Raw genomic sequence first — 288,358 nt, forward strand, 5'->3', positions numbered from 1 at the left:
TTACTGAAGTGTCTGTAATAATTAGAATTATAAATCACTGATAACCGCACACCAAAGCATAGAATCGTAGACTTTAGAGACCCGCCACGTGAGTACGACTTTGGCGTAATTCCTGGAAACCCGGAAGTAGGAAGCGGAAAAATTGACGTCACACACAAGGTGGCATGATATTTAACCGGCTACTTGATGAAAAACAGTTGCCTGGCATAGACTGAACATCTGCCTAGCAGAGCGGATGTGACGTCACTCCCTCCTCTCGCTTATCCTCTCCCGGCGCGCACCTGCTCGCTCGCTCGCAACAGTTGCGGGCGCGCGCTCGTTACATGCTCTGACGTCAGCACCGGAGAGGGCGCGTAAGGTGCGCTTCGTGCGCCGCTCGCTAGGGGCTACGCCCTGCCAAGTGGCGCTAAAGCCCCTTGATGTTAGAAAGTAGCGACACGCTTTGATCTACGCCGCAACACCCTCGCCGGCGCCGTCAACCTCCTCTTTTTCTCCCCCTCTTTCGCGGAGGCAGCGCATCCGCCACGCTGAATGGCTGCGGCGCTCGAGACTACCCCGTCAGGTGACTCTAACGTCACGAAAACGACGCGAAACTTGCTTTCGCGCGCCTTTAGTTTCTCCCGCTCGCCATGAGCAGTCCAAGTGGTGGTCGCCCTGCCGCTCCGAACGTGTGTTTCCCAAGTTTTTCCATCCTTTCGTAGGAATCTGAGATTCGTTCTCCGTGAAAATGCCTTGCTGCTGCGCGTTTCAATGCAGCAGCAGGCCAGAGAAAGGGCAAGCCTTATTTTATCCCCCGAGGTGAACGGAATGTCGTGCGTCGGAAGCAGTGGCTCCATAACATCGGGAGAAGGGATTTCGCCCTTTCTAAGCACGCCGTTCTTTGCGAGGTGAATGTTGCAGCTTTCCTCATATTTGTGGATGAAGTTGCATGGAGATTTTAATGCTCTTCGCATAGCCGGACTCTTCGTTCAGTTCAATACAGAGCACCAATAACTGTGCATATAGTTTTTTTTTTTTTTAAGTGAGTCGGCTGAAATTTTCGTTCACTCTTCGAGCCGTGTCAAAGCTTTTTGTGTTTTCGCGAGTGCGTTAGTTTTCAAATGTATGCAATTTGTGAGTTAATACCTGTAACTCATATTTTGTAGTTGTGTGCGTGTGTGTGTGTGCGTGTTTGTGTATGTGCGTGCCTGTGTGCGTGTATGTGTGTGCATGTATGTGTGTGCGCGTGTGTGTGTGTGCGTGTGATCCTTGCGCCTGATACTTGTGAAGTCAAGGAACTATTTTACTCTTATTGCGTGCTTATTGTATCTTTGCAAAGTTTCAATAGCCAACCAGACGCATTTCTGGTTAACATCCCTGCCTTCTCTTCCTCTCCTCCTCCTTCAATACTGCGAGCACTTTTTTTTTCTTTATGTACTTTATGTTGCGAAGGCATGAACCGCAATATATAGGTAGATAAGTGGTATTATGTATTATTCGCGCATGCTCATTAAGTACAAGCCACGCGCTTCTGATAATCTCCCTCAATTCTGATAAACTTATCTTGAAGTCTGTAAGTTAAATATCAAGTGCCAGTCTTAGCAGTTTCCGTGTAAGCAATCAGCCCTTTTTTTTTTTTTGAGAGAGAGAGAGACTTAGGTTACTCCCAGAGGTGATGGAATGTAATTTCTCGTCGTTTCATAGTGACGGAATACAGGCGCGTGTGTAAAGTTCTATGTTGGCTGTTTCGCAAACACAGCACGTATTTCGCACAGTGGCATTGGTACAAAGGCTTTTGGCCCACTCATTTTGGCGAATTCACTTTAAGTAAACTATCACATTTCTTCTTGGTTACCTTCTCTCAGCCTTTTAAGAGCGAAGATAGTGAACCAAATTCTCGTTTATACTCTACGCTGCTTATATTGTATGCACCCAATACACCTCCGCGTTACGAACAACCCAAGTGGTGACGTAGAGGTAAACAGCTCAGCCACTGCTTGGTACTCATTTTTTCGGAGCGCTTCCGCTTGTATTTATCGAAGCGTCCTAAAAAAATGGCACGACGTTCTATCGGAAACGTACTTTCGTCATGACAGTTTCACAAGGGATAAATTCCCATACAACGCTTCAAAGGGCCGAATAAACAAGCGCGCGCATTGATTCTAATGCGGCTGCATCGAGCCACTGGAGGGTTCGGCGCCGCGCCGGCCCGGTGAGGGGGAGAAATCCGAGGAGAATTGAGGAGGAAAGCGCGCGCGTGGGGGAGAGTGTCGCTACTTTCTAACATCAAGGGGCTTTAAGTGGCGCGCGCTGCGCTTCCTCCTCGCCCTCCCTCGCTCCTAGCCCGCATATCGTGCCAGGGGAAAGACGTTCGCTTTGGCGCTGAGCCGTGCTCCCTCAAGGGCTGCAGAAGATAGCGTCAACCTTTCCCTTTCCCTCAAGAACCACTTATCAGACGTTCGCTCGATTGCTCCTCCGAGTTCAGTTCGCGCGTTGCGTTCGCCATGGAGGTGGTCGACGAGGTAGCCGACGGGCCAAGCGCAGCCTACCCACAAGAAGACCTACAGACGATGGTTCTCTGTGTCTGTGTCGTTCTTTCAAAACATACACACACAAAGCTAACCTAAAGAACACCAACGCCGAGGTGCGAGTGCCACTGAGAGGCACCTAAGTCAAAGATTAGGGTTGCATGCCATTTTTTTTAAATTTATTTCACGGGCTTTCTTTCCGTTAGAAAAAGTCTTGGCGAATCCTAGGCTGTTCTAAATTCTGTTATCGGTCATTTGTCAACGTCATCCACAACGTTTTCACTGGCATCTCATCATTAGCTAAATTGAGAAATTTAGCTAATTAAACGTATTCGTGCACAATGAACGAGAAATAGTCACAGTGGCCACCGTGAACAACACCCACCAAGGTACAGTGAACGCCATTCGCGTAGTGCCCTCAGGTAATTTTTAATTCTCGGCGACCTTCAATTACGATTACAGAATACCGCGGAATAAATGTGAAGTGACGTACTGGTCATTGCACGTTTGCCAGTATTTCACATCGGTTGCCGAGAAAAAGTTTTAAGGTATTTTTTTAAAACAATAAAGGGATAAAAATGTTCACTGCCCTTCCGGTGGCGTCGACCAATATTTTGAATAAGCTCGATTATTCGGACTTAATTTTCGGTTTCTCCACAGGCGCCATCAAGCCAGTGCAAAATGGCAACCGATATTTCGTGCGGCGAACGATGGTTTATCAAAAATTCTTTTGACTCGATCTGCACAAGTCGCGTCGTGAACATCGTTGCCGCGAAGGCAATTTCGGAGGTTTGCGGTTTCGCCGAACGGCTAATGACGGCCACAATTAGGCGACAAAAGCCTAATTCTGTGTGGTGGCGGGCCGGGCAGAAAATAATGTAGACTGACTACAATCTTGAGTGACGTTTGCTGTTGCCATTCGATATTTGTGACGAACAAGTTTCATGAAAGCAAGCAGGTCGTTTGTTGGGGATGTGTCGCACTGTCATCCCGGTAAAGGTTTATTAACACTAGGCCAACAAGACACCGATTTCGGTCTGCCGACTGTTGGCGACAGCAGTTTGCACAGGACGGAAAACGCTGTGGCCAACGGTTTAAAGGAAGGAAAACGCTGTCGCCAACAGTCGGCAGACCAAGATCGGTGTGTGTCGGCCTAGTGTGAATGAGCCTTAACCGCGGACGTGGTGCACGTACGAAATATTTAGAACGTCACACGCACGAAGTTCGCCCCCTAATCGACGCAGATGTACCAACAGGCGCAAAATCGAGTGCTAAAATGCACAACGAAACTGCCGAGCTACACGCTGGGCAGACTGTACGACCTAATTCCTTCAGCGCGGCTTTCCTTCCCGACTGCACCATGCATGAGCGCCAGTCCTAATCATCCTTAGCTGGTCCGCGTATGCGCAAACACGTAACACTTTCATAAAACACTCAAAATGTATAGCATACAGCGGTTTTCATTTTCCTTGTGGCCTAGTTATACAGTTCAGCCACCAAACATACCCACACTCCAATGACGCCAACACTGAAATGGATTGCTTAAGGTTTGGATTGCAGGGCTAAGCGCTAGCCAACGCATGTCTATGGCTGCGTGGTTGTCACTCAACACGCACATCCTGCTTAATTTGGCAACTTCATTTGACATTAGTGTTTTGGCGCAGGTTGGCGCAGCTCGATGGCTTAGCGCAAGATGGTGCAATTGGCGCAGCACTTCCATCCCTGCCTTGCTCTCAAACGCTCTCTTTTCATACAGAAGCCTGTTTCTCACTCTCTTCTGGACGCTTTATTTCGTAATAAAGAACGTTCCTATACGTGACTGCTATTGGTAGCTGCGGTCGGCTACGCAGTGTAGATACCGCGGCCGCCGTGGGGTGCCGCCACGAGTCTACTGGCTAAGCGCACTGCGGCTCGCAGAGGACAACCACGTTTGGCTTACGTTTAGCGCGACGTAGGCACCAAAGTAGTGGCGTCTACGTTAACGCCCAAACATCCGTTAACATAAAAAAAATTTTTTTTTGAACTGCGCGCCACGGTGAAATTTAGAGCGTTGTGGCCCCGCCCCACTACGACGTAGCCTTCTCGGTGCAAGGCATTGAAGAAGGAACTGGAGCATAGCGGCGGCCGTGTTTGATTGCCAATAACTTCGCTTCGGCTGAACGCATTGAATTACTTTTTGCGGCAAAGTATTCCTGAAATAGCCTATGTTCACTCCAAATACCTTTCTCCACTTCGATAAAAAGGGGTTCAGCGCCCCTTTAAGTTCTGCGCCCTAAAAATAAGTCGCTTTATTGATGCGACGGAAATTCGCATGCCCGAAAATTCATCATGCAGGAACAATTCGCCAAAGCTGGTCGGTCGAGTGTTTGATTACTTTTGAATGCGATAACTACAGTGTCAAATAACTCGCGAACGCGGTGAAAATTGCGACGTCACGGATCCTGATGCGGCAGTATGAAGGCGGCGCGTCTCACCAGCAGCATTTTCTTGCGTCGTATCTGGCTTATCAAGCTCCGGATCCCGATTGCACTGATGTATTCGTAGTCCTGGAAGAGTATAGCCTACCAATTGCAATCTAGATATAGCTTCTTTCATTATCCGCCCATTTTCATGTCCACTGCTAGCCGATTTCAAGTTGTGCCTGCAATGTTCCTTTCATCACACCACCCAATTCTTCGCCATCCTCGACTGCATTTCTTTTTGCTTGGCACCTATTCTGTAGCTCTGACCACCGTTTATTTGCCCCACGCAATACACGGCCTGCCCAGCTTCAGACTACCGGCTATGGCTCTCTAATCCACACCACCGTCTTCCTGCCTCTTAACGTTACCCCTAACACTTTTTCGGTAGATCACTTGCTGTGCGGTCCTTTACTTCCCAAGCTTCTTAGTCAACCTCCAAATTTCAACGACAGCGGTGAGCTCCCGGTCATGATTTGGTAATGCCTGCCGTATGCGCTCCAACTCATTTCATTCGCGTACGTTTAAGAGTACTGTAATGACATTTTGGACTTGTAATTTATTCTGCATTTATGAACATATAGAGTATCTCACTATAACACCTAGAGGGTAATCTGGCGCCACCGTCTATGCGAGTTTCTTAAAGGGCGCTGTGCCGCCATGGGAATGACGGGATATGTGTCTGCGCGGCTTGTGTTGGCTGGTGTGGTTTGAGGCTTCGTCTAAAACGTGCATATGGCTACACAAATAACGCGTTCTGAAAATAAAGTCTGCATAAAAGGCTTTCATTCACGAATATTACATCTCTCAATAAAGTATACCCACCTACAATGCAGGATCAAGCGAAGAAAAAGCAAGAACAGACAAGTTGTTCCAAAGCGAGCGAGAATCTTTGTCGTCTGTCCTCCAACTTGAGTGGCGAGCTGATACTTTTTACGTTTCATATAATTGTACATCCAATAATAAGTCCTCAAAATTAAACAAAACATGTTTTTATCTAATAATAAAGCTAAAACAGTTTTTACGTACTGTTTCAGCAGAAAATAAATCATTGTGACAGACGGAACGGTGCTAGCCAAGCACGTTTTCAAGGCGTCCTGGCTTAACGAGAACGATGTCAATCCGAAGTCACAATATACTGGCATTCCCAAGCATACCACAGCGCAGCAGCGCCAGATTTACCTCTAGGTAATAAATTGAGAAACTTGATGTTTATGAAGGTCCAAAAGCTCTAAACCGCAGAATAAATAAAGCGAAATGATAAAGTGAGCAGCTTTTACTTTGTCTCTGTTGCACGCATATAGACACAGTCGAGCGCATCCTACAGCGAAATGACCTGTATAATGAAGAAATAATGCCGTCCCGATTCTATTTCGAGGTGTGTGGTGCGCGACCTTTACAACGAAGTGCCCTGTAAAACAAATTATTTTGGAGGCCCCAAGCACTTCGTTATCAAGGCGTTCGACGGTAGTTTTCTTTACTCTAGGCACCATTCCTGACCTATTACTCTTTTATCACCTCATCAACCCCCCCCCCCCCACTTCTGACCACCGTTCAAATGTCGGCAACTATATAGGCTGCGACAGACTGGTTACAGTGCAGTCAGAAGTAATTTCCTTCACTTCCTTTATTTCAATAAACAGTCAGTTACTACTTACTATTACTACTATGCGATAAGCGTGTGCCAGTTTTGGGACTTAAAAAAATCACCAGCCCTGCCCCTGTCGAGGAAATGGGGGTAAGCGAAGCTTGTCGTGTGTGTACCTGACCTACTACTTTCCCGTAGTTACGAGGCGTGCCCCACCGTTCTCGGGTTCCTGAAGGGCAAGACGACGCTGTCGCAGGCGTTCTGCTTCGTTTGCCGTAAACTCGGTGCCGGCGGTCGTTTCGCTGACGTTTCACCTGAGCTTCGGAAGCACTCGCACTAGAATCAGCACGTCGACGACGAGCCCTTTCCCGAGCGAGTTTGCGGCGCCATCGCTCAAACGCAGCCTGCTCCTCGGCGGAACGCATCACGCCGAACCTTCCCATCCGGACGTCGAAAATAATCTGAGGCGAGGAAAGCCCAGCGGAGCGCGCGCCAACCCCTGTTCCTTCCCTTTCCCTCCCCAGACACACCAAACGACCGTCGCGCGCGTCAATCCGGCGCTAGTGCAGCTTTTCCCGCACCTACTCTACTCTGGGAGCAGCCGGGTTTTAGCACGACACCACCACCACCGACACTTGTGAGGCAATACAAGCTTTGGCTGAAAATGTCATCGCCCATGCATCCCGTATCGATGGTGAACCAGCAGAGATGAAATGTGCGGCCCCAATTTGAGCCACACGTGATTTCTTTCCTTCTTATCCCTCGATCATACCCACATATCCCTGGCTCATATACTCGTATATCCAATGCGGGTATGCTGCACACGTGATTTTATTATCATTAATTGTGACGTAACTGACGAGCACGTGATGTTATTGATGTCACGACCTATCAGTCATGTTAGTATTCCATGCCAACTTTGTATATACCAAGAGAACGAGACGCGAGTTTTTGACTGGTTTTCGATAGGGTTTTAGCGTGACACCACCACCGCCGAGCCGACACTTGTGAGGCAATACAAGCTTCGCTTGAAAAATTGTGTTAGCATGCTGCATTTAATGAGCAAGCAAGTGCAGTGAATGTTCTAAAAGAATGACACACAGGACGCATAAGATGGTACCATTGTACTAAACTTTATTGTACTTGACTAGTTCCCTCGAAGGTTTTTATTCCTCACTCTCTCTCTTTCTCTCGGTCTATTTACAAAGCCCGCCGCAAACACAGTATATCCTCAGCTCTCTTCTGCGTGTGTGCACTTGTGTATCGATTATCAAAGGCGAACAAGAAGAGGGGATAGCATATGTGTCTCGTGTATGTGTAGAGTATGTGTGTGCGTGTGTGTGTGTGTACATCGCCGACATAGCATCACGATCATCAATATAATCACTCTCGTCAGCCGCAGCAACGGCCGCAACTACTGCGCGCGACATCGTCATCGGTACACACATAAGCGCCACTGGCGCAACACACACGTACGCCACGGAAAAACAAAACAAAAAAAATAATAAAGAAACTGACCGACACCGTCACGGCGAACATACAGAAGATGGAAATACAAACAAATACACCGCTGCGCTCTCCAGCAGAACAAATATGGTACGACAAACGCACAAAAGCACGCAACGCACTGACCTCCATGCGCAGAGTACCTCCCTCCCTCATTTCTGTGCCTACGCGTCGTGATCACGCAAAAGTTTAGCCAACATCCAGACTGGGTCAAACATGAGCCGCCTCAGGCGCTTCGACTACAAGGTTTACACCACACGGACGACCACATCGGCATTAAGAGTGCGCCCGATTAGGGGAAATGCCGAGATCACTTCGAATGTCGCGCAATCATGCAGACCCAGTTTCGTGCGTGAACACGAAATGAGAAATGCGGCTCAGGGTGCCCTAAGTGGTCTGAATCGATTTGGAGAGAACCAAACGGTGGTGATAGATTCTGGACGTTGTGAAAGTTTGCCACATTGGCGAACTTGTCATCTGCGACAGTTCTGACTGGCTCACGTGACTGCTAGAGCCTCCCCGAAACCGCCGTCAAGGCGTAGTTTGATTGCAGAAAGAGGGCAAAAGATGTGCGCGTTCGTTTCGTTCTAGTATATGTCCTGCTTGCCACAAACTTCAAACGCAAAACGAAAGGTGCGACCCCTCAACTTGCGCTGGCTGGCACCCCACTTTGGATTCTACAGCCAGCTTTAACAGTGAACTGAAACAAAGTACACGGCGCAAGCGGGAACCACTCGGTCTGTTTTCTGAGTCTCAGCGCTGCGACGAGCAGCACTTTAGCACGGTTCATCGACCACTGGGAAGATTCGATCAGATGGATGGGCGTGAGGAAGATAGAGCAGCGCACGCAATCCTGCTCACCGTGATCCTGCAAAAGGACGTGCTCTATGGCAACCAAGCACAGCCGTGTCGCCACCTTCCTTCGCGAGTCACTGAGAAAATAAAAACATATAACCGAGCGACGCCAACCGTTCAATCACTCAGGCTCCGCAAATCAATACGTGTGGTTTCGAAAACGGCATCGCGTTCTGAAGCTCTTTTCTCTAAGCACTCATCCCACGCGGTATATGCCTCTCACCAATTCTAGCCATTTTCGCGGGTATTCGCCATGGTTCCGAATACCGACTTGTTCGTGATTGTCACCTCCAATTTCGCTGCTCTCGTCCGTTTCCGCAAAAATGTCATGAATTGAAACGTATCGCCGTCATTCTCCCGGGCGGTGACAGAAAAAGAAAAAAAAAACTAAGAACAAGCTTTTCGTTAGAGAGTATGTCTCTTATCCAGTGAATCGGCACCGCACTGAACGTCTGCAGGACATAAGGCTGCAGCCATGGCACAGGGCTCTGCACATGGAGGTCACGTGAGATGTGCGCCGCGACCGACGTCACAGCAGCGCAACGGTGGCGGTATCAGCATTGAGCTGACGTCACACGCGGTGGTGGCGCGCGCGGGACGAAGGCAAGAAGAGAGACGCACACAGGCACGCACTGTGGAATGCACGCACAGTTTTTCGATAAGAAAGGCACCAACGGACAGGCGTGTACTACACATCTCACACACACACACGCGTCGTCATCGCTGCTGCTTCTTCGGCGCACCGGGCGTTGCAGCCCCGCGAGTGACACTTCATACTTTACCCCCTTCTCAACACTCATTTTTGCGACTCTTTCCCATTCAAGCGACCCCGTAGAAGACACGCTTGCCTCTGCATTTTTGTGTGTGTGTTATGCATGTTAAGTGCATGTATCGTTTTCGTGTGTGAAGAAGTAAGCGCTGATCTTCGTTTTCAGTGTCCAATTTTGAGACATGTCTCCACGCTTGAAGTTTTGTGCCAAGCAGTCGCCCAGCCGATTCTCAGATGTCGGAACTTCCAAGCTACTACCCTGCACTCCGAGACACGCCAGTCGAATTTCTCTAATAAAATACACCTTGTCAATGTAAAAGTAATTCTGTCCAAAAAGTTTCACCCAGTTGGCTTTGTTGACATGATGCAAGTAAAGCCAACGGTTTTAGCAACGTTCGTGCAACACTTGTTTAGAAGATTAGCCTGCAATGGCACCACAAATTTGACGTTCTTCCACCACCATTCCGCAAGCAACATCTGACATCGGAGAGTCAACTGGAACCCCTGTCACACGTGGGACACGAATGAGGTGAAATGACAACGCAAGAGAAATAAATGTATGGAAACACTGTCCACAACATGCCAGCCAAGTGTCGCAACCAGCTTTGCTGAAACAGGTTCATGGCCACATGTCGTTAGGACAAGCAAAATGTTGGAGAGGTATCGAATGAAATAAAAAAGCACCTTGCTATAGCTTCCACAGCAGACTTTTTTTTGCTTTTCTTTTTTTTCTTTTGTGTGCGTGTGTGTGCCGCGTAGTGTGACAGGGGTTGGACACTGGCAAGCACATATAACTAAGGTGTGCGCAACAGTTGGGAGTGGTGGCGGTGCTGTCAGCGTGTTTGCTCTCTCAGTACAGAGCGATGGTACTAGAGACATCAAAGGCCCCATATGGAAACAGGAAGGGGGAAAAGACAGAGGTGCATTTAATTCAGGTGCACTGGTGGCACACCTTGGCTCTGCTGCTTGGCAGATGGAGACAAGCCGCACTAGCCAGCTCCACGGCCGATGATGCCATGCAGCCACGAGACTTGCACAGCACGCACCCGGAGCAGTGCCGCCCGAGAGACTCGAGTGCCACCGGAAAAAGGTGGCGATATCGACGTTGAGAACAGCAGCTGCTCAGCTGTCCACGGTAAGAGTCGTGGCAAGGCAAAGACGAGACTGGCTTCGAATCAGCTCAGTCAGAAGGAACAGCTGTGCTTGCTCAATGGTCGGGTTACTTCGCCCCCCTCACCCGTGTGCCGTCAATTGTCCTACACTAGGCGAAACGCTTCGGATTCCTGCCCCCAGGCAAATCTTTTGTCGCTACAGGTCAATGGTAGAGATAGAGATATATATCTATATATTATATGTATGTACATCTAACACAGTGCTCACTTTTCAATTCATTTAAACAAAATAATTAACCAACAACAGTGACCTGTCCCTCCTACCCTCGTTCGACGGTCAACAAGCTACATGCAAGTGCATCTTTCATGCTCGCTGATATAATAAAAAACCACAACTGCCACCACCTGAATGATACAAAAATAATAGCCAACAGAAACGGGAATAATACAATCCAAGGGCAGAGGCACTGCTCTCTCAAACGCACACACAAGCACACACAGGCCTAGCACATAAGGGGAGCTCACTGGTGCATGCAAATGCAGGATGAACTGTGCTGGCAGGCGGGATAGGCCGAAAGTTGAGGCTACTGGCAAGTGAAATTTGCTTGAAGTGCGACCTGTCTCTGTATAGTGGATGACGCAAATCTGAGCAGCATGCAACTACCAGAGAGGATAGACTGTGCCCCTCAATGCTTTGTTCTCGGTTTGTGTCCCTGAATTTTCTCTCGCTATTTTGTCTCTCCCTACTGGACTCAGTTCAGATGGGGTACAGCGCATGATGTTACAACTTGAAGACACGAAGTCACCCTTCCATAGCACACTTAACTAGCAAGAGGCTTAGTCATTAGCAAAAATAACTCATCAGACACCGTCAAGCAATTCTCAAACTCGAACTTGGATAATAAGGTTTCACTCAACTTTTTAACTAGCCATTCCCTGTCACGAGCACAGAAAATTGCCTCTGATGATGAACACCAGAAATTCTGCACTACGTGCATCTTGCTTTTAGGCCTGCTAGCATCATGCATTTCTATGTGCTACACTTTGCTGATATTTTTCATCTTCTTTGCAAGCTTTATGTAAGCGCATAAGTCAGCTCTACAAATGGTACGAGCTTCCCAGCCAGACAACTGCCATTTGGGCGAGAACCTTCGGAATACGCAGCTCTCCAATTGCACGGCACCAGCAAACTCTCCTGATGCGCATTCACACACACACATGGACAGTTGAATGTAATAACTAAAGCAAAAAAAAATAATAATAAAGTGAATGCCAAATGATACGCGCTTGCAGCTTCTGTTGCAACACGTTCCTTGTGTAACCTATGCAACCTTTCTGTTTCCCAACAATACGCCTTGCACGGAAGCATTTGCCATCCGACACCATAATCACAAGAGCCAGTAAAACGAGCACGCACAGCAACGCAAACTCGGGTCTGTACATACTCTCACCACGAAGCCAGCACATGATCAAACGAGCATGTGCACAGATTGTGTGAAATGACTGCATATTTTGACAACAGACTAAAACAAGCAACCCAGGCTAACAAGGCAACAAGAAGTACACACATTGTCAGGACAAGCAATAAATAGGACTGAAAGCAAAGAACACCGGAAAAACAAGCCCACTATTTACACACATGCATGTGAGTGCGCAACGCACACATACACGTGTTAGATGTACACAATCACAATTCCTGAAAATCAAACAAAAAATAATTAGGAAAACAAAGGTTGGAAAGACTTGGTAACGTCCTGCCCCTCATAGTGTTCGAAGTTTCGTAATGGCTCTTAATGGCAAATTGCAAAATATTTGAAATGCCAAGCAAAAAACCAGAGCAGACGACAGAATCTGAATCTAAAGCATTGCCACGCGGTCACAGCGGAACTAAAATGAAATGCAGCTGCCCTCTTTTGTTGACATAATAACCTGTGCCTGCCCCAAGATAACACTACGCAAACTTGCCACCTTACTGCACTCTCTCAAGAATTCTTACAAATTAGACAAGTGGTGGGCAACTATCCCATAGTTATGTAGCTGAATGACAAAATTAAGGATAACGTGACATACAATGCAGAACTTCAGAAATTCATAACCCCAGTGTCACGAGAACACAAATGCCCGTAAAATGGAGCCAGCATACGTCTATGTTTTGTAGCCGAGAAGTTGTGCGAAAGCTTTTGAAGCTATTAACGTTGCCTGCTACATGCACAAACTACTCAAATATTGTTAATATGTCTCCTAGTCCATTTTATTTTGAATATCTAGCCTTAATGGTTGCCTATGGAGGAGCCCAATAGAAACGAGAAAGCTCCTGCTGAAGATGAAGTAATAAATTTGTGGGTTGGAAAGAAGCTCGCATACAAACTCGTGTAATAGCCTCACCCTTCCCTTACTTCGTTTTTCACAAAAAAAAAGTAGTAGGGCTGCTATTGTGTTCAAATTTTCCCCTTCACCTAAAGTCTTCATCATTAAAGTTAACCCATCTTCTTTAAAAGTATAAAACTATACGGTTTAGGCCAAGACCAACGACACCAGCGAGTACAAAATACACTGAATCTATAACTATGAGTTGCAACAGCTGCCAACCTACCCATAATAGACACAATCAGCTAAAGAAAGTAAGAACAGGTAAACTTTTCACTGAGCTCATCCCTATCCCTTTAACAGATAATGTTGCCCTACTTACACATATATTGTGCTTTACTTCAAAAACAGGATATGGCTTAATATACAACTTAGCCGGCTGGGAAACAGCCCTTTTTACCTGTTAAAAATTACGGACACCACTTATAATCACGTATATAATCTAAACATGAGAGTTCAAAGCTGGGGTTTAGTTATTACACGAGTCGATACGTCAAGCAGAGAGAAAGCTAGCTGCAATGCGTGAAATTTCCACTCTTTGCAGATGAAGCAAGAACAGAGACATTCGAACGAGAAAAGAAAAATGGAGAGCAAAAACCATCTCTAGCTGGTGCTCGAAGCAGTTATGTCTGGTTCGCTCACAAGAACTTAACTAAAAAGGCATGCCATGGGCTTGAATCTTTTTGCAAATAGTGCCTCATCAGGAACACTGCAACCTCAAGTAGCCATAGCTCTCAGACTGCAGCCGCTAAAACAGTTTGTATACACTTCGGCTACAGTTATTGCAAGTTTCATGCTTGCCTCCCAATGGCTTGCGAAACTCGCCCCCCTCGTAAGGTGTCGCTGAGGCTGCCTTTAAAGCGAGTTCATTCGAAATACTGCAGGTGCAGGTTAGGGTACAAGCAGAGAACACTGTTCTCTGAGCCATGATTCGGCTCGAAATATTGCAGGTCATCACGAATTTTGAGAAAGTGCTGCAAGAATTACAGCTGGTGCAGCCGAAGAAGTTGTTTCTGAAGCCATAGTGAACAGCAAGAGCACTATGACGAAGGTGCCAGAGTCGGCATGAGTTCTACGTGTTGCTTAACCTCTCGAATACTAAGTAGCTCAAGACATGATGTTTGAAGATTAGTACCAAGCCTCTTGCGCTGCATTGGTTAATCTAAAAAGCCCATTTAGAAAGCCAGACGAATTCTGAAAAAGAAGACTTGGCTAAGACTATTTCTGATGTCTAACGTGCCAATGGTTGGTGCAATTGTTGATAGACGATCTATTAGAGATAATCTAGTGAAAATGTGAGCTCCTAAATGTTGTTTTCAACAAGCAGCTTGGTTTTGCCAATATTTCCTAATCACTATCAATGCAACTCTACAAGTATACTTTCAGTAGCTGTTAGCCTAAACTGAACCCCTCCCTTCAGCACCCTGACTAAAGGGTTCCAATTATCGCTAGTTAACTTGCGATGCTCACTCATCCAATGTCCACTACTGTCATGCAGCGTGTGACAGTGGCTTGCCTAGAGATGAAAGTTATGCATACCTTTAGCCTCAATGATAACTTCTCAAAAGCAGAAATAAACTAAACTTCTCGCATGCATCCGCAGACTTAATGCAAACACCACACCCACCACCATTTTGCCTGTTAGACAGCTGCTCCATCAACAGAGAATGCAGCAACGGCCGACTTAGTGACACACGCAAGTTGCACAATGCGTACACAGCAAGAGCAAGACTGTTCACACTTGCAGTCATGCACATACACTGCATCACCGAGAAGGACCACATTTAGAAGCCTACGACTTGGCAGCTATCGGAAACCAACAACCAATGAGGTGCAGGAACCACAAGTGGAGGATGCAGGTGAATCAAACAGTGTTTCTTCCTTGCAGCTTGACAAATGACGAAGCAGGCACATCCTCGACAATCGCCACCTGAGTGCACGCACAAAAACAGGTGGCTAAACAGTTGAGGCAAAGGCAAGAAGGTCATCGTTGCAAGCTGCGAGGTGCCCACCACTTCCACACCATCATCGACCCAGTCAGCCCTCCCCGCCAGCGACGATGATTGCCGACACTCCACTGCACGTGCAGCTCCAAATGCCCAGAGGGGGGGAGTGGGTTTGGGCCAGGGGGGGTAGAATAGAGAGAAGAAAGACTTGCCTAAATCACCAACCTCACGTGCTTCTTAAAAATAGAGCATCATCCTATTTACATATTGTGTGTATGTATGTGTCACCTCGCACACAAGAAAGTCCCAGCTGTGTGGCACCTAGTGGCTGTGTATGTGTGTGTGTGTGAGTGCGGGCCGAGGCGATGACAGAAAATAAATAGGCCCCCCTCTCACTCTCTCCCCATTTTATTTCCCTCCTCCGCTCCTGCAGAAGAATGACAAGCAGATGCAATTGTCCCCACGCCACACAACACACACACACACGACCCCACCCCCCCTCCTCTCCTACTAACACTAAGCGGCACTGGCAAATGTGCGAGTTTTGGGAGTGACCGTGCGTCGCCCACCCGAACAACCCGACAGGCACCAATTCGGGTCACCGATAAGACCGACTCGTATCACCAGCCTGCAGAGGGATGGAGAAAGTGACGTGACTTCCGTGACCCACCTACCAGAGGCATCACCCTCTTGATACAAGACACAGCCGCTCTAAGCAACCTTTGATCCAACTGCACAATCGCGTTTTGTAAGCTCAGGCCTACGAAGAATACACTGTTGCAGAGCTTGCAGGCACTGTCCCTTCTCGACAGAAAATTGTGGACTTCAGAAACTAGACAGCCATGACCTGTATGGTGCTTGGCACTAAATGTGGGATGCTGGCGCTTCAACCCTTAGATTATTAAGCACTGCACTGCAAAGCACTGGTTATTATAGAGGATGCGCGCTTTCAAATGAATGTGGCCAAAAGATGGAAATTGCTGACAGGGTGGCTCAACATATTCATCACAACCGCAATGCGTGAATATCATTCTATGCAAAATGCTTTTCTTTTTTTTTTGCAAAATGCACAGAGGAAAATATTTTACCACTCAAACAGTTTTCATAAAACACTGCATCTTAAGCGCAACAATGTAAAGAGAAATATGCCAAATGTGAATCAATAATCTACAAGGGATGACTTCTACGTGACCACAAGTGCAAACGAATTGCAGTAAAGTGTAAAAACAACAGGTGTAAAAGCTAAGCCTAACACCATTCTCTTAATAGCAGATAGATACTGGCACACAGAAAACACAGAAGAATTCTAACTGTCAGGGCACATTCACACTTGCGACACAACAACGTCCCACGACCGACTGCGACTGGAGACCAGAAAGCTACTCAAGACGAATGATGTTCACACTGACAAATGCGACCGACGAGTCGCTTAATGGAAAAGTCTCGCAATAGACCGTTCACGTCTGCTTGCAATGTCATCGCCGCGTTAAATAAGCATCAGCATATACAGATGCCCTGTTCCTTCGCATCTGATTGGTTCAGCTATTCTGCGACTGCGGTCGTGCGACTGGAACGAAACGGTCACCTTTCCAGAAAAGCGACCATTTGCAACTACTTGCGACTTGTCACTTTGCGACTAACTTGGTTGCGTGACCTCGCCTAGTCGCAACTGTGAATGGGCCCTCAGTCCCGTGTTTCTTGTGCGCCAATATATATCCGCTATGAAGTAGTCGCAACTCACCAAAGTTGCCGCAGTCTTATTGCCCCCCCCCCCCAGTGTACCATCTCTTTTTTTTCCGCTGAGTCGGTTGGTGGCACCAAGGTTACTTCACCAACATGTTTTCGTGTTTGTTTGTTTTTTCCCCATGAAAATGTCAGTCTCTTTCCTGACACTGATCTTATATAGACGCTGACAGTCTGGTTTACTTTTCTTTTTTTTTTCTTTTCAATGACAACCAAGACTTCTTGCCCCCATCACAAAGGGCTAGCTAGCAAGCTAGCCCCATGCATGGAACGTGCCTGCAAGCTCTTACAAATGAATATTCACCATGCATTCGACCACTTTCATGATCACAGAATGGTGGACGTAATGACTCTCCCTAGATAAACCACTCCAGCCAATTGCCTAGTAGTAACGCCCCTGCTGCCTCAGCACAGACATAACTAGCCCAGCTACTGTTGTGAAGGTTGCTTTTAACTAGCTGAGGGTCTAGAATGAGCTACTCTGCAGAGGCTATTCCGCAAGGGCCATGCTTTTTCAGAGCTCATGGCTCGGTTGTACTACCTCGCTGCAGAGGGAGAGGGGGGAGAGGGGGAGGCCTCCCATGCCTGCCACATAACACTGCCATAACTGCGGCTATAATCACTTTAGTGTCAAGCGGAGGATGGGCAAAGCAGCGAAGCCACATTTTAACCCAGTGTAACAGTGAAAACAACAAACAATTTGCTTGATGCTGCTGCTGTTGCCAGCAGAACCACCTAGTCACACCGAAGTGACGTCATCACCTTCGTGGCACCACCAGCAGCCACACTCTGGTGCCGACAAGCACAGTACTACCCCAGTTGCGGATGCACAACGGAAGTGCCCCCCCGATACCACTCTCAGAGGAACCGGCGCTCCACACTACAGGCTGCTATCACCACAGGCACTCGACAAAACGTTAACAAAGCGGCGACCACGACGACCTACTGCGCGGGCACCACGCTCCCGGCCGTCGTGGCGGCCATTGACATCGGAGCTGCCTCGATGCTGGAGGTAACCACAGAGCGCTGCATCGCCGAAGGCGAGAGGGACACGTCCATGGGGGCAGCCACTGAAGCCGGGATGGCTTCAGCAGCTGCAGAATCTTCGTCTGTGCTGCTGCTTGCTGCGACGGCCGAGGAGGAGGGCGTAGAAGAAGAGGCGGCGGGACTTCCGTTGGCGCTCTCGGCGGGCGGACAGAGTCCGAGCGCAACGGCCAAGTCCTGTAGCACGACGGCATCTTTGGGATCCACCAGATTGAAGCGCGCGTTGAAGAGGGTGAAGTGGGCGAATATCGAATGCAGATGGCCGTGCAGCTGCAGCAAGACCATCTCCCGGAAGTGGGCATGGTACAGGTGTGCCAGGACGTGCAGCAGAAGTCCGTGGATCTTCTTCACCAGGGACTCGAAAGAGCTGGGAAACTCGCGTTCTGCAGAGAAGCAATTCAGATCCCAAAGTGAGTCATCGAAGCAGGCAGGGTTCACCAAACCGGTGGCACGTTCACGGTCCATGGAATTAAGTGTGAAAGAAACACCACAAAGGAGATGCGAAACACCAAAGCGCTACCACCAACAGGTTTTAATGCTACTTGATTGGCACCAATATGTATAGGCACAAGAAATCGCAAACAAGGAAAAACGAAACAACAGAGCATGCAATATGTTCAAATTGGATTATCACCAACTAGTCCAATGCTGCCTGCCTTTGGAATGTGTTATAGGGACAGTGGAGTATGTTTCTGGCATTCAGGAGCAGACGCACCTCATCCAAATAGTCAGAGATGGTATGCAAGCACACCTTAAAAACCAGGCTTATGGAGCACAAAACTGGCGTCAAAGCGGTGAACTTTCTCCGGTGGCAAACGCATGACGCCTAATGCCTAGAAATGTTACAGCTGCTGTAACACATGGCTCGGGGAGAAAAAGTTCGGCACAGCAAACGTTGCCGCCACAAGCAGCAAACACACAAGGTGCGCTCACCAGGTGTCGCGAGGAGCGTTCTCCCTCCAGCTTCAGGCGGCTAGTTGAGAGCCGCTGCAGGTTTTTACTTTTCCATTTGTAAATGCACATATTAAACTTCTTTTTAAATTGCTCGGCAATTAACAACAATTAATAGACTGAACCCTTTTTATTATTTTGTTGTTTTACAAAAAAAATTTGTCGCAGTGTCACCCGAAAGGCGAAGCACCAATTGCGATAGCAAATTAGTAGAGAGCTACACGGAGTAAGGATAGTAGTTTTATCAGCTGTATAAACTTGGACATGCAGCAGCACCAGCAACGTGCAGAACAGTTGTCGACGCCGTCAGAGTTTTGCCCGCGTTCACACCGAACGCGCGCGGCGTTTTTATATGAATACGTATTTGGTGCCGCAGCTAAACGTCGCCTCCCCTCCCTCCCTCCCGTCCCCCCACAGCCTTTTGCACGAAGGAAGAAGTTGCGTTTTCTCTCTATATATGGAAAGGAGGAAAGAGACGCTTAATTCTGCGGCCCTTCAGGGAGCACGGCACAGAACGCATTTGCTCTCCGGCGTGCGTTCACTCCCCGTGAAAGCGCGCATCCCTCGCGCCCTTTCACTCGCACATACAGCGTCCGGAGCGCAGCGACGATTTCATCGCCATTGACGTCATACGGAACCTCACAGCGAAGGCGACGACGACGCCAGAAATCTGCTTTGGAGTGTCCATATAACTGCTATCGCAATAAAACATATTCGTCAAGTCTGACAACACTGACAGCTACATGGCAAATGCACAGCAGTGACGGTGACAAGAACTTTTATTGATCCTGAGAAACTGGCCAGGGGGAGCCGAAGGCTCCCTCAGGTCAAGTCGGTGCCTCCGCCCAGGCAGTGTCCGCCTGTTTATCACTCCACGTAGCCCAAGCCAGCGAACAAGCCAGCGCCACGTCTATTTCTGCCACGTAAAGTTCATCGTGAAAGTTCGCTCTGCGCGGCCTGGGCATAACTAATTTTTTTGCAGAAAAAAAAATAAAACAATGAAAACGAACAATTTCTTAGCGCCTTGCCTTAATGAATTTCATTACCACTCTTAACTCATCTGCTATAGAGCACCAGTACTAAAGGCAAGTAAGCGAGGCAAGAAATTAGGGACAAAGGGTGAATGACTCGTTCTTGCCCTATCCCTTGACACCAGACAGCTGTAGCCAGTCTCTTAGCTGCAGCTCACCTATCCTGTCGTAACACGTGCTGCTTGCTGCTAGAGAGCCCACCCTAACACAACCTCTCCATACCATCCCGTAACATCAGCCAGGAGCAGGTGCTGGGAGACAGAATGCTTTCAAATCTGTCGAAGCTGCTAGCTTTTATGGTGCTGTGAATTATGCATGACAATGAGCAGGTCACCGAAAGTGAGTGGCATCGTAAACATTATCATAGGTCTGACGCAAAGTTTCCTTACTGTATTTTAAATGTAGAAGACCATAGCATGTGCGCAGGAAGCTTGATTAAAAAATAAGCAATGTGCAAAATAGTGGGCACCCTCTTCCACAGCTGCGGCCGAACCACTCACTATAAGATCCGGTTGGAAAACAGCGCTAATCTCCTCTGTTGTTACCTGGGCTGAAACAGGTCTCTTTTTGCTCTTTACCTTGCTCTCAGCACCTGTTTTCCTCCTTGTTTTTCTGCAACAAGTATTCATTGCAGGAAATGCCATTCCTTTTCTGTTCACGAAAAACGGGTAGACGGCGGATTTTATTCGACAACTTGCAAAAATCCAACTTTGCTGCCTTGCGCGGCTGTTTAGCGTTTGCTACCCAAAAAAAACTATCCTCCACAGAAAGCATTTCCTCCGACTAAGTGCTGTGTCTACAGGGAGGAAGCGCGAGCACAAAGGCTTTCTTAGAATTCTTCCAAATATTTTTTTCCTCGTGGTCCCAGAACACCCCACACCTAGCTACCTAAAGGGCATGTATTGTTGCCATTCAACAGCCTTTACTACTGCCCAACCCTCACAGAGTAAAGGAGTTTGGGGTTGTAAATTCAAAGTTGTTGAATGGGAACAATACCTTGTTCTGTTAGTCTGTAGACGAGCACATCATTGTTGGGAAACCCCTCTTTCACGCATTCGCGGCATACTTCTGCAAATATTGGGCCACAATGGGTCACATTGTTCACAATGGATTCGCAAATGCTGCTGTTTACATAAATGCATTAAGCTGTAAACATACTATAATCCCTTTGTACATTTATAATCTTCAACATACTATAATATGGGGGGGGGGGGGAGGGGGGCCTCCAGACATTGCTTTGTCTAGGACCACCACTGTCGCTGTGCATGCACTGTCAAGCTTTTGGTGACATTGACACTTACTGACTAGAGTGTCCTGAATTTGCTGCAGAAAGTATTAATAGATTGACTAGTGAGTGAGTGAGTACGAACTTTATTATTGCGATAGCAATTATATGGACACTCAAAGAGGATTTCTGCCATCGACATTGCCGTCGCCGTGAGGTTCCGTATGACGTCAACAGCGATGAAATCATCGCCGCACGCATGACGCTGTATGTGCGAGTGAAAGGGCGCGAGGGACGCGCGCTTTCACGGGGAGTGAACGCACAGTGGAGAACGAACGCACAGCGGAGAACAAACGCGCGTTCTGCGCCGCGCTCCCTGAAGGGCTGCAGAATTAAGCGTCTCTTTCCTCCTTTACAATCACCTATATATAGAGCAAACGCGACTTCTTCCGTCGCGCGAAAGGCCGTGGGGGGATGGGAGGGAGGGGATGTGACATTTAGCTTCGGCACCAAATGCGTATTTATATAAAAATGTTGCGAGGCGAGAAGGTGGTAAAGACTTCCGACGCTGCTCGACGAGTTTCCCGTCCTGATCTTATCGAAAACCTCCGAGCCGCCCCCAGAGGCCCTGGCAACAGGCACCAACGCCGCGCGCGTTTGGTGCGAACATGGGCAAAACGGCGACGGCGTCAACAACAGTTCTGTGCGTTGCTGGTGCTGCTGCAGGTCCAAGTTTATACAGCTGATAAAGCTACTATCCTTACGCCGTATAGCTCTCTAGTAAGTTACTATCGCAATTGATGCTTCGCCTTTCGACTGAAACTGCGACATTTTTAGGTCCTGAGGAGATAGACTAAAGCAGACGACTGCCCCAGGCACCCAAGTGCAAGTGAGATTTTGTTCCCACGAGGACACAGGATATTTAGGAGAGAGGTGCTTCGACTCCTCTTATTAAAGTTCATACGTGATATGTGGCTAGAGTGTGAATGGTGAACAATGTGGTCAAGTAATTTGAATATAGCGCAATATGTTGGGCTCTATATCCAGTTCCTTGTGATACCGGGTGTCCGCCGGAGCCACGAGAGCCAAGGCCACAAACCATAACGCCCTGGCGTGCATGTCGATAGCATAGGTCGCCGCGGTCGTGCAAAAAACAAATAATGAAAGCAGGTAATTTGCGGCATTTGAAAATCGAGCAAAAGCGGTAGCGCAATTAATAAGTCATAACAATGTTTCTGGTTAAAGAAACGCACTTGTTTATTGGTTGTTTCGTTGTTTTTCCCTCTGCGTTACCATTTTGCTATCATTTTTATGTACGACGATGTCACGTCGGCAGAGCTACACCGCTGACTTAAAGTGTCAAGTGGTACTTTTTGCTGAAAACTCGAACAACTGCGCCGCTCAGCACGAACTTATCGTGATTGAAAAGCTGATTAGGGGTTGGAAAAAGCAGCGGGACCAACTTTTTGTGTGCGACGGGCGGCGTCATGCTTTTCGGTTGATGACGCTCTCGAGAAATATTTGAGGCTTCATGTGGAAGACAACTTTCCTGACAGTTCTCACGAGGATGTGGCTTGTGGCAGCGACTACCGAGTGGCCGAGCCGAGCTTATTGTAAATAAAGGTGTGTCATGTTCCAATTTTTCCGTTTCTCAAAAGATCTGGGTCGGTTGATATTCAAATAATTTTTTTTTATTTCTCGGAGAGCACAATATATAGGGGTCGACTTATTTTCGAGTAAATACGGTAATCAAGCCAACTGGGTGCTTAACTTAATGTTCAGAGAATATGAAGGGGTGAAATGACACTTCGTGATGCCTTTACAATCAACTGAATCAACTGTTGGTAATGCCTCAAAATTGTTTTATTGTGATAGCAATTATATGGACACTCCAAAGCAAATTTCTGCCGTCGACGTCGCCGTGAGGTTCCGTATGACGTCATCGGCGATGAAATCGTCGCCGCGCTCCCGACGCTGTATGTGCGAGTGAAAGCGCGCGAGGGACGCGCGCTTTCACGGGGAGCGAACGCACGGAGAGCAAATGTGCGTTCTGCGCTGTGCTCCCTGAAGGGCTGCAGAAGTAGGCGTTCGAAGGCGTTCTTTCTTCCTTTCCATATATAGAGAGAAAACGCAACTTTTTCCGTCGCGCGAAAGGCTGTGGGGGGACGGGAGGGAGGGAGGGGAGGCGACATTTAGCTGCGGCACCAAATACGTATTTATATAAAAACGCCGCACACATTCGGTGCGAACGCGCGCAAAACGCCGACGGTGTCGACAACAGTTCTGCACGTTGCTGGTGCTGCTGCATGTCCAAGTTTATACAGCTGATAAAACTACTATCCTTACTCCGTATTCCTTACTCTACTAATTTGCTATCGCAATTGGTGCTTTGCCTTTCGGGTGAAACTGCGACAAATTTTTTCTGACCTCTACATTAGCTGCATGATGGCTCAGTCCCCGTGCCCCCACAGCGAGCAGTACTGCTGGCAGTCTAGCAAGTGGCACACAATTGGAGAACAGAGCACTCACCAAACTTTGTTGGGAAGAGGGACTCATCATTGACCGTCTTCTGGGTGAAGGTCATCACATAGTCTATGTACTGTGGGGCAGCCACCTTGCACTTCTTCCCTTTCTCATCAAACCACAGGTACTGCCTGCACAGGACAGAGAGAACAGTCATCAAGTAAGATACTACATCAGCATTAACTTAAATGCAAATCAGATCTGGGATAGCATGCACTTTCTCATTTTTGCCTACGCTGGTTTGTGTGATGTTTGAGTGGTCTACGATCTGTTTGGCAAGGTTTTAAGATAACACAATGTTCAGCAACCAAGTTCACATAACCTAACGAAAGACATTCTAGCTATAACTTTTCCCGTTCACATTTCAACTGGTGAGACAATTCATGCCAAATGCTAAGGACCATGGTGTAAGATATACTTTTTAAGTGTGGACAGCACGCCTCGCAGGAAGGCCTGATAATGTCCCCTATTTCGAAAAGGCGGCACAAGATGACTCTCCGATCATAGGTCTTGTCACGTGAGAAGCAGCAATGCTTTTCTATGGGAAATGCATTGGAAATGAGAAATGCAAACAAGGCAGAAACATTTGTTCCGGTCCTGTGAGAGCTAAGCAAGCAGACTATTTGCCAATTGCAATGGCGCGAGAACATTTTATTTCGTTCTGCTTTTTGCCAGTATACGGCATTTGTTGCGGCATTGGTTATGACGTGTCCACATCTAAAGAATATATATTTCTTACAGCGTGCCGAAGATGGTGGGGGAAGTGCGGGCAAGTCGTGTTTAAACGAAACTTGACCGGTCATACGTGAGTCAGGGTCAAACCTCACAGGTTCATTCCAAGATCAACGCTCATCTGAACCAGCAACACTTGGGTGGCTACTATCACATGCTAGAAGGTACCAGCGTGTCAAGCTGAGCCTAGGTGCGCATGCTCTCATCTGGCGATGATGGCAGCCCCCCTTCCTGGTATCACTCACACAAACCAGCGGTGTGTGAGGCATGGTTGGTGCTTGTGAGATTTGACCCCAATGCCCTATATTTATTTCTTTATACTGTGGGCGTTTATTACGCACGTCTGCTTCATCTGTATATTATCATCATCATGCTACATTGCTCAATCCTCATCTTCAGTTATGTGTGATCATCACCATCGGGTGTGTGCCTTTGCTGGTTTGCTCCCGAGTACTCGGGCCGAATAAATGTCATGCCAACAGAGACGTCTTAAGTGGTGGAGGTAGCTCCTTCGATCCTCAGTCCTCTGCCCGCTCAGTCTACCCCCCTGGAGCTACGTTCAGGCCGCCGCTTGCACCGCTTCCCCTCTGGCTATACACTCGGTAGATGTGCACACCTCACAAGCCTCGTCTTGCTTACAAGATTGCACCAGGGATACAACAGTGAACTAACAAGAAATCTGCCAAACAAACATGTCCGGGCACTGACATTCGAGTGCACAGTGATCCAAACACAGTAAACCGAGCTCAGTGACCATGCACAGTGACATCTTAGTGCACAGAAAAGGCCATTAGGGAAGAAAAGTTATGCCACTTTTCTTTCTATGCAACGATTCAGCAAGGTGAACAAAGCAGACGATGAGAGAAGTGACATACAAACAGGTCAGGTTCGCTTATGTGCGGAGAGTGCCTCTGCCCTGATTGTACATCACTTGTTGCACAGTCTGCGCAGTTCACAATGTTGAACATAAACCAACTAGCCCAGTTGAGAACTCCCTATGCATAGGTTTCCTTCCTTCCATAGGCGAGGTGAAAATCCTCGAGTATTGCAACTGTGAACAAGACCCAAGAGAATTAGTCTAGATTGCCTGCTGCTCAGCAGATTATATTTATTTCCCTTCGCTGCATACCGTTTGTCAATACAGATTTTGTTCACTTAGAGCCTGCTCAATCTCTTCACGGGAAAAGCAAGCAGAGCTTCGGGAAACTCAAGGAATTGCATTTGCAGTGCTCATTTTGAATGTGGAGGCACGGCTTGGTCAAAAAGCACAGGCTGGACTGTTGAAGCCAAAACTTATTGCAACAAAACAGCACAAAACTGAGCTGAGGCACCATAACACCTTAGGTATATGCTTTGTAGAAGAAGAACGAGAAGAAAGAAGGTTCCAAGAGAGGAGAGGCAAGGCAAGAACTTCAACTGCTAAAAGAATGTGTGCCCAACAAGGATGGCAGGCTGGAGAACAAAAAGCACTGAAGGGAGATGCACAGTGCTCGTGACACACAATACACTGGACTTAACAAAAACTGGTACAATGACATGCACAAGCATCCGTTGCATTGAAATCACCCATTGCAGACACAAGCTATCCTGCGTCTCTCCAAGATGCCGATCCAAAGACAGAAAACGACCTTGCGTGTACAATTGGTAAGTGTTATACCCCATGGTTAGGCAAAATCTGCTGAAATCGCAGCTTAAACATTAAGTAGCAGTGTTATAGCAACAGGATGCATATGATGAACAAGGTGAGAGTTATTTCGTTACCTGTGCCAAACCTGGCACGAGGGGGCAGGAAGGATTTCACTGAATTCCTTTGTAAGCGAATGCAAGGTAACTCACGATTTCTGGCACAAAATTAATAAAAGCACACCCAGAGGAAGAAAAGAGCAGTGAGCCCTATCAAAGAATTCCTTCAAAATCTTTGGAACTGCCGTAATAAAGATATGACATAAGAGAATCGCAGTGTTATGTAGAGGTAAATGCCACCATAATAATGAAATAACCATGGACAGGTCTCCCAAATTCGAAAAAGATGCATTCTAATTTGCCCCCATCAGCAAAAAGAAAGCAGTCGACTGGCAATGGGTCACAAAACCAAGCCATGAGAGCCGGAAATATTAAGCAGACAGAACTGGCAAGCGCAACAGCTGAGAAAATAAGTAGTCAACTATGGCAGCACAAGGCTGAAAGGCACAAAACAATGCTAAAGCGCCGCACTGTCAGGCATTGCATAAGTGAATATGAATCTCCCAGAAGTTTTCCATGCATTGTAACCACCATGCACTCGGAATGGAACTCATTACAGCCTGCCAACGGGCATGTGACAAGTACTGTTACAGTCAACTTGACGAGAAGGAGTTTAAACAATCGACTCCTGCAACGAAGGGGACGAGTTGAAAAACAAAGCTAGCTCCCTCCTGCCATCACATGGGATGATTGTTTTCGTCAATGGTGACTTGTCATCATGGATAAACAAAGCACAATGTGGTGTTATTCTTTTTAAACTCTGTGCATGGTCAACAAATACGGCTTGCAAAGATAGTTTTTGTGCTCAGGTAAACAGATTGCATATGCCCCCCTCCCTTCCAAAAAAAATTTAAAGGTGGGGTTTAACATCTCTAAACTGCACAGTGGGGTACAAAGCATACTCTAGTGAGGGGCTCCGGATTAAATTTGACCATCTGGGGTTCCTTAAAGTGTACTCAATGCACGGTACACGAGCATTTTTGCATTGCTGTGGCCAGGATCGAAACCGCAACCTCGAGCTTGGCAGTCAGTGCACATGGGCAATTACAGTTGGGAAGTGTGAGCGTAACTAATAGTCATTCAGATCATAGGCAATGAATTAGTAGTCACATCATAGGCATAGAGCTTTTATTTTCCTGGCAGGAAAATAATCCCCCCTCCTATTACTACATACCGGGTGCGCGAGGTATTTGAGAACACCATTCCTTATCGCCATAGGCACCAGCAGGCTCATCATACCTATGTAGGCATGCGGCTTCTTGTTGGTTGACCCCTTATCATTCATACTGCGAGTTTGTTCAAAGATGGATGTGTACAGGTTGACGCACGAAATGAAACACCATGCAGTCCTCGTCGCACTGGCCGCATACCACACCGACTTGGAAATTGCCACCTTTCTGAAGGTAGCGAAGTCTCTTGTTTACAAAGTACGGACAGAACTTATGTGTTCTGGCGGTGACGTGGCATCTGTGGCGAAAAGGAAAATGCACAGTCAGCGGCCCCAGAATCCCCGATTTTCTTCGGCGGGTGCAAGTTGTCATGAGTAACGACCCAGGGAAGTCAATGCGGGCCATTGCAAAGGAGCTCAACGTCGCAGAGTCGACTGTTAGGCTCGCTGTGCACGAGGACTTGAGGTACCATTCCCATGTCATGAGGAGGGGGCAATTCATGTCCGATAAAACTAGGGAGAATCGTCTGCTCCGGTCCAAGCGCTGACTAGGCAAGCTGAAGAAACCTGAGGAGCCTGGAATGCTCTGTTCTTTTTTTTTTTCAGATGAAAAGAACTTTGACCAAGACCAAAAGTTAACCGCCGTAACGACAGGCAGCTTTGCGCAAGCGCTGATGAGGTGCCTACAGTGATGCACACAAAATTTCCGTCGTCTGTGATGGTGTTAGCCATTGTCAACCACAAGGGCGACATCATGCCGCTACACTTTTTTGCAGAAGGACTCCGCATTAATGCTGCCACGTACGTGGAGGTGCTTGCCACCATTGTAAAGCCCTGGATAGAGATTGTTTCGAAAGGAAGACCTTAAGTCTTTCAGCAAGATTCGGTTTCCGCCCGCACCGCCTGCGTCACCCAGGAGGGGCTGGCTGACAACTTCTACGACCACGTCACTCCCAACTTGTGGCCTTGTCACAGAGCGGCATATTTTCAAATGGTTTGGACGCTGATTAACGACACGCCGAATTACGAGCGTCAAAAACGTGGGCTCCTGACTGTGCAGCGTATAATTTATTCGACATCGACACGCCGAATTACGGGCGTCAAAAGCGTCGTGGCCGCTCGGGCTGCCATCTCGATTCCAGACGCGACACGCCGATTACGGACCCCGACCTTCCCCCCCAGTGTGCCAATGAACTACGTTGCCTCCTTGCCTCGTACTGGGACTTATTCGACTTGGAGACCGTCCTCTCGGACAAACATCTGTTGTCAAACATCGCATTAACACCGGGGATGCGAGCCCAATCCATCGGCGACCCTACCGCGTCTCTCCTACCGAGCGAGACATCATCCAACACGAAGTTGATAAGATGCTTTCTCGTAACATCATTGAACCTTCTTGTAGCCCATGGGCATCCCCTGTTGTCCTAGTTAAGAAAAAGGACAACAGTTGGCGATTTTGCGTAGATTATCGGCACCTAAACAAGGTAACCAAGAAGGACGTCTATCCGCTACCACGCATTGACGATGCCCTTTATTGCCTCCATGGAGCACAATATTTTTCATCCATAGACCTTCGCTCCGGGTACTGGCAAATTGCCGTCGATGACATGGACCGTGAGAAAACGGCTTTCATTACTCCCGACGGCCTCTATCAGTTCAAAGTGATGCCTTTCGGGTTATGTAATGCCCCAGCCACATTTGAACGAATGATGGACGCCCTCCTACACGGTTTCAAGTGGTCCATCTGCCTCTGTTACTTGGACGATGTGATAGTTTTTTCTCCGACTTTTGCGACGCACCTCAAACGCCTATCGACGGTCCTATCTGTTTTTCGTCGGGCGGGGCTACAACTCAATTCGTCCAAATGCCACTTCGGTCGTCGTGAAATTTCTGTGCTCGGACATCTCGTCGATTCTTCTGGTGTCCATCCTGATCAAGATAAAATCCGGGCAGTGAAAGACTTTCCCGTGCCAACGTGCGTCAAGGACGTTCGCAGCTTCTTGGGCCTCTGCTCCTACTTTCGAAGGTCACGGTAGTTCACCTTAAGTTAGCTCAACCTGCTTGAGGGAAGTCGTCAGATCTAGACTCCCGGGAAACATAGCCCAGCAACTCGCATCCACCTCAACAAGATCGGACCGCCAGCATTCTTCGGGAAAGCTTTGTGCACCGACTTCACGGTTTATGGACTTGCTGCAGCTGCCCGGCCATGCGTATGACACCATTTGTTTTCTTTTTGAACTTTGATTTCTTTTGGACGTTGTTTTAGCGAAATGCTGTTAAGTGTATTCTTGTGTATTTGATCCTCGCACTGTTTCATTTTTATATCTACTGTGAATCGCTCGTAACTTATGATTTTGTCAACGATGAAAAAAGCCGACCACATCTACTGCCTTCAACCACTTGACGTGCCATCAGAACCATTTTTTCGTGTAGGCGTTGATCTTTTAGGCCCTTTTCCTACGTCTGTTTCGGGAAAATGGATTGCTGTAGCAACAGATTACGCCACCCGATACGCAATCACACGGGCTCTTCCGACAAGCTGTATTGTGATTTCCTACTAGCAAACGTCATCCTTCTCCACGGTGCCCCTAGCTCCTTACCGACCGAGGCTTACTTTCTTTCTAAAGTTGTTAATGACATTCTACATTCGTGCCGACAATATCTAGTTTTTTTTTGCTTACCATCCACAAACGAATGGTCCCGACTCTCAACCGGACCCTCACTCCATGTATTCTCCGCTGACCACTTGAGCCTACAATGACACGACCAGGCTTCTCTCATCACTTCTCCACACTGGCCTTCTTCTCGAGATATTTATATGACACCCGCTCGACCACTATGTCTGGGGTGTTGTTGAGAGAGAGGCCAACAAACAGCCACTTAATACAAAAGACTCGCTGAAGGCCACCATTGCTCACTCAATGGCCAACATCTGTAAGGACCACTTGATCCGTGCATGCAGTCGTTTCCGAAGTAGAATTGAATCGGTTATTGCTGCGGATGGCAGATTCATTGAGTAATTGTGGAAATAAACCGTAAAAGAAGTATATTTCACAAAGTTTGGTGAAAATATGTATATTTTTGCTGGAGATATTCTTCTCTGCCTGAAGCCAACATTGTGTTCTCAAATACCTCGCGCACCTGGTATATATTATACATATAATGACCGAGAATCAGGGAAACATATTTATTGACACACATACAGACATCCTTATTTTCCCAGCAGTTTACCTGGGGATTGGCCTTCAAATTAAATTAGAATAAATTTTAAACAAAACCTCACTTTTTGTTTTACAATGCAAAAGGACAATTTGATTACGCGGCTCACCATAATGCTTTTTGCCCGATTTATTTAGATTGCCTCTCTATTAAAGCAAATGGCCTTGTTTGGCTCTTTCAGCCGTTTTCGTGTTTGATAGCCGGATTCGGCAAGGAAAACGTTCGCTCTCTCTCATTTGTTCATTCGTTTGTTCCTCTTCTTCTTTCTGGGGTTTTACGTGCCAAAACCAGTTCTGATTATGAGGCATGTCGTAGTGGACGGCTCCGGATTAATTTTGACCACCTAGGGTTCTTTAACGTGCACTACAACGCAAGCACACGGGCGTTTTTGCATTTCGCCTCCCTCGAAATGTGGCCGACGCGGCCAGGGTTCGATCCCGCAACCTCGTGCTCAGCAGCGCCTTAGCTGACTGAGCCACCGTGGCGGGTTGTTCATTTGTTCGTTTGGGCTATTCGCTTACATTGGCAAACGCTGTTGATGGTATGGTTTCTGCACAATTTTCGTGCACCCCAACCATGGCACACAAACGTACTTGCTACAGCCATAGCTGTTCTGGGCTCACTCCCCTAGTCGTTTTGGTATCCGCCAGCGTCCGGTGCAGTAATACGGAATCGCCTTGCAAACACATAAAGAAGTGGTAAAAAAAGTTTTTGCTGTGCCTCGAGTGCATTTGAACCTGTGTACCTGAAAGTAACAGTTGAAGTTTTACCTCTCAGAAACTTAGCCAATGCTACAGAAGTGAAAAATACTGACTGGAGTTTGTTTTTTCTACAAGACTCGTGCTCCCAAGGCATTTATCCCACAATATGCCCTGCAGTGCAACTAATTTCACATTCTGGTGTGGGAATCTCCCTTAAAAAATGCACCCCTGAGCAAGTAAGCTCATCACATGGTAGTTTCTGTGTCTTCTTTCCACAGGACAAAAGGAACAATGCTACTCTTGTCTGCTCTGCACTACCTTCGGACTGGCGCAGAATGCGCGACTGAGTGAGACATTTCGGGATGAATACCTCGAAGCACAAGACTTGCAGAAAAATCAAACAATATGAACTTGTCCTGAGATAAAATTGTCTTCAAGTTTATGATATAAATGTTAATGCAGTTCATTTAACTGTATGCTTTCCGACTATAGTTTCCTGCATACGGTGTCTCCACTAAGGAAACTACTTAGCCAGCAACAACAACTGCAAAGATTACCACGAAAATGCACAGAGCGCAAACCTGCCTCCAGGTAGGTAGAAAATAAGGGAGGAGAAAAAGAAATGAGGTAAGGTGATGACGTGATGGGAAAAGGCAGGGGGAAAAAGAATTAAATTCTGGGGTTGTACGGGCCCAAAACCACGATCTGATTATGAGGCACGCCATAGTGGAGGACTATGAATTAATTTCGGCCACCTGGGGTTCTTTAACCTGGGGTTCTTGAGCTCGGCAGAGCAACGCCAGAGCCACTGGGCTACTTGCAGCTGGCAAATGAAAGCCAGGGGTGCAATGTCGCTTGTGCACATCGGTCGAGGCAACGGGAGAGAGCTTCCGCTGCAGGTAACGTAGCTCGCCCGCTCGTGCCATCGCCTTCGCCACATTTCCCCATTTGCTTCCATATTCGCAGTTACAAAACCTTTCGAAAATTTCTTGCAGCAGAACACTCCGTGGATGGTGCCTCACAACTTTTCCAGTGGACAACCCAGATTTGCAAGTGCACCGTGTGACATGCCCTTTGACAGCTCGCGAGCTGTCGTGCACGGCTGCAAACTGGCATGACACACAGGAGCTGTGGCTACGCACCTGTTCCCTGGGCCAGTCATGTCGGGGCAGCCAGACATGGTGCAAAACTCGGACACCGTCCCGTACAGGAGGTTGATGTGGTCAAAGAACGCCAGTGCTGCACGTGAAAGAAGTGATGTGGATAAATCAAAACGGTTCGAAAAAGCTATTCCTTTCTTGAAGCATGTTTGTTCCCCATGCAGGACTACAAAAATTTTAACTGAAGTCCTGGGGAAGGTAAAGTGCGCTGTCCAGAGATGGTACAAGGAATATGATACGGAACAGTAAGGAAATCGCTCCACTGGATGCATTACCTTAAGAAGGTATGTTCACAGAATGCCAATGGCAAAAATAAATGTTGGTTTATTTCATGCAATCAGGTTTTACATTGTTTTGCAAGGGAAAGTGAGTTCAATAAACTAGGTTAATTTTTAATGGATTCCAAAGGCATTTACGAGGTAACAGCATAGAAACTTGCTCATCCAAATGAGTCCCTCAAGTGATGTTCTACCAAGAGATAGTATTAATTTGTACTGAATAATACTGGCGTCAGCAGAGACAATATGTACACAGTGAAAGAGGAAGGGGCATTGGTGCACTCGCAACTTGCGCTCACTTTTGCATCAGCTGACCCATTGAAGTGGTGCTTTGTGAAGTGCCACATAGATGCTTCTTAAATGAACACAAGCTTGTTTACGTACTGTATAACTTACAATGGCAAATACCAGATAGCAGAGGCATCTGTTGTTGAACACCAAGTCAATCACAATGGCATTAGGGTAAAGCAACTAAAGTATTTAGGTTGCATACAAACACAAGAAGGTGTGCGATGACATGCACTGTCTTATGTTGCTGTGAAAGCTTTCTAACTGCACCTCTTCACACAACAAGGTTGTATGACAAGTGCACAAAGAGTATTTGCACAGATGTGCTTGACGTTCCCCTGTGTAGGACTATTGCACAACAATAAAAAAAGCTCCTAGCAACAGCTAAATACATTAATGATGACTGCAATACAATTCACCTACACCAATACTGTTCACCTAATCTGATGCAAATGTGCCTGTTTGCTTGCTACCTTGGCATCATGCAGAGTCAGAAGAGTGGACCTTTTAAAATGGCTAAGGTTAGTGGCTTCCTTTGACAACTAACTACAGTGCTTAAGAAAGACTACATTGTGGAGATTGAACTGCACAGAATAAAACGATTCCTTTAGCATTCAAATAATAAAATGAAATGGTCTGTTAGGTGTTAAATAAGCTGTACGAGTACCAAATTTCAGCTCGTTTCTGTGGCAGGCGGGGCCTGATCAAAACATTTCACATTAATGTGTGGTCAATGTATCTATGTATGTCACACACACACACACACACACACACACACACACACATACACATACACAAGGAAAAAAAGGGGGAGGAGGGGAATACTGCGCACCATTCCTCTTTTGTACAAACTTGCAAAGCTCCGTCTAGAGACAGCGACCCCTTACGGAAAGCCCTCAGGGCCGGGTTATTATGTATATATATATAGGTGTCAACCTAGTGGGCATGTCCATTTCGTCTGCTGCTGAAGTTCTGATTGGCTGGGCTGGGTACGCGTCGGCTAGGGTACGCTGGGGTACGCGTGGTCTGGGGTACGCGGCTGGGGTACCCGTGATTGGCAGGGCTGGGGTGGCGCATTCGGCCAATCAGCAGCAGACGAAATGGACACGTCCACTAGGTGGACACTTACAGAACCCCCCCCTGATAAGAAAGAAAGTGCGGCAAACAGAATTTCTAAGAACAGTATAGCGCTAATAGTGTTGGATACAGTGAAAGGGGGTGAAAGTAGCTCACTGTGCGATGCGAGCCACTCGTTGTAGTCGAGCCCCTCGGGAAGGTCCACCAGGTCGCGCAGCCGCGACTCGGGGATGGTGCACTCGAGCACCGTCGACTCCAGGTACATCTTGGGCTCCTCTTGGCCGCCGCCGCCGCTCGAAGATGCATCCTTGTCTTTCCGACGGGCTTTCCTGCGAGACGAGATAACAAAGGAGACGGTGTGAGAAGGGACTGCGCACATGCGCCGCTGTAAATAATTATTGGCAAAAACAAAAGAAAACAGATGTATCACTTCGACAACGGGCTGGGTCTTAAACCACAGTTTCCAAGACTACCGGGTGTGCGTATTTGACAGGAGCCGTCGGCAGGTACTATGAGCTCTGGAGCAGCAGACCTGCGCTAACGAGGCGTGCAGTGCGTAGCTTCTAGCTGAGCCGCTTCGTAAAGTGTATCCAGCAAGTTGTAGCGGCGGTGTGATTCTGGACGGACACGCGTCCAAAAACACACCGCGGGCCGCTTGTCTCTAAACGATGCTCACAGAATCACAGCGGCGAAACAGAAAAAAAAAACAATGACGCCAAAAGCCGCGGTAATAACAATTATCCGAGTGTCATACGCCACCAAACCGGAAATCGCGCACAGCTCCACTATATACTTGCTGGAAAGCGGTCTCCCCCGCACACAGCCGCGCGCTGCCGTGAAGCCACCCAGTGAAGAGAGCGAGGCGCGCGACGCCCGCGTGTCCGAACAGGCACAACTTCATCGCTCGGTGGATGCAGTACGACGACGGCGACGACGACGAAAGAGACGACGACGACACCTGCTGCCGCGTTTACACGGTTATTCGTACCGCAAGGGAACTCCTCTGGGCGCACTCGAGTGAGAGCGACCGCGCGCGTGCCAGCAACAGTTGCGCATTTCGACGACGAGGAACAACTAGGAAACCTGGAGAGGGCCGGACGACGCCAAAGCAAACGTTCCTCGCGATAAAGGCCCGAGAGAGTGGACAGCGAAGGGGCGGAGAGATATCTTTAAAAAACAACACAATCGCGCGCGCACCGCGATTGCGCAACAAGCGTCCGCGTATGGAAGAACGGCAACAAACGGGTGAGTCAACCACGCGCACTCTCCCGTTTTACGACTGTATGTATACCGTGTACGCGCGGGCGTGTTTAACGCACCACTCGAGGAGGAGGAGGAGGCGCCGCGCAAGCAGCTGTCACAAAGCGCGCGCCGGACCAATATAGCTAGAAGCGTTGACAGCTAGACACCCCCGCGCGAGCCGTGCAGCTCTTTCCAACTCCGGCGACAACAATCACGCGCTCGCGGAGGGCCGACAAAGTGACGGGGCGCGCGGTCGGTCTCCGTTTGCGTCAACAGTTTTGATCCAAACCAGCAACAAAGAGCGCGCAATTTAACCTAACCTGGCGTACAAATGTGCGCTCGACTGACACCATCACGATGACTGCTGCGAGGACGTCCTCGCAATAGTCCGAGCGAGGGGGCTTCTTCCTCGAAGCACACAGCAGGGTGCTCTCTAAAGCGCGCGCCGTGCACGAGTGAAACACGTTAACGGACGACATCATCACGGGACTTTCTATATTAGCCGAAGACAAACCCTTTATCACATATCGGCGGACGCCGATTACCAGGCGTACGTTCTCAGAAAGCCGCTAGGATGAGGCTGTCTTCTACCAGTCTTCCATCTCGGACTGCGGAATAAACAACGCCCCCCCCCCCCCCCCCCCCCCTTTCAATTGCCTTGTTCGAAAGACAGTCGAAAGTACGACCGACCAGACACGTAAACTAAATCCAAATCCGTAAGTGTGCTCCCAAATTGTCCGGGCCGCGACGAACGGAGTTTTTCCAAAGCGATGTCGCCGGCACCGGACCACAAATCCAAATAGTCGCTCGCATCTGACCTACTTATATCCATCTGTATAGTTCGCTCCCTCCTCGTGGGCAAATGGAGGGAGGGGGGACTCGTCGTGTGTCAGTGGAGGTGCTAAGAATGAATGAGAACACCTTCGCGGCGCGCGCCCCAGGAACAGCCCAAGAACAGAAAGCGAAGAAAGTTCAGTGCCCCACAAAACACTATAGCTGTCACGTGACCCGACCGCGCCCTTTGCTCTGCGCGCGCGCGCACCTATTGTACGCGACTGACGGGCGGGCGGACAACAACAAAAGAAGGGGGGAAACAACGGCCAATATTGGCACAGCGATGGACGAGGTGCGGCAAGCAGTGTTTTTTCGCCCTTTTGTCTGCGCGCGCGCGCACGTACGAGCCCAAAAATAGGAACGGAGAAGAGAGGCGACAACAAAGCGAGCAGGCACTGTGCAGGCCGGGCGTCACATACACGCACCGTGACGACCTGGCCGGGGACGTCGCAGAGTCAACAGCGAGAGACAGGCGGCATGCGACAGGCAGACTGCGCCAGGAATTGGCGCAGCAGAAGGGCCTCAGAAACAGTCGACGACGCCCAACCACAGCGTGCAGTCGCAAAGTTGGCACGTTTTAAGAGAGACGGCACGAACGGTAGGTGAGATCCGGAAAGTATGCCCACGTCTGCGAATGGGTGATCAGCAGGCTGTGGCACATTCTCAACAACAAAGTTTCAGGCGACGATCAACATCTGTAAGACGTCTGTCTTCGATTCCCCGGAGGATATGTGTCTGGTCTTTAGCCATTAAGCCAGGAGAGAGAATCCGCGGCCCAGTGCTGCTGTTTAGTGCAGTTTAATTCTTGCAACTGCCCTCTCCTTGTGCGTGAAGGAAAAGCTTTATTTGATCTGAAGGTGTACCGCGCGCGTTCCCACCCTGATTCGGATATAGACCGCGTCCCTGAAAAACCAAAATACGAGCTGCGGCCCCAGACCGCGAACAAATTTAGGTTCTTCCTTCCTTCCTTTCTTTCTTTGTCTGTGCGTGTGTGCGCGTATGTTTGTGGGGTATGCGCCACTCGTGCAGAGGGAAACGCCACCACTCAGTGCCACCACTGCAACGACCTCTAGCTGCGACCAGCGTCTATACACACACATCCCACTCGCGGAAACTGTTGAGCTCTATTCAAAACTCTTCTATAGATACGCGTCGTCACACACCGCGGTCTGCGGCACACCGAAGAAGGAGGAAGCTAGGAGACAAGGGGCAGGCAACGCCCTAAAGAAAAAGCCACCCCGACGCAGAGCAGCAGGCAAAGCGCCCACTCGCTCAGCAGCAGCGAGCGTCGCCCGTGATGACTGACAGAGGAGAACGGTTGCCAAGCTGCTGCACGCGGCGGCGTTGTTGTTGTGGGCGACGGTATATACGCCGCGGCTGCGGACGCAATTTGTGCGCGCGCCCGGAGCCGCGGTGAGGTTGGACGAGAGCGAGGTTACCGCCGCTCGCGACCAGCGAAGCGTGCCAAGGTCCAGCCCCGCCGCAGCGCACCGGCGTTCGTTTTTTAGGGGCTGGGCCACGCGGGGGAGCGGCGCACCAGCGCTGTATAAGCCCGCGTAGCAGCCATCGATCACGTTTGTTTAGGTCGGCGCGCGCTGCAGCGGGGACGAGAACGAAATCGGTGGCACACGGTGCGCATTTCCTACTACTACACGGACCGCGCCCAGAATTTTACGCTCGTATAGGACACACACCGAACAATGGATGCGTGATCATCGTCCACCATTTTAAAGAAGCAACCGCAAATTGGTCGTACAGTCGAACCCAGATATATCGAATTATTGTGTATAACTAACAGCAGTAAAATACCCTTGGAAAATTTCTATGAAATTTTTATGCGATATATCGAATTACCTATATATCGAACTTTATTGCGATCCCCTTCAGATTCGACATATCCAGGTTCGACAGTGCAGCGAGCACGTCTCGAATGAACGGGATGTTAAAAAAAACAGCCGTGTTGATTGATTGATTGATTGATCGATTGATTTGTTTTAACGTCCCGAAGAAACATATGGGACTATGACAGAGACGTCGGGGTTTCGGGTTAATTTTGACCACCTGCGGGGCTCTTTATAACGCACATACGGGGCACATACACGTTAGAGCCCACGGCCGTTTCTCGCACACCGCTCACATATATCGGTATGCGGCCGACGCAGTCGGGAATCGAACCGGCGACCTCGTGCTCGGCAGCAGAACGCCACAGTCTCTGGGCACCGCCGCGGCGTGTGAATCGAAGTTGGTCCAAACCCCATTCCCAATATCCGGCGGTCGGAGCACAGTGCGAAACGACGATTGCTGCGAAAGGCATGCCACCGAACGAACTTCTATTACGAGAGAGAGAGAGAAAAAAAAAGAGATGAAGCTATTTGCATCATACGCGTCGTTATATTACGGGGGATCCGTTGACGTCGAGTACAAGCAGTCGGGGGTATATCCCAACGACCACAGCGAGGAAAATTCTCGGGAGACACGACGCAAGTAGGGGACCCGTATATGTTGCGGACCCGTATACGCTGCGGCACTAGCTTGCGTACGTCGGTCACGGTTGCAGGCACGAGTGGTAAACAATGGACCTCGCGGATACACTACTCCAAACATCAAGGCCGTCTATTCGTTATACGTAAACTGCGCGTAATTTCACCCAGTTCCCCTATAACGGCGCAGAAGGTGGTCATCACAAGGAGAGAGGGAGGGGATATCGGTACAGGATGTATGTTAACAGAACTAGTATCAACATCACAACAGTTAGTGACACAGCAGCGTACAATAAGAATTTTAAAGAAATTGGAAGTTTAGGCATACACTGCATCCACTACTAAAGTATAGTAGTAATGATCATCGCAAATACAATTACAAAATAAAGGAAGAAAACTTATCATTCCGAACGAACAGTGAGAAGGCGGCGCAAAGCCACGGACACACAAGTCGGGCGGAAAGACGACACTTCCGACGATGACGCACCTTTTCCCGTGCCCATCATCATCATCATGATCGTCATTCGTTCTGGCGCGTTAAGGGTTCAGGCCCGAACGAGTGCGCGTGACACACTACCGCGTGCGCTAGCTGTCGCAAGTCGTTCGTCCTGCAATCGGTCATCAGCCCGGAGTGTGGCGACAGCCACAGAAACTGTACGCAGATACGCGTTTATTACCCTTTTTTTCCGGGTCGGTAGAGACGACGCCACGCGCGCCAGCAGCCACTGCGGTTAAGCAGGCACCGAAGGCCTTGGCTGTCTGCATGCAGGGCGGCGCGTTGCAAGCGGTCAAAGGGGCCGAGGGCAGACGAGAACGTTCGCGGAGGCGAAGCAAAAGTCCAGCGCTTTTCTATCTGACCCGGCTGCGTCGGCGGCAGCAGCCTTGGGAGCGATCGACATTTGCTGGAGGCCGGACGCCATCCTTCGAAGCCTCTTATAATGCACGGATAACTATCACCCGGCGAACTATTTTTTTTTTTCACTTTCTTTTTCTTACGGAACAAGAAACCACAAAACGCGTTTTAAACGCGCCGCACTTGATCACAAACGGAACGGAACGACTCCGAAACGCGGTCTATAGAGCAAAGGTGCGCAGAGAAGCTCGAACTTGAAGATGGGGTGCTATTCTGCTGGACACCGCGTCAAGTTAATTCCTCCATAATGTCATGTGGTAACGGCGGCACCTTGGGCCAATCAGAGATTCCGTCGGAGCGGGCTATGAAAGAAGGAAGCCGTGATATTTTCTAGAATGGCTGCGGATTGACCACCAGCCGGAGTTCTTTAACATGCTCCTATATTCAAATTCGCAAGCGCTTTCGCACTCCGCTTCCAACGAAACGATGCGCGGTATAACGCCGGCGGGGTTTCGACCAAGTCTCTTTCGTTCCTCGATGGTTTCGACACTGCGACGCTCTGGAGGCCAGGCGTCCTACGGGAATTGGCTACACCAAGCCACTGCTGCGCTTGCGCCAGCCCTGAACGGAAGCGTCTCTGCCATTACTGCGTATACGCAGCAACTCGATACAATGGCGTCGCAATGCAAGCCATGCATAATGTCTCCTTGAGCAACCGGTAGCAAAAAAGAAAGTTAGCTAAAATTGATTTTGTTGCACCGCGATGACGTCACGACGTCCTTGCGTGGCTTATACAAACTTCCGCAAGCTATAATTCTGGAAGCTTTATAGTAATGGAACAAGAGATGCTGTAGGGCAGTCAGTCGAAAGGACCGTCTATTAGTGATGCAAAACTCGCGACAGTACGAAAAGTGCCAATAATACCATCGATAGCACGCAATTTATATCGATAATAGGTATCGATAGTTCACAATCGATTATGTAAACTCACGTAAACACTGCAACGTAATCTTGACGACGCGCTCCTTGCTCCCAGTAGCACGAACTGTGTTACTGATGGTTAGTTATAGCAAACTTTCGGGCAATATTACGAGCCCATGGAATCCATCGCACTGTCAATAGCGAACTATACCGCAATACTAGGTATAGTACTATAATCGACAGTTTTCGTTATATTCTCGATATAGTTTCGTAGGGAAATATCGTACGAGACCATTTCTACCCAGAGGGAGCCGTCGGTGGAGCGTGGATTTGGACAACACCTATTGTCTCTGCATCCACCTTCGCGCTTCGCCGCGCGCGAGGCAACAAATCTGGTTAACCTCCTCGGGCAAGGAGAAGCGGAAAGGGCCATAGATGGCGGGGGAATCGCATTTCCACTTTCTCCCCATGTTTACGAGGTTTCGAAAAGTTTACAGCTCGCATACATCAGCGAACATTCGCCCCGTACATAACGTTTAAACAGTTACAAAACTAAATGCTATAGAGAGAGGAGAAGAACTTCGGCGTCAGTTTTTACCGCGCCGCATAAAACAATATTACGCCATTCCTTGGCGGCCACCTCGCGCGCGTTATTCCGAGTTTCCGGTGCGCGAAACGCCGAAGTCGTTTCTCGTTTTTCTTCGAAGCGAGAGCAGCTGCTAAGATGATGCAAAAGACTGCATGCATGGGTCGCTCGCGAAGAGTCGAACCGCGGAAACAAATAAATAGAGAGGCACGGAAGAGACAGCACGCGAGAGAGCGCCATGGCTTCCCTTATATCCTTGCTAATAAACAAGCTCTGTGCACTGGGTGGCAACAGCCAAGCCGACCGGCTAAAAACCTTATGCAGTGTATGAAAGAAAAACAGCAGCGAAGAAACCGTGCGGGCTGCAAAGGGACTATAGGCGACACTCGACACCGCTTCTTCATCGTTACGCAAGAGCGTACACATACGGGCGGTTGCGTGGCTGAAACTATAGGCAACTCCATAGCTGAAGCAACGCCGGAGTACGAGCTGGGGCAAAACGCGATCGTGTGCCGGAAAAGAATATACTATTTGCAGGAGCGTTCCAGACGCGCGCGCTTCGACGTGTCTCCCGCGATCGGGCGCATGTATGACGAAGTCGGCGCGTCATATAGTGTGCTAAGCTTTAGCGATATTGCAGTCACCGCAAACGCCCTATAACGCTGCAAACGCCCGCTAACTTAATCGTCCCGCGAATGCGTTGTATAGGGACCGTCACGGTGTCAGCGTGATGAAAATGCGAAGCTAAAATTTTATAATCTAGTCGTCTCTCCCATACGCGCAGGCATTCCTCTGCCTATGCAACGCGTAAATACGTAGGCTATATAGTTTGGCAAAAGTTATTTTCATTCTTTGCCCTCGTATTTATTTATTTACCGCGTACCCGCAGCAGTATACAGTGAGGTCTCACAAATACACAAGTACTTAACGCCGCACATAAGAACCAGGCAGATATTTAAGTTAAGCCCAATATGCGCACAATAGTTGCTGTCTAAAACATGGCGTTCACGACGTGTTTCCGGCTCCGCCATCATTTCCCGCGCATGCAGTCAGCAAAAGCATAGCCTTCGAAATCTGTTCTTTCTTGTTACTCAGAGCCAACCACCGCTGGGCGTACATTTAGCAGTTGATATAGGCCTGCGATGGAGTTTCCGACAAAAAGCACGCTGGCAAACGGAGCTGCAACAAACGAACCACAACGCCTCGCTAGCACATACCACGTACTGGGGGGCGTCACCCCAATTGACGTCCAATTCGTGAGCGATAACGTCACGTAGGAGTACTTTACGATGTCGTATAGTCGCACCCATCGTCAGACTGGCCACATTTTTTCTCAGGAGAAGTCCCCATACATACAGTAAGCCAGAGGAATTCTTGCTAAACACATAATCACAAAATGCATGGCCCCGGTGCAACAATTCGCGACTTGTGCCTCGTCCTCGAAGAAACGACACTGTCTCTACACAAGCAACTTCAACTTTATTTTTCGCATTTTTCCTCCCTTTCTTACAAAAAAGAAAAAAGAGACAGAGAAAAAAAAATGCAGGGCAAGGAACAAAAAGCTGCATAAAAGCAGCTTGACGGGATTCCTTCCCCTTTCCTTGGCATCAGTTACAGCATATATAAATACAAAAATGGGTTACAGAAGTTCAAAACATATTCACATCTATACATATACAAACATCAATATTCAAAAAGTATAATTTACTCGCACATATGTAAGGCTCTTTATGCACAAATGTAGATACACGCTAAGATTTACGCTATATAGGTTTTATTGTGAAATATCGGCATTATCCAGTGGTACACACACAAAAAAGAAGCGGAACAAAAGGGAATATGGAAAGGTTCGAGACATTGTAAACAAGATTGCAAATGTGGTTTTTATAAAACTTTACCATTATTTATTAAATTTGTTTTCAATGTATTTCTTGTAATCGTGTTCAGCTCAATATGAGAAGCATATAACAAGTTTAGTATTCTTGGCACTTACTTGGTTCTGCAATCGCTTCAAACCATAATTGGTTCTTGAGAAAGGCAATACCTACTGATTCCGGGTTCTAAATTCATACAACACTATACCGTTGATTCCGTTAGGTTGCACAAATTTCCGAAAAGCGTATTGTTAGACCAAAAATATTTTTTTTTTAATTTTCAAGACAAGGTTATATTCATAAAAGTGTTCAATAGGCAACACATTAAGAGCGCGAAATATTTCGAATGTATGTGCATCAAATGGAGCATTAATAATATGCCGGACGGCTTTCTTTTGTAGTGCTTTTAAACTATGAATGTTTGTTTGCGATGTCGTACCCCACACTAAATTACAATAGTTAACATGTGGAACGAAGAGACTGTTATATAACAACAGCTTTATTTTAGAAGGCAGCATGTGTCGTAATCGGCAAATTATACCACATGTTCTTGCCAGGCTGGACATAATGCGTTTTACGTGTGCATCCCAAATTAAATGTTTGTCAAAAATCACTCCTAACGTTTTTACATTATCTACTAGTTCTATCCTTTCTACGCCGAGATAAAGAGCAGAGTTACAGATTACGTGCTTTTGCGGAGGTGTAAACAGTATAGCCTTAGTTTTATTCGTATTAATCGCTAAGGAATTTGAGTTACTCCACTTTTGTAATAAGTGTAGAGTCGTGTTTGCTAAAGCTATAAGATGTACAATGTCAACTGAACGAAAAAAAAAGGCTGTATCATCGGCGTAGACTACGAACTGTGCATCTTTACTAATATTTGTGATATCATTAAAATAAAGATTAAATAAAATAGGTCCAAGTACACTTCCCTGGGGAACACCTTGTGTTAATGTTCTTAGTGATGAAAGTTTCGATCCAATAGCGACGCACTGTTTTCTGTGTTGAAGATATCATTGCAAAAGTTTAAGGGGGATCCCGCGAAAGCCGTAATGTTGTAATTTTACAAATAGGGTTTCGTAGTTAATAGAGTCGAAGGCTTTGGAAAAATCTAGGAAATGCCAAGTGTTAACAATTTACTCTCGAAATTATTTAGGATTATTTCTTTTTGCGTTCGCAGAGCAAGCTCTGTAGACATCCCATGCCGGAAACCAAACTGCATATCTGATAAGATACTGTGCTTATCACAGAATGACGTAATCCTCTTGCAAATGATTTTTTCTAGGCCCTTCGAAATCACAGGAAGTACAGATACTGGCCTATAATTTGTTAACTCGTTCTTGTTTCCGGACTTAAATAAAACGGTCACTTTTGCGTGCTGCATTTTCTCAGGAAAGACGCCACTGGATAAGCAAAGATTAAAAATGTGAGTAAGCGCTTGTAACAAAAGGTCTAGCACAAATTTAATGGGCCTAATCTCAAGTCCATTTTCTCAAGCAGCGTTAGGCGTGCGTCGGGCTTTTCACACCGAGAACGGGTCAACATTCACTCACTCACACACACACACACACAAACACAAACGCAAGCGAACCGAACGTGGCCGTATAGTAACCACTATCGCTTTCGGCTCGGCTCCCTCGTAAAATCAATTAGGCTCGACAGCCAGCAAAGTAATGGCAGTACTCGCGCAGAAATCCGACAAAACGTTTCCAGCCGTAATTTATGCAACCCTGACCGGGGGGCCGCCCCGTTCGGCGTCGTCGTCCTTCGGCGCCGCCGCCACTGCGCAGTCGTCAATTCTGCTTTCCAGCAAAACCCGGCGGCTTCGAGGAGAAGACAGCTTCGAAGGAGGTCACCCGCCCGCGCGAACGGACACTAGGGCGAGACGCCCCGAGAAAACAGAAAAAAAAAAAAAAAAAAAAAAAAAAAACAGAAAGAAAGAAGAAAGATAAAAAGAACAGACTGAAGCGCGCTGCACGTGCGGAAATGGGGGTGAACACTGCACAAAAGTCAAAGCGAGACAGGGACGTGGATTGTTAATGCATGCGAAGAAGGGTGCCTCTCCCCCCCCCCTCCCCCTCGTATAAGGATCGTCAAATGTACGCGAAGAAGAGCAGATACGGCGTACGCCCTTCGCGCGTGCTTCACCCCAATGCCTTCCCTTCCGCAGAGGACCACCTGCGGAGATGACAAGCAGGTGGTGGCGGAAGAGTCGTTCCATCTCGCGCGCAGCCGTCATCCATCGCGGCGCTGTTGATATTAATGAGCACACACACACACACATTGAGTCATATTTCCATCGCAGAAGAGAGCTTCAACATGCCGTAAGTTTTCGTATTATCTATATCTCTCTCTTTTTGCAATGTGCGCGCGCGAAAGGCGCGCGCAGTCAACACGCCTTCAAGGGCGGAGACGCGGAATCGGAGATGTGCGCTCGACGCCTGTCAGATTCCAAGAAGTATGGGGGTGGCTTTTTAAAAGGGGAGGGGGGGGAGGGGGGGGGGGCTCCCCCACATGAACGTTTCCCATCCATGCCTTGAGCGCGTACGTTTATGCACACGAGGTTTCAGCTCGTCTCGAGGCTGTGAATACGCGCGTTGTCAAGGCCGGCAAAGTCAAAAAGGTCAAGAACGGAAGGAGTAAAGCCGCCGCCGCGAAATAACGGCGCTTGCCTCGCGAGGCGCGCAGGTGGTCTGTCTCTCACCGCGCGTCAACGTTGCTGTCGACTTGAGCGTCGCCGGCCGCGGCCAGATGTGCGTTGCGCGAGACTCTCTCCTCACCGCTAATACAAAAAAGAAAGACGAGACGCGGTTGCGCACTGCGGCCGCAAGCATTTAAAAACAACACGTGCTGCCGTTGTTCGCCGGTACAAACAGCGGTGCATGCCTTTATGAAGCGCGAAAGTAAAGTACGCCCTTACGCAATGAATAGCATGAATCGTCATGTATATATGTCGTAAGAAGCCAACAAACAACAAACAACCTTGGGTTCGTTGCATGTTGGCTTCTAATGATATGATTAATAAAGATTGTGCCCCTCGGTTCCCTTTATATATATATATATATATATATATATATATATATATATATATATACGTCGTCTGAATGCGCGTATGAGTAACCCGTTCGACGAACGCCTTCAAACGAGCAAAAAGCGAATAAAACAATTCTCATCAGTTTCAAGTGACCGCCATAATGCAGACGACGCGAACTGAAGCCTTCCTGGGGAGTAACAAAGGGATGAAGAAACCGAGTGAGAAGATATCTTCAAGCGCGAAGTACGACAGGAACATGTCACATGAAGTACTTCGGCTTAAAGCAGAAAAGCATTACCATGCGTGACATGTTTCCGGTGTCTCTAGCATTTTACGTCATACATCGGCTTCATAGCGCCACCGGCCGCACCACAACGCGGTCGCAATGGGGCAAACTAAAAAGGTCCACCAAACATCCTCGCAACGTGCGAGATCTTTAACAGCGTAGCTGTTTAAGCTCTAGGTTCGCCTACAAACCATTTGCAGAAACTCCGTCGAGCTAAGACGTCACTGCGTTGCCTAGCAACCACTCGGCACAGCTTCGCGGAGCTTCGCACAGGTCTGGTGACGTCACCGCTCGCTTCTCCTAGCCGCGCCGCGCTGCGCCTAGCTCTGACGTCACTATGCGTGTTCTAGCAACCATTTGGCATGTTTGCGCCCGGCCGCTCCACGCTGCACCGCCGCTTCCCGTACATCGCCAAGCTTCCACAGCCGTGTAGGCGGAGAAAAAAAAAAAAAAAAAAAAAGCTAGGACGTCACGGCGCGCATCTTCGTTCGCGGCGTTCGTATAAAGCTCCGTGATGCCGCGGCGGCGGCACATTGCCTAGTGTCCCTGCGCCGAACACATCGTTTGCGCCGCCTAAAAAAATGGGTCGGCCGAAGAAGTACGTAACTCCCGAAGAAGAAGAAGATGCTCGACGGGAAGCATTACATAGCAAAACTTCGTTAAAATTTTAGCATAACATAGCAACACATAGCAAAAACTCGCTAAAATCTTAGCATAACATAGCAATAAATGGCAAAACTTGGTAAAATCGGGGCATAACATAGTAATACAAAATAAAACTTAGCAAAACTTCGTAAACCTTGGTCGACCCCCAGCTACGCTGTTTCTTCAGCCTTGCACTAGTGCAACCTGCCCTCATTGTTTTATTTTTTTATTTTGAAAGACAGAAATGCCGCGAAAATAAGGACGCGGCAGCCGCTATAGCAATAATTCGCGCAACCCTCTTCTGTATACGCCGCGGTCATTAGGGAGAACCGGGGGCGGTGGCGAATCGAGGGCCGCGCGAATTACAAGCGACGCCGGAGGAGGCAGAGAAAGGTGTTATTATAGCAGGAGTGGGCCGGGAAGGGGGGGGGGGGGGAGGAAGGCAACGACTGCAGGGCCGAAAAGCCACGGCCCCAGCCCATGGCTGGCTGGGCCGCTGGCGGGAGAAACGCGCAGCCGGTGTAATCAGCGGCACGGACGGAGAGTTTTGTATGCAAATGAGACGTGCGTGCCCCCTGCACAGAGATCGCGCGCATTACTCAGAAGCTTCGAAACACGGCGGCTCAAGACGAAAAGACAACCTGAAAGGCCGACTGATTGTGGTTTAACGCTCCGGGTATAAACGAAAGCAAGGAACCGCGAGAGACGCCGTATAGTATATTTTGCAGGACTGCGATTAATTTCTGACCACCGGGGGAGTCTTTTTTGTGTACGTATGTACCCGAGCTTATACGACGACCCCGATCGGAGGTCAAACTCCCAAACCTCGTGCTCAGCCCAGCGTAACACATTACATCCGTAGCTGCAGCTACGGATGTAATGTGAAAGGGGCAGCACACACCTAATTCTCTATGTGCACGTGGCCAGGCCCGCATTTACAGAAAACCTCTTACGCTATACAGAATTGTTCGGAATCCTAATGTTGGAAATACTATACCGAAGCCGGCCGGGTGTTGGCGGTGAGTACTTACGAACGAAAAGCTTTGGGAATTCGGCCCCTGAATTACATTTCAATGCAGAAAGAATGAAAAAGTACATTTATGTACTTTGGTTTATATTCCAATGGATTTCCTTTTCGTTTCACCGAAAAGCTGTGTGCGACTCCTAATAAGTTACACCTGCAAACATACGGGTTCTTTGTGTATGTAGCTGTTCCCTGTTCATTGACTTAATTTTTGGTAAATTACTACGCTGAAATCGTCATCAGCCCTTGAACTATACGTCCGGAGAACGCGCAACAGCTATGCGGTGCGCCGAGGTCCGTGCGCACTGCGACATGTTGTACATACGGCGTTACGCCGCACGAATTTTTTTGACCGGCAAATCACGCGACAATTGGCGCCCGTAATAAAGATCATATAGCATATACGGTCGAACGCGGACATATCGAATCTGAATGGTATCACCAAAAAGTTCGATATATAGGTAATTCGGTATATGAAATAAAAGCTTTGTACAAAAAAAAAAAGAATGTCATGGGGATTTTACTGCTGTTCGTTATACACAGCAGTTCGTTATAAGCGGGTTCGATATATCCGGGTTCGATTGTATACGGCCTCTTCGGGACACGGCGTTCTCGTTCGGTCTCGGCATTACAGCCAGTCGACGGCGGCCACCAACGCCGCCGCCCGGGCGCGCAAGCGCCCGAGCAGCAACTTCGCGTTCGACACCGCTGGTTGCCCGCCGCCGCCAAGCAGGAAACGGATAGCGCGGCCACGAAACAGGCACATACACGAGCGCGCGTTTCCGGAAAGCGCCACGTACAGCACAGAAGCAAAACTCGAAGCGACGGACGAGAAACTATACCAAAAAAAAAAAAAAAATGAACGAAGGTATTAAAAAAAGAAGAAGACCGAGGGAGGGAGGAGGGTGTCTATACTCGATTTCGCCGGGGCGTAACAACCCTCACGCAGAACGTCCGCGCAGGCAACAAACCCAGGGGGCGCCTCGGGCGCTACAGTGAGGACACGAGAAGGAGAGAGATACGATGGCCGTGAGTAGGAAACCCCACGGTATACATACACGCTGGGAATAAAGGGCAGAAACGATGCCAGCCGAGCCGAAATGGCAGCAAAGCTGTATCAGCGCGCGAGAATAAGGCGTTATGAAATTGAGAGGGGGAAAAAGAGAGAGAGAGAGAAGGGCGAGAAGGCAGTACGCTCAACAACCACGCCGTGTACGCGTACGCACGCACGCACGCACGCACGCACACGGAAAAAAGAGCGCATCGAGAATGGGCTTCCCGGTCACCGCCTACCGGTCCGAACAAAAACAAAAACGCTCCCTCCTCTTCCTCCCACGGTCGCTCATTAGCGGCCGACAGAGGAGATGAGGCCTCCCATATACTCGGAACTGTGGGTCAGCGCGCCAGGCTATTGCCGCTTCCGGTAACCACGCGAAACGTCACTTCCGCTTTCCGGCCAGACCAATACGCCCGCGGCACGATCGACGGCGGCAGATCGACGTGTGTATACGGTCTCCAGCTTTCCAACCCTTTTTAGGATATCGCGGCGCTATAATGGGGCTATATATATGTAATCGCCGCCCCTGTGTAGGTGGCCACCTTCGACCGCAGTGCTGGTACACCGCGCTTCTATGTATATATAGGATTCAAGTGAGGCTGCTTTTCAGGCTGAACTGTCGGGAAGCGTTTTGTATATACAGCTACATAATGGCAAGTCATGACTGCTCACCAGAGCCGCGGTTGTATAGTTATCCGCAAATGAGTTACAGCTGTCAAAGCACGTCATTACGTACCCGCCTTTTTAAATATATTTAATCGCTAATACCATGTGTAGACGTGTCGCATGGTATGTGTATGTGACACAAACCCATACGTGTCCTGGGTTTGCTTACTCAATGTTTCTGCGGTACTTTTTTTTTTTTTTTTTTAGCGAACGGAAGCCGCAGTATGATTCGATCGTTGCCGGACAGAATGCAGACCCCTTTAATTTTGCTGCATTGACAAACACCAAGAAAGCAGATATCGCAAGATTACAAGACGGCAGTGCGTTATCGCAAGATAAGGCACGGGCAAAGGCGGCATAAAGTACGCGACCTCCTCACAATAAACCGTTTATCGAGGTCGTACTTCGTTCCGCTTTATATATTACGAGGCGGCTTATAACGTTCAGCACAACGTTTTTGCCCCACCAAGACGTCAGTTCAAAACGAGCAATACCAGCGCCTGCATCGCATTTTTGAAGGGAGTAATAACAGCGGTGTTAATACTCGCCGGCGCGGCTCGAACTACTAAAAAAAAAGAGAGAGAGAGAGACTGCGGCTTTGTCCGAAAGCTCAAGAACGAGAACGACCGTTCTTTTACAGAGGCGCCAGAATGCGACGTAGCAATCCTACATAAACGCCGAAATGTAGACGTTCGAAAGTATATAGTGCACGAAACGCGAGCACGGCAATTTCGAGAACGAGAAATATATACCGCACTGCCTGAAACAGACGTTTACATCGGTACAATCTAGAGGGCATGCGCAAGTACACGCGATCGACCCCGGGCCAGCGATAACAAAGAAATGATCGAGAAAAGGGGTCGTACGTGGAGTAAAACTAGACAACTACGTCCTACAAAACGAGGCGCCGTGCCGAACCCAGCCGCACACGTACACATGCTGCTTCGTCGGCGCCGACGTTAAGGTTTTACAATTATATACGGGAGTTCTAAGACGAAGTCAGAACCATCACGCAAGCGCAGACTTATCGATACATATATAGACAGGTGAAACATTCTTGACGCAATTCGATTGCGCCAAACGCTATAACTATCTGGTCGTGAACCGATGTCAATGATAATCGCCATGATGACTATATATATATATATATATATATAACGAGTTTGGATATGTCCAGCTTGTTGTTCATTTATTGCGATAGCCGGCGTCGCATGCATTCGGGCGAAGAAATCGCGTATACTGCATACGTGTAAGTGCAAGACGAGAGTATATATATAGCATCGCGGTATGCGTTAAATTTTTTCTGGAATAATAAAATCTTGTTTAGCGAACAAACGCTGCGATATTGAAAACGTGACGTCTTTCGAACAGCTTGCTAAACCGAAAGGCAGTCCCAGCTAAAGTGCAGCGCAAATTTAATCAATTAATTATGTGGAGTTTCACGTGCCAAAAACACGGTGTACTATTACGAGGCACGTCATATAGTGGCGGAGTCCGGGTTGACCACCTGGAGGGCTCTAACGTGCCCCCAATGCACGGTGTACACCATGGTGTTCTTGCGGCCGCCGTAGCCGCGGGATTTGATCGCGCGCCCTCGGGCATAGTAGCGCCAAGCCACAGCCGCACCATTAATTGCCACCACGGCGGGTGGTGCAGCGCCAAGGTGTACGGAAGTGGAAAGAAGTATACGCTATGTTATATACCAAAGTCGTGTGGATACCCCTATGTGACGATAATAGTCGTATATAAGTGCATACCAAGTACACACTTGGTACAATCTGAACATGTATACACAGCCATCATATGTATACTTATTAGCAGTAATTAAGCTACGAAGGCTGCCTGCTGAGACTCGTAGACTCAACTTTATTGCCGTTGAACCTGGTGCGCGCACGGCTGGAATCTATAGATGGAACCGGCAACAGTATACAGAGTCGATATACACCAGACGCAGGAAGGAATCGAAACAGATTCAGGGCCGGCAGGGAATCGAAACAAACGTCGATGGGCCTGACGTATACGTTGGTCCGATCGAGGCACTCGCTATAGACTATATCGGCGGCCGTTCAGAGGTATATATACACGGCCCTCGCCTCGGAGCGCACGCAATCGGACTATATGGCGACACGATAAACTCCGGGAAATGCGCGCATCATGCAGCTTGCATGCTCTCGGCGCGATCCGCAACGCGCGAGCCATAACGGACCCATTCTATAGCTGCGCGCGTGGCCGTCACAATTTCCGTGCGACGGCATCGAGCGCGGGCATTCGGTACTATACGTGAGTGGGTCGAGGATGTTACCACGGAACGCGCTACGTCATCAGCCATACGGGCGGAGCAGTAGTATGTATAGCCACGCCTACTCGCCGTAAGCACTATACACGCGATCAGCTGAAACGTTCAGCAATAGATGGTGTTAACAGACATGGACCACACCGGCACGCTTTACTTAACTGCAGTGCGCGAAGCACGCTATTCAGTTAAGAGTGCTGCCGCGTTACGATACGTGGAGGCGATCAAAGAAAGTAAGATGTCCAGCAGAACGCGGAGGACATTCACATCCGCGCGTCGGAAAGTAAAGCTTGAAAAGGCGGACACCGAAGATTAAAAAAAAAAATGATTTCACCTGTATTAGAAAATTGCCCTTTTAGAAAACACCCGACAAATCAACATCAACATGCACGTTCATGAAGAGGCTTGGAAAAGCTAGAAATGACGCGAAAAAGAAGAAAGGGCGGCGATGCCACCACGGCATTCTGGCGCCACTGCCGCTCGCCGTGCACATGACGTCATATATATTTTCACGGCGTCTGCTCGCGAGCCTATTATCAGTCTGCAAATGGACTGCAGTGTGTTCTAAAAGAGCCACAGCTTGAACATGGAAAGTTTCGGGAACGCCTACCGAACCAACGCGGCCCAAGCGCAAAACACGTTGAAATCTGTGACGTGACGCTGACGCACCGGCGCGAATTCACCAACAGCACTTTGACCTTTGTTTCGTCTTCTGATAATCAACCTTTTATATCAAAATTGGCGAAAATAAGAGTTCCCGAACAATCCTTTATTAGTCTAATCGAATCTGGCATATTTCTTTATATATCGCCCCTTTGAGCAAGCGTCTGTACACGTACCGCGAACGAGCACACAAACCGCGTCCTCCTCAACTGTTTCGCGAGTCCCGCACGGTGCACAATGGTCGGTCTAACGAGAATCAGAAAAGGCGGCTCTCCGGCGCGGCGCGAGCCATCAATCACGGATTTAATCGGAGACCGCGCAAATCCCGGACGCAGCGCCGTTCGTCAGCATCTCTCTCTCTCTCAAACAGAAAGAGCGTCGCGGCGTCACGAACGCTCGACTCCGCGCGCAGCGTTGAAGGGAACAGGAAAGCCCTGCTTCCGGCCCCGCAGCAGCTGAGGGTGAAACGCGGCAGAGTGCGTCCTAATTTCTCGCCCGCCTGTCGGGTTGATCCCCCTCCCTCACCGATACTAAACTTCTCCCACGTCGAATAGGCACAGGCACGGCACTGCGGTGCCTGCGTCGATAACCCTCAGCAGCTACGGCAGCTTGTAAATACAACTGTGCAACATGGCCAAGTACCATGCGTGTCATATACGCCGAGCTTGATGCCTCAAAATGCGCGGAAAACTTGAGGCGAAGTCCACAGTTTCGTTTTCGGTATGCTGCAGTAAGTTTCGACTGTGGATAGTTCGACAAACTAATTACTAATCAATCAATTATAATTACTACACTCGTTAGGTACTACCTCAAGCAACTTTCATCGTATAGCTTACTTCACATAAATTTTATTTGTCCTGCACGCGAATCTCCTCTCCATGAGCACGAATAAAAGGAAACAAAGTTGTTCCAATGTGCCTCGACGTGAAACGACGTGTTTGGGGCATTATATAGGGATAACACGCTATACACCACATATGCTTCCGCTCGTCCGCAAATTGCGGTTCGCGAACGGCGGCGGCGGCCGACGAAACAACGAACACGCAATAAGCCCGCGCCGTCGCGCGTACAAGGGCAAACTAAACGTCCCAGGAAGAGCGCATTAAAAAACGCGGCACACGTCCCTTCTCCTCCACCCCCGCCCCCTTTCGGGCAGCAAGCAGTAAGCTCGGTCGACCTGCTTTTTCACCCGTAACGGACGGACGTACGACGCAGCGCTCGTGGGTGACAGAGGGGCAGGCGGGCTTCCAGTTCAAGGTCAGCGGAGGAGAGCACATATACTACGCCCCGCTCGAGGTGCGGTATCGACCGATTCGACCCCCGGCACCAACGTATATAGTAGTCGTAGTATTATAGTCGCGCACCTCGGTCGAAAAGAAAATGGAGCCGGTGCGGCGCACCGGCAAGACGAATGGGAGTGGGAGGAGGAAGTAAGCGCGACAGCGCTGAATTTTGTTTAAGCGATGTTTATTTCCTTTCTCTCTCTCACTGACTTTCCCGAGGGCCACCCGCATCGATCTCTTAACAGTACCTGTAATGCGCTGCCTTTCCGACACACGGCTGCAGACGAAGAAGGCACGCACGAGATAGAGGAAGGCAAAATATAAATATACACGGAAACGGAAGCGCGCGCGGGCCGCGGTCAAACAAGAACACGGGCGGCCTGCGCAAGTAGCTTCGTCAATGCGATAGCACGCTTAGCGAGAAGGTATACAAACGAAGAACACCGCCGGTCGTACGAAACACGGCTGCCGCCCGCGTACGCCGTATAAAGTACGAGTATAAGAGTCTATAGACATCTGCCTTTAGGGTCTCAAAAGCAACTGCATAGGAATCTATCAAAATTTGTCTTTATAGGGTCTGTAAAGCAATTTCATGGTAAGGTTCTATAGACATTTGCATTTAGGGTGTCAAAAGCAACTGCATAAAATGTTCTACAAAAAATTGTCTTTAGCATCTCTAGAGCAATTACCTCGATAAGTTCGATAGAAATCCGTCCTTAGGATCTTAAAAGAGAGTCCATTCAGAATTTCTATAAAAATGTGTCTTCGGAGTTCCTATAAGAACACGGAATTAAACTTTGGAACTCTACTGGAAATTTCTATAGGCAATACAGATAAACGCAATCCAGTTCTACTGAACAAATTGAAAAGATTCTAAAAACCCACATTCATTCGTTTTTTTTTTTTTTTTTTTTTTTACAGCGTAAGCTGTTAAGGGGTTATCCCAATAGCCGTTTCTGGTCGCGATGATGCCGCCGCCGCCCCGTAACCGCTATCGCCGGAAATGCGAAAAAAAGCTCTGCGCCGGGATCGAACTGAGGCCCGCTCAGTGGGAGTCGAATACTTCACCACTAAGCCACGCAAGCGCTTGCTATCACGCAGAAGAAAAATTTCCTTTATACGCGCCCTGCGCCTCTGCGCCTGCGCGCATAGACAGCTGCGCGCCGACGACCCGAGCCTCCGCCAGTAAGGTGGCGCCATCTAGTTAACGTGCCTGCAGCCGCCGCGTGCGACGAGATGCGATTCAGACGAGGCGCGCAGTCAACGCCATCCCGATGTTAGATGTGCGCCTCGTATTCTCGGTACCTCTTCGGTACAGGTTATGGCGTCTCCTCGCAAGGTACGAACCACTGCTGAAGAAGCGAATCGTAGAGCTACGTGCGCGGCTACAACCAGGCATCAGCTCAGCAGACTGCTGCAGGCTCAGCAGACTGCTGTGCAGAGAGCATTACAAGCCGCAGCTCACCGTCGACGCCGACGCCGTGCGGACAGTTCAGATCGTTCTCGTCAAAATCGAGGCGAAGACACTTTGTCGCGAAGACCTCGTTGAGCGTGGTGCCGAAATTGGAGCTACTCTTGCGCCGCTCAACCAGCCGCACAGGCCTCTGTGACTTTTTGTAAAGGTGCCCATGAGCCGTCTCCCGCATGCGGTCACACGCGAGAGAGAGGCACAGCGTCGCTCAATGCGCCATTTCAGCAGAGCTTCATCAGCTAAAGATTGAGAGAAAAAATAAGAAAAAAGCGCTAACGAGCGCAACTGTCCCGCGCACTTGACCTTGACACATCTAACGGTAAAATGAGAACCGAGTTATGCGATACGGTTTAGAAACGCTAATCGGCGCCCTGCCGTCGTTTTCTTGCGCAAACATATCTTACACGATTACAGGATAAGACATGTGCCTTCAGTGGCCAAAGTCCGGAGCCGAGTCAGCCTATTCTAATGGCATAGACAGGGAACGCCCACCATCCCGAAGCGCCGGAATTCAAGGCTGACGGAGACGTTCCGAGTATTTGGTAGACAAAAAAGCGGGAAAGACAGAGCCGGCGTCACTACAGGCATAGATAATTGTGCGATAGATAGGTGGTGGTCTTAATGGAGAAATAATGTATAGAGATAGGCGAAACGCTAGGCTACGATAGATGTATGGCAAAACCTGAATAGCTGAAGTAGGCTAGGTGATTTCAAGTGGCATCGCCGCCCCGTATCAAAAAGGGATGCCAATAGAAACCATCATCTCAGCCAATCACGTGCCTTCTTTTGTGCGGTCGTGCGCTTCGCGGTTTGGTTAGGAAGGCTCCGTCCGTTGCCTCGGAGATCGCAACGGCTCGTTGGCAACGCTCCACCGACGCGACACGCGGAAAGCGACATGTATCGGCCAACTATACAACTCCTGCCCGGCTTCGAGCATGGCTCCCGAGATGGCACGCGCTGGCAGGTATCTGCCAGCGCGCGCAAATCTCCGAGGCCACGGTTCGAGAGACTACCAAATCACGGGGTTTCCCGTTTCTCGGACACTACAAGGAAGCGAGGAGGGACCGTCAGCCGCCTCCTTAAAATGAGAAGTGTGCGCAGGCAATCGCAGACTGAAGTGTTTAAGCGGCGAGCCGGCTTTTTGGGAACCGGCTGCCACTCCACGCGTCGGTTCACCTATACACGACGAGACCCCCCCTCCATCGTGCGATATGCGTCCGTCTGCACGCGTGTGTCATGCGGTATAAAATCGCGCCGACTGCACTTATCCGAGGTTCCACGAAACCTCGCACATGACACCGGCATATATAGAGTTCGACACCACCGCGAAGAAAAAAAAAAAAAAAAGTAACACGAGGCGACCTCATTACGCGCGTTCCGCGAACCGAGGGCACTCGAGATAGCAATGGAGAACCGACACGAGGTGTAGTGTTATGCGTACACGTACACAATGAAAGCACCGCATCGTACCAGCGCGGCTCGCGCGAGTCTGCCAACCGATAGCATGTGAACGGAGAGGCCATCAGGCGTTGAAGTACACCTGTAAAAATTAATTAAATTGCGGAGTTTTACGTGCCAAAACCACGACCTGATTATGAGGTGCGCCGTAGTGGGGGACTCCGGAATAATTTGGAGCACCTGGGGTTCTTTAACGCACACCTAAATCTAAGTACACGGGTGCTTTCGCATTTCGCCACCGTCAAAATGCGGCCGCCACGGCCGCGATTCAAACCCGCGACCTCGTGCTCAGCTAGGAGCCCAACACCATAGCCACTAAGCAACCACGGCGGGTCTGAAATACACCTGTCCGTTTGCAAAGCAACGAGAAATGAGTGAAGGCTCTAAATGGAAAAACGGCATTCAAATTAAAATGTGGAGTTTACCGTCCCGAAACTCCACAGAACATTTTTTTTTTTTATCACCTCGGCCGTTCATTCTTGCATTTCGCCCCCGTCGCCATGCGGCCGGGAATCGAAGCCGCGACCTCGCGCTCAGCTGCGCAACGGCGGGTAAAGATCGAGCGGCCTTTGAACTCGCGTAATCAACCTGCCGATTTGAAACTACAGCGCATTACGGCGATCCGACAGGACGCCCATATTAGAAACGACTGAAATTTCGCGTATTATGCGAGCTATACTCTTGACTGCAGCGCTGAAGGAATAAACGTGGTGACGACACAGACGCATGTGTCAGAAGCATAAAAAGAGGAGACAAAACATAATGCGATGGGAAGCAAACCTGCGCTGCATACATCACTTAACGCAGACTATATACAGTGTGTTCCAGCGAACACTTTCAAAAATTTTCAAAGGTTGCCTGCCGCAGATAGTACAATTCCAGTTCACGAGCTGGTCGACTCGAAGATCGAGTCGCGGACATTACTTGCTCAAAAACTTGAAACGCCTAATCGGGCAATTAACAAAAATTCGCGAATTAAGTTTAACTAATTAACCTACACGACCCACATTGCAATTTACAAATTCTAGGCGCGGAGTTCGCAAGGCGGATGGATCCACTTGGAAGGAATTCTGAGGATGAGACCAGCTTCGAGATATTCCCGAACTCTGCGGAGAAATGCGTTGGCATTCCGGCTACTTTCTTAACAAAACGTCGTTTTATGCATTGAAGCGCAAAAGTAACTGGAACGCCAGTGCATTTCTCCGCAAAGTTCCAGCCAGTCGCACTGAATGACAATACGCATCATCGCTCGCGCGTCCCGTCGTTCACACACGTTTGGCCGCACAACACCGGGCATGCATACGTACTATACACACGCCCGCATTTCACACGCACGAAAGTCCGGTCGCGACCCCCATTCAAGAAGCAAGGCGGGACCAAAAAGAAAGGAAAACGAAAGAGGCGAAACCCTCGACATTTTCCTTTCAAACGCAAATCCGCTCGAGCAAAGCCCCGCGCCGCTACTCGAACGTATACCACCGAGACCTCGTTCACACAGGCACAACAACACGGCTCGAACGGGCCCATCCGGGCGCGCCGCCCATTTAAAAATGGGGGACACGGAGCGTCAGCTCAGGCGATGTTCTTTTCTTTCCTTTTCCTTTTTTTTCTTTCTTTTTTCTTTTGGTCTCGCAGTAAAGGAGAGGCAGAGGACGAAAAAGCGAAAGCCGTCGCCACCACACGTGGTATATAGGTACAAACCCGCAAGGGATGGTCGCGACGGTAAACTAAGGCTACTCGCGTCCTTTTACGCAACCGAATCAGTGGCTCGAAGGCCGAACCACGACGTATACCAGGGTCAGGCCGCACGGCGAACAGCGATAGTGGAAGATAACGGCGCAGAGAAAGAGGGGCAAGATAAAGCCGATGCGCGCGCGCTTTTCGAGGATAATACAACGCCCAAAAACCCCGCATACACGAGGCTGTCAGCGCTCACTCGCACCCGCATGCAAATGACGCGGCAAAACACGACACAGAGAAGCCATACCTTGAGGGTTTTTTTTTTTTTTTTTTTTTTTTTTTTTTAACCTCACAACCCCCTCCCGTACGGACGACGCGGGCTTGCGCCGGAAAGCTCGAGGTCACTACAGGAAAGCCAACCCGCTCTCTCGCGCGCGTTTACACACACGCCCTGTTCGAGCAACGCGTTCGGCAATCTTCGTTTTCGTTTATTTTCCTTTTTTCTTCCCTCTTCTTGCTGAGCCCTTCGCCCCTTCTGTCGTCATTTCACCGCTGTCTTTTTCCTCGCCCCGTCCCCCCTCTCAGCACCTTTTGTTTGTTTTTACTTTCTACTAGCATAAGGCGAAGCGTGACCCCTTGCCCTGCGCGCTGAATTCTGAATAGAGGTCGCGTTTTTGCATACCGGAGGATAGACGCCGTTCTTTTGCCGCGACGGCGGGCTCTAGCAAAGTGTCAGAGCATTCTAAAGCTTAAGAAAAAAAAAGAAAAAGAAAGAAAAGGAAAAAAAAAAAAGCTGCGTTCTGCGCGCCATCAGCCCTGGCACCGGCCTAGAGCTAAAGCCGCGCGGTTGCGTGCACAACGGAGACGGTCCTGGAGGATTTACGCCCGTAATATCGGATAGCGCCGAGCCAGTCGACGCGTCATATATGCGCAAGACGCCCAGGCCTGACGAATATAATAAAAAAAAAAGGAAAGAAAACAAATTCACGCAGAAACTCCTCCGGGAGTATATGGGTAAGCATTGCGCCACTCGCTCATTTCCACGCAGCCCCGCTGTCATTATGAATGTTGTGAAACTTGATCGGACCATTATAAACGACAGCGCTGCGGCGACACCAACTGCATGCTGCGGACGCCGGCGCAAGGTGCATTGATGATGCAAACTACTGCAGGTGCAGTGTAAGAGAATTTTCACCCTCAAAAATGAATAAGCATGTAAATCGATCTATAACTAACACGCTTATACACCCAGAAAGAGTGTAAGGGTGTGAGGTATATGCAGATATGAAAAAGCCCTTGTTCACCATTTAAGGGCGTAAAATATTTTACATCGAGGTGGCGCCAGGTGCGCTGATGACGTTCCGATCAGTATAAGCCGTTATCGCTCTTTAGCGCCTTATCCATCCGCGTCGAACCATTATCAACCGTACTCCGGCGGCTACTGCGTATGGAGCGGTCGCGCGGGCCCCATCTCGAAAGCGATCTGCAATGGGGGCAGAGTGCGCCGAGTGCTGGACAGGTTCGTGTGCGCTGTGTTCTCGCCGCTTAGTTGTGGTTGACGCGAGACGCGCGGTATACATATCTGGAGAGCGATCTGCGATGGCGACCATATGGGCGTCGGCAGGCGGGTGCGAAAGGGGAACTTCCTAGCTTAGTCGATAGATGAACGCACACCACGCTAACATTGACGTACACACTAAGGAGGTTAACTTCTGCTTCTTCGATGGATCGAAGCGGAGTAGCGAAGAACTGTCGAGGGCGCTTCGACGCACGTATATAACGTGGCGCTATACAGCACGCCGGAAACCCTCGCACAGTTACGTCAAGCTATACCTTCCTAACTGAAACGTTATACTCCTCATCCGGTCGAGTACAATCGCGCCTATAAACTGAATCCTGGTAGCGCGAACGTATAAGACAGCGCACAAGACGAGAAGATATACGAGCTGGTGCAGCTGCCGCGCGCAAGCTATATAGCGCAGCTGCATGCATGCAGTATCAAGTTTATTGCGCGCAAATATTCGCCCCTTTACAAAGCACACCTGCAGCGCGCGCGCAACACGAGAAGTGCCTATAAGCGCGAACGTCAGCGCTGTCTCAACAATGTAGAAGAAACACAATGCAAATCAGAAGAAAAATACACACACACACGCGTGCGGGCGGCCGCTCAACAAGCGTCGACAGGGCGGAGACGGGCAGCTATCAAGCTATAGCACCTGCGGCCCGTTATAACGGCAGCCGCATCTCGGACACGTCACACCGTCGGAACAGCTATATAGGGCTCGCATCGGCGGCAGCTGCGGCCAACTGGGTCCACAATAAAACCGCGTCGTGGCCAGGGGCTGGCATGCGTTGGCCAACGTGGGGCGCTGGCGGCTTTGCGCGTATGGATACAGCGCTCGGTCGCGTATACAGGCCACCCAAGAGACAGCGCATACATGTGGCGATTGGGCAAATAACACACACACACACACACACACACACACACACACACACACACACACACACACACACACACACACACACACACACACACACACACACACACACACACACGATGCCTATATAAGCCCCTCCCAACCCCCTGCACACCATGGAGACAGTGTACAAGCGGCGCGTTTGCATCGTCTAGCGTTACGACGCGTCCCGACGCGTTCCCCAGAGGAAACGCCAAAAGCACACAGGCAGCGTGAGAGATTCGTTCCCGGCGGCTGGGAAAATAAGCGAGAAAAAATAAAAATAATCTGCCTCCCATTCGAGAAACACGAGCGACGCGTACACGAGGCAGGTGCGCTATAGGACGATCGACGAAGATGCTCGTCTCTCGCGCGAGAACACGGCAGCCATCCATCACTCACGCGGTGCGATTGCTTCCAAGAACCAAATGCTTCATCCATCGAAGCAGACACCCGAGCAAACAAGGCATATATGCGCACGCACGTACGCACGAACACGCAACCCTATTCGACCAACGATATCTTACAAAGTTCTTTGCTTCCGTCGACCGGGCGATGAACCATGCGAAATTGTGTTTACCCAACCTAAATGCATGTCTACGAGAGACAGAGTTCAGCGAACCAAGTTAACCAGTCTCTCCGATGGAGGGTCAGTGTTCGGTGTCATAATAGAAAAACACAACAGGAGTCGGACACACACCGTGTATATCCTTCAAAATGGCGCGGAAAGCGAGGTCTTCTTGGCACTTCGTCATTTCTTTCATTGGTGTTCAGAAACGCACTCTGCAGGTGGCCGGCAACCACTAGCGGCGACAACCGCGTGCAACGCCCATTTCCGACGTATAGTGATATTGCGCGGCGGCTATTTCACGCGCAAGCTGTAATCGGGGGCTAGCTGTAGATCACGTTTCACGCGTTTCCTGCGTGATGAAACTGAAAACGAGAACCCGGACGACAAAAAAAAAAAAAAAAACATTCCTCTTAGTCGCGACTTCACCAAGTATGCGTATCGCGCGCGACGTGAACAGACAGCGCGCCAACTCGGCATCAAAAATACGCCGCAAATGCGCTCCCTGAGGCAGCTGCTTTGTATACGCGCGAAAAGAACAGACATGCTGTGTCGATTAAGTGGGGACTGAGGTGTTAACGCACTTAAATATGCAAGTGTGAAGGAACTCCCTCTTTACGTTCTGCCTCCGAAATTACCTATATAATCATGACATATAGTGATGGCTTTGATATACTGTTCTCAATCTATTTCTGGACCATTTATACGTGTATACGCGTGTTTATTTCACTGACAGCTATGTTTTATGCTTTCTACCACTGCTCGCTGAATTCGAGTTTTGCTCATTTTCGGTATTTAAAAGCTAGAATGCCATGACTTACTCGTTCAATTCCCCCCCCCCCCCTCCTTTTCTTTCTCTATAACCTTTGACTATGTATGCTTTTGATTCACACTCCCAATGCTATGCAAAACAAGGAAAGACCCACCCGACTTTAAAAGAAATCTTTCTTAAATTACTGATACATGTACCGTATCAGCGCAATTCGTTGCTTCTAGTGAGTAGCCATAATCCTGCCTCGTGTAAAGTTCCGGACCTGGAAACCATTTATAAGAAGAAGTATACGGGCCTTACACGAACAAACGCGGTATATTGCTTTTCGTGTTCTATCCTCCATCTCACTGCGTCCACATAAGATGGAGGCGGATAGCAAAAACAACGCTCATGTACAGCGCGCGTTGTGGGCACGTTACAGTGAACCGCAGGTGGTCAAAAATAATCCAGATCGCTACAATACTGCGCCCCTCATGAGACATTGACTAGCTTCGTGCAGTTAAACCTCACGAATTTGTTATCAAGGCCTTTACCACGCATGGTCATTCTACAATCTGAGCCATATACCATCTCTCCATCCATACACCACCCCCATCTCTCTACCATCCGAGTTCTCTTTGTATCTTCGTGTCATCCAAGCCGGCATGCATGCCAGATTGGATGACATTTCTTCCCCCCTCCCCCCCTTTCATAACGTTGCTTACTATCCTCCTCTCAGGTGCGTGCAACGCCCACGAGCGCCCACGTCCCACGCAAAAACCGAGACAGAGACAACCCCCATTTCCCGCCGAACAACTCTCATTACGCACAGTCCCGGCTCAAATCCCGCGGCGCAATTCTTAATCCGTCCGCTCATTCTCATCCTCAATCCATTCCGGTTTAGATGACTATCCTTTTCTTATATATTGTTCGGTTACAGCGTCTCGCATATACAACAGGGAAGCAAGCAGCAGCTATAGCAGCTACAGCAGCAGCAGCAGCAGCAGCAAAAAAAAAAAAAAAAACCGACGTCTCCGAGTGCAATCAATCGGACGCGCACGCACGTCACGACTTCAGCATCCACCACCAACAGCAGCGGTGTCGACCGCGCGGAAGAAGAGCAGGAACATTCGCGTCCGCAGGTTCAACGTCCGCGACCGAACGAGACACAGCGCGCCGTCTCCGGCGGGGGTGGAGGACACACACACACACCGCTGCGGATTCAAGCGGCGAGTGGGGGAATGGGAGAAGTATGAAGAAGGGAAAGGTTCGCGCTATATCGTCTCGTGCCTCTCTATACCGAATAAAGTTATTTCCTCCTCCTCCTCTCAACGAAGCCCCCGGCGCGTGCCGCGCTCCTTGACCTTTTCGCCCGCCGCGCGACTCGCGTCGGTCGCTGGTGGAGCGCGCGGGCACGCTGCTCCATTTCGTTAATGAGCGCCGTATTATTCCTACACAGTCTGTGATGTGGTAATAACACGAGGAGGCCGCAGGTGCTGGTTTCGCATCGTTCCTCGGGTCAAGACGACGGGCCGAGCAGCGGTGGAGGGACACCCTTGCATGCATGCACTAAACGGAGCCCGTCATAAAAAAAAAAAAGCTGCGGACGAAGCCTTGGGCTCAAATATCAAGCAGCCACAAGTGTACCGACCGACCAATTGATTGATCGATTTTCCTAGACGTACTGTAGCGCCGTGTGTAGGCGTACGAAAAGTGGTAATAGTGCAGCGTCCTTGCCGCAAAAAGTGAAAGCACGTCTGGAAATAAGCCGGTCTACCCAACGATTGATTGATTGATTGATGATCTGCTTGATTGAAATTCGTCTCTAAGCGACACAGCATCCTACGTGAGAAACGCCACATGGAGAGTTCCGGATTAAGTTTTCATCCTGCGCAGGTTCTTTAACGTGCACGCGAATCACGGCACACAGACGTTATTTTAACAGCCGAGGTGTTCTTAGTCGAGCGTCGACGGCGCCGTCACGCAGGAGCAAAGCCGGAGAGGTCACCTGACCCGCTCGCCGGGAGGAGAGGAGCCGACCAATCGGCGCGCGCGCCGGGGAAGAGGCGGAGAGGCGCCGTTGTATAATAGCAGTATAATAACCGGCGTTTGCGCCGCGCGCTCTTCGTACGGCGTCCATCGCTGTTAAAAGAAACATACGCGACAAACGCAGAAACAGAACGACCACAGCTCCACTGTTTCGACAGATTTCACTTTGTGGAACTGGCTGCACTTTTTTTTTTCATTCAGCCTCCATTTGAACGCGGTCTAAGAATTGAACAGGTAATCAGAACGCATCATAATCCCAGTATAGAAAGTGATAGAGGCCACCGCGGCGTATCGTCTAACGCATTTTTTCTGCATAAATTAAATTCAAGAGTCGAATATTATACAGCAACTTTCACAAACGACTACGCTTATAGAATCAGCTGCATTTGCGATAGCAGTGCGGCCACTGCAGCCAGCGGTGAGAAATCGACCCGGCGCTTCTGTCACCGGAGTCGCAGCGCACTTTGAGTGATCGGAAGGCATGCAATACGCGCGAAGAAATTTTACGCAGCAGTTGGCGCTACGCGCGCAGCGAGACAGAAAACAAATGAAAATAAAGGAAAGTGCACGCGAGATTTCAACACCGGTCAACGTTCGAGACGCGTCGGGCGAAAAATGTCTGCAACTTGTTTCTCTTTATTCCGCAGAAGACAACTTAGTGCAACAATCACGGCGCGCCGTGATTGTTCTCCGAGTATTAGTGCCACTATATAAAGAGTCAACGAACCGCGCATATATTCATGGTGCAGACGTACGTCGCCGCCATCCCCTACAGCTCACCGCCTCAGCCGACGCAGAATTGCGGATTTGCGACGTGATTTGCACCGTCCCGCAATCACCGTCTATATACGCTCCGTCTCGACAACTGCGTGCAGCAAAGATGAGGCTATATGTATATGCAAGGATCGCGTCAGTCGATCAGTTACACTTACGAGCCGTCCCACTTAGAGCCGTTACAGTTAGAGTTACACTTACACTGCGTTCCGAGCAACGCTCGTCCATTGTACGCCGTGAAGCTTGATTCCATCCAGACGGCATCGAATTAAGCAGACGACGAAAACGAAGCAGACGACGCAATTAGAGCGCACCGTGCCTTCTGCGGTTTCTCCTTTGATTGGATGACGCGATCCGTACCTTTCCCTGCACTGCACGGTACTTCGAGAGATAGAGTATATATAGGGGCTCAAAAAAGCGGCTCGCGAGCCGAGAAATAGAGCGGACTGCGACGGGCGAGTGGAGGCTTGAAAGTGATGGTGCGTTGGGAAGACTATATAGATATACTGCGAGAAGAAGATGATTGGCACTCTTACGCAACGCTCGCCTTCCCCACGCAGCAGCTGAACCAGCAGTGTACAGCAGCAGTCAGGGGAGGTCGACGTCGCCTCGCTGTTTCACGTAATCCATCGATTATTCATACCCGAGGTATAGATGGATGACGGACGGATCGGGTGAGACGTCGCGCGCCTTTCGTGCACGCGTGGATTCGGAGGCTGAAGGAAAGTTATAACGTCGACGTCTTCGGCCTCACCTGCTCCGAGCACGCGTATATGCTGTGTTATTGTTATTATACGAACATATACACGAGCCAATATAGATGTCCCCGCGCAAGCGCGCGGACACGATTATTCGGCAAGAAGCGCCTCTCATCAGCAAAGGTTGTGTGTGCGTGTGAACCCTTTTGTGGAAGTTTGAACCCCGGGGCAGAAAAAAAAAATTGGAAGGCAAATGACGGAATAGAAAGACGGCAGGTTTCTTGGGAACACGACGTGCGCCCACAGCTGTCGTATACGGTCAAAGGCGGCCACAAGGGACAGCTCGGTGTGCCGTGTCCTCAGACAAAGGCCGCTACCCTAATTGTACCAATGCGATGGAAAGTCACCGTCTCCGTACAATCAAGTAAACACAGTGACCGAAACTATAGCTGCATGGGTATGCGCCCAAATAAGCGCGCTACGAACAGTGGTGCTTCCTTGTCTGCATGGTTAACGTGCTGCGCGAGCAAAGGCATCCCGAGATAGAACGGCAGCCACGGAGTCTTGATTGATCGATCAATTTGACTTATCGATTTCAAACGTCCCAAAGCAAGACGAGAGACGCCGTAATTTAACTTTGCCTACCTGGGGTTCTTCAACGCGAACCTAAATCTATAAGTGTACACTATATATAGCGCGTTTGCATTTCGCCCCCACCCTATAGATGCGGCTGCATGCCACGGTCGGGAATCGAGCCCTCGACTTCGTGCCCAGCAGCAGAACGGCCGCCATAGAGCCACTGAAGTACACAAAGTGCAAGCACGGCGAATAAGGAACTGCGGCGTTAGCCGCAACTATATAGAAGAACGCTGGTGCTTCAAAGGGTGCGCACAGAGGTGTGCCAGCAAAGGGCAAACGGAGTGTATATAGGCCTATACAGAGCCATCAATATTTCTCGTTTTTTTGCCCCATCAGCCGAAATACGGGCGTCGCCCAGGCGACACTGCGGGTCGCGTCGTTCCACGCCCTGCAGAGAGGGGAAGGAGGTCCCGCACGTACACGGCAACGACGGCGGGCACAAGTGTTGGTTACGCGATCGAACGCCACTCTGCGCACCCCCCCCCCCCCCTCTTCTTTCTTTTTTTTATTATTATTTTCTTATCCTGTCGTCCCAATTTGCACTGCACGAAGAGGACCGGGCCCGGGCGCGGCCCCGGCTGCCTTGGATGTTTTTTCTCGCCGTCGCGACTAACGGGCACCGCGCATATACACGTGCATTCGAGTATATGTAGGCGAGATGACGTCCAATACATCTTTACTGATCACGTCGTCCGCTGCTGTCCGCAAGGCGTTGCTGCGCAGTCGGGTGTTTGCCGCTACGAAGCGTGCGCCGCGAAGTTCGGTACACGCTGGAATTGTGGTGACCAAGGCGACATTTGGGAATGCGTCGGCAACAGAGTTTGAAGTTGAGCTAGCTGGTACGCGCGACTGAGCTCGGAAACGCCGACAAAGAAGTCACAACGAGGTGAGGCAAACGCAGCACGAGCTGCCTCTCAAGCACTACCGCTTTTCGAGTTCAGAAAGATCACGAATAGCGCGACTGAGCGCATCCACTCAAAGTATAGTCAGTCAATTAACGCAGTAATACAGAATATAATAAAAGAAGCTTTCACTGTACTATATTTGAATACTGACGACGATGGTAGCAATTTTTACAAATGGATGCGAAAGAACCGCGAACGTCGCAGCATCTCGCGCTCCGACCGCCAGCTGGCGCCACGGTTAGTATATATGACCTATAGAGTTACTGTATAGAGTAACTCACTCAAGTATATGACCTTATAGGCTATGCATGGTCTGGGTGTTAGCACCACACCGCGGAAATAAATGAGTGCGGAGCTAGGAGTGAACAGCGCAGCAGAGTGAATAGACGCTCTCGCACGATCAAGCAAGCTCATTAGCTCCCACCCGCAGCTTCCTGTACGGACGACTGCCGGACTCACCGAGAAATGCATCACAGCCACAAGCGCGCCGATCGCGTCACTGCCACGCGCGTGCACGTGCATTGATACCCACGACGTGACGCGAATTCGCACGAGCTCGATCAAGGCGCGCGCGCGCGGTCATCAGACGAATTCGCACCGCGCCGACCCTGGCCCATTCACCTCGCCGACAACGCTCCGGTCACGACGAGAGGCAGCGAGATAGCACAGAGCGGTGGCAACAAAGCGGAGACGCGGTCCACACGCACGCGCCGGTCGGTAACGGGTCGCCGGTCACCGATTTCGCCATAGGCCAGCGCGGCGCGCCTGCACCATGCGGTAAGGGGGGAGGGGGCGACCATGGGGCCGTAACGGCGTCGCGTTCCCCCCCGTCACACAACCCCCTCAATTTGTGGCGTGCACTGCTCGTCACGGCGACGCGACTACTGCTGCTGCTGCTGCTGCTACGAGCTCACGCGACGCGGAACCTACAATAACAGACCTCCTCCGCTGCAGTGGAAGTCCCGTTACATTCGGCGGCTCCGTAAAGGGCTGAGGTGGACCGAGCAGCACATCGCTGATATATCGTCGGTAGCTCGAGCGACGCGGCCGTGCGCACGAGGAAGCTGGGCCCGCGACGATTCTCAAGTGTACCATACTTTGGATCCATACGGTACATATAGTTTTAACCCCAATTTGGGGATAGACGAGCATATATATAGACGGCACTGGCGCCTGGGCAGTTATATATAACGTGACAGCCGTCGACAAGCCGAGGCAAAACAGCGTTGCATTAGACGGTAACCTCGCTTGAAAAGCATGTCTGACTCTATACTGAAGCGCGTCGATACGACTGCAGCGTGTCACCTCAGTTTTCCTCTTTCTCTGCTCCAATACGAAAGGCATAATCGTGAATCATCGCCTACCGATACGAAACCTACACCGCGCGGAGTCCTATACATCACTGTGCCCTCCTCGATTCCTTCCTTGCTCGCTGAATTCTCGGCACGAATCCAAGCCAATTCGCTCAGCCATTTTTTTTTTTTTTTCTATGACAACTTCGGAGCGCGTTGTAACCTTCCACGTCACAGGGCGGTCTACACTTGCTCTTGCACGAAGTGAAGCGACATCTCGAGGAACGGCTAATTAAGCCGCAGCCACTGGAACGAACACACCCGAGCGATATATACAGTTGCGCGAAAAACATAATCGCGTATAAACATATAGCTTCGGCAAAACAGCAGCTGCTGACGCCGACAAACACGAGGCCGCGGTGTCTCCATTACTATAATCTTGCACGAATATATGATGCGCGCCGCTCGAAACACACACACATACACACACGGCCGGAAAAACACAGCCCGAAATGAGGCATTGTATAAGTTAGGCGCCATGCGCTACGCGATGCCCTGAAACAGCAGGAAGACGAAGAAAAAAAGGCAGCCTCGCCTGCGCCCACCACGAGGCGAGCTTCTTTCAAGTTTCTCAGCCGCCGCCGCCGCCCCGAATTTGCACGGTGAATGGAGCGCGAGAGGACAGGATGAAAGCAGGCGCGCGCGCGCACACACACACACACAAATACCCGTGGAGAATGAATGAGAGAAAAAAAAAACTGCGTTGGCCGCCTAATCACGCTCTCATTATTGGGTGCAGCGAGGCCCGTCTCCACCCTCCCACTCCCCAACTGTTTCTTTTTGAACTGCGCTTGTGCGCACGCTGCCGCCGTGGCGCGCCAAATTGCCTCGGCGCGCGTCGGCCGGGAGAGAGAGAGAGAATAAACTTTTATTATCGAGGTTGAGTGGAGTTTTCTTTCCCGCCGGGAAAAAAAAGTTTCCGAAGTAGACACGCGGGAGGCAAACGACGGAAGGATGCGAGCTGGGTGAACAGGGAACGCCTCGGACGAGATACTGCAGAGGTATATAGGAGACAGAAATGGCGTAGGTAATCGTGAGGCCGACTCGGACGAAAAAAAAAAAAAACGAAAAAAAAAAAAAAACGAGGAAACGCGTATAGAAGTTGCGATGACAAGATGGGAGATGAGGAAGGACATTCGATGAGAGGGGGGTGGTGCCAAATCGGCACGCCGAACAACGGGGTACACAGCGGCGGACGTAAAATTGAGGTGGGCACAAGCAAAACAATGGGCCACTCTATGCCCGCGCGAGAAACAAGAAAATAGTAAGATGAAATAACTTCGTAAGAGTTTGCAAGAAGTTCCTTGCGAGTGGCCTGCCGCACTCGACGAATGTGCTAGCACATTCGGTACCACGGCTGACCGCCGGCGCCTGTATTTGCCGTCAGTATACTAAATTATACAGTATACATTAAAGCGCGGTTACAAACGCGGGCGAACCTGCAGAAACGTAGCATATTGCAGTCTAGACGCGTTCTCGACTTGTCCTCGTTTAAATATATTCTGACAGTATACGAGTTGATTCTACCCGCGATGTCGGTGAGGGAAGGTTGAAGGTGAGGCCACATTACGGTAGGCAACACGGTGACGTTGACTGCAAGGGAACAACTGTTGATGCAAGCGATGGAGAAGAACAAAGGCTTTCTTTTACAAAGACACTACGGGTGGAAGATTCCGATCGTGTTCCAATCGCGTCACAATTAATTTCTCCTTTAACCGAATATGTCAAAATCTCTCCACCAATCGACCCACCACGTATTTTTTTTTAAGCACCCAGACACTGCCTTTGTCGCATCGTTCGTCCAATGACACCGCGACGCGGTCAGGGTCCAATTACAGCGCCATCACCGACCAACAGCATCTCTAAACCCACAAATTTGTCACGCAAGAGCACGTGGGTCTAATGAAACTGGCGTGCGGTTGTGGCCCGATGGTTAGAGCATCGGACTGCCGTGGTACGAGACCCGGGTTTCGATCCCACAACTATCGGGGCAGGTAACTCTTTCATACCCGGCAGGACTGCAGCAGCAGCAGCCACAGTCATCAAAGTCCGGAAGCGTTCTCTAACAAAGCTTCGCTATAACGCGATCGGGTGACCGGCCATGGACGCAGTAACGAGGAAAACGGCTCTACCGAAACGAGGGACAAATCAAACCCAGTTTCGGAGGCTTATATATATAAACGGCTGTCGCAGTATACAATCCAAAGGCGGGCCCCAAATCGACAAAAGCGAACCTGCCGGCGTGGCGTCCTAATACCCCGGCGTGGCGGAGAGTGGCCGCCGCCGACCACCGAACGACAGACGGCCAGTGCCGGGCCGACCGAAATAGCCTGGCAAACCACGAGGGAGACGCGAGCGGCGGAGTGAAATGCGCCGCAGCGATTAGAAACGCCGGCAGGGGGAGTGAATGTCCCCCCACCGCCCCACGTTTTCGCCGCTTGGTCGTATCACGCGGCCGCGCTGCTGCTCGTGGACTGTGATTAGAAACGCGTCGGGTACAGTATATATATATATATATATATATATATATATATATATATATATATATATATATATATACCACGGCGTTGGAAAGGACGGGCCTCGCAAACACACTAAAGGCGACCACCACCCGGTCAGAAGAGCACCGAGGAACGGGACCACCAATGACGAAAAGTAAACAGCAAAAAAAAAAAAAAAAGGAGTCGAGATTTGATTTCATTGACAGATTGGGACTGCATACCCACAACTAACACGCGCACTCTAGGGACTTCAAAGTGTGCGTGCGTGCGTGCCTGTGTGTGCCTGAGAGAGATACAGAGAAAGTGAATGAGTGACAACGCGTTTTTGCATTCCGACGCTATCGGAAGGCGGGCGAGACAGTCCGAACCCCCTCAACTCGAGCTTAGCAGCAAAATGTCGACTACAGCTTCCACGGACGAGCACTGCGGGAAAGCAGTCTTGCAGCTAGGGCTCCGGCAGCACGATACCGAAACGCCGATAAGGTGAGCCAACGTCGAGTCGACGAGAGCGGGACGCGACGACGCGATGCACCGTTAGTTAACTGCGCGTGCGCAGAACATAACCGGGCAGCTATACACGGCGTAGCATGTACCCACTGCCACGCAATCCGGGATTGTAGCACATCGACGACATTTGTGCACCACGATCGGGGCGGGAGACGTGGTCAGGCATTCCACGAGGAACCACCGAGTGACGCGGACTGCATGTGTAGAGCTGAAGAATCACCCACGGGCACGATGGTTTGCAAATCCACCGCGGTCGCTTGTCACATAGATAGGGACACTAAGTGGAAACGCTAAATCAGTTTATACTGATCGCGCGTTCTTCCAAAACTTCTCTATTTTCTTAAATTCTGTCGTAAGAGGTTGATTACTAGAACACAAATTGAAGGCCGAAATTCCGCATCTTGAATTTCGTGCCGAAACCACAACGCCCGTACCTGTCAGCGTGACGTCGTTTATTTCATGTATCGATCACGACGTCGTGTATTTCATGTATTTCAGGCCGTTAGTATAGCGCAGTATACACGTTCTCGAAACTCGCGTCAAGTTCAGCATTCCTTAAGAATAGAATGAAATCCACCTTAACAAATTTTTTTTCGTATTTTCTTCCCTCTTTTTTTTCATTTGAAAAACAACAATCAACAACCAATATCCATGACGCCACGGCGAGTTGGAGCGGGAACGTTAAAGGCAGTGTCGCCGACCATCTTCGTATTTGCGTAGGCAGATTTTAGGCTCATACCGAGCTTCTCCTATCGGTATAAGAGTGACTTTTTGCATAGTAAGTGGTTCGTGTGGAAAGGGAAATGTTGGCGCTATCTTCTGCAGCCATTGAGGGAGCACGGCTCAGCGCCACTTTTTTCATAAGTAATTTACTAATGCGCAGCTCCTTTCTCTCTCTCTCTCTCTCTCCCTTTCGTTAAGTTAACGCAGTCATCCCTCTTATAGCTATTTTAGGAGCTTGCGAACACCAACCTCTTTATAAAAGAATTCCTGCCTCACGCGCAGCCGCCCACATCTCCCAGAATGAGCACAACATCAATGTTGCTCGAGAAGACGAGGGCAAAAAAAAAAAAAAAAAGAAGAAAAAAGGCATGGCGACCGTACTAGGTAGTAGTAGAAGAAGACAGAGCCGGGCAAACTGCAGGCATAAAAGAGGTGCTCTCAAAATTCCTTATCTGTATCCAAGAGGCATTGCGAGTCGAAAGACGAAGAATACGGAACGGCTGCACGGTGCTTGCGCCTCGGCTCGCGTGCAGCAGCGTTTCACGCACGCCCGCGGACAAAGTCGGGGAAACGAAAACGGACGCGTAACGGCCCCGTTACGCTCTAACTAAACAGCCGGGGAGGTCCGTCCGTCCCCCCTACCCTCCCCCGCTCCGTGCTGGTGGTGGACAGGGAATGGACGGTGGTTTTGCTGCAGTTCCAGGTAATACAGATGGAGACACACGTACGCGCAGAGGCAACCCCCTCGCACGCTTCACGGAGTTTACAACAACCATCACTCGCTCCTCGCTTCTCAAGATTTTGTTGTTATTGTTCTTACTACGTCTCCTTCCTTCTCGAAGTGGCACGCGGCGGGCGGCACGCGCTTATCCAAAAAAGGTGCTCCGGAAAAGATAGAGAGAGGGGAGGGGGGGGGGGGGGGGGGGGGGCGAGGCACGGGCATAAAATTGCCGGTTCGGTTTGGTCAACGGCGCGACGCGAAGCACGCGCGCGCGTCTTTCCTGCAAGACACGCGAGCATGACGGCGAAGACGGACGAGAGGCGCAATTGCTGCTCGCAAACGCTTTATTCGTTTTTCTTCTTTTTTTTTTTTCTTTTTCCTGCAGCGAAGAGGAGAAACGCGAAAACAGAGAAATTGGAGAGACACCGCGAGCTGCTTTGTCCCCTCCGACCCGCGTTATTTTGATCCCCCTGAAGGGATCCGCCGCCCGGCCGCGTCGTCCTACAGACATGACTCGCATGCTGACGCACGTAGCTAGGCGTGCTGCATTCGAACGCAGCGCGTGAACAGAAAGCGTAGAGGTGTATAAAGAGAGCTCGCTTGACACGCCCTAAGAGCGAAGCGCTGGCCGGGTCATACGCCAAAGTTTGACGCGCAATGAGAGCTATACTGCTTCCATATACGCGAAGCTTGTTGGTTAATTGTAACGAACTGGTGCTTACACGCCGCCATGGTATATACGAACACGTACACCCGTGAGCAAAAGTATAAAGGACCAGGGGTTGCGCGATAAAGCCGATTTTTTTTAGGGGCGAAGCACCTTAGGGCCGAGCCTTGTCCCTCGTTGTCCGTAGCTCTGGTTTGCATGGAGACCGCTAGGGGCGCGGCGGTGCACAAGGGCGTTCGTTCCCGACGCGCGCTCTCTTTCTCTCTCGCCCGTAGCTCTGGTTTACCCGAATGATCCCCCGGTTCTTCGCCCCCGGTACTTCGGGGATATATGGTGACTTTTTTTTTTTTTTTGAAACGCAACTTGAAATTGAGGACTACAGTCCAAACTTGGCCTTGGGAACATTTCAGTGTACTCGTCAATTCCAGTAAGCGCGTTAATTACGAAGAAATGCAGATTTTTTTTTCGGCGACCCAGTGGCCCGTGTACTTTTGCTCACGGGTGGGTGTACATGTTTTTTTTTTTTCGTTCGTGTCCGTTTTCTTCACGCCCGCTATACCATACGACTCCTTCCGTAAATAGACTTTCGTAAAAGCAATTGCCAGAGAAAGCTCTGGCGCCACTGCCTGGGGGAACTGCAAGTATACATATAAGGCGTTTCAGTCAGCATGGAAGTGACTCTTAGTACATGGATTTATTTGGCTAAACTTTGTTCTTCTGGCTTCGAACGGCTTTGCGACTTTACAAATAAGATAGTTTTTCAAGAAAAAAAAAGTGTGTTACGAATGCGACAACTAGCCGACGATCGCACGGATGTCACAAAACTTGTTGCCATCGTGCGTTTAGATAAATATGGCTGCTTCGAAAGTGAGAAAGGTCAGGCGTAACAAGTAACGTTAAGACAATAGAACCGCGTAATAAACACCATTCTCAGATCGCAGAGCCAGACGTTCACTCTATTCAGTTTACCATATACAGCCGAACGGCTCTAAAACGAACGCATCTCTACAACGAAATAACCTGTATAACGAAGGAATAATTCTGTGGCGGTTCTATATTAGGTGGCGCGGTGCGCGACCTACAACGAGGTGACTTGTATAACGAACGATTTCGGAGGTCCCAAGTACTTCGTTATGAAGGCGTTCGACTAAAGTAAACTCCACACTGATTCCACAAAGTAAGACACCACTGCACCTCTCGCATTCACGTGCAGCGGAACTATCACAGCAGCTAATCGCCGCATTAGCAGAGAGTTTAGCTATATATGCCACATTGCGGTACGGAAAAGCGCGCGACAGCGCGACAAAGATTTACGTCGTGGCGGTACAAAGGAGTCACAGGGCAGAGGACAGCCGTACTAAAACCGTGCGGCTGATGCCGGAAACATGGTTCACCTAAAGCTCCCCAACGTAAACTGCATTCTGCATGCTATATACCCTACCCGCGGCATTCTGGCTTTTTAACGACTTACCGAAAAACAAAATAATTATTTACTCAATTAGAAGGCGCGTGTCAGCTGTGTACCGCGGCTCGAACGTTGAGCTGACAACGGACACGTCTCGCATATATACAACCGTTCAGTTATGCCCTTTTTTTTGCAACGCAAATAAGCGTTATTGAAAAGTATTCGAAATATTGGGTACATGATCGAACGGGGACACAAGCGAGAATAAGCACCGGCCGCTGGACCCCCAGTCCCCCCCCCCCCCCAGGTGCATCGAAAGCTAGACCGCACCGCAACTATATAAACTCACCGACCAATACCCGGGCCAGACAAGCACCCGTACATATATACATGCATAATATGCCCTACAGTGGCGACCTTCGTGCGGCAAGGTCCGACGGAGTACGCAGGACGCACAGGCTTACTTTATAAGCGAGCGCACCACGCAAGCGAAACATTAAAAAAAAATCGATTCACAAAATGTACATTTAAAACCCCCTCCGCAGCTCATTAGACCCGAGTCACTGCGCACCCACACACTCCAGCATACACACTTCCTCCCGGCAGCCCTTGCAGCATGCGGCAGCGCGTTCGTGCGGTGGCGTAATAACCGTTCTTCCCATCTTTTTCTTTGTTTTCGTTTCCACTTCCTCCGTTCACATATACTGCAACCCCCCACCAACCCGCAGAAGGGCGAGAGCTCGCCTTCCGGGTTTTTTTGAAGGTCATCGTCGCGATCTGGCCCCCGGCGCGCACACAGCGATCGATCGATGGCGCGCCCGGGAAGTATAGTATAGATGATAGTGGGAGGGGAGAGAGGGGGAGGGGTGGGGGAAAAGCCGAGGCACTGCCGACCTTGTCCAGACACGCGAGGCGCCGCGCGACTTGGCGCAACACACGCTGTTCTTCGTCGGCGGCTGTCAACCCCAACACCACCCACCGTATATACACTCCTTATTCCGTCACTGTGGAAACCGTGCCCTTGGCCCAAGTGAGAGTGGGAGGGGAGGGGGGGGGGGGGCGTTCTCTCCGGAACGAGATAAGGATATATCCCAGAGAACAGCGGACGCCGGCGAAATAAAACAGGGCGCGATATACACTATTATAGTAACTGCGCCTTAATATACGGAGGCCTGCCGCGTATAACTTCAACTATAATGCGCACGCTGCGAGGGAAACGGCCGAAAGGGGGACAGAGTCCCGAAGCCCTCGTATTGTACTCTCCTTTGCCCAATATATGCAATTTTCGCACACAATGAGCGATTGAAAGGTTTAGCGCCCCAAAGTTGCAGTCATGGCTATCAGGATTAACTGACTGAGTCTTAAATGTCCCAAAGCCACACACGAACTACACGAGAGCTGTCGTATAGATAGATGGTGGGGTCTGGGTTTAATTTCCACCACCAGAGGTTCATCAACGAGCACCCAAACTCTGTAAATAATTGCCAGAAACTACCTTCTCCCTTAGAGGCTCGTTATTTATTACGTGCACCCGTTGTACATAAAAACACACACACAAGTAGCACAAGCTACAAGCTTGCCGCTGTATAACGTTCTCAGTACACCCAGCGGGCCACAAAAGTTTACGGACCACTGGATCTCAGAAAAACGTTCAAATTCCCGAGCAGCCCGTGGCAGTGGCCACTAAATCTGTATACGACAATGTCGTCGTTAGCATATTCTATATATATTCGTTGCCCCAAATGCAAATACCAGCCCGTGCTGCGAGGCTGCGGAGATATTCAGCTTTTTCTCATATTTCATGGTCCGTAACATTTTTGTGGCCGGGTGTACACGTATAAGGCAAGCGGCCAACCAACACGGTTTACATTGCGCTGGGACGTTCTCGCCCCGACCTATATGCAGTGTCTGAATCCTTCCCGAAAGGTTCGCGATCAACGCCAACCGATCGCACGCACATCGCGAGATCACACGGGCCGCAGCAGGGCTGCATAACCACCCATGCCTGGGCGCAAAAAAAAGCGCGCTCACCCACTCACGCCAGGCACCGCTACCGCCCAACGCGCGCTGCAGATACTCGAAGGCACGATACGCGAGGGCTAACGCACACTTCCTCGACGACACCCACCGACAAAGAAAGACCGAGCAGGACACGGTGCAGCAGCTGCCGACCTATAGTACCACGCCCACTGTACAGGCACGCACAAACAAACCGTGCTAATCGGCCACGCCAGCCGAAAAAAAAAAAAAGAAAAAAAAAAAAGGCTTCTGCGTACGGCGGCCGCCACGCGGTTCAATTCTGACCACTCGATATACAGAGTCCGCGGAAAAGAAAGAAAAAAAAAAAATACTGGACGAGGAAACTGATAACCGCGCGCACGGCACGCCCAGCGGTTAACCGTGTGTATATATATATATATATATATATATATATATATATATATATATATATATATACGACGCAGGTGAGCGAGGAACCGCGTTCTCCTCATTATTATAGACCAACACTTCAGGGTACAGGCTCAAATTACGGACAACTTTTGCAAGGGCCAGAATCTCCCCCCAAACGAACTCGCTGTCTGGACACGGATGGGCAAACCTCAAGGACGCCGCGAGGGCGGAATTAATTCACAAATCGCTTTGTTCGTAAGTGATGTCTGCCAACAGCCGGTCACCTGATCGTCAATAATATGCCCAGCGTGTAACACGATTGGCTGGAAACCGCCTTTACGAGCAGCCCTATAGCGCAAGAACATTATCGCGAATACGCGGGCCACAGCTAGATAGTCGTCGTTCCACGCTTGCACCTATCTGTTTAAAGCGAGCGATCTTAAACTCGACCCTGTTCCCACATCTGTCGGCGCGCCCCGCGTTGCAGGGACTGCGGGCTTGGTGATACGAAAAAGCCGTATGGCGAGCGCGAACGACAAGCGAGCGAGCGAAACAGACACGAGCGCCATCTCGGCCATTTGTTCGGCAAATTTGGCGAGCACAAGCACTGCAAATTCTGGTCTACATACTGTAAGAACACACTGCGCATCCTGTGTTCCTATATAGTGCAAAACCAGCTCCCAAGTATAGAGGGTGAAAGAATTGCGAGTATATTCCTGCTTAGTAGCATAGAGCCAAGACATTCAAAGGTATAGGGAAGCGCGCTTCCCATCATTCCATTATTCCCGGGCAGCATGCAACTAGATATGTGCGTCGGCCGTGATTAGCACATATACGTGCACACAAAATTTGAACTCGACATCCGAGGTTCTCTGAGAAACATTCGTAATACAGATGACCGGCAATATGTAAGAACATATTGGCGGTAATATTGCTCACAGCCATTCCCTACTATAAATGTGGAAATTCGTCTTGAATGTCTTCCAATTAACATGCCTGCTTTAATCAGGCATCTCCTTTCTCTCTCTCTCACTCTTTCTTGTGTCTTGTGGACAGCTATTTCAGTGTTCACGTCGCCACAAAGTGTCAAGCAAGGAGTACCAAAAGAAAACACCTCCCCCCCCCGAAAGGTTTTATTCAATTTGAACGCCATACTATATACAAGCCGCCACGTGCCAAAAACAGACCTCGATTAGAATGTTCTGTATTCATGGGTAAATAGTTTTTCCACGAGAACCCGTCATTCTGAACGATTCGCTTTGCGACCAGTTTCGACCGAAACCCAAAATGGACAAAGTAACGAGCACGACTGTATAACAGACAACATACATTATATAGAACACTCGAGCGGATGCGCCTTTGTTTCACCTGACCACGCGTGCTGTTTCCAAGCTGACGTATGACCTCCGGAAGTTGCGTCAATGCAGTCGCGACGTGTCACTCACGCTCGACATTGTACCAGTCACCGAGTTGCACGGAAACGACTAACTTTCTAGTATACAGGGAACAGAACAATACGAAGACGCAACAGAAAAAAACAAAGGACAGAAGCGCCCCACCCATCATTGTAACCAGCACACTTTTTTTTTTACAAACGTCCGATTGGAAGTGTCTCACGGCGGACTGAGCAAGTGGAGCACATGTACATATACGCATATGACCCGGCCGGTGCAAAACACAGGTGGATAAAAGGTGCCAGCTAATAATTAATCATTATACCGCACCGCGAGATCGCCGGCAAAATGCGCAGCAATTATGTTCACGTCGTTTCTCGTCTTAATAGCAGATCGTGCTCGAAACGGCCGCCGTTATCCTTTTTGAATGCACCGACCGTGCGAAGTGAACCGTATACATGTCCATCACGATGCACAATGATCTATTATAGCTGTGCGATCAAACAAAGGGCCCGGGGAGGCACGTTCACCTTGTGCCCCTTCACGCTTTCCTGTACAACGTATACACCTAGGCATCCACTCCTTCCATTCTCCTCAGCATCGTTATATGTATACTTTCCCTTCCCCCGCAGCAGAGTATAGCTGTGCCTCGAGTGCACTGGTCAATCGGCCTTTGACGGAAGCAAAGGTCCTGGGAGCCTGACCCTGCAGCTCATCAGACCAGAAAGCCCCACGAGCTCCTATGGAGTACACAAAGGAGACAGGCTATAGAGTGTCCGGCAGTAGATACACTTCACTTATCACGTGCGTGTCACTCATCTACAGACTCATGTCTTCTCTATCTCTCTCTCCATGTGTAATGTATAGCAAACTGGAGTACAAAAGGCCTAGTTAACCTTCTTGCCTTTCCCTCTCTCTTTGTCAGCAGCATATAGAGAGCGCACGAGCCCAGGCCGACTTCCCTGCCATTCCCACAAATAATATCTCTCCATTTTTCTCGAACCTTCTTCAGGGGCGGAATCATTCGAGCTTGCGCATGCGCGAGACCGCAGCATGCCAACCGGCGAATAGGTGGATAGCAAAATGACGATCTCGTCAGCTAGCGACTTCCGGTTCGCGGGTTAGCGCTTCTGTTGCTTCGTTCAGCCTTGTCAGCAGTTTGTACAGTGCGATTTCCCGCTGTTCGCGAAGGAAACACGCTTCAGCAACGTGATTATGGTTGGCTGCTCGGCATTAGGGTGCGCGAACTCTTCCGTGAAAGGAAAAAAAAAGTGTTTCGTTTTCCATGGAATGAAGAGCACAAACGTAAATGGGCAGTTGCCGTCAAACGAGCGACCGTGAACGGCGAGCTGTGGGTACCGAACGTAGGAGCCAGAATATGTGAAGATCATTACGCCACAGGCAAGTGTTTTGGCGAATAACTTCGTCTACTAACGTTCTAGTACAAATACCCCCTTTTTAACAATCAGTTAAATGCGCACAAGTGCACCCAGCAAGGATCCTCAGCACATTGATTATGTGCCGTCTTCATTCCGGTACAACGAAAAGGCCACTGAGGCTGCACGAAAGAGGGAGGAGAGGTAACGTCAAAATAATTCGTGCACTTTTGAGACACTTAAATCAGTGCTTTCTCTCTGCAGTTATACACGACATGCGTCTCTTGACAAAAAACGGGAGACTGCGAAGGCACAGCAGCCGACGACATGGCGCGCGCTGGGCACCTCTGCAGACAAAACAGCGGACGAAGCGATCGACTGTACCGTTCGTTATGGGAAGCGTTACCAACAGCCACTTATTAGGTTGACTTACCACTTATTAAAAACTACTTCTAAGTTAACGAACGTTTATATACGCTCGACAAACGTTTGCGCTTGATAAACGTTACGACTATTTGACGCGACACAAACACGTTAGGGCACGAAATGTCTGCCACATAAATATACACGAGTCTAGCGACAAGCGACGCGACGGAGATGGCTACAAGTACGCATGCGAGCGACGAGACGAGCGACGACATTGAGCGACGTCTCCCCGGTGTTGCCGGTATAAAGGCAGCAAATACTTGCCGAAACTGGCGTTACGCGTGCTTTATTAATTTAAGTTGATGTGTTTTAGTGTAAAGAGTAGCATTAATATTTCTAAAGGTCTTGCACTACGTTATTATCCTTACACGTATCAAAATCTAGTCGTTTGCTCGTTCCGTGCGACGATCGGTAGTACTTGACTGATGTATATCCAGTTCCGACTTCGCGCTATTGGCTAGTCGCTCATAGCACTTCCCAAGCGACGAATTCTAGATTTCCAGAACCGAGCGATCGAGCGACAAGAACGAACGATCTGTTCGCACGACGGCCCGTTTCGTCGCTCGAAGCCGTCGCTCGTCGCCGTCGAGCACAAAATCGCTCTCGTGCGGTTTGGGCTTAAGGGCGCCAACATAAGCACGAAGGAGCGATAGCTCACACCTACGTTTTGGAACTGCCCAGTTTTGGAACTGTGGTCTCGAACCGGAAGTTGTAGCAGAATACGCCGTACCCCACAATCCCTTGCGACAACCGAGATTTTGCTATACACCTATTGAGCCGAGCCGCTCGCTATATATATGCGAAAGCACACCGCTAAGAGACCCCCCCCCCCCCCAAAAAAAAAATAATAATAATAACGCTGTTAATGTATACCGACGCTAACGGTGCAACCGAGCCGCGAACATAACGCTCGGCGCAGCACACTGTTGCACTATACCACTCGTGTACGTGCTATTATAGTAGAGACAGCTGGACAGGCTTGCGAGGCGACCGGGCCTCCCACGTCGGCAGCCAGAAATGGAAAGGAAAAAAACCCGCCGGCCGGACCACGCAACGTGTTCCGAGCCGGACAGTCAACCACCGGAGGAGAACGACACGGAGAGAGAGAGAGAGAGAGACGCGGGGCAGGCTCTCGAGAACCGGCGGCAGGGCCGCCAGAAGACCAGGAAAGAGACAAGCTGCACCAAGAAGAAGAAGCAAAGTTAATACAGAAAAAAAAAAAAAGTTGAAGCAAAAAAGGGAAACAGAGAAAGCGGTCGCAGCCAGCGGACGACTTGGCATCTCGCTCCGTCCGAGGAAGCGGCGGATAACAAAAAGTCTCGATCTATCCCCGGTGGCCCAGTTTCGGTTTCGTTTAGACCACCGCGCTCTCGCTCGTTCTGACAACTCGCTTCGTACATAAAGCTTCTTCGCCAACACCCCCCCTCCCTCCTCCGGTACCCTTTCGAAGCGCGCCAGCGGCCCTCGAGCACGTCCTGCCCCGGAACCGGTCACGTAACCGAACGAAGGACGGGCGTTATTTTCCCTCACGCGCTCTCACACGCGAGGTCTCCGCAGTGGCTCTCTGGGCGAGGTGCGCCTGGAAACAAGAGGCGCCTTTCCCTGCAAGCGCGCCGGCAATCCGTTATACATTTATATGCGCGTCGGCGTGGATCTCGTATAATATAACGGCGGCGCGATTGCGGGGCGATTGGCGGTGAATGGCCCGCGGCCGTACACGGGGCGAAGCCTCGCTCGCGCAAAAGATTGAAAAACGGCGAGTCGTATACGATTTTGCGACGACCGAAATACTGCCAGGCGTGCGCGCACCAGTACTGTGAACACTGTCAAATTCCGCCATTGTTTTGGTGGCCCCACATATGTCAACCTGCTCGCAGTTCAGCCGTATATTATAAGGTCCCTTATACGGTACACCTTTTACAGCCGGCGACTGTAGCAGCTGTACACTAGTTCACTTAAACTATAGTTCCCCGACAAAACTAGCTCACGCAATAGTTCTGCTCCGCCATATTGGCGGATTATCCATCTTTCCAGCTGTCATTCGTAGAGGGCTGCTACTGCCAACTACAGCCAAGGTAGCGCAACCTGGTGAATGTTGGGATTCTTCAGCAACGACAGCGTACACACCAAGTAGGGAACACGCGCAAAATGCAAGTCTCGAGGGGGACGATCAAACAAAAAGATTATAATAAAAAGAAAATGCGCCTTCTAACGTCCCCATATTTGCACATTTCGCAGGAGTTCCTTCGCGCTATGGCATCCGCTGTAACTGCAGGTGCCTTTACTCGTGCGTGCATTGAAGTGAGAGGGAGAGAGAGAGAGAGACTCGACACGCCTCACCACCGGCATTTTCACGATCACTGGTTGTACACATATAACGATGCGAGCTTGAGCAGCTGCCCAGGAACTCATACACTGTTATACTGAGTCGGTGGCTAAATCAAGCGTCATTAAAAAAAAAAAAAAAAAGGCAACGCGCTGTCATTCACCGCCAGACGCAGTCGCATATACGCCTGCGCGTAACAAAGTAAAAAATAAGCAAGAAAAACAGGCCCGCGTACCCAACTATGCATATCGGCGTGGCACCTCCGCAAGCGCGTCGACGCAGTCGCATGTACAGAGCAAGCGGCTCAAGTGAACCGTGCAATAGTCGCGCTCGTCACACCTTGCATCGCGCGGCGTGGCGTTTAGAATGGAGGTGCCCGGAGATGATTCACGGAACGGGGGCAAGGCACCCCCCTCCCCTTCGCATCGGGGGTCAGCGAGCACGAACTCGAACGACCTCCGTGCTACCTCAGCGCCCGCCCCGTCCGCGTCGTCTTTCTTTTTCTGGACCAGACGTGCCTCGTCGTCTTCGCAAGGCGCATCGTTTTTTAGCTATATATACAGCGCGTGTTAGGAAATGCGCGTGCGCACAAAAGGCCGGTGTTCAACTGCCGCCTTGACAGGCACCTATAGCTCTCCGGAGAGACTTCCTGTTCTCCGTCGTGGGACAAAGGCAACCTTCGCCCCGACCCAGATGCTATGCTTTTTATTGCGGGGTCGTTTTTCGAGTAGTTACGGTTTTGGCACGTGCCTCCCATGGCGTCTAGGTGACAGGGCTCGCGTCCCGCGAAGCGGCCACGACACACGTTAAATGATGTACGATATCCCAGAGAACCGCAGTGCAGAAGCCCACCCTCTGCATTCAAAAGTCCTCACGACCCGAGTCAGCAAAAGTTGACGGAGTTTACAATGTCACCGAGTTTTTGCAATACGAGCATCTCCTAGGTATCGACACACCTGCTTCGAGCCAACGCGCGGTGGTGTTGTTCGAGCTTAGCCATGCGGTCACGGCCGATATATTTTTGTTTTTCCCGGAGGTTTTCCCAGTGGCTACTGGAACATTGGTTCTTGATGATTAACTGGAGGTATCGCGTAACCACACTTTCCGGGGTTTTCATTTTTCATCCGCTTTTAAACGGTGAAACGTCGCGGACCTGTAGACTATCGCACTATACTACAGCATTCACGAATGAATGCTATACTTGCTCGGCACCACAGCTGGATCATCATCATGTGTTCAGCTCTCAATCTTCGCCCGGTTTTTGTCATCTACGCATGCACCTGCGCCCGCTCCAAGTATGAGCAGTTTTATTTGGGGCCTACGCCTAGATAGATAATCTCCCCCGGCGTTCGCCAAATAATAACTAAACCACAGCGACACAAAAGGACCGCGACGTGACACGAGAGACATCCGCGGGAGACGAAGACGACGACGTACAGCCGGAAGTCCCTCCAACCACGTGACCCACCAAGGATGCGGCTTCTTTCTCGCGTCAAACTTATAAAACGCTCGCGAACGCCAACCTTAAACGGCAGACACCGAGATTCGCTTTCCATTTGTGTCAACCCACGCAGCAGCCGCGTCACACCTATACAATCCGAAAGAACAAAAAAGAGACGCGCATGGAGAGAGAGTGCCACACCGACACGGAAGGAAGCCGACGCGCACGCCAGTTGAGTTGCAGCAGGCACGGGGCGACAGTCAGGCGTCGCTGAGACCCCGCGCACACACTTCCGCACTATACCCCCTCGGTCCGCGGGACTGACCCACTGACCGACGAGGCAGGCAGGGCAGAGGAGAGAGGGGGGGGGGGGGGGGGGGGGCAGGAGACGTGAGCGCGCTGTCGATTTCGTTCGAGCACCACCACCACAGCGCCGCAACAACACACACTGGCGCCGACCGTTCCCTTTCCCCCTCCACTTACACATAGGCCAGCCGTGCGCGCAAGCACACACACACGACTTGCCTCCACAAGTAAAGGGTGGAGGGGGGGTTGCGCGCGATGGCTAGAACGCATTGTCGAGAAGAGGGTGCGAGAGGCAACAACTACACGGCGCTAACCCTTGGCTTTCCCCCTTGACTGCAGGCGCAGCTGCGACCCGTCACCGGAGGGCGGCGGCGTCGACGCCACACTTTCACGCCCCCGTTTCGGCGGCGGCTTCGCTGGACGGGGCTCTGATAGCGCGGGAGCGGACGTCGCCTGTGTACATAGCGCAACGGGGCCACGAGACCGAATGCGAAACCGGAACTATGCAACTCGACGGTGCGCGCCTGAGCTTTGTTTCAAAGAAGGCACCGCGATCAACCCATTGTGTGTGTGTGATTACTATTATAGGCGACGTGACACTCGCCAAAAAAGCGCTTCGCTCGACAACCTTCACGATGTCCACGGTGCCCGTGCGTCACCTCTCAAGACTGAAACAGCGCTAGACTTATACGTCCATTAACAGCGCCTGGTTTTGTCTGAACGCATGCATGGGCACTTTGCTCGACCAATATATATATATATATATATATATATATATATATATATATATATATATATATATATATATATATATATATATGTGTGTGTGTGTGTGTGTGTGTGTGTGTGTGTGTGTGTGTGTGTGTGTGTGTGTGTGTGTGTGTGTGTGTGTGTGTGTGTGTGTGTGTGTGTGTGTGTGTGTGTGTGTGTGTGTGTGTGTGTGTGTGTTCGTCGTCACATGATCCCAAAGAGTTCCCACTATGTTCGTCGTTACATGATCCCAAAGAGAAAAAAATTATCCGCCACCCAGCGAAGAAGGCGACTCCTCTGTCGAGCCTAGCTAGAGACCCAGCTTAGTCGAAGGCATCGGTAACTTATTAAAATGGAGGGTGGGATTCCATATCTCCTGAAGCCGAGGTTTGGCGACGAAGGACGCCGTATACTTAAATAGATGGAGTGCATCTGCTGCAAAACCAGCAAGTTGAATAGTGACGCGTCAACGAGGATAACGGCGTAAATATGCTAGGTGATTGAAAAGAAAAGAAAAACAAAAGCTACAGTTTCGCTACTGGCGTGTCCTTACCGTAGGTATATGCCGCGCTCTTTGCTTGCACCCTCGATAATATAAACGACCGCGTTATAACATAAACGACCGCAGCTGACTTTCCTCTTCGAACAAACAGCGCGGGGATAGATTGCTTCTTTCGACCCTTCTCTCGTCTCCGTTGCGAAAAAAAAAAAAAAAAAAGATGGCCGGCGAAACAATAGGCTCAGTGCTCGTGAATATACAGCAGCCTCTCGACACACACACACAACCGGGCATTGTTTAAAAACCTCGCCGCGCCGCGGCTATCACCACCGGCTCTATCCGTCGTCGAACAATTGGAAAAGGCTGTTGGGAAAACCGCGGCCATCGATAACGCTTGAGCCGCACGGTCAACGGAGAGACGGCACAACACGGCTGTAATCGCCATTAGAGCTATAGGAGTATCGGAGAAAGAAGAGAGAGGAAATATATATATATATATATATATATATATATATATATATATATATATATCGTTTTATTGGGTTGGTTCTAGTTGTAAAACATAAATACCCCAGAAAGTGGATGGGAAAACAGCTCCGCGGTAGCTCAATGGTGAGAGCATCGCACGCGTAATGCGAAGACGTGGGTTCGTTCCCCACCTGCGGACAGTTTTTTTTTTTTTCATCCATTTTCATTTCCATTAATTTATCATTTCTTTAATTCAATTAATAAGTACAAGTAATTTTCCCTATGTTGTCCTTGGTGTTATTGTTTGTTGGCTTCTTATCATATGCTTATATATATATATATATATATATATATTAATAGAAACGACCAGCGCTTGCGGCAGAGCCACACCTCTGCAGTGTATACACAGGGAGCTATATCGTATAGACGAAACGTCGGGGATAATAAACTGGAATCGGTAATTACACGCGCAGGTGATTTCGGCCCACCTGAGCGCGCGCACATCCATTACTCATTGTCGCCTCCCAGGATCGCGCTAATACACAAATATGCGAAAGCGGCGAAAAAACAAAGATAATAAGATTAGCATAGACGCCTTCTCATTTTTTCCCTATTACCGTCCTCTTTCGTGGGGAGACCTGTAAGTGTCAGCATTTTTCGGGGCGGACGATCGGTGTGGCCTATAGAGAAAGAGGCAAGAGGGGTGGTGTCGATGCCGAGCGTGCCAAGGTATATATATACAGAGAAACAAATTAAGGAAAGCCTGCAACGGAAGGACGCAGCTAGTTTTCGCGAAGAAGAAAAACAGACGGGCAAACAGCCGGCGGCTCCGCCAGTGTGTTTATTGCCCAGTCCGGGTCCGACTGTAACAGTGACCGACCGACGTGTACCGACCCCCGAATGTAGCGCGTTTTCACGTCCCCCCCCCCCCCCCCCAAAAAAAAAAAAAAAAAAAAACTCGCGCGAGCTCTGCCGAGTGTATACAATCTCTCTCTCTCCTCCGTTTGCGCCCCCCCCCCCCCCCCCCTCGACCACGACGACCACCCCGCCGGTTTCCACCGTGATCCAGGAAGGACCTCGCCCCTCCCCCACCCACTTCAAGGAGACGGAGGAGAAAGAGGAGGCTCGCTTTCTGGCCGGGCTCACCCAGCCTGGATATACTTAGCGGACCGGGGGCCACAGATCTCGGCATCAGCACAGTTATACTTAGGAGGGGTATGGAGGACGGAGGGAGAGGGGATTGGAAGTTGGTCGCTTCCGCCTTGCCGTGCCCTCTATACACAGTCCGCCGTCTGCCACGCAGTCGAACTAAAAAGAAAATGAAGCGCCGTCAAACGTTTCTACGCGTTTTCTTTCTTGACCACCATATAAGACGACTGATGCAGGGTGTTCATGTCGTGCCTACCAGCGGCAGATGACACTCTTCTCTTCCGAGTGTCACTGTCTTGTTGCGCAGGCAGTACACAACTACGCGCACTGGATGTAATATTCGGCGAATTAGCGCGTACCATGCACACTGCTGGTTAAGGTTTATCAATTTTAAGATCAGCGCGATCTCTGGAGTTAGCTTTGTTTTGAGGCTTGATCGAACAATTAACGACTCACTTGCGTCTCGCTTCTTAGTCATATGCGCAACGTATGCACCCATCGAGTTCCCTACACAAATTATGATGTAACTCTGGCATTGCTATCGTTTGGATACCGTAGCAACGATGGGTATATATGGATTTGTCTATCGTCGTGCTTGCCGTTTCATACGTTCTTGCGGCTTTTAACTTATTGTGCTCTATCTGCCTTTATTTGCCTTATAGCTATACGCCAATCGCCCACGTCTCTTCATAACGCAGAACGCAACGATACTCAGCGTGCATGCAGAATCGTCGCGAATCGTTGCGCTTAATACGAAAAGCAACGCTTTGTTTAGTGCGATCAATTTGCAGTCGCGAGGTCGTTTGAAGTCACAAAGACGAAGTTAATAGCAAATCCATCACGCCACATATCCATCAAATTTACCCATGCAGGCTCAACCTACTTGCAGATCCCGTATATATAGACCCTATAACGCTACACTTCCTTAATTAGTAACTTTTTGTACGAAGTTATATGTGCATCAGTCCGTATAAGCTGCGCGTGCATACAGTGGAATTTACAGCGGCAAAACAAAACAAAAAACGAAAACGAGAAACTTAATCCGTCGCGGAGACGCTCCGCGGCGCCCGACGTCGACTTGCGCGCACACTTCTGAGGCAATCGATTCAGTCTGGGCGCGCGCAAAGTGGGCAACCTCTCCGCGACGGCGCGCATGCATGCACGGCGCGCGAAATGCAGTTTTCAATGGAGTGCCACCATATACGTATAGTGTGCGTCGATCGCATGAGGAGGTGCAGACGGGACAAGTTTCGCCATCATCTCTCGCGCGCGACCGCCCGCCTTCCATTCTTAGCCGCGCCTCGCCCTTCAAAGGGTCGCTGTTGCTGCGCTGAACTTGCGGCATGGCGACTAGCGAACGGGGCTTCATCGGCGAGAGAGACCGAGAGAAACAGAAAAGAGGAAAGGCAGGAAGGTTAACCGGACGCACGTCCGGTTTGCTACCCTGCACTGGAGGAATGGGGTATAGGGCTGAAAATAGAGAGAGAGAAAAAGGTAGATAAAGCACAGTTGCATTCATCGCCAAAGTGCATGTGGGGGCTGCGTATATGCACATCAGACATGCGCGCGTGGGTAGTGCGCCAGACACGCTGCTCCTTCGACTGTTGCGTAAAACGGAACGGTCTCGCGGCGTCCGAGCAAAAAGCCCGACGCAATCGTACGCGTAACGTAACGAGAGAGGACGCCGTCGCGTTAAGAGAAAAAACGCAACGTGGTGGAGGCGAGGGTCGCTATATATGAACGTTTCTGCGCATGTGGACAAAAGAAAAGCCTGTCGCGCCGCGGCCGTGCAGGCGTGTATAAGGCGGATTCACGCGTATAACGTATGCGGCCGTGAGACCAAAAAATGTATATGTCCGAGAGTCCAAAATCGCTGGTGACGACACTCCGTGACATTATGTGCGCTATAGAATTAAGCGTCCTTCTTGTCCAGTATATATACTTTTCGCTTCGCGCACAAACTGGGAAAGCAGAGACGGTCACTTATATGCACTACGCTGCCAACAGGTACACAGTTATCAACGCGGAGTGATATAGAGAGAAAGTGAGCAAAGAAAGGAGAAAGGCAGAGAGGCTAACCACAAAAAAAAAAAAAAAAATCCAGTTTTTTGCTGCCCTAGCTCGATCACAGCCGGTCACCATGCCTGCGCACAATCACAGCACAGGATCCAGTGCAGCAAAATGAATACCAATAATCAAGGCTAAATTGCAGGTTTGCTGTCCGTAAGAGGATCCACTTAAAGCAGTTAGACCTACGTCGCCTTCTGCTGCGGTGGCACGCGGAGTTATGACTTATCAAGATCACGAAGCTACTGGGGAAGTCTGCGTGTACTTATAAGAATGTCAAGTCAAGCACCGAACAGCCTCGACACATCGCCAGTCGCTAACCAGCCCTTACACTTTATGTAAACGACGGCTCGTCGATAATTACGTTTTACAAGTCGCTGTTCCAGTGATCTGCATTAAAGCTGCGCCTCCGCGCTTAAGTGTCATTTGCATCCGCACATTACGTCACGTCGCATGCAACGCCAGGCGAATAATAATAATACTAATAATAACAAAGAGCCTCCTCCCGATTCAAATGAAAGCACTACGCAACGACGTCAGGCGGCGTGCGTACACACACACCGGCGACAGTAAAGGAACGGACCCAATACGACACGAAGTGCACCAAATAAGAGTTCACACTGCCTGTATATACATGCTATAGAATAGCGGCAGAGGGGGCGCGCGCACAGCTACTATACAGCAAGACGGGAACTCGATTATGCGCGCCGCGCCCCACCCACCTTCGAAACAACGCGTGGGAGTCGGCGGCCGAGCAATATTCGGCGCTGCCGGCCGGGCGGCAATTTCGTGACACGGATGGATGGAGGAGACACACAGCTAGTGCGGGATATGTCGTGTGTGCGTCGCGCAGGCATTTCGGGGAATGCTCGAGAACAGACATGCGCACAAAAGAAAAAGAACGAAAGAAAAGACAGAACAAAATTTCAATAACAGAAACGCGAACAGTGGCGCGATTCGGATGAGCACCGACGTATATATACGAATTTCGCGGAAAATGAGGGAAATCGCGACAGGCTTTCGAAATGAAAACGACGCGACGGCAAAGTATAGGGCGAGAAAACTACCGTCAAAATGGCCTCCGAAACAATAACCGAGATGCCGCACGCGAGAATAAACGCAGAAAAGATGGCGAACGGTCTATATATATATATAGGGGGAGACTTCATACAGGGTATACAAAACGCTGCGTACGAATTGTCGCCGCTAAGTTTCTGAATTGCGTCGATATACCGTCACTATATACGCAGCAAGCCAAGAATGTCAGCTATATGAGGAGGCCAGCAATGCGAAGCTCATCTCGCGCCGGTTCCCGTTGTTTACGGATGACTCGTTTGTGTTCCTATATACGCCAGCGTCACGGGGTGGGTCCTCGCGAAAAAGAAAGAAAGAAAGCAAAATATTAAGGAAAACCGACGAAAGAGTTGAGGAAACGAGTGCACGGGGAGAGGGCGGCAACGGCGAGGAAGAGGGGGGAAATGAGGACAGACTTTGGACACAGAGATCGAAGGATCGAGCTGCGTCCCGTCCCGTGGCGAGTGAGGACATCTTATAAGGTCCGAGGAGATGAGGAACGAGAAGGCGTACAAGAAGAACGGTGGTGGCTTTTTATCCGCCGTGCTTCGCTGGCAAAAAAATAAATAAATAAGCACGAGAAAAGAAGAGCAGCAGTACGCCGCAGGCACGAACTCGATAAAAAAAAAAGGTTAAAAAAAAAGATTGAGAGTGCAAAATGTGACAACCACGAGGCTTATAGAAGTGGGGCAAGGTGTGAGCCCGGGCTAGTTGGCAATCCATCATGTGCTCAGCGCGACATAGGCGGATAACAATGTGTTTGTTTGTTGTTTGTTTGTTTGTTTGTTTGTTTGTTTGTTTGTTTGTTTGTTTGTTTGTTTGTGCGTGCGTGCGTGCGTGCGTGCATGTAGTAGCATGCTAAACGTTTTGTTCGGCCAGCATCCCCATCACCTATCAGTAATATTTCTCACCAGCGCGAACGTGTACTTTCACTGCCGGTTGATATTACGGGTTCTTTTTTTTTTTTTTTTTCGCGAAACATTCTTGGAATATACGCAAATTATGTACACGGTGGGTGGGCTATGCGGGCTGAATAAAGTACGATGGCAGTGCGTGCTCAAGATATATACTATTGCCCTAAGCTATATAGCAGTCTGGCGTCACGCGGCACGGACATTCTGAGAAGTTTACCACCTCGCAAGACCCCAATAAAAAAAAAAATCTGTTTTTGTTCACAGCTGCATATATAAAAATATATTTAAAATAAAGATACATCGCCCACACGTACGCGAATATACCCCCTGTGGCCTCGATTCACGGACGAAGAGCCCGTTTCAAATGAAGTTATATTCATTCATTCATTCATTCATTCATTCATTCATTCATTCATTCATTCATTCACCCGCACACGCACTGCCTGGTTCTGGAAAAAAAAAAACTAACACAAACGGCGAGAAGAGTCGGGTCGTCAGAGTCCAGTTATTACAAGCGTAGGGTCCGGTTGCACGTGCGCGGACGCCTCCCCTCCCTCCCTCTCAGCCTCTCTCTCGAGACCACATATACGGCGCTCTCAAAGTACGGCGGCCGCATTTCGATGGGGGCGAAATGCGAAAACACCCGTGTACTTAGATTTAGGTGCACGTTAAAGAACCCCAGGTGCTCCAAATTTCAGGAGTCCCCCACTATACGGCGTGCCTCATAATCAGATCGTGGCTTTGGCACGTAGAACCCCATAATTTATTTTTTTTTTTTTCCCGAAGACAAAGCGCGCGCGTGTGCACGACCGACGTGCACCTCGAACGTATTCACTCGCTTTCATTTTTCCGCTTTTATGTCCCGCTTCGCCATTACCCCCTCCCCTCTTCTTGGAAACTTCGGAAACCGAGACTGCCGACGCGCTCTTAATTACACTCGACCGCCCGAACCGTTGGAGTGGCGGCGATCCAGTTTCCCTCCCGGCGAAATTAATCTATCCGCATACGACGGACAGACGGCATGTGTGTACTCACTGCAGGAGCAGTTGGCCGTTATCAGAATCCATAAACGCAGGAGCACCACTCTCGCGCACACTGCATAGAGTCACCCCATTAGGCGCGCCGATATCAAAACCGCAACATACGAGCCCTTATCGCGCGCGCACTTCAGAAGCGCTCGTCGTTCTCGTCGCTGCCGCCGCGAATGATGATGGCTTCCTCCTAACTCGAGCATTGCACCACTCGACCTCGCGTCGAGACAGTCGCGCTGCCGCTGATATTACCGGCCGACCCGGCGATATCAGGGGGGCAAAAAGAAAATAATAAATAAGGAACCGTTAGAGGGCTACATATATAGTTCACAACTGGCGCGTTGGCATATGATTCGAGCGTCGCGAAGTGTCATCACAGGGGACTTCGTAATTCTCCGTCGATCACATTTTGGGGGGATAAGGGGACTCATTCTCGGACGACGATCACTTTGGGCAATATTATATCACTTTCGCGTGACGTATATATTATACGCGGACGCGTTGGGATGATTCGAGCAGTGTTGCTTGCAACCAGCCCATCAGCGAGCAGTGAAAGTGGTATATCTCCGAAAAGTGACCACGAGAGAAGACGTCCCCACGAGCTGTATACATGGCATAACGTATAGGATTCAAATTGCTCGACTCTATTCTGTCATTATGATGATAATGATGATGATTCCTTTCTTATCACGTACATACATGACCGGTGCACTGTAGCGGTTCATTCCACGGCATGGAATCGAGCGTCCACCGCTCACAGCCGGCCCGGCTGACCTCGTTGATATAACGCGAGCGGAGGCAGAGCGTGGCCCTTAATTATACCACTGACGAAGCGCAAAACTCATCTCACGATGACCGTCGACCGATGGCATTGCGAATATAGCAATCGAGCAATGTAGCGACAGACGCCATTCCTGAAGCCCAAGCTATATTACACGACTTAATTGGGCCACTGGGTCGGGATAGAAGGGGTGGCGACGACGGTATAAACCTTTTCGCTGTTTACAAACATGCGCCCTGGACGGCTTCCGGTTTGGCTCAATGACGTAGTCCGCTAAATATAGCGAGCAAGAAAGACAATGGCGGTGATATAGATTAGCAGGGTCGCGATTTTGTAGCGATGCTTTCCGCTCGATTATATGCCACTCTTATCATCCACCGTTCACGGCCGGCTGATCGCTTTGATAAGGCGGGCGGGACATCGCTCTGACCACTGACAATTAAGGCGCGAAAAGCGCGAAAAGGAATATCATCGGAGAAGGAATCGCTACAAAATCGCGGCCCAGGAGTGCGCTTTGTGATCCGGCACAGTAGACTGATAAGGCCCGTGACCGGAAGTTTCTTGGGAGCGCACTATCGCTGCTGTTATCGCGCGAGCGAAATCGTCTATATGACGAGAGTATAAGATATCACGAAGCTGGAACGCCCACGACGCAACACGCGACCTGGAACACATACCTATATATAGTGGCCCAAGCAGGTATAGAAAACGTGGGCCACTGGGTCGGCGTATAAGACGCTATAGCTATAGATAAGCTCGAAACGGCTATATAAAAGTATATAGGCAAAAAATGCTTTTATTCGCATTGAAATAAATTGGAATATCATCGTTGTATACATTACACGGCTTTCATAGATTATGAAAAGGCATTTGATTCAGTAGAGATACCAGCAGTCATAGAGGCATTGCGTAATCAAGGAGTACAGGAGGCATACGTGAATATCTTAGCAAGTATCTACAAGGATTCCACAGCTACCTTGGTTCTCCACAAGAAAAGTAGAAAGTTACCTATCAAGAAAGGGGTCAGGCAAGGAGACACAATCTCTCCAATGCTATTCACTGCATGCTTAGAAGAAGTATTCAAGCTCTTAGACTGGGAAGGCTTAGGAGTGAGGATCAACGGCGAATATCTCAGCAACCTTCGGTTTGCAGATGACATTGTCCTATTCAGCAACAATGGAGACGAATTACAGCAAATGATTGAGGACCTTAATCGAGAAAGTGTAAGAATTGGGTTGAAGATGAATATGCAGAAGACAAAGATAATGTTCAATAGCCTGGCAAGGGAACAAGAATTCAGGATCGCCAGTCAGCCTCTAGAGTCTGTAAAGGAGTACGTTTATCTAGGTCAATTACTCACAGGGGACCCTGATCACGAGAAAGAAATTTTACAGAAGAGTAAAATTGGGTTGGAGTGCATACGGCAGGCATTGCCAAATCCTGACTGGGAGCTTACCTTTAAAAAGAAAAGTGTACAATCATTGCATTCTACCGGTGCTAACATAGAGGCAGAAACTTGGAAGTTAACAAAGAAGCTCGAGGGACAAGTTAAGGACCGCACAAAGAGCAATGGAACGAAAAATCTTAGGACTAACGTTAAGAGACAGGAAGAGAGCAGTGTGGATCAAAAAACAAACGGGGATAGCCGACATTCTAGTTGACATTAAGCGGAAGAAATGGAACTGGGCAGGCCATGTAATGCGTAGGATGGATAACCGGTGAACCATTAGGGTTACAGAATGGATACCAAGAGAAGGGAAGCGCAGTCGAGGTCGGCAGAAAACCACATGGGGTGATGAAGTTAGGAAATTTGCAGGCGCAAGTTGGAATACGCTAGCGCAAGACAGGGGTAATTGGAGATCGCAGGGAGAGGCCTTCGTCCTGCAGTGGACATAAAATATAGGATGATGATGATGATGATATGATGCATTACAGCGGCCATGTTTTCCCTTTCCACGCCTCGTAGGAGTGACGGGTGGCCCGCAGCCTCAGCCAATCAGCGTTCGCTAAAGGGGTCGGTTCAGCAAACGGCCCCAGCATATAGACTACACCGTATAGTAATAGCGACGAGTGCTTCAGATTAAAAGCTATATGCAGAGACAAAATTATACTTCGCTCGCCAAAATTCGTAGCGGTGGCGGACATCACAATGTGTGACATGATCGCCAGCAGAATTCCTCATTTGGGAAATTTCATTAACCTTCAAAATTTTCATCAGAAATGCGACGCAACTGTGGAAATGAAATCAATCTATAGATTCAAAGCACGTCCGCATTGTCGGGAATTCCCGTGGCCATATAGCACGAGTTTCGAGATATGTCTGCGTGCAAACTGCAAAGTGGCTTTGCGTCAAAGTGCAGTTGTTGCTCACAAAGCCTGCTTTAAAAAATTGGAGGACGCTTTATAAGCTTCGTCTTTAAGAGCGGAACGCGATAGGCATTGAAAGATCCCTGGTTGCTTATCAGGCTTTTTTCTCGTATATTCAAATTACAATCCGACGCTATCACGTCTGTAGGTTGTGGTTAAGTCGTACTTTATCATTTTTCTGACGGATTTTACTTTGAGAATTTCAATTTTTGTTCACTAACGCCTTGCGCCACGCAAAGTGCCTGCCCTGTCGGGGTGGTTCGGGATGATGTGGTTCGGCATGATTACTTCCGCCCACGACGCCGGCGAGCCAAAGCTGACACCGACGCCGGATTTTCTGCGACACGGGGCCTTTAACGGTATCGCGTTAAATGAAACGCGGGATCAAGCGATGGGGAATGTATGTTGACGATTTTGATCAAGAGTGTCTGGCAACTGCTGCTATAGACTCGGGATGGCTATATGCTATAAGCAGACATTCCTTGCTCAAGCTGCCGAGCTCCACAGCCGCGACACGTTCTATAAAGTGAGCAATTAGAAGTTAATTGCAATCGTTAGTCAATCAAGTATTCTCAAGATCTTTCTAATGCCTGCCACCGTTCGTAAGTTCAGCCGAAACAAATTACATCACTGGTTCTCAAATACATTATCCTTCGTAATTGGAGAGAATCGGCTCCCGCGATGTGGTGTTGCGGTTACCACACCGACACACAAGGCTATTTTATAGCACCCGGCGGACGGAGGTGGGCTACATGCCCTACAAGGTACACGGCTGAAATAGAGCTATGAAACTCATCTGATAACGTCCGATTATTCCGAAAAAAAAAAAACGCAAACGGTCCACGTTTGATCGACTGCACCGACATGTAAACGGGGTGACCTCACTTGTTTTCGTTTCTAGGTCGTGTTCATTATACGCGTTCCTATGCTTATATACTGCGCCGCTGAAGATGGCTAAATGGTTTGAGACATAGTCCGCGGGCTAACTGCGCCTTTGCGACCCTTCCGCTATATACAGATACGCCCGGCCGTATGCTGGCCCATGCGGTATAAAGGTCTTCACAACGCAGCTCCTCGTCGTATCGAAATCAACTAGGCCAGATCTCGGCTCGTTCGTTATCGTATACTATAACGGCGCGAGCATGCACTGCCACGCAAGCCCAAGCTGCGTGCAGCATGTGCACAGCTGGCTATAGATCACTCAGTATGTCAACGGGTATAATACTTCTAGGAGTTGATAAGAAAGCGCTTCAGAGGGAACGGCCAGTTGTTAAAGCTCGTCCATTCGCAACCACGCGCTATCCATTCCTCCTATTCGGATGAAACGTATGTATCGCTCAATCTATAACATCGGGCGCCTCGCTTGCTTGGTGTGAATGGACCGAGAAAATAAGTGGCGGTGTATAAAAGTGGCACCGTCGCAACGCACCACACCACACGAAACGTCGTCAGATGGGCGCTGGCCAACGCCAAACACGGGTGTGGGGCCCGCGATCGGAAAAAAAAAAAAAAAAAAAGCCGCAAGAACGAACGCCTCGTCGGCATCGGCGGCTTACTCGCGCAAACGAGGCTCATGAATTATGCAGGTTTCCTTTTGTTTGTTTTTCTTACGCGCGCTCAGTGAAATGCGAATCCGTGGACGGTGCGGCAGCGCTGAGCGTTCAACACACAAACACGCGGCTACGCCCCGTGGGAAGAAGAAACGCTGCGGCAACGAGGAGGCGTCCCGCGGCTTCTAAAAGCGCGCGCGGCCGCTCGTAAAAACGTACTGTGCCGAAGATGCGCGGTCGACGATAGGGGGGCCCACATTAAAGTGTACTTGACGGTACACGGCGCTCTCCTCGAAGTCGCGACGTTCGGTGTCTGGGCCCCGCCCACATAACGAAGCGACCGCGCGCGTTTCGACGAGAACGCTGAACGATATATGCTGCGCCGATAAGCTTTCGGTGGAAAACTTTGTAATAATAAATAATCGGCAGACACGTGATACCGATCTGTCGCGATCCCAAGTCGCTCAAAAAATAAATAAAAAAAAACCGGCGCCTTCGTTCCGAGACGAATATATGAAGTTGACAAAAGAATGCAGGGCTTGAAGAGCTTGCAGGTTTCTTGGAAAGAACTTCGTGTATGGCAAAAAAAAAAAAAAAGTATCGGAAGTTTTGTTTTATACGCATCGAAACTATACACGATTTCATTACTAGGCACGCCGTATATATAGTGGAATACTCAGGACTATAATTTTGACCACCCGGGGGGGTTCTTTATAGCATGCACCCAATAAGTATGGAATATTAGTTAATATGGGATAAATAATATGGAAGCAGCGTCTCAGACGATGACGCGGTATGAAATGCAAACAGGACACGCATTACTCCCACGTTAGTTTTGCCGTGACTTCCGGAAACGCTCGCGCTTTTGCGCTAATCCGCTTCCTAGCGTCCGCTGCACTTTAGCGAAAGAATATTTTTTTTATCGTATACGACTATATAGGTTCGAACTACATATCGCATATACGGTAATAACGATATATGGCTAGAGAGTTCTCTTGTGTGACTTTGTTGTATACGCGCTAGTTCCGTATTCGAAATGAAGTCATTCATGAACCCGTCAAAATATCCGAGCTGTTGGACATCCAAGACGCCGCGAAGAAGCGTGCAGCCCACAAATTTCCAAGCGACGGGCTGTGGCTCCTGACTTATACACAGTCGAACTCGGATATAACGAATTATCGTGTATAACGAACAGCTGTAAAATGCCCTCGAAAATTTGCGTATAAAATCTCTATTTTATGCATCGAATTATTGATATATCGAAATATTTCTCGATCCCCTTACAGAGTTCGATATATCCGGGTTCGATTGTATTCACGCTTTCACACTATAGCGGTGTTGACGAGTCGGAGAATCTACAGTTCGCACGGACAAATCCCTAGCGGCGGTGAGGCACGGAAGCGCGAAAGCGAGCGGGACATGTTCCCAATTTCATTCTAGACGGACCCGCAAACACACACGTCCGTGAGCCTTGACGCATGGTACAACTAGACGTAGACTCCTTTCAGCCCCGCAATGCCGAAATACGCGTGCCATGAAATTCCACGTCCCACACACGTTCGCTAGGTTATAATTCGGAGCATTCAATGCGAGATCCGCCCGCAATAATAATAAACTTGCGTCTGCCTTGGCCTGCCATCTGCGATACAAGGTATATAGTTATGGAATAAGTTCGCCTCCACCGTTACGTCACGTAAATAAGAGTGAACGTAACTGGATCGCGCCTATGCACACATTTTTCTTTCGATTTGGACAGTGGTGTATAATTGCTACTGCATGCCATAGGTTGTCGCACATAGGATCGCACACCAGTGCGGATCGTTCTGGCTAAGAAACCGTAGAATTTCTTCGAGACAAGCGCTTTCACTGTTTCAGTAACAAAGTAAATGCGCATATTCAACCTGCAAGTCAAGATTAAATTCCCCGACCGACCTCCATGTCCTCCGCTTCTGTATTGAAACTGTGATTGATTGATTGATTGATTGATTGATTGATTGAGCTTTCTCGTTCCAAAGCAACACTGGGGCCTACGAGTGACGCCATAATGGAGGAATCTGGATTAATTTTGACCACCTGGGTGTTTTATTAACGCGCACCTAGACCTAACTAAACGAGCCTGTTTGCATTGTGCCCCCTTCGAGATGGGGTAGGGAATCGAAGCCGCGACCTCGTGCTGAGCAGTTGAAGGTCACAGCCACTGCTCCACAACGGCGGTTCCGACGGTCATCGTCATTGCCGAGCGAAGGGTTCGGAACGAATCCACACACCTCAGCCCCTCGCCGGCCTAGCCTTTCCCGTGACAGAACCCTAAAGGACCATGCACTTCAAAAACGCGTCGTCAGCCGTTACGCGCGAAAGGTAAATAGCGGTTGTTTTTTTTTTTTTTATGTCGTTCGCAATATGTTTCGCGAGAATTGCTCAGGCCGCTTTGGAAAGACAAAAGGAATAAAGCGGAGGGCCGCGCGCCTGCGCTGCTGGCCTGTGCTTTCACCGCGCGCTTTGCTCGCAACTTGTCACATCTCCAACGAGCCGCGCACATTTACGACCGCGTCCTCACACAAGCGCGAACGAACAAACGCTGCTTGCTTCGTCCCCCCCCCCCCCCCCCCTCCACTCAAACCAGCCTCCTCCACTATTGAGACACACAACCGAACGAGCGCCGAGAGCGAGAGAGCGGATTTATTTTTACGCCTTCCGCGTAAAAATAAACAAAGAAAACCCCTTCTTTTCTCTCCGACATCATTGTCTTCCTTCCTTTTTCCTTGCCTCCACGCTCCGTCGATCTCACTTTTCTTTTTCTCGCAACGCGCGCCGGCGTTCGAACGACAGCGTCGCACGCAGTTGCCCAGCAGCAGCTAGCACACAGCCTCGGCCGCCGCCGGCTGGCAGCCAAATTGCCTGACGAGAACAATTGCATTGTTAAAAGAACGGACGCAGCAGCGGCAGCAGCAACGTACGAAGGCACGACGTACGACGGGCAGCGCGCGCGCACACATACGCACCTTGCTTGCTTCGCACGCATACACGCCGGGAACCGGGACACCCGTCGGCGGCGGTCGTGCAACGACGAGCGGCGGGCGGCAAAATCAGGAACACTCACGTGACCGACCTCCTAGGACCAAACGCGGCATTGGCTTTGCGTCATCGAAAAACAAAGGCAAGCGCGGTCACACGAACTATAGCGCGAGAGCCACAGCGCACAGAAACAGTGTACAGCAAAATTTATTAAAAAAAAGAAAAACCTTCGCAGATATGACCACCCGGGCGGCGCAAGTCCTTTGCGGGTCTGGTTTGCAACTGCCCGAAATGTGTACCAAGAGCTTGCAAACGCCTCACTATATCTAAACACACACACCACACACACACACACACACACACACACACACACACACACACACACACACACACACACACACACACACACACACACACACACACACACACACACACACACACACACACACACATTCTGTGGAAATTCCTTCGCTATATAAGTATTTCCAAACGCTTCGCTATATCCGAACTTAGTACTATAAAACGCTTTGCAGCTACACCCTCATGCATGGTTCACCATGTCTCGCCGTCACCGCTCAGCGGTGGCGGACCCTAAACGGGTCCGCCACCGCCGCGCGAAACATCGCTGCGTAAGATACCCGGCACACCTTCACCGTAAAAGACATACAGAAGCACCCTAATCAAGAACCACTATACACGGCTATACATACAGGCAAACAGAGGAACGACTGCTCATGCGGTCAGCACGACGTCACGGAGGTCGGACGGTGAGTCACCGACAAAGACAAGCCACGGCCACAAGACCGAAGAGTGCCGCGACGTCGATGCGAGGTCTTGTTATACTATACGTATTATCACGGTCGCACTGACAGCTCGCTTTCCCGTGGTCCAGTCAAGGAGCACGTGGTCGTACACAGGCGGAGTCCTTGCGAAAAACCTTTTTTCCTCGAAGGTCTTTAGTATAAAGCTATAATAGTAGGCCGATCTTAACACCCAAAGCAGGGCTATAGTGGTAAACGATAGCAACGGATAATTCCGGCGTATTTATGAAAGGAGGAAGGAACGTATCAACGCGTTCATCCGTGCCCATCTCCTTCCAGCGTATGTTTTTTTTTTTTTTTTTTTTTTTTTTTTTTTCACCACAAGCAGTGCAGGGATCACCCATGGAAGAGGAGGTCGGTGCTTGTCTTGGATCAGAAGCTCGATACGCAGGAGCAGTTTCCATAGCAGAGCAGGTGCCACAAATGGGTACGGTCAGTATAGAACCCCAACGAGAAACTATAGCGTTATAACCGAACAAAACGGTATTAGCGCTGGAGTATCTAGTATATAATCTAGTAGTAGTATAGTATCGTTGAAAAGAAAAGTGTACAATCATTGCATCCTACCAGTGCTAACATATGGGGCAGAAACTTGGAGGTTAACACGGAAGCTCGAGAACAATTTAAGGACCGCACCAAGAGCGATGGAAGCAAACATTTTAGTCGTAACGTTAAGAGATACGAAGAGAGCGGTGTGGATCAGGGAGCAAACGGGGATAGCCTATATTCTAAATGACATTAAGAGGGGAAAAAATGGAGCTGGGCCGGTCATGTAATGCGTAGGATGGATAACCGGTGGACCATTAGGGTTACAGAATGGATACCAAGAGAAGGGAAGCACAGTCGAGGACGGCAGAAAACCAGGTGGGATGATGAAGTTAGGAAATTTGCAGGCGCAAGTTTGAATCAGCTGATGATGATGATATATGGATTTTATTGGCGCAAGGGCCAGAGATGGCCAAAAAGCGCTATTGGAATCAGCTAGCGCAAGACAGTGGTCTAATTGGAGATCGCAGGGGGAGGCCTTCGTCCTGCAGTGGACATAAACATAGCCTTGTACATAAATATAGGCTGATGATGATGATGAACTAGTATATAAAACGTCAGTATTTACTGGAATATTCCGGCGCTCGAACAATTCCTTTCAATTTCAGTCCTGCACACGCAGAAGCACGAAGCCGCCCGCAACTCCAACACAATATATACAAGGGCGGTTTCATCGCGGATCGAGACAAATCAAACGGCCGTATATATAAGAGCATCATCGCCGACTATATAATTAAGTAAGCCGCGCGCGCGGCCCGCTCGAAGGCATTGTCCTTCGACGCTATAGCTCGCCTCGGCACATGCTGCAGCTGCCACCGTTCGCCTATATAGACACACGGCCAAATCCCGGCGCACGGTCGCGGGTTTACATTTTCTCGCAATAACCGCGATATCGTTTCCTTTTCTTTCTCTCGTGCATATCATAGGCGCCCTCCTTGCAGCTGTGGCGCTCCAGCGCAGTCAGCGCGGCGGAGACGCGCAAGGCCGCGGCTCGGTGGGCGGAACAGCCTCCTTCCTCGGATGACGCAACCAATCCTACATACAGGACTGCCAAGGACGACCGGCAGTACTGCAAGATTTATAGACAGAGGGCCATGGGAGGACAGCGTGCAACGCTGCACTGGCCGCGAGAATAGAGGGCAGCAAACTGATTGGTTGATTGATTCGCGGGATTTTGAAGTCCCTATAAGGTATACATGATATAGTGGTGAAAGACGCCACCAGTGGAGGACCCTCGATTCGTTTTGACGACCCCCTGGGGTTTTCTTGTCGTGCGCCTAAATCTATAGCACGCGAGCGCTTTCGCAATTTCGCGCTCCCATCAATGTACGCGGCCGCGCCACCGCCGGGAAACGAACCCGCAACCTTGTGCGCCCTGCAAACACGACGACATGCACAGCCATTTAGACACTGCGGCAGCTATGGGTATAAGGATAGCAAACTATAATAACGAGGTTTGAAAAGAACCTGCGCCCTCTTGTTCTAAACGGGCGTTTTCCGCGCTACGCTTCCACCGAGTTTCTATCGAAATCTGTATATAGTGCAACTACACACGTTACAACGGCTTGCGCACAATTTATAGCCGTCGCACTCTCGTTGCTTCGCGAACGATCTTTATATACAGTCGAACCCGGATATAGCGAACCCACATATAACGAATTATTGTGTATAACGAACAACAGTAAAATCCCCATGAAAATTTTTCTACAAATTTTTTTTTTATTTTATATATCAAAATACCTATAATACCTAACTCTCTTGTGATCCCCTTCACATTCGATATATCCGAGTTCCACTGTACCGTGCACTTTCGGAATATGGGCATCAATAAAAGCTGTCTAGATGAACTAAACTATATAGAACTATACCGTCTCCGAGGTGTCGACCCCAAAGGAATCGTCACGCGTGCAGCTTCTGCCAACCTTCCTGCCCCCCGAGAGTGCGCAGTCCGGTCCGCGAATGACGTCGCTTTTACAGGGTCCGCATTCTGAATTGATTACGCTCACACTCTTGCGTGAAGTAACGTCCAAATCAACGCTCGATTGGAGCAACGGGTATTCCTATGAAACGGAAACGCTCCGACGTGAAAATAACGCGCTCAATGGAGAGAGAGAGAGAGTATAGGGGGTGCCGTTACTTCTTCGCTCGCTATCCCAAATGCGATCTACGGATAATACGTTTTCGGCCCATAACAAGCGGTTATTTTTTTTTCGTACGTTTCTGGTAAAAGTGTGTGGTCGTTCACAAGTAAAACACTTGTTAAAAGTGAACGCAACCTCAACGTGTTCGTCCTTACAAGCGCAAATTTTACACGAAAAAAAAAAAAAAAAACGTACGAGAAAGGCGAGAACGGCCAAAGTGGAGCGAAACCGAGAGTACCGCTTCGAGTTTCCGAAGCAAGAGCACTTTAGGACCGCCAGCCAAGATAAGCCGGCCGTCGAACGGTTAGCACACACACGCCGCAACGGCCGTCGAACGGTTTTTTTTTTTTTTTTTTTTTTTTAACAGAAAGGCGAGACATATATGCCCTCCGTTTGCGGATGCGTGACGCAAGTGCCGCCGACTGTGTCCTCACATCACACTGTCCTCTAACGGCGCCGCGCCGTCACGTCCTTTTTTTTTTTTTTTTTGTGCAAGGACGACGACTCGCTCTATGAACGCGAACGACGCATCGACGCGTCCACCTTTTTGTGAAACAAACACCAAGTTTGGCAACCAAGGAATGCGGCGGAAGATATACCGCCTGTCTATACTTGTGCACTGAAAAGGGGCCACACGCTCGACAAATCCGGGGGAAAAAAAACAGTGCCTCTTACCGTAAGCAGAATCCTTAGACGAGCCCAGTAAGCTATTCGAGCTCCTCTACAGCATCTGAAGGTGACAGACTCGAGTGTCCGACTTTTCGATATACGCTGCACCTGGCTGTCTAGCGCATGTGAAAGTGCGACCAAGATTCACTTCTGTCTGCCTCTTTCACTCTCCCATCCCCCTCCCTACGTGTAGGGTAGCAAACTGGACAAAGTCTAGCTAACCTCCCTGCCTTGCCTTCGTCCCTTCGTTCTCCGGACCCCGCGCGGTCCCGGTGGACGTTATACCGAGTTGCCCTTTACTGCGCTAAGCACTCATGACGATGCTAAAGATATCGGAATACCCCTCTAACGTCACGGTCTCTCGCAACATAACTGCTGCGTGTGACATCGTGGTTATCTCAACATCACGCCCGAAGCTTCGGAAACGAAAATAAAGCTTACGCATAGATTTACCCGCTCACAAGTGACAACAGCGCACAGTGCATGACGTTCAAGTGCTGACCAATCTGTGGCGTTCAAGTGCTGACCAATCTCGAGCACTGCTTATGTTAACATTTGTTAGGTTGCATGATTGTGGTTGCTATAGGTCACTTACTTGAAGGGGTTACATTACAATACTGCTGCTTTGCGTATTCATTGACTCGGCACTGATGAGTCTACGCCTTTCTGAAAAAGCTTCGGTGACGGTATACGAAAGAATACCCACTGGGCTTTCCTCGTGTGTGCGCGGACAGATTCCTTTCGTACCTTACTTTCCCCTGACTTTTCTGCCCTTTCTCACAGTGCAGGGTAGCCATTCTAGAGGATACTCTGGTTAACCGCTCTGCCGTCTATCTCTTATTTTCTGTCTCACCGCCTGTCCAACTCGAAAGAGTATTCGTATAGATGCGCCATCCAATTGCGTTCACTCATTTCAGTGACGTCACCGCGGAGGTGAACTTATTCTTTCAATATCAGCGTCGGTCGAGAACTATGTTCTGATGCGCAGAGGGGCAGACATGTAGGCCGTTAGGGCGGTCTCGTGGGCGGAGATTTTACCGAATTCTTAGGCTATCGCAGAATTTCACAGAATCAGCTTAGACGCTGATACCCTTTAGATGAGTGCTGCTAATTTACCGAAGGGTACAGAGCTGAGCCTTACATCTGGGAGAGGGGAGAGAATGACCAAAATTCTAACGATGGAAACACTAATGAAAAACAATCAAGGCGGGATTAAAATTGACCATACCGAACTTTGAAACATTCAAAGTCGAAGTCAGCAGAACTCGCGAGCTCAAATCCAGGCGCAATACATCAAAATAACAACAAGCGACGAGACTAAGAAGGTCAGGAGACGTCGCTCTGTAGAAAGGTCAGCATAGTATCGCCGATCTAAATCAAGATTAATCGCCTTCCACTGCTGATGTGAACAGGCGCGTTAACCAACGGGGCATATAGAAAACAGAGCGATCCCGAGCTCAACCTGCTCTGCTAACCAGCTACGTCTCGCGTCAAAACGAGACAAATGCGACAACGTTCGGTGAACTGGAAGAAACTACAGGATTACGCGAGTTAAATCCGCGTACCATATATATATATATATATATATATATATATATATATATATATATACGCGTCATTCCCACGCATGGCGGCTGAACGATCAATAAAAGTTGACCGGGAGGGAGCTAGCGAGGCCCGGCAACAGATCCAGGCATTGACTAGACGAATTGATCCGCATAATGGGGGCCCACAGCGCATGCATTGTATACGGCGGGCCGCTACACACAGGGCGACCCTTCTTTCAACGACCAACCAGGCCATCCATACACACGTGCAGTCGCGCGAAAATACCGCACTCCTTCCTCGCTTTTGTCTCATCTCTGCCAGCGACAGAGGTGCGCTTGTGGTGCGGGCCCAGAACCTGTCCTGCTGCTCCGCGTACTCATCATAGCCTTCCGCGCAGCACGCGCTGTTGTCTGGGGCGGTCACACTATACAGGCTTCGCCGTCCTTTTGTTTCGAGTCCCGACGCCGCGAAACACGCCACTCCACTCCTGCATGCCCGCAACCCTGCAGGTCGTCGTCGTCTACTGTCTCTCGAAGCCCATTGTCCGGGCGCACGCACGAGCCGACCGACCGAACGAACGGAAAGAAAGCAGGGAGAAAGCAGGGCCGGTGGGGCTCGGGCTCCAGCTGGAAATACACGGCGCCCGAACTCTATACCTGCCACAGGCTCGTCTCCCATAGCTCTCTCCTCCGTCCTTCCTTCCTTCATAGCCGCCACACTCGGCGAGAAAAACAATACGAGCAGCGCCCCGAAGCGCGGGGGTCGCGCGCGTGCGCGATGAGACCTGCGCCGTCTAGGCGAAGGATCTTGTCCGTATAAACGGATCACCATTCCCGGAAGACCGGGTCACGTAAGACGCAGATGTGAGCTGTCGCGTTGGTGGCGCCATCTTCCGGCGCCGAGTTTAACCGGAGAAGACTTTATTGCAGTGACCAACCATATTCTACTATAAGCTGTAAAGTGCGGGCAGCGGCATAAATAGTTAACATTCTTTCTCCTTGATGAGAACACACACGTTACAGGGGTAAGGGCGGAGTGAGAGAGAAAGAAAACGTTTCGAAAGCGCTACGGCTGAACACTGCGTCACGGGATGTGTCGCCATCGGCGCTGTGCTGCTCCCGCCTGCGTCACCGGTATTGCGCAAGGCGCGAACAGGCACACGGACAGGCTAGATGTTTGCACGCCGCTGCCGCACAATGCTTTCACGACTTCATTTCTTAGCGGAGACCCCTCTTCCGTTATCGCATCGATGGGCGCTGTCTCCAATGGAGTGGAAAGTGGCACGCCTATACGTTGAAGTTCCCCGGCCGACGGGAGTGTCCGCTATATTGCAACGCCCCAACCGCTATACGACACAGTACAAAGCCCATCGACGAAGCGATGTTGTGCAATCCACCAGCAAAGTCAAAGGCACCGACTATGTACACCACACAGCACTTAACTGAATCACTTCCAAAAGCGGCGCCAAAAGTGCACTGTCAAAAACCTTTCGCCGCAAAACGGGCACGCAAATATATATCTCGATCAATACAGCCGACACCACTGAGTGATACTGACAGGGCTCACAAAGGAACCGAAGGGGAAAAAAAAAACGTTGAAAATATTTGTACGCGAGCGCGCCAAGATTCGTCAAGCGTCAATCAAAACCACACGCACACACACCCAGAGGGGCTCCAAACTGCCCTTTAGCAAAATCACCGCCTTCCATCACTCGGCTGGAAGCGGCCGGGCGCGTGCGTGTGTGAGTCAGAGCATGAGTCACGTAATAAGAGCTCCCTCCCGTGCACGCGAATAACTATACACCAGCCGACTATAACCATTTCCCCTTCGCTCGACGAAGGAAACGACGACTGGTCCGGGACTGTCCCACCGGCTCTCACAGAAGCACGACCGCGGAGGAAATCACCGGCTGATGCAACACCTCACCGCTCACAAGCAAGGCGCGCGCGCACTAGCAACTTGGACATTCGATATACAGAACCCGACAGTACATTGCGTGCGTTTCATAATCATACGCAACAACGCGGTGCACTCCCTACACGAGCCTAACCATAACCGAATAGCCAACCATCCGCGCGGGCCAGTAACACGCTTCGATCAATTAACCGCACACAGCGAGAGGACTACCCACGTTGTCTCGTAGAACTGCAGCCTTCACCAGAGCGCTCAAAATGTCAGGAGACGGCCATTCGACAGTGCCTCGTCCGACGCGTCCTTAATAGACCTTATTCCTCCTAATCGTTAATTTAAAGTTCGCTTCCCCGCACCACACTCCAGCCTAACCATAATGGCGGTTCATTGTCACCGTCCAAAGGAACACCGTCGCCGAGAGCTAAACCGTGCGTGCTGTAACAGAGCGTGACGGTCGCAATGCGCATGCGCATTATGTCGTCACGGAAAACCCATCGACTACACCCTCCCCACCTCGCAGAACTAACGCGTCAACTGCAACCGCGTACCCGTTGATTTCAAAAATTGGTTGCGCCGCGCCGTAATGCATAGTGGGAAACCTTTGCTTAACAATTAGTACATGTATAAGAAAGAGGTCTTCCGAGGAGGCGGACAAACCGCTTCCCTTTATATAGGCGGCAGAGAGCCCTTGAGCGCCGGACGCGTCTGAAAATGTCAGCACAGCTATACGAGCTCTCAACCACAACTCGCTGTTTCCCATCGGAAAGTGCGGAGAACGTAATAGTTTCCGCGTGTGTGACCACCGCCATTTTGCAAAGGCCGCTGTTATAGCAGGACAGCTATTGCCGCACGCGATGGCGCTTAATTAACCTAAACGTACTTGGCGTACGTACGTGTCCTCGTGCGCCTTGATGTGTTCATCGCTTCTGTACTGTACTGAAGCATATACTGAAGCGGGGCCTGTCGCATAACCATGCGCGCTATAGGAAGCAAAGTTAAAGCGCGCTAGGAAGCGAAAGAAACAAAATCGGCATGGATGTCCATCAACGATGCACTATATATACCCCTCCGGTCCTGCACACTGGAGTGACAGCCGTGAACTTTTTTTTATTCTTTTTTTTTTAATGCAATAGCCTTATATGCCCCCACTACGCGAGAACCCGTCGGCGTCGGCGTGACCGAAAGATGGTACACGAAAAGTGTAAAAGCACGTCAAAGAATGCTCGAATTTACGTCACATTTCCCAGGGAGGTTCCCGTAAACAATCGAAGTAAACTAATGGCTTTGAAAAGAAAGTTTGGTGCATCTCGGTCTGGGCGGGCATCGAACCCGGGCCCGCCGGGGTGCGAGACGACCGAGCACGCATTTCCCCGACGCCATGGCGGCTCCACGCGTTTCTGGCTGACTAAAGGTGTGGTCTAGTGCGTGCGTCATCGGGCGCGTGACGGCGCAGCCAATGGGGAGGTGGCGCCACGTCATGAGTGCATAAAATGAGCGCGTTCGTGACGCTTTCCGAGGTGTATACAAACGGCATAATGCTTTCGCATTCTCTCACACGTAAGCAATCTGAAGTGTCTCCGCCGATTTTTTTTTTTTTTTTTTATGCGCGCTGTATGACCTCAACGCATATACACAATCACGGAGCGATGACAAACGCGGACTTTCTTTCCTCTGTCCAAGCAGCCACCGTCCCCACCACCAAGCGGACAACGACATACACCGGCCGTGCGCAGCTATAGCAAGCCAATGCCATGCCATCAAGAGCACACGCTTTTACTACTCGAATTTTACGCGTCGGTATACACATCGCATATATACCCTTCGGTGTCTTTGGAGGCCGCGGCTATGCGTGCATACACGCTCGCACTAATATGCCGCTCACGCTCGGCAAACGCGAAACTCAACCTCCTCCTCCTCCTCTTCCCCGCGATCACACTTTGCGCGCGTGGCAGGAATGACGAAATCCGCCGCAAAAGCGCGCGACATTTGCAGTAAAAATAAAAACGCCCGCCTCGCGCTTCTGAAACTCCTAAGTCCAGATGCAAAAGTGCAGAGAGAGAGAGAGAGAGAGAGAGAGAAAGGCGGGAATAAGAAAAAGCTGCGGTCACCTCCTTCGGAGGTCGCCGGCGGATATACTATACACTGCAGAGTGCTGATGCCAAGTCTGCTTTTAAGCTTTATCTTTTTATATTTTTTATCGCTCGCTTTCCCGGTATTTCTTATTCAAACAGTATACACACACCGTCGCTCGCCCTCGTGTGGAAAGAGCGCGCGCGGGTTTTTTTCCACTGAATAAAAGTGCAGTCGTGTCGCAAGGCGACATGTGGCTTATATAGCCTTATATGCGCCGCGGTCTTCAACAAGGCGATAAGCGTCCGACTGCTCGCGTAGACGAAAAAAAAAAAAAAAAAGAACAAAGTCGGCAAGCTTGCGCGATTCCTCCGCGCAGCTCTCAGCTTATTTGCTGCGATATAGCAGGATGGCTGGCACAGTAGGCAGCAGTTCACGATATGCGACAGAACGTCTTCGTATACTCCCTACTACTAGCCTTCGATAAACACGCGCAAACACTTCGCAGAAACCCGCGTAGAAACATGACGTTTGACAGCGCGAACTCGGACAAACGACGCCGAAGCCTGGACCTTTGCTCAAAATACATGCAAACTGCGGACAACTAACAACGATTGTAGATTCGACGGAGAGCCACAGACTTCGCGCGCAAAAGCTAAAGCACCGGTCGGGGTCAACAAGCCCTTGCAACACAGCACAGCCAGAAGCACCTGGAGTACATACACAGAACATACGCTACAGTCACCGTCCAATGCGACGCCCATTTGCTGTCGACAGGTCGCACTGAGACGGCCAACACACAACAGTAAAAACGAAGCCGCGCGAAGAAGTGCAGCTCGCACAAAGTCCGGCGTGACTCGTGAGCCCCCCGTTACGGGTAGCACGATTTCCAGACGAAGTATATGAGACTGAGTATAAATGCATTTAGACGGCATCACGACGTCGCGCTTCCTCCGGCAGCACGCGCCGCGTAGGAAACAAATACAATGCACGCAGCAGCTGTTGACCGGCTGGCTAATCCAGCGCGCGGGCACGGTGACGGGCGGCCACGTGACCGGCATTCGCGGCCGCAGAGAAGGAGGTGTTTCGAGAGTCCGACAGCGACGTCCCCGAGGGAGGTACAACTGTCAGCACGACGGACGGCGGCGGCGGGACAGGACAAGAAAGAAGAGGCACCGCCACCGGTTCTCGCAAACGAGGACGCGATGCATCAGCAACAATAACCAAAGGGCCGGCACCGAGCGTCCACGTCGCGCGGGACTCTCCTGGACGTCCTTCGACGCAACGGCATTCATTACGGTCGGTCGCTCACCCATACACACACCCCCTCGAACAGGCAAAAATAAAAGAACCACCTCGGAGCCGGCCGTATCGCGTCGGCATCGCACGCTCACACGCAAGAGAGCGAGCCATGGGAGTGGCTCGTCCTCCGCGACCAAAGGCAGTAGTACCCGCGAACGATCGAGGCGAGAGATGCGTGCAGCCAGCGGGGCCCCGATGGACATGCGAGCCTCGGGCGACCGCCGATCGTCCCAAGACGAAGCGCGACGGCGTATACAGGTGTGTTTTCAGGAGGACGTATACAGTGTCGGGCCCCAGAAGTTTACGAGACGCGTGATTTGAGAGAGAGAGAGAGAGAGAGAGAGAGGGAAAAAAAAGCTGCATTTCCGGGAAGCCCAGGAACGCGTAGCCTCGAATTCAATGTCTCGGCGATTTACACAGCGATCAGTTACACTGAAAGCGGCGAGTCTTAAGTAGAACACAATTTCCCAGGTTTGCCGTGCGACCCGCGTCCCGTAAATTTTTCGTGGCGGACTGCAATACAACGAGCATCGCCTCTGATGTGTACGTGTCTGGCGAGAAGACGATACACGACCGTCTTTTTCGTCTTCTTCTTCTTTTTTTTTTTTTTTTTTTAACGCGGGCACACGAGTTCCGGTCGGACAGTTTCTCGCAACGCGGTGGCCCCCGGAAGCAGGCATGTTCGCGGACACGCTCCACGGCCTGCATCGAAGGTGGCCGCGCCGAGCGCAGAATTAGCCCCCGAAACGTGCCCTGTTGGAAGACCCCATAACAATGAAAAGGAAGAACATGGCATAGTACTCTTGGGCTCACGCTGCTCCAACAGTTCGTTCGACACCCACCGCGGTTATCCCACGTATCCGATATGACGCTGCAACGATGTATCCTTGTCGGTTCATTGAGAGTAATAATACGAGCCGGTCGCCCCGTCAAGACGGTTGCCATGCAGTGAAGATCCCGCTGCCTCGACTTTTGACGTCGACTTCATTTTGTTGCTCACAAATGTAAAGCGTGCACAATTTGCGTTGAGAAAGGCGAGGTAAGGAAGAAGCCGCAGATTAGGCAGCTCCGCTGGCCCGCCCCTCCTCCCCGATCACTCGACAGCAATCGACGAAACAGCGTATATACAGTCAAACACGTATATGTAACAAACACGCGTAACAAGCAACACGAGCTTACCAGCAGATTCGGAACAAACGACGAGAAACACGTACAATCCGCGATGACATTGTGCACAATAATTAAGGCCTCGTTCAATATAACACGGAGGGAATCTTCAGTTAAATTATATTTATTCCGTCCGTGTGCTAAAGAAATGTTCCATATATATATATATATATACGTCCACCAGAAGAAGAGCCGCGCCGTTTCTGCCACGCTGCACCCAACTATATAGTGCATGCAGGCCTCTCGATCAGCACAATGAGCCGGCGCCGACAAAGGGCACGCGGCTGAGACGGAACGGGAACGCTCAGACTGAACGGGAACGCGCGCGCGCACCGCCAAATGCCAAGGGCGCCCATCCTCGATCGCCGGCGGCCGGCAGCACAGTGCACGCAACTGTTACAAGTGGGGGCGAAAAAATAACCACATTGCAGCAGGACGAGAGCAGAGAAAAGTTTGCGCTGAGGAGCGCGGCGCGATCGGATAGGCATCTCCGACAAGCCGCGCGTCACCGGCATTAGCGCTGCTACGGCAGCTATGGCACCCCCTCTCTTCGCCTTGCCCCTAATCTGCACCGACACCCACATGCGAGAAAGAAACACCGCTCCCAAGAGAGCCGAGCCCACCGCGGCCGTCCACCTTGGCCAACGTCGGCCGGCCGGCCACAAGCCCGAACAGTCGAGGAGGCGTCGAATGCTGGGCGCGGTGCGCCTCCCTGCCCGCTCGTCCACCGCACCGCACCACAATATGGAGAGGCATGCAGCGTTCGGCGCAACGACGGTATCGCACCACGACCGCTGCGGTCGGTGGCCCTAAACACATCCGCCCAGCGCACGCCGACCGTGCATGCAAGGGTCGGAACAGCGAGGTCAACAGGTATAGAGGCCGCGACTTGTGCCTAGAGCAAGCGACGCAACGACTAAAAAAACGCGAATGGGACAGATACTTAACCGTCACTGCGCGCAGATTCTGAGTGTGACGTCACTGCTCTAGACACTACTACGTCTCCAAGTCGTGAGGCATCGCCACACGCTTCAAGCGCACCACTTAGATACTTACGCAAAAGAAAGTATATAGTTCCGTGCTTCGGCTATATTGCAAATACATACGTTTAAGGTCAATATAGTCAAGAGCTACACAAATCTACTTTCTAAAGTCCCGAATGACCACCGGTAACACGTTCCGATTTTTTGTATAAAAGTGACAGTGGCGCGGCGGAAGTGCGGTTCGATATACGTCGCGGACTGACATCACCTGTACTCCGAGTGACTAATATGCTCCCCCTCATCTTCCACTGCACTGCAAAGCGATTGTGAGACGGATTACTGCAGGTGACACACACCTTGTCGGTGGAGACCCGACAGGCACTGAGCAGTGACCACTATACAGCGAGTCATATACGCCTATAGAGTCCCGGTCCAGCCACTTCCTCCCAAACAACTGTGACGGCCGAAACCACAATTATTGATAACGCACGTATAGGCGACTCATACCGGAGATCTCTCGCCACTTCCCGACAAGCAAGCGTGTAAATAGAGCCGACGTCACCACCTGGCACACGTGTGAATCACCGTCTCCTCGTGATTTGGTACACTATACACACTATATAACTCATGGAGGCGATCGGAAAGGGCTTATCAGCTGCACATTCTGCGTTCGCCTGCCCTCGAATTAGAAACCTAACAGTTCGTATTTCTCGTCTGTGCTACGAACCACTTTCGCGCTCCCGCATCGGGCGTCACTGTAAAACGATCGAACCCCCGGTTCTCATCCGCATATGTATATCTACATACATGACGAACCGAGGCTCATCCAGAACTTCCTCGTTCGCAATCACGGACAAGGAAGAGTTCCGAGCATCTCACTACAACCACCATGTTAATAACTTTTATGCGTATACTCCTCACCTCGAGGCAGCGTCAACGCGTGACACGCTCGTATACAGCGACACGGTTAGGAAAATAATAATAATAATCTACAGGCGACCAAAGGCACTGCGCTTCTCAGCACACGATCGCCAAGCAGCCAGGTTGGCCGCACGCACAGCTTCGCCGCGGTCGCAGTCGACAGCTTCGCAAGACAAGACGACGAGGGCAGATATATACCTGCTCGCGCTTTGTCGTCGTGTGTACGCCTCGCAAAAGAACGCACCCGCATACAACACTGGCGATAGCCGCGTCCCCACCTCCCCCCGACACACACACAGAGCCCACCGGGGCGGCAGATTCCGAGTCACGCGGCTATAAATACAAGCGCACGCGTTTGGAAAGCGCCGCCACTCCTGACGGACGGCGACAGGTTGTCGTCGCGCGATACGCCGACACGAAAGGTGGGGTGGGCAGCCAGCTCGCCGAAGGACGCCCGCCAGCCTCGCGAGAGACGAGGGTGCACGGGGCTGCCAAGATATAAAACGCCCGCCCAGAGACGAGGCGCAAGCACGTCACCGTCGTCTCCGGAATAACGGGCCCGCGGACCCGATACGCTATATAAAGAAAGCAACTCTCCCCCCTCACACGCTCCCTTTCCATATGCGCACGGCAGATTACCAAGAGCGTCGGGAAGCGGGCGCGCGCTACCACCACGACCCCCACCAGCCAACTCGGCATCCGCCTCCTCTATAGCTCCTCGCGTTATATTCTGATGCGCCGTTCACTTATTCGCAATTTTTTTTTTTATATATCCCTTCCCGACCCTCAGATCGACGTGCGTTTCGTTTCCTTCGGCATCATATCCACCTTTGTATATATATATTACAGATACCCGGCGGCATAATCGACGCGATCGCTCTCCTCAAGGCCTTTGTCTTTCCGATCTATTATGCGACACATAAGCCGAACCCTGTTCGTATAAAAGCACACAACGGAAAGCGACGGTACGACGAAAATACTATATAGACAACGGGGGGCGGGGGGGGGGGGGGGGGGGGTAGAAACCGACGAATAGAAACTGTTCGGTGGGACCGGCGGAAGGAAACGGAGAGTTCCTGCCGCGCCTTGGCCACGTTCCCGACGCTGTATAACCCATTAGGAGACGACGATATTATACACGGACAGTGCCCTTTACATTGGCTGCGGGGAAGAGGCCGCGTCGCAGCTGCCAACTCTCTTATAATACAGTTTTATCCCTGTCTTGTACGCAGCGCTGAGGTCACCGGCAAAGACAGCGATGCCGCAAAGCCTGCGCGCAACGCGACGAAAACACGCACATGCACCTGCTGTGTGCGTGTGCGTTCGGGAGTTTTCCGGAACCGCATATGCAAGCGCGGTAGTACATCTGCGTCCTTTTCACGAAACTTGTCAGTTTCAATCGGCGCGAGTAAGGTGTGACTCGCGAAAGGCAAGTCTATATTCGTCATTGATCGCCTAAGAAGGTTACTTTCACATATTCGTGCGGGAAGCAATTAACGCCCAGTGCAACGTCTCACTGCAGCAGCGAAAGCCGTGCTTGTCAATGCACCGGAGAACTCGCAACCTGAAGATAACAGGTGAAACACGCTGTGGAACCGGGCGAAACGCTCGCGTCTTACGAGAGCAACAAGATGAAGCACACCAATAACGCGCATTCTATAAGAAGCTTTTCATAACGTGGGCCCACGCAAGTATACATACACTCAGTGGTGAACCCAAATGACCACCTGCCTCGAAAAATGCACCCTATATCGACGCGACGATTTATATAGGCACTGGACTGCAGAGCCTTAGATGATGCGAACGTACGGGATGTGAATTCATCGGAAATTTAGCTGTATAGCTTTCTGGTATAGCTTGTTTACGGCGACGAAGTCGCGCACAGCATTAGCGAGGGGACACTCAGACGAGAAATGCTAACGTGAACTCGCTTCATCTCGTTGTAAAAGTTTGCCCCCATCGTGCGAATTTCGACCGGTCTTTTTGCTCTGAACTGGTCACCCGGGCGGCCGGATGCACGGCAGAAACTGAAAGCGTTGTGAACAAGACACGTCCCAATTTCTTTCCCCTGATTGCGGCGCCTCGTTGCGGGTCTTTTTACTGAACTGCAGGTTATAAACCACGCCGTCTGCACAGTCGGAAGCGGTGCAACTGGGGCTGAACCTCCACCCCAGCGTCGATTGCCTCCACTCCGCGGACAGCGGCTCACCGGAAGAAACGCGCCGCGCGACAGCCGCAATAAAAGACCGTAAAACTGTAAAAACGCCATACAAGAGCGGGCGCGGCAGTACACACGACCGCGGACACCACGCAAGCAGCGTTGAGGTAAAATATACAAAAGGCACCGAGAAAGAAAAAAAAAAAAAAAAAAGGCTAAGAGACGGCGGCAAAGGAAGAAGACAATCGACGGCGGAAAAATGAAAGTCGTCATCCCTCCTCGCCGGCGTGCCGAGGTTGCGACCTCCGAGAGCAACATGCAGCGGGAGAGAGAAAGAAACCTCACTGCAGCGAGCCGCGCGTTGAAGGTGCGAACAGCGAAGATAGGCGGGTGAAAGTCGCGGTCAAGCAGGAGCAGGGAGAGATCTCCAGCGCGCAACGTCGCGTCGCCCCCTCGTAAATCACGCACCTCGCGCGAACATCACAAGCGCGCCGCGAACGGAGCCTGCAGCACGCCTCGTGTGCAAGTCCTGCCAACTCGACGGGCACTCCGTACAACATTGCGGACGGTATATATACACTATAGTGCGGGGGTTCGAGCCGCTCGCTCCATCGACACGCCTGCGCTTGTGCCGGCAACTGCGCAGCTGCGCGCTATAGCTCCGCGAAGCAGTGCCCTGCTCTCCACAAGAGCAGTCAGGCGACCGTGCTTGCAGAAAAGCACAAGCTGTCGTTTGCTACGTACGGGATCCTTCAGCAGGAGGGGCGCAAGGTTCAACACCTATATACATCTTTTATTGAGCTCACTTACCCCATTTCGCATATTCCCTTTCCCCCTACACGTGACAGTAGTCAAGGCTGCTGGTGGTAACCAAAATAAAAGTACACTACAACAACTTTACCAGCAGAGGCGACGAACAATGGAGGCAACGCGCGATCCCATCACTCGGCGCGCATATAAAAGCCGGCGCCGCGGAAGGCCATCGCAAACCATGACGGTGCGAAGTGCAAGCGAGACAAAGAGGGTCACAGAAAGGTGGTTACTCGGGAGAGAACAACAATGGGAGAACAAACAGAGCCTCGGCCTGAAGGGGCCCACGTTATAAGACAAGGGGACTCGCCATGAGCCTGACGGAAGACAGCTCCCCTGATTCCGATCTGTATAAGGAAGAAGAGCCGACAACACGGCCTATATTCCGGGACATATAACACTGTATTCCAACCAAACAACCACCTCACTAGCGGCGTACACACATCGGATAAAGGTACACAAACAAACGTTCTTCAGGCGCTGCCGCTTCTCGACAGCGAGCACTTAGAACAGCAAAGGTGGTGCACGAAAGGTCGACTCCGACCGAACTTTCGGAAAGCTGCGCGCGAGGCTGCGTCGACTCATTTGCACGTGTAAGAACCGTGCTATACCCATCCTAGATGTCCGTCCACTGTCAGTGAAAAGTATACTCTCTACATTAAAACAGCCAGCTCGGCTGGAAAGCGAGAAACCTACGTATATAGTCTTGAAGTATACGTATTTTCTTGAAGTATGTTACACCAACTTGCCCACATCAAGCTCCTTCTGCTACGTCTAGTCGAATTTGCATCGAACATTCGCGCACGTGACTCCAAAAGTCCTGCTCGATCTCGCGACACGCGAGATTTCACAGTGTGACCACACGCCTTATTCGCACGACAAATGTCGTATAACGTTGGCGTTGGATGGCGCAAGGAGAGAAGAGCGATACGGCAAGGTGACACCGAGAAAGCGCAGACGAGCAGTGTGCACACGTGACACTCTCTTCTCCGAACTCCGTATCTCCCCCGCAGGAAAGCACGGTCGAGTGATCCAGCCGCCACGCAAGAAGCAGCCGCATGCAGCGCACAGCCCATGCGCACATCACCAGGTCAGCGTGCATCTGTGTCAGCACAGCCGCCGTCAAAGGGTCGGTCGCGCGGACCCGGGAGAGTAGAGGTCGAACGGAGCCGCAATCAATTCGAGGCCGAAGTCCGGGAAGGAGGAGGCTGCGGCGGGGACGACCCACAGGCTTGCAAGGTGCGTGCGCGCCCAAGCAAGCCCGCCGTGCGCTCCAATATGAGGGGGGAGGGGGGCGCCACCCAACCATATGGGACGTCACGCGGGAAGACGACGCGTAGCCACGATGGGCTTCGTGCACACACCATCTCGCTGCAGCAGCAACAGCCACCCCTTGGGGCAGAGCTGCCGGGCGCACTTGGCTGCGCAGCTGGGTCGTCGTCGTCGGCGCATTTGCATGCGCGCTTGACGCCGTGACGGCAGCTAGAGGGGGTGGACGTCGGCGCACTGACCTCCCGCACCCACAGCGCGCGCTCTCGCACGATCTCGCGCCTTCGTAGCTGCGGCGGGTCATCGTATGTGGCAGCCGGGCAAGCCGCGACGACGTCTATAGAGAGAGCAGTGGTTGCGAGGCGAGACGCGGCGGTTGCGTCGCGAGGCTGAAGGAACCGCACTTTCGCGACGCATGTGAGAACGCAAGTTGCGTTTGAAAGACAGCGGCGTTCGCCATGTGCCAGGCTCTTGTCGGGGCTGCGTCAGAAAGTATCCATCATCCACTGCTGACACTGGAAGGCCATCGGAGCATTTTGCGCGATAGGCAGATGGACAGAGATATAGAATGTGGCAAGGGATAAATCATCTGGTGGCGTGGGTTTGAACCAACCGAGGGGGGGGGGGGGGGGGCAATTAGCAGCACAATTCGATCAATTACCGCCGGAAATAACTTCTTCGGCCACTTGCGCAGATGTCTGCGGAACCGCGCTGCGAATACCGTAACCAAGAATCATGCAAGGGCCCATCGCTAAAACTCAGCCGCGTGGGTGTAGCGCCTATGCAGTATAGTTTATGTCAATCCGTTCCTTGCTGAATACGTGGCTGCAACAACGCTATAGAAGGTATTACGCGCCACATTAAAAAAAGGAAGAAAAAGAAAATACAATACACCGCCAAGTCAGCGCCACCTGTTCTCTCATTTGGCTCCCAGCTGCCCGTAGCGCCGCATTGCACACGACCTTAAGCCGTTCCATCAATGTCAAAGGTCGCGACGCAACGCTCCTGACGGCTACAGACATCACGGACCGGCCCCCATTGTGTGTCTCGGTCTTTACGCCGCGCCTTTTAATTCCTCTCGCGAATCGATACTCACCGTCTGTCTATACGCCTGCGACGGATCTACGCGTATTATACGCCCAAAGGTACCGTCAATACGCTCGTCAAACGCGGCGAACAATAGCATATATACAGAGAACAGACTCTGCCGAACCAGCGAGGGACCCGCCGAACAGGGGCTCGCAAGGAGAAAAGAGCCGGCAAAAAAGAAAGGAACGCGCCACTGCAGAATCGATGTTCGTTCGTCTCCTCCGGGTTAATCGATTCCGAAGTGGGCCGGGCGCATGCAGAGACGCGGGCGTCCGTCTTCGGGGAAGAAAAGGCGCCCCCACGAAAGCCGCTATTATTACCGGCGCGGACCCGGGGCGTTGCTACTACTGTACAACCACACACCAATTGCATACAACGAAAAATTTTATATAAGAATAATAAGAAGAAAGGCTGATTACTGCCTCTCACTTCGAACCCCCCTCCCTCTCTGGACGAGGGTGTCTAGGAGCGTGAGCCGAACGAAACCCGAGAGCACGTTCGACGACGCGCAGTTGGTGTGCGAGGTGTGCAGTCGATCACGTATCGGCGGAACTGCGCCGAAAAAAAAAACAAAAAAAAGGAAACGGGCACACCCCGCCACCCTGCATGCAGCCGCCAAATTTAGGTGAAAGCGAATCGGCGAGCGCCAGGAAACGAGGAGGATTCAGAAAAAAAAAAATAATAAAGCAAGCAAGCAAAGAAAGGACGAGGCCCTGCTGCTTCTCTTGATCCCACATTTCATTTCATCTCAATGGAACACGCGTTCGAAACGAGGAAGTCAACCCCCTCTCCTGTGTTCGATTGAAGAAACCGGAAAATTAAATGAGAACGGGGACGAGCGCGGGAGGACGCGCAACGAAATCGGCAACGAATGACAGTTCGCCTGCTCCCCACAATTACGCCGCCAAGGAAAACAGAAAAGTGAACGACACTGTACACATACTAGGACTGTATACGAGCAGACCGCGCCACGAGAGATAACATGGAGTCGTGGTTCTTCGGCGTGCGTCCCCGGCCGTTAACCATGCAGGCACCGTTCGATTATTCCGTTGCGCTCGAGAATGATGATCGAACGCCGCTGCGAGCATGCCCCCTTCGCAACAGCAGCACAGGGAGGGGGGGTGCCCGCTGCGAAATGTAAATCGAGAGGCCCCCTTCGATGTGTAGGTGGGCGTGTCTAGCACGCGCGGGCCCCCGGCTCCGATAGATTATTATTATTATTATACTCGTCCATTGCTGCTGCTGCCCGAGATTTGACGCGGGAGCGAAGGAGGAGCCGAAGGTTGCCCCAGATAAGCCCAGCAGCGTTGGTGTATACACAGGCCACTCGATGCGGCATCTGGACGAGAGAGGTCGCCAGCTATCGTTCCCCTCGCTTATAGAGCCGTAGGGAATTGCGTCCACCTAGCTTCTAGGAGCGGCCGAGATTCAAATCAGATGGAAGCATCAACTGGTCAGCGGTCGAGATAAGCAAGCGGCGTTTAGAGCATTGATGGAAGAAAGCGGCAGGATAGAGATTGATATAGGACCGGAGCCGTTACAGGCGCAGGCTGCAATACAGAGACAGAGGTTTTCACGGAGAAAGAAAATATCGAAGAGGTATAGGAAAAAATGCTAGACTGCAATACACGTACATATATACGGTCGAAATCGGATATATCGAATCTGCAGGGGATCACAAAAAAGTTCGATATATAGGTATTTCGATATATACAACTATAGAGAAATTTTCAAGGGAATTTTACAGCTATTCCATATACACAATAATTCGCTATACCCGGGTTCGACTGTAATATCAAATTATTACAAGCAGGCCAGGTGACTCTTTGGCTGTGCCGCGTTTCGAAGGGAATGCCAGTATGAATCACAATCATTATCCTAACCAGACATGCCAGTAGCCGGTAGAGAAAGAAAATTTCGACCGACTTCCATCACTTTCTCAGCTGACGGCCTGAAGGTGCACAATACACGCGCAAGCTCCGGACATCTAGTGGGAAATTATACGAACCTGGTGACATTTGGAGAGTACAATAGCTCGTACAGCCCGAACGAACAGACGCCGAGACACGGGGTTTCTTCGACATGTCGTCCCGGACTGCCCGACAGTTTTGGTATAACTTCGCGAGAAAGTCACTAAATTTAGCGAGTTATCAGACGCCTTAGGACAAATTCACCTTTCCGGAGTCTTAGAGACTATCTCTAGCGACATTTCTGGTGAAATAGCCAGCAAATTGCCCTATAGTAATATTCATCAAGGGATTTTCGCTACGTTCAATGTTTCGCTCTCAGTTTATCCCGAGGAAGACATATGCGCCTCCATTCGTCCCTTGTTCTGAAGACACACCGGTGTGTATAACTTATCAGTGGGCCATCCTAGTGCGTCAGAGTACTTTTCTAGGCAAAGCTCTTAGATCTGATAACATTTTAGCTGTTTTCCTTTCTTCATTCTTACGGTTGACTCGCTATGCCGCCAAGAGGTAATTCAAAGCCACAGTTTTACAAACATTGCTGCCTGAGACACTGTGTACTTTTACAACTTGGAGTACGCTTAAGGTTCGCCTTTAAGAGTGCAACGCGATAGCATTCAAAGATCCCTGGCTGCTTATCAGGCTTTTTTTTTCTCGTATATTCAAATTACAATCCGACGCTATCACGCCTGTAGGTTCTGGTTGTCATACTTTACGATTTTCTGACGGATTTTACTTTGACAAGTTCAATTTTTGTTCACCAACGCCTTCCGCCACGCGATGGGCCGCCCGGTCGGCGTGGTTCGGGATGGTGCGGTTCAACATGATTATTTCCGACAGGCGACGATGCTTACGCCGACGCCGGATTTTCTGCGACACGGCCCTTGACGCTATCACATTAAAGTTGTCTGGAAGCAGAGCTTGGCGCAGTCCTAAGAAATTCCGGGACGACAAATCGAAGGGACCCCCGAAGGCGGTCCAACGATGACGTAACAGTTCCATTACAAATTGACAAGAGGCCGAGTCGGTGGCAGAGGCGACGGCGATTGAACGCTTCGAAGTTGAGAAGAAGAAGAAACGCGGTGTGCTCTATACACTGCCACGCGTTTATAAAAGTAACATCGGGACGACACAGTCGCGGAGCGCAGACGTATCGATCGCTTATTCTCATTCTCGTGGGAGTGACTCATCAAGGTCGCAGCATCACGTATACAAGTGACTCAACCGCAACGTCTCCAGGCAAGCAATTGAAATAATGCAATGGAGAGACTGAAAATGAATGACCAGAACTGGCGACATTTTACGATTTCCACGGAATCAAATTGCAAAGCGCGTCTGGGGCAAAAAAAAAAAAAAAGGAAAGAAAGAAAGAAAAAGGATGCGACATGCCTGCAATCAGCAGCCTGCGAACAAAGACGCGCGTCCTGAAACATCTCCCACCGAGTTTACGCGTGCAACCACGACCGACTGGCCAACCGCCGGAACGACCTAGCACGGCTACAAAGACACTCGAATATTAACACAAATATTATTGACCACTACGGCACAACCGCGATAGGCTTAACTACGTGAGCGTAAGCGCAGAACGCAGATGCGCGAGCCCGGCTATTCAAAGGTGCCGCCGATTCCAAGGAAGGAAAGGGGTGGGTCAAAGAAAGCAGACGGCTTATTAAATGCACTCGATAGCCTAATTGGTCGGTTTACCTTCTCAGAAATACATAAATGTGCTGTATAACACACTCGAACTACAGACGAAGTGCAGACACGGCAAGTGCGGCCATCCACCTCGCACACGACCGTATTTCTAAGAAAGGGTACGAACCCCCCGCTAGCGCCCGCACATCGCAAAGGCGTAACGGCGGGCATCTTCCACGGAGGGAACGAATCGAGAAACGGCCGAAGAAGAACGTGTAAAACACGGCAGATGGAACAGGGCCCTCTCGAGACGGCCGGTTACGGCGTTTCGCAAGACAAAATTAAAATAACTAAAAAGCAAGAAAAAAAATATAAGAGAAGGGAAACATCGTCCGACTGTTTCTGGACTTGGCGCGGCGACTCCCGCAACATTACAGAAAAAAAAAGAAAAACTTGCCGCTGCACCGTCACGACTCTCGCGCGGCAGAAAGTTATAGCGCAGCTGGCGCGCACGCAGATTCGCGTTGGCACAACACACACACACACACACGACGCCGTGCATGCAGCGAGGGAGGAAACGAGGTCACGTCTCCTAGCAACGACGCGAGCCGATGTTCCAATTCGCCTGCAAACAGTTCGATCATGACACACACACACATACACACGCTCGTCTCACATCCTTGATGACGGCGTCCGCGTGCTGCCCCAACGTAAAACCATGCAACCCCCCTTTCTCGAGCGAATTGAAGCGAGCGACCCTGCCTGTGACCGCGGAGGGTAGTAGCAGACGACGAGGGCTGGTGCGAATCGCGCTGGATATGGGACACGCGGATCAGTCATAAGAGAGTTTATAATGACTCGACCTTCGATAATCTGACAACGCGACCCGCGTAGTAAGTAAGTACTACTGTACGCCGGCGGCACTAGAAGTGCAACAGCACCAGAGAAGCAGTAAAGAAAGTGAAGGAAGGAGCGAGAGGGGTTCTGCATCGTCTGCCAGCAGACGACGCCAGCAGACGACGCGCAAAACTCGTTCCAAGAGTTCGTCTGCTAGGGTCGTGACTTCATCATCTGCCAAGTTTGTGTAGCTCGCTGTGACTTCGGAGTACGAAGAAAAAGTCTAATTCGCGATCTAGCAGTTATTACAGCAAACGCTACATACGGAGGAGTATTCCTTGATAGATGGTGACTGCCGATAACGCGCCACTTTTGTCGAAGCTACAGGAACCAGCTGAATCACGGAAGTGAATTTTGCTCGACGACTACGTTTCCGCGCAGTGCGCGTGACATGCATTACACGTGCTACCTAACGGCGGGGCGAGTACAGTTCACAGGCAGACCAAATAGATGGGTGATAGGTGTCCAACAAAAGACGCAAAATGCAGTGCGGGGTAAATATACAGGCGACGTGCGAACCTGGAGATTAGAACGGTTCTGTCCGCCATAGAAATACCTCAGCGACGTCTTCTTCCGAGCGACGAACACAGCACGTCAACACGCCGTACAAACGCGACTTTCTCGGCAGTGGCGTTTGACACACGCTGGTCCGACGCCGGCGTTGACAGTCGACGCAAATCGCGCGTGAGAGATTCAGACACATGCTCTTCTACACAAATCGCACACGAACGCAATGGGAGTTCTATAGTAGACAGCTGTGTTGCACGCCTCGCATAACGCGACATTTTGAAGGATCGCAAACCGCCGACGCAGCTGGCGTCTCAGCGCGGTAGTAACCAGCCACGTTCGAAAAAAGGCGACGCAGCGAGAGCGGCTAGAAGATTCCGTCACGCGCGCGACGCTCGCATATGCTAATCGCAGCTGCAACGGGACAGCACAATTGGGGCATCGTCACGCGACCAGCTTCACTCCCTCAGTCGCCAAAAAAAAAATACAAAAGCGCGTCGACTCACCAGACAAAGTTGAGCATGAACATCCCGCGGTACTTGGCCCGGGCCACCGCGCACATGAGGCGACGAAAAATCCGCTGCGTCTTGAGGCCTACATGCTGGGCCGCGGCGCCGTCTACGTAGCCGCGGTCGAGGTAGCAGCAGTCGCGGTTAGGACACGACGCGCCGACCGCCAGCGTCGGGGCGCGAGGCACTTGGGAGATCGCAGCAGAAGACCGCCGACACGTAGTGGCATCATGCGGTCGCGGGGGCAGTGTGGAGTGCGCCTCTATCTGCCACGACTGCCGGTGAGACGCATCACGTCGACGACGCGGCAAGAACCACCAGCAGCACCACAAAGAAGACAGGGGTACGAGCAGGAGCACACATCCACACACGGCAACGCCGCGCCGGTTGTAACTGCGCTACGCAACAAACGTTGCTGCGACGACGACGAAAAGAAATCCTCCAAGATCCACAGGACGCACAGCCTGCTACACGGCGACTGCTACGGGACCACTGCGCGGGCTAGCAGACGACGACGACCGCCACAAGAGCAGCAGACGAACGGTTGTGACGTCACGACAGTCAGGTGATGCGCCGCCGCGAGCAGACGACGGCGCCCGGCGGCCCTCGCGTGGCGAAGCGGAGAACTGCGAGGCGCCGCTTCGTTTTCCTCGGAGACGTGCAGCCGCGTTGTCGATCCCGGAGTCCTTGGTCGTCGGGCGCGACGAGGCCGTACACCAGCTTTTGCGAGCCGGCGGTCTGACCAATTCGCAACAAGAATGAGCGCTAAATTTATATATCTGTAACGAAAAGTTGCCGAGAAAGATCAGATCTGACTCTGGAAATAAAACGATTATATATGAGATTAAACTCCACTCATTTTTTGTGAACGAAGTAGAAGGTAGGCTTCACCGCACTCGCGGTCGCGCGGCAGGAAACCCAACGACCGAGATAACGCAGTGCTCAAAAGCTAAGAGGAGAAGCAGAAGGTATCATTCGCAAAAGAACAAAAAAAAAGAAAAAACGAGCCGCATGCCCTTGTGAACAAAAAATTTGTGGGTGTAATAGAGAATACCGTCCAATAAAAAGCTGCCCTGTTCATGCGAGAAAGAGGGGGGGAAATCTGCGGCCATTTAGCGGTAAATGAGAGAGAAATGCGATGACATTAATTATGTCGCACCTCTTTTGAGAGCTCGGATCCACGATTTAAACCACGTTCACCACATTGCAAAGTGTTGTTCGGGAGCTGGTCAGGAGCAGAACACCGTCAGTTGCTCTCTCTCTCTCTCTCTCTCTCTCTCTCTCTATATATATATATATATATATATATATATATATAACCTCCACCACGTGACCGGCTTCCCAAACTTAACACACAGACTTTTTTTCCCCCTATGACACTTCTAGTGCTGACGCAGAAACAGGAGCCGAGCTGTGACAAGAGTAACCATTATTAGCCAAAAGAGTTGCTCCGACTGCCCCGTCGAAGACTTCGTCGCCCTTGTGTGCGGCAAGTCGCAGGAAGGTAACACACAACGACGGAATCACGAGAGACTTCCAAGACACGCGTGCTGACTTTCAATATGCACCGCTCCTCATAAACGACACGTTTGCATTCGAAACACTGCGATTCAGTAGAACTTCGCGTAGGAAGCGTCCCGTCAACGCTGTAACGAGTGCTGAAAATTTTCGCTGCTTATGTATATTATGTGCAACTGAAGAAGCGAGTGTCCTCGAAGTAATGAGGCGGAGTTTACTTTGGGGCGAAAACTTCCTTTCAGTAAAAATTTGCCAACAATGAAGAGAGTTCAGCACAGTTAGCCTAATTTAGCAGCCTACACCCCTCGATGCAATCTTTCGAAAATAAAGTATTTGCATCTCTGAAACTAATTCGTCGAACGAGTCGAAGTTCGTTTAATATGATTACTTTTCTTGCACTGACATTTTATTTTCAGCTGCATTTACTGCATTTTGCAATTCATACTTTTTCGCTACCTTTTTTTTCTGAGCTTATTGAGCCGTTTTATAGGTTTCGCCATCTATCTACCGTTCCTTGGAAAAAATTTCTATATTCTTGTACTAATTGCATGTCATGAATTATCTGTCTGTACCATCTACAACGCATCATGACCTGAAGGTGTCCCTTATAATCACTTAACTATGAAATCACTCTACACTTGACGCAGGTGGCGCTTTACGAGTACCGGCCTACAGACAACGGTTTCTCAAGACAGGGAGACTTCGTTCTGTCAAATGCATGCGCGTGCAGCTGCCGATCTGAGTGATTTGCCGAATATAACGGCGTGACGAACCCTTAACTGTGAAAGAACTAAACTACCCTAAACTAAAGAACTAAACGACCCCTAAACTGTGGAAGTGGAAGAACGATAGCGCAGCCTTCATATGTCTAACCAATAAAACGATTAAAGAAGTGCTGGGACGACATTATCGATTATATATACAGTGGAATCTCGTTGATACGATCTTCACAGGAACCGGGAAATAAAGCGCATCATCCGAAAATCGTATTATCCAACCAAATCGTACTATCGGGAGAAGAAAAAGAAGCGTATTATCCAGAAAAACGTATTATGCAGAATCGTATCAACGAGATGCCACTGCACACACATACACACAACGGCTGAAACCTTCTAAACCCTAGGGGAAAAATGCGGACAAGCGTAAGAACGCCCCAAATAATCCGCCTGTAATAGGTGTTCAAAACCCGTCTTCTATGACGTGCTCCCGGCCCTTGGAATCGCTTCCGCCGCATGTAGCTAGCAAAAGCATAGCCTTTAAGATCCGCAAATTTAACCCAGAGGGTGCCACCACTGGGTTGGTGGCCAGCTGAGTGGAGGACAGCTGTACGCCGCAGCCAGACACTCCGTACAGCGACCGTCAACGTGCTCATTTTCTTCTTCTCTCTTAAGGACATTGCTTGTGTTCACCTGTTGTAAGGGTTGACCACCACTACATCATTATCGTCATCATTTGGACACCACCTATGAACCAGTTACGGATTCGGTACCTAAGAGGTGCATGCGTCATGATACACTCCGTAGACGGCGTTTGAAACATGGCGTCTACGATGTATTTCCGGCTCCCGAATCACTTCCGGCGCATGCAGACCGCAAAAGCATAGCCTTCGAGATACGTTTTTGTTGTCCATGGAAGTCGTCACTTGGCCGTGGATTTGGGCCTAACCGATTGCTGCGATCGCTGCGGCTGCCACACGCGAGCGCAGCCAGAACAAACGTACGCCGTATCTTTATTTCATTTACGAACAACGCCAACGCACCCAGCCTTCGATCTAAACGACGCTTAGCATTAAACTGCGTTTCGCAAAGCGACAGCAGGTGTTTTGGGACGGCTGAGGCAGCACGCTCTAAAATGACGATGTGCTTTACCCCCGTATTCCGAAATGCAACTTCGCTTCAAGTCCGTGCTTGACTTGAATCAAGTGACGCCTATTGTGAACACGCCGAAGCAAACGCAAAGAACGTCCAGGGCATGTTCACAATAGGCGTCACTTAATTCAAGTCAAGCACGGACTTGAAGCGAAGTTGCATTTCTGAATACGGGGGTTAGTGTGCTTCATCTCAATACAATCATGTAACACGGTGAAGCATATTGATTGGGCAAAGGCGAACCTGGCGAGTAGGGGTTCCAGACAACGACGGTTGTTAAAGCGACGTCCCGAACCAAAAACTCAACCATAAAAACTGCTTCGCTGCGGATGAGAACCTTCGCATCATCGTTGGTTGGTCTTACTTCTTGGGCAATAAAGTTTTGGAACCGTGTTCCATCTTATTCCAGTTCGAAAAACAGCACTTTCTTATCGTAGACAGGATCGGATGATGCGAGTTAGTTTGAAACGTACGTCGTTCGTTTCTGCAAGAAGCACGTGGACTAACGGCAATTCTGTGTCCCCCAACCCTAAAGCACAAGCCACTGCACCACAGTGAGCACTAGGTTTCTTAATAGAAAGTGTGGCTAGACACCATGAGGACGTTCTTACTTTACTTATATCTGCTTTCGGATCGTGACCCTTCCAAAGGCCGGGATATGCTTACCGTGACGAAAGAACACTTCAGGCACGTCGCTGACTTGTGTATGAGTTCGACTTCACCTAGTTAACGTGCAGAGAGACAGCAGCAGTGTTTCCACTTTCCCGCGACACCGGTGCGGCAGTCGCGGGGGCCTGACTGAATTGTTCGGTCGAGGTTAAAATCAAAACAAGCACCCGATGCGCACGTTGCTGCAGGAACGCATGTCCCGGTGATCTTGAAACCACCTGCAGCAGCCCCCCCCCCCCCCCCCCTCCTCGACTTCGTAGACGTGACCTGCTACAAACATCAACTTTCCTTTCTCGAGGTTATAGCTCCGCGAGAGAACACATCACAGTTCGAGGAATAACCGTCGCTATGATTACGGGCAGCGCTGTTCGTTGCTATAATTAACGAGACTCGCACCAAACCACGCGCAGCGTTTTTCAAATCGCCGCCGGAGACGCCGTCTCCCTATCCTTCGCCCTAGAGTTACTGTACTTCGCCAAGTACCCGTGAGGTGGCGCTTCTTGATGGCAGACAGTGGCGCCACCTGGTAATTCTCAGAGTGCCTATCGTAGAAGGGTACTTCACTAACACAACTAAATAAATAATATTTCTATTTAGTCGCGCTACTAAAAATCAATTCTGATAACTTGTTCTTTTTTTAATAGGCACTGATAAATTCATGGCGCGGTCATCTCCTGCATCCCTCACCCGTCGGAATGCGGTCTGGCACGTCGAGGCATCGGACGCGCGACATTGCTCCAACCACCGAGACGCCAAAGACGCTGAGTCATCCCGGAGCATGCGCCCTCTGCGATTCGAAATCTGTCAAGTGTTAATGGCATGCCGCGAGTCGTCCGGCAGGAAGTTGCCGGGAGACCCAGTCATACAGCACCGCCTGGATGAGACGAATGGAAAGGCGTTAAAAAAAGAACGGCGGAACAGCAGTCTCGGAAATCCCCGGCTAAGTGCGTGTTTCTCGTGCGACCGGAGAATACGTACGCCTGTTCGTCGATGTTTTTCGGAATGCGAAACGAAGGGGAAAAAGCCCAAAAATGTTATAGCGAGCAGAGGACGCATTACGAGGCCGACGGCCTCCATGTATGAGACTATAGTCGTTTCAGAACCCTCCGGCAACAATTCAAAGGTCACGGAAGACAGAAATAAAGCTTGACTATGAGGTCGGATGACGATAATGGAGCCAGATTGATGCGATTTAAACAGCTTAATTCCATGCCTAAAGAGGCACGGTATAAGCCAGAAAAGACGCGAAAGAAAGCAAAAGGCCGGTGGTAACGCGGCCTTGAAGTTACCACAAATCGCCGTGATGTCACAGATTTTGACTGCGTTTGCTCGGGAAAGATAGACTACCCTTCTATAAAGGAGCCAAAGAGCGAACTTGACAAGTTGCGAGAGCTTTCACTGCGCCACCAACGGCCGAAAACACGAAAAGGATACTTAGAAAACTGACATCACCTGGGTGAGTGGCTATCCGCGCGAAAAAAAAAAAGAGAGAGAGAGAGAGACAGGAATTTCGGACTTCGATTTCTCTTTTATTAATCAGGTTACTAACGCGAAATTACCGAAGACAGAAACGAAGATGTATCAGTCTAAATTGATATTAGCGTTTCTCTTTAAAGAGCACCTTCGGCGGTCTTTTTTGTCTCTTTTGTTTTCTGTTTTATTTTTACCCTATTAGCATATCATTTTCAAATGGCATTGACAGTCCTGTCACCGGACTGTCAATGACGCGGAGTAAAATCCAGAGCGCCCGCCTCTATATCTGCATGCTGAGAGGACTGTCCAGTCGAATACAGTTGATCTGACCTTCGAACTCGGATAGATTAGCGCGAAATGCCGGGTACAAACACAAGCACAGAACAGGCAAGGACGACAGCTAACAACCAACGCCCACCGATACACGCCTCCACTTGGAGCGCGCGAAAGCGCCCCGTCAAATCATCACGCCGCTGCGTAACAGTACCTATACGACATAACAAAAGGTCACGCAAGTCAAACGGCATTCATTCGGGGGATTTGGTATACTGCGCGCTCAGACTGTCTGTTGTCAGAAAAGATCAACAAGATGACACGAAGTCGTACTCGGCTATATACAGGGCGTTTCAGCGAACACTTTCAAAAATTCTTAAAGGTTGCCTGTGGCAGATAGCACAATTTTCGTTCATGAGCTGGTCTACTCGAAGAGGCGGACATTACTTTCACAAGAAATCGAAATTCATAATCGAATAATTACCAATAATTCACTAATTATGCTTTTAACTAATTACCTGATGGCCCATATTGCAATTTACAAATTGTCGCCGTGGAGTTCGCAAGGCGGATCCACTTGGAACGAATTCTCAGGATGACATCAGTTTCGAGATATTAATTATCGAACATTGCGGAGAAATGCATTGGCGTTCTAGTTAGTATCTTAAGAAAACGTCGCTTTATGCATTCAAGTCACCTTATATATATATATATATATATCCGCCTTGCGAACTCCCCGGCTACAATTTGTAAATTGTAATATGGGCCATCAGGTAATTAGTTAACTTAATTAGGGAATTTTTGTTGATTGGTCGATTATGCATTTCAATTTTTGTGCAAATAATATCCGCCTCCTCGAGTAGACCAGCTCATTAACTGGAATTGGGCTACCTGCCACAGGCAACCTTATATAAATTTTGAAAGTGTTCGCTATATATAAATATTTGCAGACAATAATTTGCATGATTAGGCAGAGAGGAAATTTAGCATTTCTTTTCTCTGTTTCTTTCGGGAAGGGGGGGGGGGGGGGGGGGAGGCGAGTACAATTCGAAAGCTTTTGTCGGGAAGGCGTGCTTGTATGTACACCTTCAGCGCGGTGCGCAGTGCAGTGAAGTACAGCACTGATCGGCCGGCCGGCCGCCGTGCATACACTTTCCAATCCGGCGATTGCGAGTCAAGCAGCGCGGCACTTGATAACAAAGTGCTCGAAAGCGGAACCGACAGTCGCATGTCTTCAGCGCGTCCACGCGCCTGCGCGGTGCCGACAGCAGCCCGGCGATAAGCACGAGGAAGCCGAACAGAACGGAAGGCACAGCAGCTGGATCGAGGACTGCGCAAACATTATGCATAACGGTCCCCCGCCGGCAGACAGAGAGAGAGAGAAAAAAAAAGAGGTGCACGGGAGTCAAGAGAGCCCAAATCTCGAGAGCTTCCGCACATGGAGCTCGAGACAGACGTGGCCGCTCGATCCACCGCTTCTTATCTGCGCGGTTGAGTCACAGGTGCGCGCAGTCGCGAGCCTGAAAGGGGTGACCCTTGTACAAATCGCTTACCGAGGCAGATAAAGATCACGAGGACGCTTTATCTCCAGTGATGGTCGCACACAGCAGAATGAGGAAGAAGAGTGGGATGACTCTGGAAAGGAGAGCGAGTTTCTTATCGCGCACGACGCATTAGCGGTTCGGTATAGGCGGACATGGAGACCGGTGATATAGGGCAGTTAATTGTAGGAGTCATGAGGGAGGTACAGTGGCCAAATACAGCCCCAGGGAGGCCAATTCCTGTTCTGGTGAAGGAATCACTTTGTTGAAGCTTAGTGGGCCTTCCTAATTTGGTTGCACCTGGACTAGTATAGCGCCACTAGTTATAGTCACACTAGCAGTGTCAGCATCACCGGTGAATATCTCAGCAACCTTCGGTTTGCAGATGACATTGTCCTATTCAGCAACAATGGGGACGAATTAAAGCAAATGATTCAGGACCTTAACCGAGAAAGTGTAAGAGTGGGGTTGAAGATTAATCTGCACAAGACAAAGATGATGTTCAATAGCCTGGCAAGGGAAGAAAAATTCAGGATCGCCAGTCAGCCTCTAGAGTCTGTAAAGGAGTACGTTTATGTAGATCAATTACTCACAGGGGACCCTGATCACGAGAACGAAATTTACAGAAGAATAAAATTGGTTTGGAGTGCATACGGCAGGCATTGCCGAATCCTGACTGGGAGATTAGCACTGTCGTTGAAAAGTGTACAATCATTGCATTATACCGGTGCTAACATATGGGGCAGAAACTTGGAGGTTTACAAAGAAGGTCGAGAACAAGTTAAGGACCGCACAAAGAGGAATGGAACGAAACATCTTGACTAACGTTAAGGCACTGGAAAAGAGCGGTGTGGATAAGAGAGAAAACGGGGGATAGCTGTTATTCATGTTGACATTAAGCGGGGGGGAAATGGAGTTGGGCAGGCCACATAATGCGTAGGATGGATAACCGGTGGACCATTAGAGTTACAGAATGGATACCAAGAGAAGAGAAGCGCAGTCGAGAACGGCAGAAAACAGGTGGGGTGATGAAGTTAGGAAATTTGCAGGCGCAAGCTGGAATCAGCTATCGCAAGACAGGTGCCCTTGGAGATCACAGGGAGACGCCTAAGTCCTGCAGTGCACATAAATATAGGCAGATGATGTTGATGGTTATGATGATGATGATAGGGCAGTAGAAGGCGGAACGAACTCAACATTTCATTGCAACGTATTGCGAAAAACGCTGTTAGAAGAGAAGAAAGATATCTAGGAGAGGATAGCAACTCTCTCCTTATCTCACCTTCATAGGGCACTTTGCTAGGATTTACTATAGGAAACCGCCTATATAGTCAGCGATAGAGATATACACTCCCTGCGGATCAAACAGACGCCGCCAACATTGCACTTCCACTTCTCCTCCCGGACTGCAGTCCAGGACCGCCCGAGACGCTGAGTACGCCCGTCAATACTCATGGGCTGAAAGGAGCGCCTCGGACAGCCCCTGAAAACAAATCGAAGAGACCCTTTTTTCTTTTCTACTTTACGTGTCGAGCGGGTCGCATTGAAGTCGCTTCAGCTGGTTGCTGCCGCAGTCCAATTTCCAACATGACGGCGCCCACATAGCTAGCTATGACTTTTGATATATATATATATATATATATATATATATATGCGGGAGAGAACAGCTCCAGTCGTGTGTTGCACGCATGCGGGTCTCGTAATGAAGAGCGGGCGACAACGTGCACCTAAACTGACTCTCACGAAATAAAATAAAAACAATCAAACATCTGAAGAAGCGCACACGCGACATTGCGACAGGAACATCCCACCCGAACGTCCACGCCCGCGTGGTGGCACTAAACGCCGAAGCGCACTGCGGAAGCACTGCTCGCGGCTGAGCAAAGCGAAATGAGCCCACGTATACAACGCGTTGCAAAGCGTGCACGCGCAGGTCGCGTGCGACGCACAATATACAAGCTAGCGAGCGGGCGTAACGTATTATAGTCCTTTGTTTCCCCGCGCAAGACCGCACCACCCAATTAGGCTATATAAACCGCAGCTCTTGACGAGCAGCTATAAATGCGTCGCCTTCCCCTCACTCGCTGCTGCTCCGTTCGCAGGACACCGACGTGGGCGACAAACGGCGGGATACACACACACGGAAGAAAACAACGACGCCCTTCTTTCTCTCAGTCTCACCTGCGCGCACGCAATCGAGAGCACAACGCGTCAAAGGGGAGGGTGACGAAAGGTCGTTCACCGCGCTGTACGCGCTTATCGGTCGTTAAAAAAAAAAAAAAAAGCCCGCGGCTGCTGCGAAAAGAGGTGCACGCCATCACTTCTCCACCCCGCCAAAATTTAATAGTCCCATTCCATCTCATGCAGGTTTGAAAGAGTGGCCAGCTTCGCTTCGGCCCGGTTACGTGCTCATCATACCGTCGGGAGGACCGAAACACGACCTAAAGCCGCCTTTTGCGATCACGACAGCGACGCGGGTACAAAGCAGACCCTACGAAAGTGAATTTTGACAGCTTATAGATATACTAAGCGGGCACCTCGTAGACTCCGTCCGATTAAATTAAATTTGAGAAATTCACCGACGATTACGATACTCCCTAATGGGAAATTTGAGCGCAGCTGCATCCGGATTTTTCATTTCACGATATACTGGCTGGCGCGCACAACCTGCGTCTTGCGGCACGTTGCAAACGGAGCCGAGTGTGGCGCGACTGCCTCGCTAATCGGGAGATCGCGATAGCCAGCGCGTGGGTGACGCGTCGGCGCGATTCAAAACAGCCGCCGCAAACAGACGCACCAGACGACGCGCGCTAACATATGGCGCCATCTCACAGCCATCGTCGGCGCGCACTACGCTTCTCTTCTCACGCTTTCGCCATACCATCCTCCTCCGCTTTCCTCCTCATAGTTCCGCTGTACTCTCCTCCTCTGCGTTCCTCCTCGCGCTCTCTTTGCTATCGCCGTCCTTCATCCCCCGCTGCGCGTTCGTGTTTCGCTGTGCTCGTTCGCTTGATCGCTTACGCCGCCGACGCTCGCCGCAAGAACGGACGCTTAAAAGCTGAACTCTAAAATTAAATTCCGGGGTATTTACGCGCCCAAACTCCGGTTTGGTTGAGGCACACCGTAGTGAGCGAATCCGGTTTCATTTTGACAACCTGGGGTTCTTTAACGTGCAGCCAATGCACGGTACACGGGCGTCTTTTTTGTTTTTGTTGTTTTTTTTTCTTTTTGGTGACAAGTAGGACATAAGGCAATATAACGAGTTTGGTGGCGCAACCAACCACCCCGTTCCAAAGGGGACGCTCCTAGCATTCATCCATCCATCGTCTTTCAGGACGGTTCCAGACGCGCTCCATTACTCGGGCTTGAAGCCGTCTGCGTTGTCTCCGTTGCTGGCCGCAATTGGAACACACCACTTATAGCGCCGGAGTTCCCTCTACGGAATAATTTTTGTTTAGGAAACTCTACGCTTTACGTGAGCCGGTGTCGAGCCGAGACGCCCATTCGCCAGCGCCCGTACAAACCAACACCACCTATTCAATAGTCTAGGTGGTGTTGTACAAACCGGCGGCAGCACCTGCGGGGGCGACCGAATCAAACAAACCGCCAACGCGGGACCTTGTCGTCGCGCCGACAGCGTCGGCGTGGGACGAAGGCGACGAACGCCACAATGCGCTACGTACGAGCTCGCTCGCAGAGGGCGCTCGCATTGTGCTTGCTTTTTATCGCAGTGTGCGCAGCGACACGGCTAATTAAAGATAACGCGTGTTTATATACTCGAGGTGTATGTATATATATAGTACCCCTGTTTTCCTTCAACCAACACAACTCGGGAAGGCGCGCCCTCCTTCGAGACTCATTTTTACTGTTGTTGTTGTTCTTTTAGGTTTTTTTTTTTTTTTTTTTTTTGACCTGCCGCAAACCAGTAGGACTTTCTGCCTCTCGTACTTTCAAGCGACGATATTTAAAGCGAGCCCCATGAGAGATATAGACGAGGAAAGGCAGGCAGGTTAAACAGTCTGGCTGGTTACCCATGCAGTATGTTAATAGAAAGAAGAATGCAAAAATGAGTTCACCTGCCCAGTAGTAGACACATAGTGTCTATAAGCGTCTTCCAAAGTCTGCAGGGGTAATAGGTGGGCGGGGGACTGGTGCAAGCCCCAGCCCTTGTTGACCTTCTTACAGCTTAAGGTCAAGACCGGCGTAGAAGCGCAGAAAAGAGGACAATTGGCTGTTACCGATACACCTGAACAAAGCATATATACCCTGCCCGATCTATACTTGGGCCGGCTTCGACTTACTGGTGCAGATGATGAAGGGATAACTGTTAAATACACGTTTGTGTGCGGCGCAAGAGACAGGCGTCTTAAACCAACTTGCCCGACTTTCTGTTCACGAAAACTATTACGGCTGACCATGCATGCACGGCCCGCGGACTATGACACTTCACTGGACACGGGCTCCACGCAGACCCCGACACTGTAGAAATAAAATTTACAGAGCCAATCAAAACAGCACCTGAAATGTCCCCCTTAAATGTAGTAGAGCTTTACGACCTCTACACAACGACGACGGCGGACTGTTTCAGCCAGACCACTCCACTTACATGCAACTTGTTCAGCCTTATATGCCAATGAGAATATACCGAACGCTTGCTTGTTTGTTTGTTTGTTTGTTTGTTTGTTTGTTTGTTTGTTTGTTTGTTTGTTTGTTTGTTTGTTTGTTTGTTTGTTTGTTAGCTATTGTCGCAATGTTGGGCGACGAGAAAGTCATTGGTTTGTGATGCCTTATAGCGGCGAAAAATAAAACTACTATACTGTGAAAAAAAAACTGTTTTTCTTACCTAAATACAAGTAACTTGGGCAATAAAGTTATTGCCTAACAATTAATCTCACACAATTCGACACAACTATGGCACAAGAGCGACGAGGATGACAGGACAACCCTGAATACGGCCCAGCTCAAACGTTGGGGCAACCAAGGTCGAATCACTATCAATGCACTCACCTTCGCGACTGGACCACTTCCGCAAAGCACCCACGACGCCGATACGATTACTACCACGGCGGCGGACGCCACATGGTATAGCTGTTAATTAGGCGCTAAACTACCGCCCCCAGCAGTTGAGACAAACGAAGTAAATTTCACGCAGGCATACACCAAGCAACTATTTGGCACCGACCCTGAGTCTTCCACGAGTTACCCTGTCACAAACCGTTACCAAATAAGAGAGAGAGAGAGAACGAGAGAGCAGATCAAACTAGGAATGGCCCAGCTGAAAAAAAATCTACCTACGCATAGCAGCCTTCATTAGTAACTTTGCATAACGCATGTCTAAAAAAAGTGCAAGTTATTTTCCTCAATTACTCAACACTGAATGTGGCCACGAGAACAAACTGACCATTTTCACAATTGGCAAGTGCGCTTCTCTGCACGGCGCATGTGCCCAACTAATGACAGCACACCGGTCATGGTTCAGATGCACATGTCGGGGCTTGTGTCTTGCCCGCGAGCTTCCATCACAGTAAACCTTAAAACTTTTCCTTTTTTCTTTGTTTTTAATTTTTTTTTTTTACTAAGCCAAATTAGCAAAATAAAGTTGTTTCCTCCTCCTCCATCACAAGACCCACGTATACACCTTAAGCGTCATAATATACATGGAAACCGTGCTTGCACACCGCTGTTTGCGAAGACGACGATACTCCGCTATTAGATGGGCAAACTGCATCGCGGGATGCTAGCTTTACAATTATTAAACGGAGTATGGGGTTTATGCAGACATATAAATTTGAGTGTGTGAGCAACACGAGAACAAGGTGAGAGCAGGCTCCTGCTGCCCTCACCTTGCTCTCGTGTTGCTCATCGTCTTGAATTTCCATCTCCCGCATTCCCCGTGTTTATTCCCTCTATTTTTAGTGTGTACGCATTTAGACACGCAGACAGCTGTCAATATGAGAAACGCAAACAAGATTTGCACGCTCATCACATTTCGTGTTAAATAAAAACACAACCGAAGCACAGTGTAAGCGCAGCGTAAAGAAAATTAAAAAAAAAACAAAGAAAAAAAAAAGAAAAGTTTTAAGGTTGCCGATGCCCGACGCTTCCGAGACGGTGCGACTGAGAGAAATGATATTTATGCGACTGCGTTATAGTCCCTTTTTGCTCGTCCCCGATAATTGACGATGGAGACAGCGGTGTGCGCAGTAACCACGTCAACCTCGCAAACTCAACACGCAGGTTGCCAGGTGAAAGAAAGTAAAAAAAAAAAAAACGGTGTCCGCCCAGCTTATATAGGCTGCGGACGTGGCTTTTGCTTGGACAGCGATGCGACTTCCCGACCTGTCTCAGTATACGGGTGCATAAATAAACACGGCTGGATTATTCAAATCGGATAAGCCCCTGAGCCTTCGCTCTTGGTACTACAACGTGCGTTGGCGACCGTATCTTGCTTTTGTAAATTACACATCATATACTGCGCTAAAGCCATGATTATGCCGTTTTCGCAGAAAGAAGGAATAGATGGTCCCTTCTTTTTATCTTGACTTCTATAGGAAAACTAGAGAAGAGTATTAGGTTCAGATAGACCGGTAATTAAGCGCTTATTTCTGGAATGTCAGAAATGGAGGAAAAGAAAAGTATCAGCGCGTTATCCGCTTTAGGCGCCAATTAATTTTATTGTGGTATATATGATGAAGTGCTAGCTGCAAACGGCACCGCAACAACAACAATACATCAGGGCTTGTCTGGTGCGGAAACTTCAAGGCGGTGTCGCCACGTGTCTCGTCTTTGCGTATTTTCTGGCTTATCAAGCATCTTCTCACTGTCATCGAATAAATTTCCTTTTTTTTAAGAAGGATAATTCGCTAGTCAGGCTCAACTTACTTCTCCCTTAAGCATTTCTTTAATGCTTACGTTGTCTAATATCACTCACGCGTCGTTGCACAGCTCCTGCATACAAACAACATCGTTGAGAAATATGTACGGTATATATGACCTGGTGCGACGAAGTCTCTCCTATAGGTAAAAGAAATAAACAAATTAAAAAGCGACGCCATCGGTAACCGCGCGCGCAACCAACACACAAACAGCCGAGCGCCATTCAATGCTCGTTTGCTGAAGACGCGCGGCAACCGGATCACTATAGCATATATTCGGTGTCCACAACAGGGCAAAAGCTCTCTCCCAGTGAAGTATTACCTCCCTTTTCAACTTGCGAGCTTTACGAGAGCATCCAGGGGTGTTGCGAACGTTCGAAATTTCAAATTCGCGAATTCCCTATACTCGAAATTGTCGAGTCGACAATTTCTGTTTTGACTAGCGCGTTTCTGTTCGAATACAGCGTACGACAACTTTCATGAGAGTCTACAGAGAAGAAGGGGAACGCGAGCGAACGCTACAAATGACTTTATGCAGGAGTGGCTGTTGCACCGCATAGGTACCATGCAGTTATAGAAAAAAAAAAAGAAAATAAAAACGCATGTAGCACCCATCAGTTCAATAATTTCTAGTAATTCAGTAAGGCAGCCTCACCTTGAGACAGCCTACAAATTTGCTGTCTCCGTTTAGGCAAAGCAATTCGTGGTTTGGCCAATCTGACCACGCTGGCATTTATTTAAATCGGTGCGCGGTGTTTTATAGAATAACGTTTAGATCCGACGGACACAACGCTTTACACGCATATGGGTGACTCGTTGTCCGTATACATTTCATCACTGCCATTATCATGGCGCACCAGATATACGATCGCCTCTCAGTCATTTCTTATTTACAACCTCCTCAAGGTTATGAACGGTATTAGCCGAATTAACGATGTAAATAAGCGCAATTCATTTCGTTAGCCAAAGTCCACGCAACGTTAGCACTGATCAGTTTTGTTCACAAATCAGAAAATATTCAGCACTTGATTCGATATCTTCAAAGGTCACTGTCACCGAATATTCGCACTCGATTCGAACCCGGAATAGTTTGCCAACCCGCCGTGGTTGCTTAGTGGCAATGGTGTCGCGGGATCAAATCCCGGCCACGGCGGCCGCATTTCGGTGGGGGCGAAAACACCCGTGTACTTCGATTTAGGTGCACGTTAAAGAACCCCAGGTGGTCCAAATTATTCCGGAGGCGTGCCTCATAATCAAAACGTGGTTTGGGCAACTAAAACCCCATAATTTTTAACAGCGGAGCCAGTGGCGCACCGACGGGGGAGGGTGGGGGGGGGGGGGGGGGGTGTCGGGGGTTGTACCCCCCCCCCTCCCCACGCGTCCAGCCCCACCAGTCCAACGTGTACCTTCAGTGCTCTGTTCACATTGTCATTACAATTCAGGAGGTGGCTTGAGGTCGAATTTTCCTGGTTGACAAAAACTCTATCACTGTCTTGTATTTATTCATTCACTCTTAAATTACTTGGAGTAAAACGCTGAAGAAACAAACATCGTCATTATTATTGTAATTAGTAGGCATTTTATTTGCTGTTGGATTCCTCTGGCTAAAGCAAGGAAATTACATATTGTGCAAAGTGCTTGCTCCCCTCCCTCTTTGGCTGAGATCCTGGGTGCGCTATTGAGCGGAGCTGTTTAAGCCCGTCGTAATGTGTCAACCGCGAACAGAATGTGGGCCGATCCTGGCGGTAATGCAGAAAGGGTCCACGCGCAATGGCACATACCCCTGTGGACTAGTCAAGCTGAGCCTGGCTAAGTCTAACTAAGCACGGTTGGGACTACTTGAGCTTAGTCACTCATCGATAGGCAATCGATATCCAATCAATAGCTAATCGATAATCTATCAATAATCAATACATTCCAGGAAATGCTGGGGATGACTTGGTAGTGCTTAGCCTAGCCCAAAATCCAGGACTAGCTAGGTGCCCATCAGCTCCGCTGTCTCTTTAGCAATACGCCTCCAGTGCAAGCTACGCTAGTTTTTTTTTTTTTCTTTACATATAGTTTGCCATTCGAACAACCAGTTTCGAGCTAAAACTCTCCACTTAGAAAGCATGGCGCGTTGACACGGAACTTCGCAATGTTAAGTGCACCGACAATAGTACGAGCGCTGCTCGCGGCCAGCATGCGTCCCCGATTGCCGCCCGTGACCAGGGGATAAAGTCCTCCCACCCAGCTATACAGCTCTGTATACCGCTTTGGAAGTTGTGAACAAGCGCAGCGTTTGCGGAGGACTCGGTCACGATTGGTCCCGGCCAGAGTATACACACTCTGCGGTCAGTCCACCATGCAGACTCGGGCGGACGTTCCCGCGCGATGTGCCTCGACCGTTCGTTTGCGGCGAAGTGCGGTTGCGTGTCGCTCGTATACGGCGCCACGACGCTGCGCATACATCCGCACGACGAACTCTCTCCCTTTCCGCACGTCACAAACTACATATATGCCATCAGACTTCTGTCGCACGAACCGCAGACGGCTGCGTTTCTATAATCAAACGCGCCATCGCGCACCCAAGTTCGCCAGGAAAAATGGTCCTAGGAGCCACAACATAGAAGTTGTGTCCCACTCCGCCACTCCCTCCCCCCCCCCCCAAAAAAAAAAAAAGAAAGAAAGAAAAACAAAGCATTCGAAATTTTGCGTGCGGATGAAACCGACTGTACGCGCTGTTTAGCAAAGTCCTGGAGATGCCGCCAGAATTTCTTGTGGTATCACATTAGATTAATTAGCATTGATTATTTACAATTTAAAATCATCTTTATGGCCGCAATATCAAAACGTTTGCAGAGCACATTTGAAGACATTTTTTTTTTTAGTTGTTTGCGACGCGTATGTATAGATTGCGTGCGAGCTTCTACAAATTCCCAAAGAAGCCAGGCGTCCCCACTTCAAGTTCCCGCGCCAGGATCGCCTTGAAGTTACATTATTTCGGCGGCGTCTGCCGAGTTGGTTAATGTTCTAATGGCTAGGATACACGACATTTTACTCTAAAGGGGGAAAATGCGGAACTGAGTGAACTTCATGAAGATTTTCTGCACCACAACGGCCAAAATACGAGGAAGATACGAGAAATGCATGACGTACGTGCGCTGGAGTTTCGGCGCGAAGTTTAAAACATTCAAGTGATCTTTCTTCTTTTGTTTCTAGTAATCAACCTCCATCCCCCAAATTATAGAAAATAGAGTTTTGAATATACTTTAGCAGTCACGCCTGTTATATGCATTCAAAGGCAGCCGTACGTGGGCCACCACTACAGTGCTCGACAGTGCCTTTCTTATAATGCGGGGGAAAAAAAAGTTTGCTCCAATGGTGGCGCGTCAGAAAGCAGTTGAATGTGGTCTACGAACCGCATATTCGCACAGAGGCGGTACACTCAATACCTGAAATGTTCTTTATTGAAGTAGTGCTAATTGCTCTAGTCTATCAATAAGAACACCAAAATTAGTGGCCGTTTCTAAGCGGGCGCCAAGAACATACGTTGGTTTCATCAGCATAGAAAGCATCGCTTACAAAAAAAAATAATAAAGAAATAAGGAATGAATGAATGAATCGAAGAATAGGATGGCACAACCAAACAATAGTCGCCAGCTGGGCGAGTTGGTACGGATTTATCTTTTTCACTCGTCCGCCTCACTTATTTCCTCGTGTCCTGTCCCACCGCGCAGTTTGTTAAAAAAGATGGCGCAAAACCGAGTCGGCGTTATAAGGCGAAAGTCATTCTTTCAAACCGATTCGAAAGCACGCGAGAGAAAGCGTGTAGTGCGCGTCGGTGTCGTCGCCGATAGGCATAATCAATCATGGCGCACAGGAAGCGCACGCCACATTCCTTTTGTTGCCGGCATTAAGGCCTTCCAGTTTCGTGCGCGATAGCGCGGCAAATGTGCACCCGTCGCAGGAAGCGAACTATAGTATGCGCTGCCACCACTCACACCCACGCGTCCTTTCTAAGCGCATGCGACGACAGTCACGCGACCGGGAAGGCTGTCAGGTGCTGGTGTCATTCCAGGCCTAGCAGCTATCACTCAACACTAACTACACGCACAGCCCGGTATTCCATATACCGTTCCATAACTAAGAACGATCACAACCGTCGCGCCTCACATCGAGGATTTCACCGGACGACGAGCTATTTCGCGTTGACAGATGGGTGCCTGCGCCCGATCTATTACTGGCGTCTCCAGTCTTATCCACCAGCGGAGTCTCCAGTTTTATCCACAATGGCTACGTGACGTCAGTGTGAGAAACGAATGTTGGGAAGTGAGGTTGTACGGGACGTAATTGGCGTCTGCGCAAACAATCTGACGCGCACACAGACAACCTGCGCATAACGAAGTCGCGCTATAGACGGCACGCTGAAATCGCTTATTAAAACGGTTTGCGCTGCTTGCTGTCGGACCGTTTCCTTTGCCGGGGTTTGTTAATACAAAGCCCGTCGCCAAACCCCCGTCAGCGTTTCTCTCTCTTTCCTTTATTTTTCTTTCGTTACTACCCCGATAAGTTTTTATCATAATCACAATACCAGCCTGTTCAGACGCCAGCGAACCAAAAACAACGTTCTCGTTTTTTCTTCAAATTGTTTACCTTGCCACCCATAGACGACTAAGTGCTGCCTCCGTGCGATGTATTTTGCCTATGTGTAAATGCGGCCACGACCGGGGCCGTGGCGGGTTCTCCACACATCTACAAACAATGTGCCTCTTTAAATGGTCGGCGGCAACGTCGTGTTCGTAGTCGCCGCACTGGTCGCCTATACGCCGGTCACCCTGTACCGCGGAGCACTCCGTCCAATGTGCATCGAGAAGCGGCTACCAAGCGACTCGTCGCTCCACGCCGGTCAGCAGGCACAGCGCAGTTGCGACGCCGGTTCTGCGGGCCTGATTACCGTTGTACGCCGGTTCAGCGGTGGACGATAACAACGTGGAAAGTCCTGCTCGAGCAGGCGTAATGCAGGCAGCACGTAAGAACTGCAAAATCGCCCGAGGAGTTCCGTACAACAGTAAAAAATACCAGCCAAGCCTAAAGGCCCACATGTGTACAAATTAAGGCAGCGGTACGACTGCCACTAAAGCTGCACTGAAATACAGGAACGACGCATTTGCTGAAAAGATCTAACACTCGGAAGGTCAAAGTTAAAACGTCGAGGTGAGTGCCTTGAAGATGGACGAGGAAATATACGAGGGAGTTGGAAAAGACCTCGCAGCTTATTGCCCGAGCAGAGCCAAGAAAGAAGAATGGGGAGAATAAACGAATATCAGCAGATACTAATTCCGCTGATAGAAAACGAGATCGCTCTGTAAACGAGTGGACCAGATGTGGTCCGCTCGAAGGACGACCTTGACGGTGACCACTCGAAGGTGACCTTGAAGCCGGTACGGTATGGAGATGTCTCGTAACGCTGCGCTCAACAAAAACGCGGCACTATTATTACTCACGATGAAGGGCTTTCTGCTTCGCTTCTGGCGGCAGACAACAAAAAATAAAGAGAAAAAAAGAATCCTGAAAATAAGCGCCCGAGCGTACACCATATTACTCGAATTCAAGCAATACATCCTGTAGATGAAGTACCGCGCGAAGGCGAGAAGACCATACTTGTCAATGGGGCACGCCACGGGACACCTTACTTTTTTTTCTCTCGACGCATTGTTATCAACAGTACGTAGCATCGGTCTTCCCAAGTGACGTCACAATCTGAAGCCTCAACAACCGAAACCCTCCCTTATGTCGTACGATGTCCTGATCTAAGCGGACTCCCAATAATCTTAAGTCGATGTCCAGACATCGCGAGTTCCTTAAATATTAAAAGAACTACAGGTTCCTCGAATGTAAGCCAACCGCGAGATACACGCAAAAAAAAAGTGAGGCTAATCACTTGCTCACCAACGACGCCGGTCGCCATATTTTTAGGAATTGCCGCGCAACACCAAAGCCTCATGTAATGTCCGATCCAAACTCCACGTCGTCTACATCGATTGAGCAATTCATCGTCTATATGGACATCAGCTGACTCCAATTTCATTCAATCACATCATTTACGACTCTCCCAATTTACGTAGGCCTCATGTTTCAGGATGAGGACACGACGATTGGTCAAAGGCTTGGCCGTCCGCTGCATCGTGACGCCGCCCTGTCGGCGGGAAAACTAACTACGTGTCAGCGTGTCTGCGAACCAGCAATTATTTTTTTATCTAACAAACCTGTCAAATCGGGCACTTTTTTTCATTTCTTTTTTTTTTTTTTTTTTTCAGAAGGCAGGGCGACGGCAGCACTCAAGCAATCTTGTCCCTCAGTGTGGCGCGTCAGTCACTTCACCCCAACAACGTGGCATTCGTGACGCGCGGACTTCGAAGTGGAGTGTCCGAACAAACTGCTAAGTTCATTAGTCGATTGCTTGACACTTTCTTCCCCGCACAGACTACACTGCCCCCGGTTCCATCCATCGAGTTTAGAATGCAGCACGTCGAAAAAAGAAATTTTTAATGCGAGAGGTGTGGACAGGCCTGCGTAATCAAGTTTCTCTCTCTCTTCTTTCTTTTTCCCCTTCTGCGTTGTTTCGACTGTGCAATAAGGAAGTTACGGTGTACTTGAACAGAAAAGAAAATGCAGACTGCATATAAAGAATTGAAACACAAGTGAGAATTACTTGTACAAGTTAATTATTGGTATAGCAAGCATTACTAGAAAGAAAAAAATTATTTCACAATTACAGAAACGTCCCACGTCACGTCTCCCGTCAAACACTGTAGTGCCTTCTCCAAAGCGATCTTCGGTAGCGATAAATTTCCCTCAGAATTTAAATGAAGGTACTTGAGGTAAGCAAAACGTTCAATTGCCCTAAGGTTAATTTTTGTGGCCTACTCCTTGCCACAACTGCACAGAAATGGTAAAAGTAAGTCGCGTCCGCAAATGTGTACATCGTGACTGAAGCGGTCAAAACTTAATTGAATTGAAATTGACTTGAATACCTCTCGAACCGGGTCACCGAGTCTAGGGCGTCTTCCAGGTTTCGCATTCGAGACTTTGTAAACAGCAGCGGCTCGGATTCAAGTACGGTAAGCACGGGACATAGTTGCTCGAAGTTTTGCACGACTGCTAAAATAGAACGTCGTGAGAATGCGTGGCGGATGTAAATGCCTATATATATATATATATATATATATATATATATATATATATATATATATATATGCGTGTGTGTGTGTTGTGTGTGTGTGTGTGTGTGGTGTGTGTGTGTGTGTGTGTGTGTGTGTGTGTGTGTGTGTGTGTGTGTGTGCGTGCGTGCGTGCGTGCGTGTGCGTGCGTGTGCGTGTGCGTGCGTGTGCGTGCGTGTGCGTGTGCGTGCGTGTGCGTGCGTGTGCGTGCGTGTGCGTGCGCGTGCGTGTGCGTGCGTGCGTGCGCACGCGCAAATGTTCAAGTTCATTATCATCATCAGTCTAATTTACGTTCACTATAGACCATTTCCAATTCAGGCGTCACTTCCATTTTATTACAGTGGGATGGCCTTGTGTACTGCACTGTAAAAAGAAAATGCCGCAGCAAATGAGGGGAAATACGTGGCCAGCTCTAATTCTGAGGCGTACACCACGACGTACTGCGCAGGGCAGCCAATCGAATCACGTTATTATCACGTGCATTTTTTTATGTGGCATTAGTGAACCTCTCTTCCTCTCCTTATTATCCACGGTGAAAGAAACGCCGTGCCAAAATGATACCGATGGCTTAATTGTCATAAAAAATGATAAAAACACGACCGTGAAAGTGATGGCTGGTTCTTGACAGTGCACTCCACAATGTCTATAATATAAAGACAAAACTAGTACTATTACTAGATCGGTTATCTGCTTTCGAGCCCATTGCATGGCTTACCCTTTGCTAACTAATACACACCGCTGTCTTTGGCTTCGCTGCTCGCTGCGCGGTCCATAGCTTCTCTCCGAGCTTCTTATCCTCGAAGTTTCTGCCCCATACGCTAGCACCAGCAGAACACAATGATGGGGCACTTTTCAAGAACATCGGTAAGCTGCCGGTAATGACTTTGATGCGCCTGCCATACGCGCTACGACGCATCTTTTATTATTCTGGAAATTTCCTTCTCGTGGTCCGGGTCACGCTCTACGGTGTGTCACCCCCTGTGACTAATTGGCCCTATAGATAAATGTTTACAAAACAATAAATTTACAGAAGAACAAAACTGGGTTGGGGTGCATACGGCAGGCATCGCCAAATCCTGACTGGGAAGTTACCACTGTCGTTGAAAAGAAAAGTGTACAATGATTGCATTCTACCGGTGCTAACATATGGGACAGAAGCTTGGAGGTTAACAAAGAAGCTTGAGAACAAGTTAAGGACCACACAAAGAGCGATGGAACGAAAAATGTTAGGCCTAACGTTAAGAGACAGGAAAAGAGCCGTGTGGATCAGAGAACAAACGCGTACAGCTGATATTCTAGTTGACATTAAGCGGCAAAAATGGAGCTGGGCAGGCCATGTAATGCGTAGGATGGATAACCGGTGGACCATTAGGGTTACAGAATGGATACCAATAGAAGGGAAGCGCAGTCGAAGACGGTATAGAAAACTAGGTGGGGTGATGAAGTCGCAAAATTTGCAGGCACAAGTTGGAATCTGCTAGCGCAAGACAGGGGTAATTGGAGATCGAAGGGAGAGGCCTTCGTCCGGCAGTGGACATAAATATAGGCTGATCATGATGAAATGTTCTCTTGAAGAGAGTAAAAAAAGGCTCCATATGCCAATAACGAATATCTTGTTCCTTTGCCAGGCGACTGAACATTACGCTTGTCTTTGGCACCTTCATCTTCAAAGACACCTTCTTTAGAGATTGCTGTTTGACGATGAAAGCCCGAACGTATCATATATGCGCCGGGTTTGGTGCCTCAAAATTCGAATTTAAGTGCGGGAAACTGAACGGAATGCCCATTGTTGCGTTTCTGATATGCTGGAGTGAAGGTTCAGCTCTGAATAGCTCTACGAACCAATTACTAATTAATTGGTACATTAAGCTCAATTAACATTTCACAGGTTTGTCAGAAATAAAGGTCAACAAGTGGATCCAATTCCTCTGGTTGTGCAACTGTGTTTGCGCATTGCAGGGTTATGGTCCTCAATCAGTTGCAAGTCGTCCCCAGCGTTGCTGAACAGGACAATGTCATCTGCAGAATCGGAATGTAGTCCCGTTGACATGTAGTAGTAGTAGTAGTAGTAGTAGTAGTAGTAGTAGTAGTAGTAGTAGTAGTAGTAGTAGTAGTAGTAGTAGTAGTAGTAGAGGTAAATAGATGCTCATTATTTAAGTAAATACAGGAAAAGGGCGGGGAGGAAGCAAATGCTTTTACTTTCCATACTATTACTACTCATTTTGTGCTAACCGCCCAATCCTCGACCGATCGCCCACGGTAGGTATAGGTGCCACACGTGCAGTGTAAAAGACAATTGTTGACTGCGGTAACTGTCTAGCGCAGGCGGCTGGCCCGTGAACAGCGGTCAATCAACCGGATCCACCTGCTTTGCTAGGGCGGAATCGAGAGATAACGAGAGTTAAGGCACGGCCGTCAAAGGCATCTGTGGTTGACGTGAACTCCAGATGGGCCGCGTATCAAGGTCATAGCAGCGCGAACTAAAAACGCGTACACAAAGAAAGAGACACACGGGGGCAAGCGCTAACTTCCAATTCGATCGGCTTTTGCTTATTGGCCGGATTTACAGCTTTATTTTGTTTTAGTTCACGCTGCTACGACCTTGAAGCAAAACCAACTGGCTACGGCGGTACTGCGGTACCGCGGGCTCTCAAGGTTCCAAGCACTGGGACGTGTGCGAACCGGTGTTACCGTTCTTTCTTGCCAGGATTACACTAAGGGAACGTTCAAATTTCGCTTAAATACGACGAATATTTTGGGGTTCTGAATCCGCTAAAACTCACCATGAAATACACTTCAAGGATGAAAAATATCAAATATAGTAAACAGATATTATTAAAGACTGCAAGCGTCATATTAGCGATATCCAAATACAAGATTACAATAGAGGTTTAGGAAATCAGTTTACATAAAAGCACACTGCTCGTTTAAAATACATATATTGTGAGACAACGTTTAGGCCGTCGTTTAGGCCATCCCAGAACTCCTTTTATTCCCAAGCGAGCACCCCACCACCAGGCCCAAAACTGTGATGATGAGTATGTACAGATCAGAAGATGAGACGTATGATTAGTGCTCCCAATATATATATATATATATATATATATATATATATATATATATATATATTGTTTTTTAATGCTACGTTTTGCAATTCATGACATGTAACATGACGGATGAGTTGTCTGAACATCAGAAGGCCTACATTATCAAATAAATGCAAAGCAAATAATTGTTGTCATTTAGTTAAAAACAAACGATACAGGAAAACAACCCACAGAATGCACTAAATATTCCCGTTGAATTGGGTCGAAAGTGACTTAAGAAACGTCATGCGAATTCCAGTATAAGATATGGCAATGGCAATAGTGGTGCCAACAATGTTCCAAGGTAAAGGGTAATTCTTCAATCGTCATCACCTTTACAGAGGGTCAAATGAAATAGAAACACTTGATCATATTTCTAGAGCGCAAGTTATCCGTAAGTCAAGAAAATGCCAAGGTGCAGACTCATAGACAGGTGGGTTCGTAAGAAGGTGGTCATACGTCAGTAGCGTACCCAGGATCTCTGCCAGGGGGGGGGGGGGGGGGGGGGGGGGGTCACAGTTTGCCAATACCATCTAAATAGCACAAATTTCAATTTCATCACAGGAAATTGTCATAAAATGCGCTTTTTGTGAGTGTGCAGACGACTGCGCGTCTTACATCTTAGTTGCAGTACTCAAATTCGCAAGGAAAGAAAAGGGGTGAAATAAAAGAGGGGGGTTAAGTCGGCCACAGGGGGGGGGGGGGGGGGGGGTGTTACAACCTCCCCCCCCCCCCCCCCCGTCGGTGCGCCACTGTCATACGTACTAATCGTAGCTTCCCTACACATTATGCAAATGGTGCCTTCATTCTAAAACAGAAGTAAAACGGGCAAACGAAAAGATATATCGTTAATACCGTGTAACAACAAGGAAAATACGAGTAGAACTACTTGAATTCAGGGGCAATACAGGTGAACACAAACTAGAAACGAGAATTCAGGGGCCACGCCGAGACAACCGAGACAAGCGCGCGCTTCGGTTCAACTCTTTCTGTGACAACGTAATTCTTTTGGGGGTTTTACGTGCCGAAACCAGTGACGACGTAATTAGGGTACGTCGAAGGTTCCTGGCGCGAAGTCAAATTACGCTGTACAAAACAACTCGCTTTGTGTTGCATATAATGGAATACCTGACCTTTGAACTACTAATAAGTGTCCATTGACGAGAGGTGTCCTTAACTGTTGACGAACGATAGCACGCTGAACGCCACAAGACGAAACTTTTCCTCGCATACGAGAGAGAATTCAGTTCAGTGCACCGAGTGAAGAGCTTCAATTAACACAAGTGCACGAACGCGACAAAAACCGATCACTCTTCAGTTTATTTCTTTTCTTGCGCAACACAGTGCAACAACAACACAACACCCGCTTGGCATCGCGAATGCGCCCGACAATGCAATGACTCATCAACGCCGCGACCCCTCAGCGATAACACACAGAAAACGATCAGCGACAGCGGCTGTCCCCTTTCTGTCGTCAATTGTCACGTTACCCACAATCGGGAACTGCTAGCTCGCGCCCATAAATTCACGGCACACGTCGAAAAGGGCCGCTCATTAAACGGTCGTCGGCTGTGGGGGGGGGCGGTCACATCGTCAGCACGAAACCTACTATGCTTTATTGATGACAGCGCGCCGACGAATCGCACCGCGCATTCGGCGCTACGACGGAGCAATGCATGCGTCGCGATTTAGGGGTCGTCCCCTTAACGACCCACCGAGACGAGCCATCTCCTCCTTCGCGTAAATCGCTCTATGCAGGAAAAAGACCCCCCTCTCAAGTACGTCTGATCGCTAGCTGTAGTACGGTACAGCCTTCGAACGAGCGTCTCGAGTAGTCTACTATAAACATAGCACGCACCGGAAGAACCTGCCACAGAGGTTTTCTTTTTCTGGCCGCTTATCTTCTCTCACGGTGTGACGGCAACAAAAACGCATCTAGCGTCAGGTGCGCTGGCCGGTGAAGCGCGGTTCTTTCAGACTGTTCGGCCGCGTTTGGGCCAGCTGATTTCTCGGGAGCCTGACCCAGATACCGGCGGGCAAAGCGTCGCGTTCTCTCCGGCTAGAAACAAACAATCCTCGACCAGCTCGCGGTCGAGTCGAAGCAAAACATCAAAGCACCATCGCCGGGGTGTAACGAGAAAACTCGTCCATTCCCCCCACCACCCGACACCACACACCCCAGGTCGGCGACAACAAAAGCAAAATACGAAGAAAGGCATTGCGTCAAGAAAGCCGTGCTTCGTCCACCGGGTTGCTCGGCGGACGACCTTAGCGCGTCGTATACAATGCGCCGTGCTCTCTTCGCGCTGCTGCTTGCCGCGGCTATAAAGCAGCGAGAACTGGCTAGAGCTGGAGAGAACAGTGAACTCTCTGCCGGGAACCAGCAGACCTTGAAAGTCGCTCTTCGGCAGCGCTTGCGCGAGGCAGGCCTCTCGCGGGCGGGCGCGCAGGAGGACCGAAAATGACCTCTCTCGCAGGCCTGCGCAGTATACACGCAACATGCACACACACACACACGCCTACACAACAGTGCTCGGACGAGACGAAAAAAAAAAAAAAAAAAACAAACACAAAGCCGAGTGAGGTCGTTTCCTTTTCCTACCACGAACGGTCATTGAGTTAAAAACCTTCGACGACGACGGCTGACGTTCGCTCGTCGCACTGATTGACACCGCTCGCGTTTGTTGCACTTTTGCATCCGCGCTGGGATCAGTGATAGAGGACGCAAGAGTAATAAAAAATAATAAAGGAGGAGGGAGGCCACAGTAAAGTGTGCGTCCGGTTCCTCGGTGCGCCAGCGCGTTCGACAGCCCTGCGAAGCGGCTCGAACGGTGAGCGGCAACGCGACGACGCCGGAAGAATATGACGCGGCCTGGCGACACGCCGATTAGGCGGACAGGTGCTCGCACCGAGGGCCATTTCGGAGCCCTGGCGAAGAGGATCGTACCACGGGCACGGGCAGTGTTTTCCGTTGCCTCCCACCATCGCCGTTTCGTGTGTTGTTGTGCACGAGCGGCGGTGTTACCTTTTTTCTTTTTTTTTCTCGGACGAGAGGCAAAAAAGGGGGCATGCGCGCTTGACAGAAAAAGGCGGCTGCCGACACGGGCAGCGCGCGCTCGGCTTACCCCATAAACCAGTCGACGGTGTCGCGGAGGTATTCCGGTAGCCTATCCAGCTTGGCGTTTGGGTGCTACGCTACCGCCGGGAAAGATTTTTCATCAACGGCGGCTCGACCACGGCAACACCGATCCACAGTCAACATGGCCGACTTCACGCACAGGAGCGATAGTTGCGCCGCGCCGGCGACAGATGGCGAGACCCGTCCGAAATCAGCTGACTTGGCTTCGCGCTCGCCACAGTGTTTCGAGGCGAGCACCGACGTCTCAGAGCCGGAAAAATCGAAATAAAGACGCCTTGCGGCGCGGCGCTAGTGTCGCATTCAGTCTCAATGGCGCTAGAAACTGATGGAAGATTTTGATAGTCGTTTTGAAACCGCAATGAGCTTTAAAAATGCGTCTGGTCCATTCATTTGATAACGTTGCCTCCGTGAAACATCACGAGCAGTATGATAACAGAAATTTCACTATTTATGCAGTTGGCACGCGCTATCAAGTGTGACGATTAGGAAATGTACCCATCCCCGAGATTATAATCGTGTTGCCATAAGTCAAGTACGCATAATATTCTAACTCTTCGTTACCCTATGGCGACATAAGTCACAGATCATGGGTGCAATGAGTCAACAAGTTCGGATTTGCGAGCGTCCTAATATTCGCAGCCTTGTTATCGAATAATTGATCTGCTTCGAACCTAGAAACCAATTTTTCTCCATCTCTGAATAAAGCACACAGCAAAGGGAAACGGCAGAGGCATTGTTGCTGCGTTTGATCTCGGCCAAGATTGGACTTACGGTATATTAGTAGTACTCGGGTGCCGCAGAGGCTGAATAGAACACCAGCGCCACCACCACCCTCTTCTGATTTTTCTGGATGCAACGCTGTGGCTCTCACTATGATTTTTCGTTTCACTGCGTGATTTCGCATGCGTGGTGGTTCTGCTTCCGCGCTGGCGGCAGGTTTTAATTTGTTGCGGCGCATTTTCGAGCGTTGCTATTTCTGTGACGTCTTCAGGTGGACACGCGCCTTGGAACGTGACATTTTATTTGCCCCCTGGAATTAGCGGAGGGGTCGGAGAGAAGGCTCCCCGACGGCAGAGACGTTGATATGCCGCCCGGGACAGTCGCGCTATTTCGGTGTCTCAAAATGCACGACCGCCTTTTGTTGTAGGCGGGAAACGTCCTCGAAAGCACAAGCGGTTTGCAAGAGCCTTCTCGGTGTGTTTGATAATCATCAGCTTCGTTTGTTATCAGCCGTGGTGTTTTCAGCGACTGGTGGCGATATCTGCTGTCACTGAGTGGGTTCGATTCACGATCACGGTAGGCGCATTCCGATGCGGGCGGAAGGCAGGAAACGCTAGTGCACCGTGTCATGGTCTAAATAAGTCCCCAGCCCTCCACAACAAATACGCCTTGCGCTGGGTTGGAATGTCAAACATCATACATGTTTTTAGTTACATTTGCTTTTGGGACCAAGGACCCGGCCGTTCGCGTATACATTTAAACGAGCGTATACATAGAGTGTACGAGTATATAGTGCTTGTGGCCGAACTGGGGAAAAAAAAATTACGCAAATCGCGACAAGATCTCACATAAACGAGTCATATTGCATGGCCAAAATTGTCAAATGTAAACAACCTTCAATAAACAACGTAGGTTCCCCCGCGTGCCATGGAAAAACAAATGTTGTGCTAAAAAAATATAATCTATCAATGCTTATTTTACGCACCCAGCAACGACCGCAAGGTCTTATTACTGTCGTGCAAAACAGGGCAGAAAAACAAGCAATACACTGTTTCCACGGCGTTGCTACTTGATGATACAGTCACATTGGACGCAGAGCTTAACTTGGCGAATAAACAGAACATTTAGTAAATATAGGGAACTTCACGATAAACTACGCGAAATATATTATCAGACAGCTGTAACAACAGCACGTTCATTCCCATAAACAATGCACAAAACCCGAAATGTTATGTCTTCACCTGTTGCCTGGGGCAACAGGTGAAGACAAAATTACTCGCCGCATATAGCAATTCAGAAATATGCTCGAACGGTCAAGGCCGATGTAGGATCTATTGGGAAAAAAATAAATAAAAATGGAACATTCAGGAACATCTGCAGGCTGAAAATTCCCTTGCAATTTTGCGCGCCAGGCGTGGCATGCCGTTGTTTTCGAATATACTATATATATATTGTTCCGTTCGCTCACAGCTGCAGCAAATCGCGCAAATCAAAGCACGCGCCCTGCATATCAATTCGATCATTCCTCGTTACTATATACCCCACCCCACCTTGCATGATGATATCGGACCCTCGATCACCACCTTCCGCAATTGAATTTGTATATTTTAAAGATTAAATTCTGGGCTTTTTACGTGTCAAATCCACAATCTGATTATGAGGCACGCCGTTGTGGGCCGGACTCCGGATTAATTTTGACCACCTGGGGTTCGTTAATCGTACGAGCGTTATTAATTTTCGCGGCCTCATCGAAATGAATCCGGCGCCGCCGGGATCGAACCCGAAACCTGGATTTCAGCAGCGCTATACGCCACAGCCACTGGGCAATAGACTGTTTTACGGAAGCGTTTACAGGTGCCGCCATCTTGGGCTATTAACGCTGCTGTTTTCCATCTTTAACAACGAAATGTACGTTACTACAGTCGATTTGCAAGCATGAAAATAGTTGCATAAAAGCGTTCAATGTTTCATGACAATGTTATACGTGACCTCACTTCTCATCAAACTTCGAAACTGTTTGTGTGACGGCCCAAGATGGCGGCGCTCATGAATCGAATATAAAATCGTCTCTACCGCGGCCGGTAAGCTATGTTTTTTTTTTTTTTTTTTTTTTTTTTTTTTTTTTTTTTTTTTTCAGGGGCAGGCAAATGAAATCGCAACGGCGTCTGCTGTGGCGCATATATCGATGGTAGAAGGCTCTTGACGGAAGCCGCGAGTGAAAATAGGACGCGCACGTCAGTTCACAGAAATTGGATTCAGGTAAATAAATCGCTATCATATAGGTTTATACAGGATATTAATAGTGAAGGAGTATATATACCGACATAGCATTCTCGGCTTATCATTTTTATTGCGTTAATTTAGGGCCCTGGACTTCGAAACCCCGTAAGGACAAAACAAGATAACTGGTCTGTCAGGCCTCAGCGGCGCACCCTAAATAATTTACTATATTAGTTCTTTTCTACGAACCAGTTTCCATTTTGTATCCCAGCAGGTGTATGACTAGATGCGACAGCGCTTACCTCCGAGCGAAAGCTCGCGCACACATGTACCCATGCATTGTAAAATAACTTACGCCCTTAAACGTGAAAAGGGGTGTAAATGTGTCTATAACTCACACACTATATATAAGACCCAATTTACACCTTTTTTTTCACTTTTAGGGGTGTAAGTTATCTTACAGCGCGCACTCCTACAATCTATACTGTAAGAAACGGGGGACTGCCAGCCGAATCACTGTTCCGCTGTCACTCTCCGACACCTTGTTGTTGCCCGGCCCCTTTAACTTACCTCTTCCGAGCACAGGAGTTTATTGTTCCCAGCCGAAAAAAAAAAATCACGCACTTTCGCGAATCCAGAAATAAAGAAAATTGAACAATAGGTTCGTTCATTTGGACCTACGGAATATCGTTCCGAGAAAAATCACGCTAAATTTTGGAATATCTTGAAAGCGAGTATAACAGCTAACACATATTTTTCTGCATCATATGCAGATTTGCAACCGATCTAGGAATTTCAAACTGACGTCACACTTACATACAATTCACGAAAGCCTCCGACAGTTCCACGTCAGCGACTTATAGCAACGATTTCCCCTTTCACAGTTGGCCATCGAACCCTTGCCTGGATTCACGACTTGCTCATAGATTGTTTCAAACTTCACTCTTGTCGGCACCGGTCGTTCAGCCACCGCACAAAGTCGTCTGTAAGCGTTCCGGAGGTCTCAACCTTAGTTGGTTCTCTTGATCTTCTTAATATTTATTTATTTATTTATTAATCTGAGTGGCATACTCAGCGGCATACGACCTTCCCAGCGGCATACTATATCTCTTCTCTACTGCGACTCTTCGCAGACGCGGTTGTGTAATCCATCTGTCCAATATTTTATTGCACTACACAAAGGCCTACATTCAAGTGAAACCATGGTGCCCTAATTCATTATTGAAGTTCAACATTGGCAAATGTAACCCTATGCAAGTGATACGCAAACATTCCATCATAGTGCTTACTCATTGAATCCAACAACCACAGCACTGCGGTTGATTCTCGCCGTTACCTATAGGTTTCACTATTATAAAGAAACTTTCTTGCTCTGAGAACCAGTGGCGGATTAAGGTGGGGGCTATGGCGGCTGCAGCCCCGGGCCCCCAACTTGCAGGGGCCCCCACTCGACCATTTGAAAAAAAAAAAAAAAAAAATAGCTGCCGAGCGTCCTTGCTGCCCACGTTGTCATCGAAAACCGACGTTTTGACAGCCATCGCGTTCGTTTCGGCGAAAGTCCAAGCTCGGCTCCATACCCGCCGTGATTGCTCAGTGGCTATGGTGTTGGGCTGCTGAGCACGAGGTCGCGGGATCGAATCCCGGCCACGGCGGCCGCATTTCTGTGGGGGCGAAATGCGAAAACACCCGTGTACTTAGGTGCACGTTAAAGAACCCCAGGTGGTCCAAATTTCCGGAGTCCCCCCCTACTACGTGCGTGCCTCATAATCAGAACTGGTTTTGGCACGTAAAACCCCATAATTAAATTAATTAAGCTCGGCTCTGGTCTTTTCGGTACAGGGCGTTTTGGCGAAACATAACTCTGAGGATGGCACCAAAACACCGTTAGGTACACGTGACCATAAAAAAATTATAAATTGTGTAAGCAACAAAAAAGCTTCAGAGTACAATGTCTAACAGTAGCAACAAGCAGAATAATAACTTGCAGACGCGACAGAATTGCCAGAAGGACGTCAGATAATAACAGTTAAATAATATTAGAAATCACGCCAAGAAAGTAGTTTTCCGAATCCATAAAGATGATTTGTATTTTATCACTAATCAGCGAACGTAACATGTCGGCTTCGAAAAATTCAGCGTCTTATAAACCAATCGTCATCATCATCGTGGTCGTCATTAGGGCCCCAAGGATGCAGTTAGCCCGGGGCTCCAAAATCTCTTAATACGGCACTGCTGAGAACCGTTGACAAATGAGCAATTAACTAACACATCGAAATTGCTTGGATTTAGAAGATGAAACTTCGTTTTGCGCCGTCTTTATGTAACATGCATGCCATCCCCCCTCCCACCCATTACAAAAATATGGTGTGCCCCTATCGCATGGTTTCTCCCATTACTCTCAAGGATGTATATAAAACGTTTACCGTACACGACAGCGAGCTGGAACTACACCTACGATGAGAAAAGTCGCAGTTGAAAACTACGTAGTAAACATGACCACGTGGAGCGCACGAAAATATCTGACACAAACGTTTGACAACGATGCACATTAAAGTTTATTGCGTGCAGTTTTCCTGTCATCTGTCGCAGCTACTTACATGTTTTACTGCAACAAAACGTATATGTGTATATATATATATATATATATATATATATATATATATATATATATATTCGAGCTTACCCCTCAAGGATAAGAGTGTTGGCCTTAAGGGTGCTTTTTTTTTATTGTGTAGCCTTGTTTTAAAACAAGGCTCTCAAAAACCTTTATCCTATCGAAGCTCGAATACGCCTTTGTGATGCGGGGTGCAACAATTTTTCTTAATTTTCGCATCGAAAGCGATTAGAAAATCGTGCAGCACTTTTCGTCACATCTAGAAATGCATTCGTCAACAGAGAATTACTCAAATTACAACGTCTACTTGACTTGTACGTAGGTTACCTCTACGCCTCCCCAGGGGATCACCGAGCTGTGCAACCCCCCCCCCCCCCCCGTTTTTTTTTTTTTTTTTTTGTTCTTGCGTTTTTCATAAACTTTACTTCGGCTTCAATTACTTACACGAAGAACATCTCGTTCCACCTATCGTCACCGAGTACCTTCTTTTCCACTCTGGCGATTACTACCAACAGAAGCTTCATTCAATCACTGTCATATACCGTTAGCGACTCAAGAACGGAGCAAGCTATTACCAGAACTATTTGTCAACGAACGCAACCTACTGAAGTTTAAGCGACTATTTCGACAAACTAAAATTCAATGCAACGTCATCTACGTTCATATTGGTCTTATGAAATTCATAGCTGTTTATATTTTCATGCAACCATGTTTCAATAACGGTGCTCACGTTAAAGATAATCGTACGGTGTTCTAGCGCGCTCATGCTGCAACCGAAATTGCGGTATCTTAGGCGCAGTACATTCTAATTTTCACTGACGCGTGGTTTCATGGAACTTTAAGAAAGAAAAAAAAAGGGGGGGGGGGGTTAGTTTGCGTGTGAATTACTCCTTTATTGGGGTGCCCTACATATATGCGATAAGCATTTTTTTTGTTACCCTTTATTGCAATCAACTGGAGCCGAACCTTCCCTCAGGTTTTGTAATGGCAGGCAGCTTCTCTTTTGAAAGCAAGATGTATACATATCAGTCTCCGTTAGTGTTGTTCGCTTGGCTCTACGCTTGGAGAGAATTCGTCTACCTGAAATTTGCCCGACGAGTTCTTTTGTTTGTTTTTTTAAACCAAGATTGAAGCCTCGCATGTTTTATCCCAAGCGCCCGAGGAAGAATTCGGCTGAGCAGTATTTGTTCAGATTGAAATTGTTATATATGCGCTCCGACTAACACAGACAGATATCTTGCTAACACCGATAGATCTTACTTTCAAACAGACAGCTGTTGGCTACCATGCGTCAGGTGGGAACAGCGTTGTGGCGTGAACTAGACGAACGACAGCTTTGCTTGGGTTGGTTGGTTCAGCGTGAAATGATGTAATTCCCTATACCGGGGATGGGATAGCAAGTGGGACAAATGATGTAAAAAGAAATTTGTACATACAACAAAAACAACAACAGTAATAATAATAATAAGAAGGGTGATGATGATGATAAAGTGAACTTGACTGAATGAATAAAATAATGCAAGAAAGAAAGTCATATATGGTACGGGTTGTACTCAATACTGACATAAAGAAAAAGACATTTAGCTTGCGAGGCTCTTCGTTTCACAAGTAAAATTAGGTCAAGCATGGCATAAATTTCTATTGCCGAAACCCAGCACCGAAGCACCAAAAGAAAGAGTGAGGCGCAATCGAAGGTGACGCAGGGGGTCTTTGAGAAGACGCTTCCTTCGCGACAAGAGCTGACAGAAAGTTAAAAAGAACTGTTCCGTATAGTTTAAGTTTCATTTCAAGAATGAGACCGACAAAACGAAGCCACACCAGAATTGCATAAACAAAAGTTAAATGGAGTGAATTCGACGACCTAGTCTCGCAAAGAAACTTGGAACTTTCGCGTAGGACACCGCCTCGAAAAACCAAGATGCTGAAAATCGGAGCAATGTGGGACAGGGACAATTCGACAGAAGGCCTCCACCGAGCAGCCAAGAGTGACAGCACACAAGGGAAGAGGGATGTCGCTGCAAGGGAATCAGCCGATTCATTTAAAATGAAAAAGAAACCTGTGTTGCTTGGTACCCACAACAAAACGACAGAGGCCTAATTGACCAAAAACGAGTAGGACGGCCTAGTCCGGCAATGTTAGTAACCTACATTCAAGGAAGATAGAGAAGAACATTAAGTTTCTCATTGAAAGCCATCAGCGTTAGGGACACATTCCGCGGTGAGCTGCGTTTTCGCGGCTTAGTTCGCGTTGATCCGAGGCGCAGCACGAAGGTCGATTCGCTCGCAGCCGCGCTTCCTCACTCCAGCGTTCTGGCAGCGAGTTTACGAGGTCATCGAGTGAGATGCATTCTTGTGCGCGCGTGACACCATGCTTGTTAATTTAGTTAGCATGCCTACGTTTACAAGTTTATATGGCCGATAAAACTACTATCCAATTTTGTATAGCTGTTCACAATTTTGCTATCGCAATCGATGCTTCGCCTTTCGGGCGAAACTGAGACTTTTTTTTTCATAAGCACCCGATTTTTTTTTATTTTCATATTTAATTCTTGTATAAAACTAATGCATTTTTTGCCCATTTGTAGGCAAAAATGTCGCCTTATTTTTGCAGCAAAGCCTAACCGACTACCCAATCCACTCATCATACCGGTCAAAATGAAGTGCATTTTCTGGCAAAATTTAGAATGACTTTTAAATTCCCGTAAGTGTTATTTCCTTCACTATAATAATTTACTCCATCCTAAACAAAAAACGCGCTCCGTAAAAACATTCGGCGAACTTAAAATAAAAAGCTACACGCTTTACTCATCTCTCGAGGCTTCAGAGATGCTTTCGACAGCGTTTGGCATTCCACAATTGCATTTTCTCAGATAACTGCCCTATAACAACCTTTTACACTTATTAGAATATTTGCTTTAACACCACGGAGCTGTCATTTACCACTAAGCGACTTCGAGGCGGAACTCACACCTTCCACTGAAAGTTGTGAGGTTTACTATGAAATACTGTTATTCATATACTTCTAAATATTCTCTTCGCGCTCGGTGTGACAACGCCGACGAAAGGTGGTTGTCGTTTCCGCGACCAGCCGCTCGGATCAAGAAGCAAGGGCAGGCGAGGCACTCGTGTTATCTCCGGCTGGGCGCGTCGTGCAAAACTGACCGTCAGAAAAAAAAATGCTTCTTACACTTCCCCAATAGTCATGCCAATACTTATACCCAAATTCGCAACACTGCTGTTCGTTTAAATGGTGTCACCCTCAAATACCAAGAAAAAATAACAGTTATAGGCGTTATTTTTTATTCGAACTTAAAGGAGTGATTAACCGCTTTTTATCGAAGTGGAGAAAGGCATTTGAAGTGAAAATAGGCTACTTCAGAAATACTCGAGAGGGAAACGGCGCGAAAAAACACGACAAGAAGGGAGACGCACCAGCGCTGGTGTGTGTCACCCTTCTTGTCTTCTTCTTGTGTTTTTTCGCGCTGTTTCCCTCTAGAGTATGTACCGACTAGCCCAAGCCTCTACGGTCTTGCTACTTCAGAAATACTTTGCCGCAAAAAGTACACCCTCACGAATTTTTAGCTATATCGCGCGAGAAGACTATAATATGGTCGTACGTCATCTTGCACAGGAAAGCGCTTAGTGCACTTGAGAGTACTTCTGCCGGTCTCGCCGATTATCACCGCTTAAAGGGGCCCTGAATCAACCCTCGGGCTTGGTGAAATAACATAGTCCGCGGGTAGCATATACGCTGTTGTGAACTTCTCAGCCAAGTACTGCTTTCGTACGCGGTCCGTGGAGCTCGCAAGCGGAATGCGAAGTCCCCTTTCTCTCGAAAACTCTCGTTTCAACAGAAGTCATGATCCTCCCTCTTTTCTGCGTGCTTTATTACGTAATAAAGCACATTCCAATACGCGGCTGCTATTGGTCGCTGCGGTCGGCTACACCGCGGCCACCGCGGGGTGCCGCCACGAGTCCACTGGCTAAGCACACTGCGGCTCGCTGAGGACAACCGCGTTCGGCTTACGTTTAGCGCGTCACAGGCACCAAAATCGGAAGCCGTGGCGTCTACGTTAACATCCAAATAGAAATTTGAACTGCGCGCCACAGTGACATTTCGTTGTGGCCTCGCCCCACATCGCCGTAGCCTTCACAGTGCAAGGCATTGAAGGAGGAACGGGAGCACAGCGGAGGCCGTGTTTGATTGCTCCGCTTCTGCTGAACGCATAGAAGTACTTTTTGCGGCACAGTATTTCTGAAATAGCCTATTTTCACTTCGAATGTCTTTCTCCACTTCGACAAAAAGTGTTTCAGGGCCCCTTTAAGCTTTACTGAACATATAAACTATACCTTCGGACAAAAATTTGAAAATATTTCCTCCCGTTCACTAACACCTTTTTCAATTTGCATTACTCTGTATTTCCCAGTTCACATCCGCCTTTTATGACATATGCGTCACCAGTTTAGTGGCCAATATTTCTAACCTCTCAATCCACTTCAAAACTCAGCTCCGTACAACGCACGCACCTACTCACCATCACAGGCGCCTTCCGCAAAAAGGGTATGGAATGCACCTATTTGTGAGTTCAGCACATGTCCAGTTGCCTCTCTCGTCGTTTCTTGTTTCAAAGCCCAGAAAATTATCATCATCGGCATTGGTTGGAGCTACGTCGTCTTCTTCCGCAGCTGGCTCGTAGGCGCGTGCTGGTGCTCGGCACGCGCTCGTGCCACTGCTCCCACGTTCGTTGTCATCATCTTCTTCCACAGCTGGCTGCGTTGCTGCTCATCATTCTAGCGTAGAATTTCACTTCTCTTCGGTCGTCGTAATGGGGATGCCGCGTTTACGGGGGTATGAGCCATTGCTTAAGGGGTATGAGCCATTCATTGTCTTATGTCACGGACAGATTTAATTTTGAAGCAATTTAATTTTGAAGAATCGCAAGTGGCAATGACGGGCGAATGCTGATGACCACGCCGCCGAGCAAACTTCAAAGATCGAAAGCAAGCGACAACGGCGGACTGCGGGCATACCGTCAGTGACGTTGTTCTCTCCGTCGCAGCCGAACGTGTGCGAACCTCATAATTGAGAAATGCTTTAATGAACCTTCGGGATTAACCCAGTGATAAACACCGGGGCCGCAGGTTTCAGCTTCGCTAGTTAACCATCTTCACGGAGTGGAAGGGCCGACGAATTTTTCGTGCTCTGTTTTTTTTTTTTTTTTGCTATGAACATGTACCAAGTAGCCCAATAGCCAGCTTTACTATGATATTACATGTTCTCTTAAATATAGGTACTTTATTTAATCGAAATAAATATGAACACGTAATACAGGTGCAGTCAAGCTATGTTACTTCGATCAGTTTGTACAGTATGGCCAACGGAATACTTCAAGAATACCATGAAGGAGAAAATTTGGGGGAGGGGTATCGCCGTAAAACACTGCAAAAGTGCATAGAATGCCATGTAGCTCCCTCAATGTATGAATTCCAACCCATAGATACAGCTGTGCATGGCGCATCCCTTTTGTGACAACTTCTTCCAGCTAATGCCCGTGCAAAACAAAACGGTCTCACACAGCTAGTAGCCAAGAGAACTATGTCCAAAAGCATCGCGCGTTTTTCAACCGAGAGCACGCGAATGTTTCTTTTTTTAACAGCGAAACTGTTCTAGCTAACAATAAAAAGTGGCGCCTGCGGTCGCAAAACCTCGCCGAGCTATGACGTCACTGCGTTGCCTAGCAACCACCTAGCTCGCGGAGCGCCGTGTGCCTCGCCTCCTCTCCGTGCCGTGCATATGTTGCCGTGACATGGGACGTTAAGGAGAGGGAAAAATGAGAGCGAGATAAAGAGAGAAAAAAAATTGTAGCAGCACCAACGAGGCAACGCGCAGAGCTGCTGCCGATGCCGCGCGCGTTGCCTAGCCGCGCATGCGCCGAAGCAGTAGCAATGACGTCACCTCGCGTTGCTTACTAACCGCCGGCGCAGGTGCGCGCTCGCTTCGCCCGACACAGACACGGCTCCTGCCTGCGCCTGCCTGCGTTTGTGGCATGCCAGGAACGCTGTCGCTTGTAGGCGCCGATGCGTCCAGCGCTAGTCACGCGAAATTTTATTTATTTATTTGTACATACTGCAGCCCTATAGCAGGGCTATTGGAGGAGTGGGTTAATACAGTGGTGAACAGAAAATAAGTGAAACTGAACAAATAATATTACAACATTAGCAAATTCAAATATTAGCACAACAGGAAAGCACTGGAAAATCATTTTCTTCAATACAGAAAGCAGCGAAACAGTGAAATACATACACAAAGCATAAACCAAACGTAACTCAAGCAGTTACACACGCTGGTTTTCATAAAGACCACTTTCAAATTCGCTTAACGGGATTGAACGAAGACAGCCGTAGGGAATTCCATACCTGTATAGTGCGGGGAAAGAAGCTGTACTTGAAATTATTTGTAGGGGCATAGAAAGGGAAAAGATTCAGCTCGTGGAAGTTACCTGTAGAAGAAGGCTTGGCGAAAGATAAGCAAACTGTGTTTGAAGTACGATCGAACATGTTAATTATGTTGTGCAAAAATTTAATGATTCCACGTCACGACGCACGGAAAGTAATGTTAGGTTCAGAAAAGGGAGGGCAGAGGATGGTGAAAATAGCGGTCATACCGGTGAAAAATGAAGCGGACGGCTTTCTTTTGAACTGCTTCTATAGTTTGATTATGTTGTTTTGGTTCTGGGGTGGCCACACTGTGGTGCCATAATCGATAATGGGGCGGACAAGTGTTTCATACATTAAGAGTTTAGTATGCCTTGGAGCCTTCTGCATAGTACGACGTAGATATCCAAGTTGTTTTAATGCCTTAGAACATGTTTGATCAATGTGTGCAGACCATGAGAGATTGTGAGTAAATGTTACGCCAAGGTATTTATATTGTCGAACTCTGGTTAAAGATGATCCATTTAAGGAATATGTTGCAATTACTGGCGCTGCTCTTTTTGTTAAGGACAAAACAATGTTTTTTTCTAAATTAATGTTCATTTTCCATTTTTCGCAGCAAGCACCGAAGGAGGCAAAGAAATCGTTCAGTCGCTTATGCTTAGTCACAGAATCAATCACGTCCTATAAGACGCATTCGTCAGCATAAAGACGAATGCTGGAAGACACATTTCTTGGTTGGTCATTGACATAAATTAAAAACAATGAAGGATCCAGGACTGACCCTTGAGGAACCCCAGAACCTACCTCAAGAATTGATGACCTTGCGGAACTGAAGTCGACGCATTGGGACCGGTTAGAAAGGAAACTAGCAAGCCAGTCGACCAGACGGGAATTCTTTAGCACGGCATTTAATTTTTGCAAGAGGTGAGCATGAAGTACTGAATCGAACGCTTTAGAAAAATCAACGAAGATAGCATCAATCGGTTTACCTAGATCTAATTGATAAGCAATGACATGGATGCATTTGTTTAATTGCGTGATAGTACTGAAACCACGTCTAAAGCCATGCTGAACATTAGTTAGAATATTATTCGACTCAAGGAAATCAATTATGTGTTTGTAAATAATACGTTCCATCATTTTGCACGAGTGAGAAGTTAAAAAAATTGGTCTGTAATTCGTTAGGTCTGTCTTGTCGCCTGTTTTATACAAGGGTATTTATTATTCTTGCAAGCTTCCAGGATGAAGGAACGATATACCTGTTTCAAGAGACTTGTTGAATATAATTTCAAGATAGCGTGATGTCCATTGTGAATAGCGAAGTAAAAACGAGTTCGGAATACCACCAGGGCCATCAGATTTTTTGTGTCTAACTTTAAAATCAAATTGAGGATGCCATTAACAGCTGAAATGTCGGGAATGGAATAAACTGAATGATTATCAAAAGCCGGGCAGATGCGAGCATCGTTTGCGTAAACAGAATGGAAATATGCATTGAATGCATTGGAGATGCGCACAGCATCATTTACACTTTCATCATTAATAGTAAATGAAGATGAAGAATCTGTAATAGGCATGACGGAACGCGAGAATTTCCGAGGGTTATTTCTTAGCAATCCTGGCAGGCTCGACATGAAAGAAAAAAATCTTTGGCTAGATTTATTTTCTGATTAAGTTCCTCTTTGGCAGATGTGAATCTAGTAATGGCATCGGGGTCATTACTGCATTTTGAACGTCTCAGCCATCTAACGCGGCGTGATAATTGCAAAATTTCTGTCATCACCCAAGGGATGGCACGATTCTTTCTTTTTCTTACTTTTTAACGGAACAAATCGATTAATGCTGAGCTTTGTAATGCTTTCAAATTCTCGAACTAGTGTATTCACGTCACAATCTTTACTGAGTCTGCAAAATGATTCGAAGCCTTCTGATAAAACTTCAAGAATAGATGTGTCGTCAGAGCGATTAAAGTAGAAAAAAGTTTGAATTTCGGTACGCGGTTTACAGCTTGTGCAACTGAGCGATATAAACACTGCCTTGTGATCTGAAATTCTGTCAGTAATTTCACACTCAGAAAATTTATCAACAAGGTCTGAACTAATAAACACCAGGTCAAGGAGTGCCTTCTGTCTTGTTGCGCCATCAACCACTTGTGTAAGCCCAAATGAATTGTCGCGAAAGAGAGGGTACCTCGGAAAATGATCGCTCGAGAATACCTTTCCCTGCATGCGTAGTTAAGTTAAACCAAGTTAAGATCTAGCAGGCGACCAAGTTAATACCTAGCAGTAGCAGCCAGTAAGACTCAAGGATTGACACTTTCGCTGTGCCTAAGCTTTGCACGACCGACTGCCAAACTTTTCTTCTTCGAACCCATTTGAACCCGAATGAACCGTTTCAGGATGTTCAGAACCGGTTCAAACCATTATGATTTTCGCTCCGAAGCTGAACCTGAACCGAACCAGAAAAGATTTCGGTTGGACACCCTGCTCAAGACCAGGGTGCCAAACCGGAAAGTTTTAGGGTTCTGTTTGGGTTCGGGTTCAGGCTTCTGTGTATTTTTTGGTTCCCTTCAAGTTCAGCTCCGGAGAAAAAATATGATGGCTCGAACAGGTTTGAACCAGCTCATACGGGTTCATAACGGTCCTAAATGAAGGAGAATTAAAAGTTTTAGAAATCATTTTCCAGCCTCACTAGCGAACTGATGTACGAGGTCTGTCTCAAAAATTGATGCAGTGAGTCAGCAGAAACATGGAAGACTCAAACACATTCAAGCAGGAAAAAGAAACAGTCGATAACGGCAGCGGCAGAAAACGTATGAAACCTAAGGAAGCAAAAAAAAAAAAAAAAAAAAAAAAAAAAAACGCTTAACCTTGCGCTCGGCCGCGCAACGCTTGAAACAGCGCACTGGGCGATCATAGCCCAGCATTTCCCGGAAGTGCGCGCGAACTTATCATCTTATTACTCATGATGATGATAATTTCTCTCCGCGCGTCTCGAACTTACGGCCGTCACTGCGCGTTGCATAGCGCAGCTTACAACACCGACACCGCGTTCCAGGAGATGATGATAAGTGGTTCTTGAGGGAAAGGGAAAGGTTGGCGCTATCTTCTGCAGCCCTTGAGGGAGCACGGCTCAGCGCCAAACCAGGAGACCCGTTCCGTGAATGCGTCTCTCTCTCTCGTTCTCATAGCGCGCAATACCTCTTCACCTCGCAGAGCACGAGCGTACGAACGCGCCAGCTGTGGACGACGACGACGACGCTCGAACGCAATCATATGGTTCGCATAAATGCACGTTCTGCAAGCGTGGCTGTATAGCCTAGTGGTTACGACGCTTGCTTTAGAAGCGGGGGTGCGCGGGTTCGAATCCCGCCTCGGCAAGAAAGTTTATTTTCTTTCTTGGTAGTTTCTTGAAACGCACCCCAAGTTACGGCTGGCTTAAACAGCTTCGCTGTTAAAACCGAACAAAGTATTTGAAGTTTCCGGTCATAAGTGAAAACTTATTATTTTATTTGAAAATATATATACATTTGACAAGATGGGGAAAGCGAGGAGCAGGCTGGCAACTGCCACGGGAAGGGGCACAACGCCTGCCTTCTCTTTAGAAAGGAGATAGAAACATAGAAAGGGAAGATAGGAAGAAGGGGAGGAAAGAAAAATTAAATTATGGGGTTTTACGTGCCAAAACTACGATCCGATTATGAGGCACGCCGTAGTGGGGGACTCCGGAAATTTCGACCACCTGGGGTTCTTTAACGTGCACCTAAATCTAAGTACACGGGTGTTTTCGCATTTCGCCCCCATCGATATGTGGCCGCCGTGGCCGGGATTCGATTCCGCGACCTCGTGCTCAGCAGCCCAACACCATAGCCATAGGAAAGAAAGAGCAAGGTGAATGACAAATCTCAAAGAATAAAGTAGGACACAGTACAGCTGACGCACAATATAGGCCCGGTCACTGGGTTACAAACGTGAACATAAGTTAGTTAATTCTAAAGAATGTGGGCAGCTTGCACTAGTGGTGCAAGGCTGGAGTAAACAGCGGAGCTGGTGATCGACCTAGCTTCTTCCAGGTTTTACTAGGCTTGCTCACACCGATGACATAAACTACTATTCAGCCAGCCATGCAGTGCTGAAGTACCCTGCAGCTGCCTCGCCTGCGTGCGCTCTTGAAAAAGCAAGTTTACAGAGGAATAAATGACAAATAATTCTTGCACAAGTGTCTGGTGCTGAGCGAAATCTTCGCGCTACGGTTCGCGGAAACCTGACCGGCACTTCCACGGCCGCCTGCTCTTCTTCGTCGCTTGACGCGGAAGGCTCGTAACCGTAAGCGGTAATATTTCATGCCAAGTTGGAATGGTCCTCGTCTTCAGACGTGTAATCATCGCTGGTAGAGGCCCCAGAACTCGAATCCATGCTCGCGATGGCGGCGTCGGCGCGCTTCCAATGACCGCGGCCGGCCGGCTGGCTCTCTGACGAGGGTGTCGTGACGTCACGCCTTCCAACTCCCGCTGGTTGGGCGGCGAGGCGCGCGCTCACAGAAACGCCAAAAATAAAGCCATCGGCGCAAAAATGAGCTAAGTGACTACTTCTTTTTGGTGTAATCACACACCGAGGATTCATTTTCAGGATTTTCGTAAAATTTTCAGATTTTGTGTTCGTATTCCTTTAAAGCGCACAGCTTTTTTTGGCTCTCTCGCCCGTTTTCGTGGTGGTCGTACTTTGACCGCCGGGGCAAAATGTACTTGGCAACCCAGTTGCGAAGCGCCAAACATTATATCTTATTGAGACGCATGCGCTGTCGCCCGGGGACGGCGTCAGGGGGGAGGCGGGGGGTGATGGGCGCCTCCCATAATTTGTTTCCCTGTCACCCCTATATTTGCGAGGAGGCGCGCACGAATAAACTCAATCTAGAAAGCAGGAATGAAATTGAGTACTCGCAAAAAATCGCAATAAACTAGCAAAAAAAAAAGGAAAAGGAAAAAAAGGTAAACCCAAACACTGAATGATGCACAATGTAGGTGATCCTGCAGCGAAACTTCCTCCTCGCGGCCGGAGCTGATGAGCGATTCTCTTTTGATCGGGCAGCCATAAGTTATGTGGTCTTTCATAAGTTATGAAATTCATTTCATAATTCATTTCATAATTCACTTCATTTCACAAGTTATGAAATGAAGCAAGCTTGTCCAGAAATGGCTCTTTATCCACTGATTGATGTGGCTGAAAGCAACTGTCATCCGTCAGTCTGCAATGTTTCACAATGTTCAAGTCTCGTCACAATCGATATATCATTGCGCCTGCCACGTTGAAATATTGCTCTGCGCGTGTCAAAGCAATGCAGTCCAAAAACACTGCAAATTATATACTTGCTTCTTTTGCTGTTTGCCACATGTGCTGCACAAGCATTACTGGCCTGCCAATCTGTCACTGCGTGTTCTTTTGTTTAGTGAGTAAGCTCCATATTGCCGACCGCAGCAGAAAACGAATTGTGGCCTGGCAGAGGCGAGCCAGGACCACATTCTATAGGGGTGCCCCAGCAATCCGCCCCCTAGAGAGTGGGAATGGAGACTGCGGTCGACAGACCTGGTCATTCAAACCAGGCAGGCAGAGTGGTCGGCTAATGTTGCGGCTCCCTGGGCCCCGACCTAGTCCCCCTGTCCAGCCTGGCTCCATTTCCCCTCCCCTCTATATATAATAAAGTCTTTGCCCCCCCCCCCCCCTCCCAACCCCGCGAATGTAACGGCGCGCCGTGCGTTGTCACGAAAAACGCTACACAAGAATGGCGGGCGATCGAGTGCCGCGCCGCGGCGCTGACGGAACACCATTGAATATAGTCAAACCCAGATATACCGAATCTCAAGTGGATCACAAGAAAGTTCCATATATAAATAATTCGATATTGATTCGATATAAAATAAACGTTTTATACGAAAAATTTCAAAGGGATTTTACTGCTGTTCGTTATATACAATAATTCGTTATATGCGTGTTCGATATATCCGTGTTCGACTGTACTCCCTATAACAGATATCGACCACTCTCTTTCTGCTCTAAGAATTACTTTGACAAAGTTATGGGCCATATAGCAGTTCTGATCACATTCGATTTTCGGCTGACTTTACGCGCCTATATTCTATAGCATGCCAGAATTGTGTACGCAGTTACGTCAAGATGTATACATGTGCTCATATTTCGACGTTGCGCTAAAGGGGCGATAAAGATAAGTAATAACCCTTTGAAGCAAAGGCAGTTATTATTAAGTTCCATTAATATACAGACCCTGTTATAATGAAATTGATCACGTTGTTGGAAGATTTTCATCACTCCGCTTATGGGTGTCGTATAGCCGTCAGGTCTCGTTAATCAGTTTTGAACACTCAACTATGCCTCGAACCACGCGAAACTTAAGGTGAGACCACACGCCTGCTTGCCAGCGCGCTTACTCCTGGCCGCTCCTGCATGGTTATACCCCTTGCCAGACTTCGCTTCGTATTGAGCTGTCGATAGCTCTTCAAAATGCGCAAGTTGGGTGTGGCTACTTTACGTCGGTCAAGCTGGTGCAAGACAAAGCCGGTCCGCACCACGTAGCATGGCCAGACGTGCATATGAGCGCGAGCGCGTACTCAAGCCCGGTCGTGCACAAGAGAGAGAGAGAGAGAGAGAAGTTTAATCATACAAAATGCAGAGAGGTCAGCCTGAGGTATATTCCTCTAGCCAGCTACTCGGCATTGGGGGAAGGGGAAGAGGGAAAGAAAGAGGGAAGAGGCGCATAATGGGTGACGATGACGGGAGAAGGAGGATGTAAAACACATGGCAATTTGGCATGCTCAAAGCCTACAGTCCAGGCCCGTACTTTTTTCAAACGTTCAGTAACGCCTGGACGGCCTTGAAACTCGATTGAGCGTCTGGCCAAGGGCCTAAATTTAAATAACGTCCTCCGACAACGGTGGGCTGTCGAGACGCACACGTAAGGTCACTGCAGAAAGTAAATGCTGCGCATATGCACTACAGTTGCATGCAGCTGCGGTCTGCTACGTAGCGTAGATGCCGCGGCCACCGCGGGGTGCCAAGGTGAATCCGCTAACTCAGGAGCGAACTGCGGCTCACAGAGGGCAACCGCGTTTGGCAAGTCGTAGAAATACGCTGGGGGTGTTGGTCGTAGGTGCCAAATTGGGAAGTAGTGGCGCGTATACGTGAACATCCAAACTCAAATCTGAACTGCGTGCTATGGCGACGTTCAGCAGGCGGAGCGTTGTGGGCACGCCCTGCTCCGCCGTGGCCTTCGCCGTGCAAGTGGAGGAGGAGCAGAAGCACCGCGTCATTTTAACCCGCTTCTGCTTAACACATTGAAGTACTTTTTGAGGCAAAGTATTTCTGAAATAGTCTATTTGAACTCCAAATGCATTTATCGACTTCGATAAAAAAATGACAGCCGGTTTGGCGCAGAACATCGTGCGAAAACACATTTTCTTGGACCAAATTAGCCATTTTTTTTTCATCAAGATATAGCATTGCTAGGCCCTTGTTTGACCGGTTGCTAATGCTTTGCAGTAGCGATATCGTTGTTAAACTGTTGTTTTATTGCGCACATGACACGTATAGTCATGCACACTGGGTTGCATAATGCATACAGGGTTACTCGGTGGACACAGGAGGACGAGGATTGCAGACTTGCACGAATACCGTGTTGTGGTCCGTATAATAATTGGCCGCGGCTTTGATGTCTCCGACGAGATTAGCATTTTGGAAGAGGAGATCTATGCAATTATTCGACTGCGTCGTAACCATAGCATTGCCTCTGTGCTGAAACTCGATACGCTTAAAGCTTTCGAGAACCACGTACGACGTCAATTCCGCTGTACGCACGCGGGCGTCGTTGCGTTTAGGGCGAGGCGCAAGGCAGGAGTGACTAGGCACGCGTGCACGATTATAGGGGCGCGGTAGATTTCCATGACGTCACGCGCGCCGCGCGCGTGAGCGTCGTCCGAGCAGTAACGAGGCGGAGCCGGTCGTTTCGCGGGCACACAAGAAGAAGCTTCAAACAGACCGAAGATCGAACTCCAGGTTGGTGGGCTAGTAGTGCTTTCGCACTAAAAGTGGTTCAGGGCCCCTTTCAGAATTCCTCGCATACAAGCCAGCGCCTGGAGACGCTTGGTCACGGCGCGTTTTCCGAACGCTCAATAGGGTGCCTCATTGCGCACCTCCTGCACCGCGGCAGGTGAGGAGGACGTCGAGACAGCCTACGAAGGCCGACGGTCTCAACTCGTGCACCGTCGGCGTCCGGCGCCTACAATACCATTGGCGGCGCTCTTCATCCCGCCAGCGTTGTGAGACATTTAGAAGCTGACAAGGCGCTGTTATTTCTATCTAGTAGGAGTTGCCTGAAGTGGTGCGTCGCACTAAGATGCCACACCCGCGTGTACTTTGAACACCGTCCGATGCGCCCTTCGGGTGAAACTGCCATTTTTTTTTTTAAGGTAAGACCTTAGCTGACTTCACACGAGTTTTGCGTATCTGGGCATCTTGTAACCACTTTCAGAAAGAAGCAGCCGTTTCGCACCTCCAGAGCGTCGCGGCGAGTTGTAATAAGTATCAAAATATTGTTCTCAACTAGACAAGCAGAGAGTATTAGTCGCAGAATAGGTAAAATTAAGGACACGGGCGTAATTAGCGCCAACCTAGTCAAAAAAAAATGTCACAGTTTCGCCCTAAGGGCGAAGCAATGAATGCGATAGCAACAGAGCAATGTCATACGAAGTAAGGTGAGCGGCTCTGGTAGCAACAACACGCAGAACTGTTGTCGACGCCATCGGCGTTTTGCCCGCGTTAGCTCAAAATGCGTGCGGCGTTGGTGACTGTTGCTGGAGCCTCTGATATAAATAGGCACTTGGTGCCGCAGCTAAACGTCGGCTCCCTTCCCTCCCCCTCCCCCACGGACTCTCGCGCGTCTGAAGAAGGCGCGTTTGCTCTACATATATGGTCATTGTAAAGGAGAAAAGAGACGCCTACTTCTGCAGCCCTTAAGCGAGCATGGCGCAGAACGCGCGTTTGTTCTCCGCCGTGCGTTCCCTCCCTGTGAAAGCGCGCGTCCCTCGCGCCCTTTCACTCGCACATACAGCGTTCGGCGGCGCGCGGCGACGATTTCATCTCCAAATGACGTCATACGGAACCTCACGGCGACGGCGACGGCGACGGCGACGCCGACGGCGACGCCGACGGCAGAAATCTGCTTTTGAGTGTCCATATAATTGCTATCGCAATAAAACGAACTAAAGTGCGCTATACCCCTGTAAAGAGTGCATTGCCGTAGATTTAGACAGGTTGAGGCAAAGCCGCCGCATGGTACACTTTGGGAAATGGAGCGAATTTGCTTGGATTGAGCAGGGCTCGCGCGAGACAATTGTGTATAAAAGATGGCTTCGCCGGTGCCCACAAGAAGAGAGAATTAGTCGCAGAGTAGGTAAAATTAACGGTGCGGGGGTAATTAGCGCCAAAATAAACCACATTGCGCTATAAACTGCAGTATCTCCGGGATCACCTCAACTGGTTGGTCTTTTCGTCCAAAAAAATCAAAGCCCCTTTCTTAAAGGAAGATGGTTGAACGCGAAGCTTTCGTCCATGCAAACTGAATTGAAGTCAAAGCCCAAAGCCAACGACCACGCAACGAACCCAAGAAATGCTGAGCGACCCGACGCGATGCATATATGTGATTTGATTGCTTGTTTAGGATTGTATTTTTTGAACGTTGAATTTGAATGAAGACACATTTCGTTAAGTTGCATAGCCTTTCTTTTAGATCATGTAGCCGTTGATTACACGCACACTTTCACGGACTGCATGCCGTTGCCGATACACGGGATCGGCCTTGCACGATCGCGCTTACGTTCGCGTACGGCCGTACGGCAGCCTCTTCTTCTGCCGTGCGCTGCACCCGCAGCCTACCCATGGTGACGGCCGGGAATGCATTGTGTGACGCGCGTACACAATGCAATGCAGATATATACAGTTCGTCTGGGTAGCGTGGCGTTGTAGTTCCCATTGTTCTTATCGGTACAACTGCGAATGTAAACTGCAGTATTCTACGATTGTGTGCGCAGATGCGCGGATTGTGTCCATTGTGTAGGTTGGCTTTCCTGCTTGCGTTTCGGCACTCACGGCCGAATCAATGAGACATAGGGTGACATTTCATTTTTAAAGAGACATTTCATTTTTAAAGCTTCGCTTTAAAAATAAAAGAATCAACCAAGTGTCAACGCTAAAGGAGACAAGGTCGACGCAATTGCGCGTAGCATGCGACAAGAATAAGATACGAAACGAGTGAATACTGAACGTGAAAAGGCGACATAAAGAGATCCGCCATGCGCTCCCTTGCAGCAGATTTTGGTTTTGGTGCCTACTATATGGCACAACCCACTACGGTGGATCAGCCATGAATCGGGCGGTAGGAGGCATAATTCGGAAATTTCCAATTGCACCAATCTTTCTCCCTGTACACTGCACCGACTCTTGTTATCCCCGATAATATGGTGGCTACCATACCTATAGCACATTCGGTATAAATGAACATCCGACAACAGAATCGAATATGAACGAATAGCAAATACTATTTGATTCGTATTTGAAACTTCGAGTATTCGCATGTCCCTCCGTTTCATTCAGTGTTGTTTTCGTAGTGTAACAATTTTTCAATATGAAATTTTCTCCAAGAAACAGGCTCCTAGTGCTTGGAAGAAGTTCAGCTAAAGCTAAAGCTGAAGAAGTTCAGTCCTAGCTGCTGGGAGACTTGTTCAGAACTGAGAAAACACTGGATTGTGAGCGATGCTTTTCAGTGAGGATATCCCGGTTGTAAGTTTAGAAAATGACCTAATAATAACAGAGATTTAGAGAGTACATCACTTACTTTTCCCATTCCCCCTCAACACAACTTGTCCTCTCCGCTGGGACGGCGCCAGGAGCAATGACCTGCCTCCTTTCTCCAAAGTGCCGGAGAGGGACAAAGGAACGGCGACAGGACTGGCCAGCAGTGGCGCACCGACGGGGGGGGGGGATTCGGGGGTTGTAACCCCCCCCCCCCCCTTTTTGTTTAACCACTTTTCTTTCCTTACGCATTTGAGTACTGCAACTAAGATGTAAGACGCGCAATCGTCTGCACACTAGCAAAAAGCGCATTTTTTGACAATGTCCCGTGAATAAATCGAAATTAGTGCTGTTTAGATGGTATTGGCAAACTGTAACCCCCCCCCTGGCAGAGATCCTGGGTGCGCTACTGCTGGCCAGATACATTAACTGCCACTTGCACGTTTCTTATTAAAAAATTGGAGCGGTGGCAGTGGCGTAGTCAGTGTGTGGCACACCGGGCGTATTGTATTCCGAGATATTGCGGGCTCCTTGATGCGTGCAGCGGTACAGTATTTAGTGCGCGTGTTCATAGCAGCATTGCCTATAGGCTCCGTACAGTCAACAGGCGGCGCTGCTGCGCAGCAGCGGTGGCGCGATGCTCAGCGTCGCATGTGGCGGGCGGCGCGAAACTGGGAAGGGGGGAAGACAGCGAGATTTCGGAACTACGTATACACGCCTCCGAAAGCCGCGCGTATATCCGCGATCCGCTTTCTTTTTTTTTTTTTTTTTTTGCGCGCGTGTGTGTACGTGAAAGTACAAGCGTGGCCCTCTGTGATGGCACAAATAGTTTTTGCGTGGTTCAGGCCTAATAAAAGAATAGACGATTACTTTCACGGTGCTCGCGGGATCGAATCCCGGCCACGGCGGCCGCATTTCGATGGGGGCGAAATGCGAAAACACCCGTGTACTTAGATTTAGGTGCACGTTAAAGAACCCCAGGTGGTCCAAATGTCCGGAGTCCCCCACTACGGCGTGCCTCATAATCAGAACTGGTTTTGGCACGTAAAACCCCATAATTTACTTTCACGGTGCAGCGTACCCAGCGGAGACAAGCTCTACGCTGCTTCGCATGTTGCTTGTGTGAAAGACGGCGTGGACGTTCACGCGAAGTGCCGTTCGCAACAGGGAAAGCAAGTATACGACGTCATCCTTCACGTGAGTAAAGTTTACTGTTATACTAAAATTGAAGTCACTAAACTGGCACCCTGAAACCGATTTTTAATCGACGCCTCACTGTTGGCAATGCATGCCTCATTTCGCTCCGGCGCGTTGTACGCCGCGGCCTATCATTTGATGCCCCTGTCACACTGTTACTTTAGAGTGTCATACAGCTCGATCTGGACCGCGTGCAGCTACACGCTCACTCGTAGGCTGTCGTCAGTACAGTCATGTCGAGTGAGCTAAACGATTCGGATTGTTGGATCGTGTGGCACTGGCCATGCTATCCTCGTTGACTCGTTTGGGACCCAGTCGGAGCCACCTGCTGCGCTGATAAACGAGATTTATTAACTAGGCGATCTTAATTTACCTGACGCGAATGTTCGTTTTTCATCATGTACAATGATCGAGGCTCATTAGGCCCCTTTCACGAGATACGATTTCGCTTGCGAATTCCTTTCCTTGCATACGCGCTTTGCTTTTACAATGATACATCGCAAATGTATATCACAAGAAAATTCGGACCATGTGAAACCGCGCCTCTCAAGCGCCAGCGACCGAAACGAGGATCGTCCAGTTAGTGCTCGCCAGCTCAAAATAGGCTTCCTTGGCATAAAATATTGCTCATCGCACATGCCAGTGCTATGCTGATCATACCGAATGCTAAGACAACGGCAAGCAGTCGTCAAATCAGCAAAGTCGTGACAAATTTCTTTTAAATGTTCAGCAGCTGGCCATGGACGCTGGCGTTGCACAACGAGCTGTAAAACGCACATGTGTAGCACGCTTTACAGAACAAAACCTTCTCACAAATATCAAAGAAGCTTACTTTACTCTCCTCACAGCTGCGACCCATTTCTTTCGCCGTTCGATCTCATAAGACTTGCCAGGAAACCTGTACAACTTTATCCCGGGCTGGCCTTCGTGGTTGTGACAGCCCTTTACGCAGCAGTATCGCCGGTTCCACTTGCCTTTTTTTTTTCACCTCCGACGCTTGCCTATGATGCGCATGCCATTGCACCGTCGCAAGACGTATAAAAAAATAAGGAGGCTGGTGAACAAAGCAAAACGGCTTCAACCGTGGCCGAGACTAAATGTAGCGCGCGGGAAAGAACACTCATCGAGCCGGCCGAGCTGCGGCGCCCACTTCCCAACACTGTTGCGTCGCTGCGCCAGATGGCGCCAGAGCAGCCGCAAACTCGACTGTACGGAGCCTATAGATGGCAAACGTTTTCTCATAACATGTGCAAGAAGTGTTGCCGAGCACCTTCGATATGCATTGGTCAGTGATGCCTCTTGAATGGCAAAGAGGTCATTCTTACTGTGAGCAGAGGCTTAGCAAGCCAGAAAAGATGCAGAAAGTTTAGACCGGTGGCCACTCTTGGAAGTTCGGGCACCAGCATCAAGTGACGCTACGGATTTTGCCAGGGTCTGCTGAAACTAGCCAACTGTTGATCCACACGTGATCACATTGCAACTTTTAACTAAAGAGAAATTAAAGACAGTCCAGGAAGTTTCGACAATTTTTTGGTGTAAAAACACCCCAAACCAGAAGGTACTTTGATATCTGCAACATCCCAGTGAGATACTGGCGTTGCAGCTAGGGGGCAGAATTGAAGTTTGGCCTTTTGTCTTCTTCGCTGACAATAAACCTTTTCTATCAATAATAAAAGAATGCAAGGTTTTTGAAATAATACTGCACCAGTCTAAATTGATTTATCCCTTTATGTGGCTCTAATGTGATTAGCTGCTTTTCTTTTCCATCATCAACCTTTAGCTGTTTCACTTTGGGGCAGTAACAAATGCTCGAAGGGCTGCTTCTAAGCTAGTGGGTTCATATAGACTTGTTTAGGAACACCAGGATGTAATCCAAACAACTTTTTTGCAGTGCATGCTTACTAAGTTTGTTTGTTTTACACATACCAAGTTGCTGTCAGTCAAATCAACCGCATGTCATGCAACTATAGTACAGTGTAGACCGCTATAACGTAAGTCGCCGGAGTCGCGAATATCTGCACTATAAGCGGTACCGCACTATAACCAAAACAACGATTTTCAAGCCTTGCACGTATGCAAAACATGTAGACACGCTTTGTACTATCGCGCGCACATCGTGATTACGCTCACTGGCGAAAACATAATCGCGATGTAGACGGTGCTCTTCGAGCTCGACAGCTTTGCTCAAAACGAAACAACTGTGTCCCGCAACCACTGCGGAACAAACCGTGACCGCTATCGACGCGATTATGAACGGCGACTTAGCGGTGCTGAAGGCACGCGCCCGACGCACGCACCGAGTCTCGACGAATTAATTACCATTCGCTGCAACAACTACAGTCCAAACCGCGGTCGCTATCTATGCGATCATCGATGGCGACCACGCAGTTTCTTAGGCACGCGGCCGACGCGCGCACCGAGCGAAACTACTGTTCGCCGCAACCGCTGCGGAGAAAACCGCGGCCTCTATCGACGCGATCGTGGATGACGACTATGCAGTTACGAAAGCCCGCGGTTATAACGCGGTGTTACGCGCGGCGGTAAACGCAAGAATACAGGCTATATAGACATCAAATAAGCTCGAAGCGTTCCGGCGTTGCTGTCATTCACGTACGATTTCAACTGATGGCTGTGGCGATGCTAACTCCGCCGCTTCGTTTCGGTTGGACGCTGGCGCCGTTCTTGCTCTTTTGCGTCGCACATTTGCGGCGCTCGTCGCCAAGTAGTCTGAATTAACGAGCACGGCCGGGAGCACGCACCTTGTTGAGAAGCGTGCTCGCTGCTGCCCTTGTCGGCGAGATTTTCCCGCGGAAGCCGCATTATAACCGGTATTTCGTCTCACGCGACTGCACTGTAAGCGGTATGCGTATACATGGAGTGCTATGGGAGGGTAAACGGGAGTCGGAAAAGGCCGCGTTGTAGCCAGTTCTGCACTATAAACGGTTACGTTATAAGTGGTCTATACTGTACAATGACAATGTAGGCTTTGTGCGTGTTTGTGCAATGAAGCATCATTTATTATACAACAAAACAAAATACATATATGTTACAGAGCATGGGCCATGCCTCACACAGTAGACAAAGAGGGCCATAAAAAGGCAATATACTCCCCATGAAATTCCATCAGCGTAATGTGAACGATATGCCAGAAGGCCCTGTTTTAAAACAGTCGGCAGTGTCCCGTTTATCTACTGTGACTTTTTACAACGTGCGGAGCTGGGCGTCAGTCTTCCAGCCCGGAGAGTTCTATACCAAAGTAATCTGTACAATAAGTTGTGCTGTCAGCGTCAACAGTTTACAAGGTGCGGGACCTGAGAAAAAAAAAAAAAAACGAACCTTTCCCCAGACTGAGCACAGGACCTAAAATTCACATTTGCAGCCTTTGTGGCATATGCGACAAATACAGTGCTGTAGTACCGCACAGCTGGCCGCAGGCAGATTTTGTGTGAGAAATTCTACCTCCTCGCGGAAAACCAGAGTCCTGCAAAGCTTTAATGCTGACCGCACGCGCGAGAAAAAACAAAAACAAAACAAAACAAAAGTACTATGAGCCTGTACAGTTTTGCTGGGGCAAGCCACTACTCCAAGCTAATCACGAGAAAGGTTTGTCAAAGCTGACACCATTTAAAATTTTGAATGTGACGCCACATTTGAGGCTCTTCACATTGTTCTCTGTTGTAAAGGTTCCAAGAGAGTGGAGGGCTGGGCTTGCTGGTGATGCGTAATTACTAACTAATTAGATGTACAGCAAAGGGACACAAGACGGATAGGAGTAGATGCACACAGTGCTGACTCACAGTCTTGTAAGTCAGGTTGCAGGTCAGTGCTCTGTGCATCTGTCTAGTGTCCCCAAGCTGTACCTCTAATAATGTAAAGGGATGAAGGGACCAAGTATTACTACAAGAAAGGTCGAACATCTTACGTAAAACTGTACACGAAGCAACAATGCCAAGTGGTTGTAGCTACTCCACCTACAGTTGCATGTAAAACATAGAACACCCGAATTCCTTTGCCGACGCAGAAGCAAGAGACGAGGAGAAGTTGAAACTGGTGCACTGGTGCTTAGTGAGAGAGAACAAAACGTAATTAAGACACTCAATATAACGAACAGCCAGGACAATCTTTGCATGCAAGAAGGATAAGAGAGCAAACAACACAGGTGGCCTGAGAGGTGTCCGTTGTCTCTCTCCTCGTACACTACATACAAATGCTCTGGTTGCCCAAATGAATAACTCGTACCTAGCAGCTCAGATACATTCTATTAAAATGCATAGCATACCTTAGGGCATGCTCATACAGCACGAATGCGATAATTAGCACGAATTCACTGAGAAAATCAGATATGATATCATGCTGCCAGTAGCCACTTCTGCATGACAAGATATGAATTAGATGCTGACAGACAACATTGTGAGAGGTCATCCAAGCTGTACAGCCCAATCTCTCGCTCAACATGACAGCAACACAAGTCGCGGTGCATAGATAAAGCAGAGATAAAGAAATCACAGTATGTACAAAAGGCATGCTTCCACACTCACTGCTCCATGCCAACACAAAAATGTAGCTTTTTCTTTTTTGTCTGTGTTAACAATCTGCAACAAATTGGCAGCAACAACAATGTCAACAAAAAAAGACACTTCAAACTTTTTTGCTGAGGCACTCTAACATGGCCAGGCTGCCACTTGGTTTCGCTGGGGGCTGTGCACTGTTCAGATATGATAACTAAAACGGCGAACCACATGTCGTGCAACACATTTCCGGTGTTAACTCATCTCTGGTGTTATCTCTGGGATAGCTTTATCATGTACTACAATTCTTGCCACCCGATGATCATACTGTTTATGGTCACCTGAAATGCTTGCCACAGAGGGTGTTCTTTAAAACCACGTGTAACAGACTTCGGCTAAGATAACTGGCAGCAGTCATCGCATAGCATGAAACGGACATGCTAATTCCACGCGACAGCACGCCAAAAATATACATATAAAGTGCAGTTGGTCACTAAACTTTACGGAAGATGGCATTTGGAACATGACAATCAATTACGGAACAATACAGAACATGGCAATTCTCGCGACGCCTGGGCACGCAGCCTTGAATTTAGAGTTTTAATCTGTTGTAGGTTTTTAAACCTACACAGGGATCTCTTAAATTAGAAGAGCCATGCCTTAAAAGAGCTGACATACACATTTGTCGAGGAATCCATGTCTCGTAAACTTTTGTGCCCGACTGTGTGCACCGTGATGTCGTTGCTATATACTGCTTCAAAATGCAATACAGGGTACAAAAGAGGCATCATCAATCAAACAAGAAGTTGTACTTCTGAAACGGAACACATCCTAGCTTGACATTGTAGCTGCTCTAAAATAATGCGCCAAAAAAAAAAAGAGAGAGAGAGAAAAGGCCACAAACAGGAAAGGTGCCTTAAAGCAAAATGCGCTTTGTGTTACATGGTGTCCCTGTAAACACACTGTACCCAATGGGTTCAGGTGAAGCAACGTTTTCTTGCGCAGTGGGCAGCTATTCTGGAATGGTTCTTTAGTACATTCTCAACAGAGTGCTACTGTGAAAAGCAACTGAGCAAACTATACATAGTCAACAAATTCACACTGAACAACAAGCACAACAATATAGCCCATGACAAGAGCCATTTAAGAATTTATCCTTTACAGAGTGCAAGAACAGCCCACGGAGCCAGATAACAGATAAAAGGACTTGAACATTAAATTATAGTGAAATATTTTTCACCTTTTCTTGGTAGGTCTTAAATCACAGGCTAAGGATTGAAGAAAGACTGAAGCAGGTCTTCGATTAAAGTACTTGCACGCACTAAATAAAACTTGCTTCAACTTCTGTTCTTAAAACGACCCTATATTTCCGCAATAAAATGCAGAAAAAAAAAAAAAACTATGAAGTATATTATTTCAGGCAGCTGTGCTCAATTTAAACTTAGATTCTCATAGAACAGGGGTGCTATTTTGGACATTGTCCAATTCCACCGTATTGACGAATTCTGTAATGGTTTTGAGCCAATCACAGGCCATAGCAGCTCCGACTGGCTCAAAGCGTGGCTGTGGCCCTCTGACTGGCTCAAAATACTGACATGGCAGAATTTTGCAATGCCCAAAATAGCGCCCCGGGTAACATTAAATGACATCCTTGTGCCATACAACTATGGCCAATTTTACCCGCGCAGCACAATACAAATAGGATACCGTCACAAAATCACACGCAACATCTGAAGTGCGCTGCGCTGACCTGCCACACACTTTGGGGCTCATGTGGCCAGAACAACTAAACCTGCTTGCATTCATGTGTCAGTTGCTTTAGCTAAAACGCACACTGTTGTGTGAAAGCTGATATGCAACTAGAAACAAGACAGAGAATCGCAGGAAGATGGACACTTGAAGTGATATACAGCGACTGAACAAAGGATGCCTCGAGTTGGAGCCAACGTTTCAACAAAGGGACTTACTTGCCTGGTGAAGATAAGTCTGCTCATCGAAACATTGGCTCCAGCCCGGGACATTCCTTGTTCTATCGCTGTTGACTAAAATGTAACATGGTGAGATTTGGAATCTATAAAACAACAGCATCAACGAAGTGACATTAACAAAAGGCTTAACAGGGAGAGAAGAGGCAGCAAAGGTCACACAAGCAACTATCTTAGGTGATGAGGGAAAAAAAAAAAAAACTGGAAAAAAAAAAGAAGACCTGCGTGCTAATATATTACAGTTGCTTTGGAATCCTATTTAGTAGTGGTGCTAGAACTTCAGAGCACAACAAAAGATGCACAAGATTACACAGTATTGTAAACAAAAAGGGTGAAATTCATTGAATGGCGCATAACAGCTGCTAAAGGAGGCAGAGGTGTTTCGAGGGAGCATTCCTTCGACATGGCAAAAGCCACTGCTATCCGAACAAATTCCCTACAACGTGTGCGCCATGGAACATATCAGTACGTGACAGCACCATGACACAAATAAAATTAACAACAACTGCTAGAACAAAAGTAAACAAACTAGTAGGGTACTTTCACGCTATTATTGCATAACATTTTATCTTTGTTTCTCTACTCCATCAATCTCTGTTGTGCGAGAATTATAAGGAAGGCAGTACATTCTAAAAAAAAAAAGAAAACTAGTACCCATTGGGGCTCATCTTGTCCCCAAAGAATAATTGTCATCTATCTTGAGTACCTTTCTGTTCTTCAATGTTGCGAACCCAGTACTTCCAGGTCATCAACAGCACACACGTTATCAGTGTGACATGGCATCCTTGACAGGAAAGTCGCCAGAGCAATGTTTTCAAGCAAGGAAACGCAAGCAAGACAGGTGACCATTATTGTTTGGGGACAAAATATGCCCCAAAGGATGCGAACATTTTTTAGCATATTTAGCATAAAATTACTTTCGCGAGATATACTCCTGCTTACAATGTGCGTTCTCTGAGAAACAAAACATATATTGAATAAGGAAGACTAAAAAGGCCATTTCAGCTTTGATGTTTGCTTCCTATGCAAACAATCATGCAGCGGCTTAAAAAGAAAATGTTTTTGTGCTTTAACCAGGCAGTTTACCGTATGCTTTCTAAAAGGCAGACTACTGCTTCAACAGAGGACGCTGGTTTCCCGAAGCTGGAACTCTACTAGCAAAAGTTTGTTCAAGAGTTCGTCACTGACAACTGCGATTGCCGTGATTACAAGAAGACTGCCATGGCAATAGCTCAAGCGAGGTTGGCACTTACGTAAGAAAACTTTCGGGAACATAAACCCTGGGGCGATATTCTGTAAGAGTCTACCTAGTGGACTGTCCATTTCGGCGGCCGTTGATTCGCTGCTGCTTGACGTGCAGGAAGGAGACTGGCTGGCACCTTCCTGCACATCAAGCAGCAGCGAACCAACGGCCGCCGAAATGGACAGTCCACTAGGTAGACACTTACAGAATGCCGCCCCTGGTCTTTGATGTCGTTTCATTGCTATTCATGCTTTATGCCTTAAGTGGATACGAACGTGGTTCGGTGACAAGACCCACCGGTGGCTTTCCATACGCGCAGATAGACAGAACGCTCAACAAATTCCATTACGAACGTAATCGGACACTGCTGAGACTCCGCGAGTGTATAAGATGCATGCCTGGAATATGTACAACGCATGCAGTAAGAATGCTTAAAGCACGTCAAAACGATGCGGACGCGAGGAAATCAAATGTGGCCCTCCACTTACTTGCTGCCCCAACTAATGCCACCTGCAAATGACCAAACAGGGTAGTCGAGAAGACAGTCGTAAAAAGATTGAAAATGGAGAGATGAAGCGCGTCTGACGCAAAGCAAGCAAATATGGCCGCCCAAATTTGCTGCTCTCACTCGAGTCTCCTCAGAGGAGCGAGGGAAGGAGGGGGTGCAAGACAGCTGCGCCGATCAGCCGTTGTGGGGTCCCCCCGCACCCCCCAGCAGGTCTAGGAGAGCAGTGTCGTCCCACCCGGGTCCACCGCCACCCTGCGACTGGGGACCCTGCGGGCCGGGTCCCCCCATGCCCAGTCCTCCGGCCAGCTGAGCTCGAATGCTGGATTGCTGTTGCAGGTTCTGCAGCATCTGCTGCTGGCGCATCTGCTGCACATAGAGCAGATGGGGGGGAGGTCACACCACTGGTCAGGTCAGACCGTACTGCTGTTTCAAAGACACTGTATACTGAAAGCGTTGGGTTTACAATGATGGGAAATGCACAGATGTACAGGTGCATCAGTGTGAGCTGAAAGACGGTGCGTGTTGGCTCCAAGAATGCAGAGCAGCACCGAAACATTAGAAAATTGTTTAATAAATACCAGTAACTGCAACGGTGTTTAGCTCTCATTTTTCGTATGTGGGCATCGCCAGGCAGTCTTGGGTCTCTCCGATCTCGGGCACCGTGTTGCAGCTCATATTGAACGTGACTGTACCCCTTACGTGAAATTTTTCGCAGCTCTGAAATTCTCTGCATTCTGCCACCCCTGCAATGTTGTTGCAGTGGTTGCATATCGAAACCGTAACTTCCTCTTGAGCAGCAGAATGTCATAACCATAGCTAGAAGGATGTACTGTAGCGTAGCATCTCGGGAAGCTCACTGCCCACTCTATTTGAACAAATTATAAACCCCTTAAAGTTTAAATTAACGACCCTCCACTACGTGTAGTGCAATTACGAAAAGAATGCACCACCGTGGGTAGGTGCACAGTAACTGGACATACCCGTTGCCGTAGCTTAGTGTCTATGGAAATGCGCTGCTTAGCTCGAGGTCATGGTTCGATCCATGGATTCGGTGGCCGCATTTTGGTGGGGGCAGATTGCAAGAACACTCGTGTACTTATATTTAAGTACACATTAAAAAAACCCAGCTGGTCAAATTTAGTCCTGAGTAACACACTACTGCATGCCTCGTAATTAGATTGTAGTTTTGGCACGTAAGACCCCACAATTAAAAAGAGCACTTGGACATAGCCGAGCAAACAGAAACTCGACTGCAAGCATCAGTGCTGACCTGCTGAAGAATGTGCCTGAGGTTGGGCGTCTGGTTTGGTTGGAACCTCTGCTGCTGCTGCTGCTGCTGTTGCTGCTGCTGTTGTTGCTGTTGCTGCTGCTGTTGCTGCTGCTGAAGCTGCAAAATAAGACAGAAAGGAATCCATTGTGTAGCACTTGGTCAGGAGACTTGTGTCACAATTGATGCTATCCATAAAAATGCCCTCACCTAGAGTATAGACAAGTGATTATGCATATTATATGGAGTACAGGAAGCTACAGTGGCCCTTTAAGTGGCGGCAAAAAATCCAAAAATGCGATCAGAAAACTATTTTTATTTATTGCACACCTAGGCAGCATCTCTTTTGCAGATTCGAAATATATACAGTTAAACCTGGTTATAACGAACCTCCATATAATGAATTCCTGGATATAACGAAGTTTTTCGATTCCCCGCCGTTATTCCATAGAAGCACATGTATTTGAGAGCTCTACGTAATGAAGTGGCAGCGGGAGACCCCCTCGAAATAACGAATTTTCCCTGCCAACAACCTAGAGATTTCGCCCCAAATTTTGTCATTTTTGCGTGAGCAGCAACCGAAAGCACCTTCTCCGCCGCGTACGAAATGCGAAGCGGCGGCGTCGAGGCGAGAGCGAGCGTACGTGCGCAAGGCGGGCCTGCATCCTTCGACCCGGCGATCTTGCCGCCGCGGGCGTGACCTTTCCCCCTCCCTTCATTCAAACCTGATCCCGCCGCTTGCTCCAGCTGGCCTAGCCCGCCAAGCCGGCACTCTCCTTTTCCAGTTGATGTTGGAGAAGGAAAAAAAAAAAAAAAATGTTTTTTTTTCAACGCGCTGGCAGCATCACTCTTTGGTTACTGCGCAAGTCTCTGTGCTTCACTTCACTAACCTGACACTAGGTGACACTATACGACACCATCGTGTCGCTTGCTCTTCGTTTCCAATGCCTCGCGCTTGTGCGAAACTACACGCATCCACGGGACTTTTTTGTTCATAGCAACTTTAGTGTATTGGGAATAAATCTTGAGCGATGGTTGTATTTCTGTATGAAAGCATGATGTGCGCGGTAATGTAAAGGATTCTTTTTCCTCTCTTTTGGTCACAGAAAACGGGTGCACATTACAATCGAGGGCGCGTTATAATCAAGTAAATACGGTAAGCGTTTCTTTTTCGAAATTTCGTGCCGAACCTGCATATAACGAAGTTTTTCGGGAATTTGTCAATTTCGTTATATCCAGGTTTAACTGTATGACATGGGGGTAGTAAATTAACGACTTGTGTCTGAATATACACAAATTTAGGTGCTAGTAGAAGGTTCAGTCCATCTAACTTAATTCCTTGCCGTGCCAAATCGGAACTCTCGTTGTAGTTGGCGAGATCAGAGTCACTGGATGTGTCTATAGCACAGAAAAAACTGCCATTACTGTCAATGCTTTCATGCAGAAGCAAATAATCTTCAAAGAGCTTGACGACTCAATAAAATGAAAGTCACACTTTTGCGATGGGCGGCCAACACATGACTGGCAACTGCCATTTTCAAAATCTCTACTGGACAAACCTAGACGAACGGAGTCTGTAGGCCCCCTACAGGGGCCAAATAGGGAACCTATCAAATGTATTGGACCAGCCCAGCCTGTTACTGGCACTTGGAAAGAGCGACCAAACATGTGGAGGAGCAAGACTCGTCCTCAGCATTAATCGGTAAAAAAATTGTAACCGAGCAAGCGTGTCCATGGCACTTAAAGAGTTCCGAGAAAGAGTGCAAAGAGACATCGCCATGAATAAGCACCGCAATGTTATTACTGATAAGGTTACTTTGCTTTCAGTAATGTGACTTGAGATGAAAGATGGGTACAGCGTTACGACTCTGAAGGGAACGGGATCAATACAGTCAGCGACGAATTATTCGGACAGCCTCGCGGCACAGCCATGACAGTGTGCCATGTGATAGTCTGAACTCCAACTGAACGACTGTGCTAATATGGCTACCGAGTAAAGCAGAAACAGGCATATTTTCGTTTTGAGACGTCGCCGGCACTCCACGAAACTAAAGCCAGAGAAGCGTATTTGATCTAGAAGTCGCCAATGAGAATTCAGTTGCATGCAATGACTGGCTATCTGTAACAATAGCATGACAATGGTTGAAATACGTGTCACGATTTTGTGGCGATGCTATCCGCCTGATCCTATGCCACTTGTTATAATCTACCGCCCATGGCCGGCTGATCCCATTGATAACGCGTGCGAAGTGTGGCTCTGACCACTGACGAAGCACGAAAAGCATGAAAAGGAATAGCATGAAAGGCATTGCTAGAAAATCGGGGCCACGTAATGTCTAGGTCGAGGGCAAGCGTATGTGGGAGCAGCAACACGTGCTGGCAAACAACGGCCCTATTCTTGGCCGATCACTTACGGAAGATGCACTCATTCGCACCGACAGGTGGCACCGTTCTTGCACTTTTATAAAATGGCATGCTTGGCAATGCGCCAAGAATGCCATCGTTCGCAAACGCCGATGAGTCGCATTTTGCGCTAGCCACATAAAAGATAGCATGTTCGGCAACACGCCAAGAATGCCACTGCTCCTTGCATACAGTCATGCAAAATTGAAGTTATCTCCCAAAGCCACGATACAAAAATATGGCATACCTTTTTTGGCCACTCGTGGAATAAAGCCACTAGTTCTGAGTGAATCTGGTATTTCAGACTCTCGATTATTTGTACGTTTTTTGGTGGTCCCCGTCGAGTCAGAATTATCGGTTGGCCACTGTAGTAGAGTGACTCAGAAAGGTAGTGGTTTTATGTTAGACCCATAATCAGGATGAATTCTTTATAGACTGCAAAGATTTCTGTCTTTGTTCTTTAACTTCTGTGCTGTAACTTCAGGTGGATGACAAGGCCCTGATATGCGACCCACAGTCATGTTTGTACAGTTCTGAGAAGAAAAATTTGTCGCAGTTTCACCCGAAAGGCAAAGCACCAATTGCGATAGCGAATTAGTAGAGAGCTATACGGAGTAAGGATAGTAGTTTTATCAGTTTTATAAACTTGGACACCAGCAACGCGCAGAACTGTTGTCGACGCTGTCGGCGTTTTGCCCGCGTTCGCACTGAACGCCCGCGGCGTTTTTATATAAATACGCATTTGGTGCGCAGCTAAACGTCGCCTCCCCTCCCTCCCTCCCGTCCCCCACAGCCTTTCGCGCGACGGAAAAAGTTGAAGTTGAAGTTTATTTCTTTCTTTGTTACAGAAAGAGGAACAAGAGCTAAAGCCATGTGGCCTGACAGAGGCTCTTGCTCCTAAGCGCGTTCGGCAAGCAAATAGTTGCGTTTGCTCTCTATATATGAAAAGGAGGAAAGAGATGTTTAATTCTGCAGCCCTTCAGGGAGCGCGTTTTCTCTCCGACGTACGTTCGCTCCCCGTGAAAGCGCGCGTCCCTCGCGCCCTTTCACTCGCACATACAGCGTCCGGAGCGCGGCGACGATTTCATTGCCGTTGACGTCATATGGAACCTCACGGCGATGACGACGGCAGAAATCTGCTTTGGAGTGTCCATCTAATTGCTATCGCAATAAAAAAGAACAAGATCCACCACGCACACACAGACACGTACACACATGTACACAAACAAACAGACAAACCAGGGTGTGTGAGTCGACCAACCTGCTGTGCCTGGTGGGTGACGACACGCTGGCGTTCCAGCATGCTTTGCTGCTCTTGGGCTGCCTTGTACTGGAGCTCCTTGGCCTGTGCTGCCTCCAGGGTCTGCTGCAGCTGCTGTATCTTCAGCTGCACAGAAGGCACACACACGGGTGAGCTTTGGTTTAAAGGTACAGACAACTACAATACTTAAGAAACAAAACTGCAATTATCAAGCAGATGACTACATTTCCTGTGCTGCCCAGTCACGTCACAGTGTTTCCATGTACTGCAACACTGGAGAGAACTTCCCTCACTGGTAGTAAAGTCAGGTGATGCATTTTCCATCTGCTCCTCAGATGCGATCAATAGCTTTCCCTTGCAGGCACTTTCTTTCCAGCTTGGTCATCCACAAGTTTTGCTGTGCTCAAGAAAAATTCTGGTCTCCACATGCCTTTTGAGTGCTCCATGTGGTTGAGCAAGGAAGTCTATGGACAACTATATCTACAATGGCCGAGTCACAGTCACTATAAGACCATGACCAGAGGTGAATAGCCGCACCTGTAACTTTGTAAAGAAAATCTGAAGGAAAAAGAAAAAAAGAAAGAATTACCCATGTATAAGCCGCACCAATGATTTCAAGAAGGTTGGCAGCATCATTTACTGTGTGGTGTGAGACTCCCAGCACTTCTTTTTTTTTTTCAGCAACTGCCGGCAGGCGACGTGCAAAAATTATGGAGGAATAGCCAAGACTAGATAGTGACACAGCCACCTGTTTGCGCTTTTCGTTTTATCACTGGTTTTATCTTGTTCGTCCATCACGCACAATCTTGAAATCTGAACGTAATGATCCTCTCTGTTTGCTCCTGCGCATGTGTTTACAAGTATGCTGCTATCAGTGCTTCTGAATGGGGATATACCTGAGCTATACCCATCACTTTAAACTGAAAGTGGTTGGCTTCACCAAAGTTATAGAAAAAGAGCTGATGGACGAAAGTTCGGGGTTGACTAAAAATGTGTACGACGATGATGCTCCCAAGAAGGTGCACTCGGGACAACAAATGTACAGAGGCACGCTTTCCGAGGGAGGCAGCATGTTCCCGGAGACAGAAGACTCACTTCTCCATTTCGTGACGAAGACCCGGGGCAACGGCTGCGCAGTTTAAACAGAGATGCTGCGCATGAAAGCACTCGACATCGCACGAAGCAAGGGGATTCCGGCTACAATGTTTAAAGCCAGCAATGGATGGATCCGGCACTTCATGAAGTGAACAACCCTGTCTCTCCGCCGTCGTACAACGATGTGTCAATGTCTGCTGGAGGAATACAGAGAAAAGCTGCTCTCGTTTCAGAAATTCATTATCAAGAAGCGCAGAGAGCATGAGTGCCTACTCTCTGAGACTGGCAACGCCGATCAAACCCCGGTTTGGTTTGACACACCAGAAAATGTGATGTAAGCATTGCATGTTTTAGGTGTGCTGCGTCGGTGTCAAAATATACTACCTGTAAAACTAAAGCTATTATTATGTAACGCTCTTCTTTCTTCACATTTATATTATTGTCACCTGGTCTGGGCCACGGGCTCTAAAGCATCATTAAATAATCTGGCTACAAAAAAAAAAAAAACAAAAGGCCCTAGGGTGCATTGAAGGTGTATCACATAATGCACACACCGCTTTATTTCTAAAGTATAGAATTTCAAGAGTAAACAGTTATTACGAATACCAGCTTTTGTCAACATTTAAATAAGAAATACGCAGAGGAAGTACCCTCTTACGTACTGTGGCCGATTTGCAACCAAATCCTGCCAGTCGCGTCACTCGACATGCAGATAATTGGTATGTACCATGTCCGCGCACTAACTATGGACTCCAAACATTACATTTCCGTCTTCCGAGTGTACTGAACAAGTGGAAGTTTACAATTGAAAGTTTAAGTATCTTGTCTAAAACTGATATATTACGTAGGATGTGCTGATTGTGCTATTCATGAATATGAGGTCATTTCTTGTGATGGCTAATTAGTGTCATTCATTTATCTGTTACTTTGTTTTTGAATGTTTTTTATGTATTTCAGAGTTTTATTTTACGCTTTGCTGTGACAGGCCACATGCGTGTTCCTTTTGTGTTGTCACTCTCCGCTGCCTGTAATTTTGTTATTTTGTTTTGTTTACTGGGTGATGGGGCCAGTCAAGTTGTGAATTGCAGCTTTTTCCCCATCACACCCAACCATGTCTATGTGTACTTTTATGTACCTGCCATGTGGTTAAATAAATTAAAACTCAAAACTCATGATAGGGGATGGGCATAAAATACAGCCTTGCGCTATTATTGCGTTAGAACTTTCCAGGGGCTACCTATGTAGGTACAGTAGAACCCAGCTGTTACGTTCCTGGGTGCTGTTCCCGGCTGTTACGTCGTGTTCGGCCGGTCCCGGCACAGCTCCGAAAGGACCCAATGCATTGGTAACCCCCGCTGTTGCGTCGCAACTGTGGGACCATTCCCGCATCATGCATTGAGAACTGCCAGCCTGAGTGGCCATTTTTACTTTTCTTGTCGCTTGGCTGGGTGGCTTGACGATGGAATTGGCCGCCCAAAGTGCCGGGGGCACCACCCCATGACGTATTTTCTGTTTCTGCCAGCAAAAGCATGGCCTTTCAGATCCGTATTTGCTATCTAAAGATGGTGTCTATGACGCGTTATGGCCCCAATATTGGTTTAGGCGGATAGCTGTTCCGTTAAAGCCAAAGGGCTTTAAAGCTGGCGCTGCGCGCCGTATGCTGTATGTGCGAGTGAAAGCGCGCGAGGGGAGCCGACGAACACGGCTAAATCTCGTGCGCACAGGAAAGGAAAGCGTGGAGGAAGCGCGCCTTCTTCCATCGCGCTCGAGGCACTGGCAAGGGAGCGAGGAGGGAGGGATAGTAAACGGCGTTGTGCTCTGGCATCAACTGCGTACTGCGCGGCGTCGTGCGGTCGCGCAGTCCGTATCTTGAAAGCGATCTGCGTTGGGGGCAGAGTCTATGCAGTGTAGGTGCGTCGGCGGCTCGTAGCTTTGTGCGTGCTGTGTGTTCTCGGCGCTCAGTTTGCATTGAAGCGATAGACAACAGCAAGAAGGTCACTTCGGTCACTTCTGCAGCGGCGCTTCCTCACACCAGCGTTTGACAGCGCGTGTCCGTACTCATAGAGTGTGATGTGTTCATGTTTACCTGTGGGCGCTGACACCATGCTTGTTAATATAGTTAATAAGCGGATGTTTACACGTTTGTACGGACGATAAAACTACTATCCTTACTTTGTACAACTGTCTACTAATTTGCTATCGCAATCGATGCTTCGGCTTTCAGGCGAAACTACGACTTTCTTTCACACGTAAGAATTAAAATAATATTGTGTGCAGTTCGACACTACTCCCATTTCTCGATTTTTCCTGTTTCTCGGCTCTTGTGTTTCCCGACTCCTAAGTTTTTTTTTTACGGTCCCGTGAAAAACGTATCAGCGGGGTTCTACTGTACCAGAACAAAATAGTCTCAGAATACTATGTTCTTTCCACACTGCTGCAGGAAACTACTGCGATGAAGTGTAGTCATTATGAAACCCTAATATTGCCAGCCCTTCCTGAACTGACTGAAAGCATAGCCCTGTCGTGACTGCTGTTCTGTGTTGTTTCTTAGTCTGTGCTCAATATGCTCCACCATGTTTTTTTGACAGCTGGTGTAGACAATTGCAGTATGCGGTTGAGTACTGCACTGAAATAAGAGATGACTCATTAGAAGACTGACCAGGTTCTGCTGTCGCTCAGCCTCGAGCTGCGAGAGCCTGTTGGCCTGCTGCTGCGAGACTGCGGCCGCTTGCGCCCCCGGTGGGAGACCAGGTGGCGGGCCCTGGGGTGGACCCGGGGGACCTCCCTGGGGTTGAGCCCCCATTGGCCCCCCTCGAGGCCCCCCCACCCCGGCCATGGTTGGAGGCTGTGCATTGGGGGGAACCTGCTGCTGCGGGGGCCCCTGCTGCTCGGGAGGCATCAACTGCAAAGGCAGGACAGAGGGCAGGAAACGGACCAGTGAGGCAGGCTGGACACACTGAAAAGACCCTGACAGGAATGTTTTAGTGTAGTCTTTGTTTCAGTGAACAGCTGAAGTGCCACCCGGACAAGAGTAAAACTAGAGTCAAACACACAAAGGAGAAAAGTGATGGTGGCATGCAGCTGTTCTGCATGCCCACTACATGATCTTTTTGCATTAATGGCTGGTTACACTGCCTTACAAGATGAGGATGTTTGTGCGGTCACGTTGCAATGGTGCACAAAGAAAAAGTTTCCATGCATGGCTCCGTACTGCTTACACACTCATGAAACAGTACATACTACGTGGAGATTGTCTCAAGCAAATTGCAAACGTGTAAGTGACAGCACTGTCATTACTGCACCTTTTCAAGGTCGCAACTGTGTGTTCCATTAGGGACCATGGGGTAGTTTGGCATTGGGTGTGATTTTTTTGCTGGCTAAAATTTTCTTTCGTTGCTTCGAAAACATGCTGTTGTTCATGACTTCTTCATAGAAAGCCACCTTGCCTTCCCAGCCTCTTTCCCTATATTTTTTATTGATTCCAGAAGTCTACTATGTTGCAACAGCTCAAGGCATTTGATAAACATTAAGTGATAGCCACTTACATCAAGCATTTCCTCAACTTCTGTTGCCTCACGTGCAAACAAAATCAATATTACCACACACCAGGGCTAAAATAAATCCTTTTTCTAATTGATGTGCAATGCATACTTGGTGAACTAATGGCAGCACAGATCATATATGAGATTAATAAAAAAAGTTCAATGCACACACTGGGGCTTCTCTGTTACACATGGTTTTATCGCAACAGTCATGCCTATGATGTTTATCTGATGCACAAACTGCGCTTGTGTACACTGACTGCAAAAGTGACTATGCTGCCATTTGCTTGGTAAATAAAAAAAAAGGGGGGGGGGGGGGGCGTCATTGCAAGGAATAGTGGATGATGCAGCTGTGAAGAGTGTCAAATTACTTAGGCCTCAACCTCTCCCCGGAGAATATGCAACTCCGCTCAATGAAGTCTGTATTATGCCCAAGTTTCACACTGTACAGTTTTTATTACTTATAAAGGCCAAGTGATTAGCCACGTTGATGATGCTTGCATTTTTCAGGACTGCAGCATACTACAATAAGAGCTAGAAATAAGCTGCAAATAAGGCACACTTCCCCTTATTCGTATAGTGGGGAAAACAACAACAGCAACAAAAACAAATGCACTAAACTGAAAAAGAATACTCCTGTGAAATAAGGTTTAACATTCACCAATGGCGAAGGACATGCAAGTCAAGGGCATGCATTGGCATCCTTGTCTTGCTCAAGCATTCTACGGCTGTGACAAGAGTGACAAGAGACAACAAGCCAAAGGACAACAAGCATTTGGTTTAGGGCGCAGGGTGGTCGGGGACACCGTGGCCCCACCAGTATGGCGTTCCATCTAGTGCCCACAGCTAGCTGTCAACAATACTCAGCAGTCATGACCACAGCGGCCTGCATGTGCATGTACCAACACGAATGTTCAGTACATGAAATAAGCTGCTGATTGAGTCGTTCTTGTGGGTTAGCGCTGGTTTAGTGACCCATTTTCTATAGCCAAATGACCACAGTGGCATCGTGAGTGGTCATTAGCTGTCTACAGCACATTGTCGTTCCTTCCCGCATTTCTTTGCTATCTGCTGGCAAACTCTAGGCTAACTCAGTGATATAAAACCATTCTTTTCCTTTCATTATGAAACTGCAGTGCACACAGGACAAACGATGACACAAGGCAAAGGGACCACACAAGCCCTGACTCGCAACTCAGTTTACTTTTAGTTTTACTTTTGCCTTGTGTCCTCATTTGTTCTGTGCTGCAGTTTCATAATGAATAGCTACCAACTCGCCCAAATTTTAGTACCTTTACCATTCTTTCGTTTGTTCTTGAAGAAAAAAGAATTTTTTTTTTACTCTTCGTGCCAAACTTTCCCTATTAGGCTGCACAAGATTTGCCCGGCCATGCAATACAGAACTCAATAAAGCTTCCCAAAACACGTCCCCAGTAGGGCTCAACATGTGGCTTTTGCATGAAGAAGCAAAAAAGGTTCTGCACTGCTTGTTCAGCGATGAGTGATGATGTGACTATCCTGATTCATACAGGAGGCTGTTTTTCGGCCATTTGAGCTGGTTTACTTTTTTTTTTTTTACTCTTTAGATGGTGTCTTATCATCTATTACTCTGTAAGATGTGCTACTCGCTTTAATAACTACACCGGGTGCAGCTGCTGCCTGACTGATGAGGGACACAACACACGTGACTGTTGCATAAAGAGTCTCAAACCTTAGGACCCCGTGATCGAACAACCTCCTGCAGATGATGGCTGTTCGTCGGAGGCTGGCTGTGAGGTGCAATGCCACGCGTGAACTCAGCCTGGAGTATTCCTTGCGCTTGTCTGGAGGGCTCGGGCTATTGTGGGTGATGAGAGGCAGGTGAAAAATGCGCGTTTCGCAATAAAGGTGGGATAGACACAGGGAGACACATGAAATGGCACTGTGCTCAGCAGCTACGCAGCCAGAGCCAGGTGACACTAAATCTACACTGCAGACACTAACATGCACAGTCACAAAACGGCCTGCACGGTGCGCATCACGAGGAGCGGCTTTGGCACTGGAAAGCATGAAATGCGCAAACAAATGACAACGGACACTTCAGAGACTCGTCCGTGACTTCCACTTGCAGACGTCAACAAACAAAGAAGATACACACTATCAACGTCTCCTTTTGTGACATTGCTGCTGTCGTTAAATACCCTGAACAAGACGATGACCTGTCATTAGTGCACAGGCAGACCAAATGAGCTGCGTTCGCAAGGCAGGAGAGCTCTCTAGGAAGCAAAAGCGCACTGCTCGAATACAACCCCCTAATTTTATGGACTGCACTCTATATGAATACCGATGGCCTGCAAATCTAAAATGATCCCCATGAGCTGACTACACGTAATGCTTACATGGTAGGCACTTGCTTGTATGGTAGGCACCTCTTACTTCGAGCGCAAGCATGACTTACATGTCACTCCAAGTAGTGAATCAGAGAGTGACAAGTTTAGCAAGTGCAACGAGGAATCACAGAATGATTCGTTCAGTATTTTTCAATGGCTGAAGAGTTGCATTCGATACATAACACGAAAGAGAAAGCAACAGGACTGAAGGGAATGCCAGCTTTCGGAATAGATACATGGATGCTAAGATTGGCTAGAGACATTGCTCAGCTGCACTCATCTACTGCAATGATCTCTGTAGGTGGAGAGCTAAACCTGTGTGGTCATGTTGGGGGACGAAGGCGGAGTGGCAATGTTGAAAGCCTGGTGAACAGCTATGAAAGTTCACCTCTGCTCTACTGATAGCCGACACATACAGACCACAATGCACTGATGCCTGTGTGCTTAAGTGCCTTAAACTCAGTAGGTCCGTGGAACAGTTTGAACAGCCTGCCACTAATGACAGATAGAGGGAAAGATTGCATGCACAGCTTAATCGTTTCTATTGCCTCTGGCACCTTAAATCGCCACACCACACTAACCAGCCCAAACTTCTATTCTCGATTAATTAGGATATCGACATTGGATGCGAATGGCACAATTGTGTCACACATTTGTGGCACTCTGCTGGTACCATGCTCTGAGGGCAGACCAAATTAGCAGATGCATGGTCAACCAATTCTCAAATGACAAGCGATTGATGTCACAGAATAATGGGTATGTTTTCCAGGACTAGCGAGTCTTAAATATCCAATTTAATGACGGCCAATTTAACGAGCTTTTGCTGTAACAACTTCAGATTAGGAATAATAGAGACTGGCATGCAGAAAATGGAGCCCTTACCGAAAAAAAAAAATACATGCTTAACCTTGCAGTTGGCCGCGCAACACTTGAAAACGTGAAGCTGGGCGATCGTAGCCCAGCATTTTGCGGAAGTGGGCGCAAGCTTTTCATCTTATTACTCATGATGATGATAATTTATTTTCACGTGTCTCGGACCTACGGCCATCACTGCACTTTGCATAGCGCAGCTTGCAACACCGAACACCGCATTCCAATGCGGACACCGCATACCAGGAGCACGAGCGTACAAACGCGCCAGCTGTGGACGAAGACGATGATGCTTGAACGCAATCATATGGTTCACATAAATGCATGTTCTGCAAGCGCGGCTGTATAGCCTAGTGGTTACGACGCTCGCCTTGGGACCGGGGGTACGCGGGTTCGAATCCCGCCTCGGCAAGAAAGTTTCTTTTCTTTCTTGGTAGTTTCTTGAAACGCACCACAAATTACGGCTGGCTTAAACAGCTTCGCTGTTAAAAACACTCAATATTTAAAAATAATCTGGGGTTCACAGCGGAAGAATTCTGCACTTGATTCCATGACTGGCAGTGACACAGCTATCATTCCTGATAGAAACAATGAGAGATTAAATTCAGTGCACCTGCCAGATCTTCAATTCATGCCAGTTTCATCCAGCTTCCATGCTGTCTCCATAGGGCAGACCTTTCTGCATACCGAAGGATCAGAATGGAGCCGTGTTTCACACCACAGTTGAAGAAAGTTGACATTTTCGAACCGCGTCAGCAAAATGTGAAACAAGCACAGGACACTAAAGCTGCCATCCTCCTACACAGAACACCAGCGTGCAACTGTCGACAAGTGGGGATTGCACTAATGGTCATGCTTGAGAGGTCACTGTACACGGGCATTCCAAGCTGGAAGTGACTAAAGCAGCAGAAAACACAAATGCAGCTCAGAAGTGAACATAATGATCAGCCAAAGTTGAAATGAGCAGCACTTTTACAGCTTCAGATTCATGTTAGAGTCAAATGCCACATGCCAGAGACAATTATCCCACATCAGTGAAATTGAGAACGCAGCAGAGGCTGTCACACTGAAGCCATCATCTACATTAGTCCATACAACACAGACATCACTCAGAGATATACCAGTCTCCTGTGCAAAGTCAACCAAGTAAAGTCACAAACACAGAGTTCACATAATCCTTTACCCTCAATTTCTGTCCCACCACCCAGCCCCCACCCCTTACCATTTTGCCACAGCGAAATCATGTCAGGGTCCTGCAAGCAGCACGGACGGATACATTCGACTGGTCACTTTCAAGCGCTCTCGAGGTACGCTTTACGTTCGGCTGGTTGAACTCGAGTGATTGAAGCATCTCCGCCCTGTTCATTGCCTCCATTATGTTTGTAATGACATTCTGTTTGCAATGAAATGTGCTTTCACACGTTTGCAATCATTTAGAGCGCCGTGCATGACCTCAGCATGCTTGGAGGCACTCTCACCTCTGTGCTGGGAGTGCAACCTGGATACGACACTTTTGGCCATGTAGATGCTGCAACTTCCGTTACTAGCATGGCATCTGCTGCAAATTTTCTGTTGGGACCTCTGAGTCCCCACACCGTGGAATCAGTTCCTTGGAAGCCTGCAAGGTAATCTTGTAATTTGTTGTAGTGCTGGCACAACAAACATGGACATAGAAGGCACATCAGACACACAGTGCTGTGTGTTGTCCCCATATGCTTTCTATATCTATGTTGTTCTGTCTGCGCTACTACAAATTAGAAGATGGCCTGCCAACAAGCCTGCATAGCTACCCTAAATACAGAGAAAGGTTTATGAAAGCAAAAATTGTAGCCCTGTAGCTTCGTGTAGCTTCGTGAAGCCTTAAAGCTTGTGGGAATCCTCGGGTCCCATAACAGCCGCACGGGCAGCGAACGTCGCGTCAAGCGCATGCGTGCCAGGGAGAGTTGGGAGAGGGGAAACTTTCCTTCCGCGCGGGAATAGCAAGCGCTATCAGCGCCACCGGGTGGGTCACGTGAGATCCCGCTGATATCGCCCGGGTCTCTTTTGGTCTCCAGCAAGCGGCGACAGCGGAAGTCTCCGCCGTCGCTCCCGTATTCCCGCACGTAGTTAGTCAACCACACTCTTGCCGCGGCAAACGCCGCGGCCGTCCGTATTCCCCCAGTTGGTAAGTCGGAAGCCCTTCTTTACCTAGTGTATTATTCTCTTCGAGGGAACCCTCAGCGATGTCAACTATAGCTAGCTGGCCTGCTCGAAGTGTTAGTTGCAGCCGTAATAAATGCTTTCCGAGTGTACACGTGGTTGTCGTCTATTGTTTCCTCGAGCTTGTACCGGACCGCGGTAGATGCGCAGGCATGCGCCAACCGCGGGGCTCGGTGTGTCGAGGCAGAGGGCCGTTGGCATCCCCCCATATCCCGACAAGCTTTATGCTACAGTTGGGTGGATCACAATTTTCCCTTTGATACACCTCGTATGTCTGCCATGTACTTTTACAATAGAAACAGTGCTCATGTGTTTCTTCTTCCAGTCACCAACTGCTCTGGCAAGCGGCCAAACATTCGGGTTGAGCCGGCTTTATGTGGATGCAATTTCGAATGGAGTACTTATTGCTTCAATCTGGGACGAAGCATGGTAGCAACCAGCCGAACGTACCATAAGTGCAAAGCATAGAAGTGCATACGTGAATACAAGAACAAGGCATAAAGAGGAAAAAAGGCAGAAAAATAAGAAAAAAATGAGGTGAGTATATATAGCGAGTGAGAGAAGATCCAAGACAAGCCATTTTATGGGCAAGGAAGAAAAGAAAGAAAGAAAGCGTACAGTAGTACACTGAGAGCAAACAAACAAACAAACAAAAGAAAAGGTCTGTACCGTCTTTGCCAAAATGTTGTTGCCAGGCCACATGGCAGCAGAGTACTGCTGCCCTGGTGCTGCCTAAAAAAAAGTGAACGTAAGAAAACAAAAACTAAAAAAGAAACCAGCACATATGCATTCAGCAAAACACAAAGCAAAGGAAACAACAAAGGAAGGCAACAAATAATAACAAAAAACATGTGCATTTGTAGGCAGAATGAACTCCCATACTCCCATCTTCTTTTTTTGTTCTTGGTTCTTGACGAAAATAGCTGCCCTACGCGTCGGCAATCCTCCGAGGTGAATATGTACCAGTGGCGCACCGACGGGGGAGTTTCGGGTGTTGTAACCCCCCCCCCCCTGAGGCCGAGGAGCTTCGTGCTAAAGCTGCTTGCCTACACTAGCTGGTAACATTATCAAGAGGACAGACTAAAGGCAAATGACAAAATCTGTCTCAGTTGGGCAGTTCTGCCTTTCTTCTTATGAAGGCCCCAGTGCATGCATGCAACGTGTGAAGGCTTTGAAACACAAAGATGATTTTCTGAATTAGGGTAAAAAAAAAAATGCAACTTCTTCAACAGAGCTAAGCTTGAAAAGTGAACAATATTTACTAACCCATGAATGTTCTTAGATCAATGTCCATCAAACCGAGTTTTGAGGGTATTACTTTCAGTAAATAAATGTTTGCTGACTTCAATCAAGCATTTCTGCTGCTTAACAAGACATGGCTTGAGAGCACTTGCAGCACATACTGATGATTACAGTTTTTTAAACATCACTGCAGTTTTGAGTGTCTCATTCTGTTGCAATTTATTTTAGGCCCATTACACCTACTATAGCAAATACTCCCCAGCTAGCCAATACCCCAGTTATTTTGCAAAAGAATCATTGCACTATGCATGACGCCATCTGGTGGTAGCTAAAAGTATCATGTGGTGCCCATACTGTGTCGCGGCGGCACTGCAGTTTTGCAGAACTCACAGAAAAGAAATCACCAAGCACACAACACAATTAAGCTGGCGGAAAGCTGTCATTTGAGCTCAATGTTACCTTTAGAAGAGCGCACTTGCCATAAAAAAAAAAAAAAAAGAGCCATTGTATTCACAAACCAACCACATACAAATTATCGCCGATAAGGTTACTTACCAACCCAATACTTACATTGATATTACTTTTAGGTAAGAAGAAAAGAAGACAGGAGATGTTTCAAGAACATGCTTCATGTTAATGATGCCAAACTGAATTTTGCTTTTCTTCTGGGCCACAGCCGCATCAGAAACAGCTTTGAATGGCTGCCAGTACAGTTATTAGACACCTTAACACTCAGTGCTGTGACCAGAGACTGTGCATGCACGCTTGTATAATTAAGGAACACACACTATGTCCTGTGACAGTGACCCCTTTCCCCCCTTAATACTGCTTCACCGCAGAACAATCCTGTATAAAGGCTAAGCTAACTTAAGCGAACCGACCATTATACAATGCATATTAGGCCTTTGCCTCACGTGCACTCCTCCATGCATATCTTGATCTGAAGTGAACTGAGTTAGGCATACACTGCCTACACACAAATGGTCTCTATCTAAATCTGACTTGGGCTAGCTGCTTAGCGCATAATGACAATTACGATGCAGCTCTGCAGCATGATGCATTTTTAAAGATATTTCATTCACGATGGGGTTGGGGCAGTTTTTCAGGAGATGCATGGCCGTGTTCGTACAATCAGGAGGATAGATCGGAATTCGGGAGTGTCCTGGACAAATCGGGAGAGTTGGCAGGTATGATAATAGCTTTTCTACAGCTTCTTTCAGTTCGGTTTCTACTGTGTTGTGACATCATGAAGCAGTTAGTGGTCACGTGGAAGCAGGACATTGCTGACACTCGCTTTGTTCTCCGCTATGCTGCTACATTAGACCTCATAATGATTAGCAGCATATGGCGCAACCGAGCGAGCCAGAGTGAGTGTCAAAACCTGCTCCCAAGGGACCTCTTACAGTGTCATGAGGTTACAACACGGTATCCTCCGAGGAAACGAAACTGAAACTGGCTGTAGAAAATATGCTATATATTAAATTATCTACAGCACTCCGAGGCCTGTCACAATCCTTTCTAGGGCTTAAAGGTCTAGGACCATCATTTAATGCAAAAAAAAAATGAATAGTCGAAAATATGTCAGTACCACTTCAAGTGTACAGTCGTGTCTATTCCACAGGGCGCAATGACCACACTGTAATCTAACCGAAACGTGATCCATGCAGTCATTGTCTGGTGTAAGATAGACACACCAGCACAGATCGATGCCATGCTGAAGAGTTAAAAAGATGTGAGAAATATGTTTTTTGTAACTGTAACAGTAAGGTTGTAAGAGGATTGATGTAACAAGTAATATATGTAAAGTTTGTCAACATGGTGGCAAGAAATGGTTGGGCACAAGCTGGGCTGCCGAAGTATGCAGTTCATGGAGATGCAATGTACAGTACTTACGGATTGAAATAGGACACTCGGAGCACGTGGCCGCTGGTACATGCAGCGCTGCCTGTGGGTGCTCATGGAACCAAGGGGTTGCATTGTGGTATAGCGCGAGGGGGAGAATATCTACGGAGCAGAATTCCCCCTTCCGGTCGCCAACGAGCCAGCCTGTAGTTCACAACACTGCCAGCGTGGCGCAAGCCTAAAGCCTGCGCACCTGCGCATGCTAACTGAAATGGCTCAGCCGTGCGCACCGCCCATATTGCGGCGTCGTCTGCTTGCGCGCCTGCGTGAGCACACGACGCTCTCGTTACACGCGCTTTGGCGATGCGGCATGCATGCTGTGCAAATAAGACACACGATTCAGCTACGAGATAGCACCTTACGTGCGTTCGTAGACGTGATAACATCTGCACAAAAGAACGGAAAGTTTACTTTGTGCGAACACCGAACACCTGTGAGCGGCCGACAAGAAAGCACCTTCTTTATTTCAGCCTCGAAATGATAACTCCCGACATCGTTGGTCGTACTGACGTCAGCAGAAGCCGAGCCACAGGTAGTTATATATGGCGAACACAAGACGTGCCTTGCTGCCACGTCACGCCACGCTGGCAGTGTTGTGAACTACAGGCCGGCTCGTTGGTGACCATAGGGGAATCCTGCTCCGTAGATGTTCTCCCCCTCGCGCTATACCACAATGCAACACCTTGGTTCCATGAGCACCCACGGGCGGCGCTGCATGTACCAGCGACCACGCGCTCTGAGTGTCCTATTTCAATCTGTGAGTACTGTACCAGCTCTATATCATATATCCTCATGTAAGGGCCACGTGCTGCCACGTCTTGGACTAAACATCTAAAAATTTCATCTGCACAGCTTTCACCAACGAAGCAAAAAAAGGAAATGGCCGATTAGTAAAGGTTAACTTCTTACAAATTGTGGCTCCTTCACGAGTGCCTCTTAAACTGTGGCATGGCACAACAAAGTGGCAAAGGCTTTGGTGAACTACTTGTTTACCTTTCTTTTTTTTTTTTTTTTTGCACCTGTGCTGCAACTATTGCCTGACTTCCTTCAACTCACGGCTCGCTTATGATTGCCTCAGGAACATTGTCGTGAGCGTGGCGAAAAGTTTCAAGAAACAGACAGAAATTGAACAGCATTGGCACTGATAGCTGTTTGCAGTAAAAGAAGATGTTCAATGTTTTCTGTGTAAGGGACACACTTACAATTCCTAAGTGTTTTAGCTTGCCCCACGGCCACACAACTGCGATCACGTGTGTGATTAGCTAGCAAGGCAGTGTGCACTGCAGAATTTTTATGCAGTATCAGCGTCGCATATGGGGACATCGAGCTTGGACCACTCTTCGGTCTCTAATGAACAATAGAGAGAAGTCTGTTGGCATGAAGCATAGGTTTTGCCACATTATTCGTATCCTGGCAATCCCTGTGGCTCAGGTCTTTGCACTTTCCCCAACATCGACAACATGCAACATGCAACCCGCAATGCTTTGTCGACGCAGTGACAGACAATGGGCGCTTTCGTCTGTGGAGGTCACTCACTTTTAAGTGCCGCCCCTTTTGCTGCGGTGCTTCTGTGTGTGCTTACAACCTGTTTAGTGACTGCACACATTGCGGTACCAACTTGCTGCATTCTTCATATGCATTTATGGAGTAATTAGCTACTAATGCATTCGTGGTTCTGTCATAGCAAAATGTTGACATCTCCCTCACATTTTGTGTAATGATTCCTGCAGTTTATTTTTAAATTATTGCTTTTGTGGCAATGAGTGCGCTTGCCTTCACCCTTTTCCTGCCTGTGCTTGCAGAAGATCTCATAATTGAAATCGAGCAGCGTTAGCTTTTAAAGTGACTGAACCTAAAATAAACGCTTTTCATTTATCACAGATAGCTTTAACTAAGCCCGTTTTTCGAGCTTTATAGAATGCACATTAATTTACCTTTTATTTACGTATTTGGGTCATGCCTATGAAACAGGGACCCAAAATTTAGAAAATTTTAGAAAAAAGTAAGGGCAGCCCTTTCACAAGTGCATAGAATATCTGAAGCTGCATATACCTAGACTATTAGCGTAAAGTTTTTAGTGGCATACACATATTTGTGGCAACAGAACAGGGCAAGCTGAACAAACTGGAACAAGAGAAAAGAAACAGCGGCACTGAACAAGAACACACAAACATCCACTTTGCAGCAGAGCTGAACAGACATTAAAAGAAGTGAATGTCTTGGAGCCCGTAGGTAGAAACAAAACTTCGTGATGCTAACTTTTCACCTCATTCAGCTTCATTCAGGCTAAACGATAGCAATGGATGCACTTCCCTAAATGCAGACTTCCTTGCTTTTACGAGTGCAAAAAATTGAAATACTATAACAAAATTTCGGGAAGTAGCAGTGGCATTCAAAAGTAGCAGAACAGTCACAGCCCCCACCTCCGTTCTCTTCTGCTCCCACATCATCAATGTACTCCTGATGTTCCTGACAGATGACACAACCCACATGAAGCCACAGAAGTTCCTACAAAAATTACCAGAGCTGACTATGGCGCTGGGACTGTTGAGCCATCACAGCAATGATGGTTAGCACACGAATATGTCTAAGCATTCAGCTAATTCTTCCGATGTTCTTGAGCCGTTATTTATTGCACTTAATTTTTCTGTTTCTGCCCTATATATTTCTGCCCACATGCACACCATACTATCCTAGAGATGCCCCACCCCGAAAGAAAACCCATGCCTGTTTTTGGCATGATTTGGTATTTTTTTCCAACACACCGAAAGATAGCCCACTGCTCGTAATAGCACATCCCTTCGGGGGGGGGCATCGCTGAGGAACCCTCGCAGCAAGATTATGCAAACTTCGTTTCCAAGGCTTGGGCATCCCTGCCTGAGGAAGTGGCCGCCCGATCGTTCAAGCGCTGTGGTATATCTACCACCCCTGATGGGTCTGAAGACGGTGAGCTCCACGAAAGACTGCAATCGGCAGTTCCGTCTTCTGCTTCTCTGTCAACCATATCTGACCACGTGCATGTGACGAGGTCATTGACATATTTTTCAGGTGGTGACTGAGACTGTTCTTTCGAATGTTTTGAGGAAGACTGTACGTGGTCATATTAACAAACCTTCTCAACCTTTGGCTACAATGTGTTTTTGTTTGTTTGTTTGTTTAGTTTTCTTGATTGTACATTGAAAGTAAGCCCACTTCCTCTTTTCACCCGATTTGCTCTATATTTTAGGCGGGCGATCTCTCGGCATATTATGGTAATCATTGCAAAGTGTTGCACTTGTAACGCAATAATTAATTCAAAATGACCAATATGCAAAGTGACAAAGAAGTTTGGATGAAGTTTAGGCAAGTTCATATACTGCCCATCATTCTAACGGTGGCTGAACCCCTATACCTGCTGCTGCCGTAAACAATAGTGCCCGGCTTGCCTCTAATAATTTTTGTAGCAAACTTCATAAAAGAAACTGATATGATCAGAAAAAAATGCTACTTTCTGGTTGACCCGGCACTGCAAATTTTTTTGAAAACATGACAGCCCACCAAGGGAAGTCACACGACACATTTTATCTACTGCATTTACGCCTTGTGTGATGCTACCTTCTTCCGTATGGCTGACACAAAAAGGTGAAGAAGCAAGCCTTCTATTATTAATCAGCCTCAATGTATTGTAAAATAAAGTGAGTCATAATGACATAGTCTGACTGGGCTTTCAAGTCTAAAACCATTGCGCAATAGGTAGGTACGCATACATAGTCGACTGCATACTCACTTGCTCATGCAAGCACATGCAGTATTGCAGTGTCTGTTGAGGAAAGAAGATGCCTTGCTCACAAAAGGCGCTAACCAAAGAGCACAGAACTCATTCAGAAACAAGGCACCCCTCCTCATTTCCTTTCTGCCAAGAAAGAGCCCCATTATAACACCCTACAAGACTCGTAACGAGCCTACCTGCGCCCAGTCATCACAAGTCAAACAGGTGAAAACAGCAGTTTCGTTAGGATAAACATGCCCTCGCCAAAAATGTGAAAGGAAACACGCAGCCACATGGCTGAGCTGTGGGAGATGTTTGCCACTAACGAGACATAAATAAACGACGATATAAGCAATGTGGCAAAAGGATGGGGATCAGGCCTGGACCCACATGTCTGACCGATTCTTTGCTGGGGCAGCAACTGAGCGATTCAGGCTGCTGCTTGCACTCCGCATGCCCTTCATCTTTTTACTTCCAAGAGGTGATACCTTGCTTTCGTGTTTGTCCGTTTCGTTTCGCAGTAACCATGTCCTTCAGCAAATATGAACTAGGCCAGGAAATGTTTTCCTGAGAGCGTGGCTGCCTTTAAACTGAGGTGTACACCCATCACATCATGACATGGCAGTTTTTCAGCCCAGGCATGTGTGGCTGCTTGCTCTGATGGCAATGTCAGTCACTCAAGTGTAGGCTGAAAAACTGCTGAGTCATGACGTGCCTTAGCTATGTCAGCACTGACAACAGGTGCATGCTATCTCTTGCACAAAATACGAAATGCTGCATGACTGTGTAAAGGAGCGTGCCTTTGTTTTTACTAATGGCAAATGAGTTCACGGCTCAAGCTACTGCACGGGCTTCATGCATTCTCATTCACACTTATGGCGAGGCCACTTAGCAATTCAGGTGCACGGCAACGTGAATGCAACTAGGGGGCAAGTTCCAGCAGTCTTGGCTCTCTGATTAAGTTCAAATGCTACCAAGCAAACAACCCTCACAATAAGAAGCATTACTAGGCATCTTCTACACATTAACTTAATTCTACAATGTTCAAACATAGCTGCAAACTACAAGTGATTAAATATGCCATAGCTACACATGCCCCATAGCTAACTACAATGCCCCACTTAACATGCCAGCAGTGCACACACTGCATTAGATGTGCTATTGCCAAGGAGGATGAAGTACAATAAACCTAGCGCATGGCCTTTGGCACCTTCTGCTCTGCTTTATGTGATGACATGCTTAAAACAGAAAGCCCATATGCTTCTTATTCTTAGCAAGTGCACAAAACGTACCAAAGTCTGCATGCTGGAATTTAGCTTACAGTTTCTTGCCAAGTATTTATGCATATTACATACAAGAATGGTGGCAAGAGACCCTTGAATAGGGATAACCAGAGGCTTTCAAAAAGGCGCTAAACGAAGGTATTGGAATAGGTTAGTTGGCATTCCACAATGACTAGAGGCAATGTGTGAAAACATGATGAAGATGGCCAACCCAGTGTTCATCCATGCCGGTTATGGCTGTCAAAACACTTATTGCATTGGCGCTTTCACCTCCAGTTATATAATGTCAAACTTTCAGTTTCTTCCTACTAAACAGTCGTGGCGAACACGTTAAAGTGGCATTTATCAATCTTATCGCCGACCGATGAAGCATGCTTACTCACCGGTGCCATGCCCATTGTTGCATTTGGAACAGGTGCAGCCATGTTCATGCCACCCGCCGTTGCCATGGTGCCACCAGACATGTTCTGCAGCTGTGCACGAGACAGGGGGAGAGTTTGCTCACTCAATTTGCACATACAGCAGCTCTAAGGTAACAGGAAATACAGACACGTTCACCTGCCCATCCTACAATAGGCAGTGAAGCAGCCTATTTGTTTAAAAAAATAAACCACGAAGCTACTTGTGCACTTACAGTAAAGTTAACAATCCCACTAAACATAGCCGACTTTTTTTTTTTTGTTCGTGCCAGAGAACTCTACTACACTTTGCAATGTATTAACATAGCATCTGAAGCAAGAGGCAAGGCTTAGAACCTTAACACCAATTTAGACTCATCTGCTCTTCAAATGGTTGCACGATTTTTCTGGAGTGCACGCCTGCATGACGGACAAAATAGTAAAGCTTAGCAGAGTAAACAAAATAAACTATTGGTATTAGTCTTCAATAATCACTTAACGGGGACAAATTCAGCAACACCAAATAAGATGTATATAAATAAAAAGAAGAGGACATCAGCACTTCATTCAATGCTTCCCCAAGTGAGCATAGCAGGGTGCTCCGGTACGGAGCAGGGGGGCAATGGGGGCAAGCACCCCCACAGGTTTCATTGCAGAGGATCGCTGCCTTTCAGCACTGCGGTCCAACCAAGGAGGTTGTAAAAAGAAATTCTGGAGTGGCAGTCTTCACAGATTCTTACCAGCAGAGGTGAAGCCAGCGCTTGCCCCTACTTCACCCTCGAAAGCGTGCAGAACTATGTGGAGAACAGTCGCAGTTAAACTGCTCTTGACCTGTTAATATAAATTTTAGACTAATTGGAAAATAATGGAATGTTGTTTCGGGCTAAAATACTGCCATAGGCTGAGTAGTGACACCCTGATCTCCCATACAAGTTGCCAAGACCTTCAAGCTTCAACCTAAAACCAGCGACACAGACAGGCACATTGAGAAGCACCTGTACGGCAAAATTGGCCTTGCGAAAGTCATTGGAAGTCAGAAGAAAACGCTTCCAGTTATCCGCCAAATGCCTACGTTAATCGATTCCCCTGGTAAGATGGCAGCAGCCGGCTTCACCTTGAAGACATCCTCTCCACTCCAAAAGTTTTTTTTAAACCCTCCTTGGGTCCAACCCCATTGCTACGGGGCAGCTGGATAGCAAAATAACTTTTTTTTTCACAAAAAGAAAAAAAAAAGAGAAAAGGTTTGTGTAGGCGAAATGAGCCCTGGCTCCGGCCCTTACACCCAAAGTACACTTCCGGAGCCCCAGGAATGGTACTTTGGCATGGACAGGAGCACATTCAGAAGAGGCAAAAAGGGGTGAGCATAGTGCTCACAACAGTGCCAGGGTAATGCTTTAAGGTGCAGCTTTTGCATTCAGTCTGACACCCATACTGCAGAAGGTGCCGAAAACACGACTCGAAAGAACCCCAGTCATGCAATGCCATTTATTCACTGTCTCCTGCTCAGACTTATGAGTGGACATGAATGTGCCCAGACATATTGTGACACTTTGTGTGATACCAAATAGTGTGAGGAAAAAATATGCTGGCGAGGGACAAGCGTAGCAGAGTAGGACGCATGCTTGCCAACCTTAAAATAAAACACGACGTATGTATGTCATGCCCATAACTGGAATTGAGCCTTTATAATCGCTAAAGAGAATTTTGTCACCCTGCCTGCTCTTAGAATCATATGCCCACGATTTGCTGTGCATACTGATTTACAGAGGTTAAATTATTCTTTTTTATCTACAAATACAGCTGTGATGTACTTTGTTGTCTGTGCAAAGGGAGACCAAACGTCAGTGCTATCCATCTGCCATTGCTACACTGCAAGACGACTTTCACCGTAGCAATGGCAGACAGTGCCATTGGAGCAAAACTGGCATTTTTCCAGTGGCGTCACAGCAGACAACATGCACTTCAGATTTATTATGGACAAAACAGGCGAGTAATGCATGCAAACATAGTGCAAACCCAGTGGAAAATGTTACCTCTGTGCAAAATTTAAGTGGTGGTGAGCGAGTGGTTTAGCTGGATCAGTTGTGTATACCTGGCACTCCTATTGAGCCAACACTCAGTATGTCAATTCTGTTTAGGCTTAGCAAAGGTACTTAGCGTTTCTTTCTACCATCCTTACATTCAAAAGCAAACCAGGGAGAAAAAAGCAAGCCGCCATGATCAGCCAAGTGGAAAGCCTCTGTTTAGCCAGCTTCCTACCAAAGTCACCCAAACAACTTAAAGAAGCTGCAGTGTTGAACAAAATTGGTAGCATCAGTCTAGAACCGGTCCCAGTGCACTCACATGCACCGTTTGCTAACATAAGTGCTTTCTGAAACCTGCTCTCCAGTTCAAACGGACGCTATAGAAAAATTTATCGTAAGCAGTGACCAAACAGACAAGGACAACAAAGTGGACGAACACAGGACAAGCGCTGTCCTTAGCTGTCCTCATCTGTTAAAAGAATGCTGTATCGGTAGATTAAACTTTGGCAGCAGGCTGGTCTCACCAGGGAAGGAAGACTGGCAAGTGAAAAAATATGCACAAAAAGGGCTTTGTGATGCTCAAGTGAAAATTGCCATACTAGCTTCCCGCAATGTCACAGGTAGTGGACACATCTGTAAACTGTCGCGCTTGAATCAACTACAATCAGCCTGAGACTACTTAAATGTTTTGGAATAGGAGCACACTACGACTCTCAAAGAAATAACTCTCAAACATGCAAAGAGCTTTGTGAAATCTTTGACATCAGACCAACATCAGCACTGTGATTTTGGTGTGAAGTTCAGAAGTCTGGCCCCCCTTTCTAATAATATCACCTGCCCCCCCCCCCCCCCCCTTAAGAAAAAGGGAAGGAGAATGCTGTTTTAGAAGAATAACCTTGCAGTCTAAGCTGGTTTTATGTTTTTATATAGAGCCCGTTTATGTCCTACTATTTGGAGAGCACAGAACAGACCAGACCAGACTTCAGGCCGCAAGCCAAACTGTGCATTAGAGTGGAAAAGGAGAGAGAGAGAAAAAAAGAAAGGCATGCTTGAGTGGTGTGCTTGCAGAATGTGGAGTGCTGCCAACGTTTCTGTCCTTGCAAAAAGCCCAAACAAGAGACGCAATGCAGTGTTCTCTACCTCGGGCGAGTACGAGTTCCCAGTGTAACTTGGACCGACTGTTGCAAACGGCTGGTTCTGCAGAGAGACCAGTGCGCACAGTGAGAAGCGCTGTGCTCAGAATGTCGGGCTGCTGAGGGACAAGGAAAAAGCATGTCAACTTTAAATAGGCTTATCTCTTTTTACTTTTTTATGCCTTTTCACATAGTGTAGATTTTTCTATGTGCCGTTACACCGGCAATACAAATAGCAACTTATATAATAGATTAAAATGACAGTCCAAGTAGCTGATTCAGACTGTCAACTAAGCGTGATGTAAACTAGTGGCACCGAACTTCGCCGCAAGCAGTCATAGAAGTTGACAACCCAAGATTGCAGTGGCACATGCACTGCTGTCCAACTCGAGAAGAATTTGTATGGATGTGCCAGCCACTTAGGTTTGCATAATAGCCAGTGAGGAAGAACGCAATCACACAAGGACACACTGATGGGACATGTGCTCGTCCTGTCAGTGCGTTCATGTGTGGTTGTGATCTTTAGTGCGGACAACTATGCTAGCATATATGCATGCACCAACTAGCCCACCAAGATGTTCTTGTGAGTTAAGTTTGCCTATCTGCATATCATCACGGCAGAGGCAAACTTCTTTTAACTCTTTGTGGATGAGTGTTGCTCACAGGCAACAAATCGAAACAATATATTTTTTTTCTCGCCCTGTTTCGGTTTTGAGTACAGAGTTTCTAGCTGAGTGCCTTCAGCGAACACTGAATGATGGGCAGCAAGCGTCATTTGTTGGATAAGAGCGGGAACAGAGGACAAGGAACATTCAGGTCGGCCGGTGACTTGCTTTCTTTTGAAACCACAGTCAGAGGAAGCAACGACCGATGCAAGAACCTCTGCTACAGTAGTAGTATCACGCTGATAAAGTAGCACAAATGCAATGCACACCCTTGCAATCTTTTAATAATATTGCGCGAGCATTGACCGCACGACGTGTTAGCGGGCTTGTAGTGGCGATGGGCACTCCTGAAGCAGACATTGCAGCAGAGTGCATTCGAACTGGAAATCGCCTTGTACACTGCGCATAGCATACTGTCGTCGATCCCCCTACCCCTCACCGCCACAAGGCCGCTGACACGCTGTGTGATCGATGTTCACACGATATTATTAAACGATTGCAAGGGTGTATACTGTTGTTTACATATGAGGAGAACTACCTGTACAAGTGCCTTACAAAGCCACAGGTGGCTTAACGTGAAGCTCACTTCTAATGTTCTTCCTGGTGTTGCTGAAGTCAACAAACCTATTGCTGGAAAAGTTTCCACCAAATACTTTTTCTCTTCAGAATATCCTAATTCTATGTGTATTTTGCACATTTTGATGAAAAATAAACATTTCTTTGGGTATTTTCATGCCTCCCTTCCTAAATGGTTGATGACAATATCTGGAACTATGTTTTGGAGTGTGGATACACCGAGGTCAGGTGTGGCAAGGTTTTGTGAGCGAAGCTCGTACTGAATTTTTAGGTTGTCACTGAGCATAGTGAGCAGGTCTCTGTGCAAGGCGTGATCCAGTGCCGGTGAGCCATGTCACCCTCGATCTTTGGTTTACATCAGCAATTTGGTCGATTTGTCATGTGTCCACTTTTTGTGACACATTATTACAAGCTGTTATAACTGAGACAGAACTGAAAGTACAAGTAATGCCGCTATTGAATAGTTCAGGAACAGCAACTGCAGCACACTTAAGCATTAGCTAGCTCCTGCCTGAAGCACATGGCAGTTAAAGTCTGCCCGACCTTGGTGACGAACTAGTGTGAGAAAATAACGGGGAGACAGTACTAACGGAAAACTGACACAGAACAGTGCCGCCTAGAACTGTTGCAACAGATGGTTTTTCTCACAATGACAAGTGATCCCTTGATGTAAGCTTGAAGGCAGTGCAAAGCAATAGCTATTATATTTAGCTGGCTGTCGTTATATACACATAAGACTCCTTTAGCCCTTTCCGTGCCAAAGGAACTGACAAAAGTGTACCAAATATCCTAGAGATTTTGCATAAATGTGGCATCATAATGACTATATATATGCTCGTTAGTGGTAGAGAAAAGGTTGCAAGATGATGTTACAAAGAAGCTATTTCTGTAAACAATAGTTGCCTCTCACCATAAGTTTTCATGGATTACCAGTACATACAGAACAAGAGGAAGGGAAACAGAAAGGCTTGATTTTTGTTAATCACGACTATATAAAGCCAACAGGCAATGAAGCCAAGGAATGCATAAGGATAATCAGCTGTGGTTGAAATTAAAACGCAGAAAATAATGAAGAAAATAGAAATGAAAGTGAATGAAAAGATAACTTGTCGTCGGTGGGGACCGAACCCACAACTTTTGCATTACGCGAACCACAGCTACTTGCACAGCTAATTACCCTTTCGCTTCCCTTGTCTTCATTGCCTGTCGGCTTTCATATGGTCGTGATTAACAAAATTGAGCCCCTCTGTTTCCCTTCATCTCATCTATCCATAGCGAGGGTCTCAAATCTGGCAGCCTTGATTGGCATACGAGGGTTTATTAGCCACGTGCCTACTCGCCCAAATTCATGCGTTACGCATCGAGTAAGAAAATGTTTCACAATCCCCTGTCATTGCTTTGAGTGGCAGTGGCTTACACTCCCAGGCCCAGGGCTAGATCTAGTACACATACATACCCAAGTTAGTGGACGGATTGATGACAACCCTAAAATATAGCAAGTTCATGGGCCCGAACTGTGGCCTTCCAACTACTTCAAGCCCGAAATAATGCCAAGAGAAATGTTAGTGAGCAAAAGCAATTGAGGCTATGATGCGCCAAGAAATGTGCCTGGGACCATCTGGAGCAAACAGGTGACAATGTGCTGACTGCACTGCTATCAGCGCACGTACCAGAAAAACTTCAAGTGCTGTGCCAGCTAAGGGGTGTTTTATGACAATCATTGCCGCGAATGTTGCTTCAGGTACGTTCAGTAAGCTAACTATACACTGTGATTTTGCTAGGCAAACGTGTATACTCTGTATTGGGGCCCTGTGGTGAAGGTTCAAAATAAATGTACAGTTTTTATTACCTTTCATTTTTTTTTATAGTAGGAAACCCGATAATGCTTCATCTTACTCGACAATGTTGATATTGGTGTACATTTAATATTTTATGCTGGCCCAGGACGCCACATTCTGCACCGAGTGCAGCAGCAGCAGCCCAGGGTGGCGATTGGAAAGGCTGAAATAAGATTAGTGAGCATTGTTAAGGCATCGTGTAGAGCCCAGCATGTTCTTAATACATACTGAACCGTGCTTCTCACTTATTAATTTCTTTACAGGTATTGCTATTTAGAAAGACAGCAAAACCACGAGTTACCCCCTGTGTGTATTAAATCTGGAGATGTGTAATATTCTCTACGGATATATGTATTCTATTTGGGATTAAAACATTTCTAGACGTAATGACACTGTTCTCCATTGCAAAACAGTCAAGCCTTTTTGAAGGAACTGCTAGCGATAGAAGCATGAGACAAAAACACATTTGCCCTCATCAAAGTAAAGAAAAAGGACTGAGAACACTCGGGAAACAAAGAGAGATCAAGAGCACTAGAGAGAGAGAGAGCGCGCATTATGAATGTTCCTATGATCTAAACCAATAGAAGTGGCATCAAGCTTATTTAGCAATGTCGGAAAGCATGGTAGATAGAAACTTCCAAGTGAAGGTCTCATGTATGTAGTGCATCAGAAAAAGAAAGAAGGAAACTGGACAGGTGACTGCATTATTGTTAATTGTAAATCCGTTAACCAAGCCAACATCTATAGCTGTTTCCGAAAACTTGAAAAGATACAACATTGACATAGAGTAAGTGAACCAGTGGGTTGCCCTGCGAGTTCTTCATCGGAACAGCGCAAAATAATGGGATGTACAGAAACGCAACACGAGACGGTGCTGCCTTGTGTTGCCCTTCTGTATGTCTTGTTTTGCTACCATTCCGAAGACAAATCCACACAAATTCACTCAGCTCTAAATTCTTTCACCCAATGGTAGGCCATAAGGCAAGGCACAGGGCACCCAGCACTCCTAACTGTACACACAGAATGACCGCCACCCAGAAAAAAGTAAAACACCGTCAAACTGACTCACCACCTCGGTGAACATGTACGCCTGAAAAGGTAAAAGCGGGCATTGACAAACCTCCAAAAAAGGCGGAAAGTATGCTCGTATTGGTACATCATGGGTCTCGTTTTATGGGACTATAGTCAGCATATTGCTGGGCCACAAAGCCAAGGTGTGCAGATTTTGTTTCAAGAAGCAATTGCATCACATTCTAATTCTTGAAATCTCATTTTAGAGGACAGTACTAAGTTGCTATATCTGTTTAACCAAAAATTACAGCTATCCCTTACTTTAGAACAAGCACTTTACCCATTGTAATCATTTCTAGCACAACGTATGAACTATTGTACTATTTAATTATTGTAATCAATTCTAGCGCAACGAATGAACTATTGTACTATTTAATTCTCTTGCTTAATCAGACCATGCCCGACATCCCCAGTGCTCATTTCAATGCACTCATACTTCCATTATTTTTGTCATAATGTGCTAAATATTCAATTGTGGGTAATGGAAAGAAAAACTGGTGTCTACCAGACTAGCACAAAACTACAATTAGAACCTCAGCATCTGCCTCAACAAAGGAAAGTTCCGCTGGTAGAGCAACTTCCCTACAAAGGTAATGGTACCAAGTTCGACTAACGCACCATGAGAAATTTTTCAGCTGAAGAGCTTTCTTTGTTCCACCTCCTTTGTAACATTGTGGTAAAGTCTGGTGGATGCAAATGTTGGTACGGCTCAGGTTTCTGCGTAATTTATTTTGCTAATAAATTTTGGGTAACATGCATTCCTGTACTGCCGCATGTAAAAGCAACAAAAGTGGCGATTCAGTCTATGCAAAGAAGTGGAGGCAGCGAGTACAATATCAAGTTAACTGTGCACTACAGTACGTGAATTTAGGCTGCAAAGAAACCGGGTCTATTGTGTTGGCCAGGTGTCTCAACTTCAGAGCTATTACTTGATAAAGATGCAGCCAGCCATTCGAGGAAAGAGAGGATACAAGCACCTTCCGTGCTGTTGAATGCATGTTGAGCACCCTAAAGTGACCTACAAGCAAGACCAAGAGAATGTGTCCATCCTAAAATTCCAAGTGCAAATAGGCATTTGGATGGCAAAGATGGTGCAGCTTGTAGTGATGATGATACATGAATTTTAGCTTGGTGCAAGGGTCAGGTATGGCCAAAAAGCGACAAAAGGTTTGCAGTGATCGCCAGAGGTAAAATGCCAGGGTGAAAGAGCGATCAACAGTGGGGGATGACGGAAGCTTCAGTCTGGACACAAATTGACAGCAGAGAAACGTAAATGACGACTCCATCTCTTTGTCCCTGTCTCGTTTTGGCTCTGTGCATTCGCATCCCTTAACAGCTAACCCGGTCATGTGCTTTGCTCAGCGTGGAGCCAATGTTTTGGAAAAGGAACTTTTCTCTGCGAGGGCAAGTACCCTTGTTGAAGCGTTGGTTCTAGTCTTAGATTTTCCTTGTTCATGCACTCTTGATCACTCCATCTCATTTTTTTCAGTAAACCGTTTGCCTTGGCCTCTACAAAAATTTTGTATCCCGGATAATTCAACCAATTTACAGTCATTCCAAGTTTGATATTTGAAAAATTAGCTTTATTTCTTACATATGTTAACCATATTTTTACAGATATTCGTTTGTGTAGATACTCCTTTGCATGTTCAATACACCTATGCCTTTGCCTATTCGAAGTATCCGAAGTCAACGAGCTATGTCTCATGTAGTCCTGTATTTCACGAGGTCTAAAAACGAGGAGCCAAACTTATTCGTTGCAATAGCACGCCCCAAATGACATCAATCTCGAGACATCTTGGTTTGGTGACGGGCAAGTCCCGTTTGGCGGTGTGAACATTGGTCGCTGTGAGTTGCTTGTTGGTTGCCAGTAACGGTCCCTTGTGTGACCTCTGTCAGCATTCGCATGTGCGAATGCTTCTCAAAGGCCAACTTCAACTAAATTTTCAACTGCATAACAAGTCTAGTTTGAAACAGTGCAGATATACAGCAGCCTCTGTGCAAAATTTTATCTCTGGAATACGAGTAGCTCCATCGTGAAAAGCTAGCGAAAATAGACGTTTTTAATATCAAATCTGCAGAGGAAGGGGCAGGATGGGAGTAGAGTTATCACTCTCCAGAAATGAGGCAGAACCTAAAAAAAAAAAAAAAAAAGCGCAGCTCCTAGGCATGTCCTCCGAGATTAAGTGGCACTCGTGGTGCGCTGAAAATCTTCGGAGGCGATTTGCTGGCATTTGTGCCCTATCCGCTGACCACCGGGTGCCAGCGTTGTCTGGTAAGCTGCTATTTAAAGCAGCTGCTAATAAGAAAACTACACAACTACCAGCTCTACAGCTTCGCCGCCAACTGCTCCAGGAGCACGTACTTTTCATAACCAGTGCATGTATGTGCTCCAGTAGCAATACATATTTAAAACCAATTTAGCCAAAGCTGAAATTGCGTTGCAGTTGGCCTTTGATGCTGCTATCAAACTATGTATGGGTAGTGTAATCAATTGTCTGTACTCTAGGTGAGGGCATGTTGACGAAGGGCATCAATGCAAGGCATGTCTGCTGACCAGAGGTTCACACAATGCATTATTTGCTGTTGCTTTGAAGCTTCTGCAGCAGCAATGGCAGGTGTCATCGCTGCGGCTCGGTATCAAAAGCAGTCCTTGTACTTGGCGGTACAATGCCAAACTCTCATTGAGGCACTGCAAGATTCATTACCCTCCCGATATTTGCAGAGTTTTGTCTTCCAATGCCTCAAGAAAGTTACATAAAAAAAGAAAAGGAGAGAGAAATGTATGCAAGCATTTACCTGGTAAACAGGAGCTGGCGTTACGCACATGGGCGGTGCTGAACTCTGGTTTTTAATTTTTTTTTTTTTTAGATAGAGAGACAAAATACTGTCAGTTCATAAATATTAGTTACTCCAAACAAAAACAATAAAAAAATAATACTAACTATTACAAACAAAATGAGTAAGGCAGTCATACTAGAGACCAAAGGAAGAAGCATTCAAATTGATCCCTCCCCCTCTTTCAAAAAAGAATTAAAGAAAAGAAAGGTTTATGTCAAGTTTCGGTTTTAGATTTTGGCAAAGGTCCAACTTCTAATAAACTTTCATGGCATTTGTGTTGGCGCAACAGCAATGCAGATATCATAAGCGTACTCGTTCCATTCTTCGAGAAGTGTAATGGGAAAAGGCCTGAAATTTAGCAAATGCAAGCAATTGTCCTGTGTTACCTTGTAGTTATACTATAGCTTACACAAGCCTAAAGCCAAACTCAACCACATACCTATATGCTGAGTGCTACTTTCATCTCAGGACTTGCTCACATATTTATTCCTTATGTACCTTTTACTTGGGAAGCAGGATTGTGCCCTTAAAGTTAACTGTGCTTTATAGAAAGAGTCACTCAGTTGCAATGGCTGTGGCATTCCAGTGGAAAAATGAACAGCGCGTTAAGCTTTCACTTTTTCTCATCACATGTAGTTGGTAACATTGGCTCTATAACTTAAGTGGCATATTTTAGCCTGCCCGGTCCCAACTGCCACTTCTGCTAGATGCATGAGCACTATGGCAACCGGAAGCACTTCTCTCGACTATCTCGGCTTAAATGGCTAGACAGCGTGGACTGCCGCTTGACAGAAAAATTTAGCAGCAACACGTGTGTGCGACCATATTATTATAAGAAAAATTGTGCTAATATGCATTAATAAAAATATGTTAAAAATATTACTGTTACACTTTTCAAGGACTGACACGAGGAAAGGAAAAGAGTCATCTTGATGTCAATGACTGCTGTCGAACTATTCTCATCCTACAGAGATCATAAACATCTACAAGAAATGGTGCAGTTATGTCACTCGCCATTTCAGGGTTGTCTTTTATCTCTCAGATTAACTCTTTCGCACTACAATAACGTCTTATTTTTCGCCTTCGCATTGCTCAATACTCGCTTTTCCATTGGCGTAGATCACCACCAGTGACACCGCAGTTTCTACAACAAGCAAGACCCCTATCTTCACATGTTGTGCAATCAGGTCTTTAACTAAAGATACCTACGTTAGTCGAGTCAGTATATCCTAGTACTAGAGTACGCTTTGGTTCGAAGTAAATTCACAGCCATAACATCTACATAATACCCATACCTACTCTATGCCTTAAACTTTACTGCCACTCATGCAGTGCAATACACGCTTAATCGCATCAAAACTTAATGCTGTCTGTGGTGTAGTGCGTCCCCGCAACTCATGTAGTTGTCAAATGCATACACTCGTGCCTAAGTTGGCAGTTACAGCCACTGATGACAAAACCATTTCTGAAGTAATCTGAAACAATTATACATAAAATAAGCCCATTTTTGTTTTTTAGTGGAATTTCTTGAAATTCTGCCTGCTAAAAGAACTTCTTTTTTTGGCAATATTACGACTGGCAACCAAATTTACTGTTTTCAGTGCAACCATCATCAGCATGTAATTAAAAACACGCATGTAGCAGCAACTTTAGGCAAAGGACATTAGGAATAATAAGGTGACAGACTCTTATCGACATTACCGTAGCCTATGTGGCGCAGGCATTAGCTACAACAAGCTCGACACCAATTCTTTCCTCCCGCCTCTCTATGCTACAAAATATTTATGAAAAATGTGTCCCACTTTCAGAGAGGCACTCACATCATATATGACATTCGCATGGGAACCCAAGTGTGAATCATTATGTGAATGGCCAACATTGGCGGTAGCCATGGATAGGCTTCGGTTGGCGCTGTCCTGACTTAAGTGTGAAAAGTAAGACGCACTTACTGGTTCCCAGTGCACCTGCAATGAGTTAAGGTCGGGTGGGAAGGAAACAGAGAACAGAATTACTGTTGATGTGACCACGTGGATACACTGAAAATACAGTCAGGCCTAAATAATGGCAGGTGCAGCAGGAAATTACTGTTATCGTTGTTCTCCAATCTCCATGACAAGTGGAAAAGTGCAACGAAAGGTGAAAAATGTCACCAAAATGTATGCAAGAACTGCAAGAAGTGTTAGTACTAGAGGCAGCAGACACACTTGCTTAGAAGTTAACTAAATGGTTCAGAACCATGTCCATTAACCATACCTGCTAACCTGTGAACTTCAAAATTCTTAAAAGTCCAGCAGGCACAGCCCCCCCCCCCCCCCCCCCACCCCCATATCACGAATTTTCTTTTCTTTTTTTCTTTTTTTTCAGTTTGCCCTAAGCGCACACTTTTTGTGGGATTCACGCACACTTTATTAATATGATCAGAATCAGAATCTACTTTATTTCCAACACACAAGATGGGGGCCCACAGGCAAAAAGCTGTCGCAGACATATTTTTATCTTTAACCTCGCACAAGCCGCAACAAACTCAGGAGAGCAGAGACTCATATGCAGCACGTTGTTTTGAGGTTAAGTACTTTTGCAGTGACTTTGCTGTTGCCGATTTTGCAATGTTGTAGGAACTCGTATGTATAAACTTGCTTGAAGCAAATATTCTTCTGGTGTCCTTTCACCATCAGAAGACTTCAAAAAATATCTTTGGGCTTCGACGAGCAAAACTTTTCACAAACAGAATTTTTCTTTAACTTTGAAGCAATGTTCGTAAAATTGTAAAACAAGCCCAAATTCGTTAACTTAACGAAAAACTCTGGAGACTTTGCAGGTATGCGATTAACCCTTTCCAGCGAGTTGAACGTCGAGATATACAAGTTCACCTTCACCACACATTGCTAGTTGAGCTTCACTGCACATGCATCTTTTCCATGTTGCACGAAATGTGGCGACCCAAGAGAAAAACGGGTATATTGATGTATTATATCCAATATTGAGAGCAGCACGTCCTTATAGTACAAAGCAGTTTTCCGAAATGGCACTATGGACTGGCTATTGTTGCTGATTGGAACTGGTTTCCAATAGTATTGCAAGAAAGCCTACTTTGTAATCAGTTTCTCATGGCATATTTACAAAGCCTTCTTCTGAAACAATTATTTTCTGAAGCATCTCTTTCGCCTTTTCTCTTTGTATATATATATATATATATATATATATATATATATATATATATATATATATATATTTGTTTGGCTCAATAAAAAACAATCAGTATATTTAGATCATTTTTCCAGAAACTGCTTTGGTAGCGGAAAAGTTAAGTATATACCTGCATTCTACAAGAATATCATGATGTCTTAAAAGTTACAAGCAGCTACACAGTGTGCAGTCTAGACAAGTAGTGCAGTCTAAAAAAAGTCCTGCCGGTAATTCAATAAGCTGCTTTTTCCTTTCTCAACTGTTACAAGGTTTGACACAAATGTTACTGAACTTTAGTGTGTGGCTCTGGCCAGCTGTACTGGTGCATAAATCTTTTCCACACACTAAGCAAAAGCGAGTAGTATTGTGAAGTCTAGAATTTGTGCAACAGCAGAAGGACACAGGGTGTTGCAAGCCAAGTCAAAAAAGAGCGTGCCCACATCAGAAAGGTGAAAACAGTGTGAGAAACGTGTACTGAGTGAACGGATGATGCAACTCAAGTGCTGTTTTGCGTCATCATTTGACTCGGTTCGCATGTCTTGTGCTTTACCACGAAACCCCACCACCATCACCACCCAGCTATCTCAATGTGAGGATCATAATGACCGTGACTGTTGCTTAGCTGTCTGCTGCACCCATTGGGCAAAGTAAAGTGACCTGCATTTTTATCTTAACAAAACAAAAAAGATTTTGTGCTTACCATTACTCAAATTTCCCCAAAAGATTGCACTGGATGGTCTGGATCCTTAAATATATGACGTTTGACATTGTTACTTGCCCGGTTTACTCTTAAGAATAAAAACATGCCAAGTTGCCTTTGTCCATGCCCCCCATATGGTGTCCATGTCACAGCTCTTAGAGTAATAGATGCTAATCTCGAAGGTGTTGCTTTGCTGCAACACCTGTACGGCAGGTGCCGGACCTAAATGGCGACATCATGGCCACCATTTTCTGAACACTGCTATGACAAGGGGTTCAAAAGAAAACAGCATCGACTTTTTTTTTTCTTGACAAACCAATCAAGGAACAGTGCCAAGCGTTATTTTGAACGATCCGAACCATAAAATGAAATCTTGCTGCAAAATTCAAGCAACACAAAAGCAGCAGCAAGTGCAAAATAATTTTACAACTTTTGAGATAATGCAGGCCACAGTACGTAGTGATTAATGGTGCCACATGGCAGACAGCGAAAGGAAGTCACATGCAACATGGCATCCTAAACCGAACATGCTCCCAATCTCGGAGGCCAAGCTGACTGCTGTGGTGGGGTGGCATGCATGATGAAATTTGCCCAATTGGGCACTGCAAGCAATTAGATTAGATGACCAATCAGAATGGGTCGTCTAATCTGGCATCCCAGAGTGTAGTTTCGAAATTGACCAAGTATAATCTCTAGCAATGCGAGCCGAATGACGCACGCTTTTGCAGCAAGTCTGTTGCAATTGCCCACTACTTTTCTGCTCCCATACATGGCAATCTGTGAACTTTATTGTAAAAATCCTGCGAAAACAACACCGAGGGCAGGGCAATCTTTAATCAAAGCTTGTCCTACGTACACACCCTTTGTGGGATATATGCCCATATTATAAGTGATATTTTACCTTTCAATGCAGCACACAAGCAGCAGCAGCAGCAAACTTGAAGCAGCAGAGATTGACAAGCAACAACTTGTTTTTACATCACAATTACCTTTTCTGCAACTTTGCAGTTGCAGCAGGCAATTTTGCTGCTTTGTTGCTGCAGCAAATGAGTTCCTAAAGCAAGCGATTTCATCTGCTTCAGGAACTCACCTGTACAAACTTGCTCGAAGCAAGTACACCACTCTGGTGTCCTTTGATCATCAGAAGCCTTCCAAGGGGCATGGTCGGATACCAACGAGCGAAACACCATTCGAGTCTTGTGTGCGGCACTAAATATCCATTCACATTCGATGCTACCGTGCTGAATTGAAAGGATACCCAGCATTATCATAATATCTTGCATGCATCTTTTTGCAACTTTTGCTCCCTCATCTTTCAACAGAGTGCTTTGCAGGAAAGTGTTTCATGTATAGGAGAAAGAAGTGTCATGCGGAGACTCGCCCCATGCGAGAAAACAGACATCCCCAACATCATTTGATACTTAATAACATAAAGGTTCTGAGCCTAGACAGTATTCATACTTCATGTGTTTCTCTTGTTTTACATACTTTAAGCTATCCTGTCCCCTTCCAAGCTAACTGCAAGGACTGCTAAGCAACCAACTTGAAACCAAAAAACTAGAACGAAGCTTTTTCCATACACATTCAGCATTTACATAATAACTGTAAAAAAAAATGTAGATAAAGAAGTAAACATAAGTAAGTAAATTAATGAATGAACTATCTCAACATGACAGAACAGAAGATGCAATTAAAATCAAGACTGCCTCATGAAAATGGTAAACCTTCCTTGAGTGAGAGCTTGGACAGAGCATTTGAAGTGAACAATTCCCAAACATTCAATTCCGGTTGCAAGGAAGATAAAAATAAAAGACGAGATAGCTTGAACTAAATAAGTTTAAGTGAGGTTGAGGCTGCAAGAATTTTGCATGCATCATGTGTGCACCGTTTCCATTAAAATTTTTCAGAACAGTGCACGGGAGGAAGTTTTTTGCCCGAGTTCCAGGTACAAGGTATTTGAAGTCGTGCCACTCATAACAGGCACAGGCCTCACATATACCTACTGTTTTTTTTTTTTATGGGCAAGCATTTTTCGTTGAGCTCGTCCAACAGCATCCTGTCAAAGTGAGCAGCAGGATGTGCTACGCTACTGGCATGAATGTCCGCAGCAAGATACATACATACATACATACATACATACATACATACACACATACACACACACATGCTATGCCGAGTTTGATGTCTAAAACACTCAAGAGTTGAGCACTGGAACCTTACTGCATAGTTTATACCATATATGCTCGTGTAAGGACCACACTTCTTTTTTTGCAATTTCGACAATGTGCGACCCTTAAGAAGGCCCTGATCCACCCCTCAGGCTTGGTGAAATTACATAGTCCGCAGGTGGCATGCACTGCTGTGAATATCTCAGCCAAGTTTTGCTGTCGTACGCGGTACGTGGAACTCGCAAGTGAAGCGTGAAGTCACCTTTCTCTCAAACGCTCTCTTTTCAACAGAAGCCATGTTCCTCACTCTTTTCCGGTAGCTTTATTTCGTAATAAAGAGCATTCCCATACACGGCTGCTATTGGCAGCTGCGGTCGGCTACACCGCGGCCGCCGCGGGGTTCTGAAACGAGTTCATTGGCTAAGTGCACTGCGGCTCGTTGAGGACAACCACGTTTGGATTACGTTTAGTGCGTCATAGGCACTGAAATCAGAAGTCGTGGCGTCTGCATTAACATCCAAAAGGAAACTTGAACTGCGCGCCACAGTGACATTACGTTGGGGCCCCGCCCAACTCCGCCGTAGCCTTCGCAGTGCAAGGCATTGAAGAAGGAAGGGGAGCACAGCGGAGGCCGTGCTTGATTGCCAATAACTCCGCTTCTGCTGAACGCATTGAAGTACTTTTTGCGGCAAAGTATTTTTGAAATAGCCTATTTTCACTTCAAATGCCTTTCTCCACTTCGATAAAAAGCAGTTCAGGGCCCCTTTAAATGAGAGCAGGCTGTTTCAAGACCAGTTTTTTTTTCATATAAAACTGTGTTTGGGCTTTACAGAGTTAAGCACAAATGGTGAACTGAAGGCCATTGCCCAGCAATGCATTACTTTCTCTGCCATTGGCCCAGGGCAGCAAAGCATAGTTTTGCCAGCTGTTGTGTTCTAGAATTTCATATTTTGTACGGTCACAGACATCCTCGTTTCGGCCCATGCGTTATCTTATTTTGGGTGTTGCGCTAGCCGCAAGACACTGAAAGAGAATTACAGCTATGTCTTCCGTCAGCTTATCCTGTAGCATCAGTTACAAAAATTCCCAAATTGCGCACATTTGAACTAACATCCCACTCTGCTCCACTGACTGTAAAAGGCACAGACCTCAGGCTAAGTCTTTGTATAGGCTTCTAGACTGTGTCCCTTAAAATTCCTGTGGTGTAGCAGCAAGCTTTGATTTAATTTGAATGTGCTCCTTTAGCTTGGTGCACTTAAACTTGTTGAAGAGGTGTCTTTAGGTTGTTCGTGAGGCACAGAGCTTCTTCATTTACCTCACTCTGTTCCTTAATAAAATCATCATAAGCTACTATTTCCTGGCCTCGGCACCGTGTCATGTACCAGTGCAGGCTGGAAATGGGAATACCAGGCTGCCTTTTGAGGCTGCGGAGATATTCCGCTTTTTGTCAGATCCCTTGGTCCATAAACTTTCTTGATCGATAGCACATTTCTTTCTATGCTTTGAAACTATGCCAAAGCATCAGCAATGTGAGGAAGGTGCGAAGAGCGTAATGTTCAGAAAAGCGGCAGACAACTGTACCGTGTTCCTCTGTAACTTAACTGCAGGCCCAATATGACCCTAACCTCCACTTTATCAAGATCCTGTGAACAACTTACTACCCCAATAGGCATCCGCACTGCAGAGCAACTCCAACACTGAATTTATTTCACTCAACGCTAAAATAAAATGTCAGCATCCACTGGCCGCATACACCTCTCCTACTCCTCTACTATCTAAACCCTGCAACACTAGGAGGTTGTGCTGCGTAACGGACGTCCAGGGGTCCAGCATGCGCAGGTCCATCGGGCCTGGGATTCGGTGGCAGCTATTGGGGCCCTCGACTAAGGGCTTCAGCCAAATCTTTCTTTTAATCTTCAATGAAAGTTTCGTATCTCTCTGGACAACAAGCATGAGGCCGCAGAGGGCGAGGCCACATCACTCACCATCTTTGTCTTGGACTGCTGCTGCTTGCGGTGGGTGTCAATGACCTGCTTGACGGCCCCGAAGAGGCTCTCCTGGTCGTTGGCAACCATGCCCATGAACAGGTTCTTCTCTGCCATGTACACCACTAGCATGAGCTTGAGGTCGGCTGGCGGGCTTGCAAAGTGTACCAGACCCAGCCAAGCAGTGCCCATGAAGCGCGACAGCTTGATGAGGCCCTCGCTCGGCTCGAAGGAGAGCACCACGCAGCGTGAAGAGTTCTTCACCGCCAGCACCACGTTCATCAGCATCGACCGCGGCATCAGCTGCAGGGTCAGCTTTGGTGGCCACTTGTCCGCGCAGCTGCAATGGGCAATGGAGACATTTTTCTTATTTAGTTTAGGAAACCACCTTGCCAACAAAGAAAGATGTGCAGTTGCTGCCGGACATGTCACATACTCACGAATATGACAATGCCAATGTGCTTATTTGACAATACACGAGTACATGATTGTCGTGTCGCTGAGACAAAAGGTGATGACATGAGTCACCTGACTAAGCTTCCAGCACCATGTGCAATTTGTACACAGGCAAAGTAAAAGTAACAGGTTATTGACAAGAGGACAGCATTATACAGGACTAATCTCAGCCTAATACAAACAATATAAGTTTCATAATAAGATATATACAGTGAAATCCCGATAATTCAAACCTAGCCTGAAAATGCACCTTGCATACCGAGCACAAATACAGTACAACCTCGTTATAATGAACTCGCATCCGGCCCAAACAATAGCCTTTGTTATACCTAATGTTTGTTATAAGGATGTATATTCATTACATACTAATTTAGGCATGAAACATTAGGTTTACTTTGTTATACAGCAGACTTCCGTTTATTCGACTTTAGTTATTTTGATTTTTTGTTTAATTCATTCTTTACTGTGTGGGGTTCGGGCGCTTGCGGTGGTTGTGTGACGCCGTTTCATTGCGTTGCATTACCGAGGGCTCCATGTCCCTCGCCTCTCTGCCTGGACGGGGTGGTAGCGGGTCATAAAACACTGTCACTCGGCTGTCATCCCGCCCACGGAAAGGTCAACGGGCTTGCCCATTGGCCGACTTTTTGGCGGGATTTGGGCCCTGCTTGCGTGCGCTCCGGGTACGCGGGCGCAAGACTGGGCCCGAGGGGAGACCTCATCCAGGCGTCGGAAGGTGCGTACGTGTTTCTCTCTGCCGACGGCGGCCCCCTTTGTCCGCCGCCGGCCGATGGTTACTTCGGCTCGTCGGGGTCCTGGCCTCGGCGGGCGTGGGCAGTCTTCCGTCGTCTCGATGTCCTGAGGCAGCGCCTTGCGATCGTGCCCCCGTCTGTTCTTCTGTTTCTTTCTGTTTCCATTTCCTTTGCGGTGGGGTGCGCGATGGCAGGCGCTGGCTGAAGGATAGGCGGCCTCCCTCTCTGCTGGGTTCTTTGTTTTCTCCGTCGCGGTGCACAGTTAGCGGCCACCGACGACCATTTGGCTATGTTTTGTGTTGTTATTAGACTTAGATTTGGATGTGTTGTTTAAACTTATGCTGTATTGAACCCCAGCTTAACAAATGTCTGTTCCTTCTCGAGAGCTTCGCCTAGGGTCTCCCTTGCTGCGCGCGCTGGCTCGCCTTCCCCTAGCTGCATGGGACCGGCTGGCGCGAGCACGCGTCGGCACACGGAGTGGGCACGGACGCGGTGCCCTACATGTACGCATCGGGGCACGGAGTGCTTGAACCTGCGGCGGTCGTCCGGCGCACGCGATATCGGAGCGTGCGCGCCGTGAGCTTAGCGTAGCGACGAGACCACAACTGAAGGCTCCAGACGGCGCCCATGCATTTAAATCCCAAACCTTTAATTATTTTGATCCGAAAATGGACCTTCACCTGACAGTTTGACTTGACCATTCAGTGCTAGGAAGATTTTCATGCAATAACCGTAGCTTGCCATGTCTGATTATGGCATTTGAGATTCTAATGCACACCTTCTCTTTTTTATGAAAATTGGGCTGGAAATAGCTTCATGATCCATCAGCACAACAACCAGACAGACGAAAAAGAAGAGACGATCACAGGCACTTACAAAAGCTTGCACTATGCAATAGCTTGCAAATAGCTTGCACGGTGCAATTGGATACGAAATGAAAACCACCTTTGCGGCATTCATACGCTTTACCGCATAACACCAATGTACTTCGGCAAAGCTGACTTTAGGAAACCGACCATCATTGTGCTACACACATTAGACCTTTCCCCATTTTTTTGCTAAAACATTGAGTGCACATTTACTTTGTTTAGGAGCATTAATGAAATTTCTAAATTAGTTTTCTACTTTGGACACACAGAAAGTTGGTGCCGGTTTGATTCAGGGGCGTGTTATGTTTGGGCAAATACTGCCGAAAGTGGTGTGTGTTGGCATCTTTTTTTCTGCACCTTGCTTAATTCGACCCCTTGGATAATTGCATCCATTTTGTCGGTCCTGTCAAGGTCAAATTAACGGAAGTCGACTGCACAACTAGTCAGGTCGAGTATTTATAGCTTTTTTGTGGCCCCTCGGTCACCACTCCCATCAATTCCGAAGGACATTATGTTCCGATGTGCACTGAGCTGCCAAATTGGTGCTCAGTGATGCGAAGTGCACACATTCAAAGCGAAAACACTAAATACAGTCAAACATCGATATAACGAACACTGATATAACAAATAATCGCATATAACGAAGTAAATATAAAAACTTTCTCACCGATATCAATGTGTAATGAATGTATGCTTAAATGAAGGTATTTTCGTGTCAGATACGACTTCGTTATAAAGAGGTTAAACTGTACATCTGCCTGACCGAGGTGTAAGCCAAGTACAGTAAAACCTAGGTGATACGAATCTCGCGGGGTTGCTGAAATATTCGTATCACCCGAAATTCGTATCACCAAAACATACACAATATCAAGAAAAATGAATTTATTTTTACCAGAAAAGATTTCTAATAGTGGAAACCCATTGATACCTTCCTTGCTGCTGCATTTTCCCGGCTGCTACGTCGCGTTTTCGCGGTCTCGACCTAAATCCCATTGACTTACATGTATAGTCAAATCTCGATAATTCGAACTCGAAGGGGCCCAAAAATTTGCTCGAATTAAAAGAAGGACTTATTTTTGAAATATTCGTGCACCATAGCACGACATACGAACGGTGCGATTCGTGAAATATCGCGGCGCGCAAGCACATATCGAGCGAGGGCCACGAAACTGCCCGCGCTCGCTTCGCGATAACGGCAGCAAACGAAATTTCAGGGAGCGGGCGGTGCAGGCACGGCGAGAGAGAGATTGTGGTTGTGAAGAGGAAGAGGCGACACGGCGACGGGCGCGCGCGGGGACCGTCGCAGGTGAGGGAGGAGGGCGGTAGGGAAGCGGATTGGGCCTCGGCAACTCTATTGCTTCGGTGGCTCCCCTCGCCCTTCCTCTCAACACCCTTTCAGCCCCCTCACCTACGTCTGTCCCCGTGCGCGTCCGCCGCTCCCGCCAGCCCGGCGCCGCTTAGCCCGCTCCCTGAAGTTTCGGTTTCTGCCGTTGAAGCGAGCGTTGGCCGAACTGGGCCTCCGCCGTTGCTTCCTTCTGCGCTGCAGCCGCAGAGTTGGCTGAGACGTCGGCATGTAGACGCGTGTTCCAGTGCCACGCAGAAACGGCGACCTTGGCGTGACGCCGCGGTTTTTTCTTTTTTTCTCCGCGCGGCGTTGAGGTATCTCGCCTAAGCTTTTGCTCTCTGGCGGTGTTGGAGCAATGCCGGTCGGAGGCGCCGCCACGTGATTTGGCGCGCTGCTGAGAGCATTATCGGTGCGCGGTATGTTCGAATTAACCATCGCAAATGCTTTCGCAATCGAATAACCGGGCGTTCCCCGTGATACTTTGCCAATCTATACAGTAAAAGCTCGATGATACGAATCTCACGGGGTCACGAAAAATATTCGTATTAGCCGAAATTCGTATCATCGAAACACAATTAAAACTACTGTCGAATCTCGATAATTCGAACTCGAAGGGGCCCGAAAATTTGTTCGAATTAAAAGGACGTATTATTGAAGTATTCGTGCACCATAGCACGTTGCACGAACGGTGCGAGTCGTGAAATATCGCGGCGCGCAAGCGCATAGCAAGCGCGGGCCACGAAACTGCCCACGCCGGCTAACGGTCGCTTCCCGATAACGACAGAAAACGAAGCTTCAGGGAGCGAGCGGGCGGCGCCGGCACACGGGTGCGCGAGGAGACCGTCGAAGGTGAGGGAGGAGGGCGCGCCAGGGAGGCAGATTTGGCCGCGTCAACTCCGCCGCTTCGGTGGCTCCCCTCGCCCTCCCTCTCAACTCCCTCGTAGCTCTCTCACCTTCGACTGCGTGCGCACATCTCCGTGCGCGCCCGCCGCCGTGCTGGCGCCAGCTTATTTTAGCCGGCCCCTGAAGTTTCGTTTTCTGCCGTTATCGGGAAGCGAGCGTTTGCGGGCGTGGCAGTTTCGTTGGCCCGACTGTGCCTCCGCCGCTGCTTCCCTCTGCGCTGCTGCCGCAGCGTGCAAGGTCAACATGTGACTAGAAAATAGAGGAGAATGGTTCTCTGCCATTTTATCCGCTGGCTGAGACGTCGGCACTAGTGTGTGCCGGTTGTCTGGAACACTCTAGTCGGCACGTACACGCTTGTTCCGGCGCAATGCAGAAACGGCGACCTTGCAATTTGAGAGAGGGGGAAATTTCCGCCGCGGGTTATTTTTTTTTTTACCCCGTTCCTTCGCGCGCGGCATTGAGGGGTCTCTCCTGAGCTTTTGCTCTATGGCGGTGTCGGAGCAATGCCGGTCGGAGGCGCCGCCGCGTTATTTGGCGCGCTGCTAAGAGCATTGTCGGTGCGCGGTATGTTAGAAATAAGCGTGTTCGAATTAACGAGATTCGACTGTAGCTAAATTAAAGAGTCAGAGGTGCACTCACTCAGGCACATGTACGTAAAAAGCATTTATTTCTTGAAGCGCCACTGCTTCAAACTCTTCGAGCCCAGTCGCGGAGTCCGCGCTGTCCGGTGCCGCGCCTCCGCACCAAAAGAGGAGAGAAAGCGCGTGACTGCGCGCTGTTCTCTTTCGCGGCCGTCGGTGGGGCGGCGTTTATTCGTATCAACCGACGCAGGCTGAAAATCGATTCGTAACAACCGTTCTCTAGCACGTTGCAAAGTAATGGGGCTCGGCCGGGACCACAGAAAAATTCGTATCATCCGGAAATTCGTATTAGCCGTGATCGTATCATCGAGCTTTTACTGTAATGTACCGGCATGTTACGTTGTGTTTGAATGTGGCGGACACGTAAATTTATCGGTGCAGCCAGCTTGTACATAGCAACAAGTGACCGATGCGTTGCAACAAGCGACCGATGCGTTGCAACAAGCGACCGGCACGTTGCAGATACGACGCACCCGCGCGAGTGCCGTTACTGCCGTATCCTGAAAGCGATCTGCAACGTGCGCATATAGTGCGCGCCTGCGCGGACCTTATCGTCAAAATGATCTGCGATGTTGACGAAGTGTGCCTAGTGCCAGTAGCTTCGTATGCGCTGTGCCTTCGACGTTCAATTCGCGTTGAAGCGAGAGACAGCACAAAGGTCAATTCGCTCACTGCTGCTACTGCGTTTCCGTTGCTTCACCTTTCGGGCGAAACTACGGCTTTTTTTTCTCTCTCTCTTTTTTTTGCGGTCCCTTGAAAAACGTACCAATGGGACGTTTTCTTCTTGTCCAAATCGTCAACAATCGCCTTCTGAAAGGCGTATAAGTGCGCGCACGTGACCTTGGGGATGTTTTCGCACGCCACTGAACGCCTGAGCAAGTCGAGTGCAGGGAGCGTTTTGGCCGTCAGGGCTGCGCCGCGGTCGTCGTTGCAGCATTGGTCCTCGTCTAATTTCTCGCTAAGCATCGGCTAGGCTGTGATGTGGTCCGGTCCGCTCAACGTGGGGACCAATGAGAGATTGCGCAGCCGCGTGACGTAGTCTGTTGCTTGGCGGCTATGGATCCTGCCCAGATCCCGCTGTGCCGGCTTGTCTGTGCCGGTGGCCCCGCTGGCTCGGCCGCCGCCGCTGTTGCTCACGCGTTCGTATGATCTGTAGTGGCGCGGCAACACGTTCGGAACAGCCGATTTTTTTCGTATTGTGAGCAATGTATTTCGGCCGGGGAATGTTACGAATTCGTATCACACCGAAATTCGTACCAGCCGGGTTCGTATCACCGGGGTTTTACTGTAGTCGAGCAAAGGGCTGCATGCAGCTACCATTAAGAGAATGGAAGCAACGACGAGTACGCACACTTCAGGCTCGCCGTTGATGACGCTGGTGGAGACGCTGCACTGGAGAGTGTAGACATTGCGTTGGTTTCCCGGCATTTTGTCCTGGTACTCCACCTGGCCTTGCCACACCGTTCGCCGCTCCTTCAGGCCCACTCCAGGACCCGCCTGCACACACACACACAGCAGTGGACAGGTGAACCCACTCTGACCGATGAAAAATGATTGACACCTTTTGTTTATGATCATATGAAGCCAACAGATAATGAAGCAAAGGAAAGCATAGGGGAAATTATTTGTTGTTTTATTCGAGATATAGAAGTGATATGAAGACATGTTTGAATCCTCGAGTATACGAATACAAATCGAATAGTGAATGCTTGAATAATTGGATTCACAACTTGAATACCTACTATTTGATTTTTCGAATATTCGGTATATCCGGTGAAAGACCTAGTCTGGTTGGTGCCTTCATGCGTAGCAACCTTTTCACAGGTTCAGCAGTCAGCAGGGCCAATCAAAATGATAGTGCGATGCAGACAGAGGGAACGGTGACAAAAGTAGCATGTATTGCGGAAAGTGCGAAATCATGTGTGAAGATGCCAACTAGCTGCTGGAACACATGCAGATTGTAGTGGATATGTGTGTTCATATACACATACTCACACAGTTCAGAGCTTTCTGTCTACACGCGAGTTTAGTGCAAAGATGAATTTGGTCCACATGCCCACGCTATGGTTGCCCACAGACCCAAACACCGCTTAAGGGGGGATGCAGGGATGAGATCGCGAAAATCGCGAGAAAAATAGATTTTTAGAAATCATGCGTTTCGGTATCTGCTACGCCTAATCTACACTTTATCAAAATGGCCTGGCTGAAAATGCACTAACGTGCCTCAAAAAGATTAATTTGTCAGTGCGCAGGGCGAGAAAACAGCTTTAAATCGCGCAAAATCACTGCAGTTCACAGGAGCGATATCTCGTATTTCCCACCACCGAGCCATCTTGGTATCGTTCGAAAGCTCAAAGTTCCGCCATTCCACTTCTCAATTTGTCGGCCGTCGCCATCTTGTAAGAAATGCACAAACACAAAAGAAGCGTGGGTCTCATGGAGGTAGTCACACAGGCCCTTCGATGAAAGCGGGCCACGGATAGGCTGCCGTGCTGAAACGCGTCTCCCCATTGGTTGCTGCTGTGGCAGGGGGCAAGATGGCAACCACAGTTGCCTGCTTCGCAAATCACACCGACGTCTTCACTTGACACGCAGAATTCGGATTTCTGAAAGTGGTCAGGTTAGTGATGGATCGTCGCATGTTTGAGAAGAAATTTTGGACGAAGCAGACCTTCGGAATACGGAATCACAAGCCTCCTACGGTGAGAAAAATACGGCGATTAGCGGGAGAAGCGGAGGAGCACCCGATTGAACGTGCTGCGCTACCTTGCACCGTGGATTATGTGCCGTGCTATCTTGCACAGTGTGACTCCAGTAGCGAAACCGACAATCACCCTGTGCCATCCGCACCGATAACGCAATCGATGGAAGACGCGTCAACGAAGGCTCCAGCTCCTCGGCGTACGGATGCGCGAATCAGCCGAGATTGCAGCGATGCGGGTCGAACGTCACTGTCACCGACAAAGACGGTGTACTCAGTTTCGGATGCATTGTGCGACACCGACACGCCGCCTCCGAGCGAGCCCCAACCGTCGATGAGCTACAGTGTGATAACCGAAGATTTACCAGACAAATAGTCGCCCCAACGTCGCACCATTCAGACGCGCCTCGAGCTGCGTTTCGTGTCAGCGGTGACGGCAGAAGTGCGAGTATGCAGCGTTCATGACTTCCTTCGCGCGGTGTCCGCAGCTGAACGGAAGTTCAATTTGATGCACCAGCGAAGCTATGAAATTTTCAAAGCCCGCCAAAAAAAGGGGCAAAGGTGCAAGAAGATGCCTGACAGCAATGATGCCAAATATTACAGCCCTGATGCGTTCTATTAAATCTGCACTGCTTGAAAAACTTTGCAGCCCGTTTTCTCAATTGTATTTTTTCTTTGTCAGTCACCGTGCTCGTGGAAAGCATAGCACAGCAATGGCTGGACCGGTCTTGATCCAGTTTGTTTTGCTGTGATCCATAAACTGTGCTGTACTTTAAGACAGTCTTGACATGTTCCTTTATCTTTCCATTATTTTATTATTTCACCATAACTACATGGCTCTAGGCAGTGAAACACAGTCACATGCATGTCATGTTGAGCAAAAACTTATGAGGGCACTAAAAAAAAGATCTAACACTGTCTTGATGCAGAATAGACATTTGGGCAAACATAGAGTACAGTTAAACCTGGATATAACGAAATTGACAAATTCCCGAAAAACTTCGTTATAAAGAGGATTTCGTTATATGCAGGTTCGACACGAAAATTCGAAAAGGAAACGCTTACCGTATTTACTCGATTCTAACGCGCCCTCAATTGTAACGCGCACTCGATTTCCGTTTTCGTCGAAGCACTCATCCTTGGAATGTCACACCAGGTACCGGATGCGTGGACGCGTGTCGTTTCGCACAAGCGCGAGGCATCGGAAACGAAGAGCGAGCGTCACAAAGGCGTCGTAGCGTCGTATAGTGTTACAGTAGAACCTCGCTGTTACGTTCCCGGGGGCTGCGTTTTCCCGGCTGTTACGTCGTTTTCGGCCGCTCCCATAGAACCCAATGCATTGGTAACCCCGCTGATGCGTCGCAACTGTGGGACCGTTCCCAGCATCCTATGTTGCGAACTGCCACCCCGCACCTGCCAGAGCGGCCATTTTGACTTTTCATGTCGCTTGGCTTGGTGGCTTGATGATGGCATTGGTCGCCCAAAGTGCCGGGGGCGACAACTATGATGTATTTTCGGTTTCCGCCATAATAATTTTTAATTATGGGGTTTTACGTGCCAAAACCAGTTTTGATTATGAGGCACGCCGTAGTGGAGGGCTCCGGATAAATTTTGACCACCTGGGGTTCTTTAACGTGCACTACAACGCAAGCACACGGGCGTTTTCGCATTTCGCCCCCATCGAAATGCTGCCGCCGTGGCCGGGATTCGATCCCGCGACCTCGTGCTCAGCAGCCCAACACCATAGCCACTGAGCAACCTAGGCGGGGTTTGGTTTCCGCCAGCAAAAGTATGGCCCTTGAGATCCGTATTTGCTATATAAAGATGGTGTCTATGACGCGTTGTGGCACTAAAATTGGTTCTGGCTCATAGATACTCCGTATAAAGTCCAAGAGCGATAACCCAGTCGCCGCGCGCCGTATGCTGTATGTGCGAGTGAAAACGTGCGAGGGGAGCCGACGACCGCGTCTAGATCTCGCGCGCGCAAGAAAAGTAGGGAGGAAGCGCGCCTTCTTCCGTTCCGCTCAAGGGCACCGGCAAGGGAGTGAAGGGGGAGGGATAGCGGGCTGGCGTTGTACTGTACTCTGGCATCAACTGTGTACTGCTCGGCGGCGACTGGTCGTGCGGCCCGTATCTTGAAAGCGATCTGCATTGGGGCAGAGTCTAGACTCTAGCAGTGTAGGTGCGTCGGCGGCTCGTAGCTTTGTGCGTGCTGTGTGTTCTCGGTGCTCACTTTGCGTTGAAGCGATAGACAACAGCACGAAGGTCACTTCGCTCGCTTCTCCAGCGGTGCTTCCACACGCCGCCAGCGTTTGACAGCGCGTGTCCGCGCTCATCGAGTGTGATGTGTCACAGCGTGTACCAGCGCGTCGGCAACATCAGCTGGAAAAGGAGAGAGTGCTGGCTTGGTGGGCTAGGCCAGCTGCAGCAAGCGGCAGGATCAGGTTTGAATGCAGGGAGGGGGAAAGGTCACGCCCGCGGCAGCAAGATCGCCGGGTCGAGGGATGCAGGCCTGCCTAACACACGCACGCACACGTGCGCTCGCTTCGCATTCCGTCGCGGCGGAGAAGGTGCTTCTGGTTGCTGCTCGCGCAAAAATGACAAAATTTGGGGCGAAGTCTCTAGGTTGTCGGAGGGGAAAATTCGTTATATCGAGGGGTTCTCCCGCAGCCACTTCGTTATGTAGAGGTCTCAAATGTGCTTCTATGGAGTAACGGCGGGGAATAGAAAAACTTCGTTATATCCAGGAATTCGTTATATGGAGGTTCGTTATAAGCAGGTTTAACTGTATTACCGGTTCCCTACCATGTTTCGTTACTGTGCCAGGCTTTCCATGAGCAAGGAACTTGTAAATTCTTATAAAACAAGAACTAATGAAGATATCTTCATGAAATTTTAGATTTGTCTATTTATTGCAATGCATAGTGTGTGTACCAAATTTCAGCCCTTCTGCCGAGAAACAAAAAAGTTATGTCTCATCACCTCCTCCCCTCTTAAACAGTCAACAAGCCATTACGCCTAATTTGCGCTGCTTCGTCGGGTGTTGGCAACTAAAGTAATGGTTTGGTGCAGATTCGAAGCAGATCTATTCGCAGCAGCTGCACAGTACCAGGAAAGCTGACAAACGACCTCACCAACAAAAGTGACCAAGATGACACTAACATTGTTCATGGCTGCCATCTTTGTGACACTGTACAGTGACCTCTTGTTTCTAACACCGTTCATAAAAGCACATCAGTCTCTTTTTGTAGCTTCAAGCAACGCGTCACATGATCAGCTTTAGATTTACACAGTGGGCACGAGACTGTCATGTGACTAGTGCACTGACCACCTGGCTGCAGACATCTGCATGGACAGCAGATGGACACAGAGAGGGGGGTGCCTCACGAAAATTTAACGTGGCTCTCCTGATTTCAGAGCCTAACACAGGGGGCAAATGAGGCTGAATCTAACAATGAAAAGGCACCATTGGTGCAGCCGTGGTTGACCTGCGCATCGAGCGATGTGATATGCAGTCCATGCTTTCCTATGTCATGCAGACTGATCTCCACTCTGCAGTTACGTGGGTGTCTGTGATTCATGTGTGTGTGTGCTTTACTCACCCCGGGCGGTGGCTGCTGTGCCTGCTGCTGCTGAGGTTGCATGCCCTGAGTGGGTCCACCCCCTCCCATCATGGGTGGCCCCTGAGGTGGCTGTTGCGGAGGGCCCTTGGGCGGCTGTTGTTGTTGTTGCTGCTGCTGTTGCTGTTGAGGCTGTTGCTGTGGCTGCTGCTGGGAAAGCGGCGGTCCGGGTGAGAAGTGGCCCCCTGGGGGCCCTCCCTGGGGCATCTGGCTCAGCTGTGCGGCCAGGGTGCTGGGTGGAGGGCCAGTCGGTCCTGTTGGGGGCATCCCCTGCTGGGGCACCGGTGCACCACCCCCGACCATGGGGTTGCCTCCCGGTCCTACCACGCCAGGAGAGGCACCTCCTGGCGGCACGCCCATTCGCATGGAGGGCCCCCTGAAGCCTGCAGGGCAAAAATAGGCAACAATGAATGAATGAGTGTGCAAGGTCATATACTGAATGAATCATTACATTTTCACCTGTGCACTACTACGAAGAAAAGAAAATGCTGTTTGAAGTGGCATTGATGCTTATAGAATGCTTTGGCATAAAATATGATGTCGTCAGGTACACCGGAGTCATTGAATTTTTATGCGCAAGAAATTTGTCCATATGTTGCAGCAGTGCGAGTGGGAGCAAGGTGCAGGCAAGGACTGTCGTTCCTCCTCCACTCCATGCTTATGATAAGTGATGATTCAATTCAAAAAATAACACCAATTAATGAACAATTTATTTCTCCAGAACTGATGCATTTTTGATGGGAAAGAGTAACAAAACACTAACAAGCTGTTTTTCTGTTTCTCGCCCACAGAAACAATGTGCTGGTTTCCAAGGAGAGAGAGAAAAGTTATGGCAGAACTCATCTCACGATGACTCTCGGTGGTAATGCGACTAGCATTCGAACAATGCTAGTCGATACAATAGATTGCCTAAGCTGAGTTCATTTAACAACTGTAGTGGCCATTCTGAGCCTACCGTTGCTTTGGATTTATGTGACATAATCCTGTATCCTCCCACGTTGCTATGGCACTCTCTTTTCAAGATTACAGATGAGCACGGCGGTGACTGTATGATGCCTACGGCATGACAAGAATGGAACGAGGAAGAAGGAATAATGTCGTTGGAACGACAAAGGTGTATGACGACAATGGCATGAGTACAAAGGGATGACAATTCTTAAATGATGACGATGGTGTAAGATTGACAGCGTGACTCAGGACAATGGAATGACGAGGAGCCAACAATGGCATGAAAACGAAGGTATGACAGTGACAACAATGGTGTGACAATGGATGCATGATAGAGACTATGACGAAGATGGCATGACGATGGCGGCATAATCACAATTGAAAGGTGACAGCGTAATTACCACAGAATGACGTAGAAGGAATGACGTCATAGGGGTGACGTCACTGAAGGGATGACGATGGTAATACAAGAGTGTGACGGTGACGACAGGACAATGGTACGATGACGACTGTGCAACAATAATGGTGTGACGACGATGGCACGATGATTTGGATGCCGAAGTTAGAATGGTGGCGATGGAACGGTCACGACGGTATCACGAAGATGGCGACAACAAATGCATGACGACCACTGTATGAGAATGACGCAATTTCGACGATGATATGACAACGGCATGAAGACAACAGGATGGCGACAAGTGTATGACGACAATGGCATGACGACGACTGTATCATGAAGCCTGTAGGAAAACTATGGCTTGAGGACAACGGTGTGACGCCAATGGCATGACGTGAGTCGTATGACGAAGCTGGAGTAACGACGATTGCACGACTACAATGGCATGACGATATGACAACAGATGCATGATAGCGACTGTCTAATGGCGACGCAGTGATGAAGATGACATAACCAAGGTGGATAATCCCAATTGCTTTACGACAGCATAATTACAATAGAATGGCGAAGAAAGGTCGATGTTGATGGAACGACGAAGGCTATACGACGACGACAGCATGACGACAAGCAGATAACTTTACTGAAGTGATGACGACGACGTGACGAGTCGGATGACAAGGTTAGAACGAGGACAATTGAACGACCACAACGACACCAGGACGACAGTATGACAAAGAATGCATGACGACGACTGTGCGATGATGACACAATGACGATGATGGCTTGAGAACGGTATGAGGACAATCAGATGATGATGAGTGTATGACGACGATGGCGACTGTATCACAAAGCCTGTATGACGATGTCAGATGGCACAATGACGACAGTATGGTGAAAGTCGAATGTCTAAGCTGGAGTGATTACATTGGAATGATCACGGTCGCATCACGACGGCGGTGTGCCAACAAATGCACGACGACTGTATGACGACGATGGCGTGACAGCGACGGCATGACAACGGTCGGTCATACAGCTGGTATGACAGCCATGCAACAACCATGACAGCATCATGACCACAGAGCACACTTAGTGAACCAAGCTATAAGACAACTTAGGCCACTGTGTTGGCATAGAAAGTGTGACAATGACGACAGGACGAGGGTCAGATCATGAAGTTGGAATGAAGACGGTGGAACGACCACGATGGACACATGACCACAAACACATACCTGCGACCAAAGCTGGTAGAAAACTTCGGCCACTGAGTTGGCGCAAATGGCTAGGTAGATGGATACATAGATAGGTTCAAAACGGCTGAAGTAGGCAAAGAATGCTAATCGCATTAAAAGTGGCTTTCATGTCAGCTGTTGCATGGCAATCTCGGAGTAGCGTGTGGTGTGACATGGATCAATGGTGTAAGCTTCATCACAGTTTTGACAAAATTGTGACTTCCACATGTCACGTGGCATCAATATGAACGAATCTGCAAGCTTTTGGTGCATTTGTTCGAACACTGCCTACACAAATCTCTTTTCATCTAGAATTCAGTTGCCTCATATGCTACTGTACCAGATATGCAATCTTAAAAGAGGACTCGGACCATGTCATTTGATTTGCAGATGCTTTAGACATTCAAGCACAATGTTAAAGAACATTTTGAACATAGTTCTTGAATTCAATCATTTCAAGCACCCCGAAGAAAAAAATCACTTAAAATGTGTCTAAAAAAATGTGGAATTACTTTGACCAGTGAAATTCTACTAGTGGAGCTCGAATTAAATCACAAAGGCTATTTGCAAAATATTCTAGACATTGAACATTCACACGTTGCTAGTGCTCCCTATTATACATAAGTGATACAAAATCTTTATATCTTGTTTTGCAGTGATGAATACAGTCGCCGACGGATTTTTTTGGACTCCAAAAAATTTTGACTTGTTGGATAGTCCGGACTTCATAAATGCACTGTCAGGGTTCCTATAGAGCTAATGCATTTTCCCAACCGATTTTTCGGACGAAATTAGGGCCCCGAAGTTAGATTTTCCGGACTAAATCACCCATTTCGAGCCATTTCGAACGATCATGGAGGCCACCATGACGGATTTTCCGCTGGCTTGGCTTCCAGTGGCCCGCTCTATAGCCTCCAAGATTGGGAGGCGCAAGCTATCAATAGAGAGCGCGCGGCATTTTCTAGTCTTGGAGGCCATGCCTGCTCTTCCTTAGCTGACGAAACGCTCCTGGGGATGGCACTTCTTTTTTCTTTTTTCGGTCAGCATTATTGTCATAATCACTTAATGCGGGATCATATTTTTTTTATATGCTATAAAGTTTCGGTTGCTATAAGTATTTTGCACATGGTGTGTCCACAGAGCAGGTGTGTCTCAGAGACGTTGTCGCATCTTTGCGCGTGTTTGGGTGGCTTTTTATTTGTGTGATCGGCGCCACCTGCTGTGCCTGAGTGAGAAGAGCCAAGTGGTGCGAAGTAACGGGACTCGTTTCTTCGATCTTATGGCAATCTCCGCCAACGGAGATCACCAACACAGTGACGCTCTTGTCGACTTTGTACAGAGACGACATCAGTCTTGCACCAATCCAAGCAAATCTGATCACCTCTAAGCGTAGTATGAGGCAAGGCATTATTAAATATTTTTTTAATGTGCCTCTAAGCCTAATAAATATATATATTTATTGGGGGAGCGAACGAGTTTTTCGGACTGTTTGATTTTTGGTCCCGGCGAGGTCCCCAAAATCGGTCGGCGACTGTATGAAGTGTTAACCTGCACAACTTCAACCCATCCTGCTGGCCTTCAGTCAGTAATCATTCAGAACTCATGAACTTTTTATTAACAACTCAACAAAGCCATTTTTTGTACTTGCTGCTCTGTTTACCATGCTTCTCCACAATAATAACATTTCTAATGAGCGCTGCATAAATAGGAGGAGCTCCAGGCATTAGGAGAGTGCAAATATTAATTCTTGAGACCAAATCGAATATGCACTGAATAGCGTCAGAAGCGAACGGAATAAAATACTGCATACTTTTTGAGCAATGAACAGCTGTTTTCACCATTAATATAAAACGATGTTCACATCCTAGTATTAATTATGCTCGCAACTTTCTGTCAATGCATTGCACATTGACAGAAAGCGGATATACTACACAGTGGGAGCAAATGTGTAGTTTATCCGCATACCTAGGACTATTGGAAGAGTGCAAATGATTGTTGTATAGCCGGCCAACTCCGGCTTCCTGAGTGATGCACGCTGCTTTTCTACTGAACTTCTCATGTTTCATGCCTACTATGGCCACGGGGTTGAAATTTATCCTACTTTTGCTCCAATATTATGTTTCATTTAGCATAGCTGACGATTATGAAATATTCAAACACTATTAGAAAAATCATTGTATTTGCAAATAGTGACTATCCGATTCGATGACCTATTCAATTCGTTATTAGAAAGTTTTGAATATTCGCACACCTACTAGGCATGTGTGACTTTTTCAGCTAAACAACTGGTGAGCACCGTGTGTTTGCTAACAATTATAAGAGATGGCGCCACCATTTCGTTGCAGCGAAATGAAGGTTTTTTTAGTGGTGTCACTGCAGACGACACCAAATTGAGATTTATTCTGAACAAAACATGCAAGTAATCCGTGCAAACGTGGCATTAAACTGAACCCACTGCAAAATGCTGTATCTATACGAACTGTCGGTGAAAATAGACAGTTTTAGTTTAGTGTGGTTACCGGAATAGCGGGCGTACCGGAATAGCGGGATCGAAATGCGCATGCGCAGAACGCTAAACGAGCTGTACCGTTTACCGTGCGCACGCTATTTCTCAGAGTTAACGTTACCGTGTTAGCGTGTTTACGTAGTGTACGTAAAACATGGCGGCGGTCCCGGCCGCCCGCTTCGAACTGAATTTGGAGTTGCTGTTGAATAATTCACTTCGTTGGTAGGAAATGACTGCGTAAATGGCTTTCGCTTACCTTCAGGCAGGATCGACAATATGTTTTTATGGATAATTTAGCGGAGTTTTCGAGATCGCTTCTTGTTTCGAACGCGCCTAAGCCTAACGAAAGAAATTTTCTCCGAGATGTGAGCGCCACCTGTCGATAATGTCGGGAGATAGGCGTGACGACGGCATATGGCCTCTGAGATGGGAGGATTTCGGAGGCTATGGTAGACAGCTTGTACTGCTTGTCTGTTTCGTTGCAGATCGACGGACATGGGAAGTAAAAATACAACGCGCTCCTGGCTTCCATTGCGCTACCTCTCGCACTTTCCAGACGCACACACACATGGACTTAGGTGCCCTATGTATGAGAAATTCAAAGCGCAATGGAATAGCGTCCCGCACGTAAACTACGCTATCACGCTATACTAAAACTCTCTTTCTGCAAAGTTCGTTTGCGGAACGGTAACGCTATTTCCCGTAACCCCGCTATTATGCTAACGCTAAACTAAAGCTGTCTAATGAGCAAGCGGTTTAGCTCAACGGTTCATGTATACATGGCTCTCCTATTTCACACTCGGTACTGTCCCTCTCAGTGGTACCATGTCTTTATCATTTCATATGTGCAATATCTGCACACGATCTGCAGTAAAATCTACATGCGCAGTAAATATAGCACATTGCAGACGAGGTCAAGAAGCAACAAGACACACTAGCAGGATCCCACTGCGAAACATGCCGAATTAATCATGCCCAAGCATACCCTGCGACTGATGCATGAGGCTATACACATACATCGGCAGAACCAGCTTTAAAAAATTATGCAGATCCAAATAGTTAGTGCCGGTTTCACGATATGTTGGAACCTATGTCAAGCAAAGCTTTAGGGGAGCGGTTAGGAACCTTGTACAACTAAATGCAATGCGAACAATTGTGTTTATTTTCATTCCATGCAACGTTTAACCTCATACAACATTTATGCGTATGCACCGCACATGCTACAACTTCGTTCTCATGCAATGTCCATGTTAATGCACTACACCGCTCACAAGCTCTGCCAAAATGCAAACAGCAGTCCTGTTTGCATTCGCAGTCCACACGAATGCACACTGAGCGGTTGACACAGTTGTGTCACAAGGATGAAGGTGATGCTTGATGCTTGTCGATGAAAGAATGGTATGAAAACAATGCACTTACGATGATGGCATGACGACATTGGAATCGCTACGACAGAATGACAATATAATGACTGGCACGACAATGGCATGCTGATGGTATGACAACAATGGGATGCAGCCGTTGGAGTGACGATGGTATGAAGACGACGGAAGGGCGATAACGAGATGATGACGCTGGAATGACCATGATGGTATGTTGATGACGGCATGACAATGAAATGACAATGCTGAAATTATGCCGATGACATGGTGACAAAGGGGGTGACGAAGCTGGAATGATGACAAAATAACGACAATGGTGTGATGACAAAGGCATGACGACATTGAAATCACTCTGACACAATGATGAAGATAGAACGACCAGGACAGCATGACGGCGATGGCTTGACGATGGTGGTATAATGGCAACAATAAGACAACATAGTAACGATGACAGAGTAAATATGGCGGAAGCACGACGACATGTCAACGAAGGAATGATCACATTGGCATGAAGGCGATCAAATGATGACAGGATGACGATGATGGCACGACAACGACGCAGTGTTGGTATCAGAGCTCACATCCACGCTTACATTTATCGCCTGCCGTTCTGGGCTCTCTCGGTTTGCACTATATCCGGTACAGGCGAATTGTGCAAGACAATGGCCACCAGCACCAAGCAGACCAGCACCCAGCAGGCAGTACCCGGAAAGTGAGGGGAAGAGGCAAAGAAAGCTTCGCATTAAAAGACCAGAGTGTGACCCCCCCTCACCTGTCTGCATCTGAGGTCCTGTAGCACAGCTGACAGGTGTCGGGTGTGTGGGCCGCATCTGCTGTGGGGGTCCGCTGGCCATCGGGGCATTGGACAGCTGGCTAGCCAGCAGGGGCATGCTAGTCTGCGTCGGGGGTGGAGGGGTGGACACTGGTGGACCACCCGACACCACCGGTGACACCACGCCCTGCGGCGGCTGCTGGTTCCAGGGCAGACGCACGCTCCCCGCTGCACCTCCTGCTTGGGAATGATGCAAACGAGAAACATCTGTGGCAACACTTGCAGCCAGAACAACACAGCTGTGGTGGTGCACCAGTGTTGGCAGTCGACAAAGATCGTCTAAGCACTGGCGAGGGCAAAGTTTACAGGGTGTGCAGGTGAGGACAATGAGGACAGACAGTCTCTAGTTTTTATGCCTTGTGCACTGCATCCAGGTAATCCATAGAGTGAAAACGAAGCGATGCGCAAGGCAGAGAAGCCAGAGACTGTCTTCACTGTTGCCCTCGAAACTTTGCCCTCACCAGGGCTCAGGTTATTTCTGTTGCTGGCAGCACTGGGGCACCACCACACAACAAACACTGAACCAGCCGTGCTCGTTCAGGCTCGAATGCTTCAATCCGAACACTAAAGACTAAAGAAGTTAACAGTCACAGAGCACAAGGACAGCACCGGTGGAGTTGAAGCGCTGTTTTACAGTTGAGGGTGCTCATCCGACGTCTCTGTTCATAGCACAGTGCAAACTTGATTGATTAATAGAGTTCAAGTTCTAAAGCAATGCAGGATCTATGAGAGACGCTGCAGTAGAGGGCTCCAAATTTATTTCAGTGACCTAGGGTTACTTAACGCACATCCAAACAATACATAAGTATTTTTCTTTGGAATCGACAATTACCATAAGATTATCTCCCAATTTGTGGGAGACACAATGTTATATGAATGCTCTGGTTCAAGAATGCTCAGAACTAGTAGTTACTATTATAATTGTAAGCCCAATAAAACATCCCTTTAGTTTTGATGCAACTCTGTAGGCTGATGAAGGCTGCAATTAGAATTCCCAATAAAACAAACACTCAGCATTGCCTCAAGTGGTCTAAGACCAGATGGGGCCACGCAAATTAATATGATAGCCAAGAGAGCACTTGTGAATGGTGGTGCTCACCAATGGTGACTGGTGATCGATTCTGGGTGGTCCGGTTCATTGCGTCAGGGATGGACCGCAGTGTGACATTAGGTGGGTTGGGCTGCGTGGAGCGGGGGTACGGTAAAAAAAAATTATTATGCAGATCCGACTGTACATATTGGAATCTGTGTGAAGCAAAGTTATTGTGAACCAGTTCTCTTGCATGTATTACACATGCTAATCACACCTAACACACATGCTAATCAACCCAAAATATACAAATAAGCAGATTTGGTCTGAAAAAGAGGCTTTGCCTTAATGAATAAGATGAATAATACTACACCTGAACCTCATTATAACGAAACAGGATATAAGAAAATAATGAACATAATGAGGTAAATGCAATTCCCTTTGAAATCTCCATAGCGATCTTTGTATTTAAACCTCCATTTAATAAAGTATCATTGTCCTGCCAACGAATATAAGGAACTAGATTTGTCTTCCAAACCAAGAAATATCGGCTGTTGCGCGCTGAGTATAATGCCATTTGCAAGGCTCAACACTGGCTCCGGCGTGGAAGTCCAAAATTCCCACACCTAATATGCCGTTGAGCCACACGGTCTTTCTCATTGCCATGCACAGCCACATGCATGGTGCCTGCGCAATACAGCAGCTCACCGTTGCCATCACACTTATCCTCACTGCCATGAAGGTAGTGTAACTAACTCAATGCTCACAGCGACGCCAAGCCACCCTAACGGTGCGCTGCGCAGGCGGGCGAAGCTAGACAGGACCTCCAAGATTGCAATTATAGAGGCCACGCCTAGCTACGCCAGCCTGCATAGTGCGCTGCAGTGACAGAGAGATGTGCAATGGCGATGGTGAGCTGCGGCTTGCACTGGTTGTATGCGCAGTGTTGTGAAAGACCACTGCGGCATGCCACGCAGGCTGATGCAGCTAGGTGTGATCTGGGAGATTGCACTGGTGCAATCTCGAAGGCCGTGAGCCGGCAAAGCCAAGACGGCGTGCTCACACAGTGGGGCTGCTGGGCCACGTGAGAGCGGCGGATCAGCTGCGCAGTAGGCGCGCCGTATTGTGTGCCATGCGCTGCTCCGCCATGACTGACTTCGTTCACATCGCAGTGTACTAGCTGTTCTCTTCAACTACATTGGCGGTTTCCCAACAATATGAATGAGCCAAGTGAAAAGCAGTAGCGAAAGACCATCACATTTGTAACCGAACGCAGCTATCGTAAAGGCTGTCACATCAGGTGCTAATACGTCACGTATTGCACACAATGAAGATTCTTTTGCTGATGTTTCACTAAAATTTCATCGCATTCGTGACCTCATGGCGATTTGGTGGGCTGCGAGGCCGTCCTCTTTGCACGTTTAAAGTTGTTCGCACCACTGGGCATATACTGCAGTAAAGGGCAATAATAGATAAAACAATGTTCGAACCCACTTACAACTATCCCAGATATAACAATCTATCGGTTATAACGACCACATTTCAGTGCATTTACGATTTTCCGACCATGCCTATTGAAACTGCTTCCAGATACAACGAAATTTTTAAAAATCACCGTACTGTTACAACGAACACTTCGAACCCGGTCACAGTATAAAGAGCGTGCATGAGATGAGCCAAAGCACGAAAGCACAACCAAACTGGGTGCACGGCAGCGCGCGTCTAACTCCAGTCCAACCGCGACAATGGTACGGCATTCGGGATGAGCGAGCAACCACTGCGCACGAATTTCAGAAGCCGCGAAGAAGGTCCCGTGCTTTCAAGGCACGTCTCCAGGAAGGAGGCGTACACAATCTAAAGCATAAACAGCATGGTGCGGGCCGTGCACTGGCATGTGCACCGGTGCGATATCAAATGCCACATTGATGTCACTCTCGTTCTTGCGCAATTTTTCATGCGGCACCACGTGCATTACTCCTGTTTTAACAATCAGGAACAACTATTTATGCCCTTCCATCATGCGAACAACGACCGCTCAAGCGTTCCTGTCGACGCAACCCAAGTCGGCAACAATGCTGCACCACGCGCTGCCGCCACACAATGTCGTAAATGCTCGGTGGTTACTATGCCGTTATCAGGAGATCCCAATTCAGCGGTGCTTCGTTTGCGCACTGCCGATTGCTGTTAAATTTTGACTTCCGAACATAATTTTTTTTCACCTGAAGTGACATAGATAACGTCATTTTACGGCTCGTGTGGCTGACGCGCAGTCGTAATGCCGAGACTACGATGCCCAAGACCTTTGCAGAATGGCGGCATGCCACAGTATAGTTTCCAATGTTTACGCCCCCGGCCAACTAGAACACTCCTCTCTCTTGTGCAGAATACAGTCATGTCCCGCTGGTAATAAATATATCACAAGCTCTCGAATCAAAAATGGGGGCCTGTGCTTGCAGTTTCGAAATGTACAATGCCCGCCTTTTGTTCTTTAGAAGGATGTTTCAAACGGAAGGTTGCATCTAGGTGCGGGAATACACCGGGAACAAAAATGACACTGAAAATCGGATTTTCCAACCAAAGTGCTGCCAAATTGTAAATGCTGATGCCAGCTTCAATGTGGTCAACTTTTGAGCGTTTCAAGGACGAGTCCATACATAACAACTACGGATATAACGGTCATTTTTCGTGGAACTATTGAGCTCGTTATAAATGGGTTCGACTGTAACGAATATAACAAAGTAATTTCAGCTCCCCCTTCAACTTTATTATGCCTAGGTTCGATTGAATAAACCTTAAGCATGACCGATTCGCATTAAAAAAACATGATTGTGATGATAAGGGATGTAAACCACAAACTAAAATGCACGGGTCTCATGCTCGGGGGCACAATCTTAAGACAGCTAGCTCGCATGCATCATCTGTTTCCGGCAATCAAAAATGAGATACAGCTCAAATGAGCCAAGTTTGCCGATGCTAGTAAAGATTGCCAAGATCAGTTGTCAGTCAGCAACTGTCATGTGTGATTCTTGCGTGCCTTTTCACCTCTTTCTCACTGTTTCAAAAATAAACGTTTACCAACTTTGCCAAGACGAGCACAGCTCGTGCTTGGCAGTCACAGAGCTTAGGAATCTTTGCAAGCCACTATAATGCACAAGCATGAACCATAGCTGTTCTGCTGACGGGGAGGAACGGAGGAGAGGGAGGGGGGGGAGAGAGGGTATGACAAGGTCAGAGTACGTACCTGGTTGATGGCTGCCAGGTGCGGAGCAGGTGGGGTTGGAATGCCCTGCCGAGCGCCCTGGTTCTGGAATTGCAGCTGCGGCTGCTGGGGGGAGCCACCCATGGTGCTCATGGGTGAAGCTGTTGGTGCCCCACGGGAAGAGACGGAGAACATGACAAGTGATGAGAACCGGTGACAGCTTTCTGGCGCACTGCTCCCTCTAGGTACAGTGGAGTCTCGTTATAATGAAGTTGCTTCAAACATGAAAATCCCTACGTTATATTTGACATTCATTATAAGCGTACACAAGTAGACATATTGGCAGAAAAATTCACTGATCCAGCCTATGCAAAAGAATGCATTCCAAGCTGATAGACCTTGCGAACTTGCCAGCTACAATTCATGAAGTGCAATATGTGCTATAAAGTAATGAGGTAGAAACTTCGTTTGTGAAAATTTGCTAATAAAACAATTATGCATTTCAATTTCTCATGCGAGTAATAGTCTGCCTCTTCCAAGTAATCCAGCTCAAGGGCTAGAATCATGCTATCTGGCCCAGGTGATTTTTAAAGAAGCCTTTGTAGTTTACACAGCACTGATCCTGTAAATAAAGACGTCAAAGCTAGCATTATGGGTTCATGTGTCTGTGTTGCCCTAGAGCCCCACATCGGATGTACTACACCAAAGCCCTCTATATGACATACCAGCAAGCCCAACGTGCACCCATAGCAGAGTTCAGATTTGCTATTTGTACTACCATATTTACTCGAATACAGGTCGAATCTTAATTTAGGTTGACCGCTATATATTGAACTCGTTGAGAAAAAAAATATTTGAATATAGCTCGCCGAATATTTTTCTACAAATTCGAAGAACTCTGAACATGACACACCTTTACTTGTGATAAGCTCGGCTACTAAATCTCGCTAGTCGAAGTTACAAGCTGCATCCTCGTCGGAACTGCCAGAGAAGTAATCATCAATGGATACTTCGCAGGCGTCCTAGGCACCCTAGACAACATCATCATCGGTGCCGTCGAATGCATTGGATATGCAGCAATTCTCAAAGCCAGTCTGAAAAATCTCCAGGCTGACTGGCTTAATGGCATGCATGACGAAGGAACTCCCTTACCTCGGTACTACTGCTAGCTTTGTTCACTAATATAGTTGAGATTGTTCACAAATATAGGTTGATAAGACATTTTAAGTAAAATTTCCAGAAGAAAAAAACAAAACAAAAAGTCGACTTATATTCAAATAAACACACAGTAGTCGACATGACCAACATGTAGCTGTACTGTTTTACTGACTTCATGTAAAGACTGGGCTGAAACGTTTTGCAAGCGAAGCTTGTATACGCTAGCCTGCGGCAGCGATGTAACGCTAAAAAAACCAGCTATTCTCAGAGCTGCACAGGTGGTCGGCACGCGCTCTTGTCACTGCTCCCACATTCGTCGTCGTCTGCTTCCACAGCTGGCTGCATAGCCACTAATCGTTCCAGCGTAGAATTTTCCTTCTGTAGTTGTAATGGGGAGGCCGCGTTTACGGAGGTATGAGCCATTGCTTAAGGGGGTATGAGCCATTCATTGTCTTACGTGATGGACAGATTTAATTTTGAAGAAATTTCATAGAAATCCATTCGGAGCAAACGCACTAGGGAAAGGGCTCGTCGTCGACGTGCCGATTTTAGCGTGAGGGTTGCCGAAGCACAGGCAAAACGACAGCAAAGAGCCGCGGACCTGGAGTTTGAGGGAGCTGCGATGTTGAGGCCAAACTTCAGCATCGTCTAGCCCTCCAGGAAACCGACAACGGTGGTGCATGCCTCGGCAATGCTAGCGCCAACTTCCCCGGTGCGATGGCCAAGTTGCAGAGGAAGTTTCTCAACCGGAACTTTGGAGTCAGCTGCAGTGAGTGCGACTGGTTGCGGTTCGAGCACAACGCGGTACTTGTCAGTGCAATTCGTTCGGAGGAACACCGAAGAAACACACGACAAGCTTTGCTTACCCCCCTTTCCTCGACAGAGAAAGGGCTACTATTTTTTTTTTGGCACCTGCATCCTGCAGACTTTTGATGCTGATTGAGCACAATTATTAATAAAACACCTGGACTAAACACAAAGGCTAAAAGGTGGCTGCAAAACAGGAGACAAAAACAAATCTGCAGCTAACCCTGTGAGGTGGGCTGCTTGAACATCTTGGCCTCCCGAGGGTTCGGGGGTGAACCACCAGCAGGCCGCTTCTGCCCGACGCCAGCGGGTGTGGTTGCAGGGCTCCGGGGGTTGAGGGGTGTCACGGGCGACGGGGACGGTGTCGGCTCCACCTTTACTTCGGACACCGCGATGGGGGGACTCACCGGTCGCTCTACGTACCAAACAGATGAGAATCACATTACAAATGAACAAATGAGATACATCTCTAAAAAAATCCTTGCTTGAACAGAGAGAAGAAACCGGGGCACCAAGAGTCTGATATCTTTTTTTTTGGCAGTAAGCACACGAAGCCAGCAGACAATGAAGCTTTCATTAACCCTTTCAGGGTCAATGATGTACAGGTACGTCATCGATTTTACATTTAAAATGCACGCCTCTTTCGATCATTTCTTTCGCTTGGCATGTGCTGCCACTCGACGGGAACACGTGGAATTTTTTACTTGCGCCAATGCCTCTCCGGTTTTTTATTATTATTATTTGCTTGTTTAAGGCAACGGCGCGTCGGCTATCGCTCGTGCATCCGGGCACGCACACGTGGCAGCGGCAAGTTTCAGTTTTCTTCTGTGGCGGCTCCCGCTTGTTGCACGCGCTAAACTGATGGCTATATGGTTTTAAATCTCTCCAAGGGTGACCGCTTGTTACTCGATCGTTAATCGCTCACTGCGGCGCGATTACACCTCTTCCCAGGCAGGTGCGTATGCATACAAACAATGTTGCCGTTTTTGCGTTTCCTTTTTTGAAGACCACACAAGCTCTATCGCACTTTGTTGGGGATAAGACGAAGGCTTCTCACTTGTTTCGGTTTCCGGACATGCACACAATCATTTTTTAGTGCGTTTGTTTTTATTCATGAATAAACATTGTGTATTTTAGAACACAAACGATTTTTTTGTCACTTTACGGTCACCCTAAAAAATTTACGACCATTTTTTTTCGAAATAGGTGCTTTCGAAGAATTTAAATCAGAAATAAAAAAAATCGAGCCTGGGGGGTTGCATTCGCCAAAAAAATTCAACCCTCAAAGGGTTAAGAAAAGCACAGAGGAAATGAAACATAACACTAACAATGTGCCAGCCAATGCTGTTGAATGCTTGACAGTGTCCTCATTCACATATGCTCTTAATGGAATGCAGCATTTGACTACAGAGACTACCGTTCCTTTTGTTTTGTATCATCATGTAATAAAAATGGGCCACTTTGTTCTGCATTTGTACCATCCACACACAGTGCACAGGGCTTTTTAAGCTGTATATTCTGAAAACACTAAACTTTTGCAATGTATTACACAACCATTATGTGCAGTACAATTTTTTTTTATAGACGCAGATGGACATTCACTATGGTAGGAACAAAGAAGGAAAAAAAATCTTCTCTATTACTACTCAGAACATTTTGTCGACAAACGAACAACGTCTACAACGTATGAAGACACATACGATTTTCAATCGCAACCAATCCCTTGTTTTTTCTTTGTTCTCTCTTTCGCTGCAAATAATGCGCAACGTGTAAACACCACCTACAGCTACAGAATCACTATGATATGAAAATGTGCAACACTAGTGCTATGCACACCTTGGAGCTGATACCCTCGCAGCAGCACCATATGCCTTCGGTCCTTGGCATAGTTCTTGCAGAGCGCAGTCTGCAGGTCGCCACCAGCCTGCAGGGCAAGAAATAATCAATGGCCTTAAAAGACAACACCGGTTCCCCTTTTCATAAAAGCTTCAGATGTACATGTCTCTGTGAAAACACAACTTGTCCACAAGGGGTCCTGACCATGCATAACACTGAAAGGTGACATCGGAAGCGTCTTGCACACTGCATAACAGAGTTTTTGAAACTGATCCGCAGACATTGCAATTGATTACACTAAAAGTTTGAATGCGCTTGATTATTTGCACATTCAACAAGGTATAAAGCTGGGCCAGTCAGTGTAGCGTAGTTGACATTTTGGAAGACCAGCGCTTACACAAAGCAAGGGAAAACAGGGACATACATATTGTGCAAGGTCAGCCCTCCTTTTGCCTCTGCTTTGTCTAAGCACTGGTCTTCGAAAATGCGGACTATTCGCACATCTTAGCAGCAATGCCACTTGCACTACAGATGTAACAATGTCTGCTGTTATGAAATTGTTTCTACTCAGAATGACTAGTCACCTTGAAATCATGCCACCTTCATTGTTGCTGCATCCAACAAGGCCCACAATGAAGCAAGGGAAGTACCAGACAGTGTTAATGCGAAAAAAACATTTATTTGGCTAGCGCACAATGGTTCATCTCAACTTAAAATGCCCACGAAACATAATTCACATGCAAACATGAACTGTACTTTCGTCTGTTGCTAGAATTGACATGACATTGGCTGAAATATACAGATTGATTTGGTTGTACGTAAGTGTGCATGCATACAGAGGCACTTTTCTGGCCACTAGTGAAATAAGGACACTTTTCAATTTTTCCATTAAATCTTGTTTTTTTAGGACTCTTCAAGTTTTTACCAAAGTGTTCCAATGTGTTCGCAACCTAACTTGAAGCACTCCGTCCTGCGAATATCATTACGGCGCATTACCACCTGCTGTGACTTATTACCCCAATGATTGCACCACATGCAACCTATTATTTTAACGCGATAGCGTTAAGGGCCCCATGTCGCAGAAAATGTGGCGTCGGTCTCAGGCATCCACGGCCCGAACCACCACGACCACACAGGCCCTCCGCATGGCGCAGAGGCGCTGGTAAAATTATTGAATTTCTGAAAGTAAAATGCGTCAGAAAAATCGTAAAGTACGACTTAACCACAACCTACAGCGTCCTCCAAATTTTTGCTATAGTTACTGCTCATTCCTGTCTGCCATTGCAAGTGCATACCATTTCAGACTACAGGTATGGGCAGCAGCTGGTTCTTCCCTCCTGAAGCACTCGCTCTGTCCATGACACTCTAGCAATTCGTCCACTCAATTGCATTAGAGCGGGGCACGTCCCTAATCAGAGGAGACCAGAATCGGCACCGACTTATCAATTCACATATGGCACCAACCTTTTCGTAGAGTTTGTACAGGGCTGGGATCTTCCTTGGCGAAAGGATGCTAAAGTTGACTTGCCTCTGCAAAAATGACAAAAGAAAGCATGAGCATATCGAAGCCACAGCAACAAGTTCCCCTCACACTTGCATGTAGCACAATGCACATTGCCAAGCTTACACTCAAAATGATTTAACTGAATGAAATCAGATACGGAAGCAGTGTGCAGAAAAAACAAGAACTATAACCTTCTTTCAGTGCCCCTTTTCTTAGGGATGAGCGAAAACAGTCAATTTCTGTTAATTCAACCCTGACAGGATTGACGAAATTCATCAACATATCCGGCAGGTAAAATTAAACGAGAGGCAGAAAAATGACGTCGAAACACTGTCAATTCATTTGCAGCATTTGCTCGATTACAACATGCCCCCAAATAGAATGCAAAACCACTTTTTGTGGTTTCAAAGTAGAGAACTACCGAGCCTGAATCGATTAACAACTGAAAGCGTAGAGACACTGAATATGGCAAATCAGTTCAGTAGAAGCTCGCAACCTGAGAAATCCATCTAGGTTTTCTTTGTAGTTTTGTGCTACAGATTAGGGGGATGCCAATTTTTCCATTTCGTGAAACTTTCTCTACCTTGCAGGCTTCTGCAGGACTGCTCTGCCAGACATGTCAATTGGCTCCAGCGACATCCTCTGTTTGACCATTGATTTTCGCACAAATAAGTTACCTGCATTTTTCTCTGGAAGGACACACTTATTGTACACTCAAGGCCAAGGTATTACAGAAAGGATGAATCACCGAAGATGCAGTACATCACAGAAAATTAAACAAAAAATTTACCGTAGGTTCAACGTGGTTAAACCAAGTTTGTCGAGCGATAGCATGCTTTTGCTTGCTTTGGGAAAGAACACAGACGCTGTTCGGTGTCGTCAGCAACTACCGCATCTACAAATGCATTACAAGACAACACACAGACGCTGCTCGGCGCGGCAGCCGCAGCGAGCGAATTGACCTTCATGCTGCGTCTTGCTTCAACACAAACTAAGTGTCGAAAGCACAGTGCATACGAAGCTACCAGCAAGTAGCGTACTTTGTCCACATCGCCGATTGCTTTCAAGACATGGGTGCCCCTGCGGCAGCCCCTGGTAGTGGCAGGCTAAGTCCCAGTTTGACCTTGGCTGAAGCTTGAAGGTCAGATTTACGGAACCAGGCGTTTTATGGGTTTGTAGCTGGAGTAGTAGAGCTATCGCTCTAAATAAGAACACTTCTTTGGCACATGTTCTAGAGAGAAGCTCATTCATGCTGGCAAATCCAGTTCACATGCACTGACCAGCCCAAGACTGAGCCATGTTGGTTACACCTGAGGGCATTGAATAAGCACAAGCGCTGACCTCAGCCATGATGGAGGCCAGCTGCTCGACTGAGTGGCCGGCATACACTGGGCTCTCCAGCGCGGGCAGCCGGTAGGGCGGTGAGTTGCAGACCAGGATACAGTGCTTCTGCACAGCCGTCCTGCAATGAGCCAGAACCCATGTTCAAGCTAGAGCCCCACAAGGTAAGCATTTTTCAATGTTCTAGTCTCCACTCTTGTTAACCGCCCTGGTTTTCGCCATCTTGTTTCTTTCTCTTTAGCCTCTGACATCCTCCGAGATTATCATTTATTTTAGTTTTTTATTCTTTCTTTTGTGATTATATGTGCAAAGCCATCACGCATCATGTTTGAGCCACGACAACTAAACATATGTTATGTTTTAAACTACGAGGGGTGCATTATAGGTCCTCTGTGTCGCTGACTCTATGATCAATGACTAAGCCGATTTTTGCTTTCTGATGTCAGGTTGTATTTATTGGGTGGTCCCATTACAGTCACTGACTTCTGTACCGCCTCCTGTATGTCCTTATGTTGCGTTAATAAACTTAATCCGATTCTAAAACTTGATTCTAACTGTAGACCGTCTAAAAGCCCAAGTTCAGTTTAACACTCATTTTTATTTTCAGTCTGATCTGAGCAGTGGTTGAAAATGGAGACACTGCAATTGCCTTGTCGGATGCTGACATCAGTTTAACGAGATCATGCTTGTTAACAGTGCATTGTCAAAACAGTCCTGACAAAACTTCAGCTTTCTCAAGTAAGAGTGAAGCTTGCAATTCATGGACTACAGTCCAAGATGCAAAGGCAGTCCCAACTTGCAGACAAGTTTTTTTGGCTATGAACGCTAAGCAATGAAACTGAAGTGTGCCACGGCAGCTGGAGTTAGTCCCATAATTTCATTTGCGACTCCTAACGTGAGAAATAAAAAATGTAATTGCTTTATTTACTATGGCATGCAACTTAAAAAGGAATGCAATACAGTCAACTTCTGATTTCTTGGACTCCCCTAGGGACATAATTCTTTCCTAGGGACCATGAAAACATCAATCCAAAAAAAAAAAAAAAATGAAGGCCTACCTTTAGCTGCCCTAAAGGGCTCAAATCACCACGACCACGTTCGAAATAGCTTTAAAGGCCTGTCAGCACACTTATTATGCGTCTCGGTGCTTGCACCGTGTCAGGAGATGGCGGGTGCGTGCATATATAATTAAGGAACACATTTTGTCATGTGACAATGGCTCTATGAACTCTTGATATGTTTCACTGCGTAACACGCTGTATTGCAGCAAAGCTGACTTGCGGGAACAGGCATTATGCAACGCTTTAGGCCCATGCCGTGCTTTCCGCACTGATGATAAAGGCGGAATCGATGCCTTTGCTAACAGTGACGAATCCTTTAAATGAAAAACACAGAATAATAGGAAGTTTGACAGCGAACGTCAAAGCAGCTAAGCCTAACAACATCACAAAACCACTACGACTGACAGCGGATGAGAAAGCAAAAATTCTGGTTAAAGGCTGCGAGATAATCAAAACGGCAGTAGTAGTAGCTTCAATTAATACAGATTCGGTCAAAAAAAAAAAAATTGGATGGCGAAGGGTTTCAACATCCGAAAGTTCAGACATCCTTATACATTGGCTCTAGGGGGCATGTGGCAGTGCCGCGAAAGCATCAGAATTATCAGGCACGTCCAAAAATCAGTCATTGATTGTATTCCAAAGGCAATACAGACATCTTTATCTACTTTTTGGTCAATTTTATTGAGTTCCAGCCCATCTGGATTGTCACACATTTTAAGCAGCTCTCAAAAGCAAAATGGCATTCCCGATTTCTGGTGACAGCTTGTGTACTGGCCACCGTCAAGCTGGCATAATTGATGACTTACGGCAAACTGTGGCAACAAGTGGCTGTTGAAACATACGACACAAATGGTGCACAGTATTTAAATGGAAGTTTAACTGTGCCTGCTTTCTTGGAATATAATAGGCTACGCAATTTCAGAGAAGCTGAAAGTGATGCCTAACTCATTCTGGCTACTTGGCTCAGTAATACAAGTGCAAAAGCTCCACGCCCATGGCTTTGACCATATATAGCCCCTACAGATAGTCTGATTTTCAGTACATTTTTTATGCGAAAGCGTCAAATGTCTCACTGAGTGAAAAAAAACGTCTGTAGTCTGTAGCAGCGAAATGGCACCTGAAGTCCCATTGTTGGCTGCGATGCCACGTTACGAGCGTGCCTCGATGGAGCAGAGCAGGCGAAAGGGCATCACCGTGACGCCATGTCACCCTCGCTCTTGGAAGCCTGTGTTATCCACGTATTCCTTGTCCGTGCAAACTCTCGCCTGTGTTCTAATTGCGCCTTGGTAAGGCCAAGCCAAAACGCGCTCACTTGCCGGTGAGGAGTTCATAACTCGAAGGATTGTTGAGTGGCGTCCAATTGGGCATTAATGCTTTCGCATTCACAACTCATAAGAAGTACTTAGGTGTCTCCGATTTTTCTGTGCATTTACAGAGAGAAACGGAAAAAGCTTACATGCAGCCTAATTACCTAACTGAATTTCTGAGGTGCAAACTGTAGCGCTAATTACACACACTCAGTGACACAAATTGCGCATGAAACTATGCATTGGGCAAACACAACACTAAAGAATTTTTTTATAAAATTATTTTCTTCGGACCACTCGATTTCCAGTCATTTTCATAGTCTCTGCTGTGTCCCAAAAAAATCCGTCACCGATTGTGCAGTATTTTTTCCGCCACAAATTAAAATGCACGAATGCATCACTGCGGCCCCAACATACAAGTTTCAGTTCTCAGTAAAACAAATTTTGAATCCAATGAGGGCATATAAGCTTCGACAAGTTGACAATTCGGGGCATAAAATGAGCACAGCAAGGAAGACAAAAGCAGCCATGCCGCATATTTTAGACGGCACAAATGTTCTATGAGACTCCGTGTGATTCCTGTTGTCAAGATATTACTGTAGATAATGTGGAGAAGGCCTGTCACTGTCGTGAGAAGGACCACCGGGCCTCCCCACTCTATCTCTGCTGTTTTACCATGTAAGTCAGTTCTTAGTATCCCAAGAACAATACTCCGAAAGATTAATTTACCTGTGCAGCTTAACTGTGCCACTGGTCGGTCTATGAAATCACGTGAAATCAAAAACATCATCAATAGTGATCGAATGAGAATGAAGCGTCAGAGCTGCGCGATGGCTTTGAAACAACAAGCCATGCTTGACCACTGACGAAAAGCTGAAGTTATGCCAAACAACCTTTCCCAGAAATTCAATGCGGAATTACACTCGGCAATATGTAAAACTGCGCCAAGATCCCTCTGTCGGCAAGATGTTGCCGTCACTCCATGATTTAACATCATAATAGTACAATCGAATGTCTAAAGAGAGAGTCGAGAGGGAAACAGCGCCAAACCGTATGTACCGACTAGCCCAAGCCTCTACGGTCTTCCAAAGAGAGAGACATTTTTACCAGCACAGTGAACAGTCCAGATGACAGGACAAGAAGGAAAGATGGAACCACGGAACACATGCACTGCGTTACCTCTCTATTTTGTGTCTCGTCATCTTTATTGTTCACCGTGCTATTCACAAACTGTACTCTCATGTAAACATATTTAGCGTTATGACAGGCCTAATGTCTACTAAGATATGACTCATTTCTGCGTAACAGCGAAAGACAGCACTCACCCCGGTTCACGCAGTGCCTGGAAGTCATCAAACACTTGTAGCGCAGTCCCGAGGCCTTCGGCAATGTGGCTGCACGACTCTCCCGCTCCGCCGACGAAGCTGCAAGAGAGGGCGATGCATTTTCCACTGGTCGCCAAGATACATAATGACCGTGTTCCCGACCCACCACCATGACTATGGCAATCTGATTCATGAACGCCTAAATTCATTAAATAATGTACAGTTCTCTCATCTCAGTGCCAATCGTGCCATTGTAAACGCTTGTTTGAAAGCACTGCCATTTTGACCAGGCCATGTGAGAAATCTTGGAGGTGTATCACATCACCAAGAATACCGTTCAATGCATAAGACAACCATCCTTCTTGCTACATGACAGTGAATTCAACTTCATTAATCATTGTTAGATACGTACATTTGATTTGCTGGTTTTTAGCTTTTCCTGTGTGTGATGCACATGTGATGCACAGATGCATCACATGTGTGATGCATCTGTGTGTATATATTTTTTCCTTCCATGCAGTAAAAATTGGTTGCAGGTTGAGTGCTTGCTATGTGTCGCACTTTCTTTGTTGCTAGTCTTTCTTCACACCCCAAGTTTCCTTTGAGAATGCAATACCAACAAGCCCACCTATCCATCCTATACAAGCACTTCTTTATCTGAAGGAAATGGGCTAGTACTTACAAAAAAGTCCTCATGCTAGAGCTTGAAAGGAAAAACTGCCAACCCCCGACTCTAGCATGAAGCTATGTAAGAAACCCATACAAGTTTCTCAGAAAGATAGCTTTGCACTTCGGTCCTCGTCTAAAGATTAAACCCGGGACCAACACCTTCCCAGGGCGGTTGCTCTGCCATCTGAGCTAATGAGGAGGTTAGCAGGCAGTTCATTGAATTCGGCCCCTGAGGACCAGAAAGGCATTGCAAGTTGCAGAGTGACAGAGGTGAAAACTTCTTGAGTGGGTGCGTGCTGAAGACACGTACGAGACACGGTCAAACCAGGAGAGCAGCTTGGCCACGTTTGTTGTTGGGGCATGGCAGATGGCGGCTGGCTCGGGAGCACAGTCAGCTGCCATGAACACCACCAAGGCATAGGTGGTGCTGTTGGTCTGCACAACACAACAGGCCACATGAGGGGAGTGTGTTACAGGCTAGGCATGCCACCTTTGCCAAGAAAAACAAAAACAAAACAAAAACGAAAACAAGAAAATACAACAGCAAGATTGGGGGGGGGGGGGGGGGGGGAGAATAGAGAGGGGCAGTGCTCTTGTTTAAAAGCACTGGGTGCAAAAATACAGATGTATTAAAACAGAGTAGCAATACAGTGAGTACAAACATTGCATGATTTAAATTTATTGAAAGGCTTTATATAAATTTCAGTACACTTTCAAAATCTTCAGGCTGTTGTTGAAAATGATTTATTCATAAGGGATATTTGTAGCCCATAACCAACACAGCACTGCGTAGAAGTCTAGATAGTAACAAATAAATGATGCATTAAAGGGACTGAAAACCAATTTTCATGGTACCCATTTTTTTTTTGTGCAATGCAAAGCTTAATGGTGAGAGCGTATATCATGAAGTGGTAATGCAGAAAATGCCGTGGAACTTTTTTTTTTTTTTGCAATCTGCAGTAAGGGTGTAGTCGTTCACTGGAAGCATACTGAAAACAGTGATAGGCGAGCGTGATAGCGATTATAGCTGGCATTGGTGGGAGGCAGACGACAAGTGCAGCCGTAGCTGCTGTTAGAAAATATTATTTTCTTCAACAAGCTTATGTTCCTGCAATTAATGTTTTCTGAAGTGCGTGGTTTCCAGTCCAACTGCTTTGGTCATTAACCAGTCAAGAGCGGATACACGGATACAGCGGATACACGCAGAATTGCCGCGCGACTGGCCACTCGAGACACTTTGCGTGTATTCGCGGTCTTCTTTCACGCTCAGAAAAACACTTTTATGTAGCCCATATTGAGCAACAGAAAGCTGTATCGGGAGTTTTTCATGTTGCTCTACAACTTTCTCATTGACACTTTGATAATTAGAACAGTACTTCTCGAGTTAGATAATTAATTACAATTACCTAATTAAATCTCCATAACGAAAAAATTACTGGCGGCTACTCCAGTGTACTGGAAACAATACGCACTAGGTCTGCTCCACGTAACGCCGTTCCTGTTTTTTTAAATCGTGCTGCGTGATAGCTGGGACACCCTGTATATATATATATATTTGTTTTCCTTTTCAGTCTCACTCCTTTTCAGTTCTGTGTACAATGAGTCAGCAGTGTCCTAGGTCTGACAGCTGAAACCCCTGTTTAGCAGCTGCGCCACAGCTGTTCTTGTCCCCACGAATAAGCCTTTGACCAAACCCAACTAGACATGAAGCTTCGCTGTCACGGTTCACAAACTACTGCTGTTCCTCCAAGAGGGACAAAAACAAGCTTGTGATGTGATCTGATACGATTCCATAATGCACAACTTCATTATTCTAACACTGGGTGACCTGATATACTAAAGGACTTTATTCTGCAGGCAATTTTCTCCTGCAGTATTGAACAACACACTCAATTTTTGGAGTCCTGCGATGGGTTTGTTGGCAAGATATTGCAGCAATGATAGAATGAATTTTGTTGATTGATTGATACAGGTTATCATCTCAATGCATGTACACGTGCTATGAGAACTGAGAGAATATTAACTAGTGCGAAAAAGACATAGGACGACAGCAAGAACGACAGCCTTCTAGCATTACGTCTGTGTGCTTCCCGCTGTCATCCGACGTGTTTTTCGCGCTAGTTAATAATGTCTCGAGTCTGAAATAAGCACCAACTTGCCCAACTGTCCTCTAATTGGTTTATGTGAAAAACTGTAGTACAGAGCACCGCACTAACCTTGACCACCTCGGATATCGAAGAGGTGCATGACTGACTTGCTTAGAGCAGTTTTTGATACAGAACCGTATAATATGTGATTCTCTTTTTTTTTTGTTTCTTCCTCCTTAACCATTGCAGTTTTTTCTGGTTTTATAAAGTTAGGTAGGACATGACAGAAGACAGTGCCACAAATGTCTGCTTACAAGATTTCATGCGACTGTGGAGAGCAAATGAAGCATTAAAGGGACATTAAAAACAATCATCAAGACGGATTAGTTTTGAAAGGTGTCTAGAGCATCCCATTTACTATGAGCAAAGTTTCAGTAATTGCAAAAATGATGCAAATGCAGGGTAGTTTTGGTGTCACCACTGTGAAAACATGCGCCAGATCCCATTAAGTATAATGTGCTGTTTAATATAGTCAAGTGTAGTAAACCATTGATAATCAGTTAATAAACGAATGTTTATTGAAATAGGATGGCGCTTTGGCTTAATTACTGGGAAAGACGTAGACTTGAAATAAAGAGGTTAATTACATCGCACTGCCACAGCAAAAAAAAAAGGGTTGTCAATGCTATTGCATTTTTTCCCAAAAGAACACAGACTAATTACCCAAAACTACCTCATCGCACAGCTTGGTCACTTGGGCAGGGCTATTAACAAGTGTGTGGTAACTTATGAGTGGATCTCATACTCAGATAAGCAGTACACGACATGCTAGACTGTGAGCACGGCTTATGAGTCCTAATTAATTAACTGCATTCATCACAGGCAAGTTGTGAATGCCGTAGACGTAGAGAATTATGGGGGGGGTGCTGCTGTCATGATTTCTTCTACACCGACGCTACTTTTCATACTTATACGGCCATTGTGTGAACACTATGCAGGTATAGTGTCGTCACAGAAATCTGTCCACACGTTTTGCAGTGCAGTTGTTTTTTATAAAAGATCTGTGACACACTTTCTACAGAATAACCACTTCACAGATTACAACTACAACTTGTGGCAGAGAGGTTACATCAAATCCCACATTATATGTGCACCTCTGTGCTTCCGGTATGCGGCATATGTTCCGGCTGGTGAGCGCAAGCGGTGCACCGTAGAACACTGATCCCAGAAACATGTCACGCTGCTCACTCTATGGTAAATAGGTACATATCTGTGACGCCTTCTAGGTAATAATTATATCACATGTTGCGACATAAAGGTATGAGACTTAATGTTACATTGAATTATATGACACATATGCATATCTTTCTTTCCTATGTGATTCACTATATTTTTGTAGCAAATGCGAGCTGAGAGAGAAGTCTCTCTAACCGTCATAACAACGCCTGCCATGCATGAAACGGAGTAAAGTCGGGTCCTTGGTTTTCGGGTTTTATGTTTTTTAAAACGTGCGGTGTTAAAATCAGGTATTAGAATTTTTTTAAGAGGAAACCAGCGGGGTTTTTGTTGGCTGGTAACCGAAAGTTTCGGAATTTCCCGGCGACTTTCACAAACGATAAACCCAGGCAATGGTCTCCTTTGGACACAAACATTTGATTTAAACGAACGAAACTGCTTACCAGGAACACATACTGACAAAGAGAGCTGCTCGTAAGTCATGTGATTAACTAACTTATGCCAATGTTCCATAACAGGCATTATTAGTTCTTTTTAAACTTAATTTAAGCTTAATTCGTTTGGTCCCTTGCTTAATTTGTTCTGCTCACTTTTTTAACACAGCAAAAGCCCTACCAATGCCCACGGGCATGCTTCCCAAGAGGTGCAACGCTTGTAATTAGAACCCCTTGCAACATTATCATTTACATTTTGATCATATCTGTGTTCATCCTAGACCTGTCAGAGCTTTGAACATGCCTTAGTTGGGGAAACATCCTTCCAACATCGCAACTACCGTTCGCAATGCAGAGCAACGTCAGTGCTGAATTTTCTATGTTGGGTTAGTGGGTGGTCATGTCTTACCAGTAGGTCAGTACTTGAGAGCTGATCTCGATGCTTTATTTTAGCAGATATTCTTGAAACTCATCTTTTAGAAAATGCACTCTGGGGAGAAATCTGGTTTAACCAGATTCTGATAAAACTTATTCGGGGTGTAAAAATCAACAATTAATCAAGAATTATCAGGTTTCAGCTGAAAACGACGGACCTTAAGTATAAGTCATCTCTTAGCATAAAATGAACAGTGTGAAGTTTGTAGGTGGGTAATTTAACAGTCTCGAATGATTCAATGTTTTGCCTTTAGTGTTTCGTTAAGGTCCCCATCACCTCTCCCTTCATTTACAGCGAATAAAAGACCACAATAATTAGGAAGCAGAAGGGGAGGAAAGGGAAGAAATTATGGCTGCAATGTACTTGGAAACCAGCAGGGAAGTTTCTGTCAATGAGGACCCTAGTAGATATTGACAGGTGAAAGCCAGTACCCACCTTGTGCGATTCTCTTCATTTGTACCCATGCTACCTGAGCTACTCACTGCACGGTCAAGAACTGCCAATTACCAAAAGTAGCCAGCCTAGATTAAATGTATCTATTAACGAACCTGGCAGATGTGCAATAAGGGCGGGTTGGATCGGGCTTGTTTGCTACTTTGAGAGGTCTCGGCATTGCACTCATATCTTTGTTATGCTTTTGTGCTGCAACATATCCGTGTGTGGTTCTTCCAGCTGAAAGACATACCGTTATGTCAGCAGCGTAACATCCAGCCTTTCTCAACAAGCCCTATCCCGGTACTGCTTCACCGAGTTCTGCAACGCGCAGCTGCCGTTATTTCTGACTTGAATACATGCTACAGTACTTCCGAAGACAGACTTGATTCTGGCGACAGCTAAATGGCAAAGGCGAAATTGAAATGCACTAAACAGTCAAAATTACTGCAGAAAACAGCAAAAGCATGGACTCTTCACTTACATCATAGCCGCAGTCCCTGTCGTCAATTTGACCGCCATTGAAATACCTGGTGGAGAAAAAAAAAACAAAACAAAGAAAACAACAAGACACTCTAAAAATGGGTGACGTACTCACTAAACCGAAAATGTGCCGCGCGGGAAGCTGATAAGCGCACAGACAACAGACACACGCATTTACCGTTCGACAAAGAATCGACCGAAGCCGTGCCAACATAGAAGATGCAGATGCGTCATTTATGACGCCCGAATGGTACGAGAGTCTTTGCTACACAGCACGATCGACGGCTTTCAGCCCAGCAACAATATGCGGTCATTTCATTCAGCCAAAGCAGCGAGCTGCACGAAAACCGCAAATAAAGCATGCCCTCTTTTCAGCCTGCAGGTCCCAGGTGGTCGTCATAAACACCGGTGCGCTACTGGCAAACAGCGTCATTTTTTTATTTATTTATTTTTTTTTGGCGAGCAACACGACGATGAATCATCTAATAACGGTATACGCGAAGATTCTCGTTTTCCTTTTCCTAGGAATGCACATTAGCAGTACCAGCCAGAACGGCACAACTCACTCCAAAGTCGGGACAATGTAGTGGCTCTTGAGGCTCTCGACGTATGGACTGAGGTTGGCAGTGCCTTCGACGACGATCACGACATCGGCCACCCAGTTGCCTTGGTCGGCGACCACCATGGTAGCTCTTCACGGGACGCTGCTCGCAGTAGCGCGCGCTTGCATGCCTGGAGGGCCCGACTGGTGATTCACGACGTGAGGCACACAACACATAGAGCGCGATTTCGGTGCGGCTGGACCGGTCGACGGCTGCAGTCGCGAACAACAGCGGTAGGTTCACTCACCGGGCTGCCACATACGCCACATATGCGCTCAACGAAGTACACAAACAACACCGCAACACGCGCACCGATGAAGCCGGGTACGCAAGTGATGCGCCGCGGTAGCCGCGGCACAGCAAACATTCTACAGAGATTCAGCTCGGTGGGCGCAGTAATACATACTACCAATCGGATAATTACGACACGAGAATGAGTTCAATTAGACAGCACATCTAGAGCACTCCAGGAAGAAATGCAAGCAGTAAAACGTGCTATTTTGGGCGTTCTATACAATGGTACATATTAATAGTTTTGTTAAGATTACAATACATTAAATAATACGGAATGCAATTCGGCTGTTCAGAAATAGCCCACGTGATTAAGCCAGATGGGGGGCCTCTCTTGATGTTCGGTACGGTATACTTAATTAGCTTTCGCAATTCTCTCTTGGCACATTGACTGCAATTTTGTGTAGAACACAAATCGTTTGTTATGTTGGTTTGAAGATTTCGCAGAGTCAGCAAAAATTTCGAGCGCCAAATTCAAACAACACCGATCAGCGACTTCGCGATTTCGCTCGTCTCGATCAAGTTTCGAAGAGGTTGGATTAGGCTTCTGAGCGACATGACTTGACGTGCGCGTAGGAGCACAAAATGGTCTGGTGTTCCGTGACGTAACTATGGGAGTTGTTCAACTGTTAGAACTAGGGAGGATATGCCAAGCAAGGGAGGATATGCCACCGAAACTGGATGTGGTAGTCGCGCGACATCGGAAAGCACTCAGTGACGACTGAACGCCTAAAGAAAGAAATCCCCTAAAGAAAAAGAAAGAAAGAAAGAAAGAAGAAAAACGAGTTGGGAGGTACGCGTCAAAGGCATGTCGATATCGTCCGTGCCACATGGCACGGATAATCTTAGAATTCGCAATCACGCGTACACCACGACACCGCACCAGAGTTAAAACAAACGAAGGCAAATTATATTCACCGGAAACACAGACTGTGCTTGCTCTCAGACAGTCAGGAGACCGTACTTATGGATCACCTACGATTCAATAATTCCTCGCTCATTCCTATAGTTCTGTCTTTACGTAAACTTGCCAAGGTTGAAGACTGGGCGTGTTGGTATAGCATATCTCTAGAGATTGGAATGCGCAACATTCTGTCGTTTGTGTTCCTCATCTGTGTCTCTCGTCTAAAATGTTGCGCATTCCAACCTCTAGAGATATGCTTTACGTAAAACTTTACGTAAAGCTTTACGTATCATTAAAAAGAGGCCGGCGTTTGTAATCGCCACAAAAACAGGGCGACATATCGTTCTGTGCCCGTTGGGGACTAGAGCGGCCGAGAAAAATATTTCTAGTACACTTTACTGGGACTAATGAGTGGTGCTCCGGCATTCTGCCAGTAATACACCTGTCAATTCGGGTGACGCGACATCCGTGACACCAGGCGCGGATCCAAGGGGGGATGCAAGGTCGATATCTACCTTGGGGGATGTCTGGATGTCCTGACCCCCCCTCAGATTTCTGCATCACCCCTCGCTGACAGGGTGATGGCCCTGTCGCAAAAAATGTGGCTACCAGCCATTCCCCCGTCAAAGGTATTTTTCGCAATTACCAGTGATAGCAGCCATGTTGAAGTAAATCTAGCTCGCTCACAAGCTTAGCTGTTTTCCGTTGGGGTGTGGTGTCGCGAATTTGCCATAGTTATTTTTTCTCGTGAACACCTCGGACCTCCTGGCGCCGGCCGTGCCTTACTCGTCCTGTTGGCGGCATCTTGCGACGTCCCTTTTGTCAAGCACGCCCTCGTCCGCACGAGATCGCCCTCGAGGTGTAATCGGTTGCCTCTTACCGTTACCTGGAAAAGACCGGGGTGTGGCGTAGCGCGTTCAACAAAGCGGAGAGGCGTCGACAGAAGCTATGTGAATACAGACAACGTTAACACAGACAGCAAAAACGGGACCGTGCAAAAGCGGAGAACTTGTGCGTCGCAGGACCACGAGTCCGAGGAAGAGTCCGTCTGCAGTCGCTCACGCCGGAGAAACTTCAGGTGATGATGATGATGATTTAACGGCATCCCCTCTGAAACGGGGCGGTGACAAATAGTCACCTAGCCTGCTTGATTTATTCAGGTATGCTCTACATGTTTTGCAGCGAAGCTGTATATGCCTAGACAAAACATCCGTCCGTGCCCAGGAGGCCCTCCGCAGGAACCAGTGCGCATGCGCGAGAAAAAAAAATATGAGTTAGAAAGGAGTTAGGAGCAAGAGGAGAGGGAATGTCTGGGTCTTTCACCTCGGAGTACCACGTGTTGGTGACGTACAGAGCGGTCCACTGTTAAAAGGAATGATGATGATTTATTGGCATCCCCTTTGAAACGGGGTGGCGACAAATAGTCACCTAGCCTGCTTGATTTAATCAGGTATACTACACATGTTCTTTATCTCGCATTTTTGTATACCTTTTTCAAAAATTTAGCCTGCACCGCTGCCTATGATTTTAAGAGATCAGGTCGTATCGATCTTTTCCCTGCTTTTTTTCCACCAGTACTCTAATCGTCTCTTGCTGATCTCTACGGCTGATCTGTTTATGTTTCCTTCCACTTTAAACCCAAGCGCTTCTGGGAGTTGCACGTTACCTACGGTTCTCGCTGGGTGGATCCCGTCGCATTCCATTAGGATGTGCTGAGTGGTCTCTGGATCATTACTGCAGCATACACATGTCTCATCTAGTTCCGAATATTTGTTCCGATATGTTTTCGTCCTTAGGCAACCGGCTCGAGCCTCAAATAGCAAGGCACTGCCCTTTGTGTTATCGTACAGATTTTCCCTTCTAATTTCTTTCTTCTCATTCTTGTAAATCTCCATTGTCCTTTTCGTTTCCATTCTTTGCATCCAATTCACGGTCTCTATTTCTCTCACTTTCTTTCTGATGACCCCTGGTTGTCTATTTACAGTTTCGATTATCCTGTACTTGGTTGCCAACTTCCTTGACCTCTTCCTCCATTCTGTGTCCACGCTTTTCATGTAGAGATACTTGTGCACTTTAGCCGCCCATTTATTTTCATCCATGTTCCTGAGCCTTTCTTCAAAACTAATTTTGCTTTGTGCTTCTCTGACTTCAAAAGAGGCCCAACCCATGTCTCCATGCACTGCCTCATTTGTCGTATTACCGTGTGCTCCCAAAGCCAACCGGCCTACTGATCTTTGGTTAACTTCTAAACCCGCCAATATATCCGATTTTAAGCATATAATGGCATTTGCGAATGTTAGCGCTGGCACCATTACTCCTTTCCAGATTCCACGCACCACCTCATACCTATTGTGGCCCCACAGTGCTCTGTGTTTCATTAATGCTGCATTCCGCTTCCCCTTTATTTTCAGATTATCTTGGTGGTTGCTTGAGTAATTCTTTCCTTCGTTTATGTGTACGCCGAGGTACTTATATTGCTTCACTATGGGTATTACTTGCTGTTGAATTGACACCACGAAGTCACTCGTGTGTTCATTAAAGATCATAATCCCCGATTTCTCTGTGCTAAACTTAAGGCCTAGATTTGTCGCTGCGTTCCCGTTTACGTTCCCGGAGCGCTCGGCGCCACCGCCGGCCGGCGGCTGCATCTAGCTGCAACGAGTGTCGCGCAGGCGCAGTGAGCGCTGTGGGCGGTGCTTTTTCGTCGTCTGCTACCGTCGGCTGCCGCGCTTCGGATTGTCGCGAAGCAAGCAGCTCGCGTAATTCGTATTTAATAGCAGCCATTTTCATTCCAGCTGGAAGGAAAGTGACTGGATAGATTTGTAATCAGACAAATGCCCTAATTGTCAGCAGCATTGACACTGCCGTCTTTTGTTCGCCTTCTCGTTTCATAAAGATTTTCCCGCTTCAAAATTTTTTTAGTGTGCGCGTCGATTCCAATGATTCAACGATAGCTCGAGTGATAGCTCTTCAGGGGCGTAGCCAGAGGGGGGGGGGGGAGTTGGGGGGGTTCAACCCCCCCCCCCCCCCCGAAATTTTTTGTTCCCTTTGTTCTCGTCGCTTCGCACTGACATAATTCATGAAACCGGTGCTACTATCACAATTTCATTCCTGGGCGCTTCCGTTTGGGTTGGTAATTTACAGCGACTCATGTCTGCATATGGAAAAAACTGCCACGGTGTTTGTCAAGGCTTTGACACTCTGTGAAGTTTTGGGCGAGAATGTGGCGGCCGCATTCTGAAGCAACAAATGCGCAGCAAATGAAGCAACAAATGCGGCAGCCGCATTTTAGATGATGGCGAAAACGCTCGAGGCCCGTTTACTTAGATTTAGGTGCACGTTAAAGACCCCAGGTGGTCGAAATCTCCGGTATACATTTCCGCCGCTTTCCTTCAGGTGCGGCCGCGCTCGCGCAGGATCTTAGGCTACGTTCACACTTGGTCTCGAAGCTGTCGGAAGCGGCAAAATCTTGCAAAAATCCGCCCGCCTATAGGCGGCAAAACAGGCAGAAAAACAGGCTGCGAGCCAAATCGGTCTCGGGCCGATTTTTTCGCCTTGGCGAAGCGGAAACGTGGCGGAAAGTCGTTCTGCTTCACTGGAAGCTACACTAGCATGTAAACAACCGGTCGTAAAATTGAACATGGCACCAAAAGTGTAGGCTGTAATGCTGATAGACGCGATCAAGAACCAGCCCTTGCTCTACGACAAGAGTGGCACTAAAACGTACTGTCAGCAATACTCGCGATAGTATTCAACGTCGCGCGACCGGAGGTACGGCAACGAAGCCTTGGCGTGACCCAACTTCTCGCGCTTTTGCAAAGCCAGGCGAACCCACCACCGCCGTTTACGAGGTGTCCGCGTCTTCCGTTTATTCATTGTCCATTTCTAGAGAACAAGTAGGTAGACGTATAAAAGCCATTTCTTCTTCCACTTCCACGGCAGACAATAGTTAGGCAGATTCCTCGTTGGCGCTCCATAATTCTCCTCGCACGTGTACGGTATGTTGCACAAGTCGCGGGGTGCTTTTCTCGTCGCGACGATAGATTGGGAGTGTAGGTCTCACGTAGGACGCGCAGGCTTTGGTGAGCCCCAACACAAGGGCCAGCCCGGGTTTTAGCTGTGGTGTTCCCGTTGCCCCTTTGGTGTCCTGGAGGCGCCGACAATACGAAATGATGAAATGTTATTACAACTTGTAAATAAAAGCTATTAAAGAAATATTATCACGCCTAGGCACCAACCTGTGGCTCAGCGCTACCGCGCCCGTGTGAGGAGAATTACGGAACGCCAACGAGGAATTTACCGAAGGTCGCAGATGACACGCGAAGTTGCGTAAAATGATCACATTTGATGACGGTACGAGGGTCAAAGAATGAACATACCGCTCGAAATAATGCGATAATGAGCGCCACCACGCCGACAAACGTACGCAGACGAGATGGATCTGGACGAAAACGGCAGCGGCGGCCGCGGCGGTAGCAAAACAAATGTGAACAACTTGGACAGGCGCGGAAAAAATTTTCCGGCCGCGTTGGCCTTTCCGGCCTCTTTGGCCTTTCCGCCCGTTTGCCGCTTCCCAAGTGTGAACGTAGGCTTAGTCTGCGCGAGAAAGTTTCTTGTTTGCGATTGCGCCCCTACGGAAGGCTGGTAATTACTGTTGTGTTGTTGAATCCCAAACCAGCAATTACGGAAGGCTGGTAGTTGCTGTTTTGTTGTGGAATCCCAAGCCAGCAATGTACACACGAAGGGGTTGATGACAGCAGTGAAATTCCACCGACTCGCAACAGAATGCACGAAACAGACAGCCGACAAGCATGGATTACTGCTGTGCGCAGTACAGCGTAAGTAAACTCTTGTTGCAGGCGCTGACAGTTCTCGTCGGATTCACGCGTCCTGAGAAATTGATTATGTGCACTATGCACTGAACAAGACCAGAGTTCATTCCTGCATCACTAGTACACCAACCAGTCGAGATTCTGTGAGGTACGAGGCCGCTTCCTGTTTGCACCGGCGTAAGTGAAGCAGAAATGAGTTGCACGCACTACTTAAAATGCGTACACATGCCATATCTATGCTGTGCAGTGAAATATTCTGTACAATTCTGAATCTGTTGACGTAAAGGGAAATGACGGCTGCACACTCGCACACAGCGGAATACACAGCGGCCCATGCACTTGCCGCAGGAAATGCAACCCTCTCGTATGAGGGAGCAGGGCGACGAAAGCTTCGAAAGAAAAAAAAAAAAAGCCTTACGCGTTTTTGCGCGTATTTAAGTTTTCTAGCGCAAAGACGCAGCGAACAAGCCATTCACACAGCCTGGTCACACGTGCATTTTCACGCGTATAGCCATCCTTGACTTGTGAAACGCACGTCGCCCCGACGAGGACGACGCCATCTACGCTTAACGGAAATTAACGATTAATGATGTCTTCTCCGATCGCACGGGTCGTCTCAATGATGCGTTTCCGAAGACTGGTCCATTCAGTGGCGCGATGAGAGACCGTTGCTCCAAACGCCCACTGTACCTGTCGTACTTACTGTGTTTACTGAGCTTACTTTACTTTTTACTTAATTGATCCTATTAATGCACCAGACATATCATGACTACATACATATATATACCGACGGCTCGACCTCACCTACCAGCTCAACTGCCGCATTCGTCGTTCCAGCCAAGCAAGTTGCAGTTAAGTTCAAATTGTCACATATGACTACATCTACGTCGGCAGAACTTGCAGCCCTCTATGCAGCTGTGACCTACGTCACCGAAGAGCCGGCACAGAAATGGGTCATATTTTGTGACTCTAAGGCAGCCCTTCACAGTATCAAGTCAGCCTTACATCACAGAACTTAGGAGCAGATGATATCCGACATCAGGGAAGTGCATCACCATGCTCTGGAAACAGGGCACAGCATAGTCTTCCAGTGGATTCCTGCTCACTGTGGCATCATCGGCAACGACATTGCTGACAGGGCTGCCCGATCTGCCCACGAAGACACCCAGACGCGTACAATACCTTTGGCGAGGACGGACACTGCCAGGGAACTTCGTCTGCTTGCACGCAAAACGTCACAAGCTTTATGGAGTTCAAGTGCCTTCAATTGCCGATTATATAAGTTGGACCCCTTGCTACGGCTACAACTGCCATGTAGCCTTTCCCGCGGCGAAGCAACCTTGCTCTGCCGCTTGTGGCTGGGAGTGGCGTTCACGATGTGAATGGCCGAGAGCCCGATGTGCGACTCCTGTATGTGCGAGGAAACCATCGAGCACCTATTGTGTACCTGTCCTCGCTACGACGTACAACGCCTCTCTCTCAGGACAACTTTAAACCGGCTGGACTCAAGGCCGTTCTTCCGAGTCAAAAATACTCGGACCGTGGCTACACCCGTCACTGGCACAAAAAGCGTTGCGTGCGTTAATTCTGTATTTGAAGTGCACCGGTTTAAGAGACCGCCTATAGTGTCCCTGTACATCGTCCCACGTGTACTCAGTGCTCATTCTCTCCCTATTTTTCTCTTTCTATCTCCCCTTTCCCTTACCCCTAATGCAGGGTAGCAAACCGGATGCTCTTCTGGTTGACCTCCCTGCCTCTCCTGTCCTTGCTCTCTCTCTTCTTCACAAGCACACGCACACGTGAGGGGGGGGGGCGGTCCCATGTTTGTGCTATACATGTATAGAGTCTGCTGAAACTACTGATATTTATTATCGATCACGTGACGGAGAGAAAGCAGAAGCTTGCCCTCCCCCCCCCCCCCCCCCGGTCGGGCCGGTGAACCCCCCCCCCCCCCCCGAAAAAAAAAGTTGCAGTGGCTTAGCTCGGCTATGCCAGGATATACGTAGCGTTAGCAAAGGTTCAGCTGATTATTCTTAGCTTATTCTTAAGATTATTCTTAAGATAAGATTATTCTTATGAGTCAAGCTTCTCCGTTCTTCTGCGCTGTTGAGCAGCATTTGCGCTCTCCTTCTCCATGGCTATACCACACTGGCAAACGCCAGTTAGAAGCGCAGCGGCTCCAGCGCAGTGTCAGACGGCGACTGCACAGCGAGCGCGCGCCGGCGCCAGTGCGTCTACCACGGCTACGACGTCACTCCTCTGGAATGCGCAGACCGCCGGCGGTGAGTTCGCGCGCGGCAGTGGCGGAGTGCGCGAGAGGTGCCGGATCCGGTGGCTCCGGTGCGCAAGCCGTGTGACATCACTGATCCTTGCGCATGCGCAGCACGGCTCTTGATGTGCCGCGCGAAACGGGCTTGGCTAGGCCAGTGTAGCTAACGCTACAAAAAAATTCTGGCTACGCCCCTGTAGCTCTTTATAAAGTAATATGTTCTTTAAAGGCGTCTGTGGACTCGTTGTTCAGCCTACGCACTGCAGCGACTCGAATATGCATTAGTACAAATGAGATGGGCACTACACACGGAGAAATACTTTAATATAGCTCTACCACAGAGACGTCCGTAAAACAAAATTATCATGTTGGTCTTGTAAGTTGAAACGACTGAAATATCTGAGAGTTAATATTTCGCTTCGGTCTAATTTTATTTCAGCTTCGCAACGGCTGGCTGTCAGTGTGTGACCATGCAGTCACCGGCCAACATTAAAAACGTTGTCGCAGTTTCACCTGAAAGGCGAAGCATCAATTGCGATAGGACATTTGTAGAGAGCTATACGGAGTAACGATAGTAGCTTTATCAGCTGTATAACCTTGGACATGCAGCAGCACCGCCAACACGCAGGTCTGTTGTCGACGCCGTCGGCGTTTTGCCCGCGTTCGCACAAAAGGCGTGCGGCGTTGGTGACTGTTGCCGGATAAGTGGTTGTTGAGGGAAAGGGAAAGGTTGGCGCTATCTTCTGCAGCCCTTGAGGGAGCACGGCTCAGCGCCAATCCTCTGATATAAATAGGCACTTGGTGCCGCAGCTAAACGTCGCCCCCCCCCCCCCCCCCCCCCCCCCCCCACGGCCTTTCGGGCGTCGGAAGAAGGCGCGTTTGCTGGTGATTGTAAAGGAGGAAAGAGACGCCTACTTCTGCAGCCCTTAAGGGAGCACGGCGCAGAACACGCGTTTGTTCTCCGCCCTGGGGTGAAAGCGCGCTTCCCTCGCGCCCTTTCACTCGCACAAACAGCGTTCGGCGGCGCGCGGCGACGATTTCATCTCCATTGACGTCATACGGAACCTCACGGCGACGGCAACGGCGACGCCGACGGCAGAAATCTGCTTTGGAGTGTCCATATAATTGCTATCGCAATAAAAGGCGTGATCGGTGTGCTTCGCTGCTATACGAAGCGCGGCAGCGCACGGTTTCAGACGACGAAAGAGCACCGCCCATAGCGCTCACTGCGCCTGCGCGAAACTCGTTGCAGCCGTCGAGCAGAGGTCACGCTTCGGTGTTCCCTTGAACAGCCGACCACTCTGTACATACACCCTCGCAGCGTTGGCGTGGAGTGCACACGCGTCAAGTGTGAGAGAGCAAGAAGAAAGGGAACGTCTGGTTCTTTTGCAGCGTGGGTGTTACGCTTCAATAAAATCACTACTACTACGTCGCGCAGCCTGCGGGGAGTGCGCACGCGCCAAGTGTGAGGGAGCCAGGGGAGAAGGAACGTCTGGCGCGCAATTGGCTGCGCGGTTGGTGACGTTGTTCCTCTCTCACAGCTGTGCGCGTGTGGGTCATTCTCTCTCTCCGACATCGCAATGGTACAGCTACGTGTCGTGCGTTCTCCCGAGGAGCAGCTCGCATACGAGAGAGAGAGTGAGAGAGAGAGAGAGAAACAACGTTAAGTGAAAAAAATTTCACTGAGGGATGGTGGTCAGGCGGTGCCTGGTCGCCACCTCCTCGGCTCGTTGAATGGCCCGGAGGCAACACTCCAATTGCTAGTAGGTACAGCGTTTGACCGCTGGCGCCACGCTGCGCCGCTCGCGCGTACCGCGTTTCTAGGTGGTTTCTTTCGCCGAGGGCGCTCAAACGCAATCATATGGTTCGCATGAATGCAACCCTTGGAAGCGTGGCTGTATGGCTCAATGTTTATGTGCTCTAAAACACATAAACATTGAGCCATACAGCCACGCTTCCAAGGGTTGGATCTCTTCTTTTTAAAGGCATCTCCATGTGTTATGCTAATGGCACAACAAGGCTAATTGTTAATGGTTGTCTATCTGACTCTATCTACCTCAGGGCATCGGTAAGGCAAGGATGCCCCTTGTCTCCTCTATTATTCGCTTTGTACTTGGAACCGCTTTGTGCACGAATTTTGAAGGATCATACCTTTCACGGGTTGAAATTGTTGTACAATGAGGTCCGGGTTACTTGCCTATGCAGATGACATAGCCTTCTTCTGCGCTGACAAGAAAAGTGTGGAGACTGCCCTTGCCATAACGCAACAGTTTTGCTCAGCTTCTGGTGCAACAGTGAACTTTGAAAAGAGTTCAGGATTTTGGTTCGGTCTATGGTGTACAATGCCAACTCATTTCGCAGGTATGCAGTGGAGGCAAGACTTTAAGTAGTTAGGTGTACACCTCTCTCAATATCGCAACAGTAATCCACACTGGTTAGCGGAAGTTGCAGAAGTACAACGTAAGGTTAACAACTGGCAGGGGCGGCAGCTGTCCATGTTTAGCCGAGCTGAAGCTTGCAATCTGTTTCTAGCAGCTCGACTTATGTGTGTCCTGCAGGTATTACACTGCTCGCGACTTAGGTTGCAAGCTTTCCATCGTGTGTTGCTACCTATATATGGAGCTCACGTGTTGAGGCCATGCGGCGTGATAACCTTTTTCTTCCTCTTGAGAATGGTGGTCTTGGCCTAGTTCACCTTTTTGTTAGGCAACTTGTCTCCCGGTTATTCTTCTTTCGTGATGTAAGCAGTCCTTTTCTAAAAGAGATGTTGCAACTTCGATTAATGAATTACCTCCCAGAAATAGTTGTGTCGTCATCTGTCACAGATGCACCACCTGCTCCTTGGGGCTTCTTGAAAGAGGTTGTTGAAGGCTTTCGCTTTCTTAAGGCTCGCTTTAGCTTGGATTATATTTTCACTGCATCCCGTAAAGAAATTTCTGCTGCACTGATAGACACATTGTTTCCTGTTCCTCATTACCGTGCGCCTTATTTGGAATGTTGCTACTTAGATGTACTCAAGCGTGTCCGTCGAATGATCATTCTTCCAGGGATCAAAACTTTTTTCTTTAACTTACATTCGGAAACCCTTCCTGTCAAAACCTGGTTAGAAAAAAGGGGCTGTTTCGTGCCGTGGTCTACAAACTGCCGTTTGTGTCCACATGCTGAAACGATTGATCACTGTTTTGTCGATTGTAGGGATGCCGTGTTCTTCTGGAACATTCTCCAAAGAACACTTAAAAAGATTTAGACATCACACCATACACAATTCGTTTCTTACCTTTTAAAGATCCCTGTGACCCACCATATGACATGTTCATAGTACTTGGTCTACATAGTCTCTGGCGCAGTAGAATGTGTGACAGGCACGCTGAACCACCGCGAAGCACTCGGTCGTTTTTTCGGGAATCGGCCGCCTACGTTCGTAATGTGTACGCTGCTCAAGAAACAGCGCCGGACTGGATGCCTTTATTGGACGCGTGCACATGCTTGCCTGACTTTTGAATATGTACCTGTAGCGCCTTGCTTCTTGTGTTACTGAAGATACTGCTCCCATGCAATAAAGAAAAAAAAAGTGGCTGTATGGCTCAGTGGCTACGGCGCTCGCTTTGGGATCATGCGTACGCTAGTTCGAATCCCGCCCGGGCTAGAATTATTTTTCTTAATATCACGCCTGTTTGCCAGCGCGGTCGCTTGAACCCTGGTGCCACGGCGGCAGCCGTGGTGCCGGGCACCGACGCGAAGCGGCGGTCGTTGGGGTGTTGCGGAGCGCAGCGTAGCAACACCCCAAATAAAAAAATACTGCTCCAGTCAGGTAGACTGCTCCCTCCCTGATAGTGAGATTATATTTGGATCATCAAAACAGTGATGCGCTTATAATACCACCGATCCCAACAGCAGGCTAGTCACCACCAGCCCAGCGTTTTCTCCGTCAACGCCTCCTCCGTTCCAACGGCGGTGACTAGAAACATGGTACGCGCGAGCGGCGCAGCGTGGCGCCAGCGGTCAAACGCTGTACCTACTAGCAATTGGAAATACGCGTGGCCCGGAGTTGCATGTCGAGGCTAGCGTTCCGGAGCACGTTATCCCACGCTTCGGGCGAGGGAGTGGTCAGGAGATCAGGCGGGGGTGAGTCCTCGCTGCAATACGAAGAACGGCGTCGGGAGTCCGCCCGCCGCCGCCGTGCCGCCAACGCCAAACGTGTCCATGTCTTCATTGCTCGGCATAAAGGGGGGCGTAAAGTGACACATAATTGCGAAACACAGTTCAGTAACACTTTAATATACCCGCGTGATAAACCTTAAAGGGGCCCTGAACTAGAGCACTGCACGGGCCTGATTTTTCGGCCCGAGCCCGGCCCGGGTCCGCTTTACGAGGCCCGAGCCCAGCCCGGGCCCGTAAAACAAAGCCCCAGCCCGGCCCGGGCCCGGGCGTATATGACCGAGACCAGCCCGGGCCCGGCCCGGGCGCATGGTTCCAAGCCCGGGCCCGACCCGGGCCCAGGCTCAGCTTAGCTAGGGCCCTGTGTGCATGACCAGGCACGGCCTGTAAGAAAAAAATTCTTTTTTTTACTTACAGATTGTACCGTATCTGTCAGCCTCACCTTCATGACGTTTATTCAGCTGCAGTATATAAGCAATAAAAGAGCGAAATCTGTTTCTCCCACGGGAACATCAGTAATCCGCCCATTTCCTGTGCTGCTATTTTTCCGCTGGTGCGCACGCACTTAAATTGATTTGTACGATATGGTTCTGTGATGTCATTTAGCATGCAAATATACAGGGTGTTTCATTTTAGCTAAACCAAATTTAAAGATTGCCTGTGGCAGATAGCACAATTATAATCCTTGATCTTAACTACTCGATGAGGCGGCCATTACTTCCACGAGAAATCAAAATGCCTAATTGAAGAATTAACATAATTACGGTAAATAACGTTTTAATTAATTATTTGACGGCACATCTTTCAATTTACGAATTATAGCCGCTGAGTTCGCAAGGCGTATCCACTTGGAACTAATTCTCAGGACTGAACCAGTTTTGAGATATTAATTTTCAAAGTGTCCGACGAAATGCATGGGCGTTCCAGTTAACTTCTTGAGGAAAACGCTGTTTTATGAATTGAAGCACAAAGGTAACTGGCCTTAGCGCTAAAAGATGCAATAGTATCGACATTGGTAATAGTGCAATCGCAAAAGCGGTAACATGGAAATGGTTTGAGGAGTGGTTCTTTGTATAATTTATTTTTCCTTACGCGGAAACAATGTTTGTTTTTGCGGAAAAAAAAATTAGCGTAGCTTGCACTGGCGGCGCAATGCTAAAGAGACAGCCGAGCTTATGGGCATCTAGCTAGTCCTGGATTTTGGGCTAGGCTAAGCACTACCAAGTCATCCCCAGCATTTCTCGGAATTTATTTATCATTGATTTATTGTCGATTAGCTATTGATTGGCTATCGATTGTCTATCGCAAGATATTGGCCACGTATTTGGGCTAGGTTAAGTACTACCAAGTTATCCGAGTTTATTGATTATTGATCGATTATTGATTAGCTATTGATTAATTATTGATTGGCTATCGTAAGGTATTGACCACGTATTTGGGCTCGACTAAGCACTACCAAGTCATCCCCAGCATTTTCGTGAATTTATTGATTATTGATCTATTATCGACAAGCTATTGATTGGCTATCAACTGCCTGTCGATGACTGACTAGGTTTAAGTAGTCTCCACCCTTCTTGGCTAGGCTTACTCAGGCTCAGCTTCGCTACTTGACAGGTGTATGTGCCATTGCGCGAGGACGCTTTCTGCTCTGCTGCCAGGATCGGCCCACGTTTTTGGATTCAGCAGACGCATTACGCCTGGCTGAAACAGCTTCGCTGTTAAAAATGAGAACTTCATCTGTTTAATACTTTCTTTGATAAGATATACAGTCATCTTATAAGATATACAGTAAAGAGAGCGGTGTGGATCAGAGAACAAACAGGGATAACCGATATTCTAGTTGACATTAAGCGGGAAAAATGGAGCTGGGCAGGCCATGTAATGCGTAGGATGGATAACCGATGGACCATTAGAGCTACAGAATGGATACCAAGAGAAGGGAAGCGCAGTCGAGGACGGCAGAAAGCTAGGTGGGGTGATGAAGTTGGGAAATTCGCAGGCGCAAATTGCAATCAGCTAGCACAAGACGGGGTTAATTGGAGATCGCAGGGCGAGGCCTTCGACCTGCAGTGGACTTAAATATAGGCTGATGATGATGATGACAGTCATCTTTCACGTCTCACTTCAGTTTGGCACATAATGCATTGAACCATGCAATGCATAACGGTCGCGTGTGCTCGAAGGCCTTCTTAGGCCCTTCAATGAGCGGGCCCGAGTCTGGCCCGGGCCCGTGGCTTCAAGTCCGAGTCCGGCCCGGGCCCGCGGCTTTAAGCCCGGGCCCGGCCCGAGCCCGCCGACAAACACTTCGGGGCCGGGCCGGGCCCGGGCCCGTGCAGTGCTCTACCCTGGACCACTTTTGATTGGAGTGGAGAAATACATTTCAAGTGAAAATAGGCTATTTCAGAATCACTTTGCCGCAAAAAGTACTTCAATGCGTTCAGCAGAAGCGGAGTTATTGGCAGTCAAACCCGGCCTCCGCTGTGCTCCCCTTCCTCCTTCAATGCCTTGCACTGCGAAGGCTACGGCTAGAGTGTACTAGAATACTGTACTACGGCGGAGTGGGGCGGGGCCACAACGCTCCGCCTCGGAAACGTCACCGTGGCGCGCAGCTCAAGTTTCATTTTGGACTTCCGATTTTGGTGCCTACGAAGCGCTAAACGTAAGCCAAACAGGGTCGTCCTCAGCGAGCCGCAGTGCGCTTAGCCACTGGACTCGTGGCGGCACCAAGCTTCTGGAGTGGAGATCCCCTATGCGCGCTCATGCGACCGGCTCAAGCCTGGGAAACCGGTTGGCGGCCATCTTGCTCCGGGCAAGAGCGAGCGCTGCTTACGCGCTGGTAGCGTAACGAGTGCGCTTTCGTGGTGGCGTTTTATGATGAAAGCGGGAGAAATACTATGATTTATTTAGCGCAGACGTTTTTTTAATGCGACAGCCTTTTATGCATACCTCATGGTGGGGTGTCCGTCTCAAGGCCGTTTCAAAACCCTGTTGTTGACACGAAATGATCCTCTTATTGGATAAGAGGCGATAACGCACGCAAAACCACTATTAAGTATACAATGTTAATTAAGCATGTGAACAGAAGTAACAAAAGAATACATAGAGGTGAATGAAGTGTATTAAGACTGTAATAGTGTTGAATTAGCAGTAAATAATGGTGGATTAAAGGGGTTTAGCTGGGTGATAGGAGTTTAACGAAAGGTAATGATGGGAAGAACACGCGGTGCTGTTCTAGTTGATGATGATGATGAGAAAGCCACATTTAACAGTCTAAAAGTGATTACGCAATTGAACTGAGGCGATAATGCGTGCACAGAGAGGTGAATTAGGCGAATTTAGACGGACTTTTTATTTAAAAACTTGTGACAAATTAAAGTGACGAAGACTCCGTAAAACAAGTGGAAAGCGGCTGTCGTATCATTGAGTTAGCGACGCTAGAGCTTTCATGTCGCCTAGTTGTATCATTAGGAATCCCCAGTAATCTTTGTCATGTCAGGTTAAGGACAAATGCACAAGGCAGTTGTTAATGCAAGAATACGTGGGCTGAAGCTGGTAACGCCTTTTATGCGCATCAGCTGGCCACATTACCGAAGTGACACGAAGTACAAGCTGAATTCAGTAAAGTGGTAAATGAATTTTTATTATGTCCTGGCTATTTTGATAAAAATAAGCATAAAACAACATAAAACATGGTGGAAAAAATGAATAAAAATATTGCATAACTACCTGGTGCATCACATTGTATACTATAGGAAAACAATACCAAACAGGCATATACAAAATGCAAACACATCAAAACAAACATATTTTTGGCTGCGCAAATACAAAAAATTGCACCAATGCCCAAAATTAAAGGCATGCTGATAATGTCACTTCTTAAGGCGCACGGTTCAGTAACTACGAATAATGGCTTTTAAATATTGTAAAGATCGTGAGTTCGCAATAGACGAATTTGTATGAACTCTGATTTGTATAGAACTTTACACGATGGCATGCAACAGCAACTTGATCTCAGAAAACAGTAATATTCGCGATCCAACCTAAGTTAAATTACGCCAAGATAGGATACCTATAACTCCAAAAGAACTGTTGTTGCTCCAGGCACATATCGTGTTGTTACACAAACGATATGTGACTGGCAATACTCTTTATTTACCAGTTACGTCAGTTATTTTCTTGTTTTGATGCAAAACAGTTGCGTGCCGATATTTATGCAGGCTTATAGACAGTCAACTTGTGAGACGCAGCTACGATGTCCGCCAGGTCTGAGAGCTGTACATTTTATATAAATAAGTAGTAAATAATTCCTCTCGACATGCGGAATCCCATATGCAAGCGCACTGAAAATATATACGAACATCAAGCATTTCTTACGAACTCGCTTTTTTATGCAGATGTGCGGGGAACGCTGAAAAAATGGTTGAAATGCTGCCCTGTCGCAGCCTTGTCGTATGATCAGGCCTGTCAAAACAACACCTCTTCAAAGTGCACTGAGCAAAGAACATCCGAATATTTAGGCGCCCAGCCATCTCTGCGAACAGCGGGCTGCCATGCGTCACGCAGCGTTTTCTCTTTCGGGAACCTGTCGCACAAAAACATACGCAGAAAAAAGCTTGTTACAGCCTATATTCGCCAGTTAAAAGGTAGATTTCAGTTACAACAGCGCTCCTCGACGGAGATAGTGCACAGCAATGGCCGAGATATTAAAGGCTTTTTCGCGCTACTTACACGTGAAACATTACTCCTGACTTTTGCTTCGCACGATTCGTGCAGCCGAAGGTGACGCAGGCGTTCACCATCCCGTTCAGCAGAGCTTGGATGTTCCCTTACAAACGCAGAAGAGAGGATAAATGCCGCAACTGCCGAACTACCGCAAGGGCCCAAGCGGTGCAGCTGCGTTTTCTGCCCGGAGCAATATGGCGGTCGCCGGCGTCAGCGGCGGCGCGGCATCTCCATCCACTCCAGAAGTTTTTTTATCACCTCCTTGGGCGGCACCTCGCGGCGGCCGCAGTGTAGACGACCGCAACGACCAATAGTAGCCGGGTATTGGAGTGTGCTTTATTACGAAATAAAGCACGCAGAAAAGAGCGAGGATCATGAGGTCTTTTGAAACGAGAAGGTTTGAGAGAAAGGTGACTTCGCATTCCGCTTGCGAGCTCCACAGACCGCGTACGAAAGCAGAACTTGGCTGAGATGTTCACAACAGCGCATATGCTACCCGCGGACTATGTTATTTCACCAAGCCCGAGGGTTGATTCAGGGCCCCTTTAAGATAAACAACCCTTTTCAGCTACGCTGGTCAACCATCTCCATGGGATGTAAGGGCCGAACATTTTTTTAAGCGAAGCTTTATAGGCTCACAAGTGTCGGCGGTGGTGGTGGTGGTGGTGGTGTCACGCTCAAAAGCGGACAAATCCCGGTGATAGTGCCGAAAGAACCCAAGCTCAATGGCACATACCCCGGTGGGCTCGGGGACCTGTAACGCGCCCTTGAACTACCCTTGTCTCACGTGGGACCCAAAGAGACAAAATTACCAGCCCTTCCACTGTCGAGAAAATGGGGGTAAGCGCAGCTTGTCCGATTCCAGCGTGAGGGCTTCCGAAGCCCAGGCGAAACGTCAGCGAAGAGCCGCGGACCCCCGACTTCCGGGGGCGCGATGTTGAGGCCTAACGTCAGCGAAGAGCCGCAAACCCTGAGTAAAGGGCAAACGAAGCGTAACGCCTGCGACAGCGCCGTCTTGCCACAAGCTTCGCTTACCACCATTTTCTCGACAGGGGACGGGCTGGTGATTTTTTTATCTAGATTTTTGTATACATATCCCCTTAATCTTTCTTTTTTCCCTTCAAAATTTACCTTGTAGAGCTACCTATAACTGCAAGAGATCCGGTAGCATCAATTTCTTCTCTGCTTTTTTTCGCAAATACTCTAAACGTCTCTTGCTTATCTCGACTGCTGACCGGTTGACGGTTCCGTCCACTTAAAACCCAAGCGCTTCTGGAAGGTGTACGTTACTTACGGTTCTCACTGGGTGAATCCCTTCACATTCCATTAGGATGTGCTGATTGGTCTCCGCATTTTGGCTGCAACGTCCACATGCCTAATCTAGTTCCGAATATTTCCTCCGGTATGTTTTTCTCCTTAGGCAACCGGCTCGAGCCTCAGTTTCAGTTTATTATTCGTTCATAGAATTAGTTTCAAGAAGTTATATACAGACAAACGTCCCATAGTAAGAAACTGCACCGGGACCCTTGATTAATTGTTATATAACAAATAATGCGAAATACAGAGCAGGAAAAAACAAAATGGAATAAGCAAAAAAAAATAAGCAAGAAAGTGAGTGAGGACACACATTTAAGCAAAGCAAGAAAAAAAAAAACATACACAATCATAGCTGATTACACAGCTACAAATTAACGAAATAACATTATACAACGTTAATCAGACAGCAAATAATTCTTAAGTTGGTATTTAAATGAGTACAAGGTAGATGACAATTTAGTGGCATATGGTAGACTGTTCCAAAGTTTAAGTGCGCAAAAAGAGGAAGCCATCTTTCCGTAATTAGTATGACATAAAGGTAACAGGAAATTTCCTTCTGCTGCAAACCGGGTGTTATTAGGATTAAGAAGTAGATCCGAACTAACGAAGTTGTAAGAAACTTGTTTAGTTAATAGTTTGAAAAATAATATCGCTTAATGATAGTTGAACAAATCTGTAACTGGAAGAATGTGGTTTGTACGTAGTTGAGAGGAGGCATTAGAGAAAAAATGGCTTCGGGTTATATTGCGAAGAGCTTGATTTTGAATGTGCTGAATAGAGGAAAGATGACAATGATAAGTATTACCCCATGAAGCAATACCATAAATGATATGACTATGAATGAAAGAGAAGTATAATGGTAAGAATGCTTCATTAGAAAAAATGCACGTTATTTGAGTAGTGCTCTAATACCAAATGCTGTTTTTTGTTTGATGTGTGCAATGCAATTAGTAAACTTAATGTGGGGATCGAATTTAATGCCCAGAAAGGACACATAAGTGGAGGGAGGAATGTCATGTCCATTGAGGGTTATGGTCGGAGAGCAAGGTAAATGTCTCTGTGATGACTTAAATATCATGAATTGCGTTTTCGCAGGGTTTATAATTAGAAAATTGTCGTTACAACAATCAGTAATTTTAGACAGGTCACTGTTTAGTTTCAAAATTAGCGAATGTACTGACTTATCTGAGAGGGTAACAGTCGTATCGTCTGCGTATAATATGGGTAGTGTATAATTGAGGCAGTCGGGTAAATAATTCATATAAATGCAGAATAATATTGGACCTAAAATAGGAGCGCTGAGGCACTCCTTGGTTAATAATTTTGCTTTCAGAGAAAGCCCCACCTGCGTACACTGTTAATTCACGATTAAATATATAACTTTTTAACACATTAAGTGCTCGACCAGAAATTCCAATAGACATACTGCAGTTTAGTAAACAAAACATTGTTTATTGTATCAATGGCTTTAGTAAAATCTAAAATACCGAGCCAACAAAGTATCCGAGATCAAGTGAATGTCTAATATAATCAGTTAATGTTAGCAAAGCCAAGTTAGTCGAGCTTCATGTACTGAAACCGAACTGACAAGGTTTCAGCAAGGCTAAATTTGTTACGGTACACGGTTAACTAATAACTTTTCAACAACTTTACTAATTGAAGATAAAACACATATAGGACGATAGTTAATGACTTGAGCTTTGACACCATTTTTGTGAACAGGAATTACCTTAGCTTTTTTTAGACATCTAGGAAATATACCGATTTTGAAAATAGGGTAATTAAATTACTGAGAGCATCAGAAATAGTCGGAGCCACAAGCTTTAAATGAAATGCGGAAATTCCATCAAGACCAGGACTTGTGTTCTTCATGTTGGAAATCTCAGTAAGGACTTCTTCAGATGTTACAGGAAACAAAAAGAAAGAGTGGTCGCATCGTCTTGCATGATAGAAGAAACATGGGTGGTATTATATATTTCATAAAAGTGGTTACATAAATGTTCAGTGATAGTTACATTATTGTAAACTATTTTTTCAATGGAAATGCCAAAATGCGATACATTCAGAAACTCGTTGATAAGTTTCCATTGTTTTTTCGGATGAAACTTATTTTTCCCGAATTCATTTTTGTAATATTGTCTTTTTGACTTTTTCAATAAATTGCTGAAGATGTTGCAATATTTTTTATAGCGTAATGCTAAATTAGCATTCAAAGGCTGTTTCTTAGTCTTCCTATACATGCTTTCTTTTTTTCCTCATGCTCTCAAGTAGCCCCTTACCAAACTCTACAGTCCTATATGACTAGCCTTGAATTGTGGATTTATGGGATTAACCTCTCTCTTAATATCAGAAAAAGCGCCATCCTAATTTCCCCTAAAAGCGTTCCTGTGCAAATTTTGATTCTTTATCGACAAGAGAGTATCCCGCAGGTGAATTCACTGAAATATTTGGGTGTATTGTACACCGAAAAGCTCAATTGGAGTCCGCATACAGAGAATATTACGTCAAAGGGAGCATGCGCAGTAGGAAAGCTGCGTAGACTTAGCAGCAATCGATCAGGGTTGCGTCGGCATGCCCTCATTATGATCTATTGCATGTATGTTCGCCAGCTAATAGAATTCGGCTGTGTTTTGTTTTCTGCCGGACCTGCATAAAAAATTCGGCCTCTGGTTTTTTAGAACAAGATACATTACGTTTATGTCTTGGGCATCATAAATTTGTCGCTAATGCCATCTTATATCAAGAAGCACGCCTGCCTTACCTTCTCATGCTACTTCATATCCTAACAGTACAAACTTTTCTCAAGATATATGCATCACCACAGAGGAGGTCATAATGTGTTTTCATTAATGAATCGGCCTCATTTTTTAACCATCAATGGAATCACTCACTTTGCCCTCAAGTTGTTTTCGTGCAGAAACTATTGGACCCATTAAATGTTCACCTATGCGAGGTGGTCTTACTAAATTCCTCTGTTCCAGTCGCTAAAATTGAATTTGATGACATTTTCCCAAACAATGCTAAATATTTACCCTCTCAATATTTGAATAGTATTTCGGAAGACCACCTTGCACAGCTGGATAAATGACCGTGATAGCAACTGATGCTTCCGTCTGTGAAGAGAAGGCAGATGTGGACATTGTGTCACCACATCTAAATTGGTCTTTTTCCATTCGGCTATCCGACTTCACGCCTATCTTTCCGGCGGGATTATTGGCAATTGTCTTAGCTTTACGCAAATTACCATCATCTATGTCATCTAGCATAATCTTAACTGATTATCCGTCTGTTCTTCACTAACCACGTCCTAATTGTCAGATTCATTAGAAACTGTTTAT

General features: G+C 48.0%; 2 protein-coding genes across 11 annotated transcripts; both read right to left on the reverse strand.

Annotated features, from left to right (window-relative positions):
* Window positions 1-7,671: 7,671 nt before the first annotated feature.
* On the reverse strand, window positions 7,672-153,090 carry LOC119450689 (MOB kinase activator-like 2). 3 transcript variants are annotated; one of them, XM_037714202.2, is made up of 5 exons: window positions 152,934-153,090; window positions 34,149-34,321; window positions 32,332-32,428; window positions 23,633-23,757; window positions 7,672-18,279 (listed from the first exon to the last, which is right to left on the reverse strand). In XM_037714202.2, exons 1-5 carry the CDS (start codon window positions 152,936-152,938, stop codon window positions 17,795-17,797), a joined length of 885 nt encoding a protein of 294 aa, XP_037570130.1. In that variant the 5' UTR covers window positions 152,939-153,090; the 3' UTR covers window positions 7,672-17,794. The 3 variants fall into 3 exon arrangements, with proteins under 3 accessions (XP_037570130.1, XP_037570129.1, XP_049522096.1); XM_037714201.2 differs by lacking the exon at window positions 152,934-153,090 and adding an exon at window positions 125,301-125,817; XM_049666139.1 differs by lacking the exon at window positions 152,934-153,090 and adding an exon at window positions 34,790-34,992.
* Window positions 153,091-179,977: 26,887 nt separating this feature from the next.
* On the reverse strand, window positions 179,978-266,867 carry LOC119450690 (mediator of RNA polymerase II transcription subunit 25-like). 8 transcript variants are annotated; one of them, XM_037714205.2, is made up of 26 exons: window positions 266,492-266,867; window positions 265,927-265,972; window positions 261,128-261,252; window positions 260,149-260,247; window positions 256,456-256,576; window positions 255,075-255,140; window positions 253,611-253,698; window positions 251,998-252,189; window positions 249,852-249,970; window positions 246,680-246,761; window positions 245,521-245,757; window positions 238,269-238,669; window positions 233,317-233,462; window positions 227,003-227,342; window positions 220,913-220,927; window positions 218,922-218,966; window positions 216,121-216,141; window positions 211,980-212,036; window positions 208,801-208,890; window positions 207,153-207,185; window positions 200,912-200,974; window positions 196,516-196,641; window positions 193,922-194,164; window positions 190,168-190,293; window positions 186,507-186,623; window positions 179,978-185,602 (listed from the first exon to the last, which is right to left on the reverse strand). In XM_037714205.2, the coding sequence occupies exons 1-26, from the start codon at window positions 266,608-266,610 to the stop codon at window positions 185,411-185,413; spliced, it is 3,309 nt and encodes a 1,102-aa protein (XP_037570133.1). In that variant the 5' UTR covers window positions 266,611-266,867; the 3' UTR covers window positions 179,978-185,410. The 8 variants fall into 8 exon arrangements, with proteins under 8 accessions (XP_037570133.1, XP_037570134.1, XP_037570132.1 ...); XM_037714206.2 differs by having other exon boundaries at window positions 179,978-185,599; window positions 245,521-245,760; XM_037714204.2 differs by having other exon boundaries at window positions 245,521-245,760.
* Window positions 266,868-288,358: the final 21,491 nt, after the last annotated feature.

This window comes from Dermacentor silvarum, chromosome 4 (genome assembly GCF_013339745.2).
Source record: "Dermacentor silvarum isolate Dsil-2018 chromosome 4, BIME_Dsil_1.4, whole genome shotgun sequence".
Taxonomy (NCBI): Eukaryota; Metazoa; Arthropoda; class Arachnida; order Ixodida; family Ixodidae; genus Dermacentor; species Dermacentor silvarum.

Excerpts from the sequence above, each read along its gene's own strand:
- LOC119450690 (XM_037714204.2), bottom strand. The coding sequence starts at position 266,610 with ATGGTGGTCGCCGACCAAGGCAACTGGGTGGCCGATGTCGTGATCGTC. Across the intron at positions 260,248-261,127 it reads TCCTGGTTTGACCGTGTCTC|CTTCGTCGGCGGAGCGGGAG; the intron begins GTACGTGTCTTC and ends CCTCTCTTGCAG. Across the intron at positions 200,975-207,152 it reads GCATGTGCTTGCATGAGCAA|GCAGCACCAGGGCAGCAGTA; the intron begins GTGAGTATGCAG and ends ACTTTTTTTTAG.
- LOC119450689 (XM_049666139.1), bottom strand. The coding sequence starts at position 34,893 with ATGAAGTTGTGCCTGTTCGGACACGCGGGCGTCGCGCGCCTCGCTCTC. Across the intron at positions 32,429-34,148 it reads CGAGTGGCTCGCATCGCACA|CACTGGCGTTCTTTGACCAC; the intron begins GTGAGCTACTTT and ends TTTCACGTGCAG. Across the intron at positions 18,280-23,632 it reads CCTCTTCCCAACAAAGTTTG|AACGCGAGTTTCCCAGCTCT; the intron begins GTGAGTGCTCTG and ends GCTTCTCTGCAG.